Source organism: Erinaceus europaeus, chromosome 11 (assembly GCF_950295315.1).
Source record: "Erinaceus europaeus chromosome 11, mEriEur2.1, whole genome shotgun sequence".
Lineage (NCBI taxonomy): Eukaryota > Metazoa > Chordata > Mammalia > Eulipotyphla > Erinaceidae > Erinaceus > Erinaceus europaeus.
The window spans coordinates 43,423,819-43,712,176 of NC_080172.1; the positions used below are offsets into that span (position 1 = coordinate 43,423,819).

General features: G+C 39.9%; 2 protein-coding genes and 1 long non-coding RNA gene across 4 annotated transcripts; 2 read left to right on the plus strand and 1 right to left on the minus strand.

Moving 5' to 3' along the window:
• The first annotated feature begins 10,067 nt into the window (after positions 1-10,067).
• On the plus strand, positions 10,068-26,042 carry PARK7 (Parkinsonism associated deglycase). Its single transcript, XM_007534730.3, has 7 exons — positions 10,068-10,197; positions 11,160-11,270; positions 12,776-12,877; positions 14,736-14,795; positions 15,604-15,673; positions 19,737-19,823; positions 25,695-26,042. The coding sequence occupies exons 2-7, from the start codon at positions 11,181-11,183 to the stop codon at positions 25,853-25,855; spliced, it is 570 nt and encodes a 189-aa protein (XP_007534792.2). The 5' UTR covers positions 10,068-10,197; positions 11,160-11,180; the 3' UTR covers positions 25,856-26,042.
• Positions 26,043-73,902: 47,860 nt separating this feature from the next.
• Positions 73,903-89,020, minus strand: ERRFI1 (ERBB receptor feedback inhibitor 1). The gene is made up of 4 exons (XM_007534729.3): positions 88,859-89,020; positions 77,570-77,762; positions 77,383-77,459; positions 73,903-76,551 (listed from the first exon to the last, which is right to left on the minus strand). The coding sequence occupies exons 2-4, from the start codon at positions 77,689-77,691 to the stop codon at positions 75,368-75,370; spliced, it is 1,383 nt and encodes a 460-aa protein (XP_007534791.1). The 5' UTR covers positions 77,692-77,762; positions 88,859-89,020; the 3' UTR covers positions 73,903-75,367.
• Positions 89,021-89,159: 139 nt separating this feature from the next.
• LOC132541329 (uncharacterized) lies at positions 89,160-217,650 on the plus strand. 2 transcript variants are annotated; one of them, XR_009552500.1, is made up of 5 exons: positions 89,160-89,323; positions 206,273-206,510; positions 215,575-215,688; positions 216,807-216,894; positions 217,452-217,650. It is a non-coding gene; the product is annotated as an uncharacterized LOC132541329 (long non-coding RNA). The 2 variants fall into 2 exon arrangements; XR_009552501.1 differs by lacking the exon at positions 89,160-89,323 and adding an exon at positions 192,806-193,045.
• Positions 217,651-288,358: the final 70,708 nt, after the last annotated feature.

The following is a 288,358-nucleotide window of genomic DNA, read 5'->3' on the forward strand; positions in this document are numbered from 1 at the left end:
ATCTGAGGAACTATAATGTGATATGAAAAGTACCAATCTTGGGCTGGGGAGATACAATAGTGGTTTTGCAAAAAGACTTTCATGCCTGAGGCTTCCCTACACTGCCAAGTCAAGCTGAGCAGTAAACCAAAGAAACAGACAAATATCCTAATGAAAAGAACCAATCTCTACTGGTGGAACACTATAGATTCTGAACCTTTGATTATGCTGTGAATTTTAAAATTCAAAATGGAAAGGGAAACTGTATTTCTAACAGAGAATAAAAGATGGAAATAAAAATTGTAATTTTCCCCATCCAAATTCATAGACCCTTGAATTTTAACTGTGCTCTTAGACATTTGTAAACCCCAGGCTTATAACTCCTATATCAGTCTCTTTACTGTTTTTAATGCTAAGATAAATGCCTGTGTTTAGATGGATGCACAATACTTGCAGAGTTTTATTTCTGGTAATTTGTTCTTACTCAAGAATATCTATTTTTACCTTGATCATTTCTTCCTTTGAATTCTTATATCAGATCCTGTCATTATACCTCAAAGCAAAATTCCCATCCATATAACTTCTATCTGTCTTTGATAAAGTACAAAACATGTACTTTTTAGATAGTACATTATTTCATGATCTACTGCTTTCTATGTTCCTCTATCATTTTATATGTTACCCCTTTGTGGATCATTCACCACTGAATTTAAACATTGTGACTATTGACAAACATTTTTATACTTATTGATAGCTAATACTTATAGATGACTTTCTGGATTTATATGTTAAGTCCAATACATTATTTTATTTAAACTTTTATCAATTCTACAATATTATTATTACTCTTGATTTTGGCTGTTGTTTAATACTGTTCAGGGGAATGAAACCATGGTCCTATACATGCATGCTACTGTTGAAATGCTTCCTTAGCACAATTTATATCCTATGAGAGAGAGAAAAGGGAGAAAGAGGGGGGGGGAATTGGAAAGCTTGAGATAGATTACTGTTCTTCCAATGTAAAGAAATTGAAACAGAGAAAGTGGAGAAAGAGCTCAACTGTTAGAGCACCAGGATTGTATGCCTGACGTTCTAGAATCTATATTGTTGGATATAGCAGAGTGGTATTCTGATTTCTCTCTCTTTTTCTCCTATGTCTATCTCACATAATACGCTCATATGTAATAATATATTTTTAATGGAAGCTGAGAGAGTCCAAATACTAGATCCAAGTACTAATGGCAGAATTTAAATATTAATTACTGGCTAATACTCTAACTTGAGTTCTATTAACTAATTCAATCTTCACAATAACCCTATTTTAGACATGGAGAGTCTGAGGCAAAAGGGTCAGTTCAGGACCATTTACACTGCTTGGGGCAGAGAATATCTCCTCAGATGTACTTTCCCACCACTCCACACCACACCTACATTAGAGGAGCAACAAAGGAAGGATGGAATCCAAGCCTTCTCAACTGACCAAGAACTACCTTAAGTGATCAAGAACTGTGACTAACTCAAGAGCTACTCACAAGCTATTCACTTATGCCTGTGAATGAATAAAAAGATGCTCTGACTCAGCAACCAAAAGTGAGACTGTCAGTTCGGTGGTTTGAGAGCTAAATCAAAAACCACATTTGAATTCATCTATGTGAATAATTACCAAGAAACTGACAATCAAAGCTATGAGAAACATGATGAAGTGTAGAATTTATAGCCCATATACAGTAATCACTTTATGGAGGGAGCTAGATTAACTTTAAACAAAATTTAAAGTGTATGTAATCAGTACCTATGAAGGACTAGGACTAGTATACTAAGGAGATATAGAAACAGGCTGGGAGTATGGATCGACCTGTCAATGCTTAGGTCCAACAGAGAAGCAATTACAGAAGCTAAATCTCCCACATTCTGATCCCCATAAAGATCTTTGGTCCATATTCACAGAGGGATAAAGAAAAGGGAAGTTTCCAATGGAGGGAATGTGATATGAAACTCTGGTGGTGGGAAATGTATGGAATTGTACCCCTCTTATCCCACAATCTTGTCAATCATTATTAAATCACTAAAAAAAAAAAAAAAAAAAGGCAGTGTGGAAGTTGAGTGCATTCCAGTTAGAGGAAACTGTTAGAGCAAAGCATGAGGAAAAGCAAAGTACAAAATGTGTGGAAGAGATAAAAAAAAAAAAAAAAAAAAAGTATAAGAATGCAGAAAGGGAGGAAAGAGGAGAAATAATGTAGAATAAAGGATGTTTGAACCACAATGTGGAAGATTTGAATGTAGTCAGCAGACTTACTACTTGACTTAAATCCCCTACAAGTAGTCCTGTATTGCCAAAGTCAGCAGATACACAGAAGGAAGCTGATATGCAAAAGGTCACCAAGGTATTTTGTTCTCTCCGTGGGTAGCCAGGCTTAGCAAGTTAAAGAATAAATGGGCCTTGAGAAAAGAAAGGGATGCAGACTATATAGTTAAGGTGCAAGGACAGTGTTATCAGGAAAATTCTACTAGATTCAGCTGTGTACACTGGGCAGAATATTAATTTGCCCAGTGAGAGAAATGTTGGTATGGCTCCAGGATATCTCTTTATTTCCAAGATTATTGGAATCTGGGGTTACATTGAAGAATTAAAATAAAATACCACAGTGGGGTGAAACTCAGTATTCTTTTTGTTTGGATCAGAGCACCTCTCAAGTCTGGTTATTGGGATGATGCCAGGGATAGAACCTGGGACCTCCAAAATGTGCACTACCTTATGCACACTGGTCCAGGAACTCAGTCAAATCCTGTTGTGCTTGGTGTTTTGGTAAGATCTCACTGTGTTCTCCTCAACCTATAAGTAGGTGTTAATATTCACATTTCCCAGACTAAAGATACTCTCAAACCTTTTAATAGTGGGCAGAAATAACTTGGTAGAAGGCAACTCCTGCTATGCATGAATCCTAGCATTAGCAGAGTCTGAGGATGGTGCAGCTGGCTGTGGTAACCTCTTTCTTTTTCTAACAATAAAATTTTTAAAAAAAATTTAAAGGTTTAGGAGACCATTCCACTATCAACTATTGTGCATGCACAAGACCTTGGGGGTTCATTCCCCAGCAGAGGGAAAGGGAGGGGGGTGAGATGGGAAGAAGAGGGGGAGAAAAAACACTCTTGACACATGTATTGCTGGAAAATGAACTCAGGACCCCATGCTTGGAAAGTCTAGCACTTTATCCACTGCACCACCGTATAAGTCTTCATATAACAAATCCTTATTGAAACCTTAACTAGATCCTATTATCCTATCTAGAAATAAGATGCAAACAACAACATTCCAGAGCAGTGTTTTCCAAGAAAAAATGAGAAACAAAACACGGGTACCCAAGGACACAGTCTATTTCCACACAGAACTTGCCCTCAGTGGGGGTGACTGACACACTGAATGCATCAGAGCCTGGTCTGCATTCTTTAAAACATCTGCTATCCTGGGCTCCCAGAATAGAGAGCAGGCTGGGTGTAGCCGCCCCTTTTCTGCATCTTTAGGTTCCTACTACCAGAACCACTCTGCATGCAGCGGTGGAAATGGTCAGATTCTCAGGTTTCAGCCTTCCCTGCAAGGATCTCTGAAATGCCTCAAGGACTGGGAGAAAGGTCAAGCCATTTGACACTGGTTACCGCCCACAAGGAGTTTGCAGACCTCCCGCCCTCGCCAGCCAGACACTCCGCGGTCGGGGAAGGAACCTCTGCGCCCCGCCCTCTACGGGCCGACCTAGCCAATCCCAGGAGCCGTTTGGGGCTGCGTGTCCTGGCCGACGGAAGTCAGCCTACGTCACGGAGGGTCTGCAAAGCCATTTCCGGTGTCTGTTGCCTGTGGGTGTGAGGCAGGGTCTCCAATCTCTGGGGCCGTTTCACAGCGGGTGGGCGCAAAAGCGAAGCCGTCCCGGGCCCTTTCACAGACCTTGGTGTCAGAATTTCCCCCCCTGAACCAGCGCTGCTTCAAATGTCAGGGCTCGCCCACTCTTCTCCGGTGTCACAGACCTAACCTTTGGGGGCTCTCAGTGGAAATTCGAAGTTTCTGCCAAACTTCTCTAGGGCGTGCCCAGACCCTGCTTTTTGTTAATGTTGAAAAATATACATTCATGTAATGCCATATACCGGATAGCTTCAACTTAGCCCCGTCTTTTTAGTAAATAGAAAATTGGTGGAAATGTTAAATTCCCTCACTAGACATAAAATTCCCCCCCACTCGACGTTGGATGAATTACAGGTTGGAAATAAAATTAATAGAAATGAAAAATTGGTCTATAGCATGCTGTAAACTAGTTTGTAACGCATTCATTCTGTAAGTGGTAGTCCAAGAAAATCTTGTATAAAATAAAACTAATACTGGCAAGGGTTTATTTTTCTTTTAAAAATTCTTTTCTTTTAAATATTCACGCTTAGCTCTTGTTTATGGTGGTGCTGGGGATTGAACCAGAGACCTAGAGAGCCTCAGGCATGTAAGTCTTTTTGCACAACAATTGTGTTGCATAACCATTATGCTATTTTCCTGGCCCCTTAGCAAGTATTTAGCGATCATTAGCTATATGCAGGGACTGATGCTAGGAATTCAGCAGTGACCCAAGGTAAAAAGGTCCTATGGGGTTTACAGGATTAGGGGGAGATGGTGTTTATTTAACATAAAGTGTGAGTTGTTAAGTGACTCATGAAGAAAAGAATAATCTGGCAGTTGTATCTTTACTGTTTATTTTGATCAGTTGATTCTGTTAAAAGTTTTCTTAAAAAATCTGTTAAAAGTTGACATTTTGGAATCAAAACAGTCAATGTAATGGAGGCAAAAACTTGTGCTTAGGCTCTCTGGCTGAACCTGAAAATTTAACAGGAGAAAAAAATTATATATATATATATGTTTTACTTACCCTGGGAGTCTTTGTAAAGAAATGAACACCCAAAGAACTAGTTAGACCAAAATAACCGGTATACTAGATTGAACAAAAAGTGTCAGTCATGGAAAGTAATATAAAATAGGAACTAAATGAAGGTAAGAGCTTTTTTAAGTGAGAAAAAAATAAAGATCTTAGATCAGGCAGTGGGGCATCTAGTGGAGTGCATATGTTAATATGTTGAAGCTCCGGGTCCTCACTGCAGGAAGAAAGCTTCACAAACTCAAAGCAGGTCCGCAGGTATAAGTCTTTGATTCTCCCTCTCTATCTCCCTCTCCCCTCTCAATTTCTTTCTGTTTTAGCAAACAGAAAAAGGAGGAATAAATGGCTGCTGGGAGTGGTAGATTTGTAGTGAAGGTACCAGGCCCTGGCAACAACCCTGGTGGCAATAAAATTTAATTAATTAATTAATTAATTAATTAATTAAAAATAAAGGTCTTGGGAGTCGGGCGGTAGCGCAGCGGGTTAAGCGCACGTGGCACAAAGTTCAAGGACCGGAGTAAGGATCCTGGTTTGAGCCCCTGGCTCCCCACCTGCAGGGGAGTCGCTTCACAGGTGGCAAGCAGGTCCACAAGTGTCTATCTTTCTCTCCCCCTCTCTGTTCCCCTCCTCTCTCCATTTCTCTCTGGACTAACAACGACAACAACAATATAATAACTACAACAACAACAACAAAAAGAAAAGGGCAACAAAAGGGGGAAAAAAAGGTCTCTCCCAGATTCAATTCCCTATTGACAAACTATTTCTTTCCTTTTGGCATCAGGAGAGACAATTCTCGCATGAGCGTGTGTGTGTGGGGGGGGGGGGAGGGAACCAAGGTGCCTTTCTTGCACCTGTTATTTTCTAAATGTCTTTCACTCAAAATAACGATATGCTAAAGTATATTTGCCCTGAACTCTTTCAATAACACACACACACACACTGTTGGTTTATGAGTTCTACAAGGCAGAAAAGTATTTCTTCATTTACTGCAACTGCTGCAAAAAAAGGACCATTTGAGGCTCCTTGAAAACACTTTCCACAATGCATCCAGACAGGTCAAATTTTGAAAGAAAAATGTAATGGATAGAATGTGGTTGTATTCCCAGGAAATAAGGGACTGAACTAGAATCTGTCTTCATTGCTAAGTAGTAGAATAGTGTTTGTTTTGTTACATTGTTTATTCTTTCTCTTCTGTAAATGTAATGACAAATATGTCTGGATTAGGACATTAAGAGAATTTCATGAGTATTGCTGGCAAATGCTAGAAGAAGAAGAATGAGTATTGCTGATTGTCATGCTGATGCAGTTGGTGATGGAGTATAAAATTTGATATCAGAATATCTGAATTTGGCTAAGGCGATGAAGGACCTTACAATCATTTAACCACTCTGGACCCCAACCTCTGCATGTAAAATGAAAATTATGTTAATACCCACCAGGAATTCACTATATAATATCTTAAACCAATGGCTGATAAATGACAGTACTAGAGTATTGGCTAAAAACACAGTTACTTACCAGAAGAAATTGTTTAAAGAATTGAAAACATATGCTTCTGGAAGACTTTATTGAGGATTCAAGTCAGAGGTGGCTGACTTGAGATACAGGAAATATATATATTCCCTTTTGTTGCCTTTGTTTTTTTATTGTTGTAGTTATTATTGTTACTGATGTTATTGTTGTTAGGTAGGACAGAGAGAAATCTAGAGGAGAGGAAGACAGAAAGGGGGAGAGAAAGATAGCAGACCTGCTTCACTGCTAGTGAGGTGGCTGTTTCTTATGATGAGTTTTTGACAGGTGATGAGCTATTACCATGAGCTATTACCATGTAAGAAAATCCAAGTACTACAGATGCTCACTTCACTGTGGTAATCTGCATGAATCAATAGTACAGGTTGATTGGGTGCAGCTCTCAAAGCTGGGGAGTTGGGGAGTAGCAACTTTCCTGAAAACTATCCCTTTGCAAATCAAAAATACAAGAGAACATGGATAATCAAAACCTTGAAAAAAAATCAAGATTTGGCGGTCAGGTTTTGTTTTTTAACATTCCATTATCCCCTAAAAGACTGAACCAAAATCATTGGCAGGTAGGACTCTCTATTCCTGCACATGCAGGAGAAACAAGTGAAAATTTCTGGAAAAAAAAATCAACCCAGTTACAATAAGTACTTGATAGCTATGCAGTGTGTTAGGAATGCTAACTCAGTATCCTCTCTTTCTCTTCTCTGCAGAGCCATATTTTGCCACTTCTTTTCAAGGTAATGGTTGTCTCCTTATGGGAGTTTTCTGTGGGAATTAGAATAAAACAGTCTGTCTCATTTTGGTTTCCTTCCATCTGTCTAAATGCTCTGTTTTTCCTGAAATTTTTTTTCTTTTATTTTCACCAGAGCACTGAGCAGCTCTGGTTTATGGTGGTGCAGGGGATTGAACCTTGGACTTTGGAGCCTCAAGCATGAGAGTTCTTTTGCATAGCCATTATGCTATCTACCCCTGCCCTCTTCCTGAATTTTTTAATACAATTTTATTAGTGATTTAATAATGGCTTACAAGTTTGTAAGATTAGAGCAGTATCATTCCACACTGCACTCACCATTACAGTTCTGTGTTACCTCTACAACAGTACTTGTTTTTATTTGCTTTGCTTGCATAAAGATTATTGTCTGGCTGGGAGTATGGATCGAACTGCCAACGCCCATATTCAGCAGGGAAGCAATTACAGAAGCCAGACCTCCCACCTTCAGCACCTCATAATGATCCTGGGTCCATGCTCCCAGAGGGATACAGAATAGGAAAGCTTTCAAGGGAGAGGATGGGATATGGATTTCTAGTGGTGGGAACTGTACCTCTCTTATTCTATGGTCTTGTCAGTATTTCCATTTTATAAATTAAAAAATAAAATAAAAGATTACTTGTATTTTTACCCTTCTCTGTCCCTCCTATTTTCTGCAGTCCTTCAAAGTTGACAGGGGGTGCTAGTTCCTGTTTCCTTTACAAATAGTCAAGGGCAAAGTCATATTAGATCTCCATACTCCATATATATATATATATATATATATATAGAGAGAGAGAGAGAGAGAGAGAGAGAGAGAGAGAACACCCAGGGCCTTGTGCATTCACAATGCCACTGAGCTGTAACCTTACCGAAAAATATAAAACATTTTATATTTATTTTTTTCTTGAGAGAGAAAAAGGAGAGACATCAAAGTTTAGCTCCATCCTTCAAGTTACTTTGAAGCATTGTCCATGGTACTCCCATGTGATGCTATAACAGAGGAAAAGGAGATTTAAAAATATTGTTAGGGAAGAAACTATAATTTTCTGAAAACATCAGCAGTATATAGGAAAGCAGGTACACCTAGTTAAGAGAAGAAAAGGTCACTCATGTACCAGATTTTCACACCCTTTCTTTCTCTTATATGGCCTTTGCCTCATTGGAATACGTGTCAGACTTGACACTTTCAGAGCCATATTGTAAATGGCCAATCTGTAAAGGTAGATGTTGTCCAGTGTTCCTCTTCATGTACATGGATGAGGCAGAGGCCATATAAGAAAAAAAAAGACACAAAAAACAATGGGGCTGGAGGATGATTTGAGAAGGTTGACTCTTTCCCCATATTGACTATTGGATCCTTTTAATTAAGTCTGAGACTTTTTTTCTCTTACAAGTAGTGTGCATTATTAATTTTGGGGAATATATTTTTTAGGTTCTTTCTCAGTACCATGTCACAAGCAAGGCGTGTACTTGACCAGATAAGTCAGCTCCTGGGCCCCCAAAATGCATTTTTCCTTTTTTTTTTTTAAACCAGAACACCAATCAGCTCTGGCTATAGTTGTGTGTGTGGGGGGTGGGGGGTACAACCTGGGACTTTGGAGCCTCTGGTATGTGAGTATGTTTACATAACCATTATGCTCTTTACCCCCACCCAAAATGCATTTTTAAATGCAAAATGATTAAAGACTACAGAGAGGTGCATAAATAAATCTACGTCTTTTTTGTTGTTGGTGGTGGTACGCAGGGTATAATTTTTAAAATAAACACCACTCTCCTCACTATTGTTAGGCTTGCACGATGTATGTGGAGAATATTTGTAAACTAAAAAAGAAAGATAGCGTTTCCTTCCCAGGTAATAATGTTTTAAATGTTTAAATTGAGACTTAGAGGCAGCCGACGATGGCGCAGTGGGTGAAGTGCATATGACGGAAAGCACACAGACCAGCATCAGGAACCTGATTCAAACCCCGACTCCCCACCTGCAGGGGGTTCGCTTCACAGGAGGTGAAGCAGGTCTGCAGGTGTCTTTCTCTCCCTCTCTCTGTCTTCCCTTCCTCTCTTGATTTCTCTCTGTCCTATCCAACAACAACGACAGCAATAACAACAATAATAACGACGACGACGATAAACAACAAGGGCAACCAAAGGGAAAAAAAGGTTAAAAATTTTAAATTAATAAATTAAATAAGTTGAGGCTTAGAAAACACTAACATATCTTTAAAACCCTTTCTAATATCATGTATTACTTATAAGTGTTAGGTTCAACTTGTATGGAGCTGCTCTATTTCCCACTTGTGTGAACTTACAAAGAAGGACCTCTGAATAAGCTTATTTAGTGCAATGCTGCACAGTAAACACTAGATATAATCTAAGGTTATCAATAGGACACTGGTAAGTACACTAAGGGACTTGCCCACAATGGCATATTATATATGGAGGCAGGGGGATAAAAGGTATTTTTAATTAGAGCTCCAAGATATTTAAGATGCTAAACGTGGGAGGCGGAGTGCAGAATTTTTCTCTTTTTGAATAAGAAGACAATATATTTGTATTTGCTTGGCTTGAATAGAGAAATGTTGTAAGGTTGCCCAAGATGGGCAATGGAACTGGACAAGAATAGGAAGAGAAATCCTCCCGTGCAATGGAACTGTTAAATGCGGCGGGTGTTGGAGTCGGTCAAACTAGATAATTAGGAAGAGAGAATGACTCTGAGAACACTAGTGACTCCAGGCGTTTCTCGTTGCTCAGCAAAAAAGACGCTTAGCCTAGGGATAGGACACCGAAAACAAAGCCCACCTCACCCATTCTGTGAATTGGGTTGGGCCGGATGTGACGTACGTCGACGCAAGTGACTCACGTCTGCGCAGTAAGGGGGATGGAGATTAAGTCCGACCACGGCGCGCGCATGCGCAGTGCGAGATCGAGGATCCTGTTATTGTGTGCTTCCATGTTTCACCTGATTTAGGTTCAGCGGTACAGATCGCGCAAGTGTTCTCCAGCTAGCCGAGGCGCAGCGTCTGTGTCAAGAGAGACGAGTTTCAGGTCGGAGCCCGGGGGACGCGGCCAGTGCACTGCCCCAGCGGTGCGGGCGGCAAGGGGGCCCCGGCGGGCCCGGCTGGACCACTCCGCGTGAGCGGTGCGGGGCCCAGACCCACCCCTTCCAACCGCGGCCGAGGGACGAGGTGACTTGGGACTGGCTGCCGGCCTCGAGGCAGATCGAGCCTGCCCAGGTTGAGTGCACGACTCCCTACCAGTTGGGCACTAGTTAAGCTTGTGTTTGTTGTAGTCTTATTAAAATCCATCTTGCACGGACTGTAAACTCCAGGACTGCAAACTGTTCAGACGTTGGTTTAAAAAGTGTGGTTTAAAAAAAAAAAAAGAAAAGAAAAAAAAGTGTGGTTTAAAAGGGAGAACTAAGTTGGACTCTTTTCGTGAGGGGCACTCTCATCGTTTTCCACTATGAAAAATGTGTTTAAGTGTTTAACCCCCCCCTCCGTTGTTTAATGAGATTACTGGAACGTCAAAAATCCCCTCCAAAAATCTTACAAATTGCTAGACTGGGTTTAAATTTTTTGTTGCCTGTGTAATTAAACAGTTTTTTTGTTTGTTTGTTTATAAATAGTAATTCGAAAATGAATCTCATTTCTCCCAAATTGTGTGGAAATGCAAGACCCGAGCACTTGGGGTTTTAAAAAATCTCATTTGCAATACATGATTAGAAAGTGGATGTGTGAAAGCGTGGTAAAAGAAAATGTAAGCAATACACATGTAACAATACACCTTGCTGTATTTTAATTTCAAAGTCAGAGTAATTGAAATTCTACTCTGTAAACCAATATCAACCTAATTTTTTTTTCTTTTTCTTATTCATTTGACTTTGACAGAACCATTTCTTTTGGAGGCATTTAGTTATTACTCCACATAGAAATGTTCCTAAAATGTAAAAACTGATTCTTATGGGGTTGCAGTGAAAGTGTTTTGAAAAATTTTTTTTTTTCCCTTAGTCTCAGAAAGACATCATAAAAATGGCTTCAAAAAGAGCTCTGGTTATTCTGGCTAAAGGAGCAGAGGAGATGGAGACAGTCATCCCTGTAGATGTCATGAGACGGGCTGGAGTAAGTTCCCCTGCGCTTCCCTAGTAGAACACAAATTAATAACAAAAGTTGGGGATGGGCAGTAGAGAGCATAAAATGTATATTGTATCACATAGAATTTTAAGTACCTTATTATCATTGCTTGTGTAGGTACTATCTACAGTTAATACTTAGCATTTTGCCATATTACTTTCAGATCATTTTCTTAAAGGACAGATCTTTTCAAGAAATAAAGCACTACAAAATTCTCTTTATAAATTTCCTCAATGCTATTCTTTTTTTTTAAATCTTTATTTATTGGATAGAGACAGCCAGAAATTGACAGGAATGGGGAGATGAGGAAAGAGAGAGGGAAAACCTACTTCACCACTCCTGAAGTTTTCTCCCTTCAGGTGGGGACCAGGGGCTTGAACCCCTGTTATTGCTGTGCATTGTAACATTTGTGCTCAACCACCACCTGCCCCAATGCTATTCTTTTTGTCAGCCCAGAAATAACTGTTGTCCTCGAACTGATAAGTAGCCGGTCATCTCATGCATGCCTTTAAACTCCTTTTATAAGTCTTACATGCTTTTTTGTTGTTGTTGTTCCTAACAAGAACAAAAACTTCACTGGCACATATTGAACAGCAGGTGTCATTCTGAGCACATAAACTTGTTTTACAACTGAACAGACTGAGGCACAGAAACAGCAACTTCTGTGCCCCCACTGTAGATTGATTGACTGGAACAGTCAGCACTCAGACCTGAATAGTCATGTCCCTGAATCTGTTCACCCCATATTATTCTGGTCTTCCTTACTATAGCCACTGAAAATTGCTTCTTAGTATTGTGCTAAATAAACATGCCAATATCCATTCTATTACATTTTCACAGCACTATAGTATTGTAAGACTCAACAGATTTCCTGGTGCAAATGTGTGCAAATTTTACTAAACTCTCCACCTAAAAGGATTGCCTAAGGACAGCTGGGAGTTAATAGGTGTCAGATCACTTGGTAATCACACCAGCTGTGTAAGAAATATAATACGTATTATACATACTTCATATATAACATATGTAGTAAAATATCAATTACTTAATAATGTGTTTACATTTCTATGATTGGACTCAGGGCCTCATACATGCCAGGCTCTATAGTTAAGCCATCTCTCCGCCTGCCTCTATTTCATTGCCATATCTTTGAAGTTCTACTTTAAGGAAATGTCTTAAAGTTTAAATGACAATGGTAATGTTAACAAGATTACCCAAGCCAAGACAGTTGTGGGAGAAAGAATAACCAGATAGGGTGCTAGGATAACATTAAATAACATGTAACATAACATGTTACATAACATGTAAATGGGGATTGCCCCCTACAGCTAAGACAGGCTTTGTTGTTAAATATATTTAGCCAACATATTAGCATAAAGTCAGCATGGTTTTGCAGTACTTCCTGCTAGTATTTTAAAACACAGGGCAGCTGTGAAACTGTTACTCTAATTTCTGTTTCAGTGCTCTAAAATACCATGATGACATCTTTGTCTTAGATTAAGGTCACCGTTGCTGGTCTGACTGGAAAAGACCCAGTACAATGCAGCCGAGATGTTCTCATTTGTCCTGATGTTAGTCTGGAGGATGCAAAAAAAGAGGTTTGTTCTCCATACTTGAAATAATTCCTTCCTGTAGTTTATCAATTTCTTAAAATGTCTTTTGACTGTATCTCAGACTTATTAGCACAACTTATTTTAGGAAGGTTATTTTGTTTGTATCTCTTTCCTAGTAAACTAAGCCCTGGAAAGTCAAGGGTTTTTTCTTTTTCTTTTTTTTTCCACTTGTTATCCATGGGATTTAACAGTTTCTCAGCATTGCATGTGTTCAGTAAGTGGTAGGTGGGGAGAAGATTGGATGGAACTTTGATCCTTCATCAGTTTTATTCTGGTGGTAGTGAACCATGCACCATATTATAATTTGGTTACTTGATGTAAGATAATCACCTGCCATATTTCTTTCTTATTCCTGACTCTTTAAATAAGATTTTTATTTCTCTGTTTAATGAGAGAACTAAAGTATCACTCCAGCATATGCAGTGTCAGGGATCAAACTCAGGACTTGATAAGTGTTGATCCTCCACTCTATACTGATTGACCTGTCAGGTCACTCTTATTCTTAATTCTAAAGCTTTTTTTTTTTTATCTTTTTCAGTGGCACACAGACTTAGTTGTGGGATTTATTTTACATAAAATGATTCATTCTTGATTAGTGGTTGGATTAGTGGTTGATTAGTGGTAGTGTTGAGTTCTGTATAAATTTATGTCACTTTTTTAGTAACTTTAGAATTACAACCATGGGACTAAGTGTTGGCACACCCAGTTGAGAATACACATTGCCATGCACAAGAACCTGGGTTCAAACCCCTGGTCACATCTGCACAGGATAAGTGCACATGGCTCAAAGCAAGGACCAGCGCAAGGATCTCAGTTCAAGCCCTGGCTCCCCACCTGCAAGGGGGGTCGCTTCACAAGTGGTGAAGCAGGTCTGCAGGTGTCTTATCTTTCTCTCCCTCTCTCTGTCTTCCCCTCCTCTCTCCATTTATCTCTGTCCTACCCATTAATAATAATAACAACAGCAATGATAAACAACAAGGGAAAAAATAGTCTTTAGGAACAGTGGATTCATAGTGCTGGCACCCAGCCCCAGCGATAGCCCTAGAGGGGGAAAAATGATTCATGCAGGCTATAATAAAGTTAAAATGTTCGTTTTCCCTTTCTCATTCCCCCTCCCCGTTTCTCCACCCCTCCCCATTCCCTATTAACAGATATTTTCACTATGACCTATATAGGCATAGGGGTGTGTATATTCTTGTATATACTATAGTATGCATATGTATAAACATTTTTTCTATTGTGTTTTCAGAAGTCATAGTGTATCTTTCTGTTTTTCTATGCAAAAATGCATCATGACTGTTCCAACAACCCAATATAAGAATGAGACCTTGCTGTACTAGTAATTCTACAATACAAACTTCTTTTCATGTTATTGTATACATGTTTTCTGTATTTTCCGCTGTTAAAGCAACATTCCATCATAGTGACATATCTTAATTAACTCTTTGTAAACAGATTTTGCTGTGTCCCACATTTATTTTTGCAGTAATTCCACCATTCCTGAATCAGTTCTTGCCTTTCTTTCTTTCCCTCCCTCCCTTCCTTCCTTCCTACCTTCCTTCCTTCCTTCCTTCTTTCCTTCCTACCATGAAGAGAGAGAGAAAGAGATATCACAGCACCACTTTACCATCTGTGGAACTACTCTGGGTGTCCTCACACTTCTGTGTGGTGCTGGACTCAAATGTAGGGCTTAGAGCATGGTAAGATAAATGTCATTCCAGGCAAGCTATCTCCAGTTACCTGTGTTCCATGTTTAAAGTGTAAAGTGTATTGAACAATCACTGTATGCACATATGAAATGAAATGTTAACACTTTCTTTGACTATTTTCTAAACCATTGCAGGGGCCTTATGATGTGGTAGTTCTACCAGGAGGTAATCTGGGTGCACAGAATTTAGCCGAGGTAAAAACTCTATAGTAAAGATATTTCAACATCTTCTTGGATTCTACTAGTGCTGTTAGTTATATGTATTCAGAAGAAAACTATGAGTAAAATAGGATGTGAAATTAATATAATGATGTTCTATTCCTAATTAATAAAAACCCTATTAAATATAGAAGGGAGGTTGGTTTTTTACTAGAACAATTATTCGTAAATAGATTGGATAAATATCAAATAAATGTAATAGTATTCTGTTTTTAACCTCAGAATAGCAGAATCATCTAGTGTCCTATTTGCTATAGGAAAAGTTTAATACAGAAAGACAGGTTGCATGTGTTGAAGGTGCCATCTTAATTGAAAAAATGGCCTCAGAAGAGGCCACTATTTCTCTATATAAAGTTACCTGAGGGATCAGGGTGTAAGAAGGAAAAAAAAAAGGAGAGCAATGCAGAGGCACTCAGGAAGCAAGTCTCTGTTAGACTTTGTTCTTGATTCTGCTATCCAAAAAACACTCAAACACTACATTCTCTCCTTCCTGCTACTTTCTCCTTGGAGTATAAAATGGCAAGGGTTAGTGCGCCCAAGGTAGATTGCTTTTTTTTCTTGTCACCTTTTAAAAAAGGCTGCCTTTGTCTTAGAACAAATGTCTTGATTGGACTCAAGAAATTAGAAGCATTATGAATTTCTTAACTTTAATGATTTAGAAGCATTGTTGGAAAAGATGAAGATCCTGTGATTTAAGCTAAAATCATATTCTGTCAAAAGTTTCTTGCTGCAGTCTGACTTATAGGTTAATAATAACGTGCTTTTCTATGTTTTCTGTGAGTAGTCTGCAGTTGTGAAAGAGATACTGAAGGACCAAGAAAAACGGAAAGGCCTCATAGCTGCTATCTGTGCAGGTAATGTGCAAAACCAGCCTGGGCTAAGATGTGTTCATTTTCTTTAAAAAAAGAAAGAAAGAAAGAAAGTGACATTTGAAAGGGTAACCTTCAGAGGTAAGATTTTGTTCCAAATCTTTCTTCCTCTAAATAAAGTATACTTGTGTCCGCTTATTAGTTTGGGTAGTAGAAAGTTGGTGTCATCTCAGAAAAAAAGAATAATTGCTTTCTTTCTTCTCCATGCCTTTCGTCTATGTTCTGTGAAACTTAGTGTTTCCCATGTTTAGTTGACCTCAGAGGAAAATAAGGCCCTCTGGAATTCAGTAAATAGCTTGTTACAGCAAATCTTTGTGCCAGAAAGTATTTCTGCCAGCCTGCAGTCAGCAAGAATTGTCAGCCGTAAACATGACAGTTCTGCCCCTAGCATGCCTTGTGATCTTCAGCACTGAGTTATTTGCCATAAAATGAAGAATAAGTTGGTACTTCATGGCAGTCCACATAGTTTTGACACTTAGTAGCAATATATTATTTTCTAATTCCATTGTGAAATCCATACTTGTTACTTAATTGTTAGATGCTCTTCTGCACTCTTGTATTTTTCCAGTGTAATTTTGGCCAGTGCATGCTTTGTTATAGGTCTTTATTACTGGTTGCCAGGAGGACTGGTCTATGGCGCACTTGGTTGAATGCTTAATGCTACTATGCTCAAGAACCTAGTGGGGGGGGAGGAGGGAGTTTCACAAGTAGGGAAGCAGAGCTGCAGGTGTGTCTCTCCCTCTTTTCCTCCACCTTCCCTCTCAATTTCTTTCTGCACTATCAAGAAATAAATTAAAATCCATTTTTTTAAAATCAGATGAGTGAATGAATAAACACATTGATATTTCATTCAAGATATTAACTTTTTAAAAGAAGTCATAGGCTGTAGGGATTTTATATTAAAACAGTGGTTCTTAAATTCTCTCAGTTTATAAGGTGAAAGAAAATACCACCAAGACATAATTTGTCATTTTCCTTACCATTCTTGCAGGAGTGGCATCAACAGGCATCATGATGTTTGTGTTCTTGTATTAAGAAACTTTCTCAGTTTCTGGTTTCTCGTGTGGCAGTTATGGTATATACCCATTTTTAAAAAAAACCAGCAAAACCTAAAGGGGTCCCAAGATCTTAAGATTGAGAGTAGCTGCATTAAAGACCAGAAGGACCACAGAGGCAAACCGACCTGGTAGACCTGTCCTTGGGTTTTGAATAGCATGAGCCTCTACATGGCCCTCAGGACACAGGGATTATTATTATTATTACTACTATTTTACACAAAGGATACAGCAGTCTCTAAGCTCAAACAATTGCATTCCTTTGGAGAAAAAGTGCTAGGCTGGGTTCTGCTAGTTGCATATCTTTTGTCTAGTTTTCTACCTGAAGCTTCATTAGGTGTGTAAGTGCTTTAACCAAAGGAAGAAACGGTTTGCTCACATGTGACTTTGCAGAGAGAAAAAAAATAAATGTCAGTTTGTCCTTCTTTGTCTGGTTTACTGTTTTGTGCGTGCGCAGGCAAGCTTGAATACCATGCTAAGGAACTTAGCTGTTATAATCATGTACATCAGCACTGACAGTAAATATTCTGCACCCCTCTTCTGGGTCTGTACATCAGCACTGACAGTAAATATTCTGTACCCCTCTTCTGGATCTGTAAAAAGTAGGAAGAAGCTAACTCAGCATGAGATGAAAGTGGTGGGGAAGGAACAGAGGCGTGAGCAGTGGAGAGGGTCAAGTGTTTAAATGAAAAAGATACTTCTAAAAGTATTGCAGTTAGGAATTGGGGACTTTATGGAACTGAGAGATTTAACTGAGTTAGCCAATAATTAGGTAGATATGAGAGAGACAGAAAATTTTAGGGATGCTATTTTGAAAATAAAATAAAATGAAGTTAAGTCTGGTGGGGGGAAGAAAAAGGCAGCCTATAATAGATCAGAGGAACCCTGGTTGGTTGTGAGATACTTAGCTGAAGAAATGAACTCACTGGTTGCCTTGCTGCACCCAAACAAGTAAGACAGGTCACCAGCAGCTCCATTGGGGCCATTAAGTTCAATTACGTGTACTTCCTAAAACTGGTCATCTAAGACACCTACAACAGAATTGATGCCGACTCTGTATAGAAAGTAAATAAAACCGGGGGTGGGGGGAGGTCTAGCCCTCTGGAGTCCTGTGTGTCCTTTTCATGAGTTACCACATGGTGGCACTGTAGTCTTATCCCATTTGCTGCCCAAGGACAGTCTGTTCACTCATCCTGTGTCATTATTGCAGACTCAGCATCATCATTGGAATGTCAAGTAACAGGAAGTGTTAAATATCTCCTGTGGTTTTCCAAATAAATATTTTAAGCCCCAGGAAGTGGTAATTATAAACTTTCCATGATGAGTAGGGCACTGTAAATTCCTACATTCCACTGCAACATAAATGTATTTACAATACCAAAACTAGCCCTTTTTAATCACTGAAGGGGGCAGACTGAAAGTTTTAAGACATTACAGAATTGAAGACAGTTCATTAATCTATTCAAATAAAAATTGAATGGTGATTACTCAACTTTTATAGTATTAGAAATTTATTACCATACACAGCTGTCCTAGGTGGTTTTGTGTGTATGTATGTGTGATTTCAAAAAGGTGGAATGGTTGCTTAAAAATATTTTCAGTAAATATTTATGCAAAAGACTTTTACTGCCTGAGGCTTCAAGGTCCTAGGTTTAGTCCCTTCTACTACTGTAAGCCAGAACTGAGCAGTGCTTTGATTAAAATAATACTACTAATAATAAAGGGGATGGGGAGGGCTGGCAAAATAGCTCACTTGGAATAGTGTGCTGCTTTGTCATGTGTGAGACCTGTGTTTGAGCCTGACCCCCACTACACTGAAGAAAGGTTTAGTGCTATCCTCTCTTTCATGCTCTCTGTTCCATTGCCTCTGTCTATAAGTAAACAGATAAAATAAAAAGTATAAACCCTGTGGCTCTAAACCTTGAGGATATGCAAAATATACTTGTAATTAGCAATGAAACTGACCATTTTCAATGAATACCTCTGAGTAAAGATATAAATTTTATTTTAAGAAATAAGACATAGAGGGGCTAGGCTATAGCTCAACCAGCAGAGTATACATTTTGTCATGTTTGGCAACCTGGGCTCAAGCACCCTGTACCACATGGAATACCAAGCCAAGGGAAACCTTCAGGAGTAGTGGAGCAGTGCTGTAGTATCCTTCCTTTCTGTGTCCTTCTCACCTTTTATGTCTCTTACTCTCTAGAGAAGAAAGAAAGAAAGGAAGAAAGAGAAAGTCTGCCAGGAGTGATGATATTACAAATACAAAGCCTTGGTGGCCAAAAAAAAAAAAAAAAAACCACAAACTGAAATTTGTTCATGGTTCTCTTAAGTTTAGATATAATAATTTGTTTACATGTCTGGACTTGTGGGTATTTTGTAGTGCTGGAACAATGCCCTTCATTTTAATAATTCTACCACCTGGCTTATTTGCCAGGTGGTAGAATGAGTGCTCAGTTTTTCATTTTTAAATAGGAAAGTAATTCTAGTCTAAAAAATAATAATTGAAGTTTGGAGAGCACTCATTTTCTTTCATTTGCTAAGAATAAGGCAAGAGGTGTAGCTCATGGTGAGCTCACACTCCTGTGTGCCCCGTGATTAAAGGTTTATCTTAGTAACTTGGGTTTGTGCACTTTTGCCAGATGTGCTCAGAAATGTTTTTTCATGAATGTGTTTTTCCTTCCATAATAGGAAATGTTTAATTTCAGAATTATAAGTATATTTTAGGGAAGAACTTCCTTCTTTTTGAAGAATACTTTAGCATTGCAACTTTACAACATAGGCTTTTGTGACTGAGAGGATAATTTAGTGGTAGCACAGTGGACTTGCATACAAGATGTCCCAGGTTTGATCCCTGGCACCACCAGTAACTGAAGTTGAGATGAAGACATATGCACTTACATAGTTTTTCTTTTAATTAGAAAAACGTTAAAAAGCAAAGCATGGACTTTTCTATATAAAGCCTTAAGTCTTTTTATTAATCTTACTTTTAGGTCCTACAGCTCTGTTGGCTCATGAAATAGGTTTTGGAAGCAAAGTTACAACACATCCACTTGCTAAAGACAAAATGATGAATGGAAGTAAGTATATTTTACTGTACTTTGCTACCTAGAAATGCCTTCTCAAAAGCTCAGAAAGCTCACCTACTACAGTCTAGTACATTGAGATTCTCTTTGGATTGAGATTGCTTTCTTTGCAGCATTTTAATTGGAGATGGAGCTCTCCATGGAGTAAAGAAGTGGGGCACGCATGTCTGTGCTGAATGTCCTGATCAAGGCCAGACTGTCATAGAATGAAGGTCATTGTAAAATAATCTTAGCTAGTACTTTTACTAAACACTTTGCCAATGACCTGAGAGTAAATTAAATCTTCACAGAAATTTCAGAAAGTGCCTTTTTGTCCAAGGTCCAGAGTGAAATGAACATTGCTCTCTTACTCAGGGAATCCCTGAGTCACAGGCCTGTTACCTCTGGTGACATGATTTTATGTAAATATAAACATTACCTGGACATTTAATTTTTATTGATATGTTTTTATAAAAAACAATTTTTTTCATGGGGATATGTAAATAATACAGAAAGTAAGAACTTTGCATTTTAAATTTAGCATCTTCTTTTATATTTCTTATATTTCATTTACATTTCTTCTTTTTAATTGCTTGTTATTTGGAGGCTATAAAGAAAATCATGACATTGTTTTTGTCTACTAGGAATTAACAGCTTGCAGAGATATACACATCAAATTTAAAAGTTCAGGGTAGTTTATAACTAACAGCAAAACAGAATAACCAAGTACCTGAATGTCCAGCTACATAATGTCAGTGCTTCCCCAGTAGCTCAGTAGCTCTCAACATGATATTTTTAACACCAACCTATCACACAAGTGGTGTCATCCTCTGCCACCTGTTCCTGGGGTGAACATAATACACAGAGATCCTAGATCTTACAAAGAGAAAGAAAAATCACAATAGTGTGGATGATTGTAAGAGAATCAGAAATTTCCAGTTAGAAGCCAGGATGTTGAACTGACATTCAGTTGGTAAAAAAACAAAATGACTGTCTCAGTTTAAAACATCACCCAACCAAAAATCAGTAAATAAAAAAACAAATAATTTAAAAGCTGATGCAAAGACAGTTGTGTACCTCGTTATTTTCTTGACTGTCTCTGTCTGGTTCTGGGCTTACTTTGAGCCAAAACAAACAACAGTGCAGTTAACATTCTATCAATGACTTGGTTTATTTTCATAGAACTTACAAATCTGCTTCACTCATTTCAACTGCTACCTGCTCATCTAGTACTCTGCATGCTATATTGTATTTAACTATTCTCCCGGAAGTGGACACAGGTGACTTTCCATTTTCCCTTTTTTAAAAAAATTATTTAAATATTATTTATTCCTTTTTGTTGCCCTTGTTGTAGTTATTATTGTTGTTATTGATGTCATTGTTGTTAATGTCATTGTTATTGGATAGGACAGAGAGAAATGGAGAGAGGAGGGGAAGACAGAGGGGGAGAGAAAGACAGACACCTGCAGACCTACTTCATCGCCTGTGAAGGGACTGCTCTGCAGGTGGGGAGCCGGGGGCTCAAACTGGGATCCTTATCCGGTCCTTGCGCTTTGGACCACATGCGCTTAACACGCTGCACTACTGCCAACTCCCCCATTTTCCCTATTTATAAACTGTGCTCTGAAGAACATCATTATGACCATATATGGGACTTCCTTTTTTTTTTAAAATTTATTCCCTTTCATTGCCCTTGTTTTATTGTTATAGTTATTATTGTTGTTGTTATTGATGTCGTTGTTGGATAGGACAGAGAGAAATGGAGAGAGGAGGGGAAGACGGGGGAGAGAAAAATAGACACCTGCAGACCTTCACCACTTGTGAAGCAACTCCCCTGCAGGAGGGGAGCTGGGGGCTCAAACCAGGATCCTTATGCCAATCCTAGTGCTTTGCACCACCTGCGCTTAACCCTCTGCGTTACCGCCCGACTCCCTGGGACTTCCTTTTTAAAGTAAAGTGATGCATTCATTGTTACTGAACTTTTTTTTTTAATAAAATAATAATAATGGCTTAGATTTTAGAGCAGTTTCAGGCTTATAACCAAACTGACTGCGAAGTTCAAGATTTCTGTAAGTCCTTGTGCTGTCCCTATAACTGCTCCACTATCCATCAGAGTATCACAGACCCAGCTTCACCAGTCACTGAGATGTGGACAGGTTCTTTAACCCCTTTGTGCCTCAGTTTCCTCATCAGTCACCTGAGGGTAGCAGTAGCATCTACATCATAAGGTTAACAGGCTTGTGAGTGGGGGACAGGTGCTTGCCCCTCACCCTCCTCTGTTGTAATATTTTTTGGGGGAGGGGGAGTTAAAGTTAAGAAAATGTTGTGGGAACCAGGTTAAATGCAGTGGCACACCTGGCTAAATGCACACATCACAGCGTGCAAGGTCCTGAGTTCAAGCCCCTGGTCCCCACCTGCAGTGGGAAAGCTTCATGAGTGGTGAAGCAGGTGTCCCTCTGTCTTTCCCTGTCTCCCCTCCCCTCTCAGTTTCTTTGTCTCTGTCCAATTAACAAAATATAAAAAGAAAGAGAGAAAAGAAAAGAAAGACGTTCATGTTGTGCTGAATACAGATGATGTGTGAGTTAATATATTTGCATGGAGCAAGTGTGAATTCATACATTCTTCCCCCAAAGTGGTGCCTGGTGCCCCAAGCAGGCCTTTGAAGCTCACCTTGTAGTGCTCTGCCTTCACCACTAGGTGGAGGTGACTGATAATGTAACCCACCTTTCTTGCTTGAAACAGAAGAGAGCCCTCGGTCCTTGAAACATCCTTAACCAATTGTAATGTTTTACCCACAAAGAGGTTGTTAAGTGAACTGTCGAGAATTGGACTTCTTCATGCCCCAGTCTGGGCGGTTCATCCCACAGCTCCGGAAGACCCAGCCAAGCCGGTTTTCTAGTTTAGCATTTTAAATTATCTTGGCCTGGTTTAACCATCAATAAATGAGGTTAGACTAGCAAACTCCCCCCGCCCCAACCAGGGTTCCTCATTTCCTCTGCAACATTACTCAGAAATTTTTGATGTTCTTTATTCAGTCATTTCAGCAGGGAGGGCAGGATTTGATTTTTAATGAGGGTAGTAAGACATAAATTACTTTAGGTATCAGTAGTCCACCTTGAAAAGACATGAACATTAGTATGTGGTTTCTAAAGCTCCTGAGTGTGGCAGAAGCAGAGTGTTTCTGCTGTCTTGGGGGTCATTAGGTGAATTTTTTCTGTATTCATTCATTGAACAAGCATTTCCTGAGCTGCTCCTTAGATTCCGGGAACAGTGAAAGGAACAAGATACAGCTGTGCCCTGATACATTCTCAGATTGATGGGGAAGTCGTAGTATGGTCTGCACTGAATTGGAGGTGGGGGAAGGGCATCAGAGATGACATCTGTTTGCCTGGTTTGACCTGCAGTGACAAGATGTGGCAGAATTTAAGAAGTACTTAGCTGACTTCAACCCCTCACCTAAATTTGTTTGTGCTTCATGTGCCATGTCACTGAGTGGTGCCACCACCCACCCAGTTGCTTTGGGGGGCTGGGGGCTGGGGGGAGGTCATTCATGAAGCCTCTCCACATCCAGTCCTTCACTAAGTTCGGAGCGTTTTATCCAAGATACATCTCAAACCTTTTTTTATTGATTTATTTTTCTTTCTCTTATCACTGTCCCCCATCCAGGATACCAACAGCTCCTACCTGGATGGCAGGGTTTTTTGTTTTTCTTTTTTTCTTGCTGATTCCTTTCAATCTGCTCTCTGTGTCCAGATCGTACTTCACAAAATAAAGTTCAGTTACCTTTGGGTGCTGAAGAGACCTGACAAGATTTTCTCATGGGGAAGAAAACTGAGTGTTCTCTGCTTTCTACTTGGAGTGGTCACTTTGGTGGTATTGTGCTGGAGTGGCAGGAAGGAAGGGCCAAGGGAGGTGGACCATAGATGCCCTGCATTAGACTGGTGGGCACTCAGGAATTCCAGGGAATAGTTGTTCATTCTCCTGCTGTGTAGGACACCTCCTCTGTTCTATCAGTGCTCTAGACCAGACAGGCAGGTGAAGACCAAGTCTTACTAGAGTAGATAGCAAGTAAGGAGTTACTTGTAATTTGGAGCCTGGGTCTGTGCTCAGCAAGGGATTTTGATGACTGCCTGTTGAGAGATTGAGAGACTTTGTTCACAAGGGGAGAAATCCCAGCTTTGTGACCTGAGACAGCTGTTACTATAGAGGCACATTTCTTGTTATTGAAGGGTGGGGGTGGGGGAGCCTGTTCAGCAAAAGGAAAATAGCCATGTAGAATGGATGCAGGGTTGTGGGAGATAGCATAATGGTTATGCAAACAGACTAATTCTTGAGGCTCTGAGGTTCCAGGTTCAATCTCACACCACCATAAGCCAGAGCTGAGCAGTGCTTTGGTGAAATAAATAAATAGATGGATGAATGGGTGGATGGATAGATGTATGTATGGATGGGTAGACAGACAGATAGATAGATGGTAGATAAATAGATATGGGTCCTTCCTGCACACAGCCCTCCCCCCCAATTGATCTGTTTGTTTTTTGACATAAAGAGAGTGTGTCCCTCTCCCCTTCTGAGTTCTTGACCAAGAACCCAGTAACAAAAGACTCAGTAAGAAATATCCAGAGGAAAAAATGAATAACTTTCAAGATGGCTTAAAATTCAGACTTAAATCATAGTAAGGGAAGAGGAGGGGCATATAGGCCTTTTCAAGGAGAATAAATGTTTTCTAGGAAAGGTAAGCAGGTCCTTAGAAGACTAGCTGGGGGGAGTGGGGGCACGCCTGGTAAAGCACACACATGAGCATGCAAGGATCCAGGTTGGAGCCTCCTGCAGGAGGGAAGTTAATAAGTGGAGAAGCAGTTCTGCAGGTCTTTCTCCTCCTTGTCTCCTCTTCCCTCCTGATTTCTGTCTCTATACAAAACAAACAAACAAAAAAAATAGAAGGAACAATGGCTTATGTCAATTGTGTAGCTATGCTTTGGTATCCACTTCTAGTCTTCTCTACTGTGAGATGAGTCAATTTTCGTTGATGAAACTTCTGGGAAGACATTTTTTACTATGAATTCATTTTTTAAAAATTTTATTTATTTTCCCTTTTGTTGCCCTTGTCTTTTTATTGTTGTAGTTATTATTGTTGTTGTTATTGATATCATCGTTGGATAGGACAGAAAGAAATGGAGAGAGGAGGGGAAGACAGAGAAGGGGAGAGAAAGATAGACACCTGCAGACCTGCTTCACCGCTTGTGAAGTGACTCCCCTGCAGGTGGGGAGCCAGGGGCTCAAACCGGGATCTTTATGGCGGTCCTTGCGCTTTGCGCCATGTGCGCTTAACCCACTGCGCTACCGCCTGGCTCCCTATGAATTCATTTTGAAGGGTTTCTTTGGGCAAATAGGATTTCAGAAAATGCCTCTTCTATATTTACTGCATTTAAAATACCTTCAACTCAACATAATCAAGATGCCAAAGTGGCATATTTTGAGATTTTGAGAATTGCTTCAGTGGCATTGTGAAGTAGTATATGTTGCTATCCTTTGATTTGTGGAACACTTGAGTGCAAGTATTGTATAATAGAAATATGAGTGATTAACATTTATTCTGTCATTTCCTATAACATGATGGCTGATGCAGCTGCACTTAACTTACATGTAGTCATTTTATTCAATTTCCCTTACCCTTTGCTCTATGCATAGTGGTTTAGTATTTCCCTGTTTTAATATTTGAAGAGCTTAGAATGTCTTTTTGAATAGCTGATTACTGCTTTATTTTTTTATATATTTATATGAGACCTAAATAAATAATGATATGATAGAAAATCACATTGCTAAGTGACATTCATCATTATCAGCATGACTGATTAGGATGTAACCATTTATTTATTTTTGTAGGTCATTACAACTACTCAGAAAATCGTGTGGAAAAGGATGGTTTGATCCTTACCAGCCGAGGGCCTGGGACCAGCTTTGAATTTGCTCTTGCAATTGTTGAGGCACTGAGTGGTAAGGAGGTGGCTGACCAAGTAAAAGCCCCTCTTGTTCTTAAAGATTAGAGCAGAAATATTTCATAATGAGTTAGAACTCTCACTGTGTTCACTTTAAGCAAAGACAGGCAGTTGATGTGTTAAAAAAAGCTGCCCTCCCTGCCTTGGTGAAATCCAGTTGTGCAGCAATAGGTATATTTGGTCCCTACATTTCTGAACCCCAATTGCAGAATAAAAAGTGCATAAACACAAACAACTGATTGTTCCTTCTTTTGTAAGACCATATTCATTATTATATTTAGTACCAGTCTTGAGTGCAAATTTAGCTACCAAAATAAAGACAGTGACCATATTTTACATGTCAAGAATATAAAGTGTAAAAGCAAAGGCTTTAAGAGATGGGTGATTACTGCCCTGCTCATTGACATATCTGTAATCCATAATGCCAGTGTTAGGAGTAAGCTCTTCTACTGTTGCATCTTTCCCTTTCTCTCTCTCTCTCTGAATGAAAAAAATAGCCTGGGAGTGATGAAATAAAAAATCAGTGGTACTTTAGGTAGAATGCAGGACTTGCCTGTGTGAGGTCTGAATTTCCCAGCACCACATGTGTCAGGACAATGCTCTGGTCTTTCATAGAAGAAATCTTTAGAAAAGAAAAGTAATTAATAGACCTACATATGTGGGACTATCCATAGCACAGCATGTGCTGTAGTTTCTTTGATAAAAATAACTTAATTAAAAATACCAATGAAGTTGACTATAATAATGAATTTTTATAAACCAGCTTTTTTCCCCCCACTACTGAAGACATCAAGTGGAATCTTTCGGTAGCACCACCTGGCTATTTTATAGGCAGTGGGTAAAACATGTTAGGGGTAGGCATGTAATCCAGTCAATCAGAGACTTGGATATATTTGATTTTGTGAGCCAGATGAGACTAGACAACAAACCAGACTTTGGTTCTGTGTCTCTAAGCAGGGCACCCCAGAGGACAGGAAGTAAACCTGGACTTTCTAACAGTCACCACAAGGAAAAACCCACCCAACAAGGATTCCCTTGTGAGAGGGTTGGGGAGGTAGGGTGGGGAAGTGCTGAGAACATTATTAGACCCAAGATCCTGCTATACTTGAGCCACTTAGGAATTTTTTAAGGAGCAGACACCTTTCCCTGGGCCTTTTGTTTGTTTTAGCCATTCTAATTGACTGATACAGTGTCAGAGGAGGTAAATAGGGGTCAGTCACATATGAACATGGATAGCTGAGTCCCTTTAATACTATATTAAATTAGAATGGCACTTGGTTGCAGCCTAATTGCTTCATCTTTCTTCCTGTTCCTCTTTCCCTTCTCTCCTTTGCTACAATGCATTGCTGACTAAAAAACAAACAAAAAAAAAACCAAACAAGGTAGTAGATATTTCAGATGTGGGCTATTCTTTCGAGATCGGGCATGTTCAAGGTGGTATGGCCATAGACATGTGGGCTATTCTTATAACTACTTAGTTCTGTCCTTGTAGCACAAAATCAGTCAGATATGACACCTCAGGCAATAAGCATGGATGTGTTCTAGCAAAACATTTTATAAAACCAACAACACTGGGAATTTGGCCCTAGGGCTGGAGTTTGCTGACCTCTGGTCCAGATGGCAAGGCAGTTATTCATTTAAAATGCAAATGTGCATTTGCACATTTTGATAAGCATCATGAAGAAATAAAGGATAAAAGAGGATAGAGTACCTGAGGGGAAGGGGATGACCAAATAGGCATCAGTAGGCGACACTGAAGCTGAGACTTAGGTGAGAGTGGGGGTTGTATTTTCAGTGATCAGATATTTGAACCTACTATGTACTGGGCTCTGTTGTTGGGAATTGTGATAGAGCTCATCATACTGCAAGAGAGAAAGAGAAGTTTGAAGTTTCTAGAAAAGTAAGGTAAAGAGGTAGAGGCCAGAATTTTTTGGAGGACAACTAGAGAAAGCTCTGGAAAAGGGGTGTAGAGGCCAAAGATGAGATTATAGCTCACCAAGTAGGGTGTAAGCCTTGCCACGTGCCACCTTACAGGGAATTTAAAGAGATTTGGCTAAGAATGAGGCAGAGATTTAAGCATTGAAACAAGAAAAGCAGTAAATGCAAAGACTCAGAGACAGAAGAGCTTCTTGACCAAGGAACCATGGGAGATCAAGAAGAAGAGCAAGTCTCTGGAGATAAAGATGGACTTTGTAATGAATGGAAGTTGGAACTTCCAGAGGAGGAACCTGATCCTATGGATGCTGTTGGGAAGTCCCCAGGTGGGAGTCTGGAGGCATAAGTAAAGTAGAGCATGAATAATTCACAGGAAAGACAGTTCCACATTTCTGAATTGAACATCAGTCATAGGGAGATTCCAACACTGGAGTGGGAGAAGGAGCAGGTGGGTTGGGAGGAGTGAATTTTAAGTTCAGTTGCCCATAAAAACACAAGGTTTACTTTTTATTTACTTATTTGTTTGTTTATTTTTATCAGCACACTGCACTTCTCAACTCTGGCTTGTGGTGGTGAGAATTGAACCTGGGACTTTGGAGTCTCAGGCATGAAAGCCTTTTTGCATAAGCACTATGTTGTCTCTCCAGCTCTAAAAATACTCTCAATAAAAATATGTTACTCTATGGTCCAGGAGGTGGTGCAGTGGATAAAGCATCGGACTCTCAAGCACGAGGTCCTGAGTTCAGTCCCCGGCAGCACATGTACCAGAGTGATTGATGTCTGGTTCTTTCTCTCTCTCCTCCTATCTTTCTTATTAATAAATAAATAAATAATTTTAAAAAATGTTACCCTGAAAGAGACCTGTTATTTTGCAACTCATAAACCACTGACCTGAGCATACATTGTCACTAATAGTGAACATTTATAAAGTTTTCCATCCATGTCACAAGATGTTTTATTAGCAGTCACTACCTCTAAGTTAAGTTTCATTCAATAGTAGAGGAATCATTGAAAAACCCTAACTCTGAACTTGGGGTGGCTAGAAATAGTTTTAGAGTGATCATGATGAAAGAGAATTATTTATCAAAACCCAAAACAATGGGAATTTTGTTCTGTGACAGTGTTTGGAGTGGAGGCTCCAAGAGTCAGTTTATACCTTAAGATTTTTCTGATTTTATTTTATTTGTTTTACCAGAGCATCTCTCAGTTCTGGCTTATGGTTCTGTGAAGCAAGCTCTTTGCTTCTAGCTGGGGGTTTCTCAACAGCAGGCCCTTCTCCCCAGGCCCAAACTAGTCAGGAGGCATCCATGACCGGGCCTCCTATAGGACCATGCAGTGAGGAATTTCCTATCATTACCCTGTCACCACCACCATCACCGCATTCTTATCATGATCATCATCACTGTGACCACCTTTGCTATCACCACCACCTTTGCTATCACCACCACCTTCACTATCACCATCATCGTCATTGTCTTCACTTCCTACAGAGGCTATTTCGGGTTCCCAAACAAGTCTTGAGCCAGTTGCAATCAATTGTCAGCTGAGATTACATCTCCCCTCTGGGCCTCACTAGTCGGCTGCCTGCATTTGCTTTTTTTTTTTTTTTTTAATCTGTGTGAGATCACAGACTTTGTCTTCTCTCTCTCTCTTGTCAGCATTTTGTTTTTGATTTCTGCTTAAGCTTGGGGAGTTTCAGTTGACTTAAAAATCAGGGCCATTAGGAGTCAGGCAGTAAGGATCCCAGTTCAAGTCCCTCACTCCTCACCTGCAGGGGAGTCGCTTCATAAGCGGTGAAGCAGGTCTGCAGGTGTCTTTCTCTCCCCCTTTCTGTCTTCCCCTCATTTCTCCATTTCTCTCTGTCTTGTCTAGCAATGACGGCATCAATAACAAGTTATAACTATAAAAACAAGGGCAACCAAAAGGAAATAAATAAATTTTTTAAAAATCAGGGCCAGCTCAACTCATCCACTTGAGCTCAGACATTGGCATGCTTAAGGACCCAAGTTTGAGCCCCCACTCCCCATCAGTAGGGGGATGCTTCATGTGTGGTGAAACAGGTCTACAGGTATCTCTTTCTCTGCCACCCCTGCCACACCTTAACTTCTCCTTTTCCTATCTAATAAAAATAGAAAAAAAAAAATCACCAGAAGTGGTGGATTCATAGTGCCAGCATTGAGCTCCAGCAAGAACCCTAGTAGCAAGGGGGAAAAAATCAGGACCAGGCAATGTTGCCCCTGCTTGAGTGCACATGCACAGGGATCTATGCAGAGCCCCCAGGCCCCACCTGGAGGAGGGAAGCTGCAGGGGCAATGAAGCATGTCTGTAGGTGTCTCCTCTGTCTCCCCCCCCCCCCTTAATTTTTCCATCATGTCAAAAATAATATTAGACTATAAAGTTTGTTGTGAAAGAAAAAAAAACCTCAAGTGTAACAGGAGCAGCTTGCAGACCCAGACCTGGGCTTGGCAAGCACCAGCTCTTGAGGAGCTGCTGTGCAAGAGAGCAGTCCCCAGGATCAGGGTCTTGGGGCTCATCAAGTTCCACATCTTTGCTAGAGTGGTTCTTTAAAAAGCCACGCAAAGGCAAGCCTTTTTTTTTAAAGTGTGCTTGGCTCCGGTTTCTTCTTTCAGAGGGAGCATAGTGTTTCACAAAGTTTACTGAAGAGAAAGTTGTGCTTTGTTTTTCAACCCAAATGGAATGCAGCCAGTGTCAGTCCTGAAAATTGGCCTTCTAGCCACAGCCCTAGGCTCCCCAGCAAAAGTAACCGGTGGGGCCTTGCCTACCTTGAGCCCTAGGGCCCAGTTAGTGTAGTCAGTTCCATGAAAAATTAGAAATTTCCCTCCATACATGTAAGGTGATAAAGTAGCAGCTGCATTAGGGTAACTTTCCAGGCAAAAGGCAAATAAAACGTATGGATATATAACTGATAAGCATACCTTAGACCTCTTCCCATACAGATTCACCCTCCTGCAATGAATCAACACAATATAACAAAACAATAGTACAAGCTCACAAGCAAGAATGACAAATGATGAATGGTTGTGCTTCTGTTTCCCTTAGCTAAGCATGACAGTCATTCTGCTTATTTCTGGCAAAGTAAATTATCTCAGGACTGTGGGTAATACTGTATCATTATTCCATGAGGCATCTAGCACAGTGTCACCTGGATCTTAAAATACTTAACAGATTTTAATTATACAATGGATGCTTCAATACCTGCTTGTGGAACAAGATTTAAATGACAGGAACAAAGGAAACAAGACGTGGATATTCTCTTTCCTGTTCTGCCTTTCTCCCCAACTCCCTTCCTTTCACATACTGCCTCCACTTCGGGAGCTCATCTCCCAGTATGTTTTCTATGAACTTACAAATGTGCAAGCATGCATACCCACCCACACACATACTATCTTCCACACACATAAACATATGTACATGGGGGCCAGGCAGTGGAGCACTCAGTTCTTCTTCTTCTAGCGTTTGCCCTTCTTCCATAGCCAGTCAACAGGTCAGGTTGAAAGCTGTCAGGAGTTGCTTGTTGCTGGCTTTGAAAGTGACTGGGATCCACGTGGATTCAGTCGGCTAGGAAGGATTGTCAGTTTCCCCAATGAATGGGTACTCACGGGATGCACCACGAGAAGGTCGATCCAATGCATCCCAAGCACTCAGTTAAGTGCACATAGAACTAAGCACCAGGACTGTTCAAGGATCTGGGTTTGAGGCCCCAGCTCCTCAACTGTGGAGGGGGGACCTCTACACAAGCAGCAGAGTAGGTCTGCAGGTGTCTTTCTCTATCTCCCTTCCCCTCTAAATTTCTGTCTTATCAAATAAAGTAGAAAAATACTGTCTACCAGGAGCAGTGGATTTGTAGTGCTGGCACTGAGCCTCAGCGATAACCCTGGAGGCAGAAAAAAAAAAGTACATTATTAAAGGTTATGTTAAATAAAGAAACAGCATCTTATAGTGTACATTGATTTGCAAATTGAATTTTTTTATTTTTAATTTATAAAAAGGAAACATTGACAAAACAATAGGATAAGAGGGGTACAACTCCATACAGTTCCCACCACCAGAACTCCGTATCCCATCCTCTCTCCTGATATATTTCCTATTCTTTAGCCCTCTGGGAATATGGACCCAAGGTCATTGTGGGATGCAGAAGGTGGAAGGTCTGGCTTCTGTAATTGCTTCCCCGCTGAACATGGGCATTGACAGGTCGATCAATACACCCAGCCTGTCTTTCTCTTTCCCTAGTAGGGTGGGTCTCTGGGGAAGTGGAGCTCCAGGACATATTGGTGTGGTCATCTGTCCAGGGAAGTCTGATCGGCATCATGCTAGCATCTAGAACCTGGTGATTGAAAAGAGAGTTAACATATAAAGGCAAACAAATTGTTGACCAATCATGGACCAAAAGGCTGGAATAGTACAGATGAAGAGTTGGGGAGGTCTTCATTTTGTAGATAGCTAGTAGGCATATTTTAGTTATATTCCAAAGGGCCTGTGGCTATACTAGTGTTTTGTTTGTTTGTTTATTTGTTTTTTTGTTTTTTTGCCTGAGCCTGAAATCTGATATGCAAGTGGATCCTAATTTTTGTCCGGGGAGATGATGTCATGGCTGGAAAAGAACAGAAAGCTGGATCAGGGAAGAGATATGGGAAAGGTGTATAAATATTGTTAACTGTAAACCACATCGATGTGATGTGATCTGGGGCCCATATTCAGCTTAGGAGCCTATGTGACCTCTGTATCCCTCTAGATCTGAGCTCACATTCTGTGATCATAAGTAGGAACGTTCCAAGCTGCCCCAATATCAGGACCCATCTTTCTCAGATGTAGCATAGAGTATATTGTCCATCCTCCCTTAGGAGAATGGAACATTCTCTACCATTGTTGATCCAAGTTGAGGCCAAGACCCTATGGGAGCCCACAAAGGGGTCTATTGTGTTGTTCCTGATAGAAATGACCGGTAACAATGGAGAGAGGGATTTGTTTGAGGTCTAGGCTCATCATGTCTGTTTGGGGATCTCAAGTTGCCCTCAATAGGGAGGGCCCCAGCTGATGGGGTGGCCTGACTAAAGAGTCATTGTTAAAGTATGCCAGTCTCTTGCCCTTATTCAGCTTTTGCAGTCCTTGCTTTGCTAAAGTTAGCTTTGGTGTGAGTGAGAGAACTGTAATAGGAAGTAAGTGAGGAGCATATCTAAGTCTACTTAGACAGTATTTCATTATGAACTTGATACTGACTCACTAGACTATTGTGTATTTTTGCTTTCAGGTATATATTTTTCCCTAATTTATGGATACATGTGAACATATGCTCTATATATAACAGGACCTGGTATATATGTAGGTTTTGTGACTTTGAACAGATACTCCCAGTGGAGGAGAAGTGATAGAAGGAAGGGATAAGAGGGCATTGAATTCCAGCTCCCGTAGAGAGAGGAGGAAAAGGAGAGGGACATTTGGATGTAGTAATGGTGTTGTGAGTGGCTTGCAAGAGAAGAGAGGAATGGGCCTGGAAGAAAAGGGGGGGGATTATTTACAAATATACACATATAGTTGTGGAAATAATAGTTGGCCCATGCCTATAACCATAGGGAAACTGCAGTGGCTTGCAGTGGGGAGACTAGAGATTCAGGATTCTGATGGTGGGTATGATGTGGAACTATACCCCTGTTGACATGTAATTTTGTAAACCAGTATTAGATCACTAATAAAATTTAAAAAGAAGAAGAACCTGAGTCTCCGAGCCTCAGGCATGAAAGTCTTTTGCATAACCATTATGCTGTCTCCTCAGCCCTACCTTTTTTTTTTTTTTAAGAGAAAAATTAAGAGGGAAAGAGGAGACAGAGAGAAAAAGAGAGATACCTGTAGCACTGCTTCCTCTCTGCAGATAGGCATATGGATGGGATTGTTTGGAGGGGAGGGCTTGAACCAGGTCCTTGTACATGGTAATGTGTGTGCTTTACCAGGTGAACCACTGCCAAGCCCCACTCCATGTTGGATTTTAAGGACTGCGGAGACTTAAATTTACTTTTTGTTCGTTTGTTTTGTTATATCCTTTTAAGAGTTATTTATATTCATGATATCTTTTATTTCATCTTTCTTCAAGTCTATTTGTTCCATGCACAAATTATTTGAACATAGTATACATGCAATATGTTCTTTTTCTAGTAATTCAAAAACTGAAGAATAAAGATGGGTCTGTTCTGTTGTCTGTGCTTTCTGCTTTTCCTACTTATGCTGCTTTATTTCCTTCTTTTTTTTTGTTCAATGTTGATTTATAGTATAATAACATTTTAAGAGTATAGTTTCATACCTAGATATGTATATGTATGACTCACCACACCCACTACCAAAGTTCCAGTGCCATTATACCAAAGAGACCCTGTTTTGTGGGTTTTGCTTAGAAAGTGATTTCTTTTATGTCCTATTTGGTTAGAATTCCCTGAGGTTAAATTTTTTCAGAGAGGGTTTGCTAGATCATATGGTAATGCTATTTTGAATTTTCTGAGAAACTTTTTCAATACAGTTTTCCATAAGGGATACACCAATTATATTCCCTCCAACAGTGTTCCAGGACTCTTTTCTCCCCTTGCAAGCACTTGTATTGATAAGATTCATTTATTAGTCAGTGAGAGAGTGAGAGCCAGAGCACCACTCTGGCACATGGTAGTGGGGAATGAACTGAGGACTACACTACCTTCTGGTCTGAGATACAGACCACTGCTAGAGGTGTGAAGTGATATCTCACTGTTGTTTTGATTTGCATTTACCTGGTAAGTATAGTGTGCATTTTTTTTTCATATGTGACTGGGCCAACTGTATAGTGTGTGTGTGTGTGTGTGTGTGTGTGTGTGTACCATCTGTTTTTGGATGAGATTGTTGCTGTTGAGTTTTGTGAGTCTTATATAGCCCTCTGTTAGATATATGTTGTACTTACTCCCTATCAGTAGTATTCTTTTGAGTTTTTATGTTTTTTTCTCTGGCCTTGCTGAAGTTATTTTAGTTCAGTGTAATCCATTTGTTTATTCTTACTTTTTGTTTCCCTTGCCACTGCAGTCAAATCTTTAAAGACATCTCTGGAGCCAATACCATACAGTGTTTTGTCTAAATTTTCTTTAGTGTATTTTATGGCTACAGGTCTAACATCCAAGTCTTATATCCATTTCAAGTTAACTTTTATGTATAGTGACAGCTATCCATCCAGTTTCATATTTTTATCTATGACTCTCTAATTTTCCCAAATCATTTACTGGGGAGATTTTTCTTCCTCCATCTTATATTCTTGACACCTTTAAAGCTCTTGATTCTGTTCCATTGATCTTTGTGTTTACTTTTATTTAAACACAACACTGGTTTGATTATTGTAGTTTTATTTTTTGAATTTTAATAATAGTTTTTTTGGAGGGGATATAACCTTAGTTTACAAGTCTGTACATGCTCTAGAAGTACAATTTCATCTTTCTCTTTATTTATCTATTTTTTCTAGAAACAGTGAAGCATATAAGGAGAGAGTTAAAAAGACCACAGCACTGAAGCTTCTTTCACTGGTGTGGGGACCAGGCTCATGCCTGGCTGTGCACATAGAAATTCAGTTTCATGGGAGTCAGGTGGTTAAGCACAGCAGGTGGTTAAGCACAGTAGGTGGTTAAGCACAGCAGGTTAAGCCCAGGTGGTGCAAAGCTCAAGGACTGGTGTAAGGATCCTGGTTTGAGCCCCCAGCTCCCCACCTGCATGGGAGTCACTTCACAAGTGATGAAGAAGGTCTGCAGGTGTCAATCTTTCTCTCTCCCTCTCTGTCTTCCCCTCCTCTCTCCATTTCTCTCTGTCCTATCCAACAATGACATCCACAACAACAATAATAACTATAACAATAAAACAATAAGGGCAAAAAATGGTATAAATAAATAAATATTTCAAAAAAATTTTTTAAAAAATTCAATTCCTCACGTCCTTAAAACATTACCACCATTACTCCCACAATATCGACACCATCCTTCCACCAAAGTCCATTGGACCTCCTCACTGTGCATAAACCCCCCCAACACCACTACAACACACCCTTTGCTAACCTCAGTTCTGCAGTCCAAGTCCATAGTCTTCCTTGGGCTTTGCTTGTTTACTTTGTCTTATTTGTTTCTTGAGGGTGAGGTCTGTCTATATTTTCATTTTATAGAAATTCCTTCATTTTTCTTGTAGGTCTGATTTAGTGGAAATAGATGCTTGCCTCCATGGGTGGCCAACACTATATCGTTTCTTCTCCAAAACAGAAGATTCCAGGTGCATCTGGGTGACAAGTCTAGCAGATGGAGACTTGTCTCAAGTGGCCTCCCCCAGGGCTCTGTTCTGGCTCCTACGCTATTTAATATTTACATCAATGACCTCCCAGAAACTTCTTCAAGGAAGTTCATCTACGCCGATGACATCTGCTGTGCAACTCAGGTATCCAAGTTCGACATCCTCGAGGAAACACTCACGAAAGACATGTCTCTGATATCTGATTACTGTAAAAAATGGTGACTAATCCCTAGCACTGCAAAAACAGTATCATCTGTTTTCCATCTACACCATGCCTCGGCCTCGCGTGAGCTTAATGTGCAGCTTGACGATACGAGAATCCGGCATGAAGCCCAGCCAGTCTATCTTGGCGTTACTCTCAATCGCACTCTGTTATTTCACGAACATCTCATAAAAACTGCAGCAAAGGTGGGCGCGAGGAATAACATCATTGCAAGACTGGCCAGTTCCTCATGGGGCGCGAGCGCTTCCACACTACGATCATCATCTCTGGCATTATGCTATTCCACTGCAGAATACTGTGCCCCAGTATGGTTCCGTAGCCCCCATGTCCACTTGGTCGATTCCAAATTATATTCCTCCATGAGGATAATTTCTGGAACTATCCATTCCACCCCGGTTCCATGGCTGCCAGTTCTTAACAACATCGCCCCGCCAGATATTTGTCGGGATGCGGCATCATCTAAGTTCATTTCCCACGTCTATGCTCGACCTGACCTGCCAATCTACGCGGATATCTTTGCCCACCCTGTCCAACGCTTGACGTCTCGTCACCCAATCTGGTCTCCTATGCCTACACTGAACCTCTCTGTTCCAGACTCTTGGAAACAGAGTTGGCAGTCAGCTGAGGTCAAGAACAAACACCTCATCACAGACCCCTGCAAGTGTCAACCCGGCTTTGACCTAGCACGTTATGACTGGGCCCTCCTCAATCGCTATCGAACAGGCCATGGCCGGTGCGCCGCTATGTTCCATCGCTGGGGAGCCAGAGACGACCCGAACTGCCCCTGTGGCTACAGAAAGACTATGACCCACATAGTCAATGACTGCCACCTCTCCAGATTCAAAGGAGGTCTCGAAACTTTACATCAGGCTCAATCTGACGCTGTTGACTGGCTACGGAAGAAGGGCAAACGCTAGAAGAAGAAGAAGTGGAAATAGAGATCTTTTGTGTTCAAAACTTTGAATATGTCCTTCTTTCAAGCATTTAGAATTTCTGTGGTGAAATCAATTAATAGTCTTATGCATTTTTCCTTATAAGTGACTCTTCTTTTGTTCTATAGCAGCATTAAGATTCTTCTCTTTGAAGACCCCACCAATGTGTCCTGGAGCTCAGCTTCCCCAGAGACACACCTTACTAGGGAAAGAGAGACGCAAACTGGGAGTATGGACCGACCAGTCAACGCCCATGTTCAGCAGGGAAGCAATTACAGAAGCCAGACCTTCTACCTTCTGCAACCCTCAACGACCCTGGGTCCATGCTCCCAGAGGGCTAGAGAATGGGAAAGCTATCATGGGAGGGGGTGGGTTATGGGGATTGGGTGGTGGGAATTGTGTGGAGTTGTACCCCTCCTACCTTATGTTTTTGTTCATTAATCCTTTCTTAAATAAAAAATCAATAAAAAAAAAGTTGACATTCACACAGAACAATTTCCCTCAAAAAAAAAAGAATCTTCTCTTTGGGAGTCGGATGGTTGCACAGCGGGTTAAGTGCACATGGTGCAAAGTGCAAGGACCAGCTCAAGGATCCTGGTCGAGCCCCCGGCTCCCCACCTGCGGGGGAGTCACTTCATAGGCAGTGAAGCAGGTCTGCTGGTGTCTGTCTTTCTCTCCCCCTCTCTGTCTTCCCCTCCTTTCTCCATTTCTCTCTGTCCTATGCAACAATGACTGTTGTGACCCCAACAGGAGTTTGGGACTATAAGCATACAAATGACATCACCCTGAGGAGGTGCTTCAGAGAAGGGAATGTATAAAAGCACGGGACTTTGAGCAAGTTGCTCTCTTTGGCTGCTGCTCCTTCTCCTGTTGGAAGCACCTCGGTGGAGGTGCCCCAGGTATGTGTCATGGCTACTTCTGGTATCTAAACACGTGTGATTCTGCTAGCCAGTAAACTTTTAGACTCCTATATAGCCATGAGTAACCTTTACCAGAGCTGATAATTATTTATCTTATGGGACTAAACCAATGATAACTATACTCAGACTTTATGGACCTAGCATACTCTTAACACGATGATGATTGCTTATTTTGCCTTTTACCTGTTTCACCCTAATAAACCTTGTATTGTTTAAACCAGTTCCCAGCTCCTGATGTGAATCCTTTCACACACCACAACAGCCACCAACCAAACCCTTTTTAAGTTAAATTACAACAAATGATGACATCAATAACAATAATAATAACTACAACAACAATAAAAAAGGGCCCCCCACACCTATGAACATCTAGTCTTTGATAAGGGGGCCCAAAGTATTAAATTGAGGAAGGAGGCTCTCTTCAATAAATGGTGCTGGGAAAACTGGATTGTAACATGCAGAAGAATGAAACTGAACCACCTTATCTCACCTGAAACAAAAATCAACTCCAAATGGATCAAGGACCTGGATGTTAGACCGGAAACGATCAAATACCATGAGGAAAACACTGGTGGAACACTTTCCCACCTAAACCTCAAGGGCATCTTTGATGAAACAAATACAATTGCAAGGAAGACTAAAGCAGAAACAAACCAATGGGACTATATCAAATTGAAAAGCTTCTGCACAGCCAAAGAAACTATCACACAAAGAGACCCCTCACAGAATGGGAGAAGATCTTCACATGCCAAACATCAGACAAGAGACTAATCACCAAAATATACAAAGAGATCAGCAAACTTAGCACCAAAAAAGCAAATGACCCCATCCAAAAATGGGCAGAGGATATGAACAAGGCATTCACTTCAGAGGAGATCCAAAAGGCTAACAAACATGAAAAACTGCTCCAGGTCGCTGATTGTCAGATAAATGCAAATAAAGACAACATTGAGATACCACCTCACTCCTGTGAGAATGTCATACATCAAAAAGGACAGCAGCAACAAATGTTGGAGAGGCTGTGAAGACAGAGGAACCCTTCTGCACTGCTGGTGGGAATGTAAATTGGTCCAGCCTCTGTGGAGAGCATTCTGGAGATCTCTCACAAGGCTAGACATAGACCTCCCATATGACCCAGTAAATCCTCTCCTGGGGATATACCCCAAGGATTCCATAATGCCCAATCAAAAAGACATGTGTACACCTATGTTCATAGCAGCACAATTCATAATAGCTAAAACCTGGAAGGAATCCAGGTGCCCAACAACAGGTGAGTGGCTGAGAAAGCTGTGGTATATATACACAATGGAATACTATGCAGCTATTAAGAACAATGAACCCACCTCATCTGACCCATCTTGGACAGAGCTAGAAGGAATTAATGTTAAGTGAGTTAAGTCAGAAAGACAAAGATGAGTATGGGATGATCCCACTCATCAACAGAAGTTGAGAAAGAAGAACAGAAAGGGAAACTAAAACAGGATCTGATTAAATAGAGAGCAGGGCACCAAAGTAAAAACCCTGTGGTGAGGGGCAGGGTGGACATTCGTCTTCCTGGGGCAGTAGGGGGAGTGGGGGTGGTGGTGGTATGGGACACAGTCTTTTGGTGGTGGGAATGGTGTTTATGTACACTCCTATTAAGGTGTAGTCATATAAACCACTATTCAATTAATATGAGAGGGGGGAAATTGATCATATGTCTAGAACTTTTTAAAACACAGACTGAGTATTTTTAATACATAGGCTGAGTCTTTGACATGTTGATTCTCTCAAAAGCCTAGACCAGGGAGAACAGAAGCAACTAGTGGCACAGCTATATACAAGATGCTGGATATTATACAGCAAACCCTAACAAAGGGACTTTTCCAAGTTAACCCAATTACCAAATAATGTGATGATAACAATAACTAGCCATTGTCTTCTGGAACCCTAAGACAGCAGGAACCTCACATTTCCACTATAGAGCCTATATTTCCCCCAGTCCTGGAACCTTAGGGTGGGGCCCACTTTCCTGCATGCTTCTCTCAATTCATATCAAATAATATTGCATCCGCCAATTGCAACCTAATCAATGCAGGGAGTGCCACCCCAGCATGCTTCACTTCAGACTGTGTCCAGAGACTTCAGATGTGGAATGACAACTTTTCACCTTCATTACACAGGTGAGACCTTTCCTTTCATAGCATTCTCTAATTCCATTCCAGGTGGTCCACTCCCCAATAAAGTCCCCAAACTTAGATATAGGCCAGGTCCCCTGAGATAGAGCATATGTTCATAAGTGCCCATAAACCAGGGCAAAATATTTACCTGAAAGCAGAAGTACACAAGAGTCTGCAGTGAGTACCCCCCAACACTTCATCTGCACTATTCCAGCCTTTAGGTCCATGACTGTTCAACAATTTGTTTGGCTCTCTTTTCAGCCACAAGGTTCCGGATGCCAACATGATGCCAACCAGACTTCCCTGGACTGACGACCCCACCAATGTGTCCTGGAACTCTGCTTCCCCAGAGACCCACCCTACTAGGGAAAGAGAGAGGCAGACTGGGAGTATGGATCAACCAGTCAATGCCCATGTTCAGTGGGGAAGCAATTACAGAAGCCAGACCTTCCACCTTCTGCATCCTACAATGACCCTGGGTCCATACTCCCAGAAGGACAGAGAATGGGAAAGCTATCAGGGGAGGGGATGGGATATAGAGACCGGGTTGTGGGAATTGTGAGGAGCTGTACCTCTCTTATCCTATGGTTTTGTTAATGTCTCTTTTCTTAAATAAATTTTTTTTAAAAAAGGGCAACAAAAGATTAAATAAATAAATATTTTTAAAAATTTAAAAAAACATTACAAATCTTCTCTTTGTCTTTGATCTTTGCCATTTTTTATTTGTTTATTTGCTTTATTAAGTGCCTTGATGAATTTTAGGTTGAATTTAATTTTCCTGGAGCTCTTTGAGCTTCTTGGATCCTGGAAGTCTGTCTCCTTTTTTAATTTGGGGGAAATTCTCAGACAATACTTCAACTACATATTTTATCTCCCTTTTCCCCTCTTTTTCTGTGATAGGAATGTTGTTCCTCTTGAGGTTGTCCTAGAACTCTCTTATGCTGTATTCATTCATTTTAGGGCTTTTTTTAATTTTGTTTTCTTTGGGTGACTTCCTTTACCTTATTTTCCTGACTTCCTTTTCAGTCTTAGGTGTGTGTCTTCTTGAAAATTTTCCCTTCTTTTCCTTCTCCTCCTTCTCCTCCTTTTTCTCCTCCTCCTCCTCCTCCTCCTCCTCCTCCTCCTCCTCCTTCTCCTTCTCTTTCTCTTTCATCATCTCTAGTGCCTCATTGCTCTGGATTGATTTTTCTGGATAGATACAGAGTGATAAAGGCAGAGAGAAGGAAAAAACAAAACAAAACTAGCTGAATCCTCCTCCAATGTGGTAGGATCTGGGATTAAACCTGGGTCACAAAAAAGCAAAGTTGTGCACTAACCAAGTAAACTGTTTTGTTGGCCCTTCCTCTAGTGTTGTCTTTATGTGTTTTGTTTTCTGTTGTTCAGTTGTTTTCAGTTCAGTCACTGTACTCTTCATGTTTCTGGTTATTATTATCAACATCCATAGGCCCATAACTTTGAAGTTTAAAATCAAACGTTATATAGTATTTGGGGTCTTCATCAAGCTGCTGTTTTGTTCTTTCATTGCAGATAATTTTTAAGTTTTTTTCCTTTATTGGATTATTGTTTTACAGTCAACAGTAAATAACACAGTTTGTACATACATAACATTTCTCAGTTTTCCACACAACAATACAGCCCCCAGTAGGTCCTCTGTCATCCTTTCCTAGGACTGTACTCTCCCCGCCACCCCACCAGATCCAGAGTCTTTTACTTTGGTGCAATGTACCTACTCCAGCCCAGATTCTGCTTTGTGTTTTCTCTTCTGATCTTGTTTTTCAACTTCTGCCTGTGAGTGAGGTCATCCTGTATTCATCCTTCTATTTCTGACTTACTTCACTTAACATGACTTCTTCAAGCTCCATCCAAGATGGGCTGAAAACAGTGAAATCACCATTTTAAATAACTGAGTAGTATTCCATTGTGTATATATGCCACAACTTGTTCAGCCACTCATCTGTTGTTGGACACATGGGTTGCTTCCAGGTTTTGGCTATTACAAATTGTACTGCTATGAACATAGGTATACCCAACCTTTTTGGATGGGTGTGTTGGGTTCTTTAGGGAATATCCCCAGGAGAAGAATTGCAGGGTCACAGGGTACGTCCATTTCTAGCCTCCTGAGAGTTCTCCAGACTGTTCTCCACAGAGGTTGGACCAATTGACATTCCCACTAGCAGTCTTTGAAGGAGGGTTCCTTTGATCCCACAACCTCTCCAACATTTGTTGCTGCTACTTTTTCTGATGTATGACATTCTCACAGGTGTGAAATGGTATCTCATTGTTGTCTTTATATGCATTTCTCTGATAATCAATGACTTGGAGCATTTTTTTAAAATATGTTTTCTGGCCTTTTGGATCTTTTCTGTGGTGAAAATTCTGTCCATGTCTTCTCACATTTTTGGATGGGGTTATTTGTTTTCTTGTTGTTGAGTTTGGCAAGGTCTTTATATATTTTGGTTATTAGACTCTTGTCTGATGTATGGCATGTAAGGATCATCTCCTATTCTTTAAAGGATCTCTTTGTTTAGATAGTGGTTTCTTTTGCTATACAGAAGCATTTTAGTTTGATGTAGTCCCATTGGTTTATTCTTGCCTTAATCTCTTTTAATTGGATTCCTTTTTTGAAAATGTCCTTAAAATTTAGTCTGAAAAGAGTTCTGCCAATATTTTCCTCTAATTATTTTATAGTTCCTGGTCTAATATCCAAGTCTTTAATCCACTTGGAATTTACTTTTGTATTTGGTGAAATATAGTAGGTCAGTTTCATTCTTCTGCATGTTTAACACATTTTTCCCAACACCATTTGTTGAAGAGACTCTGCTTTCCCCATTTAATAGTCTGGGCACCTTTGTCAAAGATTAGATGTCCATACATGTGGAGGCTTACTTCTGGGCTCTCAATCCTATTCCACTGGCCAGTGTGTCTATTCATGTTCCAGTACTGAGCAGTTTTGATGACAATGACCCTATAATACAATTTGAGATCTGGGATTACGATGCCTCCAGTTCTGTTCTTTCTTCTCAAGATTCTTTTGGCAGTTCTAGGTCTTTTCAAATTCCAGATAAACATGTGAAGCACTTGTAATATTCTCCTAAAAATGTGTTTGGGATCTTGATGGGGATTGCATTAAATTGTATATGTAGCTGTGTAGTATATTCATTTTAATGATGTTAATTCTTCCAACCCATGAACATGGAATATGTTTCCACTTCTTTGTGTCTTTTTCAATTTCCTTGAGTAGTGACTCATAATTTTCAGTATACAAGTCTTTCACTTCTTTGGTTAGGTTTATTCCTAGATATTTTATTGTTTTTGTTGCTATAGTAAAAGGAATTGATTTCTGAATTTCAATTTCTTCTAACTTAGTATTTGCATAGAGGAATGCCACTGACTTTTGAATGTTAATTTTGTAGCCTGACACCTTACTGTATTGCCTGATGATTTCCAAAAGCTTCTTGCTGGATTCCTTAGGTTTTTCTATGTATGCTGTCATGTCATCTGCAAATAGGGAGAGTTTGACTTCTTCTCTTCCAATCTGTATGCCTTTAATTCCTTGCTCCTGCCTGATCGCTATGGCAAGAACTTTCAACACTATGTTGAATAGTAACGGTGAATGTGGGCAGCCCTATCTAGTACCTGATCTGAGGGGAAATGCTTCGAGTTTTTCACCATTGAATATGATGTTGGCTGTAGGTTTGCTATATATAAACTCCACTATCTTCAGGAATTTTCCATATATTTCCTTTTTGTGTGTGTGTGTTTTGATCATAAAGGAATGTTGTATTTTGTCAAAGACTTTCTCTGCATCTATTGATATGGCCATGTGGTTTTTGGTCTTGCTTTTATTGATGTAGTGGATCACGTTGATTTATTTATGTATATTAAAACAACCTTGCATCCCTGGGATAAATCCTACTTGGTCATGATGAACAACTTTTTAAATATACTGTTGTATCTGGTTGGCTAGAATTTTGTTCAATATTTTAGCAGCTATGTTCATCAGAGATATTGGTCTATAGTTTTCTTTTTTGGTTGTGTCCCTGTCTACTTTTTGTATCAGAGTGATGTTGGCTTCATAGAAGCTGGAAGGGAGTATTCCAATGTCTTCAATCTTCTGAAAGACTGTTAAAAGTAGAGATATTTGTTCTTCTTTGAAGGTTTTGTAGAATTCATTTGTAAAACCATCTGGTCCAGGACTTTTATTCTTGGGAAAGTTTTTACTAACTGTTTCAATTTCATTAGTTGTGATGGGCCTGTTCATGTTATCTAATTCCTCTTTACTTACTTTTGGAAGTCTGTAGGTATCTAGGAAATTGTCCATTTCTCCCAGGTTCTCAAGCTTGTTGGCATATAGTTGTTCATAGAAGTCTGGCATAATATGTTGAATGTATGTGGTGTCTGTTGTGATATCTCTTCTTTCATTTACAATATGATTTGTTTGAAACTTCTCCATTTTTTTTGTTTTGTGACTCTGGCTAAAGGTTTGTTGATTTTGTTGACTCTTTCAAAGAACCATCATTTACTTTCATTGACTTTTTTGTATAGTTTTCTTATTTTCAATGTTATTTATTTCTGCCCTAACTTTAGTTGTTTCTTTCCTTCTGGCTACTTTAAGGTTCCTTTGTTCTTCTTCTTCTAGGTCTTTAAGATGTGCAATCAGGCTGTTTATTTGTGCTTTTTCTTGTTTCCTAATATGTGCTTGTATGGCTATGAACTTCCCTTTCAGTACTGCCTTAGCTGTGTCCTAAATATTTTTATAGCTTGTGTCTTCATTTTCATTGAACTCTCAAAACATTTTGATTCTCTTTGACTTCAGTAGTTATTAAATAGTGTACTGTTGAGCTTCCGTATTTTGGGACTATTACTAATCTTTTGTTGATTGTTAAGTGTTAGTTTAATTCCACTGTGGTCTTAGAAGATGCTTGGGATGATTTCAATGCTCTTGAATTTGCTAATGCTGTCTTTGTGGCCTAACATATGGTCTGTCCTTGAGAATGACCTATGTGGACTTGAGTAGAATGTGTATTCCAGTTTCATGGGATGAATGACTCTGAAAATGTCCAATTTTCTAGTTTATCTATCTTTATTTAGCTCCCTCATTTCTTTATTGATTTCCTGCCTGGATGATTTGTACAGTTGAGATAGTGGGGTGTTGAAGTCCCCTACTATGACTGTGTTGCTGTTAATATATTGCTATAGCTCTCTCAGTAGTTGTTTGATGTATTTAGATGGCTTCTCATTGTGTGCATAAATGTTAATAATTATTAAGTCCTTTTGATTGACTGATCCTGTGAGCATTAAGTAGTGTCTATCCCTATCTTTTAAAATTTTATTTATTTTTGAGTCTACTGTGTCAGATATGAGAATACCTGTTCCTGCCCCTTTTTGTAGGCCATTGGCTTGTATGATAGTTTTCCATTCTTTCACTTTGAATCTGTGTTTGTCTTGTTGAGTTAGGTGGGTTTCCTGTAGACAGCATATTGTTGGGTTGTGTTTTCTCCATTGTCCTACTCTGTGCCTTTTAATAGGTGAATTCAGGCCATTGACATTTATTGATATGAAAGATTGAAGATATTTTAATGCCATTCTTGTAGATTTTTAGAGTGTTCTGATACATGGCATACTTATGGTGGTCTGACTGTTTAGAGGAGACATTTTAGAAATTCTTTCAAGGCAAACTTGACTCTTTGAACTGTTCCTTGTCTGAGAAGTTTTTTATGGCTCCATCTAGCCTGAATGACAGTCTATCAGGATACAGTAGTCTTGGTTGAAAACCTTTCTCATTGAGCACTTGATAGATATCTTGCCATTCTTTTCTGGCCTTTAGTGTTTGTGTGAAGTCTGCTGCTAATCTTATGGGTTTTCTTCTGTAGGTGAATCTTTGTTTTTCTCTTCCAGCCTTCAGGATCCTTCCTTTACCCTTATTTCTTTTAAATATGACGTGTCTTGGTGTCCTTAAGTCTGGGTTAATTCTGTTTGGAACCTTCTGGGCTTCTTGAACCTTTTTGTCTTTGATGTTGTCTAGGCTAGAGAAGTACTCAGCTATCATGTCCTGAAGAATGCTTTCTTCCCCTCCCTTTCTTTCTTCCTCTGGTAAGCCAATAATGTGTATATTATTTCTTTTGAAGTCATCTCATAGGTCTCTGTTATTTTCAGTATCTCTTAATCTCTTTTTGAGATCTCCACTTCTATTTTAGTTGTCTCTAATTCATCCTTGACCTTGCTAATTCTATCTTCAGCCTCGTTTATTCTATTCTCTCTCCCCTCTACTTTTTTCTGGAGTTCATCTATTTTGTTACCCTGTTCTGATACTGTTTTAGCTTGTTCAGCTAGTTGTGTTCTTATCTCAGCTACTTTAGCTTTAAGCTCTCTAATAACCTTGAGATAATTAGTGTTTTCTTCCAGAGCTTCATTTGTTATTTCTGATGACAATTCTTTCAAACTCTTTACTCCCTCCTTTGATTATTTTTTTAGCTAATGTTTGGATGTTGACCTCATTATTTTGTGCTTCAATCCTTGGGGGCCTTTTAGCTGGACTCTTGTCCTGGTTCATTTCTCCAATATTTCTTCTTGTTGGTTTAGCCATTCTATTTAGTATTTTATGAGGTCCCTTTATCAGTACTTTTCAAATTACTGATCATTCTTGCCTGGATTGACTTTTTTCTAAGTAAGGTATTTAAAGGGTTCACAGTTGTGGAAATTGACAGTTGTTTTAATATTATTTTAATCCCTGAGTTGGAACATAGTGTCTTAAAAACGTCTTTTGTTCTTTTTCTTCCCTGTAGGCTATGGGAGCCTGAGGGCTTTTAAAGTATAAGTGGGCTTCCTGGTTAGTTCTCTGTTCCCTGGTGTCAGCACGTGGCCTTCCCCCCCCTTGCTGCTCTAGCTTCTGAGGGCAGTAGCAATGGAGACTCACAGTTGCATGTGGTGAGTCTTAGGGGAGTCCTCTCCTCCCTTCAGCCATCTTTTTGTTGGTGAAACAGACTGGAGGTTGTGTCTCAATTGGTAAACTTCCGGACTGTTACCAGCGACTTAATCTCTCCTTAGGCTCCTCTCTGTCCACGAGCCACACATCTTTGTACTCACTGGTAATTTGTTGGATTCCTGAACACGTTCTAGTCCTGTCTTGTTGCGGTCCCAGGTGGTCTCCTTTGATATTTCTAGTTTACTCTCCCCTTTTTTAAAAAAATATCTTTATTTACTTATGTGATAGAGACAGCCAGAAATCGAGTGGGAGTAATAGAGAGGGAGAAAGGCTGAGAGACACCTGTAGCCCTGCTTCACTACTTGCAAAGCTTTCTCCAGCAGGTGGGGACCAAGAGCTTGAACCTGGGCCCTTGTGCATTGTGACATATGCACCCAACCAGGTGTGCCACCATGGTTTTCTTATTTTCTATTTTATTTATCTCTGCCCTAACTTTAGTTACTTCTGTTCTTCTGGTTGCTTTTGGCTTGCTCTGTTCTTCTTCTTCTAGATCTTTAAGGTTTACAATCAGGGTGTTTATTTGAGCCTTTTCTTGTTTTCTAATCTGTGCTTTTATGGCTATGAACTTTTCTCTCAGTACTGCCTTAGCTGTATCTTAAATATTTTGATAGCTCATCTCTTAATTTTCATTAAACTCTCAAAACATTTTGATTTCTCCCTTAATTTCCTCTTTGACCCAGAAGTTGTTAAGTAGTGTACTGTTGAGTTTCCACATTTGGGGACTATTACTAATCTTTTGTTGATTGTTAAGTGTTAGTTTAATTCTACTGTGGTCTGAGAAGATGCTTGGGATGATTTCAATGTTCTTGAATTTGCTGATGCTGTCTTTGTGGCCTAACATATGGTCTATCCTTGAGAATATCCCATGTGGACTTGAATAGAATATGTATTCCAGTTTCTTGGGATGAGTTATTCTGAAAATGTCCAGTAGTTCTCGTTTATCTATCTTCATTTAGCTCCCTCATTTCTTTATTGATTTTCTGCTTGAATAATCTGTCAAGCTGAGAGAGTCAGGTATTGAATCCGTTACTATTACTATATTGCTGTTAATATATTGCTGTAGATGTTTGGTGCATTTAAATGTCCTCTCCTTGGGTGCATAGATGCTGATAATCACTATGTCCTCTTGATTGACTGATCCTCTGAGCATTGAGTAGTGTCCATCCCCATCTTTTAAAATTTTATTTATTTTAAAGTCTTATAGTGTCAGATATTTGAACACCTGTTCCTGCCCTTTTTTGTGGTCCGTTGGCTTTTATGATAGTTTTCCATCCTTTCACTTTGAATCTGTGTTAGTCTTGTTGAGTTAGGTAGGTTTTCTGTAGAAAGCATATTGTTGGGTTGTGTTTTCTGATCCATCTTCCTACTCTATGCCTATTGATAGGTGAATTCAGGCCACTGACATTTATTGATATTATAGATTGAAGATATTTTAATGTCATTCTTGTATATTTTTAGCATGTTCTGATTGATGGCATATTTATGGTGATCTGACTATTTATAGGAGAACTTTCAGAACTTCTTTTAAGGCAGGCTTGTTGATCATTGATTCGTTCAACTGTTCCTTGTCTGAGAAGGTTTTTATGCCTCCATCTAGTCTGAATGATAGTCTAGCATCATGCAGTAGTCTTGGTTGAAAGCCTTTCTCATTGAGCACTTGATAGATATCTTGCCATTCCTTTTTGGCTTGTAGTGTTTGTGTGGAGAAGTCTGCTGCTAATCTTATGGGTTTTCCTCTGTAGGTGACTCTTGGTTTTTCCCTTGCAGCCTTCAGGATCCTTTCTTTATCCTTATTCCTTTCCATTCTAAATATAATGTGTCTTGGTGTCTTTAAGTCTGGCTTAATTCTGTTTGGGACCCTCTGGGTTTCTTGAACCTTTATGTCTTTTATGTTATATAGACTAGAGAAGTTCTCAGCTACTATGTCCTGTAGAATGCTTTCTTCCCCTCCCTCTCTTTCTTCCTTTTGTAAGCCAATAATGTGTATATTATTTCTTTTGAAGTTATCCCATATGTCTCTGATGTTGTTTGTATCTCTTAATCTTTTTTGGAGATATCTTAATTTTTTCTTACTTTTCTTTGATTCATCCTCAATCTTGCTAATTCTGTTTTCTGCCTTATATATTCTATTTCCCTTTGCTGTTTTTTATAGTTCAAGTATTTTGTAACACTGTTCTGATAGTATATTATCTTGTTTAGCTAGTTGTGCACTTAGCTCAGCTTTCAGCTTTCAGCTCTCTAATTACCTGGAGATAGTTAGCATTTTCTTTCAGAGTCTAATTTGTTGTTTCCCCATTTCTGATTACTTTACTTGCAAACTCTTTCCTCACTCCTGTGATTAATTCCTCAATTAGCATTTGGAGGTTAATCTCATTCTTCTGTGCTTCTATCTTTGGGGGGCTTTAGCTGGGTTTGTGTCCTGGTTCATTTCTCCAATATTTCTTCTTGATTTAACCATTGTATATAGTATGTTATGAGGCTTCCCTCTCATGCTTTCCAAACTACTGCTCACTCTTGCCTGGATTGACTTGTGCCAAAGTACGTTACTTAAAGAGTTCACAGCTGTGGAAATTAACAGTTGTTTCAATGTTATCTCAATCCCTGAGTTGAAGCACAGTGACCGTTAAAACCTCTTTTCTTCTTTTTCTTCCCTGTAGGCTATGGGAGCCAGAGGGTTTTTAATTATAAGTAGGCTTTTTAGCTTAATCACTCACTTCTGACCAAGAGATAAATCAGGGTGGGGGAGAGTTAGCACAGTGGTTATGCACAGAGTCTTCCCATGCCCCAAGGATCCCAAGCCCCGGGCTCAGTTCAGCTGCTCTTCCAATAGCCAGAGCCAAGCTGAAAGTACTACTTGGCCTTGTAAGTTTCCAAACAAGTCCTGTTTATACTCTGTGGGTTCTGTGGCAGTTATTCACCATGTCTCCCCAATTCATCAAGAGCAAAGGCTCCCACTATATAACCCCACCTCTAGCCCACTGGGGTGTAGATATTGTCCTGTGTTTCCAGGCCAGATCTCTGCCTCCCCCCTTGTCAGCACAGGGGTTTCCCATTGCTCCTCCAGATTCTGAGGGTAGTAGCAATGGAGACTCACAGTTGCATTTGGTGAGCCTTAATCTTTTTGTTGGTATAACAGACTGGAGGTGGCACCTCAACAGTAAAACTGCTGGACTATTATCAGCCGCTTGGGAGTAGGTACAGGCTGTAGCCCCAGGAGTCTCTCCTTGGGCTCCTCTCTGTCCATGAGCCACATGTGTTTGCACTCACCAGTGATTTGGTGGGTTCCCAAAGTAGTTCTAGTCTTGTCTTATTGCAGTCCTACGTGGTCTCCTTTGATATTCCTAGTTGACTGTGGAGAGGAGCTACTCTGTAACCCCGCCTCATTCACTAAAGATAATTTTACTTGTCTTCTCATTCTGTTTTATTCTTGTAAAGACCAAGGTCAGCAGTTTATGTAGGGAGGCGTTGTTTGCAGGGGAGCATGATAGTGAGGGCATAGAAACAGTGAGTGACAAGGACCTCCAGATTCCAAGGGTGGCCAGGGTACCTATCAGGAGCCAGGAAGTAGAAAGGACACTGTGGTAGCCAGGAGCTAATCTTTGCCTTTGCTGTTGTGAGTCTCTCTGTCCTTTCAGCCTGTGTTTTGGAATTTTCTCACTTGTTAGTTCATTTGAGTTCTGTGCTCATTTCTATGTAGGGTTTTCTATGACCCTTGTAGCTTTTTGTTGCGCTGGTAATGAAAAAAAGATCTGCTAGTTTATTGCCATCTTGGCTAGAAGTTTTCAATTATTGTACACTAGTTTCACAATATAGTTGGAAGATGGGAAATGTAGTGCTTTCATTCTTGTTTGTATTTTTCTCAGTGACGTTTTAACAATTGGGGGTCTTTTTTGGTTCCAAAAATTTTTCACATCATTTGTTCTATGTTACTGGAAGAAAGCTCACTTGGATAGGGTGCTGCTTTTGCCATCTGTGTCACCCAGGTTCAAGCACAGCCCCCAGTGCATTGAATGAAGTTTGGTACTGTGGTCTCTTTTACTTTCTCTCTACCCTTTTGTCTCTATCAAGGAAAAGGAAAAGATAACATTAAAGAGCGTGGACTGTTTTCCCATTTCTCATGTTTTTTATTTCTTTCAACAGTGACTTACAGTTTTCAATGCATAAGCCTTTTACTTACTTTGTTAATTTTATTCCAAAGCACTTAGTTATTTTGGTTGCAGTTGTGAATTAAATTGTTTGCTTGACTTTCTTCTCTTCTATTTCATTGTTTACATATAGAAATACAACAAATTTTATATATCAATTTTATAACTTACCACTTTACTGTATTATATCATTATTTTGTAGTTTTCTTTAATTATATATATTTACTTATTGGATAGAGACAGCCAGAAATTGAGAAGGAAGGAGGTGACACCTGTAGCCCTGCTTCACCACTCATGAAGCTTTCCCCCTAGAGGTAGGGACTGGGGACTTGAACCCGATGGTGCTCAACAAGGTGTACCACCACCCAGCCCCCCCAAGATCATTATTTTGAATAGCTTTTTTATTAGATCTTCAGAGTTTTCTATGTATATTAGTATGACTTCATCTAATAGAGTTTTATTTCATTTCTAATTTGTATCCTTTTTACTTCTTTTTCTTGCCTACTTGCTCTGGCTAAGACTTCTAATACTATATTATCAATAATGGTGAGAAGCATCCTTATCCTAGAGAGAAAACTCTCAGTTTTTTGTCACATGCAATGTTATCTGTTGGTTTTTCATATATATCCTTCACTGGTTTGATAAGTGTCTTCTGTCCTCCTTTTGTTGAGTTTATTTGTTCTGAGTTTATAATTTTCACAGGCAGGATGGTTAAATTGATACAAGTTTCTCTGTTATTACCTAAAGTGGAGTTTATCTTCCAAAAGTTTAGCGTATACCTAAGTGTTCCATAATATCTTGGATTAAGCAATTCCTTTTTTTACTATTTATTTATGTGTTTTTCCCTTTTGCTGCCCTTGTTGTTTTATAGTTGTAGTTATTATTGTTGTCATCATTGTTGGATAGGACAGAGAGAAATGGAGACAGGAGAGGAAGACAGAGAGGGGGAGAGAAAGAATGACACCTGCAGACCTGCTTCACTGCTTATGAAGCCACTTCCCCGGCAGGTAGGGAGCCGGCGGCTCGAACCAGGATCCTTACACTGGTCCTTGTACTTTGCGCCACCTGTGCTTAACCTGCTGTGCTAATGCCCAACTCCCTCTTTTTTTGTCATTAAGTGACAAAAGTCCTACTTTGTTTTACTCTCTTTTTTGTCAGTTTCCTTTCTTTTATGACAATTTTTGTTTATTTTATTGCCACCAGGGTTATTGCTTAGACTTAGTGCCAGCACTCAGTGGTATCAGTTCACCACTGCCAGCAGTCATCCCCCCCCCCCCATTTTATTGGATAGGACAGAGAAAAATTGAGAGAGAAGGGGAGATAGAGAGAGGGAAAGATAGACACCTGCAGGTCTGCTTCACTGCTTGTGAATTGTCCCCCTTGCAGGTGGGGAGCAGCAGCTTGAACCTGGATCCTTGCAACCAGATGCACCACTGCCTGACCACCTCAATTCTCATTTCTTGAATTCATCTGAGATACTAGTTCTCTACTAGTATTAATGTTTTAGCTATACATGAAAACATTATCTAAACTTCAGTGAGCTGCAGTGCTTACAGTTGCTCACTGGGTATCACATCTTTCTTCTTGGGTTCTTTTTAAAAAGTTTGCTATGTTGCAGTCCTTGAGGACATCATTCAGAGAGCAAATTGAACATCACAGAATTTCTGAGGTTTGTATGCTCAAAATAATTTACCTTTTCACTTGAATGTGAATTTGGCGAGAAAATTATAGGTTCAAATTCATTTTTTTTTAGAACTTTGAAACTATTACTTCATTTTCTTTCAGTGTCCTACATTGCTGGGACTGGTATAAATTTTAACTTTCTGATTTGAGTCTCTCTCTTTCTTATTTTTTTATCCTTGATATGCTTGGGAATTGTGTCTGCTTGGGAAATGTGGTAAAGAACTTTACCACATGAAGACCTTTACCACATAAGATCTCTTCAGCTCTCAGACATTTTCTTCAATATGCTTTAATTATTTCTTCTATGTCACTATCAACTCTTTTTTCTTAGTCAAATACCTCATATGGCACAATTCTTTACCTTTGACTTTTTTTCCATAATAGGCTATTTTTTTTTCATGTATGTTATCTAGCCTCCGAGGATTGTGTTGCTATGTTTGCTCTTTGAAAACATTTGCATAGAAATAGTGTTTATTTAATGAGCTTCATACTTTTTAAAAACTTATTCTAAAGTGTTTTTTATTCATTTATTACTGATTCAGTGAGAGAAATAGAGAGCCAAAGCATCATTTTGGCACAGGCAGTGTTGGGAACTAAACTCAAAACCTAATGCTTGTAAGTCCTATATTCTTCTACCAAACCACCTGCCCTTTGCTTTACTTGATGTTAATTTTCTTCAGGTTCTATGACTTTACTATTATGCCCATATTTATGTATGAAAATATTCCCATTTTCTCTCCTGTTAACCCAAGTTCTGATGTGAACATGGAAAGATGGCTTCTGGACAGAGGTAGATATAGCATAATGGTTATGCAGAGACTCTTATGCCTGAGGCTCAAAAATCCCAGGCTCAATTCCCCCTCACCACCATAAACCAGAGCTGAGCAGTGCTCTCCAGTGGAAGGGAGTCTCCATCCACCTACAGTGTCTTGTTGCCTGGGATTATATTGTATCTTTCTAGTGGGCTCACGCTCTCTGACACATCTTAGCACAAGGGCTGCCAGTTAGCTGATCCTTTGAAAGTTGTTTCCCAGATATCACCACTGATTCCTGTTCAAGGGCTCTTTCCTGTTTTCATCAATGCAGAGCAATTTGGGAACCATTGGAACCATTTTCACAGAAGTTAGCTCCTGTGACTGTTTTAGCCTTTCTCTCCCCTTGGTCATAATCCTTCGCCAAAGCACATATCTCTCTAGCTTTTATAATTCCTAAAAATGTCTTATAGGTCCATAGACTTTTTTTTTCAGTTATAGATTTATTTATTTAATACTACTAGGGTTTTCACTGGAGCTTTGTACCTGTACATTTCTGTTACTCTCAGAGTAGAATTTTTTTTGTGTGTGTGTTATTTAACCACCATAGTATGTTTTTTCCTTTTTTTAAAAATTTCTTTATTGGGGAATTAATGTTTTACATTTGACAATAAATAAAATATTTGTACATGCATAACATTTCTCAGTTTTCCATATAACAAGACAACCCCCACTAGGTCATCTGTCCTCCTTTTTGGACATGTATTCTCCCCACCACCCACCCCAGAGTCTTTTACTTTGGTGCAATACACCAATTCCAGTTCAGGTTCTACTTGTGTTTTCTCTTCTGATCTTGTTTTTCAACTTCGGCCTGAGAGTGAGATCATCCCATATTCATCCTTCTGTTTCTGACTTATTTCACTTAACATGATTTCTTCAAGCTCCATCAAAGATTGGCTGAAAATGATGAAGTCACCATTTTTAATAGCTAAATAGTATTCCATTGTGCATATATACCACAACTTGCTCAACCACTCATCTGTTGTTGGACACTGGGGTTGCTTCCAGGTTTTGGCTATTACAAATTGTGCTGCTAAGAACATATGTGTACTGAGATCGTTTTGGATGGGTGTGTTGGGTTCCTTAGGAGATAACCCTAGGAGAGCAATTGCAGGATCATAGTGTAAGTCAATTTCTAGCCTTTTGAGAGTTCTCCAGACTGTTCTCCACAGTGGTTGAACCAATTGACATTCCCACCAGCAGTGAAGGAGGGTCTCTTTCACCCTACAACCTCTCCAGCATTTGCTGCTGTTACCTTTTCTGATGTATGACATTCTCACAGGAGTGAAGTGGTTGACTTTATTTGCATTTCTCTGATAATCAAAGACTTGTCAAAAATGTTCCACATTTTTTCATGTGTTTCTCGGCCTTGGCCTTTTGGATCTCTTCTGTGGTGAATATTCTGTCCATGTCTTCTCACATTTTTGGATGGGGTTATTTGTTTTTTGTTGTTGAGTTTGGCAAGCTCTTTATATATTTTGGTTATTAGACTCTTGTCTGATGTATGGCATGTAAGGATCATCTCCCATTCTGTGAGGGGTCTCTTGGTTTGGGTAGTGGTTTCTTGTGCTGTGCAGAAGCTTTTTAATTTGATGTAGTCCCATAGATTTATACTTGCCTTAGTCTTCTTTGTAATTGGATTCATTTCATTGAGTATGTGTTTAAAATTTATGTGGAAGAGAGCTCTGCCAATATTTTCATCTAAGTATCTGATAGTTTCTGGTCTAACATTCAAGTCCTTGATCCACTTGGAATTTACTTTTGTATTTGGTGAAATATAGTGGTTCAGTTTCATTCTTCTGCATGTTTCAACCCATTTTTTCCAACACCATTTGTTGAAGAGACTCTGCTTTCCCCATTTAATAGTCTGGGCACCTTTGTCAAAGATTAGATGTCCATAGGTGTGGGAGCTTAAAATTCTATTCCACTGGTAAGTGTGTCTATGTTCCAGTACTGAGCAGTTTTGATGACAATGACCCTATAATACAATTTGAGATCTGGTAATGTGATACCTCCAGTTCTGTTCTTTCTTCTCAAGATTGTTTTGGCAATTCTAGGTCTTTTCTGATTCTAGATAAACATTTGTAGCATTAGTTCTATTCTCCTAAAAAATGTGTTTGGGATCTTGATGGGGATTGCATTAAATTTGTATATGGCTCTGGGTAGTATATTCATTTTGATGATGTTAATTCTTCCAACCCATGAACATGGAATATGTTTCCACTTCTTTGTGTCTTTTTCAATCCTTGAGCAGTGACTCATAATTTTCAGTATACAAGTCTTTCACTTCTTTGGTTAGGTTTATTCCTAGATATTTTATTGTTTTTGTTGCTATAGTAAAAGGAATTGATTTCTGAATTTCAATTTCTTCTAACTTAGTATTTGCATAGAGGAATGCCACTGACTTTTGAATGTTAATTTTGTCGCCTGATACCTTACTGTATTGCCTGATGATTTCCAAAAGCTTCTTGCTGGATTCCTTAGGTTTTTCTATGTATGCTGTCATGTCATCTGCAAATAGGGAGAGTTTGACTTCTTCTCTTCCAATCTGTATGCCTTTAATTCCTTGCTCCTGCCTGATTGCTATGGCAAGAACTTCCAACACTATATTGAATAGTAACGGTGAATGTGGGCAGCCCTATCTAGTACCTGATCTGAGGGGAAATGCTTCGAGTTTTTCACCATTGAATATGATGTTGGCTGTAGGTTTGCTATATATAAACTCCACTATCTTCAGGAATTTTCCATATATTTCCTTTTTTTGTGTGTGTGTTTTGATCATAAAGGGATGTTGTATTTTGTCAAAGACTTTCTCTGCATCTATTGATATGACCATGTGGTTTTTGGTCTTGCTTTTATTGATGTAGTGGATCACGTTGATTTATTTATGTATATTAAAACAACCTTGTATCCCTTAGCCACCATAGCTTTACTGGGGCTTCACGCCTTCACTATTCCACTGTTCCAGTGAACTCTTTATTTTTTTCACATGGGGGTGAAAGGCAGAGGGGGAGAGTGACAGAGAGAAGAGAGATACCACAGCATTGCTCCAGTGCTCATTAAGCTTCTCCTTGCATGGTGTTCCCATGTGGTACAGGAAGGTTAATCCTGGGTCCCTGTACATGGAAAAGTGTATCCTTTACCAGATAAGCTATTTCTTAGCCCCCTTCATATTCATTGTTAATATCAGGAGTTTTCAGGAGGCATTTAGCAAGGGGGCAGGAGGCTCACATGGCTGAGTTGTAAATGTACTCTTCATAACTATTACATCACACTCCTGCCTATGAACATGACATATGGGCACTACACCACCTGAATAATAGTGTTTGTCTTGGTTGAGGTCCAAACTTAAGGGGGGGGCATGACCTGCCTACATCAGGATGCATAATCAGAAAAGAAGTTGAAGACATCTCTTCATACTTGTTCTACCGAAGTTTAGAAGAAAGCTTTCAGTGAAATCAGAATCTAGAACCAGCATGGAGAAGTGAGGTGGGAAACAGTTCCAGAAACACAGAAATGGACTTCCAAGTCAGCCACAACTTAATTTAGTGCACACTGATGTATAAATAACATGGCTAACTTTTATGTGCAACTCAGTGTGTGGCAATTATATATGATTTAGAAAGAATAATATGAGTTGTATAGATGGAAATGGGCATTTGGGTGGGGATTAAACAAGGACAAAATTATAATGCATGCTGGGTGGATGGTGACAACTCTTTTTGACTAGATTAAGGCTGTTCTGAGAGAAGCCTATGTCCAGAAACCCATTTTTTCCCACTGTTCTGAATGCAATGAATGTTGAAGAACATAACTTTGAGAAAAAGTTATCTGGGGACTGTGGTGCACCAGTTGAGTATACATGGTACCATATAAAATGACCTAGGTTCAAACCCCAGTCCCCACCTACATGGTACACTACCCACTGCGCTGCCACCCAACTCCCCATAAATATTTTTTTAAAAAACAAAAACTGCTGGGGGTAGTGTAGCGAGTTAAGTGCACATGGCATGAAGCACAAGGACCAGCTAGGGATTCAGGTTCCAGCCCTCAGCTCCCTACCTGCAGGGGGTGGTAAACAGGCAGTGAGGCAAGTATGCGGGTGTCTTTCTCTCCCTCTTTGTCTTCCTTTCCTCTCTCCATTTCTCTCTGTTCTATCCAACAATGATAACATCAATAACAACAACAACAACCACAACAACAATAAAAAAATTTTTTTAAAAGGGGGGGCAGTTGGGCAGTAGCGCAGCGGGTTAAGCACACGTGGAGCAAAGTGCAAGTACCCACTTAAGGATCCGGGTTGGAGCTTGGGGCTCCCCACCTGCAGGGGAATCTCTTCACAGGCGGTGAAGCAGATCTGCAGGTGTCTATCTTTCTCACCCTCTCTCTGTCTGACCCTCCTCTCTCCATTTCTCCCTGTCTTATCTAACAACGACGACATCAACAACAACAAGTACAACAACAAGGGCAACAAAAAATGGGAAATAAAAAAAAAGGGCAACAAAAGCTTAAAAAGTAGGCTCCAGGAGCAGTGGATTCATAGTGCAGGCACCGGACTCCAGCAATAATCCTAAAGGCAAAAAAAAAAAATGTGAATAGACATTTCCTATACCCACATGACCTTACCCTCAACATGGATCAACCACGGTAGAGAATGTTCCATCCTCTGAAGGGAGGCTGGACAACATACTCTATCTTCCACCTGAGGATCGTTCCTACTCATGACCACAGAATGTGAGCTCAGATCTACAGGAATGCAGAGGACACATAAGGCTCCTAAGCTAAATATGGTCCCCAGATCACATAAAATTGATGGGATTTCAGTCAACAATATTTATACACCTTTCCCATGTTTGGGAGCTACTCTCTTCCCTGTTCCAGCTTTCTGGTCCTTTTTCCAGCCATGACATCATCTCCCAAGACAATAACTTGGATCCACCTGCATATCAGATGTCAGGCTCTGAAATTAAAAACAAACAAACAAACAAACAAAACACTAGTATAGTCATGGGCCCTTTGGAATATTCCTAAAATAGACCTACTAACTATCTACAAAATGGAGACCTCCAAATCTTCATCTGCACTAATCCAGCCTTTATGTTCATGATTAGTCAACAATTTTTTTGGCTTTATATGTTAACTCTTCTTTCAGCCACCAGGTACCAGATGCTACCGTGATGTCAACCAGACTTCCTTGGGCAGATGACCCCACCAATGTGTCCTGGAGCTCTGCTCCCCCAGAGTCCCACCTCACTAGGGAAAGAGAGAGATAGGCTGGGATTATGGATCAACGCCCATGTTCAGCAGGGAAGCAATTACAGAAGCCAGACCTTCTACTTTCTGCATCCCACGACCCTCGGTCCATACTTCCAGAGGGGTAAAGAATAGGAAAGCTATCAGGGCAAGGGATCAGATACAGAGTTTTAGTGGTAATTGTGTGGAGTTGTACCCCTCTTATCCTACTGTTTTGTCAGTGTTTCCTTTTTATAAATAAAATTATAAAATTAAAAAAATTAAAAAACATTGATAGCTTATGAGGGAAAAAAGTTTCCTATAGCTGGCTACTCCAGGATGTAGAGGAAGATGCATATTTATTTATTATTTTTAATATTTACTTATTTATTTATTTATTTGGGGTAGAGACAGAAATTGAGAGGGAAGGGGGAGACTAAGTAGGGGAAATAGAGACACCTGCAGCACTACTTCACCTCTCATGAAGTTTTCCCTATTACAGGTAGGGACTGCGGGTTTCAACCTGGGTCCTTGGGCATTGTAATATGTGTGTTCTACCAGGTGCACCACCACCCAACCCCAGATGTCTATTTATTTACTTATTTATTTAATCACTAGAGCCACATACATGACTGATTCCACCATTTTGGGCTAATTGTTTAAGAAAGTTCTTTTTATTATATATATATGTATATATATATGCAATAAGTACATATATATACATATATGGAATGTATGTGTATGTGGAGAGAGAGATGCTACAGTACCATGCGATCATACATAGAATTTTCTCAGCACTTTGGTGCTGGGACTAGCATTAGGATCCTCACACACTGTGCCACACCTAGCAGATAAACTATCTTTCTGGCCCCAGAAGATAACATTACATATAAACACTTCAGTTCAGTAAATAAATTTCTTTCTGAGATCCTAATCAATAACCAGGTGACAAGTGACAAGCTATTTATTATTGCTAAACTCTGGTTTCATGCAGAAGGAATAATTAATTACATCAGTCCAGCACCCACTAAGCTTAGAAGGGAAAAAAAAAAGTAGCTTCAAAAACAAAAACAGATATCTGGCTGCTCTCTTCAAAATCCTCCTACACAGCTGATTAACAACAGGATCAACAACTGTTGGTTACAATCTTGTACAGAGCAGCTTCCCCTGTAAGCCATAGGCAGGTCCATTTGGGTGCCAAGGACAGTGACTCTTCCACTCAGCTCTGCACAGGGTCCTTCTGAGGTCTCTGGGAGTGAAAGCAGATCCTGATGACATCATGCAACAATATTCAGCACACCCAGCAGGACGCCTGGCAAATGCCAATTTCTGATGATAGGTTGTTGATACCGCAAATGACATTTCCTAGCACGTTCTGTCAGCCCAAGGTTATTACATGAGACACCTTGCAGACTGGAACTACATCGTGTGAAGTAAAGTAGGGCCCCTACCCAGATGGTGCCATTTTGTACCTGAATGACTGCTGGACCAGTTTTCTGCTGTACTGTGCTAGAAGGGAAGGTGGAAAGCTCAAAGTAAAAACTAAAAAGGTAGATCTTGGAACACTGATAGGAAGACAAAATTGCGGCAATGCTCTGAGAAGGCCAAGTGCCTGGTTAAATGAACTCTTGTTTGCTTTGGAATGAGGTTATTATAATTTGTATTGAAATGACGCACAGGCTGCTCTGCGCGGGCAGTGAGAACCCAGCCCGCACTATCTTCACAGTTCTGGGATCATGTGACCCGGCCACCTGGGCTCCTGCAAGCCCCAGACGTGTAATTAGAGGCTCCCTGCCGGATGATGCATAGACAAGTCTTATCATGCGTCTGGGTTGCTGTGGGCGCTAGGGATGGCTTTGCAGCCAGGAACTGGGGAGCCATCCCGGCCTCGCTGAACCACAAGAACTGTCCACGCTTGGACTCTACAGAGAAAGGAATTAATTCCCCAAGAGAAAACTGTGTCTGAGTTAGCTAGTTCAAGCCAACCCATGAGGACAGTGCAGGACTTGGCACAAGAGAAACACAGCTTCCTGCATATCGTGCCTCCGGCTGCTTCAGGCTTAGGCCAGAAAGACTCATTCTGACTTGCACAAGAGGGGAGTGTACAAGAGTCAGGCAGTCCCAGGGGTAGGCACTGGGCTCAATCTGCATGACTGTAAAGTGAAGAAATACACAGGAAGCATGTGATTAAGATGTTTATTTGACTTGAACACTAAGATATTTCCAAGGAATGAAGATGCTCCTCATTTTTCCATCAGGATGCAAAGTCAAGTTGATAATATTCTTATACTTCCACTGACTGGTTCCTTCCCATGGCCCTGTTGCTTACCGGGAGGCCAAGGAACAGATTTATGTGAACTCTTGGATGTTCTTTTAGTGAACTCATGGCCAGTTGACTGCTTGAGTTTCCAGAAGTTTCTGGATTCTTAGGAATGATGGCTGAAGATAGTCATGCTAAACATAAAAGCTTGAGAATTGCTGCCTTTCTAGAAAGGCAAAAGCAAGCACCTGGAGAACAAGTATTCCCTTGGTCCTTAACCCCAAGCCTCATCTACTAGCCAGTGGTGGTGGACATTAAGGAGTGCTATAGGTCTGCTCTAATTTAAAGGGCTTCCCCAGGTACAGAAAAGATACATAAATGCATGCCAAGTGTGTCTGCCACCCTAAATTCTGGGCAGATAACATGAAAGCCAAGGGGAGCTTGTTTAAACACGCTTTAGCAACAGCCTCAGCTGCTTAGGCAGAAGTCTCTTAAAGTTAGACACATTCAAGTGAAAAGCAAGCATGGAAATTCACACCCACACACAATCAAATTGCATTAGATCTACCCAAGTCATATTATTTCACTTAGTTACAAGCAGTAGAAGATGAGGCTGGCCAAGTTCAGATGCATTAGAACCTCCCACCCTGTTTACTTTCTTCAAACAGATCTAGAACTTCTATTTGATGTAGGGATTTGTATGGGAAGAGGAAAAGAAATAGAACATTTATCTAATGACATGTCTGTAAAGAAAACAAGTCTTCTGATTGCATTTTAGCTTGAAACAAACTTATTTTCTTTATTATCTTTTATTTATTTATTATGTAGACAGCCAGAAATTGAGATTGGAGGAGAAAATAAAGAGGGAGAGAGAAAGGGAGACACCTGCAGACCTGCTTTCACTACTTGTGAAGCTTTCTCCCTGCAGGTGGGGAGTGGGGACTTGAATCCAGGTCCTTGAGCATTGGGTTTTTTTTGTTTGTTTGTTTGTTTGTTTTTCGTTTTTAATTTTTTTATTTATAAAAAGGAAACATTGACAAAACCATAGGATAAGAAGGGTACAGATTCACACAATTCGCACCACCAGAACTCTGTATCCCTCCCCTCCCCTGATGCTTTCTTATTCTTTAAGCCTCTGTGAGTATGGACCCAAGGTCATTGTGGGATGCAGAAGGTTGAAGGTCTGGCCTCTGTAATTGCTTCCCCGATGAACATGGGCGTTGACAGGTCTATCCATACTCCCAGCCTGTCTCTCTTTTTCCCTAGTGGGGTGGGGCTCTGGGGAAGTGGAACTCTAGGAAACATTGGTGGGGTTGTGTTGTCTGTCCAGGGAAGTCTGCTCGTCATCATGCTAGCATCTGGAACCTGGTGGTTGACAAGAGAGTTAATATACAAAGCCAAACAAATTGTTGACCAATCATGAACCTCAGGGCTGGAATAGTGCAGCTGAAGAGTTGGGGGGGGGGGGTCTCCATTTTGTAGATAGCTAGTAGGCATATTTTAGTTAAATTCCAAAGGGCCTGTAGCTATACTAGTTTTTTGTTTGCTTTGTTTTTCCTTTTCCTTTTTGCCCCTGAGCCTGAAATCTGACATTCCAGTGGATCCAAGTTATTGTCTGGGGAGATGATGTCATGGCTGGAAAAAGGACCAGAAAGCTAGATCAGGGAAGACAGTAGCTCACCAATGTGGGAAAAGGGTATAAATATTGTTGACTGTAAACCTCATAGATTTGATGTGATCTGGGGCCCATAATTAGCTTAGGAGCCTATGTGACCTCTGTATCCCTGTAGATATGAGCTCACATTCTGTGGCCATGAGTAGGAACATTCCATGCTGCCCTAATATTGACCCATCTTCCTCAGGTGCAGCATAGAGTATGTTGTCCATCCTCCCTTCGGAGGATGGAACATTCTCTACCATTGTTGATCCAAGTTGAGGGCAAGGTCCAATGGGGGGCCCCACAAAGGGGTCTATTGTGTTGTTCCTGATAGAAATGACCAGTAACAATGGAGAGAGGGATTTATTCCACGTCTAGGCCTATCAAGTCTGTTTGGGAATCTCAGGACTTCCCGAATAGGGCCCCAGCTGATGGGGTGGCCTCATAGTGACTAAAGAGTCATTGTAAAAGTATGCCAGTCTCTTGCCCTTATTCAGCTTTTGTAGTCCTTGCTTTTCTAAGGTTAGCTTTGGTGTGAGTGAGAGAACTGTAATAGGAAGTAGGTGAGGAGGGTTACCTAAGTAGACACAATTTCTTTATGAACTTAATACTGACTCACTACAGACTATTGTGTTTTTTTATTTATTCCCTTTTGGTGCCCTTGTTGTTTTATTGTTGTAGTTATTATTGTTGTTGATATTGATGTCGACGTTGGATAGGACAGAGAGAAATGGAGAGAGGAGGAGAAGACAGAGAAGAGGAGAGAAAGATAAGACACCTGCAGACCTGCTTCACCACCTGTGAAACAACTCCCCTGCAGGTGGGGAGGCGGGGGCTCAAACCAGGATCCTTACACGGTCCTTGCGCTTTGCGCTGCGTGCACTTAACCCGCTGCGCTACTGCCCGACTCCCAGACTATTGTGTATTTTTGCTTTCAGGTATATATTTTGCCCTAATTTATGAATACATGTGATCATATGCTCTATCTTATGGGACCTGGTCTATATCTAGGTTTTGGGACTTTATAAAGAAGTGAACCTCCTCCTTGAATGGAATTTGAGAATACTATGAAAGGAAAGGTCTCACCTGAGTAATGAGGCTGAAGGGTTGTCATTCCATGCCAGACGTCTCTGGACACAGTCTGAAGTGAAGCATGCTGAGGTGGTACTCCTTGCATTGATTAGGTTGGGATCAGCAGATGCAATATCATTTGGTATGAATTGAGTGAAGCATGCAGGAAAGTGGGCCCCACCCTAGAGGTTCCAGGACTTGGGGAAATATAGGATCTGTAGTGGAAGTGGGAGGTTCCTGCTGTCTTAGGGTTTAAGCAGACAATAGCTAGTTATTACTAAAATCACATTGTTTGGTAATTTGGTTAACTTTGAAAAATCCCTTTGTTACGATTTGCTGTATCATACACACCATCACCATATTTTATGTCCTTTGACATTATTTGTACGTAGCTATACCACCAGATGCTTCTGTTCTCCCTGGACTAAGCTTTTAAGACATTCAACATATCAAAGACTCAGCCTATGTATTAAAAAAGACTCATAATGTGCTTTAAAAAGTTTGAGACATTCAATCAGTTTTTCCCCTCTCATATTAATTAAATAATGACTTATATGACTACACATTAATAGAAGTGTATATAAACACCATTTCCACCACCAAAATACTGTGTCCCACCCCCACCCCACCCTGCCCCATGAAGCTGAACATCCACCATCACCCTCAACCCAGGGTTTTTACTTTGGTGCCCTACACTCTATTTAGTCAGATCCTCCTTTTAGTTACCCTTTCTGTTCTTCTTTCTCAACTTCTGTTGATGAGTGGGATCATCCCATACTCATCTTTATTTTTCTGACTTAGCTCACTTAACATAATTCCTTCTAGCTCCATCCAAGATGGGTCAGATAAGGTGGGTTCATTGTTCTTAACAGCTGCATAGTATTCCACTGTGTATATATACCACAGCTTTCTCAGCCACTCATCTGTTGTTGGGCACCTGGGTTGCTTCCAGGTTTTAGCTATTATGAATTGTGCTGCTATGAACATAGGTGTACACATATGTTTTTGGTTGGGTGTTATGGAGTCCTTGGGGTATATCCCCAAGGAAAGGAACTACTGGGTCATATGGAAGGTCCATGTCTAGCCTTGTGAGAGATCTCCAGAATGCTCTCCACAGAGGCTGGACCAATTTACATTCCCACCAGCAGTACAGAAGGGTTTCTCTGTCCCCACAGCCTCTCCAGCATTTTCTATCCTTTTTGATGTATGCCATTCTCACAGGAGTGAGGTGGTATCTCAATGTTGTCTTTATTTGCATTTCTCTGATAATCAATGACCTGGAGCAAATTTTCATGTTTGTTAGCCTTTTGGATCTCCTCTGAAGTGAATGTTTTGTTCATATTCTCTGCCCATTTTCAGATGGGGTCATTTGCTTTTTTATTGCTAAGTTTGCTTTGTATAATTTGCTGATTAGCCTCTTGTCTGATGTATGGCATGTGCAGATCTTCTCCCATTCTGTGAGGGGACTCTTTGTGTGATAGTTTATTTGGCTGTGTAGAAGCTTTTCAATTTGATGTAGTCCCATTGGTTTGTTTCTGCTTTTGTCTTTCTTGCAGTTGGGTTTGTTTCATCAAAGCTGTCCTTGGGGTTTAGGTGGGAAAGTGTTCCACCAATGTTTTCCTCATGGTATTCGATAGTTTCTGGTCTAACATCCAGGTCCTTGATCTACTTGGAGTTGATTTTTGTTTTTGGTGATATAAGGTGGCTCAGTTTCATTCTTCTGCATGCTTCAACCCGGTTTTCCCAGCACCATTTATTGAAGAGAGCCTCCTTCCTCAATTTAATGCTTTGGGCCCCCTTATCAAAGATTACATGTCCATAGGTTTGGGAGGTTTAGTTCTGGGCTTTCAATTCTGTTCCACTGGTCTGTATGTCTATTTTTGTTCCAGTACCAGGCTGTTTTGACGATGATGGCCTTATAATATAGTTTGAGATCTGGGAGTGTGATGCCTCCATTTCTGTTTCTTTTCCTCAAGATTGTTTTGGCAATTCTACGTGTTTCCTGGTTCCAGATAAATGATTGTAGCTTTTGTTTTATTCTCTTAAAGAAACTCTGTGGAACTTTGATGGGTATCACATTAAATTTGTAGATGGCTCTGGGGAGAATATTCATTTTAATTGTATTTATTCTTCCAATCCATGAGCATGGGATGTCTTTCCATTTCTTGGTAGCAGTTTCTATTTCCTTGAATAGTGACTCATTGCTTTCAGTATACAAGTCTTTCACTTCTTTGGTCAGCTTTATTCCTAGGTATTTTATTGATTTTGCTGCAACAGTGAATGGGAGTGAATTCTGGATGTCTTCTTCTTCAGATTTAGTGTTTGCATAAAGAAATGCCACTGATTTTTGTACATTGATTTTGTAGCTTAACACCTTGCTATATTTCTTAATAACTTACAGTAGTTTTCTGCTGGATTCCTTAAGTTTTTCTATGTATACTATCATATCATCTGCAAATAGAGCTTGACTTCTTCCTTTCCAATCTGTATTCCTTTGATTTCTTTCTCTTGCCTGATTGCTATGGCAAGAACTTCCAATACTATGTTGAAGAGTAATGGTGATAATGGACAGCCCTGTCTAGTCCCCGATCTGAGGGGGAATGCTATCATCTTATTTTTTTTAATTTATTTTTTATTTAAGAAAGGATAAATTAACAAAACCATAGGGTAGGAGGGGTACAACTCCACACACAATTCCCAATCTCCATATCCCATCCCCTCCCCTGATAGCTTTCCCATTCTCTATCCCTCTGGGAGCATGGACCCAGGGTCATTGTGGGTTGCAGAAGGTGGAAGGTCTGGCTTCTGTAATTGCTTCCCCGCTGAACATGGGCGTTGACTGGTCGGTCCATACTCCCAGTCTGCCTCTCTCTTTCCCTAGTAGGGTGGGTCTCTGGGGAAGCACAGCTCCAGGACACATTCGTGGGGTCTTCAGTCCAGGGAAGCCTGGTCGGCATCCTGATGGCATCTGGAACCTGGTGGCTGAAAAGAGAGGTAACATACAAAGCCAAACAAATTGTTGAGCAATCATGGACCCAAAGGTTGGAATAGTGGAGAGGAAGTGTTAGGGGTTACTCAGTGCAAACTCTAGTGTACTTCTCTTTTCAGGTATATATTTTGCACTAGTTTATGGATACATGTGAACATATGCTCTCTCTCACAGAACCTGGTCTATATCTAGGTTTGGGGACTTTGTTAGAAAGTGAACCACCTGGGATGGAATTAGAGTATACTATGAAAGGAAAGGTCTCACCTGAGTAATGAAGCTGAAGGGTTGTCATTCCACACGTGAAGTCTCTGGACACAGTCTGAGCTGAAGCATGTTGAGGTGGCAATCGTTGTGTTGATTAGGTTGCGATCGGCAGATGCAATATTATTTGATATGGATTGGGAGAGGCATGCAGGAAAGTGGGCCCTATCCTAAGGTTCCAGGACTGGGGGAAATATAAGCTCTATAGTAGAGATGTGAGTTTCCTGCTGTCTTAGGGTTCAAAAAGACAATGGATAGTTAATGTTATCATCACATTATTTGGTAATTGGGTTAATGCTTGCATCTTCTGTCCATTGAGTATTATGTTGGCTGTAAGTTTGCTATATATGGACTCCACTACCTTGAGGAATTTCCCATCTATTCCCATTTTTTGTAGTTCTGAGCATGAATGGGTGTTGGATTTTGTCAAAGGCTTTCTCTGCATCTACTGAAATAATCATGTGGTTTTTGGTTTTGCTTTTATTGATATGGTGAATGACATTGATTGACTTATGTATGTTGAACCAGCTTTGCATTCCTGGGTTAAATCCCACTTGGTCGTGATGAACAATCTTTTATATATACTGCTGTATCTGGTTGGCCAGGATCTTAATATTTTGGCATCCATATTCATCTATATTCATCAGAGATACTGGTCTGTAGTTTTCCTTTTTTGTTGTGTCCCTATCTGCTTTTGGTATCAGGGTGATGTTGGCTTCATAGAAGGTGGAAGGGAGTGTTCCTGTTTCTTCGATCTTGTGGAAAACCTTTAGAAGTATAGGTATTAACTGTTTCCTGAAGGTTTTGTAGAATTGTTTGTGAAGCCATCTGGTCCAGGACTTTTGTTGTTGGGAAGATTCTTAATAACTGTTAAGATTTCTTTGTCTGTGATTGGTGCTTGTTTTTTTTCTTTACCAGAGCTCTGCTCAGCTCTGGCTTATGGTGTTGCAGAGGACTGAACCTGGGACCTCTAGAGCCTCAGGCATGAGAGTCTCTTTGCACAACCATTATGCTATTTACACCCAAGTCCATTGGTGCTCAACCAGGTGCACCACCATCTGGCTAGAGATATGACCCAGGAACCAAGCTTGTGGTGGCGGGGTAATTCAAATCTTTATTCAACCAAACACCCCAGAGTCGGGTGGTAGCACACCTGGTTAAGCCACATCACACAAGACCACAATGGCCAGCATCAGCCTCCTGGTCCACCTCCCTGCTCCTCGAGCCTGAAAAATGGAAGAGCAACTCGGAAACGGAAGTGGCTTGACAATACCATACATGGTCAGGAAAGGGTTGGAGAAAGATAAAAGGGAGCTGGGAAAGGTAGGGACTTCCTTAGCAACTGCTGCTAGAAGTTGAGCTGGTAGGATTAATAATACCCTGCGGGGAATTAGGGAGGAGACCTTTCAGGCAAAACAATGATTATGTAGATAATAAGGGAGGAGGCCATAGTATCAGGAATGCAGGGTGCTTTGTGAGACAGGGAGTTTGATAAGATAAGACAAACCTTGAGGGGTCCCTCTTCTCTTAACCTCTCAGTAGAGAGAGAGAGAGACTGACAGGATAGATGTGCCCCTCAGGTCAAACCCTGCGAAGCTCAACCACATCCTCACAATTTCCCTATTCTGGCCCCCCAAACTTATTTTCTTAAGGTCAAGTTTAAACCCTGAATTAGAAATTCAGCACACCTTCTAGTTTGTTACATCTTTATGATTCAAAGATGTGGATCTTCAAGACTATATCTGCAGGTCTTTGAAGGAAGAATCACTCATGAAGTCTCAAAGTTTGAAGTCCCTTCTATCAGAGCTAATATAAATTTATCTTGCAAAAAATCTTGGCAGATAAGAGTCAGTAGGCATCAGTTTTATCATTCACTATAACCATAAGGTATAAAAATTTATACAGCAACGTATTTTTAGAACTTCATTACCATTTCACAAGATGCTTGATAGATTGCCAACATTAGTTTCTAAACTAATTTTTAAAATTAAGACCTACATCCACTTTGATAGTGACTGCTTCTAAATGAAATACTAAGTAAGTATTGTGATGTCAATTTCCTGATTTTGATAATGAACTATAATTATAGAAGATGTTATCATTGGTGGAATCTAGGTAATGGGTACAGGAACTTCTCTGTACTATTTTTGAAACTTGTGAGTCTATAATTATTTAAAAATAAAAAGTAAAAAAAAATGTATGAAATGATGCTTAAGGCCTGAAAGCACCAGAGGAATCCAGGCACTGTTTCTCTCATTTGATAAAAGAGGAAAAAAGGAAAGACACCTGGAAGTAGTAATAGGTATAAAGGTGGAGTGAAGGCAGGACTGTTGAAAAAAATGGAGAAAGATATATAAACTCTGATATAGTATCAGCACATATCAGTGACTTAGGGAGAACTACTGCAGTTTCCAATGGAGGGTTCCTACCACCAGAACTCTGGTGGTAGGAACCGTATGGAATTATACCCCTATTATCTTACAATTTTGTAAATCAATGTTAAATCACTAATAAAAATTTAAATTTTAAGAAAGTGTTCTTTTCTTTTTTTAATATTTATTTATTCCCTTTTGTTGCCCTTTTTTTTATTGTTGTAGTTGTTATTGATGTCATCGTTGTTGGATAGGACAGAGAAATGGAGATAGGAGGAGAAAACAGAGAGGGTGAGAGAAAGATAGACACCTGCAGATCTGCTTCACTGCTTGTGAAGCAAATCCCCTGCAGGTGGGGAGCCGGGGCTTGAACTGGGATCCTTAATGCCAGTCCTTGCGCTTCGCATCAGGTGTGCTTAACCCACTGTGCTATTGCCGAACTCCCTTTAAAAAAAAGTGTTATTTTCAAAGCATTAATCCTAGATATGAGAAACCTACAAACAAAACTAAATTTCCGCGAGTCGGGCTGTAGCGTAGCGGGTTAAGCGCAGGTGGCGCAAAGCACAAGGACCGGCATAAGGATCCCGGTTCGAACCCCGGCTCCCCACCTGCAGGGGAGTCGCTTCACAGGCGGTGAAGCAGGTCTGCAGGTGTCTATCTTTCTCTCCTCCTTTCTGTCTTCCCCTTCTCTCTCCATTTCTCTCTGTCCTATCCAACAACGACAACAACAATAATAACTACAACAATAAAACAACAAGGGCAACAAAAAAGAATAAATAAATAAAAATAAAATATAAAAAAAAGAAAAACTAAATTTCCATGTAGTTGAAGGACTTTCAATAAAGATGTTTGATTATTATAGCCTAAGAAGACTTAAACTTTTTTATTATATTTATTTATTCCCTTTTGTTACCCGTGTTGTTTTATTGTTGTAGTTATTAATGTTGTCGTTATTGTTGGATAGGACAGAGGAATGGAGAGAAGAGGGGAAGACAGAGAAGGGCAGAGAAAGATAAGACACCCGCAGACCTGCTTCACTGCTTGTGAAGCAACTCCCCTGCCAGTGGGGAGCAGGGGGCTCGAACCGAATGCCGGTCCTTGCGTTTTGCGCCACCTGCGTTTAACCTGCTGCGCTACCGCCTGACTCCCAGAAGACTTAAAATTTAATATCACTCAGCATTTTGAGTTGACTTACAAATGAACCTTTCTGACTTGAATTCTCTGTGATCTTTGAGTATGAACTGTCTTGTCATGCTGGTGTGTGAGGTTGTGAGGTTCAGGGGCCCAGGGAATCTTTCATTGAACAAGAATATAACACTGAGTCTGTGCTTCCTGCTTCAGCCTACATAATACCTGACTTTCAGAGAACAGCAACGTGTCAAGAGGCAGCTGTTTTCCCATTGGTACTGATTGATCTCACCAACAGCTGGGTGTACAGGACTAAGGCTGACGTAGACCAGAAGTTTAGAGCTCAGTTTGCTCTTTGAGCAGTGAGGCATAATTTAGTGTGATGTTTATGGATAGTATTCCAGTTGCATGACATTTGTGTAGCATAAGCACACTTCAGGGACTAGGAAAAAAGCATGTTCGTCATAGCTAGGGAAATGACTGGTAGAACACTGAGCTTTCAAACCTGAGGTTCCTAATTTGATCCCCATCACTTAATGTATGAGAGCTATAGTTTCTCTTCTCTGCCTCATGTGAAGCTCTTCCTCTTATGTAATAAATAAAATACATTAAAAAAAAAACTTAAAAAAGGAATATGCTTGCAAAATCAATGGAAATCACAAGGGAAGGAAGCAAATATGAAACCAATTTAAGGTAGTCTTTCCACAATACAAAGAAAAGACAGTGTGGGCAAAGAACAAGGCAGAAAATAGGAGCTGCAGGCAGTGTATCAGACATACAGTACTAGATGCTCCTGAGATCAGGCTGTAAGAGAACTGTGGTGGATCCATAGAGGGCCTCTAGGACTATATCCCACCTTTACTCTTTTCTTATTTCTTGTTTATTTACCATAACCCTGCTCCGTTGTCTTAGAGATTTGATCAGGGGACTCAGGAGGAATTAGTTTTGCATAACCACTGTGCTAGCTTCTGACTCTTTAAGTATCTTTCTAAACCATTTCTGAAACATTTATTTATTTATTTATTTATTTGGAGGAGGGGAGATGTATACAACTAGATGTGTATACAATGTGATGCCAGGGATCAAATTTGGGCCTCATGATTGAAGGTCCAACACTTTATCCACTGTGCCACCTTCCAGGCCACTTATTGTTTTGATTTTTTTAAAAAAAGATTTATTAATGGCAGGGCAGGGGTAGGGGTGGAGGTGGGGAGTGGAAGGACCAGAGCATCACTCTGTCAGCTGTGATGCCAGTGATTAACTTGGGACTTCATGCTTCCAAGTCTGGCACTCTATCCTTTATGCCATCATTTGTGCTGCTGCTGCTCATCCCCACTGCCCAGCATCTCATCCTGGTGCCATGAGTCTCTAAAGTTATTTTCCTCTAGCTTCTCCTCAATCTATTCTCCACAGTCATTCTTTCAAAATAAACCAGACATGTCACTCCCCTACTTGTATCTCTCAGGAGCATCCCTTTCCTTTCTTTGTGGTCTATTTTACTTCTTAAATGTTTTTTTTTAATATTATTTATTCCCTTTTGTTGCCCCCTTTTCTTTTGTTGTTGTTGTTGTAGTTATTATTGTTGTTGATGTCGTCGTTGTTGGATAGGACAGAGAGAAATGGAGAGAGGAGGGGAAGACAGAGAGGGAGAAAGACAGACACCTGCAGACCTGTTTCACCACTTGTGAAGTGACTCTCCTGCAGGTGGGGAGCTGGAGGCGGGCTCAAACCAGGATCCTTATGCCAGTCCTCTGCTTTGCACCACCTGCGCTGAACCCACTGGTCCATCTTTCTGCATAACAACTTCAGAAAGACACCCAGCCTTTTCTCTTCCTTCACTCTACTGTCTTCACCCCAACTCCTACTCATCTCAGAGCTACTGTCATTGTCACCACCATCTATTACCTCTATAGCATTTGCCATGAATAGTGACTATGTGCTGCTGCAGTTTCCATAATAGAATTGCATCTGTATTTTTTAGAATCTAGCATGTGGCTGGTATTCAATGAATGTCTGTTAAAGGAACTCTCCAAGCCCACTTAATCTGCAAAATGCTAGAAATAACATCTGACTTTCAGGGTGACTGGGGATAACATCGCAGAAACAACTCATGTAATGGGTCCTCACTACATACTGGTTTCTAGATGTTTATTGTTGTTGCAAATAGCTTGCTCTCCTAGGTTCTTCCCCTACATATTACCAATGAGAAAACTGGGGTGCACATAGTTGGAAGGCCAAGTCAGTGATCTCTGGGCATGATCTGGAAGACAACTTCACCATTGCCCAAGAACCTGGGGTGCAGAGAAGACTAAGGCTTGGGGCTAAGAGGCACAGCTGTGAAGGGAACTACTCTGAATGATCACCCTCATATGTAACACTCAAATCAGTTCTTACATTCAAAGTCACAGGCTTGCGGTCTCTATAAGAGGCATGGGCGGGTGGGGGAGGATGAGGTCTACTGGTGGCCCCACTCAAGCCAGCCCCAAAGAGCTCCGGACCTAGATCAAAAACTCTAGTGAGTTACATCAAGTCCTATCAGAGCTGGTTTCTTTCCCCATTTTCTTTCAAGGGAAATAAATGCACTTCCCCTTGGTAGTAACAGACCAGGGTCATTCTAAGTCTACTGTCATTTCGTTTTCATTTTCTGAATGCAGCGTATGCAGGGAACGAGCCTAGGATCTCCTGTATACACGATACTGCTGGGCTGCCTCCCTGACCTAATTAGTCTTTATTTTGGGGAGGAGGTATGAGGGAGATACACCAAAGCACTGCTTTACCATCCAAGGTTTCCCTTGGTGCCCTACTGAGCCATCTCCCTGGGGCTCAAGTTCACTTGCTTAATTGTTAAAAGTAAATACAAATAGCTAATCTGTACATTTTGGTAATAAATGTATATTGATCAAATCATTTGTCATTCTAGGAAATGACAATAAACCTCAAGTATATGTTAAACTGCAAAATATCTTCCATTGTGCTTACATATGGTAATAGTGTAAAATTACTTAAGATATAACATAAGAAGCATTGTTAATGGTGTCATAAATAAGTATGATAACTTTATTAAAATGAAAAGACAATATTCAAAATAATGCAACAAAAATGAACAAAATCCTTGTCCAATACTGTACACATAATGCAGAAATCAGTGCATTTTTCTAAAGTATGTTTTAACCTTCATTTAGTTCATACTAAAATATAAGCTTTAAATAGCTCAAATAATATCATTCAGCAGTTTAAACTGTAAACAGCTTGTTTAACTGTTAAGAGAACATTATAGCAATGTACCTCTGTTAGTGAGCACCTTCTCTCTTGTGCTTATCTATACAAGATAAATACATTGAAGCATGTGGAAAAAGGAACACAAGTTCTGTGTCTCACTGAATTGAATTAAAGCAGCCAGCTGGGAGAATTTTAAAAGCAGAAAGATGCTGATGTGACCTCTGGTATTAAGACATACTGTGCTATTGGTCAGAAGTGTTTTACTTAAAAAGCAAACAATCCCCAGGAAATACTGAATAGGAACCAGCAACACAAGGCCAGCTTGTGTTGTATGTGTTTATTAATACAGCCTAAAAAAAAAACACCAAAAAATAAAACAAACAAACAAACACACCATACATCCCCACACAGTAACTCTCAATTAACTAGCTAATTGTCCCATTATTGCTTAAAACTGACATCCTAACCACTGGCGAATAGTTTTGCTTACTTTTCCATGTGCATCCCACTGTTTCTGTAAGGCACAGCTACCATAGCTGCTTCAATGAGTGCCTTAAAATTGGAACTGTAAATTCTTTGCTAGTTCTACATATATTTTCAGTAACCAATCTGTGAGACAAATGAACTGTAATCACTCACCTCAACAAAACAGAAACCCAAACTGGGAAGTTACTTATGTATGGGGATGATTTTTAATCTCAGTAGGTAGAATCATGTTAGGAAAAGACATCCTGCCTTCAGTGGAAAAGACTGCCTGCACAAATAAGTGAAACAAAATATAAGAGGCCTAAAAGCGAGAAATCTTCAAACCTACTAAGTAGAAATAATATTTTAATGATTCTGATCTAAACAATACTGTATTTTTTTTTCTTCCATTCGCTCAATTTTCAGTCTATCAGGAGTCATTCTTCAGCTTGAGTTTTTATAATTCTGAATAATATATTACTCTAAGATAGTAACTAATTGGTTAACCTGCAACTATGGTTTATGGTTATACCACAAGTTTATATATAGGTATATAATGTATGTATACATAAAAGTTTCCCATCCAGCTATCATGTCTTTAAATTATAGACTTGAACAGACTCTTCTCCAGTTTTAACAAACCAGGGCTCCTCAGCATAACAACAACTCACAACTACTCTACACTTCTCTTTTAGAGAGTTCAACTCTTATTCTGCAATTGGAGGCAATATTTGCTGTGAACTTCAACCAAACTAGAGAAATGGCTTGGAAGCCATTTATTTTCACATAGCTTCTGCTGAATCATAACCTCCGAAATCTAAGGAGAAACCACATAGGATAAATGTTTACGTTTCATAGGCCCACAAAGATCCATTTTTGTCTTTGAATCTAGCTTTTCGGTGACTGAAACTAGACTGCAGTCAGTAGATAGTGGCTGGATTGGGATGGTTGTGTTTGTTTCCTCTGCTTCCCGAAAATATTTTTGATATTTGTCCAGGTATGCTGGTCTCTCAGGTAGTAGGTAATAATGTGTTGAACTAGCCTTCTTCCCATTTTCAATAATGGGCAGAATGCAAGGACCCTTACCAGCAGATCCTTCACTATTCTGTCTCTGCAGAGCTTTGCTGCTGACGTACTTGGGGTCCGGAGCAAAACTCTGTGTTGGGGGCATGACCCCATTGAGGTAAGATGGAAGACTTTTTGGACTGGGTGTGCGGGAGTTACTCCGTGACAAAGGTTCTCTGGGTGGCACTTTGGGAGGCCTGTCTTCATCACTGTAGGTGCTAGAAGTAACTTCTGCTGACCACCGCCTATAATCTGGCTTCACTGGCCTGGGAGGTATGGGGACCCTTGGGGGGACCTCAGGTTTGTCTTCATCAGAGTTGGGAGAAGCACGGTGTGTGTAGTTAGATATCCTGATGGCTGGCTTGTTAAAGGACCCTGCTGGTCCTGAATGAGATCTTCGCAATCTCCGGTGGCTCTGAGGTGGGGGAGGGTTGGAATTTTGCCCACATCCATTTTGGTCAGGTATCTGGTTGAGATCGGCTACAGAAACTGCCGGGGTGTCAAAATATGCATAGTTGATCTGTCCACATCCCCGGAAGCTTCGCCTGCCAGGAATATCGTACTTGAAGTCAGAAAGTGTATAGTCCTCTAGCAGGAAGTCTGTGTCTGAGCTAGTTAGGAATTCCACTTCACAGTCAGTCTCATCCAAAGAGAGGTCTTCTGAGATGGGAAGTGGGGGGAGGGGCCTGGAGCCCCTTTCACAGGGAGCCATACAGGGGAAAAGGGATGATGAGTTCTTTATGGGGGTCAGCGGAGGGGTAGAAGTACAAACCCCATTTACTGACAGTCTCTTGAGACTACACACAACTTGTTCCTCTTCATGTTGTCCCAGGTTTTCATTTGGAGGAATGATAAGAGAGGGCAAGCTGGACTTCAGAGAGGGCCGGTGTTCACCAAAGTGGTTGCCATTCGTGCGAGTGGACTTTGAAGCACGCCCTGGGACCAATAGGAGATGTTAATGAAGGCAGGGCCAGAGCTGCCCCACCTGTGGGAGGGAGAATTTCAGCTACTTCCCCCAACTCCCCTACCCCCATCTGCCTCAACTCTCTGTGGAACACTTGACTCTGTAACCCTGAGAACACCCAAGCAACAACCACAGCTGTAATTAGAGACCACAGATTGTACACACATAATCTGGTTCAAAGAACAAATTATCTCTTCTATCTCTCAGGCCGTGTGCATGGTGCACACCCACACATCTCAGGCAGGTTTTGTGATGTGTGCAAAACCTGAAGCAGATGAACAGCAGATAATTTACATGAATACCCTACGACAGCAACCCAGCCAGTCAAGAAATGTGACAATACAAGCCACTCAGGGTATGTGAGTGTCCATCAGGACATGTTGGAGAGTGAACTTGCTCACAATGTGCTAAGTAGCTCTTCACAAGAATCTAAGGAATGTAATGTTCACATTAAGAGTATTTATATACTTGCTTTAAAAATCAACAACTGAGATAGAAGATCATGTTCGAAGTTTCTAGAAGTTAAGCAGTCTTACAACAGGGGTAAAAAACTGTATTCTTGACTTTCAAAGATCACAATTCCACAAAGAGAGCTCCTTAGCTGTGATTTAGGGCAAAGGCCCTGTAGCACAACGGCTCCACAACAAGGTTATCTTTGGAATCTGTTGCCACTAGGGGTCAGGCTGTTGTTGGAAATGGTTCAGGTCATTTTCCCCTTTAAAACATAAGACTGGTGGATAAACTAACACAACCCCAATTTCCTCCTCAAAAGCAAAAAAATCATTCGTTTCCAGAACACATACCAATAGATGTTAGGTGATCCTGGGCCGTGGAGTTCAGACTGTAGGCCATGGTAATGGGATCTATGCTTAGAAAGTTACTGAAAAGGAAGAAAGACATGTTGGTCATATTCTAGCAGCAGTAATGTTCTCCTCCCTGCTCACTGTCATTATCACAAATTTACAGATTACCCTGGCATGGTGTCCTTACTTTTCAAACTCACTGTGACCGCCCCAGCACGACTTCATACTCCTGAGGGCTTGGCCTTCATGCAGAAATCCAGTTTTTAATGGGACTCTAATCTCTTGAGCAGCAACACCTGCAGTTGACATTGTGCCTTATTCGTGAGTCTCCAAACTTGGGGAAGCCTAGGAATTTGTAGTCAACCCGTAGCTTTCATTCCCTGTAGGAGATGAAGATGAGAGAAGAAAGGAAACAACTCAGAGTAAGACTTTTACTACAAAGAGTGTTAGAGAATTAGGGAGGAGGAAGTTGAATAGAAAAAAAAATAATCATAACTTCACTTAATTCTGACATTTTTATATGAAATAATTCTTTGCATCATTGTTCTTAAATGTAGACATTAAGAGTATCTTTAGGGAGGGGTAGATAGCATAATGACTATGCAAAGAGACTCTCATGCCTGAGGCTCTAAAGTCCCAGGTTCAATCCCCCATACCACCATAAGCCAGAGCTGAGCAGTGTTCTGGTAAAAAAAAGAAAAAAAAAAAAAAAAAGGAAGATGGGTCCTGAAATTGGGGCAGCTTGGAACATTCTTACTCATGATCACAGAATGCGAGCTCAGACCTACAGGGATGCAGAGGTTACATAGGCTCCTAAGCTGAATATAGGCCCCAGATCAAATCAATGGGGTCTGCAGTCAACAATATTTATACACCTTTCCCATATTTGGGAGCTACTCTCTTCCCTGATCCAGTTTTCTGGTCCTTTTTCCAGCCATGACATCATCTCCCCAGACAGTAACTTGGGTCCACCTGCATATCAGATGTCAGGCTCAGGTAAAACTAAGAAAGTCATGGGCCCTTTGGAATATACCTAAAATAGACCAATTAGCTATTTCCAAAATAGAGACCCCCAAATCTTCATCTGCAATATTCCAGCCTTTAGGTTCATGATTAGTCAACAACTTCTATGGCTTTGTATGTTAACTCCTTTTTCAACGACCAGGTTCCAGATGCTACCATGATGTCAACTGGACTTCCCTGGGCAGATGACCTTACCAATGTGTCCTAGAGCCTCGCTTCCCCAGAGCGCTGCCCCACTAGGGAAAGAGAAAGAGACTGGGAGTATGGATCGACCTGTCAATGCCCATGTTCAGCGGGGAAGCAATTACAGAAGCCAGACTTTCCACCTTCTGCATTCCATAATGACCCTCAGTCCATACTCCCAAAGGGGTAAAAAATAGTAGTAAAGCTATCAGGGGGAGGAGAGGGGATGGGATATGGAGTTCTAGTGGTGGGAATTGTGTGGAGTTATACCCCTCTTATCCTATTGTTTTGTCAGTGTTTCCTTTTTATAAATAAAAAATTTTTTAAAAGTGCCTTTAGGAAATGGGAGAAATAGCCTACCGGCAGCAAAAGCAAACCTCCCACTGCAGAGCCTAACTTGCAGAAACACAACAAACATTTCTCTGACCTACTATTAGATCAGCCTTTCAGCTTGTGCTTGCTTGGGCATGGGGCTTATTCTTCCCCAAGCTAAAAGTACTTTCAAGAATCACTATACTTGATACCATAAAACTAATAATATTCAACCAAATGAAACAATTCAATTACACACAAGATTTTTCAGTTAGCCCTTGATCACCCCACAGCCTTAAAATGCACATGGATTCTCTCTTATGGTTGGTCACAAGAAGATGAATTCTCCAGCTATCACCTAAGATTAAAGAATACTCATCTATGAAGGTACTGATTTCTGTTACCCTGTAAAAATCAAGCTCTGCAAGATTTCCAGCTTCAGTGAAGGCCTTCTTTTAAAGACAAACTCAAAGGTACATTCTTCACATTCTCCTTAATGAAGTGCCCAGTAATACAGTCTTCCTCAGCTGCCAGGCACAGTGGTTCTTCAACTTTAGGAAACCCTCTCCCCTGGAAGATGCCACAGTTCTCAGTCTCTTTTCAATTTGACTTTTATTACTCATGATACTTGAATGTTAATGTGTTAACCTGCACCAACCTCCCCGCTCACTCTTCAGATACTCATCTTTGTTTAGAATAAGTTCAAGGCTTTTTTTTTTTTTTTTAGACACCTGGACATTATTTGTCAGTTATCAGTTTGGCATTATTAACTCCTCTGGGATGTGTGTATACATGCACTTTATATGGGCTGAGGACCACACAAAGATGAGTAAGATGTGAGCTGGGGCCAAGAGAAGGACCAACAGGGTGTTTCATTTGCTTTATGTATGTACCTGCCACTTCCTACTAGACTGTGAGCTTGAAAGATGCTGTGTCCTGATTATTAACCACCACTACCTGGAGCTTTAGTAGGCGCTCAACAGTGAACATTTGTTGATTGGTTGTACAACATATCTAATTATTATAAGCCTCGGTATCAAATGAATGTACAATATTTAAGGAAGGTACAGGATTTGTTTAGCTTAAGAGCTTAAAAGAAATAAATAAACCAATCCTTTGCAAGTGTGTTTTTTCCCCTATAAAAGGAATGAAAAACTGATATTCTCAGATTAAAAGACTTTAGTGAAAAGTCTGGAAGATGGGGCCTCATGTCTTGCTTTCCCATGATCAGCTGCTTTGCTACACTAAACAGTGATTTATGTAGGCTTCAAATATTATTTCAAAGTGTCAAGCATTATTTTTCCTCAGTCTCTCAATGGCGTATGATTAAGAAGAGAAAACATACCACACACCAACAATTCAGAAACCTAAGTTACTGAAAGGTCTTTATGATTATTGAAACGCAGCAAAGGTAACTGTACTTTATCTGAACAAAGTAAAGCTAGAGATGTGGGGAGGGACTCTTTTTAGAAATAACTGCTAGGCCCTCCCTCCCTCTGTGTACTCAGCCTGGTGGTTTATGGTGTGTTTTCTGAGTGTCCTACCAACACTGCAGCACTGTAGGGAAAGTATCTGTGGCAATATGAAAAATGAAAGGCCAGATAGGAAGGAGAATATGATATTTAAGTAGTTTGAAAGCACACGTTTGAAGATCGCTCATCCAGATTACAGGAAAATGCTGCGGGGGATTCATGAGGCCCAACCCCCACCTGTCTGCAGGCCAACAAGTACTACTAGTAATTACAGTGTGTCAGCCTCCTAATGCCATCTAAATCTCAGCTTTCAACAGAATGATTGTGTAACTATTGCTTCTGCTAAAAAGGCCTGCAAATTCTAAAGTTACATTTCAATGGTCACTTAAAATTATTTATGTTTTAGAAAAAAAGTTATTTGTATTCATTGTTTCCATCACCTACTTGTTAGCTTTCTTAAGAGAATTTTTTTTTTTTAGTAGAAAAAGAATTGTGTTCACTAAGCCAGCTCACTTCTGACCACAATAGTGTCTTTGTGTATTCATAGAAGGTGACCTGCCTCTAAATTTCAATGGGGAATTGTGAATGGGCCATGTTATGAAACTGTCCGAACTTCCTACTTGCTTGCATGGGAGGAGGGCAATATAATTGCATGTTCTCTTCTTTATGAAAATAACTTCACACTGTAGATTCAAAAAGAGGGCAACCTGTCATAGGCTGAGAAGCAAAAAAAAAAAATTTATTTTATTTATAATTTTTAAAATTTATCTTCCCTCTTGTTGCCCTTTTGTTGTTGTTGTTATTGTTGTTGTACTTATTATTGTTGTTGTTGTCATTGTTGGCTAGGACAGAGAGAAATAGAGAGAGGAGGGTGACAGAAAGAGACACCTGCAGACTTGCTTCACTGCCTATGAAGTGAACCCTTGCAGGTGGGGAGCCGGGGGTTGGAACCGGGATCCTCACGCCATATGCACTTAACCCACTGCACTACTGCCCAGCCCCCAAGAAGCAAATATTTTTAATGAGCTCTCAGATTATAGAAACTTTGAGTATGAAATCACCTGACTTTCTGATACCTCTCTTAAAATCCTCTCATATTCAATACATGAACTCCCTGGGAAACATCAATTTGCTTAATCACAAGATAAAAAAGAGACATGGCTCAAGTGCAACTGAACTTGAATTTTTCTAATTTTCTTTCCTCAACTATAAAATTAGCTTTCCTCTCTTTAGGAAGACAAATGCAAGAAGAGAAATCCTATGCAGGAAAATGAGTTGAAGATAGCCTTAAGTTATGAAATGCAAAAAAAAAAAAAATGCAGTTAAATGCCATTTCCAAACGTGGACTCTTTTTCTCTATTAGCATCACTTGGTATTTTTTGATTAAAAGAAAAAAAAACATTTATTTTGAGACTCATGGCTGTAACACAGACAGCTCCTGAATCCAGGACTCCAGCCTGGCTCAGGCTTCTACTCTATATTCTTATTGTCTGGTGATCTTTCCACTTGAACAGTCCCTTGGCATCTCTACTCTACAAACCAAACCCTTCCTCTGTCACTTTAACTTTATGCCCCTTCCTAAACCAGTTCATGGTCTAAGAGGATCATGCTTCTCCGAAAAGCAACACTCTTAACCTGAGTTACCCCCATATATCCACAGACCAAACTCCATCACCTACTTCTGTACTGTGTCTCATATCTTTCTTCTCCCCTTCACTCACTGTCCATCCTACACACCAATACCAGATGGATATTCCTAAACTACAGCTCAAATTAACATCTCCTGCTGCTCAAAAAATCTTCAAAGGCTTCTGATTAAAGCTCTTCAGTCTGGCACTTATTGCCTACACAAGGCCCTAATCTAACTTTTTCAAATTCTTGCTTCTCTTTTCCCAAAGCTTGGTTAACATTCCACCTGTCTCTGAGGAACACCTCTTACACCACTTTTCTCATGGACCTGCTTCTCCCCCCCCCCCCAAAAGAGCAGTGTTTTTATGATTGTAGTGTGCTTTTTTTTTTTTTTTTTTGCAGTGTCTCATCTAGTGTCCAATCTTCTAGGACAGGATTTGACTTTTCCCTAAAGATTCTAGCAGCATTCTTTTTGAATAAATGAAAGCACAAAGCACATTTCATCTTATTAAAAAAAATAATGATGAAAGAGTTACATATACTGTGAATCAGTAAAGAACTAAGGGGAAAAATATAGGGCTTGCAAGAGACTGCCCAATAAAAATGTACTAAGTTTATGAAATGTGTCAGGCAAGGGAGTTTCATTCAATTTGTTTCCAAAATCAAAAGTTTGCAGACTGGGTAAAAATTATAAACTTAGCAGTGTAACTTTATAAATTGATTTCTGTTACTGTGTATTTATTTAAAAGCAAAGAGTCTTCTGAAAACAGTTCCACCTTCATTACATGCTGTTCCTTCTGGGTTATAATGGAAATACCTTCCAGTTCCGAAAACACCTACTGTGTCTGTGATTTTTTGTAATTAAATCAAAAGCATATTGATTTGAGCTTTCTTTACTAAAGTGAAATCACTAAGGACAGTCTCTCTGCTACTTTAAAAAAAGGCTACCTTAAGACAGTAACCTAGATATGCTCACCTTGCCACCAGATCTCATTAATGAATCTTAGAAGCAATCTACATGGAGGAGGGGCACATTTTTGTCACACAGCTCATGCAGTTCTGCCCAGTGCTTCCTTATTTAAAAGTGTGATGTAATTTCCTTCTTTCAATCTGGTTTTAGAACCTGATTTTTGTTTATTCAGGGTGATAAATGGTCTTTTCGACTGCATTTAACAATTACCTACACAACCATTTCTATACCCAGGGAGATGTAAGGTAATCTCATCTGTTAGTAAAAATTCAGCAAAACCAGACTTAGGAAATCAATATGACAAATTGCAGGATTTTAGAACCTCCCCAAATAAACCAGACACTGCATGCTTATCTTCATTTTGAGTATGCTTAAAATAATCACCACGAGGAAAATTAGAACAGAGTAAGTGTCACCATTTCTCTGTGATGACTAGAAGCCAAACTATCTCACAGAATTTCCATTTTTATTAAATAAAATAACTTCATATAAATCTACTGATTTGATATTCACCTAGCATATGCAGTGCTTATGACGGAGTGTTGTGTGGTTTGAGTTTATTTACTGAAAGCAAAAGATTCTTCAAAAATCAAAGGCTCAGGGTTTTCCTCAGACTTCCTTTTAATAGGCTATGATTTGGGAGTCAGGGGAAGAAAAGAGAGGTAAATTAGAAAAGTTTCCTCCAGAGGGCCCTGCTACTATGGAAAAAATAACAAGCCTTCCCATTAAAAGCATAGATGACACACATTTTAAACTATTAAGTTAATGAAATGTAACTACAATACTCTTGCATGAATTCAAGCTATACTTAGTGACTTCAGTAAAGACAAAAATGTAGTTCAAGATGGCAAAGACAGATTTATTGTCCTTTTGTTTCACATGGTCTTTTTTTTTTTTTACATACTCCACACATAATGGCCCATTTGTTGGTGGTAAACACTGAGGCAAACGCTAGAAGAAGAACTGAGGCAACAAAGAAAATAATTTGTCTCCAGACTGTCAAAGTCAAAGCTAAGTGACGTCATTTCTTGACTGACAAACGTTTTTGTAGCTAAATATTTTAAGAAATGGAAAACTAACAAAAAACACATTCGTTCAACTACCATAGTCATCATAAATAGCCTTTTGATTCACTGTCTTTTGAACAATTTTAAAGGACAGCAGAAATATACAATAGCAGGGATATGTTCTTTTGTCCTCAGCACTTTTCCTATGTAGAACTACAATCAGAAGCCACACACACACACACACACACACACACACACACACACACACACACACACACACACACTGGGACAGTATTATTCCCTTTAGCAAGACACAAAAGATTATTTGTAACAGATATACTACATTCTAATCTTAATGACAATGAACACAATAATCTAATGGGAATGCAAATCTTTAAAACTTCAAATTTGCTTAACAAGTGTTTAAATTACCCAATAGGCCATTCTGTATTATTGTGGTGAATATAAATTCAGTGAAAATAACTGACATTCAGTGGACACTTGTCTGGCAGGCACTACTACAAGTGCTCATTTAATCCTCTCAACAATGTTGGATTGCTACTAATACTGTAATGTGCAGATGAGAAACTGAGGCATAGGAAATAAAGTAACTTGGCTTGAGGTCTAACATAAACAAGACCTCAAGCAGAATGTCTGGTACTAAAGTCCTGGGTTTCAAGCACACACCCTGTGTGTGTTCCTCTGATTCTTCAGGATCAGAAATGTGGGATAAGATGTACCATTTTTGGTATCTGATAAATTTAGCATGTCTGATAGATTTCCCTGGGGCTTTACTGCTTAGTAATAGCTTTTCTTTCTTTCTTTTTAAAATTATCTTTATTTATTTATTGGATAGAGATGGACACAAATTGAGAGGAAGGGGTAGGTACAGAGAGGGAGAAACAAAGAGACACCTGCAATGCTGTTTCACCACTTGCAAAGCTTTCCCCTTGTAGGTGGGACCTGGGGGCTCAAACCCGAATGCTTGAGCATTGTAACATGTGCGCTCAAATAGGTGCGCCACCACCGGCCCCAGTAAATTTTTCTTGATAACCTTTAGTCTACGAAAGTTCCTGGGTTGCTTCAATTCCCTCAAACTCTAAAGTTGCAGATTTGGTCCATGTATCCTCTGAAAAAAGTAGGAAAAGGTATCAATTTTATTTTCTATAAATACTTCCAATTCCTTTGAAGTTCTCACTCTCTAATGACATACTGATGTTCCAATCAGGTAGCCCGTTACAAAATGGTTATCGGATATATATCATAGGTTTGTCTTTACCTGTAGAAAGGGGTTACTACATATACCCAAAGGGCCTTCTTTTAACAGTCTCATTTCATATGGATCCAAATGATGGCTTTATAATCAGACTCTATTGTAAAATATGGAATATCTTATTATTTATAAAAGCAAAATTTATAAAAGCATTCTACAAATTACAGAGCACTTTCTAACACATTATCTCACTTGATCCCTACAACATCCCTGTAAGAACAGCAGGGATTATAATCTCCACTTTGCAGATGAGGAAATGAAATGATGTTAAACATCTTCCTGTTAGAAAAAGGCCACCACAGCTCTTCCGCTCCTAATCCAGCATTTCCACATGACACTTTCACTGCCTCTCCTTTCTATACTATCTTCATCTGGGGGTAGGTGGGTGGGGGAACAGCTTCATTTTTCCTCCTAAACTTTCTTGTTTATAAATGGGGTAACTGACGCAGATGATGGTAGAATGAAATGGGCAAGACATAAACACCTGTCAACTGCAGAGACCAAAATAGGTGCTCAGCTCAGTGTTCAGCTCACAAATCCTTAGAGAGGCAAGGATTTGTTATTTCCATAAATGTCTAACAAATGCTTATTGGGTCTAGACTAGATTCCATGCTAGGAGTAAGAGAGACATGGTTGTGCCTCAGTCTAGTGAGAGAGTACAACAAACAAGCAAGTAAACAATGAGGGATGGTAGTAACTTCCCAGGAAATGAGAGCCATATGGGGTGAGGAGGTAAGGGAGTCAGGGAAGGCTTCCCAGGTAACTCTTCATGTGAGCTCTCTTCATGAAAGAGAAGCAGCTGAGAATCAGAAAAGAACATGCCATACACAGGAATGGCATCTGTTAAAACAATCTATAACTAGTTGAGTTTCATATTTTAGTCTTTGATAAGAGTGTTTGGACAATGTATTTTAAGCTTTATCTTCCTACTATTTCCTGTGTTGAACTTCAGTGTTCTATTGAATCATGGTACTAATGGAGTTGTAATAGGACTATTTCATGCAGCTATAGTCCCATTTCATTTTATTTATTTTCTTTATTGGGGGAATTAATGGTTTACAGTCAACAGTAAAATACAGTAGTTGGTACATGTAAAACATTTCTGTTTTCTGCATAACACTAACTCCTCCACCAAGGTCCTCCTCCACCATTATGTTCCAGGAAATGAACACTATCTCCTACCCCCACTCCAGAGTCCTTTACTTTGGTGCAATACCCCGTAGTCCCATTTTAGAGATATTAAAGACTGAAGATTTGTTCATACTGTCTGATTTTAAGGGACAAGAAATTAACAATGTTCTCCAATCTCAAGAATACATATTTTTTCACTCTGAAGTCTTGAATTCTACACTTTCTCTCTACCTTAAAAACTAAGCTGTCTATTGAGGTAGGAACTTATATTCAGAATCCTGAAACTCACCCATTTTATCTACCTTTACAAAGCATGTGTTTATATTGTGTAAACAATGCCAGAATGGTGTAAACAATGCCAGAATGCCACCAAAGGATTTTGTTTATCTAGTGAGTTATCCATTAGCTTTTGTAAAGCAAAGCTGAACACTAGCAAAGAGTGCTAAAGGATTCCCTATAGTGAGATACCAATTCAAATTTATTTAGATGAAGAGCAGAGTTGTTCCTCTGGTCCAGGGAGCCTAAGATTCAAATTCCTGGAATTACCCCTGGCACCACCTTTCCCTTCCTCTGCTCACCTTTCTAAGGCAACCTGATGGTATGTAGATTTTCAGGTCAGTTTCAAGCATATTAGATTGTACCTGTAATTTAGGCAAGTTGCTTTACAAAGTTACCATTAGTATTAACAGCAGGGAAGTATTATCTGGTTCAACTTCTGAGAGGCTGCAGTCAAAAGTTGTCTTCACACAAATTCAAATCTGGTCTAGTTAAATCTTGTAGGAAAAGTGACCAATATCTACTGTGAACTGAAAGTAGGCAAAACAATTCACCAGAAATAGTAGTTTTGCTTGTCAAAAATAGGAATAACTGAGACATTTCATAACAGCCATAAAAAACAGATTTGCTTTCTGACCCTTATCAGTGACTGATCCAATCTTGCTGAGCTTTAAAATGCAAAATATGCTTTCCTGCAATTATTTATCAACCATCAACTATGTGCAAGGCTGAATAAGAAGCTGTAGAAGGTAGAGTTCCTGCCCTTAAGGAGTTTACAATCTATCTGTTGGGTTATAAATTGTCAGCCCAAGACCTGATTCCTATTAGTGGTGTCCACTGGAAAACACAACTGAAAAAAAAAAAAATCCTTGTGTGAAATGAAGAGAATGACAAATAGTGTCTGAGATCCTTGCCAAAGTATGTATTTAGCTTCAACCCTACTAATACCTGTAAAAGAGCTGGGCAGGTAACATCATGCTAATCCATCACTGGTAGGATATTAGCTCACAACCAACTTCTACTTTGGTGTTAGCAAAAGTTGTTCATTTCCTGAAATCAGTAACTAAACTTCACTTTAAAACTGTATAATTACAAAAACTGTAAAAAGAAGGAATGCTGTTAAAAAAAAAAAAAAACACGAAACTAGGTATAGTGAGTTTAGATGCTTCAGTCACCACATTAACCCCCCCCAAACATCCACACTGGTGTACAAAAGCTCCAGACTTTGGAGAACACTTGCTCTCCAGGAGGAAAAAAAAAAAAAAGCATTTTGGCCTCACCTTTCTTCACCCCTGACAGTTGCCTAGAAACCAGTCCTGCCCTACCTGTGTTGCAGGTGTACCTAAAGTCACCACTGCATCTTTTAAAGCTACAGTCTCTATTCGGACTACACTTAAATTTATGACTAATAATCTATTCATATTTTTTTTATCAGGCAGGAGACTGGTTTCTTTCAAGCAATGACGAAATCCTAATAAAGATTGCTAGCACCAATGCAGCACCAGTCGTCGGTCAGGAGACAATGATTTGCACCTGGGCTGTAATACACATGTGAAAACACACACGTCCGCACAAGAACTACGCAGGGAATGAGGGAGCGCTCAGGTTTTGGGCATGGAATGCTGCAATTCCCTAGGGAGCAGAACTCGGGCAAAGCAGCGCGCTCCTAAAGCGGGAGCAGAAGGCCAGTAGCCCCGGGATGAATGAGAGGGTCCCGACAGCGGGGCACCCACGCCGGAGCTCGGCAGACTGCGGGCTGCGGGTCTCGAAGCCCAGGCAGCTGATCCCCGCAGCTCTGGGGGCTGACTGATGGGAACTGTGCTGCTCGGGGTGGCGCAGCCCCCACGGTGCAAAGGGGAGTGGGGAGCAGAAAAAGCAACAAGAAGCCCGAGGCCGCCGACACAGCCCCGCAGGCGCAGGACCCCCGAGCTTGCTTCCAGCTCATAAAGCCAGTCCTTTCCACTGCGGCCGGAGCCGGAGCCGCGTTCGGGCGCCCGGTGCATCACCCAGTCAGGCCAGGGCGCCCCCCGGGGGGGGGGAATTCTGCCCGCACGTCCCCGAAGGAAAGCTCCTCCGCGGGGTCAACCCCTCCTTCCCGCCGGCGGTGCGTCCGGCTGTCCGGGGAGACTCCGCGAAGCGGCTCCCCTTTCCCGCGCCCCGGGGAGCCGCCCTCCCTGCCCCCAGCCCACAGGCCCCTTACCCTGCAGGGCCGCGGCTGCCCCCCGGGGCCCTCCCGCGCATGTCCGTCCGCCTGGCTCAGCGCGGGTGGCTCGGGGGCCCCGACATCGCGCAGGCGCCTCGCGCTAGCCGACCTCTCCTCCCAGCTCGCACTCCCCGCTCGCACTCGGCCTCCGTTGTCTCTGCAGCCGCCTCCTCTCTATATAGCCAAGGGGGAGCCGGGGCGGTGACGTCACGCTCACCGCTCCACCTCTCCGGCACAGCCAATCCGCGTCCGAGCCGCTTAAAGGGGCGATGCTGGTGGAGGGGCCGGTCCGGCATGGCCAGGCCCGGCTGGGAAGAGACCTTTGTGTTCTAGGCAGGTGTTCGTGGGCTTCCACGCTTCAACTCTGCCCGGTCCCCAGAGAACCACAACTTAAGCGGGATTTGCAACTCCTCTGCAGTCCAGAGGAAGGTCTGCTTCCCCAGCCCAAAAGCTAGGTTGGAGGTGAGTTAAGGCTCTGCAGGCCTGGCCCCAGTGGGGCCTGTCTGCAGCCTGCTGTATCTCTCACTAGGAGGAGAGGAGGGACATTGGGGGGCAATAGGGGACAGTGAAGTGAAGACGGACAGCAAGGGTCAGCAGAGAGCACTGAGGGTGAAGGAGGACAATATGGGACAGTGAGGGGCAGCAGTGGGTTAGGCTACGTTGATGAGGGCCTTTAAGGGAAAGTTGACAGTGGCCTGCCTTGTCTGCATGTTTAAGAATCGAACTCAGGCCCTGGTAGCTGTTGTCCCAGCAGGAGGCCATCTGCAGGCTTCCAGAAGCAGCTCCTGCACCCACCACTCACCCCCGCCCAAGTCCCCTATCTTGTGTTTACTTATTAGACCCATGCCGACCTCAACATCTCTGGCATCAGGGCAGGAAAGCACTGATGCTCAAGGACAAAACACCAGCAAAGGGGCGGGGGCGGTAGGCACCTTGGTGATGCAACTTAGGCTTATAGTTTAACCGTAAAATAAATAATACAAATGATAACAAACCAAGAGTAACTAAAGTAAGAAAAAAAGCAAACAGACAGAAATCCTCCAGTTTTAACTAGAACAAATCCCTTGAATGGGACTCTCTATTGAGTCCAGAGACCTCCCGCTGACCCCTTTCCTCAACCAGAGCCCCTTTCTGCCTTTCTGCAATAATGCCTGATAGTTTTACAGTTAGCACTACCTAATTGGGGTAGTTTAACATATGGAATGAGGTTCTGACCTCATTATCAGGTTAACTATTAACTTCTCACTCCGTGAAATGATTTGCCTTTTCTTCCCTGTTATTTACTTAAATTCTTTAAAAATTTAATTCAAAAGCCTAATTTTGAATCCAAGGCCTTAAACACACACCCACACACACAAACTGAAGTATCTCTTTGCCCCTTTTCAGTTGCAAGATAAACAAACTTAGCTGAGAAAGCACTGCTCTCTGTGATGGGATTCCTTCTGACCCACAGGAACTCTTGGGTCACTTCATGCCTGTGCTTCTTAAAACAATGCAGTGATTCCATGGGCTTCTTAACTGACTGCCATTCATTTAAGATGACGGAAATTAGTCACAAATAGTGGTGGTTTTCTTAACAAATTAATTAGGCTTTTTTTTTTTTTTTTGAGTCACAGAAAATCTATTCTGCTCCCCTCCCCTCCCCCCATGACGGTTTCCCATAGACATTTACGGCATATGGGCATGCTGTCAACAGCGCAAAAAGAAAAAAATCAGCCTCAGAGCTTGTCAACATCTTGCCTCATGGAGCAGAATTTACTGAATGAGCAATCGGAGGAACTCAGGTTCCAGCTGAAAGCTTTTGTTACTTGAATCCAAGTCACTACAATACAGTTGTGATGTATGCTTATAGACATGCTTTTTCATTCTCCAATTTATTAAACAGTGATAATCACTAGAGCAACTATCAAACACATTCTTTAAGAAGAAGCAGGTCTACAGGATACTGCACAGTTGGTTGGTTTGAGATGTATGATGTGCTAATGTTTGGGTGAATTATCAGAAATCATAAAATCACATGAATTATATGTAATGAATTGGATTTTTTCTTCTTAGCTATTTTAAACTTGCAAAAGAGATGTCTTTATATATTCAGTTTTGGGGAAAGCCCAATCAAAATTTTGGAATTTTACTTGCAAAAGTTATATTCATATAATAGGGCTCTTCTGGTTGTTACCAAATTACATGAGAATACTTATATTCTCAAACTTTTTCTCTAGTAGTCTGTAAATAATATTTTGCAGTGGTAATGATGTATGGATAATATTGTATCTGGAGAAGAGTTTAAAAAGACAATGATAAACACCTTGAAATAATATTAGCATACTGTGTTTATTAACTGATCATTCACTGATTTAAAACATTAGAACTCTAAGGTTTAGGAAAAATAATTCTCTTTTTACTGAACCTAATTTGTTTTTAATGATTTTCAGTAAGAAAGAAATTTAAGTCAGATATATTTTTTAAAATAATCTGCTTACAGGCTATTTTTTAAAAATCATCTCCTAAATACTTCATATTAGCTGATTAATATCATAAAAAAAACCTCTAAACAGAATATCTAAAATTTTAGACTGTCATTTGATTGACCCAAATTGTGCCTCTGCACTCGCTCTTCTTTGAGTGTAAGAAGAAGCTGTTCTTGGAATGAGTACAAGGGGAGGTTCTGGCTCTAAACTCTTAGGATCACAGACACTGCTTTCCTGAAGAATTTGTTCCTCCGTCTCTTCTCTAATAAGGCTACAAGTCATATGTGAGCATAATGTGCTGGACAGGGCCTTTCTCAGCATTTATACTTGAATCTTATTATAATCCAGTAGAAGAGTGCATAGATTTAGGAATTTATTCTTGATTTTAGATGATTTTGTGCTTTTACTATGTTTCTAAAGACACATTTTAAGTAAGATTCTTTCGGCAAAGCCCCACAGCCTTTACTTTTGTCTGATCACCATATATCCCTATGCACTTCAATTTTACTACTTTGTAGATTTCACTATACAATAAAAAATAAATGACAATGGAAGAATTGCTTTCATTATAGGTCATTTGTTTAGTAAGCAACTTCATGTTTTGGAAACAGCCGGGCACAGAGATATGTTTGCATATCTAATAAACTTTGTGAATGACTTTAAAACACATTGCTGATAAGAACTAAGATTCAATGTGGCACACAACATTACAATAGAATAGTAATATAGAAAAATATTTCTCTACAATTTCTACACATAAACATATAAATACAGGGAGTTGGGCTGTAGCACAACGGGTTAAGCGCAGGTGGCGCTAAGCTCAAGGACCGGCATAAGGATCCCAGTTTGAGCCCCCGGCTCCCCACCTGCAGGCAGGTCCCTTCACAGGCGGTGAAGCAGGTCTGCAGGTGTCTGTCTTTCTCTCCCCCTCTCTGTCTTCCCCCCCCTCTCCACTTCTATCTGTCCTATCCAACAACAACGACATCAATAATAACTACAACAATAAAACAACAAGGGCAACAAAAGGGAATAAATAAATAAAATAAAAATAAAATATAAAATATATATATATAAATACAATATACTTGGTCTGTGAGAAGACTGGGTAGGCTGGTCTTAATTGATCAACCTGTTTTAAGTGTTAAGTTCAAGGCACTGTTTAGGCATACACAATGCCATCCAACCCATGACCTTATGCATATAAGTCCTGTACTCTATACACTGAGCCATTTCCCCAGAGGCCTTAACTATGTTTTCTTAATATGAGTTTTAGACATGTACAGTTGTTTACTTTTGTGGGGGCCATTTTTCATTTATCCATTGCTCTCTTAATAAACATTTGATGAGGGGCCAGGCAGTGACACACCTGGTTAAGTACACACGTTACAGTGTGCAAGAACACAGGTTCAAGCCCCTGGTCCTCACCTGCAAGAGGAATGCTTCACAAGTGGTGAAGCAGGTCTGCAGGTGTCTCTCTGTCTCTTTTCCTCTTGACCTTCCCCTCCCCTCTCAATTTCTCTCTGTCTCTATCCAATAATAAATAAATAGATATAATGTTAAAAAATAAACATTTGGTATTACTCTTGATCATTGTATTCCTGGTCTTATCCTTCCCTAGTGTATATAAGCATTAAAACATGTCTATGTGCTATAAATATACTAATCTAGTATCTAGATGTTTTACAAGATAATTTTTTTTTTCAAATTTTCCTTAAGTATCTATCTTCTAATGTTAACATTTCCCCCAAGAATGTATTTCCTATTAGTTGGCCAGTAGGGTGTGCTCTAGTCCCTTGCCAAATTAATTAATTAATTAAAAATATTAATGTAAACCATTAGCAAAGTTTCACAAATAGATTTCACCTCTTCATAGCCACCAACACAGGTGAAGTATGACCATAAATCTATGAGCCAACAACTAGCATACACAGCATATGGGAAATAAAAGTGTTACCAAAAGAAACTTGAAATTATTGTTTCTATGGATCTAGTTCTAAATCTAATCTGGTAGTATTTTACTAAATGAGTCCCTTGGTAAAGCTCTCTTTTATTCTGGATAAATACAGAGTAAGAAAGTAGTGGAGATAAGACAAGCTCTACATTCAGAAAGTTTGGGTTTATGTCCCATCTCCAATAGTCACTAGCTGTATGACTCAGGCAAGTGACTTAACCTTTCTTGCCTTATAAGATGGGGTAACAGTGCCTCCTACCTCAAGGGTTATTGTACATAAATGAGATAATACATGTGGAAGTGTTTGGAGCACAGCCTAGCCCCAATCACAGCTTAATAAATACTTGTTATTTTTATCACTATTGATATTTTTGTTGTTACTCTTATTATATAACCTTTGAGAGACTTTTAAACATCTTTTTTTGTATGATCTCCTAATTCTCTATTGATTATTAGTATACCTAATTTAATTTGTCCTGGAGGTTGTTAAATGCCAGGAGTATATATGATTCAGGAGATAAAATGTCTTATTTTCTTTGCAGTAATTATACTAAAGAAGTCAGTATAACCCTATGCAATAGAAACAAAAACAGGGCACCAGGCAGTGGGTCACTCTACTAAGTGCACATGCGCAAAGATCTGTTTGGGAACACTTAGTCCCCACCTGCAGGGAGGAAGCTTCACAAACAGTACAGTAAAGTAGGATATCTCTTTATATATATATTGCCGCCAGGATTATTGCTGGGGCTCAGTGCCTGAGTTAAGAATCCGCTGCTCCAGGAGGCTATTCCCCCCCCCCCCTTATTGCCCTTGTTTATCATTGTTATTGCTGTCATTGTTGTTGAGTAGGACAGAGAAAAGTCAAGAGAGGAAGGGAAGACAGAGAGGAAGAGAGAAAAACACTTGCAAACTTGCTTCACCGCTTGTGAAGCGACTCCCCTGCAGGTGGGGAGCCAGGGGCTCCAAGTGGGATCCTTATGCTGGGTCCTTGTGCTTCCCGCCATGTGAACCTAACCCGCTGTGCTACCGCCTACCCCCTTATCTCTTCCTTTTTACCTCCACCTCCCCTCTTCAGTTTCTCGCTGTCCTAATAAAAGAGAAAAAAGAAACAAAGTAAAAAACCAGTTGTGGAGTGGAATCCAGTGTGAAGTTTCAGACAACAATACTACCCAGAGAGCTATGCTAGGAGCAGGAGCAGGGGCAGGGACATCTCCTTAGAAATTTTGAAGGGAACCTAACAAGTGGCCATAAATCTTTACTTGTAAATCCACACCCATGGACATTCATAGAAGTGTTTCTTTTTAAGGCAAATTTTAGTTTGTACTTAAAAAAAAAAAAAGGGAGTTGGGCGATAGTGCAGCAGGTTAAGTGCAGGTGGCGCAAAGCTCAAGGACCGGCCTTAAGATCCCGGTTCTAGCCCCGGCTCCCGACCTGCAGGAGTGTCGCTACACTGGCGGAGGTGAAGCAGATCTGCAGGTGTCTTTCTCTCCCCCTCTCTGTCTGACCCAACTTTCTCCATTTCTCTCTGTCCTATCCAACAACAACGACATCAATCATAACTACAACAATAAAACAAGGGCAAGAAAAGGGAATAAATAATATTTAAAAAAAAAGAAAAGAACAACCTGAGAGTTCTGTCCCTATAGAATTTTGTAACATTAATGGCTTTACTATTTTCTCTGAATTGTAAAGATAACAGAATATATCTTGTGGTTAGCTCTAAAAACACTGTGAGAGCCATATGAGAGCCAATGCTTCTTGGGAATGCTTTTCTTTAACTACTGAAAATGTAGTTTCAAATTCTTAAAAAAACTTTGAAAATCAATTATAGTTGACACTTGACTATTATGAGTTCAAACTGTATGGATCTACTCAAACAGCTTTTTAAACTCTAAATGCTTACTAGGATCTCCCTGTATTGTTACATTTTAATTTGTATTTTGTTTTGTATGTATTTTTTCTTTTCTTTTTTAAGTTTTTATTTGTAATTAATAGTAGGCTACACAATTGTACAGTTACAGTGTATAGTTCCATATCACACCCACCACCAAATAAATTAGACAATAAATTAGACAAATAAACTTATAGTATCAATAAATACAGTACTGTTAATGTCTTTTCTCTTTTGTATGATTTAAATAACATTATTTTCTCCAGCTTGATTGCAAGAATACAGTACATGGCACATATAGCATACAACAGTAAGTTTATCAGTAATGGTTTATCAGTACAACTGATCAACAGCAAGCTATTAAAGGTCAAGTTTTTGGGGAGGTCAGAAGCTATACCTGGATTTTTAGCTGTGCAGGGGGTCAACATACCTAACTCCTGTGTTGTTTAAAAGTCTACAGCAGATTCTTTGTACCAGTATTTTCTCAGCACTCTAAAGCAATATTCATAAAAAGAGAAAAAAGAATTTGATATAGAAATGCAAAAGCAGTATCTTTGAGGCAAGTTTATAGAGAAAACTTTTCCCCCAAAGTTGTTTAATACAGTGTTATCCATCATAATAAAAACTATCAGTAGGATATTTGACCAAGTAAAATAAAGGAATCAGCTATTAGAAGGAGGTTATGGGGCAGGGGAGATAACCTAATGGTTATACAGACTCTCATGCCTGAGGCTTGGAGGTCCCAGGCTCAATCCCCTGGACCACCATAAACTGGGCAGTGATCTGACAAAATTAACAAACAAACAAACACAAGTGATGTCTTTGCAGTTCCTCCATAGAAAGATGGCTGCTAGAAGCTCTAAGTAGTAAGATGACTGCCAAAAAACCCACTTAAAAAACAAATCCACTGAAAAAGGTCTTATTTAGTGGCTCGATCACGGAAAGCACTGCTCTGATGTGCACAGACCTGAACATAAACTCACCTTTGGAACCCTTGGTAGATTTATCTTCATCTGAAGAGCATCAACCAGGGATAGAAAAGGTAGCATTTTCCTACAGTAAATTGAAGTCTGCTTTTGGAGATAAGGGAAATGGAGCTTTTAATATACTTTTGAGTATCCACAACAATACTTTTCTTATCTACAGAATTTAATGCTATTAATTTACAAATTTCTTTGAGTTTTTTGTTAACAAAACATGAGGTGTTTGTGTGTGGTGGTGCTGGAGTGGTGGTGGGGGTTAATGGTTATGTAAATAGCTTTCTTACCTAAGGTTCCAGGTACTCCTTAGTCTTTCAGCCTTCTCTTCCTTGTAGGCATTCTTTGAAGTTACTGTTATTTGTTCCTAATTTAGCAATCTCATTGAACTCCCAATTTTTCATTACCACTTTTGTATGAATTGCATCACATCTAATTATATCTCCATCTTCTTTCTTTATTTTTAATTCTATATTTTCAGTTTTTTGCTGGTGGTTTTCCCTTGGATATTTGTTGTAAATCAGCTTCCTTGGGAAGCCAGTCTTTGAGATTGAGGGTTGGGGGGAGGAGTGTTTATTAAACTGCATCCCAGATCTGTTGATGGGTGGAGGAGAAAGTATATTTGGGGAAATAGAGAAGTTGAGCCCTGATGCAAAACTTTGGGTATATCACCACTACCTCCCAGTTGTGTCCTCATAAGAATTTTTCTCTCTTTGGCACTACTAATTGGATGTTATTGTTGTTGCTTATACATTTACTTAGACTCAATCATGTATCTTTTTTGATTATGTCTTTTTGTCCTTTTGATATTATTCTAGGGCTAGTTTTCTTTTACTAGAGTATATAACTCTTTTGAGACTTTGAAAATATTCTGCTGCCATTTGGTGTTATCATTATTAATGAAAAATTACTTGTGGGGGTGGAGGCTGGGTGGTGGCACTTCTGGTCAAGCTCCCATTCCTCACCTGCAATGGGGAAACTTTGTGGGCAGTGAAGCCAGTTTGCAGTTGTTTAGCTTTCTTTCTCCAGCTTTATCTTCCCTTCAATTTCCTCTCAATTTCTCTCTGTCTGATGAAATAAAAAATAATCAGTTAAATCAAATTTTAAAAAGAAAACAAGGAGTTGTAGTGCAGGCATGCTGGCACTGAGCCATACAACCCTGGTGGAAAAAAAAAGTTGCCAGTCCAGAGGAGGACCTTGAATGTTAAATTGTTATGTGGAAAACTGGGAAAGTTACACATGTACAAACTACTGTATTTTACTGTTGACTGTAAACCATTAATCCCCCCAAAAAAGAAGAAAAAAGGGTGCCAGTCTAATTGTCCTCTTTATTTATTTTTTCAGTTGCCATCAGGGATATCACTAGGACACACTAATCCAATTCCAATGACTTTTTTTTTTTGACGGAGGGGTTAGAAACAGAGAAAGTGATAGAAAAGGGAAAGATAGAGAGTGAGCAAGATAGATACCAGCACAGCTTCACTACAAGTGAAGCTTCCCCCTTCTCCTACTGCAGGTGGGGGGACCTGGGACTCAAAACCAGGTTCTTGGACCTTGTAATATGTGCATTCTACCATATGCCATAGCCTGGCCCCTAATTGGTTTTTCTTGTTGGTATCTTTTTTTTTTTTTTTCATTTTTCTTTCTTGATCTAATATAGTTTATTTACAACTGGTCTAGCTAGGGAAAGCCTTTTATTCATACCTGAGGGTGTCCTGTATTTCATCACTTGTAGAAAATTATCAGGCATTATTTCTATTGCATCTTCCCCATTCTTTTCTCATCTTCTACAATTTGACTGGATGAGCAATAGGTCTTCTGATTCTGGTTTTTATGTCTTTTAACTCTTTCACATTTCTAATTTCTCTCTCTTTGTGCTACATTTTATTTTATTTCTACAAATTTATCTTCAAATTTGTTAGTACTTAAAAAAAAAAGACATGGCGAGAGTTTCACATGAAGCAGAGACAGCAGGAAAGAAGCCAGCTCACCACTCTAGTGCATACAGCGCTGGGGACTGAACTGCAAGTCTCAGGCGTGCAAGCATAATACTCTACCAGTTGAACCATTTCCCAAATCACTTCCTTTTAAAAATATTTATTTATTATTTTTAATTTGATAGGACAAAGAGAAATTGAGAAAGGAGAAGGAGATAGAGAGGGAGAGAGACAGAGATACCTACAGCCACTCATGAAGTTTCTCTCCTATACTGGGGACCAAGGACTTCAACCTGGGTCCTTGCACTTGGTAACATGTGCACTCAACCAGGTGTGCCACCATCCAGCCCCCTCTTTTTCTTTTTAATTATAGTAAACATGATGTTTTATATATCTAGTATCCAGTACTTTCAGTATTTGTAGCTTCTTCTTCTTCTTCTTCTAGCGTTTGCCCTTCTTCCGTAGCCAGTCAACAGCGTCAGGTTGAGCCTGATGTAAAGACCTCCTTTGAATCTGGAGAGGTGGCAGTCGTTGACTATGTGGGTCATAGTCTGTCTGGAGCCGCAGGGGCAGTTCGGGTCATCTCTGGCTCCCCAGCGATGGAACATCGGGGCGCACCGGCCATAGCCTGTTCGATAGGGATTGTAGCTTTTATTAATCTACTCCTGACCTTTTTTTGTTTATTTGTTTCTGCCTAGTCCTCACTTTTAGTAGTGAGTTTCCAAATGTATTCTCTGTGTGTTCTTTTAGATTCAAAAGTTCATCCCTTGGAACTTTATGTGTGGGTATTAAAAGACTGGTATTTGTTCATTTTAGACACTTGGAAGCATTAATGAACCAGAGCAAGTTAAAGAATTGAAGTGGGGCAGAGGCAGAGCACCATACAGGTGAGTGGGTTTTGACCTGTAGAGAATAGGCTTTGATAAGAAATTGTTTAGGGAAAATGTTTTATCCTTTCCACCATAGCCAAGATATCAATGAATAAATATTTTTCTTTTCCCTCTTCAGGATAACATTTTTCTACCTCCTCTACTGCAAGTGTCTCCTTTTATAGGGTCTCAGCTTTGTGCAGTTTTTCTTGACTCATCTCTATGCAGGGACCTGACTTTGTTACACAAGTCCTAGAAATTCAGTCAACTGAAACTTAAAGCCAGAAGTCAGTAAATATTTTGACCTTGCAGGCCAGATCATCTCTGGGGCAACTAATCATTTTTAAGAGCAGGCATGAAAATTGCCTTAGATAATATGTAAGTCAATGAGTGTCACAAAACTTTATTTGTACAGACAGTTTGCAAGCTATATATGGTTGGAGGGCCATAGTTTGCTGACTCCTCCTCAAGGCCAACAAGAATTGAAAGAGACCTCTGAACTATGCCAACTTCATTTTCTCCAATGTAGGACAGACCCTGCTTAGATTCCGAGACCAGACGAGATGGGGCGTGTTCAGGGTGATATGGTCATAGACTCATTTTCTAATCTATTTGGAGTCATGCTTTCTTTCTTTGCCAGTTCAGCAATGCATTTATAAAATTGTTTGTTAATATTTTGCTTGTAGTTGTGTTGTTTTGCACCAGGAGGGCACTAGATATCTGATTCACCCAATTGCCAGCAGTGGAAGTCAGATTCATTTCAGCAGTACAGCTCAGAGACCTTTCATAACCATAATTGCCTATCACAGATTCTCAAGTAGGCATATAAGACTTTATACTCTTTGTCCTTAGTCTAACTTTTCAATGTTCTGCACCTCCCACTCCCTTACAATTACCATGTTTTCAGTGAAGTTAGGGTGCTCATAGTTTCTTGCATAGATATTTTACTTTCTACCTCTCTCCCCATTTTCATGCTGTTTCCTGCACTCTTCTTACATAGTTGACCTCTAAATTTCCCCCTGGCATCAGCAGCCATTTGAAGGATGATTCTTCAGTCCTCACTCAGATATCATTTCCTTTATTTTCATCTGAGTTGAATAGGCTTTATCCTCCAGTGTTCTTTCTGCCTTGTTTACTAAAGCTATTTGTATAAAGTGTTTTGATCATCCTTGCTAAATTATGTTTATTGAGGATAGAGAATATCCCTTACCTAACTTCACAGACTTTTTTCCATCCTCCCATGGAGCATCTGGCATATTTTATATCTAGCTTGTATTTAGATACTTGCAAAATGAGTGAATGCATAACATTACTTATATATTATTTTGCAGAGCCAGGGCCTCACACATTCACTCTTACCATGCCAAGCTGGTTTTTCATTCAGATATAGAGATAGAGATAGTGAGTGAGGGAAAGACACCATAGTACCAAGTTTCCCTTATTTTCATGGCACCTCCCATGTGGCTCTAGGGTTTGAATTTGGGCTGTAAACATGGCAAGATACACACCCTACCTGGTGAGCTATCTCTCCAGCCCATGGAAGCATCTCTCAGTTGGGAAAGCCTAGTTTATTATTGTAAAGCTCGTATCGTTTTTTCCAAAAGTGGATCTTTAGCTTTTCCTTTGACTTGTAAATTACTCCTTATAACTTGTTTTATTTCAGAAATGGATTCATAGCTATAAGTATGTCCTATAGTCACTTAGAATCTGTTTTTATGGCATCCGAGGGTTAGTGCCAGCAATATAATAACACCACCCAAAATAACTACTGTTAACAATATACATACTGTTAACATTTCCCATTGTCAATAAGTACTCTTTCATGATATAAATATAAATATCACAGGCCTTGTGATATAGTACAATTCATATCTGACCAGTCCTAATTGCTAGACTTTTAATGTAGTATCATTCTAAGTAATGTTACAATGAGCAGTCTTTAGTTGCAGCTTTCCACCTTTTTGCTTGTTTCCTCAAAATAAATTCCATCAAGTAAAGAAAATGCTGAGTTAAAGGGACTAACCATCTGTTTAAATTTTTTTAAAAAAATATTTAATTTATTAGTGAGAGGAGAGTAAACCAGCTATCACTCTGGTGATTGAATTCAGAACCTCATGCTTGAGAGTCCAGTGTTTTATCTACTGTATTACCTCCATTTTTATTACCAATTGACAGCCAGATTATTGGACAAATTGGGATATCCCTCAGCAGTTCAGTGTCTATTTGATGATAAACCTTAATTCTGGGTTTTTTGTGTTTATTTATTTTTTGCTTATTTGTTTATTTTTTAAAAGATTTTATTTATTTATTTAGTGAGAAAGATAGGAGGAGAGAGAGAAAGAACCAGACATCACTCTTGTAAATGTGCTGCCAGGGAGTGAACTTGAAACCTCATGTTAGAGAATCCAATGCTTTATCCACTGTGCCACCTCCCAGACAACCTTATTTGTTTCTTTTTTTTTTCACATCTGAGTGAGTTTATTAGGCAAAATGTTATCATGATTTTAAGAAAATGTGTATGTCTCTTATTGATACTGAGGTTGAATACATATGTGTACACATATGTACAAGAATTTATAATATAAACAAGTGCTATTTGCCATTCTTTTCTATCTCAGTTTTTAATTTATTATTTTTTATCTAAAACATTCATAAACAATAGTAGACATTGTGCTATAGCATTCCAAAAATAGCTCTAAAAATTCTCTTGAACAGATTTTATTTTATAGGACAATTTCAGTTTTACTAAAAAATTATAAAGAGTTTCTGTTTACATGATACCCTATATCCCCTGTGACTAACTCTGTACATTACTATGATACTTTTGGTACAATTAATAGATCACTCTTTATACATCTACCCATTAAATGTAATTAATTATTCATATTTTCTTAGTTGTTGCTTTATGTGCTTTTTCTGTCCAAGAGGACAGGATCCCACATAACATTTAGTCCTCTTGTCTCCTTGGGCTGTGACAGTGGGTCAGACCTTCTTTGTTTTGGTGACCTTGACACCTGTGAAGAGGACAGGTCAGGTGTTTTTCTGAATGTCCTTCTCATTTATTGACTGCTTTTCTCATGATGTTATTAGCTTGGGGAAGGTAAGAGTCATTTTCATCAGATCATGTCAAGGGTCCATACTATTAACATTCTTCGTCACTGTTGATGATAACATTGACCTGAGAGATACAGTATTTTTAAGGATTGTATAAAAGTAATCAGTGGTGCTCTGATCAAATCAACTATTCTGAATTAAAATTTAGGGGTTAAAGTTATCTTTGAATCATTATGAAAACTGTGCAACAGCCAGAAAACTAATGTATACATTGTAAGTCATAGATCTGAATTACATGCTGGTGGGGATCCCCTAACTGTAATGTTAATTGTATGCAGGATTTTGTTGTTGTTGTTGTTATTTTTATGAACCAGGAATTAATATTAGAACTGATAATCTCAGGATAAGTTAAAAAAATATTTAGCATATTATTTAAAGTTCAAACACTTTTGTGTGCATTCATATGGACTGGGTTTGTTTTTTTGTATCCCAGTAGCCTATGTTTTTTTTTAGAATTATTTTCCAAAGAAGTACATCTTATCAGAAATAATTTAGCTATATTGTTTCCATTATCCCTGTTCCCAGGCACTTGAATATGCTTTTCGAATGTCGGAGCAGTTAAATTTCCCACATCCTACATTTGCTCATTTCCAGGAGCCAATAAGAGAACTTAGTAAAGTGAATCCCTATGATTTGTTTGTACAGAAAGCATGAATTTCCTCTTAGTCTCACATCTTATACCACATGATACCTCATTTATGATGCTGGGAAGGAACATTTTCAAGGGAAATTAGATGCCCGATTAGTGTGTTTTAATTTATTCAGTGGAATTTCCATCTGGGTCTTATGTGTATTCTGGAGGGCAGAGTAGAATGGAGTTAAACGGTTTATTAGTGAGTGGGGGTCAGTGGGTACAAAGAACATTTTACACAAGCAGGGGTTTCTGGATTCAGGACCCCCCTCCCCCACTTTTTAATTTTGTTAGTTATAGGACAAATCAGGACAGAAAGCCCATGCTATTTATTTTGCAATTAAAAACCTCAGAATAAATCATTTACAGTGATAATTTAATAAAAATTAATATTGGAAATTTAGAAGTACCTAGATATATCCTATTTTAAGATATAAGGAATAGAGCTTTAGATAATGAATTTTGCATAAATAGCAAGTATGCCTTTCAAAAAATTTTTTTTTGCTTTTCTATATAAATATGTATAGGAAGAGAACTTATTTAACTTCTAAACTTTCCCTATGTTGGTTTGGGTGCATTCACAAATTAATCATTTAATAATTAAACTCAATTTCTACAAAAACATCTGGCTACAACAAATCTATTATAAGACTGAAGTTTTTCACTGAAGGTTTTGATTACTATTATATGTAAAGACGGAGGGGGATGGGGGCAGTGTGTTAAGCACACATGGAGCGAAGCACGAAGACCAGGGTAAGGATCCCGGCTCCTGCTCCCCACCTGCAGGGGGGGCGCCTCACAAGCAGTGAAGCAGCTCTGCATGTCTATCCCTCTCCACCCCTCTCCCTACCTCCCCCCATCGACTTCTTTCTGTCCTATCCAACAACAAGGATAACAACAACAACAACAAAGACAGGGAGAGTAAAGATATACAAGATCTTGGGATAAAACTGTTTTGCATTTTGTCCACTGTACCTTCTGACTCTTTTGTCTTGTTCTCATACATTTGTGCATGGTCTCAGGGAGCATTTGTATAGTTCATGTCTTTTAGGGCTCTCTTCCTGCTCTCCCTTATCTCTCTTAAGTTTTGTCTCAATGTTGAATAATGCCCTACTAGGTTACCTCTTCACAAATTCCTTACTCTGCATTGATTAATTGATTGATTTTGCAGAGTCAGGGTCTTGCATGAATGATTTCACTGCCCCAGGTAACTTTTTCAAAGAGGAGAGGGGGAGGAGACACCACAGCACCAGAGTTTTACTCATGTCTTAGCACCTACCATTGGTGCTGAGGTTCAAACCTGGCTCTTGCCCATGGTAAGGCACACATCCTACCCAGTGAGCTCTCTCTCTCCCATCCCATCTGTATTTAGACAAGAATTTAACACTTATTATTTAGAAATTTACTTTTTCTCTTTTTCATGAATTTGAAATGTTAATTTGAGGAGGAATTGTCTGCCTTGAAGTTCTTGATTTCAGTTGATTACTAATTCATTATGTTTAGAAGAAAATTGTGATTTTAATTATTAGACATTAAATTATTTTAATTATTAGACATTAAATTATTTAGACATTAATCTTCACTAGCATGAAATTCCGATGTGTATAATCCTGACTTCTAAGACAATTGAACAAGCCCCTGGCAAGAGAAGTTTATGATGAAAACAATCCTTCCAAGAACAAAAACAGCTATTTCTCCATAAGTCTGCAGACACTGAACCTCAGGACACATGTGAACATTTTACTGTGTTCCACTGTACCCTCAAGTTTGTTTCCAGTAATGGAAAATGCCCATGAGAAAGTTGTGTAACCACTGTTAGTCACTTTATAGTTCCTGCATATTCCCTACTTAATTTCCCTAGTAGCTGGCAATAACATGCAGGATTTAAGTTGCTAAAGGGAATTTGGGAAAACCCACATAAATGTCTAAGTTGAGGTTTGGCAAGTCATGGGCCTTGGTGACACAACAATATCATAACTAGAGATCTCATCAAACAGAGGAGGCAGGAAATCCCTACTGCTTCCAGACACCCACTTACAATCCACCAGAGTCTGAAGATCATTGCTTGTTAAAAATGGATTCTACACGGTTTTTAATTTGATTATCAGGCAGCTGGAATAAAAATTTGGACCTGGGGTCTAGATGTTATGTATTTTCTTAAGAACAAAAACAAAACAAAACAAAAAACAGGCATCAAAAGGGACTAAAAGTTTAGAAAAGGGGAGGGGAGAAGGAGAAGCATAGTGAAGTTTCTGTAAGAATATCAACAACTTCCCCATGAAATAGATACAGAACCTGCTCCTTCTGGATGGGGTGTGAACTCTGAAAGAACATAATCTCCTGACCCATCAGTCAAATCAGCCAAGGCCACCAGAGCAGTGATAGAGTTCTGAAAAAGTCTCTTCTTACAAAAAAACTCTTATATGCAAGAACCTAGTGGATATGATTTTAAATTTAAGACAGATACTTTTTAAAAAATTATATATACTGTACAGAAACAGAGAGAGAATGAGAGGGAAAGGAAAGCTAGGGGAGATAGAAAGAGTCCCCTTTGCTTTCTTCTTCATTGTCTTGACAGCTGGCACCTAAGGGGGTCAGGTCTACATTTAACTGATGATCTTACGTAGGACCATACTCCCACAAAGTTGGGTGAGTGAGCAAAGGTAACCATCTACTGGTAAACAAGTTTCCCGTAGTTATTGAATTCTGCTTATAAAAATATTTCTCTTTTACTGGGACAAGAGAAATAGGAGGAAAGAAAGAAAGAAGGAAAGAAAGAAGGAAAGAAAAAAAGGCAGTGTCTAAAAATGTATCTACCCTCCCACCCCATATTTTTACCAAATAATGTAGTTCTATTCCCACCATTCTCTTATGTGACATTTCTCTGTTCCCATGACCTTAAAGCATATCCCTTATGAATACTCAGGCTGTGTATTCTCTCTTAACCTCATGTATCATGTTTTTACCAACATAGTTTCACAACGTGTCTTGATTTTTGTTTTCATGTACTCTTCATAGCATTAACCTCAAATGGCACACAGTTCTAGTTGAGTTTAAACAACAAAAAAAGTGAATTGTTTACAGTTATAAAGTTTACCAGGACTGGATGGTGGCACACCTGGCTGAGCACACGTTACAATGTATAAGGACCCAGGTTCGAGCCCCTGGTCCCCACCTGAAAGGGGAAAGCTTTGCAAGTGGTGAAGCAGTGCTGCAGGTGTCTCTGTTTCTCTCCCTCTCTATCTTCCCCTTCCTCTCAATTTCTGACAGTCTCCGTCCAAAAAATAAATAAATATAATTTAAAAAATTAAAAAAGTGTATCAATAAGCTTCTATAAAATAACTTGTCCACCAATTGCAAATATATTTATTGTGTTTTTTTTTCTGTGTACAAGGCATTAGACTGGAGTCTGAGGATCTCAGGGCTAGCTGAACAGGGAAGATATAGTTCTTGCCTTCTCAAAGACAGACATGAAAAAATTATATACATAAGACACTATTGAGCTGGGAGATAGTGCAGAAATGCTGCCTAGACTTCCATGCCCCAAGCTCTAGAGGTCACAGGTTCAAACCATGATCACAAGCCAGAACTGAGTAGTATTCTGGTCTCTCTTTCCTATGCACACACATTCATAAATAGGTAGATAACAAATATATATATATATATATATATATATATATATATATATATATATATATATAAATATCTTTGAAAAGTAAATTGTTAGCAACCTGGGGGATGGCACAGTAGATAAAGCATTGGACTCTCAGGCACAAGATTCTGAGTTCTGTCTCTAAGATACATATGTCAGAGTGAGACTTTTCTCTCTTCTTAATAAATACAATAAATCTTTAAAATAAATCAATTGTCAATTTAAATTGACATGTAAGTAACACACAAAAGAGGAGTAACAATGTTGTGAAAGTATCTCTTAGCAGCCCAGGAGGTGTCTTAGTGGGCAGAGTTCATTCCTTTCTTGGATAAGGCCTCAGATTCAACATGGTATCACATGTGCTGGAATGGAACTCTCAATGTCATTCTCTATGTCATAAAATAAACAAATGAATCTTTTTTAAAGAAAATTATCAGTCATTTAGGCGATGAGCTGCTTTTAGGAGCCAAGAAAATCTTTGCTAGTTGCCTCTCCAATAATTATTTGTCTCCTTTTTGCTGTGAACAGAACAGAACCCCTATTTTGGTTGGATCAGCAAAGCACAAAACTTTGTATTTCCTCTACAACACAGCCTTAAGCAGGCAGCCCACTGTTTGACTGTAACCACTGGGATGGGGGAAGTGACAGGACAGTTCAGGCTGAGTGTTGGCTTTCTCAGTAACCAGCACCACCTCTTTATCCTCATCTATTTCTTCCACTTCCTGCCTGTGAGGGGTATCCACTGAGTTACAAGGAAATTAAAGTCACATGCTGAACATATTGGAGCAGAAAGATAAAACAGAGCCTGAAGCCTTGATGATATCTGCTACTTGGTGCACCACCCTGGATCTTCTGTCCCCTAACTTCTTGCTGGATGCTAACAATAAGGTCTATCTGATAAGCACAGGAGATGGGTTTCTCCCTTATGCAGCTGTGTACAAAACGTAGCTAACACAGCTCTCTTGGGGATGTGACATTGGGACTGAGATTTGAGAGATACAAATAACAACTAGCCAAAAAGAGAAGGCAAAGAAACTGTTACATTTTAAGCATTGTGTTGAGACCCAGGGGTTTTGAGTGTCAGAGCTTCATTATTTAAGTTCAAGAGTATTGGACTAAGACTTCCTAAAAACCTTTATAACTGACTTTGGTGATGAATCTATGGGAGGTTGAAAACTACAGTAGTAATAATAGCAATGATAATGGTAATAATAACTAACACTTGCAATATGCCAGGGATTGTTCTAAGGGACTTAACACATGTTAGATCACTACTCTCTCCTCACAGCCCTTTGAGGTCAGTCCCTTTGAGGGCAGTCCTATTGTTCCCACTTCACAGTTGAGGAAACCAAAGCAAAGAGAAATGAAATCACCTCCTTGAAATTGCAAAATTGGTAAACAGAGGAGGCAGGATTTGAATCCCAGTAGTGTGGTTGGAGAGCCTGAACTCATTAGTTTTCCTTAATAGGCAGGGATTGACCCCAACCTTGAACTCATTTCTGTCTCCTTTCCTTTGATGATTGAAAGGATTCCTGAGATGTATGCTCAAATGTGAAATGTTGACTGTTCTTACTGTGGAGTGTACTTCTGGATTCTATTCCTCAATAGCTGATAAGGCAAAGAGGCTGTGGTTTTGAGTATACCTCCATGTATTCCCCTCTTTTCTTTTTGGTCATGGGGGAGACCTTCTGAATATATTGCTCCTATCTTATTAGATATAGAGATATAAAGGCCCTCACTATAGATTTTCAAAACCTGAAGGAAGTCTAGTGATGTATTTCAAATGGTGACTTAATTCAAGTTCATGTAAGGCTCTAGGTTCTACTTTTTTTTTTTTGATAGAACAGAGAGAAATTGAGAGAGAAGAGGAAAATAGGGAAAGAGAAAAATATAGACACCAGCAGATCTGCTTTACCGCTTGTGAAGTGACCCCTGTTTTCCCTGGGGGAGGTGGGGCTCTGATCAGGGGCTCTAACCTAGGTCCTTGCATGGGTCTTTAGCTTCGCACTATATGCGCTTAACCCAGTGCGCAACCACCCAGCCTCTCCAAGACTCTAGGTTCTAGAACACTGCTCTTTATGTGTACTACTCTTTGGGGAAGTCCCCAAGACAGTGGAAAGAAACAGCTTTAGGTCTTGCTCAGGACAAAACAGAGTAGTTCACAGACTACTAGTGTATAAGTAACTCCAAAACTGTTACTAATCTGTGACAAAATGAGTAGAGAAGTTAAAAGTAAGTATTTAGAGACTTTGGGGGGAATGTAGCATTTCCTCAATATCCAAGCATTTTCTGGGATTCTTTTTGATGACAGGGTAGAAACCTCATTGCATGAACCGTAGCACATGATGAACTGGAAGTACCATGAGCTGAGCTATAGTCCTATAGTCACCAGCAATGGGGTCACATATTGGTTTATGAGGACTAGAGGTAAAACAAAAGTGGTCCTTCACCATAGATAGTTTGAGAATATCTGTTTTACCCATTATGAGTTTTTCCCACTTGGAGACTAGCATGGTACTCAATATGTATTATGTAATGTAATTCTGGGATTATCTAATTATTTTATGGAGGTATCACCTAGTTTCTAGTTTATAGACACTGTTCCTTATCATCTCTCAGATCAACCTAAACATGTAATATGATACTACCAAACAGGTAAGCACACAGTTTGTTTTGTCTTTGTTTTACTTCCACTGTGGTTCAAATCACTAGATGAGGTAGAATTAAGTAGGCAGGCAGAGAATTAACTTTGCCTATAAGGGGAAAATGTTTCCTGATAACTGGGTTTTTTCTTCCTTCCTTCCTTCCTCCCTTCCTTCCTTCCTTTCTTTCTTTCTTTTTAGAAATACAGTCAAGGTGAGGTATTTCAGGTAAGGTGCTTTATTTCTGTTCACATATTACTCCACCTATTCTTTATATTATCTCTCTTTAAAAACTATATTTTTGGTGCAGGGGGTAGATAGCATAATGCTTATGCAAAGAGACTCTCATGCCTGAGGCTCCAATCTCCTGTACCACCATAAGCCAGAACTGAGTAGTGCTCTGATTAAAAAAAAAAAAGTGGAAAAAATTTTTTAAAAAAATATGATATGAGGGGAGTCGGGTGGTAGCACAGTGGGTTAAGCGCAGGTGGTACTAACTGCAAGGACCCAGCCTAAGGATCCCAGTTCAAGCCCCTGGCTCCTCACCTGCAGGGGAGTCTCTTCACAGGCAGTGAAGCAGGTCTGCAGATGTCTATCTTTCTCTCCTCCTCTCAGTCTTCTCATCCTCTCTCCATTTCTCTCTGTCCTATCTAACAATGATGATATTAATAACAATAACTACAATAAAAATAAGGACAACAAAAAGGAAAAAAATATATATATATGATATATGAAGGAGAGAGTTTCATGTCAGACAGAGAGGAGAGAGAGAGAGAGAAAACCAGAGTACCACTTTAGGATATGCAGTACTGGGGACTGAACCAAGAACCCCAAGCATGGAAATCCAATGCTCTACAAATTGAGCTGTTTCCCTAGTCATTTGTATTGTCTCTTTAAAGTAGATATAATTACCACCACTCTGTAGTGGAAAATAATGAGATATTTAAGAGCTTGGTTGAATCACAAGGACACACAGCTGCTAAACATGGGGGGCTGTCTGACTTTACAACCTAAGTTCTTTCAGCTTTTCCCATTATTAGCAGTTTTGATTGCTAAAAGAGAATGTTGCTGGAATTTGAAAATACTTTAAAAGCACTCTGTCATTTTTCCTAAAGTGCCTCTCCTGCAAATTGGTTTCGATGTCTTACATTTCCACTAAAGCTTTTCCTTTATGTCTTTTCCTTTTATTTCAGAGTAGTGTAAAAGCTATGCTGTCTAAGGCTGGCCAGTAAATGACAATTCCAGCTTTACCTTAGCATCTCGAGGGAGAAGAAAGAGACAAAGCCCTCTTTCTGAGTCTAATTAGGCTGTAATTCAGCCTTCCAGCTATGGAGGTCAGGACATGCAGTTTTAGCAGAGGTCTGTGATCTGTCTCTTTGAGTGCCATGAATTAAATGCTTCTTTGGTATGTCACTGGGGCTGCTTCTGGGATGGGGTTTTCAGATGCTTCTTTCTAATTCAAGTGGGCTAATTGCTTGTGAATATTTTGAGTAGTTCTCATCATTTAATTCAGACATATAACTATTAGTGCATAATTTAATCAGTTTTTTGAAATTACATTAAACTACCTCCTGTCCTGAGTTAGAATTGAATTACAGGTTAGGTTTTTTGTTTTTTTTTCTAAAGGTGCATTCACTACCCACTAAGATACTCAACCTGGTCATTTAATTACTCACCAAAGCACAAATTTAGCATAGTTTTTATTTAGTTGTTTTTAGAAAACTGAACTGTGCTCAGTATAAAATTTGAAAGAGGTAAAATGGAGGTTTGTAACAATTTTAAATCAGAATCATTTGAAAATTCTTCTTTACTTATTTTTGTTAAGGTTACTTGGAATTGTCTAATTCAACATGAGATCTTGGGCCCTTAGTGTGTTTAAAGGCAGCCTGGTTATGGGAAAGTGGTTGAGAAGCTAATTCCTTCATATTTTTATTTTATTTTATAGTGATTACTAAGAGAAAGTAGAATAGTTGTGATTCAGGATTTTATTATAAAAAGGGAAAAGATAAGGAAAAGGAAAACTAAAAGTTCCCTCTTGGGGAAATAATTACTCTTCTATAAAATACTTTCTTAACATGGTATCCCTGAAATGTATGTGTATGCATTTAAGTCATTTTTCTTTGGTAATATATGCCCGTCACTTTACTGTTCTTTTAATACCTCACCTCTAACCTTGTGTTCAATCTGCAGAATAAGGCTCTTTGAATTTAAATATATATATATTAATATTTATTTATTTGTTTCCTTTTTGTTGTCCTTGTTTATATTGTTGTTGTAGTTATTATTGTTGTTGTTATTGATGTCGTCATTGTTGGATAGGACAGAGAGAAATGGAGAGAGGAGGGGAAGACAGAGGGGGAGAGAAAGACATCTGCAGACCTGCTTCACCACTTGTGAAACGACTTCCCTGCTGGTGGGGAGCCGGGGGCTCAAACCGGGATTCTCACACTGGTCCTTGCACTTTACTTCAAGTGCGCTTAACCCTCTGCGCTACCGCCCTACTCCCTATATATATATATTTTTTAATGAGAGAGAAAAGGATACCAGAACACTGCTCAGCTCTAGTTCATGGTGGTGCTGAGGACTGAATTTGGGACCAGGCATGAAAGTCTTTATGCATAACAGTATGCTATCTCTAGAGCCCTAAAAAATTTTTTATTAATTTATTTATTGGGGATTAATGTTTTATAATCGACAGTAAATACAATAAATAGTTTGTACATGCATAACATTTCTCAGTTTTCAACACAACAGTACAACCCCCACTAGGTCCTCTGCCATTTTGTTTAACTTTTTTTTTTTTTAAATAAACACTCCATTTTATTTTTTTCACCGTAATTATGACTTGGCTTGGTGCCTGCACAGTGACTTTATAGCTCCAGTCTGCCTTTCTTCCTCCTCTCTCTCTCTTTCTCCCTTCCTCTCTCTCCTCCCTCCTTCTTTGTTTTCTTTTCTTTCAGTTAGTGACAGAGAGAAACAGAGAGGAACGAGAAAGAAAACAAGAAGGAAAGGAAGAGATACACATCCATCACTGTTCAGTGAGGCTTTCCCCACTGCAGATGGGGGTTAGGGCTTGAACCAGGTCCTCATATATGTGCCACAGCCCAATCTCCAGAAGTATGCTTTTAATGTGTCCCTTCCTCTCCGGTCCAACTGTTCTTTAGCTACAGGAGCTCTGGTTTGTGACAGATGTTCTTGATCTCAAGGAGCTTTCTTCTCCAATCCACCTTTAGCACTGATGTGAAGTCTCTTTTGAAAACATACCTGACCATGTTTCTCTACCACTTAAAATTCTTCCATTTTCCCTACTTTCAGGAGGAAAAAAAAAGACAAGATTGAATATAGACATAAAATAAAGATAAAACACAGACTTATCTTTTAATCCTGCCCCATCTTTCCTGCTGGTACTCTAGCCTCAGGGACAAGCATTAGGCTCCAAGGTCTATTCCTTGGATCATCTGTACTCTTGGCGTAGAAAGTTTCTATTCGGCCTACCTCCCCTCCCCAAGGTTCACTGAAGGTTTTTGGCATTATTACCTCCTTGATGAGCCTTCCTTAACAATCTCTTCCCACCCTCCTCTGCTTCTACTGAACCAAAATCCCAAGTGCATTTTCAATATGAACCTAAGGTTATCTAAGTTTTAATTGTTATAATTATTTTAATTGTATTGTAATAGCCATGTGACACAGATGGTTGAGTCCTCGGGCTCTGAATGCTGATGGTCTGGATTCCAGCTCTGGCTTTGCCGTTTCCTAGCTGGGTTAGCTGGGCAAATTACTTAAATTCTCTGGACTGTGGTTTACTCATCTGTAAGATGGGGATAATGACATTGCTTATTTCAAATGTAGCAGTGACATTCAACAAATCAATGAGTGTCAAGCTCTTCAGCATTGTGTTAATTGAGCTGTTTACTCCTTCCACTAGGAAGCTATTAAATGAATTGAATTGATTGTTATCAGAGAAAAATTTTTTGAGAAACATTTTATTTTTTTATTGTTGGTGTATACATTTATAAGACCAAAAATTGTTAAAAAATAAATCAAGGACTGGACTGTTTCTTGGTAGAGTTCTGCTTTAGGAAAATGAGGAACTTCACAATAAAGGAACTTTAGGTTCTTGGGCAGAGAAGTTGATTGCTGTTCTTGAATTTTAGTAGTTTTAATCAGTCTTGACTGCTGAGTAGATTATCTACAGTTTATTAAGTTGATCAACTTAGTTTTTTTTATTTTATCTATTTTATTTTAATGAGAGAGATTCAGAGAGAAAGATACAAAGAGAGAAAACAGAGTACTATTCAGCTCTGGTTTATAGTGGTGCTAGGGATTGAACCTGGGATGTCAGAGGCTCAGGCATGAAAGTCTTTTGTATTACCATTATGCTGTTACCGTAGACCCCAGTCCCCCCAACTCAGTTTCTGAAGAATCCTGTGCAAAAATTTAAGCGCCTCTTATGCAGATATAGTAATATCCACAATAGGAAAGAAGTGAGAGATAAAAGTTTCTGGGTCAAAGTAGTCAATATCTGCAGTTAGTTTTTCATTTTTCTCGTGGATGATTCAAGATTAATACCATTTGAACTAAGTACTCTGACCCTCAAACTTGTGTGCATCGTTATTTATGCAGAATAAGGCAAAAACTATTAGATTAAAGGGAATGAGTAAGTCTATAGGTACTAATGGCTATTTTACCTTCAAATGGGCTGTTCTCATTTTACTCTTACTAACACTTCAAAAGTGTTCATTTCCTCTATATTTTGGCTATCAGTGTTTGTCTTGCTTTTCTTTCCCTAACTTTAAACCCTACCCCCACTACGCCCCCTGCCAAAAATAATAAATAAAAGAATGAAACAAAGAGGAGAGAAAGGAGAAATGAAGAAGGTATGGAGTGTTATCCTACTCTTGTAGGGAAAGAAAATATTTGCTCTAATGAATTTCTTTGTTAGTCTTATTAACTCATTTATTTTATTTACTTTTTATTTTAATGAGAGAGAGAGAGAGAGAGAGAGAGAGAGAGAGAGAGAGTCCAAAGCACTGCTCAGTTCTGGCTTATGGTGGTGCTGGTTATTGAACCTGAGACCTAAGAGCCTCAGTCATGAACGTTTACTGTAGAACCATTATGTTGTCTCCCTAGCCTCCTATTTGTTAGTCTTTAATACAGTATTTACCATTCAGATGTCCCTTTCCTTATATCACTTTTTTAATAGCCCATACTTTTCATGTTTAATACATATTTAAATCTACATAAATTAAATACAAGAGGATGAATTACATGTACTAAGTATGTAGTAAGTGTGATTTAGGAGAATCATGACTTTCATCTACAGAATCTGAAAACTGACTTTTAATGAGGGCAATAGGAAGACCAACTATTGATATCAAAGAAACAAAAGAAGTCAAATCAAAAGAAAACAAAGAATTGAATCAAAGTTTGGAACTTATTGTTTTCATTTACTTTATCAGAGTGTGCAGAGTTTCTTGGAGTGATAGAGACATCTTTAATAGTTTAAGAGATAACTGAGATGCTTTTAGTGAACCAACTAAGAATTTAATGGTGATACAGTTTAAAAACTGATTAGAACTATTGATTTAGGGAGTCAGGTGGTAGCGCAGTGGGTTAAGCGCACGTGGCACAAAGCGCAAGGACCGGCAGAAGGATCCTGGTTTGAACCCAGGCTCCCCACCTGTGAAGCAGGGTGAAGTGAAGCAGGTCTGCAGGCAGTGAAGCAGGTCTGCAGGTGTCTGTCTTTCTCTCCCCCTTTCTGTCTTCCCCTCCTCTCTCCATTTCTCTCTGTCCTATCCAACAACATCGGTAACAACAACAATAATAACCACAACAACAATAAAAAGAAAACAAGGGCAACAAAAGGGAAAATAAATAAATAAATAAATTTAAAAAGAATTATTGATTTAATTAATCTTTTTTAAATCACAAAAGGTATATGAGGAAATTAATATATAACTTGGTACTAGTACTATTTGTTATCTCCATTTTTCTTATTAGTCTTTGGAATAATTGTATAGATGTAAAGGAATATTATATACACTGATATCTAAAAAGTAGGTAGGTGTGGGATTGGAGTGATAACATAATGATTATGAAAGAGACTTCCCATCCTGAGGCTCTGAAGCCCCAGGTTCAATACCCAGCACCACTATAAGCCAGATCTGTGCAGTCCTCTGGTTAAACAAACAAAACAAAACAAATAGAAAAAGGTAAGTAGATGTGAAGATTTTCAATATATATATATATATATATATATATATATATATATATGTGTGTGTGTGTGTATAAACTTTATTATTACTAGTTTAATATATAATTTTATTAGTGATTTCATATTGGTTTATAAGATTTTAAGTTTACAGGGGTATAGTTCCATACTGTATCCACTACCTAAGTTTTGTGTCCCCTTATCCCACCCGTCACCACAGATTTCAGGAAATCTAAGAGACAGTTTGACTATGCTCTTTTTTTTTTCTTTTTAATTTAAGTATGCTTTTCTGTATTTCAAGGTAGAATTCTGGACCTGAGGGAGGGAAGGGTTAACCTTGGTAAGAGAGTTGGCTTGGTCTCTGGGCAGACTTCTCATTAAGAAATCTGGTATTTCAGGTTGGACTGGGCCTACAGAATGGCTGCTTCTTTGTTCAAGAGTTAAAAAAAAAAAAATGCTTCCAAGAGCTGACTGTGCTCTCTAAGTGACTGGTAGAAAATGAATTCTAGACCTTTCCAGTATTTGAAGGTAAGCTGGGGGCATTGTGGTATCTTGAACAGACTTCACCTCAAGAATCTAAGAACCCCCTGATTTCAGGAAGATATACATCACTGCAACCTGAAAACTTCCTGCACGCTGAGCCCCATAGCAAAGCCCTGCATGTTAGGGATAAGTTTAGAAATGTGGTGATGTATTCTCCAACTCTCTGGAATCTCATTTCAGAGCTATTTGTTCCTTTCACATTTATCATGAGATTAGCTCTTAAAAGTGATATTGAAGCTGCTGTGTTTTTGTTTGTTTTTTCTTTCCAATGGTTTTGTTTCCTACTTTTTACAATTGGAATTCATTTATTTATGTTTCTGTAATGATCCGCATGTATGCGTGTGTGTGTGTGTGTGTGTGTGTGTGAAATCCTTATAGTTTTTTTTTTCCTAGTTGCTTCATTTAACCTGTGACTAATTGGTTAAATAAAAACAACATGTACTCCTAGAATTTGGGAGTACACTTTGTTCTAGGCCAGATAAAAAGGAGTACATCGCTCTGCTCATTCCTGTCATTCTTTATACCTCCCTTTCCTCCAAAATTGTTTTGCTGTTCTTAATTAATTTTTAGTGAGCCCAGAATAAGTTTATTTTCAATTAGACTGATAGTTCCTTTAGGAAAGAGCCAACTAAGCACTAATGTTTCTTTTGTTTGGTTGTGTGTTATTCTGTGAATGGCCTCACCAGCCAGCTTCAGTCTAGAGGTAGATAATAGCTAAGAGAAGATACTAGACAGGAAGAAGAAGAAGAATAGTGAAACTAATGAACCCAGAATGTAAATTTGTTATTCGGTGTGATTAACTTTGTAGTTTAATGAAAAGGACAATAGACCAGAAGTCTAAAGAAATGGGTTCTACTCATGGCTTTCTTCTTACTAGTTTTACAGAATCAGACATCTTTCTCTCTTTGAGTTCCTGTTCTCTTCACTTTTAAAACCTGTGTGGCCTATTTCCCTAGCTAGGATTGTATCAGAGGAGATACATAAGCAAAATCACTCTGTAAACTATAAAGCTCTTTATGAAAGTAATATGTAATTATCATTTTGAAAGAAAATAGAAGAGCCTAGTAGGTGGCCCTGAGATAAAGAGCATGCCTTGCATACTTGGGGTGCTAGATTCAACCCTGGCACTGCATAGCAATAAGGAAGACAAAAACAAATCTTATCAGTGATGGAGACACTCTGGGTTCTGTCTCACATGCAATTAAGAAAAAAAGAAACTATAAGATATTAGGTATTAATGGTGGAGTGAGTGAGTTCTAGGGGTCATTGGGAAGAGTCTTCCTTGGGTAACTTCAATAACATTCAGAGAAGTTTTCTCTAACACCTCCTCAGAGTTCTGGTCTGTGTTATTTACTAGTGCCTCTAATATTCTACACTCTTTTTTTTTTTTGTCTCTTAGCATTTTCCCAGAATATTGTTGTTATATGTCTGTAAATTTCTAAGCCCCTTCAGGACATGATTTTACCCATCATTTTTCCAGATTCTGCCATTGTCTACATAGTGGACACTTAAAACATAAGTAGACATATTTTTTTCAGAAGCCTAATTCTGAATGTGGTATTCAATCACACAGGGTTTTATACCAAAGGATTCTACTGGACAGTAGATTGGATCAGTAGACTGAAGCCTGGTTCTTTGTCCAAACGACTATGCTTGAGTCCCGACACTAGCATTTCTTAGCTGTATTAACTTGGAGAAACAACTTCCTTGAGATTCAGCTTTATCATTGAAATACAGAGTTTCAGAACTTTTACGGCTTTTATCTTTGATAATTTTATGAAATCATTTTTTGGCAAAGGCTCTAAAATTTTTTGTTTTGATTATTCTTGTATTAGAGTATACTGCAATGTTTCTTAAACAAGTCATAAAATTGTAATACTGTCATTTTAAACCTTAGCTCATCTATAACATTCTTTTTTTTTTTTAAATTCAGATTGTTGGAAGATTTGCAACTTGAAATGTTTGAGGAAAATAAGCCTCTAATAGCTGGGCATTCTAACTGATCTCCTGAGGCCATTGTTGTCTGTTTCCAATTCACTTTCCACAAGAAATGTATGTTTAGTCCTTCAGTAACTGCTCACTAGTGGTGAATAAAACCCAGAAGCTGCTTCTCCCTCTGCCTCTACCTGTCTATGTTTTTCTCTCCCAATATTCTGTTTCTCTCTGCTTTGTCCTCTACCTGGAATATTCTCTTTGCCTGGTCAACCATATTATGATTTTGGTCTCAGTGTCATTATCACTTCTTTGAGGTGGCCTTTCCTCACCCTCAAGATTAGTATGACAGTCTCTTTGTATAACTGTTATGCTATCTACCCCTGCCCTCTGAGTTACATTTCCAACGCATTTTTTTATTGTTGTAGTTATTATTATTGTTGTTATTGATGTCATTGTGTTAGGACAGAAAAGAGAAATGGAGAGAGGAGGGGAAGGCAGAGAGGGGGAGAGAAAGATAGACACCTGCAGACTTGCTTCACCACCTGTGAAACGACTCTCCTGCAGGCGGGGAGCTGGGGCCTCAAACCAGGATCCTTATGCTGGTCCTTGCACTTTGCACCATGTACACTTAACCCACTGCGCTACCGCCTGACTCCTGACCCTCAAGATTAGACCAGTGTCCCTATGAATGTTTCCTGAATGCCTTCACTCTTGACACTTAATATTCTCCTTTTCTAGATGTTAGCCTTACAAAAGCAGGAACAAGTCTCTCCCTCTGTCTTCCAGAACCTGCCAAGAGTAGTGTAGGTAGCTTAGCATAGAAGATATCTGTTATATGTTCATTTAATCAGAAATGATATGACCACTAAACTAAACATTGAGTCTATTAGTGTGTTTTCTCACCCCATTATTGAGTCTGGGGAGCTAGAAATACAGAATCAAGTACACACACTTGTGTTTTCATCCCTTCATGGTATTTACATCATAATAGGGGAAGAGAGAAGTAATAAACTAAGTAAAATATGTAATAGGTTAGATGGCTTAGTTTGGGAGAATCAAGCAGGAATAGAGGTGAGGGGACTCTGGCTGGAGTTGTAGGGATGAGCTGGGGATTATTTCAAGAGTTTCATTATTGTCTGTTGTGGGCATTTCATTGCTCCAGTCTGACTTTTTTGTATATATACATTTATAGATATAGATAGATAGATAGATGCGACAACACCAATAAACACTAAAACACTCTAGTTCCCTTCAGAGCTATAGTACTATTGTGTGGTGTGCTGGGGACTCAAACCCAGGTTGTATGCATGGCAAAGCAGGTAAACTATCTTTCCTGCTTGGTTATTTTCAGTTTCTAGTAGGCTAGTAGGGAAGGCTTCTTGGAGGTGATATTTGAGCTAAAGTTGCAGGAAGTGAGGTGAGCCAGAGTGGTGCTGGGAAAAGAACATTTCAGTTAGAGGGAACATAAGTGCAGGACTGTAGTGAACATGTAACCCTAGTAACTATAGTAACCATAGTGCGCCTACGTAGTGTGATAAAGACAGAGACATATGTATACATAGGATAAGACATCAACCTGAACCTGATTGGCCAATGGAGATGTAACTTTGAAACCAGAGGCAAGCTAGTATAAGTAGAGGCTTAGAAACCAGCTGGATGAAACACCTTCACCATTACTGACCGGGATGCTGCGGGTGCTGCTAAAGACTTAAGCACATGTGGCTAGGCTAAGTAACTGCTTCCCCAGCTTCCAGAGACCCTCGCTCATCTGGTTGCACCAGCAGACAAAGGACCTCCAGTCTGGCAGCGCAGCAGATGGTGACCATGTCGTGAGCCTTACCTGCAAACAGCTACTAGTAAGGAAAGGTATTGTGTTGTGTGAATTGTGTGACTCTTCTCTGGCATCTAAAATAAGTAAAGAATTATTTCTTAACCCTGACTCGCTGTCCAAGTGAGTCTCTGCTCTAATTCCTTGCTCATGACAAGGACAAACCTATTATTTATTTAGATTTATTTATTAAGGAGAAAGATAAAAGGCATGAGAGAGAGAGAGAGAGAGAGAGAGAGAAAGAAAGCCACTGTTTCATCACTCTCGCACATAAGATGTAAGGGATCAAACTCAGGACTTCATGCTTTTAAATCCAAAACTCTAGTCACTCACTGCCTCTCAGGCTGCCAAGGCAATGTTTTTGAGGAACAGTAAGTATGAGTTGGGAGGAAAAGGAGGCTTGAGGTTTCTGAATTGTACTCCTTAGAGGAAGAGTCTGAGGTATAGGAGGATGCAAATTTGACTTATGTTGAATAAGGGTGAACTGTTGAAACAGAGTCTGAAAATTGTATACTTCAAAAATCAATACTAAATAATACACAACTATTGGTAAAGAAAGTAAAAAGTAAAATTTTATTAAAAAGAAACAAAAGCACTGATCAGTGGGGTAGGGGGAAAGGAATAACACTCAAATTAATTCTCCGTGTGTGTGTGTGTGTGTGTGTGTGTGTGTGTGTGTGTGTGTGTGTAGGGGGAGAAGTTAGTTACTCAAATCATTTCTAAAATTAAAATCCTCCTTTTTACTTGTCTTCTCCAATTATGTATCTTTTTCCTCTTCTCTGTCTAGGTGCAGGATTCCAGGTTCTCAGTATCAGTCATATGTAAAAAGCAAAGCCAATGGTTATTTATTGTACTCTTCCCAGTACCAATAGATATTTAAACTACAGTTCCTTTCTCAACAATAGTATTATTTAAACTAGAGTTTCTTTCTCTTTGTAGCTAATTGGTGCCAATTAAAACCTCTTTCTTAACACTAATAGACAATAATAAATGCAAACCAAAGTTTCTATTTCAACAATAGCAGATGTTTACTAGAATTTCTTAACAAAAAATTCTCTGCTTGCTCAGTTACAATATATTTGGAGAACCAGTTCAAGGGAGGAAAATCAGACAGCAGGGCAGTTGGATAAAAAAGATTTGCAATAGGGGGCTGGATGGTGATAAACCCAGTACCATGCACATGTTACTATGGTCAAGGACCCAGGTTCAAAGGCCTGGTCTTCACTTACAGGACCAGGGAGGAATCTTCACAAGTGGTAGAGCAGTGCCACAGGTCTCTCTCCCTCTCCCCTCTCCCCCCCACATCTCTCTCTCTCTCCATCTCTCTCTCTCTCCATCTCTCTCTTTCTCTCCAGTCATTAAGGCTTGGTGCCAGCACAACATATTCACTGTTTCTAGCAGCCATTCCACCCCCCCTTTTTTTTTTTATCATTTTATTTGATAGGACAGAGAGAAATTGAGAGGGGAGGGGAGTTAGAGAGGGAGAGAGAGAAACACCTGCAGACCTGCTTCATGACTTATGAAACATTCTCCCTGCAGGTGGGGATCCAGGTCTCCAACTTGGATCCCTGTACAAAGTATGCTTAACTGGGGGCCTGACACCTCTCTCTCCCTCTCTATCATCCCCTTCCCTTTCAGTTTCTCTCTGTCTCTATCCAAAATAATATATATATATGTGTATATATATATATATATACACATATATATATATATATATATTATTGGCTTGCAATAATACAGGTGAAAGATTGCATGACTTGAATCAGTGTTGGCTACAGAGATGATAAGAAATGACTAGGGAGGAGCCCATAGGCTTGATGATGAATTATATGAAAGATGTGAGGGAAGTGGTGTGTCTGGGATGGTTGGCAGGTTTTTGGCAAAGTACACAGAAGGATGAGGTGCCAATAGGAGACAGAGAATTTGGGAGAATAGACACTTGAGATGTCTGTTACATTTCCAGTCTTTTTTATTCTGAAGTAATAAATCTGTGAAGGTCTTTTTCTTTAATCTGTTCTGTTATGTGTCATTTAATAAGGGGATACATTCTGAGAAATGAGTTGTTGGGCAAGTTCCTCATTGTGCAAATGTCACAGTGTTATTGTACAAACCTACATGAATAAGCCTTCTACACACCTAGGGTAGAAGGGACAGTCTATTGGGACCACTGTCCTGTATGTGGTCTGTGGATGAATGAAGCATCACATGACTGTGGATGTGATAAAGAAATACCAGACATTGCCCACAAAGGAATGGAAGTGAAAGGTGTCTTTTCATAGCAACACCAATTCTTTCCTGCTGGAAATTTGTCAGGATTCCATTTCTTTTATTATAACAACAATTTGGATCTGTTTCAAAACCAGTAGAACCACTGTCCATGCCTGATGTTTGCTTCATTATATTCATAAGGGATTCATTTTTATAAAAAAAATTATTAGTGATTTAATATGGATTTACAAAATTATAATAAGGGCATAATTTCATACCATTCCCACCACCAGAGTTCTGTGTATTTACTTCTTCCATTGGAAACTGCATTAGTTCTCCTGAGATCACAGATATGGGTTGACTAATATTTCTATGTTTATATATATTTGACCTTTTTTTCTATGGTCCTGCCTTCTGTTTCTTTCTAAGTAACACCTACTGCTACTGAGTGCCCCTCCCCCTTTCTCTTAAGGTATGATGGAATTGGAGTTCAGAGCCCTCTTGCCATTCTCCCCTAACATTTACCCTTCTGGGAGTATGGACCAAAATTCTTTTTTGGGTTACAGAAGGTGAAAGGTCTAGCTCCCATAATTGCTTCTATGCTAGACACAGGTGTTGGCAGGTCAATACATACCCTCAGCCTATATTGATCTTTCCCTAGTGGGGTAGGGCTCTGGCGAGGTGAGGTTCCAGGACACATTGGTGAAGTCATTTGCCTAGAGTGTTCAGGGTGAAATCATGGTAGCATCCACACTTGGTGTCTGAAAGGCAGTTAAGACATAAAGCAGGGGCCGTCTCCTCACCTCTGACACAGCAACAAATAGTGACAAACATGTTCAATACTAAAATTCATGAAAAGCATGAAGATATAAGTTAATGAATACCCACAGTCCTCCCTATACTGAAAATGTCCCTCATCAGCCATAGCCACCAAGTTGCAGATGCTACTGTGATTCCATCCTAAACTCCCTGGGCAGATGACCTTACCAGTTTGTCCTGGAAGCTCACCTCTCCAGACACCTACCCCACTAAGGAAAGAAACAGGCTGGGGTTATGAATCAACCTGCTAATGCCAATATCTATCAGAGGAACAATTACAAAAGCCAGAAATCCACCTTTTCTGCACCCCCTAAAAGAATGCTGGGCCATACCTCCAGAGGGGAAGCAACATTAGGGGAAGATGGCCAGGAGGCTCTGAACTTCAGTTTTATTAGGACCCAGAGAGAGAAGAGGAAAAAAGGAAAGGCACTTGGAAGTAGTAATAGGTGTAGGTGTGACTTAGAAAAGAAGAGAAGTCAGGACCATAAGGGGAAAAATGGGTATAAATATAGATATGAAAATAATTGTCAATTCATAGCTATGACCATAGGAGATCTACTGAAGTTTCCAATGGAGGAAATGGGGACACAAAACTCTGGTGGTGGGAATGGTGTGGAATTATACCCTTGTTATCTCTTCATTATTTTTAATTTTTATTTTACTTTAATTTTTAAAAATTTTTTATTTAAGAAAGGAGACATTAACAAAACCGTAGGATAGGAGGGGTACAATTCCACACAATTCCCATCACTGGATCTCCATATCCCATCCACTCCCCTGATAGCTTTCCCATTCTCTATCCCTCTGGGAGTATGGACCCAAGATCATTGTGGGTTGCAGAAGGTGGAAGGTCTGGCTTCTGTAATTGCTTCCCCACTGAACGTGGGCGTTGACTGGTGGATCCATACTCCCAGTCTGCCTCTCTCTTTCCCTAGTAGGGTCAGTCTCTGGGGAAGCAGAACTCCAGGACACATTGGTGGGGTCGTCTGTCCAGGGAGGTCTGGTTGGCATCATGCTGGCATCTGGAACCTGGTGGCTGAAAAGAGAGTTAACATACAAAGCCAAACAAATTGTTGAACAATCATGGACCTAAAGGCTGGAATAGTACAGATGAAGTGTTGGGAGTACTCACTGCAGACTCTTGTGTATTTCTGCTTTCAGGTATATATTTTGCCCTAGTTTATGGATATATGCTCTATCTCAGGATACCTGGTCTATATCTAGGTTTTGGGACTTTGTTAGGAAGTGAACCGCTTGGAATGGAATTAGAGAATACTATGAAAGGAAAGGTCTCACCCGAGTAATGAAGCTGAAGGGTTGTCATTCCACACCTGAAGTCTCTGGACACAGTCTGAAGTGAAGCATGCTGGGGTGGCACTTGTTGCATTGATTAGGTTGCGATCAGCGGATGCAATGTTATTTGATATGAATTGAGAGAAGCATGCAGGAAAGTGGGCCCCACCCTAAGGTTCCAGGACTGGGGAAAATACAGGCTCTATAGTGGAAATGTGAGGTTCCTGCTGTCTTAGGGCTCAAGAAGAAAATGGCTAGTTATTGTTATCATCACATTATTTGGTAATTGGGTTAACTTTGAAAAGTCCCTTTGTTAGAGTTTGTTGTATAATACCCAGCATCTTGTATATAGTGGTGCCACTGGCTGCTTCTGTTCTAACTGGTCTAGGCTTTTGAGAGAGTCCACATATCAAAGACTCAGCCTATGTATTAAAAAGACTCAGTCTGTGTTTTAAAAAGTTTGAGATATACAATCAATTTTCCCCTCTCATATTAATTAATGATTTGTGTGACTATACTTTAATAGGAGTGTACATAAACACCATTCCCACCACCAAAAAACTGTGTCCCATTCCACCCACCCACCCCCACCTCCCCACCACCCCAGGAAGCCAAATGTCCACACTCTCCCTCACCACAGGATTTTTACTTTGGTGCCCTACACTCAATTTAGTCAGATCCTGCTTTTAATTTCCCTTTCTGTTCTTCTTTCTCAACTTCTGTTGATGAGTGGGATCATCCCATACTCATCTTTGTCTTTCTGACTTAGCTCACTTAACATAATTCCTTCTAGCTCTGTCCAAGATGGGTCAGATGAGGTGGGTTCATTGTTCTTAATAGCTGCATAGTATTCCATTATGTATATATACCACAGATTTCTCAGACACTCATTTGTTGTTGGGCACCTGGGTTGCTTCCAGGTTTTAGCTATTATGAATTGTGCTGCTATGAACATAGGTGTACACATATCTTTTTGGTTGGGTGTTATGGAGTCCTTGGGGTATATCCCCAAGGATAGGATTACTGGGTCATATGGAAGGCCCAGGTCTAGCCTTGTGAGAGCCCTCCAGACTGCTCTCCACAGAGGTTGGACCAATTGACATTCCCACCAGCAGTGCAGAAGGGCTCCTTTGTCCCCACAACCTTCCAGCATTTGTTGCTGCTGTCCTTTTTGATGTATGCCATCCTCACAGGGGTGAGGTGGTATCTCAATGTTGTCTTTATTTGCATTTCTCTGACAATCAGTAACCTGGAGCAATTTTTCATGTGTTTGTTAGCCTTTTGGATCTCTTCAGTAGAGAATGTTCTGTTCATATCCTCTGCCCACTTTTGGATGGGGTCATTAGCTTTTTTGGTGCTAAGTTTGCTGAGCTCTTTGTATATTTTGGTGATTAGCCTCTTGTCTGATGCATGGCATGTGAAGATCTTCTCCCATTCTGTGAGGGGTCTCTTTGTTTGTGTGATACCTTATTTGGCTGTGCAGAAGCTTTTCAATTTCATGTAGTCCCACTGGTTTGTTTCTGCTTTAGTCTTCCTTGAAATTGGGTTTGTTTCATCAAAGATGTCCTTGGGGTTTAGGTGGGAAAGTGTCGGATTACGTTGCGGGAGAGAGAAGAGACCAGGAACTCGTGGCGGCATGGTAATACAATTGTTTATTGATGTGGAAGCCCCAGAGTTGGGTGTGAGCACAGCGGGTTTAGGCCATGTGGAGCTAGCAAAATGGCTGCCTCCTGGCTATGCATGCCAGCCCTTCTTCATGTCTGAACGCAGGAGAGAAAGAGGGAGAAAGTGGAAACAGGAGTGACTTTTACTGGAGAATTCTGGAATTGGCAAGTCTGGATGGAATTGGCTAGGAACGGAGGTGGAGAGAGGCAAAAGGCATGCTAGGAAGTTAGAAGTGTCCTTAGTAACTGTTGCAATGGTTTTAACTGAATTAGCCATACCCTGAGGGGATAACATGGTGGGGATCTGTGACTAATACTTGCATGGAAATATAGTGGTTTTTGGGCCCTGCCAATGTTCAACCACATCTGCACAAATTCCCAACACCTCCCCCTTTCCTTTTATCTAATGGCCATAGTATCAGGAAATTTAGAGTGGAGCAGGCTTAATATTTTTTTAAGGAATGCCAGGATCCGGTGGGAAGATGTAGGATGTTTTTGTGGGAGAGGGAAGACCTATATAGCCGCTAACCTTGTGTGATTTATGTGTCCCCCCTTTTGCTCAACCCCTCTGTAGAAAGAGAGAGAGACTTACCTGGAGGGGCTCATATCATAGGTTAAGCACTGCCAGGCTTCACCATCTCCTCACAATATTCTTGCATCTTTCCCTTGTCTTCCTATCTAATCGTCACATTTAAATGGGTCAATGTCTGTAAAAGACTCTGTCTCTGAAGAGGAATAGTAGTGTAGGTGAACAGAAATCTTCTGGGCATAAACCTGAATGATATCATGCAGGCATTTTCAAAAGAACTGGAACAAGACAGGAAGGGACAAGTACGAGAGCAGCAAGAGCCAGTGTGATTTCAAGGGGAGGCCTGGTGGGCAAAAAGGGGTGTTTCTTGACTCAAAGGGCATCTCCTGCCTCTGGGGGAATCTCCTGCCTCAAAGGGCAGGGCCTAACAAGCTAAAGGGGTGTTTCCTGCCTAAAAGGGCAGGGTCTAGCATGCTAAAGGGGGCATTGCCTGTCAAGCGAGAAGGGGCTATTCGGCGTTGTATAGGCCCCAAGACAATTGGCTGCAAAGTCCATGAACTACTGCGGTCAGTCTTTGAGAAACTCAGCAGTGTAAAGGGAAGCTGCTGTAAAGTTGTGTAATGTGTCCAAGAGTTGTGTAATGTGTCCTAGAGGTGTACCAGCAAGTCCAATAGAAGCATCAGTCCAATGCCGATGTCCAGGGGAAGAAATGCCAGGGAATGAAAAGCTGCACGTCTATCTCCATGGGGAAGGTCAGCCACTGGAATTCCACTTTTCTGTAGAGAGTGACCTGGATCCACCAAAACGGGACAGGTGAAGCAGAATCAAGAAGGACAGACAGCGATGGGTGAGAGAAAGGCAGTAAGAAAGTTCTCTCCTTGGAGTCTGTGAATCAGGTTCTTCAGATCGTGTCAGATCACATCATGGGTTTCAGGGGGTGCACCGCTGTAGTTGTGCCATGTAGTGGGCGATGTCAGAGTGTGCAGGGGTCCAGATGGTTTTCTGGGGATTCCTGTGAAGGAAACACAAACAAATATGCTTCCCATGGTTAGCAGGGCATCTGGTTTGAATTTTCATAGATATTAAAAGAGGTTTAATGTAGTTGGTGCCTTATCCAGCTGAATATTGGGAGGATGTATCCCCCTTTTTTCTTTACTTAATTGGGCCTAGGTGTTTGGTGGGCCTTCTCAACAACCATTTGTCTTTGGGGGTTGTAAGGGATGTCTGTGGCATGGGTGATGTTATAAAGGAAAAAAGTCTTTAAATTGTTGGCTGACAAAGGCAGGCCTATAGTGGCAAAATGAAATAAACCAGAATAGTGTAGAAAAATATGTGAATGTTGTTGTTAATTTGCATAAGTTGTATGTGGGGGAACTTCTTATATAGTTTAATATCTTACCATATGAGCAGATGCTTCTTCATATGAAGGCTTTGACATACTTGTAATCAATTATTGTGAAGAAAAATTTTTTTAACAAGTTAGAAGTTTACTATAATTGATAACTCAATGATTATAATTGGTTTAAGTATCTTTATAATTTTGTTTAAAGGTCATCTTATGTGACCTCGTGTAGCAGTCTCTGTACAGCAGGATCTTCAGACCAAATTTAGTTAAAATATATTGATTTTTAACTACTTTTTACTTTGGACTTTAAACAAAGTCAGGTTACTTAGAGAGTTAACACATATTAGTGACAAATTTTTTTTTTAGATCCCGCTATATCACATTATATATCCCAGAGGGCATACTATTTCCAGCAATAGTGGCAGGGGAGGGGCTGCAGAAGCTCTGGAGACAGCCGGACACGTGTCTGCCAATACAGGAGCTTCTGGGTGAAATGCAGAGGGCTCTGCAAGTTAGAGACGTCCTTCTCTGTGGGAGATATGGGAGGGGGAGTCCAGGAAATCCCAGGGGAAATCTCCGCGCATCTCCCAAGCTCTACGATCATGGTCATGAGGAACCAAGGTGTGGCTCAGAGCAAAATGTCCCAGAGATAGAAAACCTGTCTCATGAAAAAAGAGTAGAGGGTTTGGGAAACCTCTTCATAAGGAGGAAGGTCACCCATGGTGGAGTGGTCTCAGGAAAATAAGAGGAGGGAGAAAAGGAGCCACAGTGCCTTTGTTAAACACGTGGCTGCAGAGAGCCAAGTTGCTGTATACTTATCTGGGGCACTTTCGTACATCTCCAGAAACGGTCCCTGTTCGGGCAGCAGATGTTGGATTGCATGGCAGGAGAGAGAAGAGACCAGGAACTCATGGCAGAGCAGGAACGCAAATCTTTATTCAATAAATGGTGCTGGGAAAACTGGGTTGAAACATGCAGAAGAATGAAACTGAGCCACCTTATCTCACCAGAAACAAAAATCAACTCCAAATGGATCAATGCCGATGCCCCATAGTTGGGTGTGAGCATAGTGGTTTAGGCCATGTGGAGCTAGCAAAATGGTTGCCTCCCACTATGCCCACCAGCCCTTCTCCAGGTCTTCTCCATGTCAGGATGTGGAAGAGAATAAAGGAGGGGAAGGAGAGGGGGGACGAGAGGGGAAGAGAGGGGAAGAGAGCGCAAACAGGAGCAACTTTTATTGGAGAATTCTGGAAGTGGCAAGTCAGGACGGGATTGGCTAGGAAAAGGGGGTGGAGAGAGGCAAAAGACATGCTGGAAAGGTGGAAGCATCCTTAGCAACTGTTGCAATGGTTTTAACTGAATTAGCAGTACCCTGAGGAGATGACATGGTAGATATCTGTAAATAATGCTTGCATAGAAATATAGTGGTTTGTGGGTCCTACCAATGTTCAACTACATCTGCACAATTTCCCAACAGGAAAGTGTTCCACCAATGCTTTCCTCTAAGTATTTGATAGTTTGTGGTCTAACATACAGGTCCTTGATCCATTTGGAGTTGATTTTTGTTTCTGGTGAGATAAGGTGGCTCAGTTTCATTCTTCTGCATGTTTCAACCTGGTTTTCCCAGCACCATTTATTGAAGAGAGCCTCCTTTTTCCATTTAATCCTTTGGGCCCCCTTATCAAAGATTAGATGCCCATAGGTGTTGGGATTTACTTCTGGGCTTTCAATTCTGTTCCACTGGTCTGTGTGCCTATTTTTGTTCCAGTACCATGCTGTTTTGATGATGATGGCTTTATAATATAGTTTAAGGTCTGGGAGTGTGATGCCTCCATTTCTGTTTCTTTTCCTTAAGATGGTTTTGGCAATTCTAGGTGTTTTAGCATTATTCTTTTTCAAAACTTTTTTATTTCATTTATTTTGAATAGAGACAGAAATTGAAAGGGAAAGAGGGAGAGAAACTTGTAGCACTACTTATGAAGCTTCAACCCTACAGGTAGGAACCAGGGATTGGAACATTGTACAGTGGAGTTGGGTAGTAGCACATGTGGCGCAAAGCACAAGGACTGGCATAAGATCCCGGTTTGAGTCCTCGGCTCCCCACCTGCAGGGGAGTCGCTTCACAGGTGGTGAAGCAGGTCTGTAGGTGTCTGTCTTTTTCTCCCCCTCTCTGTCTTCCCCTCCTCTCTCCATTTCTTTCTGTCCTATCCAATGATGATGTCAATAACAACAACAATAATAACTATAACAATAAAAAACAAGGGCAACAAAAGGGAATAAATAAATATATAAAAAAAAGATAAAGAAAATGAACATTGTACAGATTGTTCTTATACATGCAACACCAGAAATTGAACTTGGGACCCCATGTTTGTAAGTCCAGTGCTCTAGCCACCACAGACACACACACACACACACACACACCCCTAAGAGACACATAGTCTTTTACAACTTTGGACTACTTTCTGCTTTGCGTAACTCCCTGATCATTATTTTATTTTATTATCTTACTTTATTTTAAATATATGTTTTTAAATGTCTTATTTTATTTATTTTAATGACAGATACAGAAAGAGAGACCCGAGCACTGCTTAGCTCTGGCTTATGGTGGTACTGGAATTTAAACCTGGGGCCTTGAAAGGCATGAAAGTCTTCTTTTTTAAAAAAACATATTTTATTAATGTCTTATTTATTGAATAGAGACAGTGCAATTGAGAGGGGGAGCTGAGATAGAGATACACCTGCAGCACTGCTTCACCATTCATGAAGCTTCACCCTGCAGGTGATGACTGGGAGCTTGAACTTGGGTCCTTGTGCATTGTAACATGTGTGCTCAACCAAATGCATCACTGCCTAGTCCTCAGTCATGAAAGACTTTCGCATAACCATTTGCTGTCTCCCTAAGCCTCCTGGCCTTTATTTTAGCATACATTTAGACCAAGAAATCTAAGGACTAGTGTGATACTGAAAACCATAAGTTGAACATATAGGATAAAATTGTAGCCAAGAGTAAATTCATATAATACTCTTCCTCAAGAAAGTTTACATTTGGTATATTCCCTGTCATAGCATTATTTATGTAGGAATTCACCAAAATATTTTGTTGATAACTATCAACTCAGAGACAGAATCAACTCAGAAGGGTGTTACTGAAATTAAAAGATTGTGTATGTCAGAAAAACCCATGTAAGTAAAGTATGATAACTATGCTATCAATAGATTTATATACACAAAAGTGGAAATGTCATTGAACTAACTTAAAAATATTACCCGGTTAGAAAGTTACTTTTAATTCTAAATATTGAATAGTAAAGCTTTATTCTTAAAAGCTTAAGTATTTTTCCAATAGCTATCTTACTTACTCTGATTGTTCTAAGAGAACTATTTTTGATGAAGGTGCTTATGCTCCCTTGAAATCTACAGAGGTTGTGAGTATTAATTTCCATTCCTTTCTACTTCTAGAATTCTTTCTTGTGATGAGGAGCTAAAATAATGGTTATGAAAAAAGACTTTCATGCCTGAGGCTCCAAAATCCTAGATTCAGTCCCCAATACCACCATAAGCCAGAGCTGAGCAGTGTTCTGGTCTCTCTTTGTATCTTCTCTTATTAAAATAAGTGAATAAAATATTTAAAATAGGGAGTCGGGCTGTAGCGCAGCGGGTTAAGCGCAGGTGGCGCAAAGCACAAGGACCGGCATAAGGATCCCGGTTCGAACCCCGGCTCCCCACCTGCGGGGGAGTTACTTCACAGGTGGTGAAGCAGGTCTGCAGGTGTCTATCTTTCTCTCCTCCTCTCTGTCTTCCCCCTCCTCTCTCCATTTCTCTCTGTCCTATCCAACAACGACAACAACAATAATAACTACAACAATAAAACAACAAGAGCAACAAAAGAAATAAATAAATAAAATAATAAAAAAATATTTTAAAAATATTTAAAATAAATAGATAAAGCATTATTAACATAAAGAATGAAAATAGAAACTAGATCTCTTTCTTGATCAGTAGTGTTTTATGAGGTCCACTTCAGTTGTATAGAAGACAAGACTGTATGAAGTTATGGAACTGAAAAGTAGGCTAATCATGCCATTAGATAAGCATAAGCAGACACTAACTTCATTCAGTATCCAGAATCTCAAAACTGCTGAATAAGCCTTGGACCAAAGGATTAAGGAAACACACTAATGTGAAATCTTTCAAGTTGCTCATTGAGTTATACATTTTTTATCATGCAGTATTCTATAAAGCAGAGAGAAATCCAGTACCCTCTTAAGAAAAGAAGTTAAGTGATAATTGGGAAGGTGAGGGGAAGGCAAAGTAGTTGGAAGGGCCAGAAAATTACAAATGCACATAGTACTCTCCTGCCCTGAGGATGGAAAATGACTTGGCAGTGGCACATTTTTGTGTAGTCAGAGGGAGTGAGTTTCCCAGCTGTTCTTGTGTATTTTCCTTATTAGTCTTTGCTCCCACGGTCTAAAAGCAAATACCGGATCTCAGTGCCTACAGTACTGGTCAAGAACTGTAGCTTCATCATATGTGACTCACGGCAAGAGCAAACCTCTTACTGTAACAGCTGGCCACATGGCACAACCGAGAAGTAGCAGCACCTTCCTAACTTGACCTTGCTCCTTTTGCTCTTGACCACTCCTATCACCTGTGTGAGATAATGAAGGTGGGGCTTAGACATAGATGCTTTTATTATTTCTTCTAACTAATATTTCTCCATTGCTACTCAAAGACCTTTGTAGACACATTGAATCCTAACTTCAAATTTAAGATTTTAGAATGCTGTTAAAAGTGTGATGGTTTAAAATTCTGCTGTATGCAACCTGAGGGGTGGGAGTGATGTGAATGGGGTTGGAGAGCAGACAGTGATTGGAGCATCAGGCTTGGAGGCCCAAGTGACACTTTTGTTCTCTCTCTTTCTCTACTCTTTTCTCTCATGTTGATGAGTAAATAAGTTTTTTCCCCTCTAAGAATGTGTCCAAATGACATGAAAACATGAATTTCAAGGGGCATATATGCCCTATTTTCATAACAACATTATTCACAATTATTTACAATAGTCAAGGGTTGGAAGAATTCTAAATGCTCATCAGCAAATGAATGGATAAAGAAGTTATGGGATATATACTCAATGGAGTACTACTCTGCAATAAAAAAGATGGTATTGTGTTCTTTGGGACAAAATAGAACTTGTGGTGATTATGCTTAGCAAAATAAAGAAGTGAAAGATGTTTTTGCACATGTGTGGAATATAGGGCATGAACACATGAATTTGTAAAAAACAAAATAAAAAATGTGTTCACTGAAACTTTGTAAGAACTAGAGTGGTTATAATTATTGGGGGGAAATTTTTTAAATTCTGCTGTATGTATTTTGGTGAGTAAATGATCATTTCCTTAAAGAGTAAAATGGTTCATTTGAACTTTTGTTTATTATTTGCTATTACTTCATGGTAAGCATGAGGTGGACTATCTTTACTTGTTCCATGAATATTGTGATCTCTTTCCTCTTTCCTCCTTCTTCCTGATGTCTGCCATACCTCATCAGAGAAAGGTAGAATATATTTTCTTTCCTCAGAAAACTTCCAAATCAGCTGTGGAAACAGATTAATACTTGAGAATTACAAAATCACCAAGAAAAACAAATGAAATGCTATCTCAGAGAAAGCAAAAATTATTTTGGTACTCCAGTGCTCATTTCACAGTTTAGCATTTTTCTTCATTTTAGTATTATTTTCTGCCAAATTATAGAACTGTGAGTCAGTGACCAATATTTTCATCTTTCTTTCCTTCCCCTATTTTAGAACATTCAACAACCCTTCCCTCATCCCCAGCATCACACACCACACATGGCTGGTGAGTGTCTGCTGACATGATTGAATGAGGGAAGACTTGATGGAAAAGGTACAACTAGGGCTTTGCTTTTAGATAGAGGGGATATGACTCATTTGTTCTGGACCTTGAGGAAATATGTGAAAAGTCAAAACAGTGTGGGGATGGATGCCAGGCTGGTGGGGTGACTAGGGCAGAGCTGAATGTGAGTTTGACAAAGTATGAGGTCAGGAGAAACCAGTAAAGATGTGGTTTGGGAGAATAACTGGGACACCAAAGGAGCTGGGGACATAACAAGAGGACCTAACTGAGTGCCTGTGATTGAGATAGGTACCAGGTCAAAAGCAGTTTTCATGTATCAAATTTCATGCTTAGGATACTACCTTCTTCATTCCTCCCTTTGCACATTTACCATGTTCTTGATGATGTTGTGAGGTGGTGGGATCTGGTAATATATTTTCTTCATCCCTTACTCTGGATATGTATATTTTATTTACTAATTAGTTCATGGGTTAGTTTCTTTACAAGACAGATGTTGGGTGTATTCTGAAAAAGTTTTGAAAATTGAATTGAGAAAATTAGATTTTTTTGGCCTTTTTTCTCATGGGAAGAATCCATGGTGACTTTACAGAGATTTCTTGGATGAATAACAGAAATTGTTTAAAATAAGAAAATTAATCTAGTTTGGGGCAACTGCTCAAGATGGGGGAAAGAAGGAAAATAGACTTGGGAAAATAAACAAGTTTCTTTGTTGTTAATGCTGTAGGCCATTTAGGAAAAGATTGAAATTATTGAAATCAGTATTAGAGTTTAAGAGGAGTCAGAACTGGAAAGAAATTTAGGAGATAATCAAGGGGGTGAGAAATGGGAGATAACCCCAGAGAGAGAGAGAGAAAGAGAGAGAGAGAGAGAGAGAGAGCGCAGGTGTTATGGGGCCCTCAATTGGACCCATTAGAGTCAGATGATTGGAATCCAGGGTTCTCTATGCACCAGATATTACAAGCAATGTTTATGTGAATTTCCACTTGGCATGTTGTAATGGAGCATGTTCATAGCTTTGGTTAGATTCCTCGAGGTATCCAAAGGTTAAGAAATCAGTGATGTAGAATAGGAAGATAAGAGCTAGAAGATCAGAATCCTGAGAGAAATCAACATTTCAGGAGTTAGCAGGTAGAAACCATGGAAAAAAGCCAAAGAGATAAGGAGGGAAGAATCTAGCCAAAGGTCAAGAGGACAAGCAAAGCAAGAGAGTGTGACCAATGGGCTAAATAATGTCCTGAAATCTGCTAAGGTTGAAAGCATTGGATTGATCACAAGGAAGTCTTCGGTGACTTTCATGAGGGAAATGTCAGAAGAGCAGCATCTATGGAAGACACACTATGATAAGTAGACAATGGAAATCAGGAAGCAGGAGCTGCCAATCTAGCCTTCTTTTTCTGGAAGGTTAACTTTTGACAGAGGAAATATTTACTGAGTTCCTAAGAGACCCAGGACTCAAGCTATTCATTGTAGACTTAAGTGTGACTACGTGATGTAGCTTTGCTATCCTGGATCTTAGGGTATCAAGGGAGAGATAGGCACTGATGAAACAATAGCACAAGTTAAGTATGTCATCATACTGCTTCCATGGGAATAGCATGGTGCCCAGCACTGAAACGTGACCCATCAGGGTCAAAGAAGAATCTGAGTTTATGACCTTTGAGTTCAGACCTGGAGGATGGACTAGAGTGAAGTAGTTGTGGGTGGGGCAAACAGCAGAATCCAGGCCATAGAGAAAGCAAGTGCAAAAGCTTATAGAGAGCAAAGGGGACACAGACATGAGTCCAAGCTGGGTCTCTGGTAGTAAGGGGTTGAATCTAAGGACAATTAGGAAACTGCTAAACTGTGGATGGTAAAACACTTTTTCTTTTCTTTTCTTCTTCTTCTTCTTCTTTTTTTTTTTTGGTGAGGTAGAAGCAAAAACATTGCAATTCCATTGGAGGAGTGTGTGTGTGTGTGTGTGTGTGTGTGTGTATTCTCTTTATTATGTCAGATAGAGAAAGGACAGAGAGAAGGGTTGAGGACCCATTATACTATACCATTCTCCATTGAACTTCCTCTAAGTTCAGTGGTCCAATGTTGTGGTTCACCCAAGTGGGCTTGAACACAGGATTTGATGTGTGACAAGGTACTGGGTGAGCCACCTTCCAGTTCCCTAGTTTTGCATTTTGAAATAAAGTAAGAGGTATGAAATAATGATAACTTTCACTAGTGTGGGGCAATGAAAAGATATAGATGAATTCAAAAAAAGAAGCAGGAGCTGAAATGAGCACTAGAAGGGAGAGCACAGTGATGGGGAGGTCTGTGAAAGAATCTACTGTTTTTTTTTCTTCAGTTGTTAAATGCTTTAGCTTATTTGTAGGCAAATGAAAAGTGCAGAGAAGAGAAAGAGAACTTAAAGGTGGCATGGAGGGAGGACAAAGAACAGGGAATGCATGGGAGCTAGAATCTGAAGCCTGGATCATATAAGGTGAATTAAAGAAGTAGTGATTACATTGGCATGCCTATAGAGAGAAATGAGGCAAGTTGAAACTTGAAAGCTTGCACCTTATATAACAGGAAAGAATTGTCTGGAGCAAGCAGGAAGCTTTGTGATGGTTCTTATAGATCAGAAATATCTATTATTTATGTATGTGGATAAATATCATTTGGTCTTCATAGCCTATACTATATTTCACTTTTGTAATAGGAAAAGTATTATTTCAGGTTTCTTTAAAATTACTTGTTGAGAGAAAGAGAGATAGAGATAGGTAGAGAGAGAGAGAGTGAGAGAGAGAGAGAGAGAGAGAGAGAGGAGTACTGCTCAGCTCTGGTACATGGTAAGTACTGGGTATAAAACCTGTGCTTTAATCTGCTGAGATAGCCCTGTATTTCAGTTTATAATTGGAAAGAGATGGAGGTGTTTTCAATGTCCAAATATCAGTGCAGATATTTTCAACTCAATTAAGAGGTCTTTTTTTTTTTTTTTTTTGCAGGGTGGGGGATCGTGAGGTAGTTTGCTCTACTTTTGTGATCAGGTCTGACCAGGTGGTTATGGTAGTAAAAAGGGGAGTAGGTTTGCTTAGTAATTTGATAAGACTTAGCAAGTTTGATAAAATTGAAGAATTGCATATTCGATCTATTAAACTACTTAATGCCCAAATTCAGAAGTTCATTGACTTTGAAAATTTATTTGTCAATGGCTAGGTGGTTGGTACACCTGGTTAAAATGCATATGCTACTATGTGCAAGGGCCCAGAGTCAAGCTTCCGGTCCCCACCTGCAGGAGAGAAGCTTTACTACCAGTGAAGCAGTGCTATAAGTGTCTTTTTCTTCCTATTTCCCTCTCCTCGCTCAATTTCTTTCTGTCTTGTGAAATAAAAATGAAAGAAAATTGCCACCAGGAGTGGTGGATTCATCATACAAACATTGAACCCCAATTACAACCCTAGTGGCAATAACACACACACACACACACACACACACACACACACACACACACACACACACACACACACACACACACCTAACAGCTAGCCAGCAATATAGCTCACTTGGATAGCATGATTGCATTGTCATGCTCAAGGTCCAGGTTTAAGCCTGACCACCTACCATATACAAAAGGAAACTTCAGTGCTGTTCTGTCTTTTTCTCTCTTCCTATCTGGAAAAAAGAAAATAGCCTGGAACAGTGAAGTACTAATGACAAGACAAAAAAAAAGTATTATCTGAGGGCATTAATGCTCAACTTCTTCTTTCTTTTTTTTAAATTTCTTTATTGGAAAAATTAATGTTTTACATTTCACAGTAAATACAATAGTTTGTACACACATAACATTTCCCAGTTTTCCATATAACAATACAACCCCCACTAGGTCTTCTGTCATCCTTCTTGGATCTTTATTCTCCCCACCCACCCACCCCAGAGTCTTTAACTTTGTTGCAATATGCCAATTCCAGCTCAGGTTCTACTTGTCTTTTCTCTTCTGATCTTGTTTTTCAACTTCTGCCTGAGAGTAACATCATTCCATATTCATCCATCTGTTTCTGACTTATTTTACTTAACATAATTTCTTCAAGCTCCATCCAAGATCAGCTGAAAACGGTGAAGTGTCAACATTTTTAATAGCTGAATAGCATTCCATTGTGTAATATATACCACAACTTGCTCAGCCACTCACCTGTTGTTGGACACCTGGGTTGCTTCCAGGTTTTGGCTATTACAAATTGTGCTGCTAAGAACATATGTATACTGAAATCTTTTTGGATGGGTGTGTTGGGTTATTAGGAGAGGAATTGCAGGATAATAGGCTAGGTACATTTCTAGCCTTCTGAGAGTTCTCCAGACTGTTCTCCATAGAGGTTGGACCAATTGACATTCCCACCAGAAGTGAAGGAGGGTTTCTTTGACCTTACAACCTCTCCAGCATTTGCTGCTGTTACCTTTTCTGATGTGTGACATTCTCACAGGAGTGAAGTGGTATCTCATTGTTGTCTTTATTTGAATTTCTCTGACAATCAGAGACTTGGAGCATTTTTTTCATGTATTTCTAGGCCTTTTGGATCTCTTCTGTGTGAATATTCTGTCGCTATCCTCTCCCCATTTTTGGATGGGGTTATTTGTTTTCTTGTTGTCGAGTTTGGCAAGCTCTTTATATATTTTGGTTATTAGACTCTTGTATGATGTATGGCATGTAAAGATCTTCTCCTATTCTGTGAGGGGTCTCTTGGTTTGGGTAGTGGTTTCTTTTGCTGTGCAGAAGCTTTTTAATTTGATGTAGTCCTATAGGTTTAAGCTTGCCTTAGTCTTCTTTGTAATTGGATTCGTTTCACTGAAGATGTCTTTAAAATTTATGCAGAAAAGAGTTCTGCCAATATTTTCCTCTAAGTATCTGATAGTTTCTGGTCTAACAATCAAGTCCTTGATCCACTTGGAATTTACTTTTGTGTTTGATGAAATATAGTGGTTCATTTTCATTCTTCTGCATGTTTCAACCCATTTTTTCCAACACCATTTGTTGAAGAGACTCTGCTTTCCCCATTTAATAGTCTGGGAACCTTTGTCAAAGATTAGATGTCCATACATGTGGGGGCTTACTTCTGGGCTCTCAATTCTATTACACTGGTCAGTGTGTCTATTCATGTTCCAGTACCAAGCAGTTTTGATGACAATGGCCCTATAATACAATTTGAGATCTGAGAGTGTGATGCCTCCAGTTCTATTCTTTGTTCTCAAAATTGTTCTGGCAATTGTAGGTCTTTTCTGATTCCAAATAAACATTTGCAGAATTTGTTCTTTACTCCTAAAAAATAAGGTTGGGCTCTTGATGGGGATAACATTAAATTTGTATATGGCTCTGGGTAGTATATTCATTTTGGTGATGTTAATTCTTCCAACCCATGAACATGGAATATCTTTCATTTCTTTGTGTTTTTTTCAATTTCCTTGAGTAGTGACTCATAATTTTCAGTATACAAGTCTTTCACTTCTTTGGTTAGATTTATTCCTAGATATTTTATTGTTTTTGTTGCTATAGTAAAAGGAATTGATTTCTGGATTTCAATTTCTTCTAACTTAGTGTTTGCATAGAGGAATGCCACTGACTTTTGAATGTTAATTTTATAGCCTGACACCTTACTGTATTGCCTGATGATTTCCAAAAGCTTCTTGCTGGATTCCTTAGGTTCTTCCATGTATACTATCATGTCATCTGCAAATAAGGAGAGTTTGACTTCTTCTCTTCCAATCTGTATGCCTTTAATTCCTTGCTCCTGCCTGATTGCTATGGCAAGAACTTCCAACACTATGTTGAATAGTAATGGTGATAGTGGGCAGCCCTGTCTAGTACCTGATCTGAGGGGAAATGCTTCCAGTTTTTCACCATTGAGTATGATGTTGGCTATAGGTTTGCCATATATATATTCCACTATCTTCAGGAATTTACCATCTATTCCCATTTTTTGTAGTGTTTTGATCATAAAGAGATATGGTATTTAGTCAAATGCTTTCTCTGTATCTATTGATATGACCATGTGGTTTTTGGTCTTGCTTTTATTGATGTGGTGGATCACGTTGATTGATACAGATATTAAACCAACCTTGCATGCCTAGAATAAACCCCACTTGGTCTTGATGAATCTTTTTAATATACTGCTGTATCCGGCTGGCTAGAATTTTGCTCAATATTTTAGCATCTATGTTCATCAGAGATACTGATCTATAGTTTTCTTTTTTGGTTGTGTCCCTGTCTGCTTTTTGTATCAGAGTGATGTTGGCTGCATAGAAACTGGAAGGGAGTATTCCAGTGTCTTCAGTCTTCTGAAAGACTTTTAAAAGTAGAGGTATTAGTTCTTCATTGAAGATTTTATAGAATTCATTTGTAAAACCATCTGGTCCAGGACTTTTATTCTTGGGAAGGTTTTTGCTAATTGTTTCAATTTCATTAGTTGTGATGGGCCTATTCATATTATCTAATACCTCTTTATTTAATTTTGGAAATTTGTAGGTATCTAGGAAATCATCCATTTCTTCCAGGTTCTCAAGCTTGGTGGCACAGAGTTGTTCATAGAAGCCTCACATGTTATGTTGAATTTCTGCAGTGTCTGTTGTGATATATCCTCTTTCATTTACTATTTGATTTATTTGGGTCTTCTCCCTTTCTTGTTTTGTGAGTCTGGCTAAAGGTTTGTCAATTTTGTTCACTCATTCAAAGAACCAACATTTACTTTCATTGGTCTTTTGTATGGTTTTCTTATTTTCAATGTTTTTTTATTTCTGCCCTAATTTTAGTGATTTCTGTCCTTCTCCTTGCTTTAGGGTTCCTTGGTTCTTGTTCTTCTAGGTCTTTAAGATGTGCCATCATTTTTACTTTTTTCTTGTTTCCTAATGTGTGCTTATATGGCTATGAACTTCCCTCTCAGTACTATCTTAGCGGTATCCCAAATATTTTCATAACTTGTGTCCTCATTTTCCTTGAACTCTAGAAACATTTTGATTTCTTCCTTTATGTCCTCTTTGACCCAGTAGTTGTTAAGTTGTGTACTGTTCAGCTTCCACATTTTGGGACTATTACTAATCTTTTGTTGATTATTAAGTCTTAGTTTAATTCCACTGTGGTCTTAGAAGATGCTTGGGATGATTTCAATGCTCTTGAATTTACTGGTGGCCTAACATATGGTCTGTCCTTGAGAATGACCCATGTGGACTTGAGTAGAATGTGCATTCCAGTTTCTTGGGTTGAATTAGTCTGACAATGTCCAATAGTTCTAGTTTATCTATCTCATCATTTATTTATCTATCTCTCATTTCTTTATTGATTTTCTGCCTGGATGATCTGTCAAGTTGAAAGAGTGAAGTGTTGTAGTCCCCTGTCTGTGTTGCTGTTAATATATTACTGTAGCTCTTTCAGTAGATGTTGGATGTATTTAGATGGCTTCTCATTCTGTGCATCGATATTAATGATTAGTAAGTCCTCTCGATAGACTGATCCTCTGAGCATTAAGTAATGCCCACCCCTATCTTTTTAATTTTATTTATTTTAAAGTATATCATGTCAGATATGAGAATAGCTGTTCCTTTCCTTTTTTGTGGACCATTGGCTTGTATGATAGTTTTCCATCCTTTCACTTTGAGTCTGTGTTTGTCATGTTGTGTTAGATGGGTTTTCTGTAGGCAGCATTTTGTTGGGTTGTGTTCTCTGATCCATCTTCATACTCTGTGCATTTTAATAGGTGAATTCAGTCCATTGACATTTATTGATATCAAGGATTGAAGATATGTTGGGTTGTGTTTTCTGATCCGTCTTCATACTCTGTGCATTTTAATAGGTGAATTAAGTCCATTGACATTTATTGATATCAAGGATTGAAGATATTTTAATGCCATTCTTGTAGACTTTCAAAGTGTTCTGATATAGGGCATATTTTTTTTGGTCTGACTGTTTATAGGAGACCTTTCAGAACTTCTTTCAGGGCAGGCTTGGTGATAGTTGATCCTTCAACTGTGGCTTGTCTGAGAAGGTTTTTATGTCTCCATGTAGTCTGAATGACAGTCTAGAAGGATACAGTAGTCTTGGTTGAAAGCCTTTCTCATTGAGCACTTGACAGATATCTTGCCATTCTCTTCTGGTCTGTAGTGTTTGTGTGGAGAAGTCTGCTGCTAATCTTATGGGTGTTCCTCTGTAGGTGACTCTTTGTTTTTCTCTTGCAACCTTCAGGATCCTTTCTTTATCTTTAATCCTTTCCATTCTAAATATGATGCTTCGTGGTGTCTTCAACTCTGGGTTAATTTTGTTTGGGACCTTCTGGGCTTTTTGAACCTTTATGTCTTTGATGTTGTCTAGACTAGAGAAGTACTCAGCTATCATGTTCTGAAGAATGCTCTCTTCCCCTCCATCTCTTTCTTCCTCTGGTAAGCCAATAATTAGTACATTATTTCTTTTGAAGTCATACTAGAGGTCTCTGTTGTTGTTTTTAGTACCTCTTAATCACTTTTTGAGATCTCTTACTTCTTTTTTAGTTGTCTCTAATTCATCCTCGATCTTGCTAATTCTGTCTTCAGCCTCATTTATTCTATTCTCTCTCCCCTCTACTGTTTTCTGGAGTTCTTCTATTTTGTTACCCTGTTCTATCTTATTCAGTTAGTTGTGTTCTTAGCTCAGCTATTTCAGCTTTCTGCTCTCTAATAACCTTGAGATAATTAGTGTTTTCTTCCAGATTTTAAGTTGTTGTTTCTGCATTTTGATGACAATTCTTTCAAACTTTTACTCACTCTGTGGCTATTTCCTATTGACCTCATTATTCTTTGCTTCAATCTTTGGGGGCCTTTTAGCTGGACTCATTTCTCCAATATTTCTTCTTGTTGATTTAACCATTCTAATAGTATGTTATGAGGTCCCTCTCAGTACTTTTCAAATTACTGATCACTCTTGCCTGGATTGATTTGTGTCTAAGTAAGGTACTTAAAGGGTTCACAGTTGTGGAAATTGACAGTTGTTTCAATATTATTTTAATCCCTGAGTTGGAGCACAGTGACTTAAAAGCCTCTTTTGTTCTTTTTCTTCCCTGTAGGCTATGGGAGCCTGAGGGCTCTTTTAAACTATAAGTAGGCTTGTTAGCTTAATTCCTCTGTCTGGTGATTTGGTGGGTTCCTGAAGTCGTTTTAGTCCTACCTTTTGTGGTCCCAGATGATCTCCTTTGTTACTCCTAGTTGACCTGAGAGAGGAGAGTAGAGAAACACAACTGCTGCTGTTTCATAGCCCCACCTCTTTAACCCTCTTCTTCTTTCTTTTTAATATAGTTTTGGATATCTGTTAAAATAGAGTATGCTGTGATACTTTAACTGTTTTTAATACATTGAATTTTTATTGTATTTTATTCGGTATTTCTGAGTGAAATTTGTGACATTTTGTGTTCTTTTGCAGGCTTTGACTGTCTGGTCATAAAATCAATTTTCTCTGTATGATGCATATTCTTTGAGGTATGGAGGCTGCTTTATGGTATAATGTATTGTGCTGAATTAGAAATTGTTGGATGAATGATCTTACTTGGCAATTTTCAAATAAATGCAGTTGGGTTAATTTGCAATTCAGTGATTGGCAAGCCTTCAGTGCATACAAAAAAAATAAAGGGTTTGGAGGTGCCTCTGAGACTTCACTCAGTAATTATCACTCTGTCTCTTAGACTTTCTAATAAATAATAGGGCAGTCCTACCTCCTGTTGAGATCAGTTAGCACTTTGGAAGAAATTAAATATTTAATAGATCTAAGTACAAAGTATAGAGTCTGGCACATTGCAAGTGCTTAATGAATAGCCATTAGAGCTTTCTAAAAATTATTATTTATAATTATTAAGCTCTTTGGATTCAATTTGTTCTCAAAATGATCATAATCATGGATTGGCTCTCTTCCATATAATAGCCTGCCCACTCTAATCTGAGATATCCAACTTTTATCCTGTGTTCCACTCATCCTTGGCAATTTTTTTTTGTAGTTCTACTACAACTTTGAATGGATTTTTGACTTGAAAAAGTTTTTAGAGTGTTCACAATACTTTTGAGAACCAGATAAGTTTAACAGCCAAGGAAGTGTCCACCTTCTGGGTCTGGTTCCTTTCTGTGTTCCCAAGAGGACTAGGTTTTGGAATTTTCCCTGCATCTATATCCTCCTAGGGCTGAGTTGGACCTTTGGCGTTTCCTGTTCTATACTGGGAACCAGAAGCTTTGTGAATTATCTCATAGGACGTTTCCTGATCTGTGAATCTTTAGAGCATGAAGATCCTGTTTTTCCCTTCATCACTGCCTGATTCTCAGTCTCCAAGGAACATATGTGTATTTCATTACAACTGCAGTGTTTCCCGCCTTCAATGATAAATAAGTATTACAGTGTGTACATTCATACAGAACACCAAAGGTTACCAGTCCTGATTTATTGCTTGTTACATCATTTTACTATGGGGCTTATTCACTAGATCAGTTTATTTAGCAATTAAAGAATATTAAATAAGGCAACTGTACCAACTTACACCAGCCTCCTGACTCCACCGCCTCCTCCCTTTTCTAATCAGTAGCTTGATAAGACGATCTGAACTTACAAGGCTAGGCCTCACTGGTAGATGTAGTGTGCACTTCTTAATGGAGCCTTGTCTCTGCTAAGGGACAACTGGAATGGAAGGATTCTCTGAACCTACAGAGACAATCCTCTTTTGTTAATAAGTCCATTTTTGCTTTTAAAGGTGCTTTTTACTCACTTTCCTATTCTTGATCCTTTGTTGTTGAGATTTGATTGTTTTGAATCCTGATTCCAGAACACTGTTCTCCTCTCCTTGATCAACAAGCCATTTCAAGAGCCAGTAGTGGTGTGGCCAATATAGTGCACATGGACCCATGTTCAAGCCACCGGTCCCACCTGCATGAGGAAAGCCTCATGAGTGATAAATCTGCAGGTGTTTCTTTCTCTCTCCCCCTTCCATCTTAATTTTCCCCCAAAAGGAAAAAGTAGTTAATCTATTCCACTGTTTATTTGCTTTATTCCATATATATTAATATATTCCATATAGGAGTGAAACCATCCAGTAGTTTGTCTTTTACATGTTTAGTTACTTCAGTTAATATATTCACTTCCAGTTCTATCCATGTTCTTACAAAAAAAAACCTTTTCACATTTATATAATTGTAAATTTACAGAGAAGCCACAAAAAATAATACAGAGATCCAAATATCTTTCACATGGCTCCCCTAATGTTAGACTCTTATAGAACCATAATGTAATGCTCAGACTCAGAAAGTTTACACTAATGTAAGAAATATTAATGAGTCTACAGATCTTATATTAATTTCTGACTTAATCTCAGTTAACATGATTTCTTCAAGCTCCATCCAGGATGGGATGAAGAAAGTGAATTCACCATTTTAAATAGCTGAGTGGTATATATATATATCACAGTTTACTCAGCCACTCATCTGTTGTTGGATATCTGTGTTGCTTCCAGGTTTTGGCTATTATAAATTATAAATAGGTATACACTGCTATGTACATAAGTATACACAAATCATTTTGGATGGATATGTTTGGTTCCATAGGATATATATAAATGTATGAATAAGGGATTTTTTCATCCATAGACAGAAGTTGAAAAAAAAGATCAAAAGGGAAAACACTAAGTAGAACTTGGACTGAAGTTGGTGTATGGCACCAAATTAAAAGACTCTGAGGTGTTGGGTCCTGGATCATGATGGCAGAGGTCCTAGTGGGGGTTAAATTGTTATGTGGAAAACTCAGAAATGTTATGGATGTACAAACTATTGTATTTACTGTCAACTGTAAACCATTAATCCCCCAATAAAGAGATTTTAAAAATAATCTTTGAAGATAATTTTATTTGCCAACTTTTATTTGCCATCCTTTTGTTTACTGGCAAATTTCTTCCCTGTGTAAAAAAAAAAAAAGACTGGGGGCGTGGGAGGTAGTGCAGCGGGTTAAGTGCACATGGTACAAAGCACAAGAACCAGCGTAAGAATCCCAGTTCAAGCCCCCCGCTCCCCACATACAGGGGGATTGATTCATAAGCGATGAAGTAGGTCTGCAGGTGTCTGTCTTTCTCTCCCTTTCTCTGTCTCCCCTTGTCTCTGTCCTATTTCTTTTTGTCCTATCCAACAACAACAGCAGCAGCAATGGCAACAATAATAATGACAAAAAGGGCAACAAAATGGGAAAAATGACCTCCAGGAGCTGTGGATTCATAGTGCAGGCACCGAGCGCCAGCAATAACCCTGGAGGCAAAAAAGAAAAAAAGAAAGATAAATAAAAGACTCAAATAAGTGATATTTATTCCATTGTCATTATTAAAGGCTTTTTTTTATACCTTACTCTAAGTAGTCCCCATAGGGTTTTGTTTTCTTTTTCCTTTTTTCCCTGTTTTTTCCTCCAAATGCAAAGGCACCAGAGAAGCATGTGCACCAATCAGGCGAGACAGATGACCCCAGTTGGAAGGATTCCCATTTTTATTTACTTGTAAAGTCCCACCTTCACTTCCTTTCTAAGCCACACCCACACCCACACCCACACCCATTATAACTTCTTGGTGTGCTTCCTTTTTCTCTTCCCTCTCAGGTAATGGAAACAGAAATGCTATAGCTTTTATCACTTGGTTCAGGAGTTGTTTGTTTGTTTGTTTTTTATCAGGTTTCTCCACTGCAAAAATGTACTGCTTTTTCACTTTGTACGCAACAGGTATTCTGGAGGAGATAAACTGAAATCATACAAATACTCCACTTCTCCTCAACCTTCTACTCTCTTAGTTTAGCATGCTTTTGAGAATTTGTATAGAAAGTTATTTCTGAGGTTCTTTGAGACCTTCCTACTACCCTTGTTCTTCTTAATGTCTCAGAATTCTCAGGAAAAGATGCTCCTTGTTTCTATTTATTGATTTAGTTAATTATTCACTTACGTCAGAATCAAGCCAGATATATTTTATTCTTGATTTGTACTCCAGCATTATTGTTATTTATTTTGTGACTCAAATTTTCTGTTTGATCATTGGACCATATCTTTTTAGTAATATTCATCTTTTTTTTTTGAGGAGGGTAGTTGTTTACATATATGATATATGGCATATCATATGGTTGTTGGCACATCACTACCTCAAGGCCCTTTTCCCTAACCCTCCCTCTGTAGAATCTTTTCTTTTGATGCAGTATACCCTGCCCAGTCCAAAGTTTGTTTTGTGCTTGCCTTTTTGGATTGTTTCCTTTTTTCTTTTTTTTAATTTTTATTTATAAAATGGAAACATTGACAAAACAATAGGATAAGAGGGGTACAACTCCACACAATTCCCACCACCAGAACTCCATATCCCATCCCCTCCCCTGATAGCTTTCCTATTCTTTAAGCCTCTGGGAATATGGACCCAGGGTCATTATGGGGTGCAGAAGGTGGAAGGTCTGGCTTCTGTAATTGCTTCCCCACTGAACATGGGCATTGGCAGTTTGATCCATACTCTCAGTCTGTCTGTCTCTTTCCCTAGTGGGGCAGGGCTTTGGGGAAGCGGGGCTCTAGTACACATTGATGGAGTCTTCTGCCCAGAGAAGTCCGGTTGACTATCATGGCTAATCTTGAGCCCAAAGGCTGGAATATTGCAGATGAAAATTTGGGGTCTTCATTTTGGAAATAACTAGTTGGTCTGTTTTAGGTATAGTCCAAAGGTTCCATGACTTTCTTAGTTTTTGCCTGAGCCTGACATCTGATATGCAGGTGGACTCAAGTTATTGTCTGGGGGAGATGATGTCATGACTGGAAAAAGGGCTAGAAAGCGGGATCAGGGAGAGACATTATGCTGTGGGAGAGACAGCATGGTTATGCAAACAGATTCTCATGCCTGAAGCTCCTAAGTCTCAGGCTCAATCTCCTGCACCACCATAAGCCACAGCTGAGCAGTGCTCTGGTGTTTCTCTTTGTTTGTGTGTCTTTCTCTGCATCTCTCTCAGAAATAAAATAAAATAAAAGAGAGAAAGAAAGAAAGAAAGAAAGAAAGAAAGAAAGAAAGAAAGAGAGAAAGCTGGATCAGGAAAAAGAGTATTTCCCAAATATGGGAAAAGTGTATAAATATTGTTGATTGTAAACCTCATCAATTTGATCTGGGGTTTGTTTGTTTCTTAAGTTTCACCTATAAGTGAGTTCATCTGGCATTTAGCCTTTCTTATTTATTTACTTTACTTAACAAAAATACCTTCAAGTTCAATATAAGACAAAGCAAAGGAAATGACTTCATTATTTTTAAACACTGAGTAGTATTACATTGTGTGTATATACCTCAACTTTTTTAGTCACTTGCTCATCTGTAAGTTGAACATCTGGGTTGTTTCCAAGATGGGGGTATTACACATTATGCTGCTACACAATAGGTATACACAGATTTTTTCCGATGGGTATTCTTGTTTCCTTTACATATGTCCCCAGAAGAACTACCGGGTCATAGGGTAGATCAATATCTAGTATTCTGAGAAGTCTCCAGACTTTTTTTTATCAGTGGTTGGACCTATGTGTATCCCCTACAAGCAGTGTTCTTTTTCTCCAAATTTCTTGCCAACATTTATCGTTACTGTCCTTTTTAAATGTATGACATTCTCACAGGTGTAGTATGGTATCTCATTGTCTTTAGTTGCATTTTTCTGACAATCAATGACTTGGAAGATTTTTTTCATATGTCTGTTGGCCTTTTAGATCTCTTCTTTGGTGAAGATTCTGCCCATATTTTGTCTATTTTCAGATGAATTTATTTGTTTATTTGTTTGAAATGTGTGTTCTTCTGTACAAAGCCTCTTTTGCTAGCATAATAATTTTCAAATACATCAGGATGTAGTGTGCATCACTTACTCATTTACTTTATTTCTGTGAAGTGGGTGTTTCAGTGTGTCAATATACCACAGCTTATTAGCAATCAATTTCAGAATTGTAGGCATGAAAAGTAAAGATATTCCTTATCTGTGTGGTTAGCCTTTTTCATCTGATGCTCCAGATTCCTCCCATGTCATGATTGTTGTGATACGTGTACTTGAATATTTCTAAAAATTCAGTTTCACACAATGCCATTTTTTGTATATCTGCATAGTCCCTTGCAAAAACTTGGTGTTAAAATGCACTGGACTCTTGCTATATACATAAATAAATGAGCTGTAAGATATTTACTGTTTGTGTAGGGGAGCTAACATGATGATTATGCAAAGAGACTCTCATGTCTGAGGCTTCAAAGTCCTGGGATCAATCCCCTGCACTACCATAGGCCAAAGCTGAGGAGTGCTCTGGTAAACAAACAAACAAACAAAAAATACTGTTAACAAATTCATCCAACGAAACCTCCAGTTTAGTAGCTGAAGACAAGGCATTTGGGAACATGGACAGAAAGAAGACAGAGGTCCCTGTTCAGTAGACATTTTAGGATGCTCAAGACACATTAGGACAACACCAGCTGAGAGTTTTCTTTAAGTAATATCAGTATTCATCTCATTTGTTTCCTCCAAGTTATGTGAGAAATTGGTATTCTTTCAAAGCCAGTGGTTGAGACCAAATATGGGTCATAGTTTTTCAAATATGGGTACCTGGTTGGCTCAGGTTTGTGGAGAGGGATCAAAAGGAGCAAGTGAGAACACACTGGGAGCTATGCTGCCAAGTGTACAAGCATGTCAGCAGTTTCTGGTCCATTAGGCCCTGGCTCTCATCTCTGGAGATAGCTGATATGGAGGTGGGAGCAGAGTAGCATGTTGAACTAGCAGCTAATCCCATACTCTACCATGATTTCATGGACATGAGGAGGTGGGGACATATGCAGTCAGATCTGTAGAAGCAACAGGAGTAACAGGTCTCTTCATCAATTTCATAAAAAAAAAAAATTAGTCAAATAATTTGCTCAAGGATAAACAACAGAGGTTATGCCAATACTGAATTTATTGAAAATATCTCTCTCTCCCTCTCTTTATTTATCTCTCTCTCAAACTTCAAAAAGAAAACATGTTTTTTTTAATGACCTACAACAGAAATAACTCTTTCAAAACACTTTAAAGAAACATATTATCATGTGGAATCTCATTTTGAATGATTCAGAGTACAGTAAATCTCAAAATACCCACTGAACTGCCCACAGTGGTTCACAAAATAGGAAAATGATGTCAGCAGGATGGTTTTCTCCCACTCCCACCCCTCCTGGATCTACAACTGACAGCATTCTGTGCAGTTCTTAAAACGTCTTTGGTAATTGGGTTAACTTTGAAAAGTCCCCTTTTTAGGGTTTGCTGTATAATACCCAGCATCTTGTATATAGTGGTGCCACCAGTTGCTTCAGTTCTCCCTGGTCTAGGCTTTTTAGAGAGTCAACATATCAAAGACTCAGCCTATGTATTAAAAAGACTCAGTCTGTGTTTTTAAAAGTTCTAGACATAGTAATTTTCCCCTCTCATATTAATTGAATAATGGTTTATATGACTACACTTTAATAGGAGTGTACATAAACACCATTCCCACCACCAAAAGACTGTGTCCCATCCCCCCCACCCACTGCCCGATAAACTGAATGTCCACCCTCCCCCTCACCACAGGGTTTTTATTTTGTTGCCCTACTCTCAATTTAATCAGATCCTGTTTTAGTTTCCCTTTCTGTTCTTCTTTCTCAACTTCTGTTGATGAGTGGGATCATCCCATACTCATCTTTGTCTTTCTGACTTAGCTCACTTAACATAATTACTTCTAGCTCCGTCCAAGATGGGTCAGATAAGGTGGGTTCATTGTTCTTGATAGCTGCATAGTATTCCATTGTGTATATATACCACAGCTTTCTCAGCCACTCATCTGTTGTTGGGCACCTGGGTTGCTTCCAGGTTTTATCTATTATGAATTGTGCTGCTATGAACACATGTGCTATAGGAGTACACATGTCTTTTTGATTGGGCATTATGGAATCCTTGGGGTATATCCCCAGGAGAAGAATTACTGGTTCATATGGAAGGTCTATGTCTAGCCTTGTTAAAGTTCTCCAGAGTGCTCTCCAGAGAAGCTGGACCAATTTACATTCCCACCAGCAGTGCAGAAGGGTTCCTCTGTCTCCACAGCCTCTCCAACATTTGTTGCTGCTGTCCTTTTTGATGTATGCCATCCTCACAGGGGTGAGGTGATATCTCAGTGTTGTCTTTATTTGCATTTATCTGACAATCAGCGACCTGGAGCAGTTTTTCATATGTTTGTTAGCCTTTTGGATCTCCTCTGAAGTGAATGTCTTGTTCATATCCCCTGCCCATTTTTGGATGGGTCATTTGCTTTTTTGGTGCTAAGTTTGCTGAGCTCTTTGTATATTTTGGTGATTAGTCTCTTGTTTGATGTATGGCATGTGAAGATTTTCTCCCATTCTGTGAGAGGTCTCTTTGTTTGTGTGATAGTTTCTTTGGCTGTGCAGAAGCTTTTCAATTTCATGTAGTCCCATTGGTTTGTTTCTGCTTTAGTCTTCCTTGCAGACTAGGAGTATGGATCGACCAGTCAACGCCCACGTTCAGCAGGGAAGCAATTACAGAATCCAGTCCTTCCACCTTCTGCAACCCACAACGACCCTGGGTCCATATTCCCAGAGGGATAGAGAATGGGAAAGCTATCAGGGGAGAGGATGGGATATGGAGACCAGCTGGTGGGAATTGTTGAGTTGTACCCCTCTTATCCTATGGTTTGTCAATGTCTCCTTTCTTAAATAAATAAATAAATAAACATCTTAACTCTTCCATAAGCACCATGTTTCTTGGACTTTTTCATCAGAAATAAATAGTAATTCTGAGTTTTAAAGAAATTCAAGCCACAGATGACTTTGTAATTGTGCTTAGCAGTACTACGTAAAAAATGATGAATATAGTTTATGACAGCACTGGTCACCACAGCACAGAGCACAACCTACACAAAGATGTGTGCTTCTAGTCTACTGCTTTCACAGGGCTGTAGAATTGGGTAGTGACAGCATATGAGATAAGTAAGCACAATGTGGTAGACAAGTGTCAGATGCTAGCAGAAACAATTAGACAAGGACAGAATCTGGAACATGCTGCATTAGAGGTGAGGATGAAATGATTGATTGGTATGGCATCACTTAAATGGCATTGATTAACGCCTCTGTACTATGTGAATCATATTAACATTTGGGGAAGAATGTTGATGTACAGAGAACTGGAGGTAGGAGTATGCCTGAGAAACACAGAGCTTCTGGAATGTGGTGAATAAAGTAGCTGGGGATGGACCTAGAAAAATAACAGAGCCACCTTATGAGAGCCAAGTCTTTGACTTTTATCCTTAGAAACTGGGAGGTCACTGGGTTTGGTGCTCAAAAATGACATGGTCTGAATTATATCCAAGCACCCAAAGCCAAAAGAGCAGTTGGGAGCCTCTGTGAACTAGAGATTGCTGCACCATATTTCTAAAGAAAAGACATCAATGTTCAAAGACAGATCAGATCTCCCAAAAAAGAAAAGAAGAAGTGTGGAAGTTGCTCAGATAAGTAAGCAGTTAAGGATTGAAAGATTGATGCTATTTTTAGAAGACAATTTTTTTTTGATGCCCTGCTACTGGTTTCTGAATCTTTTAGAGCACACCATGGGGACAGATAAGGAAGCACAAACTTTCAAGTGTAATCCTGAATTAGACCTTGTTTTCAGTTTGAGTCCTGATTTTGACCTTGTAAGACCCTAGGGATAGTTACTTAATCTTTCTGAGCTTTAGTTTCCTCAGTGGAGAGCATGATTGCTAATTACTTTATGGAATTATCATGTCAATTAATAACATACTAATGATCTGATGGTCATAAAGTAGTTTATGTGCCTTTGAACTAGGCATGACAGAACTGTGGTGGTGACCAATTAGTGCCACTATTATAAGAAACACATGGCATTTTAGCACCAAAAAGGTTCATGAGCAGGAAAAACTGTGGGCGTTCAGGAAAGGCTGGTGTGAGGATGAAAACAGATGAGTGATGAGGAGAATGACATTTAACATCAGGATGTTTTGATGTATGGAAACAGGGACTGTGCAATGCTGCTTAGAAAGAAATGGACACTTTACAGAGTGACAGAAAGAGAGAGAGAAGAGTGTGTGTATGTAAGAAAAAAATCACCTCCTGAATCTAAAATCAGGTGCTTATTACATGTGCCATCTCTTGACTTTATAGTCCTCATCCACAAGAAGTATATTCAAAAGGCTGGCAATGGTGACCTCTAACAATCTGCAGTGAATAGTTGTAGGTATATTGAAATATAGAACCTTATTTTTTTCCTTATTACACAATAATTCATCAAACAAAGCTGTGACATTGTATATAATTGGGCCCAATTTTTGGTAATAATGAGGTAAGCCATGGTGGATTTTTTTTAAAGATACAGGATGATTGGTGTGATATTGAAAAAGGGAAGGGCCCTTTAGGACCTCTGTCAATTGGGGTCAAAATGTCTTTTGCTTTGTTTATTCATTCAAAAGATTTTTTTTATGATATGCTATGTTGAGTGCTTCAGATAATGAAAAAGATATGGCTCCTATTGCTGATGAACCTATCACCTCACAGGGAAATAATTCATAACATCAGATCATTTGTGATATGTGGCATGAGAAACAATGAAGGTGGTTTGGAGTTTGGGGGTGGGGAGAATCCTTCCTACTCAGAGAACCAGTGAACCTTTGTGAGAAGATGATATATAAGTTAGAGCCAGCAGTGCATTCAAGCTGAAGGAACTATAAAACAAAGTGATGGAAGATTAAGGATGCGAGAAAGATTCTAGACATGAAAGAGACAAGAACAGGGTATTATGGGCCAACTGAAACAAGATGGGTGTGTAACAGAGGGATGACAAGGAAAAGCTTTGGAAAAAAAATCCCAACATAACTTGAGGACAATGAACTATGAAATGTGATCCAAATATCAGGGCTTATTATAGGGAAGGAAGAGGCAAATATTTCTCTAAAGAGTCAAATTGGTGTGAAGTTGGAAAACAATGACATGGAATGGGGAAGTTCAAAGATATAATATCAATCTGGAAAATTATTTTCAACCTCAACCAGCAGAGTGGTGGTGACCAGCCTACTGTCAGTTGGGTACCTTGACCTCTCTAGGTGTGTGATTAATGTAAGTGTAGTGTTTCTCAATGCCTCATCCGCTCAGCACCATCTAATCTTTGTGAACAAGATCAGATGTCTGGCTCCTGATGTTTGGATGTATTTCCACTGGTTGTCTGTGTCAGCATGGAAGCGAACATTTGTGCAGCTTTGGTGGAGAATAAAGGTCATGTATATACGTGCTTATTTCTAAATGAGCTGTAATTATATTCCTAACTCAGGACTCCATGACTCACCTCTGTCCTCCTTAACTCCACCCAATGAACTGCCTCTTTCATTCAAATATGAAGTCACTTCATCCACTTCACTTTTTAAATCCTGGCAGAGATTTAATGGTGACTTTTTTTTTTCCTTAGGAGTCCAAACGTTTGGATATGAAACTTTCCTGTGAGTTACCACAGACTCATAGGGAGACACACATACACTCCTAAACTCTCACTGGTACTATGATTCTCTCAGAGACTTGGAAATCTCCACATCATCACCGGAAAAGAGAAGGGCAAAGGCTCCAGAGGTAGTATGTCTGACACATTGAACTTTAACCAAAGGTCAGAAAACACAGTGGAGATTTTGGATTCTTAATCTATATTGCTTTAAATATCTGGCAAAGAGGGGAAAATAAAATAAATATGAACAGTTCATTCTGCTTTTAGATCTGAGAAAGGCGATTCACAGGAGAGGCTGAAGATTCATCCTTTGGTCAACACAAGTGATGTTTTCCACAGGAGAATGACCTGAAGGCAAGAAAGCAGGAAATCACTGAAATCCCTTAAAAACTCCTTGTTGTAAATATTCATCTCAACAAGTATTTCTTGAGTGTTTACTGTTAGAGGTTGGTTTTACCCTCAAAGAGATGGAGTTTCAACTCCTTACATCTAATAAATTCATTTAGTTGCATTTAGTAGTTTCCAAGTTAACTGGAAAGATTTGCAGGAGAATATTTATGATCACGTGTTGATGTGCAGTGTCGTCTTTACAAATGCAGACTTTATAACTGGTATCTGAGGTAGTGATACCAAAAGAGGTTTGGGTTTTTTTCCCCCGTTAAGCAATGATGATTTTAAAAAATCACTTCTAACCATGAAATGCTATAAATGTAAAATGATAGTTCTCATTAGCTTTAAGATTTATATTGAGTAGGGACAGGTGGTAATTCATCCATTTGAGTACACACATCACCATGTGCAAGGACCCAGGTTCAGGCTCTAGGTCCTGACCTGCAGGGGGAAACTTTACAAGCTGTGATGCACTGCTGCAGATGTCTTTTTCTCTCCCCCTCTCTATCCTCCCCATCTCTCTCAATTTCTCTCTGTCATATCAAATTAAAGAAAGAGAAGTAAATAAAAAGAAAAAAATGGCCACGGAGAGCAGTGGATTTGGAGTGTAGGCACAGACCCCCAATGATAACCCTGGTGTCAACAAAAACAGATAAATAAAAATAAAAATAAAAACCAAGAAAAAAATATTTACATTGAATAAATCTTCACAGGATGCCCACACCATGATTTTCCATTTCCAACCTTATTCACTGGTCATAATAACCTTGTGAAGTAGTTTTTTAAAAAAAATATTTATGTATTCCCTTTTGTTGCCCTTGTGTTTTTTTATTGTAGTTATTATTGTTGTTATTGATGCCACTGTTGTTAGGACAGAGAGAAATGGAAAGAGGAAGGGAAGACACAAAAGGAGAGAGAAAAATAGACACCTGCAGACCTGCTTCACCACCTGTGAAGCTGGGGGCTTGAACCGGGATCCTTACGCCGGTTCTTGGCTTTGCTTCATGTGTGCTTAACCTGCTACAGCCCGACTCCCATGAAGTAGTCCTGCTATAGCCCAACTCCCTCACCAACTTAACAGATGAGGAAACCAGCCTCAGGATGCTTATACTAATAAGTGGCCAAATAATGACGGGAACTCAGGTCGTTAAAGCTATAAATTCTCTCTTCCAACCTACCAAAGTTGTCCTATGAGAAAGATACCTGAAATAGACTCGTCTTTAGTCTTATGGAGAAAAAAGAATAGCCTATACCTAGAAGTCAAATTTCTTGATGGATTCAGGATTGAAGGCCATTTGATTTTAGAATCTCATCTCATCTACCTTTCCCATTTTGGGGAAGTTAATATTCAACAGCACTATCACTTGGAAATTCAACAAGCCAATCTTAGGAGATTTTCAAGCCAGATTATAAAACTGATAATGTTTACATGGTTTAGATAAATTTTTATTGTTTATTTATATTTCAATTTCTCAAGTACTGATAGTAAAATTTCCCTTATATAAACATTAAAATTTACAATGCTTAAATACTCTATCTCCAAGCTTTTCTGTCAGTTAAAAAATATATTGCTCTTCCTAACCAACTAGGAAACGATAGACAGGTTGGGGTTATGGATAGACCTGCCAATGCCCATGTCCAGTGGAGAAGCAGTTACAAAAGCCAGAACTCCCACCTTCTACACCCCAAAAAGAATCTTGGTCCATACTCCAAGAGGGAAAGAAATGATAAGGAAAGATGACTAGAGGGCTCTGAACTCAAATTCCATCATGATACAAAGAGAAGAGAGGGGAAAAAGGAAAAACACTTGATGTAGGTGTAGGTGCAGGTGTAGGTGTGACTTAGAAAGGACATGTAAGTGTAACTTAGAAAGTACACACACACACACACACACACACACACACACACGGGTCAGGTATATAGCATAATGGTTATGCAAACAGTCTTTCATGCTTGAGGCTCAAAAGTTCAAGTTTCAATCCCAAGCACCACTATAAATCAGAGATGAGCAGTGCTCTGAATATATATATATATATATATATATATATATATATATATATATATATATATATTTATAAAAATAGTCAAGTCAAATCTATGGAAGGCAGCTATGTTTACCAATGCCAGATAAACTCATATATATGATTTTGGTAGAACTACTGCAGTTTCTAATGGAGTGGTGATACAGAACTCTGGTCATGGGAACAGTGTGCAATTATACCCCTGTTGTATTATGATTTTATAAATCAATATTAAACCATGAATAAAAATATTTAGCTTAAATATATATATATTTCTCAGGGACAGGAGTTGGTACACCTGGTTAGGTGCACACATTACAGTGAGCAAGGACCCAGGTTCAAGCCCCTGGTCCCCATCTGCAGGGGTAAAGCTTCACAAGTCAGTGAAGCAGGACTGCAGATGTTTCTCTCCTTTGCTACCTCTCCCTCCCCTTTCAATTTCTCTTTGTCTCTGAGATAATAAATATAAAAATTATTATTAAACTAATATATTGCTCTTATTACTACTGTTCTTTTTCATTTGTTCTTATTAATAAAAGATGCATTTTGTTTATTTATATCTACATATAAAATTTAAAAAATGTAAGCCCAGTGGAAAGAAACCAGAGCACCACCACTTTGGCACATGTGGTGCTAGAAAGGAACTGTAGTCATACAGGGCTGATGCTCTACAAATTAAGGTATTTCCTTAGCCCCTATTCAGATTTTCCACTCTGTACCATATAAATTAAGGGAGAAACAGTGTATTTGCCACATCCCCAATGTACAACACAATTCCAGGGTACTAATTTTAACTACCTTAAGTTAATAAAGTCATTCTAGTGTAGAATAAGCTGTGTCTGTTCTCCATACTGATATTTTATTTATTTATTCAATTTATTTTCCCTTTTATTGTCCTTGCATTTTTTTATTGTTGTTGTAGTTATTGTTGTTATTATTGATGTCGTCATTGTTAGATAGGACAGAGAAATGGAGAGAGGAGGGGAAGACAGAGGGGGAGAGAAAGATAGACACCTGCAGACCTGCTTCACTGCCTGTGAAGCGACCCCCCTGCAGGTTGGGAGCTGGGGGCTCAGAACTGAGACCCTTAGGCCGGTTCTCGCACTTCGTGCCCAGTGCGCTTAACCCGCTGCACTACTGCCTAACTCCCGCCCCCACCCATCTGAAGAATCTCAATTCTAAAAGAGTTCAGACATAGTGAGCCTAGACCCTTGGTTATATGGCAAAAGCAGATGCTGCTTCAAATCTCTTGAGCTTCATATAAAACTAAGATTGCTCTGAAATTAATGATTAAAATTATCTTTGTGTGGACATTATTTTTTCTGGGAACATTCTTGGGCCATCCACTAGTTTACAGTTCTGAAATAGCATAATCTAGGTTTTTTTTTGTTTTTTGTTTGTTTTTTACCAGAGCTCCTCTCAGTTCTGGTTTATGGTGGTGTGGAGGATTGAACCTGCGTCTTGAAGCCTCAGGCATAAGAGTCTCTTTGCATAACCATTATGCTGTCTCTTGCCTCCCTCATAATCTATTCTCTTAAATAGTAAAACATAGATTCTAATATCTTGAGAATTCCACCACAGTTAATGGTTGTTATGTAATGACTCACCTTGTAGATATCTCCCTATTTGAACATTTCCCCCTCTTCATTGGTTGTAATTGTCAAGACCACTTCCTTCTTTATCAGGTTGTTATTCAACCAAAGTCATCTTTCCAGGGAACTACCTTCGGAAGAAGGATTCAGAAATACACAGGTTTCTAGTAAAACAAAATTCTATATTTTTATCTATTGCTTTCTAGTACATATTTCAAAATATAATTATTTTTATCATCAAGAATCTTATGATTAATTCAAAAGAAATCTAGGGCCAAGTCAGACTTTTAAACAAATATTTCTAAATAGTGTTTTATACAAGTTGACCCATTTTATTATCATTAAGAGGTTATTTCAGGTCAGTAAATAAGAATATGCTAATGAGCAGCAGAGGCTACATTTGTTCTCCTAAAAGAGAACTCTGATTATGTTAGATTTTAAATTTTGTGATTCATAATCAGTTTTGCAATTGGAAAACAGTCTATGAGTCACTCCGTTTATGAATCTGTTGTCACTTCCTTAGAAAAGGGTTTCCTTTCCTTATGACTTTTTAAAGTTCAGTCTGGTTATCTGTAAGCTATCAATTTTAAACCTGATTTTTTCCTGCTTCTTCAGAAAGAAGATATCATTCAATACATGTCAATTTCAGCTTTATGATTATATAAGAAGGTCAAGGGAATAGAAGGGAAAAGTTCATGAGGCATTACTGTTGTGAACAGTATTGCAGATAACTATATTGGAAAAGCAAATATAAAAGAATACTTGCCTAAATTTTCTAAGTTCTTAATATGAATTCTCTATTTTCAGAGAACTGGTTAGTTGATTCTACTCTTGGGGACAATAAACTGTAACCACCTTCAGGATCAGGGTCTTGTAGTCTTTCACTAAAAGGAAAAGAGCAACTTGAACTGTAATTCTTCACAACAAAACACTTTTAGCTAGTCCAGGAACACACTCTACAGACTTAGTCTGATAAAGTCTTTGAAAAGAGAAAATAGTCTGCTTTCAGGCTCAGACAGATGATTTACAATGTTCTTGGATTATTATTTTTTTAATCAGGAAATCAGATTAACATCCTTATAGGGAAAGGTTCATTTGGGTCACAGGTGGGGCATTTTAGTTAAAGTGGTTATTTTTTATTCCATATTAGGCAACAGGAACTACCTGAAAGGCATGTATTTTTCATTCTGTGTCATTCAACCATAAATGACTCAGTTCTGATATTATTTACCAAGTTCTACTGAACTCCTAGGAGAAGCAGCCGCAGGACACATGTAATGCTAATCTTAGCAGGAAAAGCAGTGAGTACTAAAAGGGGGGACTTTTTTTTTCTTAAGATCATGTTAAATTTACAGTTGACTCACATCCCAGTGTCATTTCTAAAATAACATTAGCTTAATCTAATTATTGCCCTATGGTATAGTTTACTACAGTTTAAAGGGGAATTTAAAAGCCATATTTGAAACCATATGGATTTAAAAAACTAAAGTTATTTGTTTAGTATTAGCAACAAATGTGAAAATATCTTTAAGCATTCATCTGGCATCCTGACTGTTATGAGATCTTATTATTATTACTTCCTACTTTTTTTTAAAGAAGTGTTGGTTCATAGGAAGTACAGCATTCACATATACCCCTGCCCCACCACATCATTCCACTATCTCTAGCCCCACCAAAGTGGTGCCTACAATGAGCCTGCAATGACACATCATTATCGTCTGAAGTCCACTGTTTGCATTAGGGTCCAGTCTTAGTTTTGTACATTCTGTGGGTGGAGATAAATATATAGCAACTTGTATCTGCCATTACTATGGCATACAGAGTAGTTTTCTTGCTGCCCTAAAAACTACTGTGATTTGCCTAGTCCAGAGCTTATGTTTTAATCACAAATTTAATTATCTAAATATGAATTAAGATCCAAAAGCTTTTAAAAAATACAAGAACCCAAGTGTTTAACTTAAAGTTATTGGTTGCTTCCCAGGACCCTGTCTTCACGATAAGCAATGACTGGAGGGATAGCCCCAGTGTCCGAAGGGAGGCTGGGGGTATCCTGCCATGCCACTCAAAAAAGAATGGTCTTGAAATAAGTACAGCCTGCAATGTTCCCAGTAGTGACCATGAACTATAAGCTCAGACCAGCAGGGACTTAGAGGTTACACAGGCTCTGATGCTATATATACATAGGCTCTGGAGCAGGTGGATGGAGGCAAATAGTTAATTTTAGCCACAGAATTTTTTTTAAGAACAGGAGCTATTCCTTGCCCTAATCTAACTTTCTAGCCCTATTTTTCTACTCTGACACCATTCTCTCAGATAACATTTTTTTTAATTTTTTATTTATAAAAAGGAAACATTGACTAAACCCTGGGATAAGAGGGGTACAACTCCACACAATTCCCACCACCAGATCTCTGTATCCCCTCCCCTCCCCTGATAGCTTTCCTATTCCTTATTCCTCTAGGAGTATGGACCAAAGGTCATTGTGGGATGCAGAAGGCTGAAGGTCTGGCTTCTATAATTGCTTCTCCCCTGAACACAGGTGTTGACAGGTCCATCCAGACTCCCAGTCTCTCTCTTTCCCTAGTATGGAAGGGATCTGGGGAAGCAGAGCTCCAGGACACATTGGTGGGGTTGTCTGCCCAGGGAAGTCTGGTCGGCATTATGCTAGCATCTGGAACCTGGTGGTTGACAAGACAGCATACAAAGCCAAATTGTTGACCAATCATGGGCCTAAAGGCTGGAATAGTGCAGATGAAGAGTTGGGAAGTCCTCCATTTTGTAAATAGCTAGTAGGCATATTTTAGTTATATTCCAAAGGACCTGTGGCTATACTAGCTTTTTTTTTTTTCTTTTTTCCCCTGAGCCTGAACTCTGATATGCAGGTGGATCCAAGTTATTGTCTGGGGAGATGATGTCATGGCTGGAAAAAGGACCAACTATCTGGATCAGGGAAGAGAGTAGCTCCCTAATATGGGAAAGGGCTACAAATATTGTTGACTATCAGATAACATTCTTATCCAACCTCAGACTAGCTACTAAACTCAAGCAAAACTACCATAGTTGTGTGACCCCAGGAACATGCCTAAAATGTTTTTCCTAACTTTCTTCAACCCTAGAATCCCTAATCTCATCTGCTCTAACCCTACTTTTTGGTTCCTGTTCATTAACCATTTTGTTTCAACTTAGATCATGCCACCTTCCAGACACCAAGTTACAGATGATTCCATCCCAACTTTTCTGGGCAGACAACCTCACGAGTGTATCCTGGACCCTGAATCTCCAGAGCTCTGGTCCACTAGGGAAAGACAAAAGAAGGCTGGGGGTATGGGCTGACCTGTCAACGCCAGTGCTCAGCAGAGAAGCAATTACAGAAGGCAGAACTCCTACCTTCTGCTCCCCCAAACAACCTTGACCATACTCCCAGTGGGGGAGAAGTGATAGGATAAAGGTAAGAGGGCTCTGAATTCCAGTTCCAACAGCACCCAGAGAGAGAGAAGGAAAAGGAGAGGGACATACGGTGGTAGCTATGTTGTCATGAGAGGCATGGAGGGGAAAAGAGGATTAAATCAGAAAAAAAAAAGTTGGGCAACTATGTATAAATGTGGACAAATAGTTGTAAAGAAGATGGTTGACCCATGTCTACAACCTTAGGGAAACTGTGGTTGATTGCAGTGGGGAGGCTGAAAATTCAGAACTCTGGTGATGAGAATGGTGTGGATTCAAACTCCTGTTGACATGTAATTCTGTAATATAAAAATAAATAAATAATTAAAAAATAAAATATATAATAGTAAAATAAATAAAATTATTAGTTGCTAAAATTATTAATGATTTTACTTAAAGTATAAAATAGGTCAACATTTCGCTGTTATGGAACATGTGTCTGAAAATTTCTTTGCAGTATCCATGAGAAAAAATAATGTTTTAGTGAAATGTATAGTTTAAGTGTCTGAGAAACTTTCACCCAAGGGACAGCACCATTTTCAATCCCCTGTCATTCACCACTTAAGTAAAATTAAACAATTAACAACACTAACAGAAGACTTAGAAATCTCCAAATATTAGAAAAACAACTTACTTATAAATAACCTATGAATCAAAGAAATTGCAACATAAGTCAGAATAAGAATCATACTTTTACTAAATATAAATGAAAACACAGTACATTGAAATATGAAGCTAGGAGTGTATCTCAGTAATAAAGCACATGCACATAATACCCATCCTAGATAATTTTTCAGAAAAGTATGATAGGTAGTGCATTCTGGTTTATATCTAAACAATCTAAAACTATTACAAAGAACATTATAGACTGATTTTCAATATTGACATAGGAGCCAAATCCTAGACAACATATTAGCAAATCAAAGCCAAATATGTGTAGAGAGAGAAACTTATAAAACAAGCATAGATTGACTAAGGCCTAGTCAAAGAATTTCATATGGTTTTAATTTTCTAAATCAACTAATAGCATTCACTCCTGTGAGAAAAAAGAGAGAAGCTATGTAATGTCTGCATGAGTGATCCCCAATACCTCCATATTTGATGATGCTAAAATTGCTTCCAGACTTCAGCCTCTAAAAGTCCTCTCCGTATTCCTTTTCTCCTAGTAGTGCACTATAACAATGTGTGAAACACTGTGCCAGAGCTCATTGGAGACTCAGTGCCAATGGTTTTTATTGGGGGCTGGTGACATAGATAACCTCTTCTTGGCATGTACCCAAACTCTAGTCTCCCAGGAAGAAAGCAGGTGTTTAGCATATACCATACTATTTGCACAAACAGGCAAAGTGAGTCACTTTCACTAGCTCTGGGAATGCTGTAAACTTTCCTGAAATCAGTGTTCAAGGATGGCAATCAAAAGACAATTTTGCAGTCAGCCTTTTAAAATAACAACAAAAGATGCTGGAGATCTTTTGGAACAAAGGAACCTTCCTGCACTGCTTGTGGGAATATCAGTTGGTCCAACCCCTGTGGAGAGGAGTCTGGAGAACTCACAGAAGGCTAGAAGTGAACCTTCCTATTGATCTTGCAATTCCTCTCCTGGGCATATATTCTTTTTTTTTTTTAATAGAAAGTTTATTTCAAGTAAAAATGTCATTTCTGGGTAATACTCCCAATGTTAGCTTTTTTTTTTTTTTTTACTTTTTTATTTATTTAAGAAAGGATTAATTAACAAAACCATAGGGTAGGAGGGGTACAACTCCACACAATTCCCACCACCCAATCTCCATAACCCACCCCCACCCCTGATAGCTTTCCCATTCTCTGTCTCTCTGGGAGCATGGACCCAGGGTCATTGAGGGCCACAGAAGGCAGAAGGTCTGGCTTCTGTAATTGCTTCCCCGCTGAACATGGGCGTTGACTGGTCGGTCCATACTCCCAGTCTGCCTCTCTTTCCCTAGCAGGGTGTGTCTCTGGGGAAGCTGAGCTCCAGGACACATTGGTGGGGTCTTCAATCCAGGGAAGCCTGGCCAGCATCCTGGTGGCATCTGGAACCTGGTGATTGAAAAGAGAGTTAACATACGAAGCCAAACAAATTGTTGAGCAATCATGGACCCAAAGCTTGGAATACTGGAGAGGAAGTGTTAGGGAGGTACTCACTGCAAACCCCAGTGTACTTCTGCTTTCAGGTATATACTTTGCAGTAGTTTATGGATACGTGTGAACATAAGCTCTCTCTCACAGAAACTGGTGTATATCTAGGTTATGGGACTTTGTTAGAAAGTGAACCACCTGAGATGAAATTAGAGTATACTATGAAAGGAAAGGTCTCACCCGAGTAATGAAGCTGAAGGGTTGTCATTCCATACGTGAAGTCTCTGGACACAGTCTGAGGTGAAGCATGTTGAGGTGGCAATCGCTGCGTTGGTTAGGTTGTGATCGGCGGATGCAATATTATTTGGTATGGATTGGGAGAGGCATACGGGAAAGTGGGCCCTATCCAAGGGTTCTAGGACTGGGGGAATTAGGGGCTCTATAGTGGAGATGTGAGGTTCCTGCTGTCTTAGGGTTCAAAAAGACAATGGATAGTCAATGTTATCATTACACCACTTGGTAATTGGGTTAACTTTGAAAAGTCCTTTTGTTATGGTTTGCTGTACAGTATCCAGTATCTTGTATATAGCTGTGCTATTGGATGCTTCTAATCTACTTGGTCTAGGCTTTTGAGAGAGTCCGCATATCAAATACACAGGCTATATATTAAAAAGATTCAGTTTGTGTTTTGAAAAACTTTGAGACATATAACTGATTTTCCCATGTTCAGCAGTGAAGCAGTTATGGAAGTCAGACCTCCCACCTTCTGTACCCCATAAAGATCTTTGGTTCATACTCCCAGAGGGATAAATAATAGAGAAGTTTCAGGGAGTTGGGTGGTGTGGCACTGGGTTAAGTGCACATAGTACGAAGAATAGGAAAGTTTCCAGTGGAGGGGATTGGATATGGAAGTCTGGTGGTGGGAATTGCATGGAATTGTACCCCTCTTATCCCACAATCTTGTCTATCATTATTAAATCACTAAAAAAAAATAAGTTGAAAACTAAGGGAAAAAAATAGGTCCAGGAGGTTATGCAGTGGATAAAGTGTTGACTCTCAAGTTATGAGGTCCCAGGTTCAGTCCCCGGCAGCACATGTACCAGAGTGATGTCTGGTTTTTTCTCTCTCTCCTCTCCCTCTCATTAATAAATAAATAAATTAATTAATTAATTAAATATTTTTTAAAAGAAAGAAAAAATAGTAATCTCAGGCCTGTTGTACTAACTCTTCACTATAGCTTCAGGAATACACCCCTCATTCCATTTCATTCCCCCCAACCCTGATCAAGACAATGTGATATTGGTGATAGATATAGAATAACAGAAAAGTTTAGAGAATGCTAAAAATAAGTCTATTTATGTATAGTTAATCTTTTTTATTTTTTCTGTCTCCAGGGTTATTGCCTGCACTATAAATCCACTGCTCCTGGAGGTTTTTTTTTTTTTTTTTTTTTTTTGCCTTTTGTTGCCCTTGCTGTTTATAGTTGCTGTTGTCATTATTATTGTTGTTATAGCTGTCGTTGTTGTTGGCTAGGACAGAGCGAAATCGAGAGAAGACGGGAGACAGAGAAGAGGAGAAAAACGTAGACACCAGCTGACCCTCTTCACCGCTTATGAGGTGACCCTGCTACAGGTGGGGAGCCCGGGCTGGAACAGAGATCCCTACGCCCGTCCTTGCACTTTACGCCATGTGCACTTAACCCACTGCACTACTGCCCGGCCCCCTATAGTTAATTATCTTTCGGTAGGCCAGGATAATTCTTTTGAGTGAAAACAACAAACTGAACAGAAAAAGTCAGTCATCCACATGGAATATAGGATAGATACCTTTTATCCTACAAAAAATTAACTTGAGATGGAGAACATTCTTTTTGTTTCTTTTTTATTTAAGAAAGGATTAATCAACAAAACCATAAGGTAGGAGGGGCACAACTCCACACAATTCCCACCACCCAATCTCCACAACCCACCCCCTCCCCTGACAGCCCTCCCACTCTCCATCCCTCTGGGAGCATGGACCCAGGGTCATTGAGGGCCACAGAAGGCAGAAGGTCTGGCCTCTGCAATTGCTTCCCCGCTGAACATGGGCGTCGACTGGTTGGTCCATACTCCCAGTCTGCCTCTCCCCCTCCCCAGTAGGGTGTGTCTCTGGGGAAGCCGAGCCCCAGGACACATTGGTGGGGTCTTCAATCCAGGGAAGCCTGGCCAGCATCCTGGTGGCATCTGGAACCTGGTGATTGAAAAGAGAGTTAACATACGAGGCCAAACAAATTGTTGAGCAATCATGGGCCCAAAGCTTGGAATAGTGGAGAGGAAGTGTTAGGGAGGTACTCACTGCAAACTCCAGTGTACTTCTGCTTTCAGGCATATACTTTGCAGTAGTTTATGGATACGTGTGAATATAAGCTCTCTCTCACAGAAACTGGTGTATATCTAGGTTATGGGACTTTGTTAGAAAGTGAACCACCTGAGATGAAATTAGAGTGTACTATAAAAGGAAAGGTCTCACCCGAGTAATGAAGGTGAAGGGTTGTCATTCCATACGTGAAGTCTCTGGACACAGTCTGAGGTGAAGCATGTTGAGGTGGCAATCGCTGCGTTGGTTAGGTTGTGATCGGCGGATGCAATATTATTTGGTATGGATTGGGAGAGGCATACGGGAAAGTGGGCCCTATCCAAGGGTTCTAGGACTGGGGGAAGTAGGGGCTCTATAGTGGAGATGTGAGGTTCCTGCTGTCTTAGGGTTCAAAAAGACAATGGATAGTCAATGTTATCATCACACCACTTGGTAATTGGGTTAACTTTGAAAAGTCCTTTTGTTATGGTTTGCTGTACAGTATCCAGTATCTTGTATATAGCTGTGCTATTGGATGCTTCTAATCTACTTGGTCTAGGCTTTTGAGAGAGTCCGCATATCAAATACACAGCCTATATATTAAAAAGATTCAGTTTGTGTTTTGAAAAACTTTGAGACATACAACTGATTTTCCCCCTCTCATATTAATTAACTAGTGATTTATATGTCTACATTTTGCTAGGAGTGTACATAAACACCATTCCCACCACCAAAAGACTGTGACCCATCCCTCCCACCCACTCCCACCCCTCACTGTCCCAGGAAGCTGCATGTCTGCCCCTCACCACAGGGTTTTTACTTTGGTGCCCTACTTACAATTTGATCAGGTCCTGCTTTTAGTTTCCCTTTCAGATCTTCTTACTCAACTTCTGTTGATGAGTGGGATCATCCCATACTCATCTTTATCTTTCTGACTTAGCATAACATAATTACACACTTAACATAATTTAACACACTTAACATAATTCCTTCTAGCTCTGTCCAAGATGGGTCAGAGAAGGTGGGTTCATTGTTCTTGATAGTTGCATAGTGGAGAACATTCTTTAACATAAAACTTGTCAATGAATATACAGGAATATAAATTCTTTTAGAATTTGGGATATGCAAAGTCTAGAACTTTTCTCATCTAGAACATACACATGCACACATATGAACATTGAAAAAAAAGACTATCAAAATCAAAAGCTTACTTCTGACAAGACACTGTTAAGAAAAAAAATTCGAGGTTCGGGCGGTAGCGCAGCGGGTTAAGCACACTTGGCGCAAAGCCCAAGGACAGGCGGAAGGATCTCGGTTCGAGTCCCCGGCTCCCCAAATGCACGGGAGTCGCTTCACAGGCAGTGAAGCAGGTCTGCAGGTGTCTGTTTCTCTCCCCCCTCTGTCTTTCCCTCCTCTCTCCATTTCTCTCTGTCCTATCCAACAACAACGACATCAATAACAATAATAATAGCCACAACAACGATTAAAAAAAAAAACAGGGTAACAAAAGGGAAAAAAATGGCCTCCAGGAGCAGTCGATTCGTGGTGCAGGCACTGAGCCCCAGCAGTAACCCTGGAGGCAAAAAAAGAAAAAGAAAAGAAAAAATTCAAGCCACTGACTTGAAGATGTCATTTATAATATAATAAAGCATATGAAAAGACACTATGGATGGTTAGCTCTTCCCAGAGGGCACACACCTCATGGTACATGAGGACTTGAGTTTGAGCCTGACACCACATGGATGGCACTGGGGTAGCTCCATGGATAGATGGAGTGGTGCCATGGTGTCTCTTTTCTCTGTGTGGCTATTCTTTTCTACCTCCTCCACAAAGTAAAGAATAAAAACATTCTTCTAAGATCATTTTCAGTAGTAAGTGTATCAAACATGTACAAGGAGGCCTGGATTCATTCGCAGACACATATACACATACTCAATCAGTAGGCATTTGGGAAATACAAACTAGAGCCAAACATGCATATTAGAATGGCTAATATTTAGGAACACAACAAAATAACATATTGATGAGAATTTGGAACAATCAGCATTCTCATTCGTGCCTGGTAGTAGTACAACATGGTACAAGCACTCTAGAAAAACAATTGGTGGGGCCAGGTGATGGTGTACCAGCTTAAGCACATAATCTTTTAGTGAACAGAGACCTAGGTTCAAACCCTTGGCCCTCATCTGCAGGAGGAAAGCTTCACATGCAGGGAAGCAGTGCTACAAGTGTCTCTCATTCTCCCTTTCTGTTTTCCCTTTCCTTCTCAATTTCTATCTATACCTAAATAAATAAAACATTTAAAAAAATGTGAAACTATATTCCTGTGGCAGTAGCATAGAAGTCAACATTTCGTCAGTATAGTAATTAAGTAAAAAAGTATATAAGAAGAAGGGAAACAATTGGCTAGTTTGTTATGAAGTCATGTGTGTGTGTGTTTGTGTACGTGTGTGTGTGTTTCACTCCTACATATTCATCCATGATAAATGGCATCTGCATACAGACTGTACATGAATATTCATAACATCAAGTAATTGCCAGATAACTAGAAACAACCAAGATATTCATTCACAGATAAATAAGTAAGTAAATTGTAACTTTTGAAATATTATTTTTTTCTTTATTGGGGTTTTAATGGTTTACAGTCAGTAGTAAAACAGTAGTGTATGTGTAACATTTCTCAGATTTCCACATAACAATTAAACCCCCTCTAGGTCCTTCTCTGCCAATATATCCAGGACCTGAGCCCTTCCCTCCACCCCAGAGTCAATAAACCAATAAACCAAACCCAGTCCAGTTCTGCTTTGTGTTTTCCTTTTTATTCTTATTTTTCAACTTCTGTCTATGAGTAAGATCATTCTGTATTCATCCTTTTTGTTCTAACTTATCTCACTTAGCAAGATTCCTTCAAGTTTCATTCAACATGAGGTGAAGAAAGTGAAATCACCAGTTTTAATCGCTGAATAGTATTCCACTGTGTATATATACCACAACTTACTCAGACAATCATCTATTATTGGACACCTGGGTTGCTTTCAGGTTTTGGCTATTACAAATTTTGCTGCTATGAACATAGGTATACACAATTTTTTTGGATGGGTGTGTCCTAGGGTGATATAGCCCTAGGAGAGGAATTACAGGGTCAAAAGGGGAGAATTCTCCAGACTGCTCTCCACAGGGTTTGGACCAATTGACATTCTCACCAGCAGTGCAGGAGGGTTCAGTTTGTCTTCACAACCTCTCCAAAATTTGTTGCTGCTACCTTTTCTGACATTATCAAAGGAGTGAAGTGGTATCTCATTGTTGTCTTTATGTGCATGAAATATTATTTTCTGGGGGCCAGGAGATTGCTCACCTGGTAGAGTATATACCATACTCAAGGTTACAGATTCAAGTCAGCACCACAGAAGACTGAGGCTCTAGGGGTAGCAGCACAGAATGTAGAATGATACTATGTTGTCTTTTTCTTTGTGTTTCTCTTTCCCTTCCTTTTATTCTTTATCTGAAATGAATAAAATGAAAAAAAAAAATCCCCAGGAGCAGTGGAATTTCGTATATAAATGACACAAGTCATGGTGGTGGTGGGAGAGAAATATTATTTTGTAATACAAATGAACAAATTACTGATTCACACAGCTGAATCTTAGAAATATGTTGCATGAAGGAAGCCATACACAAATGAATACTTATCATCAGTATATTAGTTTAAAACTCCAGAATCTTTCCCATCTTGTAGAATGAACACTATACCCATCAAACACCTTTCCATTCCTGCCCCCTGCTCCTGGCCACCATCATGTGATTTTCAGTCTCTATAAATCTGATGACTTTGGGGACCTAATGCCAGTGAAATCATAAGCATACAGTGCTTTTCTTTTTGCTATTGCCTTATTTCATTTAGCACTGTATCCTCTTGTTCCATTCATTTAATTATATATTTTTAGGGACTAGCATAATCATGCATTGAGTAGCCTTCCCTTTTGCCACATTTCCTTGTCTCACTGAACACTTTCCAATTTTTAAAAAACTATATTTATTTGAAAGAGACAGCCATATATCACAATGGGGAAAGGGGAGAGGGAGGAAGAGAGACAGAGAGATACCTGTAGCCATGCTTCACCACTCATGCAGCTTTTTCCCTGAAGGTAGGGATTGGGGGCTTAAACCCAGGGTCCTTATAATTTGCAACATGTGTGCTCAACCAGGTGCCCCTAAACTTTCTAATTTCTACACTGGCATCAGTCTGTGTGGTGCAAACTATCATCCGATGTCATTTCTTGGCAGCCCCATCATGACTCTTCTACTCTAAATATTGCCAATTTAAATTTTGTTTCTTTCCCCAAGAGTTTAAAACTGACTACAGAAAATGGTCACAGGGTGGGATAAGAAAGCATACTAGATCAGGTAAATTCTAATGAGAGGAAAAGGGGAAGAAGGTGTCTCTTCACTAGGGACAAAAAGAAAAAAACAAAAGTAATGATACTAGGATTAGGGCATTGCTCAAGATTCACAGGGACACAGAGGTCCATATGTCCCATGTCCAGTAAGTATCTCTGCCCTTTAGAAAAGATTGGCATGCCTCAAAGACAAAGTGTTCCAAATCATATGAGTCCATATTGTCATTGACAGGTTTCTAGCAGCACATAATGATAGTCTGCTTATACTGACCATATTAAAATGCAAAGACAACTGCTTCATTAATGTGTTGAAGTAGATGTTTATCAAGACTAGAATAGATTATTATTTAAATGTTTATTGAGGACCCTAGTACTCTAAATACTTATTATGGTTACCAAATAAAGGAACAACAAGAGAAAGCAATACGGCGTGGTTTAAAATTTCAGAGTAATGGGGACCAGTTGTTACAAGGGTGGTGAGGTGAATGGATTTATAAATGAGCATCATGTGGATAATTATATGGTATACAAATTTAAGGAAATACAATCTAAACCACATTTGGGAGGAAGATGTATCCAAGGTATTGATTACAACCCAGAAAGGAGAACTATAAATTACAGCTAGCAACTCAACAGAAGGTTTGGTATCAGCTGGAGAGATGTTGGAGATAAAATTTATTATCATACCCCTTAATAAATACATGCTGAATGAATGAATGAATGAATGAATGAACAAGTTTAGCTAATCACTTAGTTTCACTGGTACTTAGACAAAAATGACCTTTCCAAAATTTAAAGTATAAACATTTCTTTTTTCTTGAACTATTACACTTGTCCTTTGAGGTTTATTCATTTAATTTTGCTTCCAGTATTTTAAGATAAAAATGTATCCAAGACCATGGAATATTTATAGAATTCTTGGATTTAGTTTGTCATCTTTATTCATCAATAAAATGTCATTGAGAGGCCAGGATAATAACATGGCAAAAGTACACCATACATGTCTGAGGCCAAAAGTCCTAGGTTTAATCCCAAGTAGCAACATATTCCAGAGTTGAGCAGTGCTCTGGTCTCTTCCCCTCTCATATCAAAATGAATGATTCTGAATATTTGTATTAGTCATTTAATAGCATTTATCAATATCATAAGATTTCAGAAGTATATTCATAGCCACAGTTGGTGAGTGTTGTCACCACACCCTCCACCAAGGTTCTGTGTTTCCCCCAACCACCCCTTATCCACCATAATTCTTAAAAAAGTCAAAGAGACAGTTACTTTATTTTAGCAAGTTCATTAACTTTAGTGATTTTATTACACATTAAGAGCAAATCCATCTGGTAGTTGTCCTTCACCTCCTGTTTCAGTTAGCATAATCTCCTCTTAGTTCCATCCAGCTTATTCCAAATGATCCAGTCTTATCTATTTTGATTACTTAAGTGTTCCATTGAACACTTAGTATTCATAACATAGTAGTTATGCCAAAGGCTTTCATGACTGAGGCTCAGTCCTAGGTTTAATCTACAGCAGCACCATAAATCAGAGTTGAGCAGTGCTGAAAGAAAGGAAGAAAGGGGGCTGGGTGGTGGCACACCTGGTTGAGTGCACATGTTATAGTGCACAAGGACCCAGGTTTGAGCCCCCAGTCCCCACTTGCAGGGGGAAAGCTTCACGAGTGGTGAAGCAGAGCTGCAGGTGTCTCTCCATATCTCTCCCTCTCTAGCTCCCCTTCTCGATTTCTGGCTGTTCCTATCAAAAAAAAAAAAAAAAAAAAAAGGAAGGAAGGATAAGGGAAAGAGGAAAGAGAGAATGAAAGGAGGAGAGAAGGAAAGAAAGGAATGAGTTTATATTTTGGCTGCCTGGGAGAAAAAAGCACTGGACTCTCAAGCATGAGATCCTGAATTCAGTCCCCTGCATCACATTTGCCAAGTGTTGCTCTGGTTTTCTCTCTCTCATAAATAAATAAATACATCTTAAAAATAATTGAAGGACTTATGGAGGCAGGGCTATGGAGCAGCAGCAGCTGTGTTTCTCTCCTCTACTCTCCTCTTCTCTCCCTGGTCAACTAGGAATACCAAAGGTGATCACCTGGGACCCCAAAAAGACAGGACTAGCATGACTTCAGGAACCCACCAAATTACTGGTGAGTGCAAGCACGTTTGGCTCATGGACAAAGAGGAGCTTAAGGAAAGATTGAGAATCTGGTAACAGTTTGGCAGTTTATCAGTTGAGGCACCATCTCCAGTCTGTTCTACCAACAAAAGGTCTTCTGAAGGGAAGAGAGGACTCTCCTGAGACTCACCAAATGCAACTGTGAGTCTCCATTGCTACTGCCCTCTGAGGCTGGAGCAGCAGGGGAGAGACCCTATGCTGACATTGGGGGACAAGAGAACTGACCAGGAAACTCAGGAGATGATCTATACCCTGGTGCCCTAGTGGTGGGGCTGTATAGTGGGGGCATTTCCACATTGTTCTTCTGATGAGAATATGGTAAATGTCTCAGAACCTACAGACTATAAGTGGGACTTGTTTAGACACTCACAAGGCCCAGCAGTGTTGCCCAGCTTGGCAGAGAAGCTGAATTGAGCCCAGAGCTTTGGATTCTTGGGGTGTAAGAGCCTCTTTGCATACCATTATATTATCTCTCCCTGAACCTGCTTTATCTCTTGGACAGGAGTGAGTTATTAAGCTAAGAAGCCTACTTATAGTTTAAAAGCCCTCAGTCTCCCATAGCCTGCAGGGAAGAAAAAGAACAAAAGAGGCTTTTAAGCCACTGTGCTCCAACTCATGGTTTGAAATACTATTGAAACAAATGTTAATCTCCACAACTGTGAACTCTTTAAGTGCCTTACTTACACACATGCCAATCGAGGCAAGAGTGATCAGTAATTTGAAAAGTACTGAGAGAGGGACCTCATAACATACTATATAGAATGGTTAAACCAACAAGAAGAAATATTAGAGACAAGAAATAAGACAAAAGTCCTGATAAAAGCCCCGCAAAGGTTGAAGCAAAGAATAATGAGGTCAACATGCAAATGCTACTTAAGGAAATAGCCACAGAGTGAGTAAAAGTTTGAAAGAATTGTCATCAAAATGCAGAAACAACAAATTAGACTCTGGAATAAAACACTAATTATCTCAAGGTTATTTGAGAGATGAAAGCTGAAATAGCTGAGCTAAGAACACAACTAGCTGAACAAGCTAAAACAGTATCAGAATAGGGTAACAAAATAGATGAATTCCAGAAAACAGTAGAGGGGAGAGGGAATAGAATAAATGAGGCTGGAGACAGAATTAGCAAGATTGAGGACAAATTAGAGACAACTAAAAAAGAAGAGATCTCAAAAAGAGATTAAGAGGCAAGTATAAACCTATGGGTCTAAAACAAATTATAAAGTTCTTATGAATGTTGACAAAAATTTTCGGTCCCATATGATTGACACTTATTATACCGAAAAACAAAAAAGTTCTGCACAGCAAAAGAAACCACTACCCATACCAAGAGACCTCTCACCACATGGGAGAAGATCTTTAGATGCTATACATTAGACAAGAGTTTAATCACCAAAATATATAAAGAGCTTGACAAACTCAACAACAAGAAGACAAATAACCTCATCCAAAAATGGGGAGAGGACATGGACAGAATATTCACCACAGAAGAGATCCAAAAGGCCAAGAAACACATGAAAAAATGCTCCAAGTCTTTGTCAGAGAAATGCAAATAAAGACAACAATGAGATACCACTTCACTCCTGTGAGAATGTCATACATCAGAAAAGATAGCAGCAACAAATGCTCGAGAGGTTGTGGGGACAAAGGAACACTCCTGCCCTGCTGGTGGGAATGTCAGTTGGTCCAACCTCTGTGGAGAGCAGACTGGAGAGCTCTCAGAATGCTAGATGTGGACCTACCCTATGATTCTGCAATTCTTCTCCTGGGGATATATCCTAAGGAATCCAACACACCCATCCAAAAAGATTTGTGTATACCTATGTTCATAGCAGCACAATTTGTAATAGCCAAAACCTGGAAGCAACCCTGGTGTTCAACAACAGATAAGTGGCTGAGCAAGTTGTGGTATATATACACAATGGAATACTACTCAGCTATTAAAAATGTTGACTTCACCATTTTCAGCCCATCTTGGATGGAGCTTGAAGAAATCATGTTAAGTGAAATAAGTCAGACAGAAGGATGAATACGGGATGACCTCACTCAATAAACTTCAACAATAAAACAACAAGGGCAACAAAAGTAAATAAATAATAAATTAAAAAAAGAAATTGCATCTAGTGATTACGGGTTTGAGGGGATAATAAAAATGGTTTAACATTTATTGTCATTATGGTTGCACAATTTTGTGTATATAGTAAAAACTATTAAAATTCATACTTGAAAAGAGTGCATTATGCAATATGTGAGTGATATTTATTAAAGATTTTCTTCATTTTTTGTATTTAGTGAGGTTAATGGTTTACAATATAACCTTCAACACATAGGCACACCCTCTCCTTTCCCTTTAATAAGTATCTAGAAACACACAAGGACCCCAATGTCTCTTCAGCCCATCCCTGCCTTTCCATCCCCAGAGTCCTTTGTTTTGGTGCAATACACCAGTCCAAGTTTCACTTTATGTTTTCCCTGACTGTCTTTTATTCTTTTTATTCCCCCCAGGGTTATCACCGGGGATTGGTGCCAGCAGTATGAATCCACAGCTCCTGACAGCTATTTTTTTCCCATTTTATTCGATGGGACAGAGAGAAATATTGTGTCCTGACAAAGATATTGCAAAGGAGATGGCCTTATCATTTTAAACAGCAGAGTAGTTTTCCATTGTGTTTCTGTAAAGTGTAAAGTGGTATCCTATTGTTTTTATTTACATTTCCCTAATTCTCAGGGACTTTAAGCATTTATTCATATGTCTTCTGGCCCTTTCCATATCTTCTTTGGAGAACATTCTGCCCATATCTTCCTCTCACCCCCCCTTACACCCATTTTTCTTTTTTCTTTTTTTTAATTTATAAAAAAGCAAACACTGACAAAAAACATAGGTTAAGAGGGGTACAAATCCACACAATTCCCATCACCAGAACTCCAAATTCCATCCAATCCCCTAGTAGCTTTCCTACTCTTTATCCCTCTGTGAGTATGGACCCAGGGTTATGAGGTGCAGAAGGTGGAAGGTCTGGCTTCTAAATTGCTTCCCCACTGAACATGGGCATTGACAGGTTGGTCTATAATCCCAGCCTGTCTCTCTCTTTCCCTAGTGGGGCAGGGCTCTGGGGAATTGACGCTCTAGGACATGTTGGTGGGGTCATCTTCCCAGGGAAGTCCAGTTGGCATCATGGTAGCATCTGTGACCTGATGACTGAAAAAAGAGTTAACATATAAAGCCATAGAAGTTGTTGACTAATCATGAACCTAAAGGCTGGAATAGTTCAGATGATTCGTTGGGGGTCTCTGTTTTGTAGATAGCTAGTAGGCCTATTTTTGTTATATTCCAAAGACCCTATGACTATACTAGTGGGGGTTTTTTTCCACTGAGCCCAACATCTGATATGCAGATAGATGCAAGTTATTGTCTGGGAAGATGATGTCATGGCTGGAAAAAAGGACCAGAAAGCTGAATCAGGAAAGAGAATAGCTCCCAAATTGGGAAAGGTATATAAATATTGTTGACTGATTCTTAATAACTGTTTCAATTTCTTTGTCTGTGATTGGGCCATTTAAGCTTTTTAGTTTTTCTTGATTCAGTTTTAGAAGGGTATATGTTTCCAGGAATTCTTCCATTTCTTCCAGATTCTCTAGCTTGGTGGTGTATAGTTGTTTGTAGAATCTTTGCATGACTTTTTGGATTTCTGTGGTGTCTGTTGTGATATCTCCTCTATCATTTACAGTTCTATTTATTTGAGTCTTCTCCCTTTTTTTTTAGTGAGTCTGGCTAGGGGTTTGTAAATTTTGTTTCATTTTTCAAAGAAAAATGTATGGTTCTCTTATTTTCTACGTTGTTTATTTCTGCTCTAATTTAATTGATTTCAGTGCTTCTGGTTGCTTTTGCTCCTCTTCTTCTATGTCCTTAAGGTGTGCAGTAAGGTTATTTATTTGAGCCTTTTCTTGTTCTCTAATGTGTACTGCTATGAGTTTCCTTCTCAGTACTGCTTTAGCTGTGTCCCAAGTATTTTGATAGTTTGTATCTTCATTTTCATTTGTTTCTAGAAGCATTTGAATTTCTTGCTTGAGTGCCTCTTTCACTCAGTGGTTATCAAGCAGTATGTGGTTGATTTTCTAAATTTTGTGGCTATCAGTAATTTTCTGTTTAATGTTGAGTGTTAGCTTTAGTCCTCTGTGATCTGAGAAGATGCTCAGGATGATTTAAATGTTCTTGAATTTGTTGATACTGTCTTTGTGGCCCAATATGTGGTCTATCCTTGAGGATGTGCTGTGTGGATTTAAAAAGAATGTGTATTCCAGTTTTTTGGGGTGAAGATTTCTGAAAATATCCAGGATTTTTAGTCTGTCCATCTCTTTAATTAATTCTCATGTTTCTTTGTTAATTCTCTGCTTAGTGGATCTGTCTAAGTGAGAGTGGGTGTTGAAGTCTCCCACTATTATTATGTTACTATTGATGTATTTTTGTAGTTCTTTCAATAGGTGTTTGGTGTATTTAGATGGGCCCTCATTTGGTGCATAGATATTAATTATTATTAAATCTTCTTGGTTGATCCTCTGATCATTATGTAATATCCTTGCCTATCTTTTATTACTTTATTTAAAGTCTATTGTTTCAGAGATGAGAATGGCTGTTCCTGGCTTTTTTTGTGGCCCATTAGCCTGTATGTTAGCTTTCCATCCTTTCACTTTAAGTCTGTGTTTACCTTATGTCAGGGATTTTTGTAAGCAGCGTATGGTTGGATTGTGTTTTCTGATCCAGCTTCCCACTATGTGCCCTTTAATGGGTGAATTTAATCTAGTAACATTTATTGATGTTATGGATTTAAGGTATTGCAGTGCCATTATTCAACACTTTTTAATTTGCTCTGATATATGGCAAGTATTATGGTGATATTCTTGTTTATAATAGGTCTTTTAGAACCTCTTTCAGGGCAATCTTGGTGATGGTTGCCTTCTTTAATTGCCTGTCTGAGAAGGTTCTGATACCTCCATCTAGTCTGAATGAAAGTCTAGCAGTATATATTATCCTTGGTTGAAACCCTTTTTCATTGAGGGCTCGATAGATATCTTGCCATTTTCTTCTGACTTTCAGAGTTTGAGTGGAGAAGTATGCTGATAGTCTTAGGGATTTTCCCCTGTACATGACTTTATGTTTTTCTCTTACAACCTCTAGGATCCTTTCTTTATCCTTACTTCTTTTCACTGTAACTATGATATGTCTTGGTGTCTTCAAGTCTGGATTGATTCTTTTTGGGACTCTCTGGGCCTCTTGAATCTTAATGTCCTTTCTATTGTTTAGGTCTGAGAAATTTTCTTCTATTATTTCCTCTAGAATGTTTACTTCCTCTTCCTCTGATAGGCCAATTATATGAATATTATTTATTTTGAGATCATCCCATATGTCTCTGTTGTTGTTTTCAGTGTCTCTCAATCTCTTTTTTTAGCTCTTTTACCTTCTTAGTGTCCTCTAGCTCATCTTCCATCTGGATAATTCTGTTTTCTATTTCTATCAATCTGCTTTCCCTTCCCTCAGCTTCCTTCTTCAATCCAGTTATAGTATTATCTTATTCTGCTAATTGGCCTTTTAGAACAGCTATTTCAGCTTTCAGTTTTCTAATTACCTTAAGATAACTAGTATTTTCCTTGATGGTCTCATCTATTGTTTACCTGTTTCTGATAGCCCTTTCTTCCATAGTAGTCTTAGTTCTGTGATTATTAGGTTTAGTATTGCTTGCATACTTTTCTTATCTGTGGTTATTTCTGACTGATTTGGGTTTTTTTCTGGCCTCCTGTCTTGATTCATTGTGGTAGCATTTTCATTTGCTCTTGTTTTAACGTTTTTTTTATTGTTGTGGTTTGTATTTTTCAGTTCTGTCATTCTTTAGTTGTTGTGTTCTGAGTATAAGCCATGCTATACTAAAGAGTTTTCACAAATGCAGTCACAAACCTCAGAAAGTACAACAGCAACTGAAGCAATGATTGATGCAGTTCAACCAATACTAGTTAGCCAAACAACATCTCCAGTCCAAGAACAAAAACAAACAAAACCAAAAAAGAAAGAAGAGAAAGGAAAAAAGACAAAACAAGAATAGGCAATTATGCAAACTATAGATTCTAGAGATAGCAAGAAGAGAAAGGAAAGGAGAAAACACACAGAGAGAGAGAGAGAGAGTTCACTCTGAGTCAGACTTCTTCCACAAGGTAATTCACGAACGAGTATCAATGAATTGAGAAAGCAAAAGAAGAAAGGGGAAAAAAAACAGTTAAAGAAAAGAGATTTTTTTTTTTTGGATTAGGTAGGATGAGAGAAAAAGAAGGGTGGAGGGAAGAGAGAGAGAGAGAAGCAAGTTCCTCCCACATTGGATAGCACACCCAGTCACCTATCAGTGGAGAAAGCAACAACAGCTAATTTTGGTCAACCTGAAGAGGAGGGAAAAGGGACATGTGTATATAATAATAATAATAAAATAAAGTAGAGTGAAAAACCCTAACAGACTGTATGAAGCTCAGACTGCTCCAGATTGGCTGCACACAGCCTGGTCCCCTTCCTAAACCAAGCAAAGACAAGCAATTATAAAAAGTAAGTATCAAAAAAACTCCAGAGATATATAGCTGAGGTCCTGATTGGTCAGTTATTCTGTCACTCAAATAGAGCTTCAGCCCCCTTCAAAAAGAGAAGAAGAAAAAAAGGCTTGGAATAACAACCGTGCTGATCCAGGAATCTTGGTAAAGAAAATAGCTCCACAGGAAGCCTGCTAAGAGCAGCTGGCCAGCCTGTAGGGGCTGGTTTTGGGGTGGGGGCAAAGGGTGAGTTCAGAAATAGTCAATCCAAAGTTTCTCCTTTCCTTTGTCCTTTATGGCCTCTGTTTGCCAGCCCAAGAGTGGGTTATAGGACTCTTCTTTGGTGTTACCCTGGCCACCCCTTGCTCTCTTCCTCCACCGATGGCTCAGAAATCTTACCCTCTCCCAAGAATCTCAGGTTGAAAGCTGCTTCTTTTCAGAGCTCACACCAGGTGTTGTCTCCAAGTCGCCATATTGGCTCCACCCTACACCCATTTATCAATGGGTCTGTTTGTATTTTTATTGTTGAGTTTGGTGAGTTCTTTGTGTTTTTTGTTATTATCACTTTATCCCATAAAGGAATAAATAAAATAGCCAAAATCCTTGCCTTAATAGAGCTAACTGGGATCAACAACAGTAAAGCCACATGACAGTGAAATAATGTTTTTGGTATTTTGAATATATTGAACTTTTTTATTGTACCTCTAAGTAAAAATCATCTTTCAGGAATGAGAGTGAATGTAATTGTCCACTCAGTAAGCCTCAAGGAATAGTTATTATACAAACGACTTTCATAATCATAGTACTGTTACATATGTAATCAATAACAAAGCTATATACAATTCCCATACTTTCAGAAATTAATTAATTAAAATAGATTGATATAAAATAATTAAGAATTATGAAAGTATTTGAGTGAAAATGATAATAAAATATTACATATAAGAACTGGAGGAATGCTGCTAACATTTTTTTTTAATTTTTGTTTATAAGAAGGAAAACACTGAAAAAAAATAGGATAAAAGGGGTTCAACTCCACACAATTCCCACCACCAGAACTCTATATCCCATCCCCTCCCCTGATAGCTTTACTATTCTTTATCCCTCTGGGAGTATGGACCCAGAGTTTTTTATGGGGTGAGGCCAGGTGGTTGTGCACTGTAATGTGAGTGCTTAGCCAAGGGCACAACCATCTGGCCTCAGAAATAAATTTTTTTAAAGTAGTGTTAATTACTGAATCAAGTATTCAATATGACAAGTTGTTTTAATGACTGAGGAATAAGTGCATAGAAAGCATAAAGTAGGGAGTGGCCAAAATAAGACTAAGCTAACAGAAAGCTAAGATACAATAGAAAGGATTAATAAAGGCAAAGTTTATTTCTTTGAAATGATCAATGAATGTCCACCTTAGGAAAACTAATCGAGAAGAAAGAAGGCACATATTAATGGTACTAGGACCAAATTGTGGCATAGTTTTGGCAGAGCTTAAAATATTAAACAGGTGTTATAAATTTCTTTAGGATTAAAAAAATATTAGAAAAATAGAATTTATCAATAGGAAGAATTAGTAAGTTGACTGGTTCTGACCCATTAAAAATGGAAACAAGATAAAAATCTCCCTTCAAGGAAATGACAAGCCCAAATGATCCAACAGATAAGATTTATGGATAGCTATTACTGAATAAGGAATAATTCCAACATTGCAAAACTCTTCCAGGTAATAGATATAAAAGGAATGCCCCTAATTTATTGAAATTCAAATCAATATACATAACTATGATACCAAAGACAGACAAAAAGAAAGGCTGATTTCACTCATGAGTATAGTTGTAAAATGCCTAAGTAAAACAAAGTCAATAAATGTTAAATAAAGACAAAACGTATTATATGAAATCTATTGAATCACTGTTTCAGTGACTTCCAAGAGAAAAACTCTAGCACATTATAAAAAATTGACATTTAAGACTGAGGAGATAGCATGGTGGTTATGCAAAAAGACTTTCATGCCTGAGGCACCAAAGATCCAAGATTTAATCCCCAGCACCACCATAAACCAGAGCTGAGCAGTGCTCTGAAAACAAAATAAAACAAAACAAAATTTATTCATGGTAAAAAAAATAGATTACAAGTAGAGGAAATATTCTTAGCACAGTGAAAAACAATTTATATAAAGAAACAAAATTATAGCAATCCTTAAACTTATTGGTAAGACATGCAAGCCATTCTTTTTAAAATTAAGAACAATTCAAAGACATCAAGCCTTATCACTTCCAGTCAAAGGGGTGTTGGAGATACTAATATGTCTACCAGATAAAAAATAAAAGTTATAGAAAGGAAAGGAAGAAGCAAAATAAAACATTCAGAAATGTACTATATGTCAACAACTGTATTTTAAACCATTAACACTCCTTTAAACCATTAACACTCATTTCCACCTTTCCAGTGGAAAAATGTATCCAGATGTATTCAAGAATATACAGATATTAATAAAGTATTTTTAAAAATTTCTGCAACATTAAAGTGCACATATCAATGACATTCCATAAAGTTGCCACACTGACAGTTGCCAGTGAAAAACAGGTAATAAAAATGATAATCATTTGCAAATAATAGGAATAAAAATAATAAAACTGAGCAAAACTTTTATGTAGGACATAATAAATTTTGCCTGATACATGTTAGAAACCTAAATACCTTGTTCAGTTATAGCATTAACTTGCTCAACTAGCTGGCCTTTTAGCTCAGCAATTTCAGCTTCCAGTTCTATAACTACCTTGACATATTTCCCAATTTCTGATAGTATTTTCCTCAAAAGCTTTCCTCGCTCTATGATTAATGCATCAATTAATATTTGGATGCTTTCTTCATTCTTAGTTGCTTCTGACTTGCTTGGAATTTTTTCTGGTCTCCTGTCCTGATTCATTGCTGTACTGGATTTTTTTTTTTTTAACCATTTTGGGAGAGTGTTTTGTAGTTTTTGTCCTGGCTATTGCTGTTTGGTTATTGTGTGGTATGACCTCTGGTATATTGGTTCCAGACAACTGAAGCCAGTCACTTTGTGATCTGATTCAGGAGTTGCTGGTGCTGTTGTTCTAATGTTTACCACTGCCACTGCCTTTTGATCACTACCTGGCCATCCCATCATTCAAGGCTCTAGTCAGGGAATCCTGGGATTCCTACATAAATACGATGGGCCTAGACACCTCTAACAGAACCCTCTCTCCACCATCACTGGTCATCTCCATCAGGAACAACATTGTAAACCTTCTTGTGAGTCTCTACAGGTCCTTACCCTCAATGTAGAACAATAGTGGTAGAAATTGCTCCACTCTCTGAAGAGAGGCTGGATCAACATACTTTGCCACTCAGTGAAGACTGGTCCTGAAATGAGTATAGAATTGAATGTTCCTACCCATGACCATGGAATGCAAGCCCAGACTGAGGGGGATGCAGAGGTTAGACAGGCTCCTGTGCTATAATATGAATAGACATGGGCACTAGGTCAGATTGATTGAGTTTACAGTTAATGGTATTTATATACCTTTCCCATATTTGGGAGTTTCTGTTTGTCCTGATCCAGATTTCTAGTCCTGTTCTCAACTCTGACACCATCTTCCCAGACAACACTATTAGCCTACCTGCAAATTAGTTGTCAGGCTCAGGCAAAAATTACTACACGGGCCCCTTGGTCATTAGGTATACCTATATACCTAAAGTAGACTTCCTAGTTTCTTCCAACATGGAGATCTTAAATTTCCTCTGCTATATTCTTACCTTTAGGTCCCTGATTATTAAGCAATTTGTTCTGCTTTACATCTTAATGCTCTTCAGCCACCAAGTTGTAGATGCTACCACGATACCAACCTGACTTCTCTGGGCAGACAACATCACCAGTGTGTCCTGAAACCCCACCTCCCCAGAGCCCTACCTCACTAGGGAAAGATAGAAACAGGTTGGGAGTATGGATCAACCAGTGGAGAAGCAATTACAGAAGCCAGACTTTCCACCTTCTGCACCCCGTAAAAATCTTTGGTCCATAATCCTAGAGGGATGAAGAATAGGGAGACTTCCAATGGAAGGGACGGGATATGGAATTCTGGTGGTGGGAATTGTATAGAATTGTGCCCCTCTTATCCCACAATCATGTTGATCATTATTAAATCACTAATAAAAACTAAAATAAAAAAGTCAACAGAAAAAAGAAGCCAAAATAAACTATACTATGCTTTTGAAGATATAGCTGTTTGTTGTCCTCCCCCCGCCGCCACCAATTTTACTGAGATATAATTGTTTATAGCCCTGTGAAACTTTAAGGTATAGAATGTGTTGATTTGATTTGCTTATTATTTATAATGTAAAAACCACAATAATCACATCAAATAATTGACATCACTCTTTTTAAGTGAGAACATTACAGATCTACTTTCTTAGTAGCCTTCAACTATATAGCACTGTATATTATTATTATTATTATTATTATTATTATTATTATTATTATTTTTCCCAAGGGTTATCCCTGCACTAGGAATCCACTTTTCTGGAGGCCATTTTTCCCATTTTCTTGCCCTTGTTGCTGTTGCCATTGCTGTTGTTGTTGCTGGATAGGACAGAAAGAATATAGAGAAGAGGGGAGACAGAGAAGGGGAGAGAAATATAGACACCTGAAGACCTACTTCACCAGTTGTGAAGCGACCCCCCTGCAGGTGGGGAGCAGTGGGCTCGAACTGTGACCCTTAAGCCAGTCCTTGTGCTTCATACTATGTGCACTTAACACAGGGTACTACCCGCCGGCCCCCAAAACAGTACTTTTATCTACAACCGTAAAGCTGTGCTTCAGATTCTGAAAACTTACCCACTGTCTAACTGCAAGATGTAACTATCACCTCTCTCCTTTTCCTTGTAAATTCAGCCACTATTTTTCAGTTTGACATTTTTTCATATTCCAAGTGATATACGGTATTTGTCTCTTTCTGAAATATCTCCTAAATGTATTGCTTTTCCTTTAACTGATCCATAAGTTTAATGTAGTTCTAATGAAAATCCCCATACATTGGTTCTGTTTCATTTTGATGGAATTTGGTACACTGGGTTTAATTTTTCAGTTATACCCTTACTCGTTACATGCATAATAGCTTCAGGGAGAGTGTCCTTCAGTATGGTGGTGGCTAGGTTCAAACATGGGCTGCATGTGTGATAAAACAGGCATATTATGCAGGTAAACTATTTTGGCAACCCAATTTTAATGATACTTAAATGATGACACATGATGTTCCATCAATGTAAAAATTCACTATTAACTTAATTTCTTCTAAAACTGTTCAAGGCTAGGGAGATAACATAATTGTTATTGAAGATGACTTTTATGCCTTAGATTCCAAGATCCTAGATTCAGTTCTCAGCATATCAACATAAGCTAGAGCTGAGTAATGCTTTGGTGAAAAAATATAGTTTCAAAAATACATTTTATTAATTTAAAGATAAATGAATGCAAATTCAAAACTTAAAAAAAAAAGAATCACAGGGACAGTAGGTAATGTATGCATATGAGAGCATTACTGGTCCCTGAGGATGTTTTGGTTTGTATTCTTGTCAGCATATATAAACTGTGCCAGAGCTTGTGACTCCAACAGGTGAGACAAGACTCAGATATCAAAGAGAGAGGAAGAAGAGACAAGGAACAGACAGCTGACTTTGCCTGTGGGCCTGGCACAGAATATATGTTTTCCTTTTTTCATGTAGCTCAAATGTTCCAAGTTTGTTCTCCTATTATACCACATTATCCTTAATGTGGAAAGACCTATGGTATTCCTACTTCTGCCCACATGACTCCAGATGTCTTTTCTTCTCCTTCAAAACCATTACTTATCCACCAACCCCCTGGAGGCAGCCATCAGTTCTGGACTTGACTTCCCACTCAAATCCCTGAAGGGAATTCTTCCTTCAACTTCTCTCAGAATAAGCAACCACCAAACTACCACTTTCAACAAAATTCTGTTGTTTAAGGGGTGATTTTACTTCTGTGTGCAATATAAGGCAGTAAAACAGATGAATGAACAAAAACAAGATAAAAAAAATAAATAGTGAACACTGACAGAAAGATTTAAGCTACTGAAGGGGAAAAGGGTGGTGGATGAGAGAAAGGGTGGAGGGGTTGACAGGAGGGTGCTAGGTGTCATTAACATATATTATAAATTTTACTTATTTATTAATGAGAAAGATATGAGAAGAGAGAGGGGGAAAAAAATCAGACATCACTGTGGTATATGTGTTGCCGAGAACCACTATTTTTTATTTTTTGAAGAATAGAAAAGCTTATCACATTCAGTAAATGTCACCTACCAATACTGGAAAAACAATTCAAAGACTCCATGGGGGAAGTTTTCAAAGTCTGGGTAAGAATACAAGTATCACTGTTGTGCTCTTTAGTATGCTATTATTTCATTAAAACCTATTTATTTCATCAGAGCCATGATAATGGCAATATTTCCTGTCAATTTTGGGAGTAATAGTATAATAGTTGGTGCTCTCCATCAAGTGCACATGTCATCATGCACAAGGATCCAGGTTCAAGCCCCTACTCCCCACCTGTGGAGGGAACACACCATCAATCGTTGGGAAATTGTGAGGAGCCTCACAAAGCACCCTGCATTTTTCTGCCTCCAGGAGCCTGGCATTCCTTAAAACATTAAGCCAGCTCCCCCTGCTCCACCCTGTATTCCTGATACTATGGCCTATCTACATAATCATTGTTTTGCCTGAAAGATCCCCACCCATTCCATTCCTTTGATCTATCTTCTTTCTACAGTCAAGACCCTCCCTGTTTGCAGGGTAATATTAATCCTACCAGTTAAAACCCTCGCAACAGTTGCTAAGGAAGTTTCTACCTTCCCAGCCCCTTTTACCTTTCTCCACCCCTTTCCTAGCCATTTTCATTTCCGACTTGCCACTTCCAGGTCTGTCCTTTAAAAGCCTTGGATTTCTGATCAATAAAGATATTGAATTGCCTCACGCTAAAAGCTTGGTTCCTGATTCATCTCTCTTGCGTCGCTGAGTGAGTAGCAGCCCAGGCTGGCTCCGGTTGAGTTCTCTCCAACTCAGAGAGTATGCGCCTGGGAAGAGGCATGAATGCTATCTCGGCAATGAATGATGAAGGTGTCTATCTTTCTCCTTTATTTCCCCCTTCCTGTCCTATCAGATAAAAATAGAAAGGGGAAAAATGGCTTTGTAGTACAGTCACTGAGCCCCAGTGATAAACCTGGTAGCAATAAAAATAAATGAATAAATAAATACATAAATGTAAATAAAATATTTTATTGATTTGTCAAAGATAGAGAGAATTCAAGTGTGAAGGAGAAGATAAGAGAGAGAGATAGGGAGTCAGGCGGTAGCACAGTGGGTTAAACGCACGTGACACAAAGTGCAAGGACTGGCCTAAAGATCCTGGTTCAAGCCCCCAGCTCCCCACCTGCAGAGGAGTCGCTTCACAAGCAGTGAAGCAGTTCTGCAGGTGTCTATCTTTCTCTCCTCCCTCTGTCTTCCCCTCCTCTCTCCATTTCTCTCTGTCCAACAATGATGACATCAATCATAACCACAACAATAAAACAACAAGGGCAACAAAAGGGAACAAATAATAATAAATAAATATTTTAAAAGAGAGAGAGAGATAAAGAGCAAAATACTTGCACCACTGCTTCACCACTTGTGAAGCTTTCCCCCTGCATGTGGGGATCAGGGGCTTGAGCCTGGGTCTTTACACATGTAATATTATTTTTTATATGACAGAAAATGTAGTTGGGATGATTTAAATGGGCTTGTTTATTTTGTATTTGCATTTTCCTTAATGACAACAACAGCAAAATCCCACATATAACTTTGCTGAAAGTGTTGGTGTAACGTAAGATGACATGTGAGAGTTGAAGTGGATGCCACACCCTGACTTATAAGTCCAGAACCCATTCTTGAGATTTGGGGGCTCTGAGTGTTTTCCAGTGCTCAAACACATTATCTGATTCTCCCACAACTGTGTTCAATAATCCAGTTTAATTCTGATACTAACAGCCTTAGGACTCAGTGCCCCAAGGCTGTAACTATTTCAGATGATAATTACAAATCCCAACTGGCCATACTTTTGACCTATAAACTGGGGATACCCTCATCAGTTCTGTGAATTTGTTAGAGTGACTCAGAAGAAGGATGTTTAGCTTTACTATTTTATTTCAAGGGATAATGCTCAGAAATAGCCAAGTGGAAAAAAATGCACAGTGTAAGTTGTGGGGCTACATGGGGCTTCCATACCTTCTAGGAGCACATCCTCACTGCACCCCCCAACCCCATGCCCAGAACCTCTTCATCTTCACCAATTTGAGAGTTCATCAGATCTGTTCAATAGTTTCGCATCCAAAAAGGTCTGTGTATATCTTTGTTCATAGCAGCACAACTTGTAATAACTAAAACTTCGAAGCAATGTAAGTATTCAAGAATAGATGAGTGTCTGAGAAAGCTATGATATATATACACAATGAAATACTGTTCATTTATTAAGAATGAGGAATTCTCCTACTTTACCTCATATTGGATGGAGCTTGATGGGATTATGTTAAGTAAGATCAGCCAGAAAGAGAAGGATGAATATAGGATGATCTCACTTATAGACAGAAGCTGAGAAACAAGAACAGGAGGGAAAACACAAATTTGAACTTGGACTGGATTTGGTGTACTGCACCAAAGTAAAGGACTGTGAGGATGAGGGGTTTTTCAGATCCTGGTACATGATGGTGGAGGAAGACCTAGGCTGGGGGTGAGAGTGTCTTGCAGAAAACTTAGAAATTTTTCACATGTACCAACAACTGTATTTACTGTAAACTATTAGTCCCCTTAATAAGTATTTTACTAAATATAGTTTTAAATTTTATATATATTTTTTCCTGGAGTTGAATATCTAGCCCTCAATACTTCCCCTGAAAGTGAGTAGATAGGGCCTAGTGTTCCACTGGTCATTCTGGTGACCAGACCCACCACAGACTATCTGGGGACAACACCTTAAGTCACCTTATTATCAGGTATAATCAGATTGGGATCATTATGAATGCAAAAGGCACTCCCATCATTCAGAAAATTCCAAGGGTTTTGAAAATGCTGGAACAAGGTACAAAGGTGAAGTCTATTTCATAGAAAACTTCTGGTGCCTCTGCTTGCTCCACAGACAGCCCCATGTGGGATGATTCAGATGATATGCTGATAGCATGCAGACAGGGCTCTTGAAAATTCTTTGAAGAACACTGACATTTGGATTTCAGGAAAAGTAGTGAAAAGGCCATCCTGGGAAGACTATATTTTGGGGGAGGAGGGGATGCATCTTAAAACTCTTTTAGTGTTGGGTGCAGTGCTTTAAATTTTAATTGATTTTCTTTTTTTTCCCCTTTATTTATTTATTTTTTTAAATGTCTTTACTGGTAGATTAATGTTTTACATCGATAGTAAATACAATAGTTTGTACATAAATAACGTTTCTCAGTTTTCCACATAACAATAAATCCCCACTAGGTCCTCTGTCATCCTTTTTGGTCCTCTACTCTCCCCCCAACCCACACCAGAGTCTTTTACTTTGGTGCAATACACCAACTCCAGTTCAGGTTCACTTGTGTTTTCTCTTCTGATCTTGGTTTTCAACTTCTGCCTGAGAGTGAGATCATCCCATATTCATCCTTCTGTCTCTGACTTATTTCACTTAACATGATTTCTTCAAACTCCATCCAAGATGGGCTGAAAACGGTGAAGTCAACATTTTAAATAGCTGAGTAGTATTCCATTGTGTATATATACCACAACTTGCTCAGCCACTCATCTGTTGTTGGACACCTGGGTTGCTTCCAGGTTTTGGCTATTACAAATTGTGCTGCTATGAACATAGGTATACACAAATCTTTTTGGATGGGTGTGTTTAGGATATATCCCCAGGAGAAGAATTGCAGAATCATAGGGTAGGTCCACATCTAGCATTCTGAGAGTTCTCCAGACTGTTCTCCACAGTAGTTGGATCAATTGACATTCCCACCAGCAGTGCAGAAGGGTTCCTTTGTCCCTACAACCTCTCCAGCATTTGTTGCTGTTACCTTTTCTGATGTATGACATTCTCACAGAAGTGAAATGGTATCTCATTGTCTTTATTTGCATTTCTCTGACAATCAAAGACTTGGAGCATTTTTTCATGTGTTTCTCAGCCTTTTGGATCTCTTCTGTGGTGAATATTCTGTCCATGTCCTCTTCCCATTTTTGGATTGGGTTATTTGTCTTCTTGTTGTTGAGTTTGGCAAGGTCTTTATTTATTTTGGTTATTAGCCTCTTGTCTGATATTATCATGGCATGTAAAGATCTTCTCCCAGGAGTTGGGCAGTAGCACAATGGGTTAAGCACTGGTGCAAAGCACAAGGACTGGTGAGGATCGCAGTTTGAGCCCCCATCTCCCCACCTGCAGAGGAGTCGCTTCACAGGCAGTGAAGCAGGTTTGCAGATGTCTATCTTTCTCTCTCCCTCTCTGTCTTCCCCTCCTCTCTTCATTTCTCTCTGTCCTAACAACAACAACAACAATAACTACAACAACAATAAAAAAGGACAACAAAAGGGAAAGTAAATAAATAAATATATTTTTAAAATCTTCTCCCATTCTGTGAGAGGTCTCTTGGTTTGGGTACTGGTTTCTTTTGCTGTGCAGAAGCTTTTTAATTTGATGTAGTCCCATAGATTTATACTTACCTTAGTCTTCTTTGTAATTGGATTCATTTCATTGAAGATGTCTTCAAAGTTTATGCAGAAAAGAATTCTGCCAATATTTTCCTCTAAGCATCTGATAGTTTCTGGTCTAACATCCAAGTCCTTGATCCACTTGGAATTTACTTTTGTGTTTGGTGAAATGTAGTGGTTCAGTTTCATTCTTCTGCATGTTTCAACCCATTTTTTCCCCAACATTATTTGTTGAAGAGACTCTGCTTTCCCCATTTAATAGTCTGGGCACCTTTGTCAAAGAGTAGATGTCCATAGGTGTGGGGGCTTACTTCTGGGATCTCAATTCTATTCCCTAGCCAGTGTGTCTATTCATGTTCCAGTACCTGCAATTCATTTTCAATATCAAAAACTTGGTGGTTTCTTTTCCCCTCAAAAAGTCAGATGGAACATGTGACATTTAGGGAACAATAGGCAGAAACCAAGTGCAACTTCTGTTTAGCAACAGTACTTTTATTGCAGCTAAAACAAACAAACAAACAAACAAACAAACAAAAAAACCTACCAGTCTCCGAAGAAAAATATCAGATTATTTCAAAGGAAATAATCTTGTAAAATATTGTAAGCCCCTGAACTAGAGGACCCCAAGGAATTGACTATTCTGAGGCCAGGCAATGGTACACCTTGTTAAGCTCATACATTACAGTGTGCAAGGACCCAAGTTCAAGACCCCAGTACCCACCTGCAGGGGGAAAGCTTCATGAGTGTGAAGCACAGCTGCAGGTGTCTCTCTCCTTTTTTCTCCCCTTTCTCTCTCAGTTTCTCTCTGTCTCTATCCAATAATAAAAATAAATTTAAAAAATTGACTAAGCTTTTCATGACATGAGTCTATCTATCACCATACTGACCAACTGAAGATCAAACTTAGAAGTGAACAGAGGACAGGAAACTCATATTTCCATATGTCATGATGTACTCATTCTTTTGTTTATTTTTTACCTATCAGCCTCATTGGATTTTACAAGTTGCAAACAGACAAAGGAATTGTCTCTTCTGTTCCTCACTGTACTCAGCAAAATCCAAGCAAGTTGTAGGCTCTTGAGAAACCTAGAATGAATGAGTGAATGAACAAGTGAATGAGCGATGAAGAGCAGAGAGTCTTCCCAAGACTCTCTCATAATGTGAAATGTTGCTCTTTGAGCAATTCTAATCTCACCTATTAAAAAAAAATTAGGAAGGAGACACCACAGTAACAGCACACTGGGCCAAATTATCTAGGAATGAATAGGGAGATCTTTGGGTTCAGATATATCTTGTCCAGCTCTCTACTGTCCCCTTTATACACCACATCCTTCTTGACCAGGACACCATTAACCACTTTCTGAAGCACCAAAGGGGAAGGTAATTGCAAGTCTCACTTCACAGCAAGTCTGAAGACTTCCATAACCGCCCACACACACCCATCCCTTCACATGCATGTTCAGAAAGGGGAGCAATGGAAGGTCTAGGAATCTTTCAGAGCAGAGACCACAGCTTCTCCCCTGGTGTATGTGTACATGATGAATTGGGTAGTTTGAATACTTATAACATGCAATGTTCTGTTTTCATTTTTTAAAACTCCATTTCCAGGCCTTGGGTGTTTCTAATTTAGCAGGTCATACTAGCAGCCAAAAATATCCTCAATCACATTGAGTATTTCTGAGCCCTGCCCCTTTATATATCTGGGCAAAAAAGTCCCCTTTCCTCTGATTATTTGGACCCTGCTACTATACCCCTTTGACTAAAGAGTTTCTGAATATGAAATTCTTTTGTTAATAGCCATCAAAGTATACTGTTGAAACTTGTCCATATCAAAGCAGTGTACACAATAATAAAACAGGTGCCTTTTCATTGGAGGTTTGAGAGTTCACTGTGAAATACAAATTATGGTTCCTTAGAGAACTGATTGTGTTGATATTTGCAGAAGGTCAATGAGTTTCTCTTCCCACCCAGAGCAGAGAAGTGAGGCTGTAGGCAGTGGGCAGGTGAAGCTGCCATTTCAAGCCTTGTTTATTCTGAAAATAACCCTGGAAAATGCCCCCAGATGGGTCCTCAGAGACCTGGAGGTGGTCAGTGTCAGTGCATGATGAATGAAAACAATCCTTTTCTTTGCAACACTGAGCAACATGTATTAAAAAGACTTTTTTAAAAAAATTTTTATTTATAAAAAAGAAACATTGACAAAACCATAGGATAAGAGGGGTACAACTTCGCATAATTCCCAACACCAGACCTCCGTATCCAATCCCCTCCCCTGAGCTTTCCTATTCTTTAATCCTCTAGGAGTATGGACCCAAGATCATTGTGGAATGCAGAAGGTTGAAGGTCTGGCTTCTGTAATTGCTTCCTGGCTGAACATGGGTGTTGACAGGTTGATCCACACTCCCAGCCTATCTCTCTCTTTCCCTAGTGGGGAAGGGCTCTGGGGAAGTGGAGCTCCAAGGCACATTGGTGGGGTTGTCTGTCCAGGGAAGTCTGATCATATCCTGCTAGCATCTGAGAACCTGGTGGCTGAAAAGAGAGTTAACATAAAAAGCCTAACAAATTGTTGAGCAATCATGGACCTAAAGGCTGGAATAATGTAGATGAAGTGTTGGGGGGAGTCTTCCATTTTGTAGTTAGATATTAGGCATATTTTAGTTATATTTCAAGGGGCCTGTAGCTATACTAGTGTTTTTTTTTTTGTTTGTTTGTTTGTTTGTTTGTTGCCTGAGCCTGAAATCTGATATGCAGGTGGATCCAAGTTAATGTCTAGGGAGATGATGTCATGGCTGGGAAAAGGACCAGAAAGCTGGATAAGGGAAGAGAGTAGCTCCTTAAGATGGGAAAGGTGTATAAATGTTGTTGACTGTAAACCCCATAGATTTGATGTGATCTGGGGCTCATATTCAGCTTAGGAGCCTGTGTGACCTCTGCATCCCTATAGATCTGAGCTCACATTCTGTGGTCATGAGTAGGGACATTCTATGCTGCCCCAGTATCAACCCATCTTCCTCAGGTGTAGCATAGAGTATGTTGTCCATCATCCCTTCAGAGGATGGAACATTCTCTACCATTGTTGATCCAAGTTGAGGGCAATGTCCTATGGGGGCCCACAAAGAGGTCTATTTTGTTGTTCCTGATAGAAATGACCAGTAACAATGGAGAGAGAGATTTATTCGAGTTCTAGGCTCATCAAGTCTGTTTGGGAATCTCAGGATTCCCCAATTAGGGCCCCAGCAAAAAGACTTTTCTTAGAACTTTCAAACAGACATGAGGGACCACAGATGAATTTGAGATATATGTTCAATGTTTTGTTTTTCACCTTCTCTGCTGTTACCTTGTTTAATCTCTCTCTTCTCTTTTTATTGAAAGAGATAACCAGAGCACTGCTCTGCTCTTTATGATGTTCTGCTTGTTTTTGTCTTTCTTGCTGTGATACGTTCGTTGCTGGGGATTGAAACCAAGACATGGTGAATGCAAGACACAAGCTCTATTGCTGGGCCTCCTTCCTGGCCCCTTGGTCTCCATCTTCTGTCCACTCTTTCCCCACCAGGAGCCATCCCTAGAATCTGGTATGTGATTGGAATAACTAAAACATACACCAATTATATATAGTTCTTTAAGCTAAGTCTAGCAGAGAAAGTTCATTCCTCTTGAAATAGTTAAGAATATGGGTGGAAACCTCTGTGCATAAAGAGAATCTACAGAAGAGTGACATTTAAGTGGCTTCAAGCATTAATTGACTGCCTGCTACTTTGTTCTAGTGGACAAGAATGAAGGAACATGGCAGCAGCACAGAAATCTGAGCCTTTTTGCCTTTTTGCTGCAAACTGTACCCTTGCCTTTCCTGTGAGGTGGCTACTGGGCCCACTGTACCTCTTCTTGCACAAACTAGTATGAATTCAGTTTGCATAATTTATAAAGGAATGAGCCTTCAAAAAACAGCACACATTGTAGTCTGGGAGTTGGTGCAATGGATAAAGCATTGGACTCTCAAGCATAAGGTCTTGAGTTCAATCCCCAGCAGCACATGTACCAGAGTGATGTCTGATTCTTTTTCTCCTTTCTCATTGATAAATAAAATCTTAAAAAAATAAAAGGTGGAGGAGTCCAGCGGTAGTGCAGCCGCTTAAGTGCATGTGGCACAAAGCACAAGGACCAGTGTAAGGATCCCTGTTTGAGCCCCTGGCTCCCCACCTGCAGGGGGGTCGCTTCACAAGTGTTGAAGCCATCTGCAGGTGTCTCTTTCTCTCTCCCTCTCTGTCTTCCCCTCTCTCCATTTCTCTCTGTCCTATCTAACAATGATGACATCAATAACAATAATAACTACAACAACAATGAAAAACAACAAGGGCAACAAAAGGGAAAATAAATAAATTAATATAAAAAATAAAAGACACACATGTCACTGGGAAAATAATAGAGAAGTCTTAGTGGTCTGAAAACGCATATTGAATTTTTTTTCTCTTTTATTTATTTTATTTATTTATTTTTACCAGAGCACTGCTCAGCTCTGGCTTATGGTGTCACAGGGGATTGAACCTGGGACTTTGGAGCCTCAGGCACGAGAGTCTCTTTGCATAACCATTATGCTATCTACCCCTGTCCAGCAGATTGAATTTTAAAGTTTATAAGAACCCATTTGATAGTTCAAATCTTTGGTCTATGTACAGATATGTTCTTTTCCATTTTTTAAACTAGTCAAACTCTTTTCCAAATGCAAAATTCTTTCTTAACCAGTTATACCAACATGGCAAGTATGACTATTAGCATTTACTTCTTACTATGTGCAAGTATTGTCTTTGTATTAACTCTTTTCATCCTCACAGAATCCTATGAGATACGTATTCCTGCTTCCCCCATATTTTGCAAACACAGAAAGGTTATGTACTTCCCAGTAAGTAGTAAAGACAGAATTTGAACCCACATACTCCTGAAACTGGATTTTACTTGTAGAAGTATTATAGAAACCACTGATTTGGTTTAGTTACGATAGTGCTACTTTCAGTATTTAAAAGAAAAAAATTGTTACTGTGAGCTGGAAGAATAGCTCTCCTGGTATCCTAGAATACTTGCCTTATCATAGTACTGGGGCCAGTTCTGAAGTTGTGTCTCTCCCTTTCTCTATGTCTCTCTATCTGAATGAAAAAGTGGTTCCAGAGAGATTATGTTTAACATGTGCAAGGCCTTAGTTCATCAAAACAAACTTAGGTCTTACCTCCAATCTTTACAACGGTCAATTTAAAATTAGAATTCCACTCTAGGAAAAAAAAAAATTGCCACTCTCATTTATTTATTTATTTATAACAAAGAAACACTGACAAAACCATAGGATAAGAGGGGAACAACTCCACACTATTCCCACCATCAAAACTTCATATCCCATCCCCTCCATTGATAGCTTTCCTATTCTTTAACCCTCTGGGAGTATGGACCCAAGGTCATTGTGGGATGTAGAAGGTGGAAGGCCTGACTTCTGTATTTGCTTCCCCGCTGAACATGGCGTTGACAGGCCGACCCATACTCCACTTTTGTGCCACTTTCAAAGGTAATTAAAGAGTCAAAATGTCCTAAAAAGTATTCTACTTTTTTTTGATATTTATTTTTATTTCCTTTTGTTGCAGTTGTTGTTTTATTGTTGTTATTATTGATGTCATTGTTGTTGGACAGGACAGACAGAAATGGAGAGAGGAGGAGAAGACAAAGAGGGGGAGAGAGAGACACCTGAAAACCTGCTTCACTTCCTGTGAAGCGACTCCCCTGCAGGTGGGGAGCCGGGGACTCAAACTGGGTTACTTACACTGGTCCTTGCGCTTTGCACCACATGCGCTTAACCTGCTGTGCTGGCGCCCGACTCCCTGATAGTATTCTACTTTGTGTCTTGACTTGGTATTAGCCAGGGAAGAAATTTGCTCTGGATTCCAGTGAGCAAATTCATACCTCTGGTTCCATTTCAGCTGGACTATTCATCTGAGCAAATACTTATTTTTTTAAGCAAAAAAGCAAATAAGCTTTTTTTATAAGCAAATACTTTTTTTTAGATAATTTATAAAAGAAAACAGTGACAAAACCCATAGGATAAAAGGGGTACAACGCCACACAATTCTCACCACTGGAACTCCGTTTCCCATCCCCTCCTCTGATAGCTTTCCTATTCTTTACTCCTCTGGGAGCATAGACCAAGGGACATTATGGGGTGCAGAAGGTGGAAAGTCTGGCTTCTGTGATTAACATGGGCGTTGACAGGTGGATCCATACTCCCAGCCTATCTGTCTCTTTCCCTGGTGAGGCAGGGCTCTGGGGAATTGGGGCTCCAAGACAAATTGATGGGGTCGTCTGCCCAGGGATGTTTGGTTGGCATCACAGTAGCATCTGGAACCTGGTGGCTGAAAGAAAAGTTAGCATATCAAGCCAAACAAATTGTTGACTAATCATGAACCTAAAGGCTGGAATAGTGCAGATGAAGATTTAGGGGTCTCAGTTTTATAGATAGTTAGTAGGTCTAGTTTAGGTATATTACAAAGGGCCCATGACTATACTAGTGTTTTGTTTTGTTTCCTGAGTCTAACATCTGATATGCAGGTAGATCCAAGTTATTGTCTGGGGAGATGATGTCATGGCTGGGAAAAGGACCAGAAAGCTGGATCAGGAAAGAGAGTAGCTCCCAAATATGGGAAAGGTGTATAAATATTGTTGATTGTAAACCCCATCGATTTGATGTGATCTGGGACCCATATTCAGGTTAGGAGCCTTTATGACCTCTGCATGCCTGTAGATATGAGCTCACATTCTGTGGTCATGAATAGGAATGTTCCAAGCTGCCCCAATTTCAGAACCCCTCTTCCTCAGGTGGAAGATAGAGTATGTTGTCCAGTCTCCCTTTGGAGGATGGAACAGTCTCTACCATTGTTGATCCATGCTGAGGGCAAGGTCCTATGGAGTCCCACAGAGAGGTCTATTGTGTTGTTTGTGACAGAGATGACCAGTAAAAATGGAGAGAGGGATTATTCAAGCTCTAGGCCCATCTTGTCTGTTTGGGAATCTCAGGACTCCCCGACTAGGGACCCAGATGATGGGGTGGCCTGATAGTAACTAAAGTGTCATTATTAAAGTATGTTAGTCTCTTGCCCTTGTTCAGCTTTTGTAGTCTTTACTTTGATAAAGTTAGCTTTGGAGTGACTGAGGGAAGTGTAATAGGAAGCAGGTGAGGAGGGTATCTATGTCTAAGTAGACACTATTTCATTATGAGCTTTATGGTGTCTTTTTAAGTTTTTTTTTTTTTCTGATCAAGCTGCAAAATTTTATTACAGGCATTATAAGGCTTTGGGGAAGGGGGAGCTTTGGGGGAAGGGGGAGGCGGGGATTGTGGTGGAGGGTCCCTTGCAACATGACTGAAACTATTTCTGTTAAACTATAACTATATGGTATGTCACTTAATTTCTGGCAAACATCCTTCCTACAGGAAATTGGAAACTTATCTCAAGGGCTTTCATTGTTTCAAGGCTTATCTTCTATCAAGCAAGGAATGGCTCCTGGCATCTCCTCCCTTCCGTACAATTTATCTGAGGCGAGCAATTGAGGGTGAGGGGCAGAGACCTTAACAGCAGATTCAGTGGGCATTAACCAGAGGGGAGAAGTATTGACCTGATTCCTTCCACGGGGTAAATATAAAACCAATCTTCCCACATCTTACAAGGCTCTTGGTGTCTTTTGGGGAGGGGAGGGAGAGCCACGGTTTCCAGGGTGAAAAGAACCTCAAGGCACAAAATTTTTATTGCTGACACCAACCTCCATGCAAATCAGGTTTGCTTCACGGGGGACTCAGAGGCGGACTATATAGGGTCCTCCCCCTGCAGTGCTTAGCCTCGCACCCCTTACTGGTGTCTTTGCCCTGCCAAGGTTGGATGCCTCAATGCACAAATCTGAGTTTTATGCCATCCATAAAGGAGGTCTGTCACCCTCAGGTTCAGCCAGGCCTCTGTCAGCCAAATCAAATTTATGATAATGTGTTTGTAAGGGTTTTGATGCCAAGGAGTCAATTTGCTGTTTTATAAAATCAGTAATCTTATTGAAAATAAAGGGTCTAAAGGTAATCATTAACAGAAGACTAATCAAGGGTCCCATAAGGGGCTCTGTAGTGACTCAAGACTATTTGTGGTGGAGTCTATAACCTGTTGTAATTTGTCAGAAAATTCATGGGAGGAATATATAGAGTGTCCTAGCGTGCCACCAGCAACTTTTTAAGTTTTTCTACTTGCTTGCTTCATTTATTGACTCACTGCAGACTATTGTGCATTTTTGCTTTCAAGTATATATTTTGCCCTAATTTATGGATACATGTGAATATATGCCTTATTTCATGGGACCGCGTCTATATCTAGGTTCTGGGACTTGGTTAGGAAGTGTACCACCTGAAATGAAATTAGAAAATTCTATGAAGGGAAAGGTCTCACCCAAGTAATGTGGCTGAAGGGTTGAGATTTTACGCCTGATGTCTCTGGACACAGTCTAAAGTGAAGCATGCTGAGATGGTACTAGTTGCTTTGATTAGGTTGGGATCAGCAGATGCAATATCATTTGGTATGAATGTAGAGAAGCATGCAGGAAAGTGAGCCCCACCCTAGAGTTTCCAGGACTGGGGGAAATACAAGCTCTATAGAGGAAGTGGGAGGTTCCTGCTGTCTTTGGGTTTAAGAAGGCAATATATAGTTATTGCTGTAATCAAATTATTTGGCAATTGGGTTAACTTTGAAATTTGTTAGGATTTGCTGTGCCATACACAACATCACCATAATTTATGTTCTTTGACATTATTTGTATATAGCTGTGTCTTATAGAGTAATGCCACTGGTTGCTTCTGTTCTCCCTGGACTAAGCTTTTAAGAGATTCAACATTTCAAAGACTCAGCCTGTGGTCTGTGCATTAAAAATTTTGAGACATTCAATCAATTTTTCCCCTCTCATATTAATTTAATAGTGATTTATATGACTTCAAGTTAAAAGGAGTGTACATAAACACCACTGTGTCCCATCCCATCCTCACTTCCCCCTCAGCCTCCCAGTGAATCCAAACATCCACCCTCACCCTCAACCCAGAGATTTTAACTTTGGTGCCCTACTCCAAACCCAGTCAGATCTTACTTTGAGTTTCCCTTCCTGTTCTTCTTTCTCAACTTCTGTTGATGAGTGGGATCATCCCATACTCATCTTTATCTTTCTGACTTAGCTCACTTAACATAATTCCTTCTAGCTCCATCCAAGATGGGTTCATTGTTCTTAATAGCTGTATAGTATTCCATCATGTATATATACCACATATTTCTCAGCCACTCATCTGTTGTTGGGCACCTGGGTTGCTTCCAGGTTTTAGCTATTATGAATTGTGCTGCTATGAACATAGGTGTACACATATCTTTTTGGTTGGGTGTTATGGAGTCCTTGGGGTATATCCCCAAGGAGAGGAATTACTGGGTCATATGGAAGGCCCAGGTCTAGCCTTGTGAGAGCTCTCCAGACTGCTCTCCACAGAGGTTGGACCAATTGACATTCCCACCAGCAGTGCAGAAGGGCTCCTTTGTCCCCACAACCTCTCCAGCATTTGTTGCTGCTGTCCTTTTTGATGTATGCCATCCTCACAGGGGTGAGGTGGTATCTCAATGTTGTCTTTATTTGCATTTCTCTGACAATCAGTAACCTGGAGCAATTTTTCATGTGTTTGTTAGCCTTTTGGATCTCTTCTGTAGTGAATGTTCTGTTCATGTTCTCTGCCCACTTTTGGATGGGTCATTTGCTTTTTTGGTGCTAAGTTTGCTAAGCTCTTTGTATATTTTGGTGATTAGTCTCTTGTCTGATGTATGGCATGTGAAGATCTTCTCCCATTCTGTGAGAGGTCTCTTTGTTTGTGTGATAGTTTCTTTGGCTGTGCAGAAGATCTTCAATTTGATGTAGTCCCATTGATTTGTTTTTGTTTTAGTCTTCTTTGCAATTGGGTTTCTATCGTCAAAGATATTCTTGAGGTTTAGGTAGGAAAGTGTTCCACCAATGTTTTCCTCTAAGTATTTGATAGTTTCTGGTCTAACATCCAGGTCCTTGATCCATTTGGAGTTGATTTTAGTTTCTGGTGAGATAAAGTGGTTCAGTTTCATTCTTCTGCATATTTCAACCCAGTTTTCCCAGCACCACTTATTGAAGAGAGCCTCCTTCCTCTATTTAATACTTGGGGCCTGTTTATCAAAGATTAGATGTCCATAGGTATAGGGGTGCAAATACTTGTTAATTATCATTTATTTTAAAATGGAAACATTGAAAAGAGTTTTAGAAGCAAAAGTCGGAGGCTAGTTGGTCTTGAGGAATGAATGAATCTGAAATGAAGGAGGGAAAGCTCATGGAGCCTTCAGACCTCTCTCCTGATTGGAGGAGCTTTACCTCTTCCCTTCCTTGCATTTGGTTAGTAAGGAAGCTAATCTCTGTTCAGTTCTTCATCTTGGTCATGATGGACTTTAATAGATAACACAGAAAGATGGTTAAAATGCTCATCTCCCAAGTACTAAATGTCCTTGGGGCATGTCGAAAGTAGTAGAAAGCTGATGCAGATTCATTCCCTTGAAATGACTGGAGAATTTGGTTGAAATCCAAATTTGTAATCTGGAGTCCTTGGCTAATTTTCTACCTGTTGCCACTTCCTTTTTGAGCAACTAGAAAAATAACTTTCTCCTTTATTTTCTACCAGAGGGGAATAGGGAAATCAAAAATACTTGACCCCTCATTTCCTGTGAGATTGTGCAACAACATTCAAGGTAAACATTTAAGGGATGTGGGAGTCCAGAACAATTGCCCCTATTTTGGAAGGAAAACTTTTTTTTTTTTCTTTTTTTCTACACAGGCTTTTTCTAGTGGAGAGGCTAAACAGAACAAGCCAGCCCTGTGCTGGGCCAGATCTGAAGGAAGAAAATTTAACAGTATGGGCTCCTGGGCAGTTTGTAGACATTTTCATGGTAGAAGCTGACACATCCTAGGGCTATTCAGTTGTTATCGTTAGAGGGAATCATTCTGAATGCTTTAGAGCATTTTACCCAGTGTGAGAAGTAAGGGCAGACTCACATCAGTTAATTACCTTACATATTAAGAGTCTGAAACATGACAACCAGATTGCAGCCCGAGGCCCTTTCCTCAGAAATCTTGGCAGCTTGCTTTTTCTCTATTTTCTTTCCTTTCTCTCCTTTTCTTTTTTTCCCTTCTCTTCTCTTTCATGTTATTTTCTCTTTTCTCTCTTTCTTTCTTCCTTCCTTCTTCTATTATATTATGAGCATGGGGGTGTTAATGCTCTACAGCACAGTTGTTGACACTTAGACACAGTTTCTGATCTCCCTGAAATAGATGTCTGTAAAAGACTCTTATCCTTATGCTGGGTCCTGTATCATCATGCACCAGGACCCCAATGTTCCCTCCAGACCTCTCCCTTCCTTTCTTCCCCTGGAGTCCTTTGCTTTTTTTCCTCTCATGGTACAGTGAACTCTCAGGCGTCAATATCATGCTGATCAATGGCAGTGACTGGTCAGATCTCTCAGAGCCTCCTCAACAGAGAGTCACTAGCAGAACCTACCTCCTCCTCATCACTCCCTACAGGAGGACAGAGGGTTCCCTCGCAACTAAGGAACTCAGTGGGCTGGGGAGATAGCTCAGTGAGTCAGGGTACAAGGTCTGCATGCCTCGGATCCCAAAGGTCTCAGGGTTAAGCCCAGTACCACCATAAGCCAGATCTATGCTGTGCTCTAATCTCTCTCAGAAAAATATTTAAAAAGAATTGAGGAACATCATAACTATTCAGCTGTATCACTTGGTCTTATCTTTGAATTACTTGATTAAAAATATTCCAAAATTATGGAGAAAGTTTTCAGAGATTTAATGTGAATCATTAATTAGCTGATCGACTCAGTATACTTGTATTTTCTCTTATTTATTTGTTTATGTATGTAATGCATGAGCTTCACACATGCATAATTTCATGACTGTAGGGTTTTTTGGTTTTATTTAAAGAAAGAGAGACCACAGCATCACTCCACTTCCTCTGATGCTATAGCACCTCCAATATAGTACCTGTGCTTAAACCTGGATGGTGCACATAGCAAGGCATGCATCCTAGCAAGTGAGCTATCTCTCCAGCTCCCAAATGAATGAACACATACTTATATAACAGATACACGTGTGCAGAATTCTTTTTTTTTAAGTTCCTAAGGGAAGTAGCTCAAGTGGTAGAGCGCAGAGTTTGCATGCCTGAGGCTCCTGGCTCAATCTCTAGCACATATACCAAAGTAGTGCTCTGACTTCTCTCACTTCCTCTCTTCCTCTTAGATGAAACTCTATTTTTTATAAAATAAATAAAATAAATCTTCAATAATAATAAATCTATATAAAATTTAGGTGCACTAAACACAAGTAGTGTCTATTTCCTACAAACAAGACAATTCTGAGTACCCAGCACACAGCCCTTAGCACCACATTAGCAGTGGTTCACTAACAACACCTAACCCTCACACCCCCACTTCAGTTTTGACAGTTGTCCCAAAAATGACCTTCAGGAGGGCAGCATGAAGTTTCTAGTCACTTACTTGACCGAGTTGTTTCTCGTCTCTCTCCCTTCTTGAGTATTTCAGTTTGCTTCTCTGTCCTTCACATTTTTGAAGATAACAGGACAGTTCTTGTGTAGAATGCCTCTCATTTTTTATTTGTCTAAGTTTTCCTCTTGAGGACTTTTAATCCACACATTTTATTTATATATATTTTTATTGATTTAATAATGATAAATGAGGCCATAGGATAAGAGGAGTACAATTCCCACCACCAGAGTTCTGCATCCCATCCCCTCCATTGGAAGCTTTCCTATTCTTTATCCCTCTGAGGGTATGGACCCAGGATCATTATAGGGTGCAGAAGGTAGGAGGTCTGGCTTCTGTAATTGCTTCCCTGCTGAACATGGCTTTGTTAGGTAGATCCATACTCCCAGTCTTTTTCTATTTTTCCCTAGTGGGGCAGGGCTCTAGAGAAGGTGGCTGGGGTTCCAAACACATTGGTGAGGCTGTCTGTCCAGGGAAGTCAGGTTGGCATCATGGTAGCACCTGCAACTTGGTGACTGAAAATCATTAAGATATAAAGCAGAACAAATTGTTTAATAATCAGGAACCTAAAGGTAAGAATATAGCAGATGAGAATTGGGGTCTTCATGTTGGAAAATCTAGGAAATCTATTTTAGGTATATTCCAAGGGGCTTAAGACTTTGCTAATTTTTGCCTAAGCCTGAAAGCAAACTTGCAGTTGGGCTAAAGGTATCATCTGGGGTGATGGTGTCAGAGTTGGAGATAGGACTAGAAAGTTGTATCAGGGAAAAGAGTAGCTACCACATCTGGGGAAAGTATATAAGTACTGTTAGTTGTAGGTCTCATCAATCTGATCTGGGGCCCATATTGAGCACAGTAGCCTGTGTAACCTCTGCATCCCTATAGGCCTGAGCTCGCATTCCGTGGTTACAGCTAGGCTGCACCCAATTCAGAACTAGTCTTGACCTCGAGTGGCAGAGTATGTTGACCCAGCTTCCATTTGAAGAGTGGGGCAGTCACCACCATTGTTGTTTCACCTTGAGGGCAAGATCCTATAGAGTCCCACATAAGGGTCCACAATGCGGTTCCTGATGGAGATGACCTGCGATGGTGGACTAATCCACTAGAGGTCTAAGTCCATCATATCTATGTAGCAATCTTTGGCTTCCCTGATGATGGGGTGCCCTGGTAGTGACCAAAAGAGCCATTATTATAGTATGCCTGTCTCTTGCCTTTATCCAGCTTTTGTAGTCCTTACTTTATCAGACAAGGTTAGCCTTACAGTGATAGAGGAAAGTGAAATAAGAAGTGGGTGAGGAAGGTATCTAGGTCTAAGTAGAAACTATTTGATTAAGTACTTTATGGTGTCTTTTTCTGGGTCTTCCTAAGCCTGGCATCTCTGGATACATTCCGTAGTGAAACATTGAGGTGGTACTGTTTGCACTGATTTGGTTGAGATTAGCATATGCAGTATCAAATAGTATGGATCGAGAGAAGCATGAAGGAAAAAAAAATCCCAGAGGTTCTAGAACTGGGAGAAATATGGGTTTATGGGATGGGGAAGGTTCCTGCTGTCTTAGAGTTTAAGAAGGCAATAGATAATTATTGTTCTAACCAAGTTATTTGGGAATTTGGTTTACTTTTAAAATCCCATGGTTAGGATTTACTGTGCCATATAAGATCTTACCAAGATTTGTGTCACTTCATGCTATTTACAAATAACTGTATCTTATAAACTGACAAGACCAGTTGCTTCTGTTCTTCCTGGTCCCTGGCTTAGAGGATTCCTAAAGCAATCCTAGTCTTGTTTTGTTGTGTTCTCAGGTGATCCTCTTTGCTATTCCTAGTTCAAGCCACAAATTTTTAGGAGGGTTACCTGGGAGGTTGTATTGCTTTCTCATTGAGGTACAGGGAGTTGACTTGTCCCATTATTGACCATTTGTTAAAGTGACATCTGCTAGGCATCTTTACTCTGAACTTATTCTTTTTCTCTCCTATGGCTATGATATATTGTGAGGGAAGTACTAAAAACACCCCAATCAGAAGGAATTGAACTCAGGGAAGTTTGGACTCCTGGATTCTAAATGGCTACAATTTTTATTTTGATGCTTCAATTGTCATATATTTCATAGCTTCTTTAACTTGACTTCTACATCTTCTTGGCACATCTCAATCATTCTTTGAGCATTTTCCTTTTTCTGACACAGATCAATGTTATAGACTTAATTCATATATTACCTGTCATAGTCCTGCACTCAACCCATTTTTAAAGGTGATATTCATAAAAAAAAATAGGGATTGTATACGGATTTCTGGTGGTGGGAATTGTGTGGAAATATACCCCTCTTATCCTATAGTCTTGTCAATATTTCCATTTTATAAATAACAATTTTTAAAAAAGAACTTATGATTCCAAATGTATGTTATTTTAGAAAAGGCAAACTTGTAGTGACCTTAGAAAGTTCAATGAATACTCGGGTGAGACCTTTCCTTTCATAGTATACTCTAATTTCATCTCAGGTGGTTCACTTTCTAACAAAGTCCCAAAACCTAGATATACACCAGTTTCTGTGAGAGAGAGCTTATGTTCACACGTATCCATAAACTACTGCAAAATATATGCCTGAAAGCAGAAGTACACTAGAGTTTGCAGTGAGTACCTCCCTAACACTTCCTCTCCACTATTCCAAGCTTTGGGTCCATGATTGCTCAACAAATTGTTTGGCTTCATATATTAACTCTCTTTTCAATCACCAGGTTCCAGATGCCATCAGGATGCTGGCCAGGCTTCCCTGGATTGAAGACCCCACCAATGTGTCCTGGAGCTCAGCTTCCCCAGAGACACACCTTACTAGGGAAAGAGAGACGCAGACTGGGAGTATGGACCGACCATTCAACGCCCATGTTCAGCGGGGAAGCAATTACAGAAGCCAGACCTTCTACCTTCTGCAACCCTCAACGACCCTGGGTCCATGCTCCCAGAGGGCTAGAGAATGGGAAAGCTACCATGGGAAGGGGTGGGTTATGGAGATTGGGTGGTGGGAATTGTGTGGAGTTGTACCCCTCCTACCTTATGTTTTTGTTCATTAATCCTTTCTTAAATAAAAATTTTTTTTTAAAAAAAAAAAGAAAGTTCAATGAATGACAAGGGATTGGGTGGAAAGTGGAAAAGAGAGTTGAAGACAGGGAACACCAGAGGGATTTTAAGTTAGAAAAACTATTCTGTATGTATGTATGTATGTAAGGTAAATGCATAATGCCATACATTTGTCAAAACCCACAGAACTTCAAAACTCAAAGCATGAAGTTTAATGTAAACTATCTCACAATTTTAGTTAATAATACCAATATAGTTCATGAATAATAATGTGTGTGCTTAGCCAGTGTGCCCCTTGGTTCACGAATAGTAATAAATGCACTGTACCAATGTGTAATATTAACAAAAAGGAAGACTGTGGGGGGATAAAGAGAAGATATATGGAAATTTTCTGTACAGTATCTCTATAAACATAGTATGCTCTAAAATAAAGTATTATGTACCAATAAAATAGACCTTTTTTGTGATCTGGGAGGTGGTGCAGTGAATAAAGCATTGGACTCTCAAGCATGAGGTCCAGAGTTCAATCCCTGGTAGCACATGTACCAGAATGATGCCTGGCTTTTTCTCTCTCTTCCTCCTATCTTTCTTATGAATAAATAAATAATTTTTTTAAATAGCTACTATCTCTCCAAAGGGAAGTTGGGCAACATACTCTACCTACTACCTGAGAAAGATGGGTCCTGAAATTAGTGCAGCCTGGAATGTTCCTAGCCATGACCATAGAATGTGAGCCCAGACTTATAGGGATGCAGAGGTTACATAGGCTCAGTGCTGAATGGGCCCCAGATCAAACCAGTGGGGTTTACAGTTAACAATATTTATATACTTTCCCCATATTTGGGAGCTACTCTCTTCCCTGACCCAGCTTTCTAGTCTTTTTCCAACTATGACACCATCTTCCCAGATAATAACCTGGGTCCACCTGAATATTAGATGTCAGGGTCAGGTAAAAACTAATAAAGCCATGGACACTCCAGAGTATACCTAAAACAGAACTATTAGCTTTATCCAAAACGAAGACTCCAATCTTCATCTGCAATATTCATGCCTTTAAGTTCATGATTAGACAACAATTTGTTCTGCATTATATCTTAACTCTTTTTCAGTCACCAGGTTCCAGAGGATGCCATGATGCCAACTCAATGTCCTTGGGCAGAGGACCCCACCATGAGCCCTGCCTCCTCAGATCCCTGCCCCACCAGGAAAAGAGAGAGACAGGCTGGGAGTATGGACAGACCTGCCAACACCCGTGTTTATCAGAGAAGCAATTACAAAAGCCGGATCTTCCACCTTCTGCACCCCATAATGATCTTGAGTTCATACTCCCAGAGGGATAAAGAATAGGTAAGCTATCAAGGGAAGGGATTGGATATGGAGCTCTGGGGGTGGGCAATGTGTTGAAATGTACCTCTCTTATCCTATGGTCTTGTCAATGTTTCCATTTCATAAATAAAAAAATTAAACAATAGCTGTTGTTAGAGAACATTGGTGCTACTGGTAGAGAATAAGGTGCTACTGGGTCAAGAATATTAGTAGAGTATTTGGAAACCAAGATCTGAGTACAAGTGTGTTTATTACTACTGAGTTATTACTGTTGGGGCCCCTTAATAGACAGTGCTAGAAAATGCAGATCGTGAAAGTGTGCACATTTGTTTTAATTTTTTTTATTAAAATCTTTGAGTTCATACCAATGCCTTCAGTTTCAACATCATCAGGATTAATTCTAGCTTTTTCCTTTTCTGTACTTGTAACTCCTTTCTTTTTTTTAACTTTTATTTTATTTTATTTTATTTTTTTATTTAAGAAAGGATTAATTAACAAAACCATAGGGTAGGAGGGGCACAACTCCACACAATTCCCACCACCCAATCTCCACAACCCACCCCCTCCCCTGATAGCTTTCCCATTTTCCATCCTTCTGGGAGCATGGACCCAGGGTCATTGTGGGTTGCAGAAGGTAGAAGGTCTGGCTTCTGTAATTGCTTCCCCGCTGAACATGGGCATTGACTGGTTGGTCCATACTCCCAGTCTGCGTCTCTCTTTCCCTAGTAAGGTGTGTCTCTGGGGAAGCTGAGCTCCAGGACACATTGGTGGGGTCTTCAATCCAGAGAAGCCTGGCCAGCATCCTGATGGCATCTGGAACCTGGTGACTGAAAAGAGAGTTAACATACGAAGCCAAACAAATTGTTGACCAATCATGGACCCAAAGCTTGGAATAGTGGAGAGGAAGTGTTAGGGAGGTACTCACTGCAAACTCTAGTGTACTTCTGCTTTCAGGTATATATTTCGTAGTAGTTTATAGATACATGTGAAGATATGCTCTCTCTCACAGAAACTGGTGTATATCTAGGTTTTGGGACTTTGTTAGAAAGTGAACCACCTGAGATGAAATTAGAGTATACTATGAAAGGAAAGGTCTCACCCGAGTAATGAAGCTGAAGGGTTGTCATTCCACATGTGAAGTCTCTGGACACAGTCTGAAGTGAAGCATGTTGAGGTGGCAATCGTTGCATTGGTTAGGTTGTGATCGGCGGATGCAATATTATTTGATATGGATTGGGAGAGGCATATGGGAAAGTGGGCCCTATCCAAGGGTTCCAGGACTGGGGGAAGTAAGGGCTCTATAGTGGAGATGTGATGTTCCTGCTGTCTTAGGGTTCAAAAAGACAATCGATAGTTAATGTTATCATCACATTATTTGGTAATTGGGTTAACTTTGAAAAGTCCTTTTGTTATGGTTTGCTGTACAGTATCCAGTATCTTGTATATAGCTGTGCTATTGGATGCTTCTGATCTACTTGGTCTAGGCTTTTGAGAGAGTCCGCATATGAAATACACAGCCTATATATTAAAAAGATTCAGTTTGTGTTTTGAAAAACTTTGAGACATACAATTAATTTCCCCCTCTTAAATTAATTAACTAGTGATCTATATGTCTACATTTTGCTAGGAGTGTACATAAACACTATTCCCACCACCAAAAGACTGTGACCCATCCCTCCCACCCACTCCCTCCCCCCACTGGCCCAAGAAGCTGCATGTCTACCCCTTACCACAGGGTTTTTACTTTGGTGCCCTACTTACAATTTGGTCAGGTCCTGCTTTTAGTTTCCCTTTCAGATCTTCTTAGTCAACTTCTGTTGATGAGTGGGATCATCCCATACTCATCTTTATCTTTCTGACTTAGCTCACTTAACATAATTCCTTCTAGCTCTGTCCAAGATGGGTCAGAGAAGGTGGGTTCATTGTTCTTGATAGCTGCATAGTATTCCATTGTGTATATATACCACAGCTTTCTCAGCCACTCATCTGTTGTTGGGCACCTGGGTTGCTTCCAGGTTTTAGCTCCTTTCTCTGACAGGTAGGAACCTATATCTCTCTCATACTTCTAAGGATGGGTACCTATTTGATCAGTTTTCTCTTCAGAATCCAGTTCTCCCATCATTCCCTTCTCCATGTGAAGTGATACTGCCAGGCTCAGACACCCCATCTACAACTTGCACTTATGTCTCTCTGTCAGTCTGAGTTCTTACTTCCCACTCCATGTGGCTACTCCTTACAAACAACCCTTTTAAAAATTATCTTTATCAAAAAAAAAATTTATCTTTATCTATTTATTTATTTATTTGGCTAGAGATAGCCAGAAATTGAGAGGGAAGGGGGTGATAGAGACAGAGACAGAGAGACAGAGAGATACCTGCAACACTACTTCACTCACAAAGCTTTCCCCTTGTAGGTAGGATCTGGGATCTTGAACCTGGGTCCTTGTGAATTGTAACAGGTGCGCTCAACCAGGTGCACCACCACCCAGCCCCTACAAACATCCTTTGTTCTACCAACTTCTGGATTTAAGGGCTGACTTGGTGAGAGGCAAGAGTGGGGTAGGGAGGAGTGGTGGAGGGGTGGATAAAGTGAGAGAAAGAAGAAGAGGAAGAGCAGAGTACATAAAGGGGGACAGAAAGGGTTAATGACATTTTGCTTTTGTTTCTTAGTTGCTCCATGAAATGTACTATGCTGGCTGTCTTCACACCTGATGTGTGCTTGCAGGAATAGGTGACCAATATGAGCCACTCCAGTTCTCCTCTTTTGTCCACTTTACATGCCCACCTACATGCAGCAATCCTCTGTCCTGGCCTCAGCCATCCTGACCTTGACTCAGGGTATACAGTTGTGGACCATCCAGTTTGTCAAGAACGGTCACCTGGAAAGAATGAAGAATTTATCTTCTACCCAGAGGAACATGCAGAATGCTGTCATAGGGCAGCTGATAGCTCAAATGTAATTCCAGGAAATTATGAGATCATATATCTGAAAGGGAAAATACAGATATATATGTCCTTTTTAAAGTATGGCCCACTTTAAAAAGGGAATTGGGAGCATTGTTTATCTTTTACTTGGAAAGTTTCATCACTTAAACACATATAGTGGATGAGCTCACCTGTGTGTTCAAAATAAAATAAAAACAAACCCATGGACAATGATGCCATAACTGAGGTTTCCAGAAAGAGGATAGGGTATAAGGGATAGGATAGTCTTACATATGGTGTTTTTTTAAAAATGTATCTACAAAAATGCTAAAGGATTTGGTATATCAAGAAGTCAACTACCTGTAAGCTAATTAAGAGTGTCAGAAAACTACAACTAAGTTGCACTAAGAGTTAGTAAAGATTTGAAAAGTGTAAATGTACCCCCTAAATTGAACATTTAAAAGAAAGCTTGAGCCAATATTTCCTGATTGCATTAGAATGAAGAAACTAAAAAATTTTAAACCCTCAGAATAACTGAAGCTATGGCATATTTCAGTTGAAATTTTAATTCCACATTACATTTATCTACTTTCCAGGCAGTATATTTTTAGGGATTTTTAAAATAGCAGCAAGGGAGAACAATATATCAGAACAATAGTTATGCAAAAAGACTTCATGCCTGGTGTTCTAAAGTTCCAGGTTCAATCCCCAAACCACTATAAGCCAGAACTTAGCAGTGTTCTGGTGTCCTCTCTCTCTCTCTCTCTCTCTCTTTTTCTCTCTCATCTATCTCTATCTGTATCTGCCTCATTAAAATAAATAAAATAAAATATATTTATAAAAAATAAATTAAAATAGCAGCAAGGCCAGAATGATTAATAAAAACATTTAGATCCTTGCATGAATTTAAAGTTCCCACCCTTAGTCTTCCATATTCAAGGATAATCTCAGAGATCACACATTTTGAATATCATAGTTACTTTCTTTAGAGCAATCTGGTGGCTCATCTCAGTGACATGCTTTTGCCAATACCACAGAAAAATCATGTATTTTTGCATTCACTTCAAGCAATATAGAAATGCTACTCTATGGGAGTCGGGCGGTGGCGCAGCGGGTTAAGCGCACGTGGCGCAAATCGCCAGGACCTGCATAAGGATCCCAGTTCGAGCCCCCGGCTCCCCACCTGCAGGGGAGTCGCTTCACAAGCGGTGAAGCAGGTCTGCAGGTGTCTGTCTTTCTCTTCTCCTCTCTGTCTTCCCCTCCTCTCTCCATTTCTCTCTGTCCTATCCAACAACAACGACATTAATAACCACAACAATGTTAAAACAACAAGGGCAACAAAAAAAGGAAAATAAATAAATAAATAAATAAAAATAAAGAAATGCTACTCTATGTAACAACAATATTATGTTTAAAATCTTTCAGATTGATTAAGCCATGGAATTAAAAATCAAGGAATTGCTTTCTACACCTCCAGCCTCTTTCAGAAGCTGATGGAATGACGTTGTGGTTTTCATCTCACTGGTATTCACTGTCCCCAGTGGGACAAAAAGTCTTTGTGGAGAGAATTTGGGAAGTTGGATTGCAGGAGGAAAGTGGAGATAAGGGATTAGGGGAAGGCAGAGTGTTTAGGATGAGGGTTGGGAGGCTACACACAAAAAAGGGATTAGTCAAAAAATCTATGCCAAATGCCTGCCCATAAGCATCTAAAATGGTGATGTTAGGGTGCAAGATAGCTCACCTAGTAGGGTGCAGAGCTTGCCATGCTCACCATCCTGCTTGGATCCCATACCACAGGAGAGGGCCATGACACCAGCAGAAGTTTTTTTTTTTTAATTTATTTATAAAATGGAAATACTGACAAGACAATAGGATAAGAGGGGTACACTGCCACACAGTTCCCACCACCAGAGCTCCATATCCCATTCCCTTCCTTGAAAGCTTTCCTATTCATTATCCCTCTGGGAACATGGACCCAGGATCATTATAGGGTGCAGAAGGTGGGAGATCCAGCTTCTATAATTGCTTCTCCACTGAACCTGGGCTTTGGCTGGTTGATCCATACTCCCAGCCTGTCTCTCTCTTTCTCTAGGAGCCTGGGGAGTCAGGGCTCCAGGACACATTGCTCAGGGAAGTCAGGTTTAGTGTCGTGGTAGTATCTGCAACTTGGCGACTGAAAAAGCACTAAGAAACAAAGCAGAACAGAATTGTTAAATAGTCAGGAAACTAAAGGCAAAACTATAGCATATGAGGCTTAGGGTCTCCATTTTGGAAAAAGCCAGTATGTTTATTTTAGGTATATTCCAAGAGGTTCATGGTTTTACTAATTTTTGTCTAAGTCCAACAGCTAACATGCAGGTGAACCAAAGGTATTGTTTGAGGAAATGGTGTCAGAGTTGGAGATAGGACTAGAAAGCTGTATCAGGGAAGAGTAGCTCCAAAATATGGGAAAAGTATATAAATATTGTTAACTGTAACAGGGGAAGTTTTATTGCAGTAGTGTCTCCTCGCCCCATTCTAAAATTTAAAAAATGAAAATATTGGCCCAGAGCAGTGAAATCTTGCACATGAAAGGCTCTGGTACCACCATCATCATGATGATGAATTAAATAATGGAGTTAGACCCAAAAAATACTTATTTGAGGGTAGCTAAATATTATAGTATCAAAAAGGCTTGTCAAAACTTTTTGGAGCATAGTGAGTTTTTCATTGTTGGGCCTTAAAGCCAGGCCCCCTGCTCTGCTTACATAATCATTGTTTTGCCTGAAATATCCCCACCATGTTATCCCCTCAGGGTATTGCTAATTCAGTTAAAACCATTGCAACAGTTGCTAAGGATGCTTCCACCTTCCCAGCATGCCTTTTGCCTCTCTCCACCCCCTTTCCTAGCCAATCCCATTCCCAACTTGCCACTTCCATCTTTACCCTATAAATCCCGCTGCTGTTCCGGTTTCGCCCTTTTTCTCTTTGTCGTCTTGACCTGGAGAAGACCTGGAGAAGGGCTGGTGGGCATAGTGGGAGGTGGCCATTTTGCTAGCTCCACATGGCCTAAACCGCTGTGTTCACTCCCAACTCTGAGGTGTCTGCATGAATAAAGATTTGAGTTCCTGCTCCGCCACAAGTTCCTGGTCTCTTCTCTCACCGAGACGCAGCCCGACATTTCATGAATACAAACATAGATACACTTTTAAATGTGGATTATTTTATGTCTAAGTAATCTATCTTTGATGTGATATTCAAGAAAGTTAAAACCAGCACCACAGTTACTAGCTATGCCAAAATCTAAACAAGTTAACTTGGTATTGAGCTTTTGGCTTGGACCTGGGAGAGCCTGGTGCAGTAACTTTTTTCACAGGTAGTGCTCCCCCCCCACAACACCCCTCCCCCCCCCAATCTTAGCTAGCTTAGGTGAATTGTTCTTATGCTGATAGGTAATTAACCCAGAAGACTCCATTCTGTATGTTTAATTCATCTTTGCATGCAGGTGTCCAGGAAAGAAAAGCTTTTTCTTCTACCACTTAGCTTCATTGCCTACGGGCCCATGAGTTAAACTGAAAAAGACAATTTTGCAGGAGAAAAGACAAGCAATTTTTATGACCATTTAAGTATATGCAAATTTGAAGGGGAAAAAAAACCCAAAGTAGTAGAAGACCTGAGGACTTATATAAAAGGAAAGAGGTTTAGACTCAGAGTATGAATCTTAAAGAAATAACTGGAAAACCAAAGGAGGTAGTAAAAGGAGATAAGGGTCATTGTGGTTAAGTCTGTTTATAAAAAATTTCCTTGGGATCACTCTGCATCCTTGGTGATAGGAGCTTCTATTCTTCCTGGAAGAAGGTGAAGGGGAAGAAAAGGAAGGGAGAGTAGGAGACACCATCACAAAGGTAAATCTATGCCCTGTTTTTAGACAGTTAAGAGCAGAGAATGCTTGCTGATTGTCAGTTGCTTTCAACTCAAAATAATCCTTATGCAAAAGAAGCATATTTATGGGATGTTGAATTAGATTCCCTAGACCTGGAAAATCACCAGCTGACCTTCTTAGAAGATGTTTGTGTTTCTGTGCTCCACTCCATTCTCAATCATTTAATTGTCACTCTATTGTGAGACAGGTGGTATAGAAACCTTGGGTAGCCTTATCTTTCCTTGGGTATGTGTTTTGAATATCTCCTTATCTATGTCTGGAAGTTGACCTCTTCCTCCCTCTCTCTTGCCTTGGGCACCATCTCTTATCAGTTGACTTTCCAATATTGTCTCCACTGTCAGAATGGAACAGGACACCAGAAATACTTCTTATCTCTTTGAAAACATTATGTTGGGTTTGAGCTCTGTCATCATATATGCCAGAGATACTCTGGTTCTCTTTTTTCCTCTACCTCTCTCATAATAAATAAAGCTAAAAAATTATATGTGGTATTTTCCTCTTTTTTTTTTTACCAAGTTCATATTTTATTTGAATTTCATTGTACATTTTATAAATTCCAGTCATTAGTTTTTTTCCAATATAAGATGTTTTCTTCTCTTTAATATTGTTCATATAACATCTCACTTATTAAAATTTTTTAATAATCCCTGTGTTTTTCTTTATTCTTTTTCTTTCTTTTTCTTTTTTTTTTTTTTTAAGAAGAGCTTTGGCTCAAAAGTGGTGGCCACCAACAGAGATTCTAAAATGGCCCAAAATTGGAACTGAGGGTGTGAAATAAAATAAAATATGTCCCTTTCCAAGAAGTTGAGCCTTGCAGAAAATTTGTGACCCAAACTACTGGCCCCTTGCCACTCTCCACCCTCTGTTTTGATTGGCCCCAGTCCCACATCAAATCATCTCCCCCTACCAAAACAATCTCTGAGATAATGAAGATTTTCATATTTTTCCTTAAAAATAAAATGGCGTTCTATGCCTCAACTAACTATTTTAAATTTCCAATTAGGAGGAACTTTTTAAAAGGCTGTGTGTAACCATGTCCTCCAAATATTCAGTAGCTTTCATGCATCTCAGAATTCCAAGGTCAGATTTTTCTTAGCTTTGTTTGTAAGAAGAACCAGACCAGCTTGCACATGTTAAATAAAATATATGACTCAGACTTAAAAGTTTTCTTTCTTCTTCTGGGGAGGGGGGAGGGTGAACACGTTAGTCTGCCACCTGCCATCCTTAGTTTCTCAGAGCCTAATCAATCACCAACGCTGTTTCCCTCAGCTCCACACTTCCCAACTTTTAAAGTTATCCTAAAGCAGATTCAGTCTGGGAATTATTTTACCCATAAGTGCCTCAATATGTATATATCAAAGATGAAGACTTTAACTTTTTTCTAGTTTAAGTGAAACACCATTAGTAATCTAACATAACAAACATCCTTCAGTAACAGCTCTGAGTTAGAGTAGTGCACCGCCTGGTATGGGGACCTGGCTTATGGTCATTGCTAGTCAGCAGAGATGGTGATCAGGGAAGAGGGTTGAGGAAACATAAGCTGAAACCACTGTCCCTGTGTTTATCATGCATCAAATCACAACCACCTGGGTGAGTAAGGGCTGCTTCACTCAATCTCCTGGATCTCCAGAGAATTTCTCTTTGAGCCATGTGGAAAAGGATGTGGTGGACACTAACTTCAGCTTAGCCAAGATGACAGCAGGAGCCCACATCATCTAACACCCCATTCCTGTTTACATATCCCTCACACCTGCACACCAGACTCAGTAACAAGTGCTTACAGTCGACTTGATCACATTAGGTTCCAAACAGGATGCACACATTGTATTGGATTGCTTTGTTTATTTTTTAAATAGTAAGTATTTTGAAAGATTTATTTTAGTTTTTCATTTTTATTTTATGAGAGAGAGATTAGAGCAATGTTCACTTTTGGCCTACATTGGGGATTGAACCTGGGTCCTCAGGCATACAAGTTCTGCGTTCTACTGCTGAGCTATATCCCCAGCTAATCTTTAGTTGCCCCTCTCCATGGCATTTATTCATTGAATAACCAGGGTGTTCCCTACAGAAATTTTTCATGATCTAAATCTGGTTGATTCTATTTTCCTGGGATAGTGGTAGTGAATTCATGAAGATTGCTAATACCTAGACTTTTATTGTTATTTTGTTTTGGCAAGAATACCTTTTATTTTGTCTCATTAGTGATGGTTCCTCATTGCTCCTGGCTGATGTTTTTCAGATAGGAAGAGAGATATAGAGAGAAAGGTACCACAGGACCAAAACTTCCTCCAATGCAGTGACAACTGGGATCAAACCTGAGTCACACATACAGCAAAGCAGGTATACTGCCCAGGTGAGTTATTTTGCAGCCCTTAATTATTATTATTATTATTATTATTAATTATACCCCCTTTGGACTCCTACATTTTAGGCTAGTGTGGCTTGAAAAAGCCAGCTCAGCTTGCTTAACTTAATCTAAGAATGTGAAAAGTCCCACATAGGGAAACAGTGGGTAAGACCTGGGTTAGTTCCTCCCACCATCCCCAGCCACTTGTCACAAATTTATCTCTCTCTCTCTCCATTATCATAAAAATTCACTGTTTCTTCTTTTAATTGGATGAAGTTTCAAGCATAATTTTAATTATGGATTCAACTGTAGTATGTCAGTTGGGTTAACTTCTGGTAGGAAGAGACCACAAATACTCCCTTCACTGTAAGATTAGATTAGCCCCCCAATTTATTTAACCAAGGAGACTGCCTCTTACAGGTATGGGAGACTTTCCACAAGGTGGCTGCAGGCACAAGGTGTTTCAGTGGATCTCCCCAGGGACTAACTCTGGATGCCCCCACAACCTCCCCATCAGGGTCAATCAACATGCTCCATGATCATATCTATGCCATTGAACTTTTACACTCTGGTCTTATTTTTACAATTCAAGAAGAAGAATTGCCCTAAAAATCGGTTGACTTTTGTTTAAGAAAATATATTATCAGCTTTAGGCTATTCTTCCTTGAGCCAAATTCAGCTTCAGCAAAGCCAGCCCCAATCCAGGTGAGAGAAGTCAAATTTGGTGCCTGGTTTCCCTGAACCCCTTCTCTTCTTCTAGCTTCCTGGTGTCCTAGAAAGTGCATTTTCCCATGGTTGTTAACACTCTGTATCTGCATCAATATCCTTTAAGATGAATGTTTGATACAGAGCTTGTAGTGAGGCCCACCATCCTACCATAGGCTGATTGTATTAACCATTTCAAGATTTTCATCGAAAAGAAAGCAATTAAAATATTTTGGTAAAGATCTTATAGAGTAGGCCAGTAAGAGAGCTCACCTGGATACTGTGCCCTCTTTGCCATGTCTCCATTGCATTTGAGGAAGTTTTGGTGGTTTTTTAAAAAAAATTTATTTTTTTTTCTCTTTTGTTGCCCTTGTTTTTATTGTTGTAGTTATATTACTGTTGTCATCATTGTTGGATAGGACAAAGAGACACGGAGAGAGGAGGGGAAGACAGACAGCAGGAGACCTGCAGACCTGATTCACCGCTTGTGAAGCAACTCCCCTGCAGGTGGGGAGCCAGGAGCTTGAGCCGGGATCCTTAGGCCAATCCTTGTGCTTTGTGCCACCTGTGCTTAACCTGCTGCGCTACTGCCAGACTCCTATTTTGGTGCTTTTTGATGTCTTTTCCCCTCTTCCTCTGTCTCTCTATCCATCTCTTGCTCATTCTATCTGAAAATGTTGTGAAGCCCTGACCAAAAAAAAAAAAAAAAATCTTGTGGATCTATGAGAATGTATCTATGGGACAGAATACTACATAGTTTGAGAATTTCTGGTCTGCATCTTCCAGTTAAAGAAAGAATCTTTCTTTAAGATAACAGGTTCTTCCCAGAGAACTAGAGAACAGGTTGAGATGAACTCCTACAGGGCACATGAGGGTGGCTCATCAGTGGGAATCAGGTTTAAGAAAAAAACTAATAAAGTCATGGGCCCTCTGGAATATACCTAAAACAGAACTATTAGCTTTATCCAAAACGAAGACCCCCAATCTTTATCTGCAGTACTCATGCCTTTCAGTTCATGATTAGACAACAATTTGTTCTGCATTATATCTTAACTCTTTTTCAGCCACCAGGTTCCAGAGGATGCCATGATGCCAACTCAATGTCCTTGGGCAGAGGACCCCACCATGTGCCTTGGAGCCCTGCCTCCTCAGATCCCTGCCCCACCAGGAAAAGAGAGAGTCAGGCTGGGAGTATGGACAGACCTACCAACACCCATGTTTATCAGAGAAGCAATTACAAAAGCCAGACCTTCCACCTTCTGCACCCCAAAATGATCTTGAGTTCATATTCCCAGAGGGATAAAGAATAGGTAAGCTATCAAGGGAAGGGATTGGATATGGAGCTCTGGGGGTGGGCAATGTGTTGAAATGTACCTCTCTTATCCTATGGTCTTGTCAATGCTTTCATTTTATAAGTAAAAAAAGGGGGGGGGAATGTTGGAAGAGTCCCAGCACTCTGGGAATAGAGTTGACACTGCAGCACTGATTATGAAAATAATGCTGGTCCTGAGAGCTGGACCCCCATGACCTCCCAGCTCTTCTGGGGTGGGGGGTGGTTGGAGTTTTTCATCATATCAGTTTGTCCAGAGAGGACAGATGATCCACTCCATAAAAGGACATTCAGGTGCTATCAAGATGAGAGAATGGTTTACAGAGCAAGTGAAGCCTGACACAGATCCAGGCTCCCTTTGTGCAGTCAGAGCAGTACAGGCCAGCTTCCTCTTACCATGAAGAAACAAAACATGTTTCCTGTGCTTAAATAAATAAACCTTAAACCTCTACCATAAGGGAATTCATGTTCTAAAATCTAGCTCCATCAACAATACCAGGCTTGGGTAAGGTTATCAGATTGGGGCATTTGTGTTCAATTTCTCAATTTACCACATTCCAAGAGCAGGATTTAGAGTCATGAGGAGGGAATGTCTCAGAGGATGCCTGGGGTCAGGGAAGTGGCCATTTGTGTCCTGAAACACAGGACCGTGTGTTTCTCCAGCTGCTGTGGACAGGCTCTCTGGGGACGGTAGGCTTAGTTCATCTTGGCTGAGGGACAGCAGGGCTGATTTTCTCTGGTCACAGAAATTATGGTTTTCCCTGCTCAGGACATCTGGCCAGAGTTAGATGGGGAGGAGTCATCAACTGTAAAGGTTGCCCCTCAGCTGGAGAGCTAATAAACTAGAAAAAAAGAACTGGAGAGGAATTGAATTTTTTCATGGTACATCAAAGGGTATCATTAAAGGCTAAAAAGTGTTTGCTTTCATTTCATTTCTGTGTTTTTTTTAAAGTAAAACAACCATTAAACTTCTCTCTCTCTCTCTCCCTCTCTCTCAGTGTGTGTGTGTGTGTGTGTGTGTATGAAGGATCAAACTCAGGGTCTCACACATGAAATATGTACATTAAAATGGAGTTACATTCTCAACCTGTGAAGTTGTCTTTCTTTTGCAGAGCCACGGCCATGTGTATACACAGTTTTATTGCTTCCAGGCTGACTTTTCTTTAATAAGTAAGAATAATAATTTCTAGGATGAGGGTAGATAGTATAATGGTTATGCAAAGAGACTCTCATGCCTGAAGCTCCAAAGTCCCAGGTTCAATCCTCTATACCACCATTAGCCAGAGCTCATCAGTAGAAAGAAATGCTGTTTATTTATGGTAAAAAGAAATGCTGTTAATTTATGGAAAGGCAGAAAGATAGGGAAAGAGAGTGAGAGAAAGAGAGAGAGAGAAAGGAGAGACTATAGCACCAAAATTTAATTCAGTGCCATGAGGATCAGGCTTGTACTTGGGTTACACACATGACAAAGCAGTGCACTATCCAAGTGCTATTTCTTTTTTTTAAATTTTTTAATATTTATTTATTTATTCCCTTTTGTTGCCCTTGTTGGTTTATTGTTATAGTTATTATTATTGTGGTTATTGTTGTTGTCATTGTTGGATAGGACAGAGAGAAATGGAGAGAGATGGGGAAGACAAAGAGGGGGTGAGAAAGAGAGACACCTGCAGACCTGCTTCACCACTTGTGAAGTGACTCCCCTGCAGTGTGTAGCTGGAGGCTCGAACCGGGATCCTTACGCCGGTCGGTCCTTGTGTTTTGCGCCACTTGGCTTAACCCACTGTGCTACAGCCCAACTCCCTCAAGTACTATTTCATCTGTCCTCTATTTGTTTATTTGCCAGACAGAGCTAGAGCACTACTCTGACTTGAACACAGGACCCCACACTTGCAAATTCTACGTTCTGTCACTGTTCCTCCTTCCCAGTCACTATACTGAGCTTTTAATCTACATTTGAATGTAGTATATATATATTTAGAGATAGAGGATGGAGGATATAGCATAATGGTCATGCAAAGAGACTCTCATTCCTGAGGCTCCAAGGTCTCAGGTTCAATCCCCCATACCACCATAAGCCATAGTTAAGCAGTGCTCTGGTAAAACGAAAACCAACTAGACAAACATTACAGATAGAAACAGAAGCAGAGAAAAGGTGACAGAAGCCATGGCATTGAGGCTGTCTTCCACACAGTGGGGACCAGGTTTGAACCTGGAGTGCACACAAGGCAAAGTAGAGCACTAGCCAAGTGAGATATTCTGCCAACCTGTCAGGCTGAAATTTAGAAAGATTGTTCAGCGACTAGTGGACCGGGGCTGTAACAAGCCAGGAGTTGCACAAGGTTATGGGGCTATGTTGAAGACTGGGGGGAAAGGTGATGACGGGTCAGAGGACAGTGATTCCTGTTCTTCTTCCAGTATAATGTTTCTCCAAGGAGAGGTGGACTTCATAGAACTGGTTAACTATAGTAAAGATGTGTGACTTCCAAGTCTAGGTCATTAAAAGCATTAAGACTTCTGCCTCTCTTTCTCTCTTGTGACATGCATTTTAGGAGCATCGAGACAGTGAACAACAAGTCTGAAGTCTTTTGCATTTTGCTTCTTCTTCATTCCCTCCTGCTTTCCCTTCCCCTGGTTGTCTCTATAAAATATATTATTTTTGATACTTTGTCTAATGTAATTTATTTAAAGTACAGATCTCCTCCCTTTACTTATGATGGGGCTACAGTCTGATAAACCCATTGCAAATGAAAAACTCATTTGATACAGTGTCATAAGTTGTTCGCCTTTGTGGTCCAGGGATTTGACTTCAAGCTAGTATAGGAAAAGATCAAAATTCAGAAATGGAGACAAGCACAAAAACTCACCTGGATAATGTTCTTGCTTTGTTGTGTACATGACCCACATCCAAGCCTCACTGGAGAAAGCTTCAGTGCCATGGTATCTCTCTCTCTCTCTCTTTCTATCTGAAAACGTTCGTTCAGTGTGGTGAAGCTTCAATGATGATAAAAACAAAGCAAGACAACACCTCAAAGGTGGAAGCTTGGTTTTAACTGAATGCATTTTTCATTTGTGTCCTAGTAAATTGCAACAGTGAGGGATAATATGGGGGTAGGGTTTTCAGTCTTGTAATTGCTCACACACTCTGAAATTTCCATTACTCTTATCTTTTCAACCTCCTCAACCTTCACTGAAAATGACCAAAATAAATAATAGCCAAAAATGGCAGCATCTTGCCTTGAATATTCTGCACAAAACATTTGCCATGTTTCTTCCTCTCACTGCCCACCTCAATGTTTCATGTCAGGCACTTGCCTTGGAATGCAACTGTGGCCAATAAAAACATGAGAAATGGATGGCACAGTGATGAGAGGTTCTGAGCTCAGAAACAAAGCTGTCATCAGACCTTAGGACAGCTCAGGGAACTGGTAGCATGAACAAATGAGTTACCTTTCAGCAGCCCAAGTCTCCAGTTTTCACAGAGCTTTCAATAAGACCTGCTAAGTTGCTAGAACACTTTTGGGGGTCTTGTAATGCTTCCTTCCGTAGCTGCTCCAGCCAGGCCCCCTGATGATTTCCTGTCTGTGGTCTCCACCCTGCACTGGGTTTCATGTACAGGGCAGTCAGAACCTCCACCTTTCCATGATGTTCAGTGTAGACAGAGTCATCAGACACAATTAGTGAACTTCAGCCACTCCAATCTACTTTGACATACTTGTCCTGAGACTGGGTATCCCTAGAAGTCACTGTTTCTTGGCCCTTTGATATGGCAGTTACTGCTGCTTGATACTTGACTACTGTTTTCCCTTTTCCATATTCAGAAGTTTTGTTCAGTGCACCATCATGCCCAGCACAAATATCTATATTTCCTGAGATCTTCACAGCTAGTGGTGAACAGGTGATACACTTCAGAATTGCATGGAAATCTGCCAGGAATTTCTAGAAATGTTTTGCTTTTCTGATTGAGAGACACCTTATTTTTGTCTTCATTTTTATCTTCCTCCTTGGAATAAGATATGAGGTTGGAGTTGACACAACCATCTTGACACCATGGGATGTCAAAACACGAAGGCAAAGTTGTCTGCTGAGGATGGTGGAGCAGAAAAACAGAGAGTTTGGAGTGGTCCACTCTGGAGAGGCAGGTCTAATCTTTGAAGGGTCTAGTTAAGAGTACATATGGTCATACATATGTCACACTCACATTTTAAAAGAAACATATCAAATTCACATCAAATTCATATCAAATTCATATCAAACTTCTAAACAAAAATACATTTTAGGGCAGGGGTAGATAGCATAATGGTTATGCAAAGAGACTCTCATGCCTGAGGCTGCAAAATCCCAGGATTAATCCCCCACACCACCATAAACCAGGGCTGAGCAATGCTCTGGTGTTTCTCTCTGTGTCTTTCTCTCTCTGCATCACTCTCAGAAATAAGTAAACAAATAAATAAAATACTTAAAAATATTTTTAAAATACATTTTATTCTACATTGACAATATATTTGATAATACTGAAGTTATGTTTCTTACATGACTTAAAGTTAGTAAACTATCTAAGACAAACTTCTCTATATTACCATACAAATTGAATTGGTCACAAATTATGATTCAAGACTATACTGTCTTGAAATCAATTCTTGGATCATTTAATGAACATTATAGAAGGGTGTGAACATAAGGATGCAGGATGAAGTCTAGTGAATGAATAACTCAACTAACAGCAGGACATAATTCAGGGTGTGACTTTTTTTAGCCTTTTTAAAAAGTAAACATTGAATTTGGACTTATTTCATTATGATTTATATCCTTTCAAAGAAGAAAAATGACAAAATCCTTTTCTTCTAGTTTGGGAGGAATTTTGGCCTGATCCTAGATAATTGCAATGCTGCTCTATTTGTACATCTTGTACAGTACTCTGGAAACCAAGCTAAGCCAAATAATTATGAAAACAGTTTTATAAGATAAAATTTAAAGAAGTCTTTTACAAAGACACATGATGGATGATAGCTTTCCCTTTTCTAAGTGGCAGTTGCATGGGTCACACAGAAGGCAAACTTAATAGGTAGTTATTATGTCAAACCACAAAGAGCTTTGAATTCAGTGGTGGCAGATACTCTGACCTCACTGCCGTCACAGAGAGACTTGAATCTTGTGGTTTCATATACAGAAATGTAGTCTTTCCATATTCCTTCTCTCATGAGTTGTCAAGGAGAAATGCTTTTGGTATCATTGCCACTGGGGCAGCTATGCCTCAGAATAGCAGTTGTAAATTGAAAAGCATTCAAACTCTCCAAGAGCATTAATGTGCATGAAGCAGATAGTAGGCCTTTTAGGAGACTGTTTTTATTGTTATTCCAGAGTCTAGAGAGCTCTACAAAGTCCTTGAGACCAGCCTGGCCTCAATCTGGCCCCATCTTTTGTAAATTGCATTTTTTTTTCTACTTCTAGTCTAGACTAGGACCTGGAACATTCAGCTCTTAACTCACCACTTGTTCAGGGAGACAGAACTCACATATGAAAAGATGGTATGTGTTATGAATTACCCCACCATTGAAATATTGAAGTCCTAACCTCCAAAGTGACACCAGACCCTTCTCTCTACATCATGTAAGCACACAGCCAGAAGGAGGCTGTCTGTAAGCCAAGAAGGGAGCCCTTACCAGAAATTTACCATGTCAGACCTTGGTCTGAGAACTTCAACTTCTCAAACTGTGAGAAAATTAATTTCTGTTGTTGTCACTGGCATTTTGTTATGGCAACTATAGTGTGATGTGTTCCCCAGTCACCCCCACCCCAGTTCATTTATTATTTAAAGCTAGTGTGGGCTCCCCCATCATTCCCAAGATGCTTTCTAATAATTTGGCTATAGCACTGTCTTAAAAATGTAAAATATTTTATGTTTGGCCTTATATTTATTTTTCTTCCATGATAACTGCATTTGAATGTGAAAGCAGAAAATAACTTACTTTGTTATCTGTGCTATTGCTAGTGTGCTTATTTATCTTGGCTTCAAGGAAGAAATACATTTTTAGAAGGAAACTAGCAAATGATTGAGAAAACCTGCCTGATTCAAAGGGGAAAAGAAAATAATGATAATACCTCTGGTTAACACCTTCCACTTCACGTTCACCTTATGCTATCACACTGGTGTGTGGCAGAAATAATAGCAGATCTGCTTTAGAGATATAAGTGAAGGTTGAGAAGTTCCATGCCTCAGCTTCCTGTGATGCTGCTGAATGACTGCATGAGGGCTCCCTGATTACATGGGGAGATGAGGGTAGTTATCTTGCATTGTAACACAAAAAGGGCTGTTTCTGGAAGTTGTTATAAAAAGCTGTGTTGGGTCATATTATTTATACAGGGTCCATCAGAAGAGAGTGTATGTGATGGTCCTTTTGCTTTTGCAGGTGTATGCAAGTCTGGATCTCTCTCAGCTACCTCTCTTCTCAGCTCTGGACCTTCCTGGCCCTTCACCTGTAACTCCTCTTCAAAACAACAAGTAATTTCATGGAATTAAACCCATAGTTATCTCTCCAGGTTATTTATAAGAAGTTTTTTTTTTTTGGAAAAGAAAAGAGCCTTTTGGGAAAAGAAATAATCCAAAGTGGCTTTACTCAATAGTTTGTTTATGAGAAGTCAGAGGACACCTACCTAGTCTTGGAAAATCCTTCCGAAGTGAGAAAAATGAAGACAAAATACAAACTCTGCCTTAGAAGCAACTAGGAGATTGTCACATATCCGGGTGGTTACTTGTCAAAGGACAGATGGAAGAGGTACAGCAGTTGAGCTTATTGGGGAGGAGAACAGCTGAGAAAAGTGGGTTCTGATGAGGGACAGTTACCTTGCAACACCCCCACCCCATACACACATACACTGACCTTGCAGGATTCTCTATAGCTGTCTAGAAACATTAAAGGGGCTTAAAAATGCTGATTGCCAGTGACTTGGGGAGGTAGCATTTAGGTAGAGCACAAGACTTACATGCATGAAGTTCCAATTTCAATTCCTGACACCACATAGACCAGAATACTATTCTGACATTTCTCTCACTCATTAAACAAATAACCAACTCTTCATATAAAATTGAAAATGCTGATGTCCAAAATAAAAAATGTTGATGTTCAGGCCCACCTAACTACACCCATGTGTTCCCAACTTGCACTCAGGCCTCCTCCCAGGAACCCACCCTCTCTAGGGCTGTGGCAGGAGATGTGGAGGAGGAAGATCTGGGATCCATCTCCCTTTGCCCTCTTGTTCTTCTCCATCTGCTCTTGAGGTTGCCAGCTGCAGGGGGTGGGTGTCCTGCCATTTCTCACCGTCAGGGAGGCTGCTTTGTCCCAGCACACTTAAGTGGGTGCATTTAATTCTAGGGTGCAATAGTGGGAAGATGCACCCTTGGCCAGCATACAGGAAGCTGCCTCCTCCAGACAAGCTCAGCAGTAGACGGCTGGCTCATGTGCCCCATCTCTCTGGCTCCTGCACCTTACAGCAGGGAGTTCTTTCTGCTTTCTCCGGAAGCCACTGGAAAATGTGACCCATCAGGATAAGGGAGCAAGCATGAAGAACCAAGAACAAAGAAGACAGGAAATCCCAGGAAAGAGGGCTTCATGGAGCTCAGGGAATTTCCAGGGTGATAGTGACTAGAAATCTAAGGACACAGTGTATGCTGCCACCCCAGCAACAGCCTAGCTGGGATCAGGAAGCTCAGGGCCTAGGAAGAAATCTCTTGGAAACAAATACAGAGCTGACTACTTATCAGTTGAGTTTAACCAGGTAGTCTATGAAGAGATGATAAGGGGTGTGTGGAGACTCAATACTCGTAAGATAAAACTAAGTAAATCCAAATAAATTCACTTTAGAACAAACAACAACTTGTGAAGGAAAGGAAATATAATAGTTCATTGTTTAACTCAGCAGCGAGCAATGTTTACAGGACCCTCATAGTATAAATACTGAAAATTGTTCTAACCAGAAGTAATGCTGTAACTATATTAGGATGCAAGAGTATTAGTACTTAGATCCTCATTTAATATGAGGAAGTCAGCAGGTAATACCTAAAAGGGATTAGCTAAAACAGTATCATTCTTTTAAAATATAAAAATATCTAGCAGAAGAGTCCACTAAAAGTTGAAAGCAAATAATGAAATTCAACAGAGCAAGAGGTGACTCTTGTCTTCCCTGTGGTAGGTCTTTTGACTCTGCTTGACAAAACCTATTTGCCTGGTGCTTTAATTTTAATAATAAAATAGCTTAATAATATAAAAAAACAAGCAAACCAAGCCCATCTATGAACCAGACACTCACATTTAACTTTGATAAGGATAAAAACAAACAAACAAACAACAACAGTCCTGTAATTTGAGCTTGTCTTTCATTCCCAACTCCTGCCAAAACTCTTAGAAGTCAAGCTTAACCAGAATAAGTCCTGTGAAGCACACCTGTCTTTTTAGATATTTAGCATACCACAGAACTGTGCACACACAATCTAACTGCCCAATTAAAATGCATTGTTAATAATGAAAAATTCCATTATATTGTCATAATATTTACATTGTTAAAAAATAGAAGTAGTAATCAAGATATTGCTGGGTAGATGAACAGATAAATATATAGCGATATACCCATACAGTGGAGTATCATTCAACTATAAAAAGAAATCAACTGTCAAACATCACTCAACTATAAAAAGAAATGAACTGTAAAACCACAAAAAGACAAACAGAAAATTCATATGAGAAGCCAATCTTAAAAGGTTACATATAGCCACAAGGTTCCAGATGCCAGTAGGATGCCAACCAGACTTCCCTGGACAGCTGACTCCACCAATGTGTCCTGGAGCTCCACTTCCCCAGAATCCCACCCTACTAGGGAAGGAGAGAGGCAGGCTGGGAGTATGGATTGACCAGTCAATGTCCATGTTCAGCAGGGAAGCAATTACAGAAGCCAGACCTTCCACCTTCTGCATCCCACAATGACCTTGGGTCCATACTCCCAGAGGGATAAAGAATGGGAAATCTATCAGGAGAGGGGATGGGAAATGGAGATCTGGTGGTGGGAATTGTGTGGAGTTGTACCCTTCTTATCCTAAGGTTTTGTTAATGTCTCCTTTTTAAAATAAATAAAAAAATGAAAAAAGAAGAGAGAATTTCTGCCATATAACTATATAGGAAGAAAGTAGTGATCTGCAAACCAAAAAGAGACCCCTTACCAAAAAATGGAATTGACCTGTATTGTTCTTGGACTTCCCAGCCTATGCAATTCTGAGAAATAAAATTTTCTGTTGGTTAAGTAAAAAAAAAAAAGTTACATATATACTGTGTGATTCCAAATATATGGTATTCTAAAAAAATAAAATAAAATAAAGGGCAAGTCTGTGGAAAGAACCAAATGCTCAAGGTTTCTGGCAGTGATGGAGGAGAAAGAAGTGAACAAAGGAGCACAGGAGATTTTTAAGAGAGTAAATCTACTCTATACAATATGGTGAACACATGGTGTTCTGCTTTGTAAAAACTACAAGTGTTAGTTCATAGTGATGTCTCATCAACTGTAGCTCATGTACCACACTAATGCAAGATGTCAGTAATAGGGGAACTGAATACAGGAAGGGAATGGGCATCTATGGGAAATCTCTGCTTTTTGCTTAATTCATCTGTAAGCCTAAAACTGCCCTAATGAATGAATAAATGAATGAATTCATTAAAAGAATCTGTAACTCAGTAAAGTCAAAAGCCATTAACATAAGAATGAATGGCAGGTACAATTACACTGGAGGGATCTTGGCAAGATAAAGTGCTCCACTGAACACAGAGCTTTATTTTGAATTCTCTGACAGGCCAACTTAAGAAGGGGTGGGTTACATAGAGTACAATGTCTAGAGAAAGGAAATAGACCAGTTAGGAGAGATAGACCAATGAATCAGTCTTATAGTTTTTATTCCTAAGGGACAAACAACACAATGGGTGATGACCTTGACTGGACATTTACTAGACAGGCTATATACTGCCATTTTATACTAACCCCCTGATTTAGCAAACCCAGGAAGACCTGCTACAAGGTAGTTAAGAAAGGCAAGATTCCCAGAGTACTGTGGAGTGGTAGATAAAGCATCCTTCTTCTAGATGAGTATTTTTCATGATTGCATTTTAGCTGCATCAAGACTGGACAAGATGTATTTGGCATTACTTAATGTATATTTCTTTATTTACTGTTTTTAATGGGCTGCTTTAAAATCTGTCATAAGTGTTTTGTGATAGATTTGGGACTTTCTTTGTATTAGCAAAGGAAACCACAATGCTATAAATGTTACAACTGAAAGTATTTTGAACCTCAGGCCATTCTTGTCATTTATTTTTTATCTTTGTTACCTTTAGATAGAGACAGAAAAACTACGAGGAAAAGGGGAAATAGAGATGAAGAGGAAAATGTACACACCCGAAGTACTGATTGACTGTGAAACTTCCCTCTCCAGGTGGGGATCAGGAGGGTTGAGCCTGGGTCCTTGTATAAGGTTATGTGTCCACTCTACCAGGTACACCACAGTCCAGCCCCTCATTCTGGTAATTTATAGAGAAGGGACTCAGACAAAAGCTCGTGGTTTCCTCACTGGCACCAGAGCTGGTTCTAGGCCTTAGGTTGCTATCAGTAAAGTGATATGCTTGATCTTTCCACTCACATAAAATTATGCCTTGTGGTAGCACAGTGGGTTAAGTGCACGTGGCGCAAAGTGCAAGGACCAGCATAAGGATCCTGGTTAGAGCCCCCCGGCTCCCCACATGCAGGGGAGTCGCTTCACAAGCGGTGAAGCAGGTCTGCAGGTGTCAATCTTTCTCTCCCCCCTCTCTGTTTTCCCCTCCTCTCTCCATTTCTCTCTGTTCTATCCAAGGACAACAACAACAATTTAAAAAAAAAAAAAAAAAGGGCAACAAAAGGGAAAATAAATGAATAGTAAAAAAAAAAAATCTGTAAAAATTATGCCCTGGTTCAGGCTAAATTCTAGGGCATTCCTCATGATGTTGGGAGGGACATTACAGGAGAAGAGACCAGTGTTGCTTGCAAAGAGATTCACAATTTTCCTCTGCCCATCCACACCTCTTACTCAAGCAGCCTGCCCACCTTCAGGAAGAGTGTGCTACTGGGGTTGGCAGGGTTTCATGCAGCTGTGGATAAAGTCCCATTTCTTAGGACAAAACCACTCTGGGAGTAGAGAGGTGTATGCAGAGTTATAAATCAGTGGCAAAATAGCTAGTATTTCCCTCATTCCATGTCCTCTCAGTACCCTCTCACTCCCTGGACAAAATAGCAACAGATTTATACAATTTAGTCCCTAAAGAACATATTATTACACTTTTGCTGGCCTACCTGACAAGTAACCTAACTGCTTCAGAAAAAGACCACAGATGTCAGCATCATTCAACTGCGGTGACCTGGGTCACTGTACTCTGTGGTCTGTGATGATATTAAATGGGTAGGATGAGTTTTGATACTGGTTGGCACTATTTTTTTGAAACCCCTTTCTGGAAATTAGCCCAGAGTAAATTAACTCCTGAACTTTCTCCATGCCTCCAAGACAAAAAACTTGTTCTTGGAGCAATCAGGAATGATGCACAAGGGTTAATGTCCAGCAGCTAAAGTCACATTTTCATGACTGTCTTTCCTGAGGACTCAAACTGCAATGAATTATTATGAAAGTAACTTGCTCTGCCTTAGGATAGACAGCCCATCTTGCATGCAGGCAAACATCATCTTTTGAAAGCCCAAATTCATCAATATATGAAGTAATTCTGTGGTCAGAAGTGAAAACTATAAATTGCATTTACATATAAAATTGGATATGTCTATATTCTTTGCCTTCAAGTCTCCCCTTTCCTAGCTGAGGAAACAAGACATTTCTTTGTACTACATCTTAGGAATATATATATTCTCTCTTCCTCTTTTTTAAGATTTTATTTATTTACTTATTTATTTATGAGAAAGATAGGAGGAGAGAGAGAAAGAATCAGATATCATTTTGGTACATGTGCTGCCAAGGACTGAACTAGAGATCTCATGCTGGACAGTTCAATGCTATTATTCACTGAACCACTTCCTGGACCACAAAATATATATTGTCCCTAAAGGAAAGATGTAAACAACATATACAATCAGAAATCTTGAAAAATTACAAATTTGTAGAAATACATACTCTTTTGTGATGCTGAGGATAGGACCAGAGCCTTGTATGCACAGAGCATGAAACTTTACCACTAGACTACAACCTTTATCCAAAATTAGACATATTTTTAAATAACATTAAGTACAACAAAAACTTGAAAAGTGAGAAAGCCATAAAATGGCATAATCCTTGACTATAAGGAAGAGAGAACCCTCTTCTCTGACTGAAGACAGAGTTTAAAATCATTGCATCCTAGCATCTGATAAAAATGACCCAATGGGTCCTCCTTCTATCTTTGAAAAGACAACACTGGCATTCCTTAGTGGAATTTTCAATGTTCAGGATATTCTTAAAAACTTTAGGGCAGGGACGATAGCATAATGGTTGTGCAAGGAGACTCTCAAGCCCGAGGCTCTGAAGTCCCAGGTTCAATCCCCCACACCACCATAAGCCAAAGCTGAGCAGTGCTCTTGGATAAAAAAAAAAAAAAAATTAAGAAATAAATAAAAAGAAAGAAAGAAAGAAAAAGAAAACTTAGGGGCCAGGTGGTGGCGCACCTGTTTGAGCGCACATGTTACAGTACGCAGGCTCGAGTCCCTGGTTCCTACTTGCAGGGGAAAAGCTTCACTAATGGTGAAGCAGTGTTGCAGGTGTCCCTCTGTCTCTCTCCCTCTGCTACCCCTTTTCTTCTTGATTTCTGGCTGTCTCTAGCCAATAATAAAGATGAAAAAAAAAAAGAAAAGAAAAAAAAAAGCTTTAAGGAGGTGGGCCAGGAGGCAGCACAGCAGATAAAATGTTGGACTTCCAAGTATGAGGTTACACGTTCAATCCCCAGCAGTGCATGTACCAGAGATATCGAATTCTCTTTCTCTCCTCTGATCACTATCATAAATAAGTAAAAAAAAAAAGTCTTTTTAAAAACTTCAACATGATATGAATTTTAGTAATGAAATTTACATCCAATTAACTTGTAAGTTTCTTCTTTTCTGTTCTGCTGGGCATTTACTCCTTCCAGCCAGGTCTTTGTGGTTCCTGAAAGTCCTTAAGGAACTGGGAGCTCAAGGCAAAGGCTCACATTTGCCCCAGTCCTGGAACAATTGGTTTCAATCTTCACCTCTCTGGGAATACAGATGGAGGACTAGGAGGCCAGTGGAGCTCAGCACAGTAGTGAAATCCAGTATTTGATGGGCCAGACAGTCTCTCCATGCTCCCCTCTGGTCACTCTTCCTTGGGCTCCTTGACCAGAACAGTCACTTTGCCTGGCCTTCCTCTTTGCTGGCCTTTTTGCTACTTGACAACCCTGGTTTCCTGACCCCCAGCCTTTATGACCAGGCCTTCTGATCACTACAATTAATCCTGCTTTGTTCTATTTTGAACATAATCAGTTGCAATGTAAAGAAGCTCACAGGGTTTGATAACCAAAGAACCTTATCTGGAGATAGAAGGGCATCTCTATTGGAGGGGACTCCAGTGAAGGGGGAAAGAAGAACCAGAGGCCATTAGTGCAACACACCCTTCTGAACACTATTTGCTTAAATTAGAAGGTATTTCCTAATCTAAGTGTTGGACATTTTGTCCAGGCTGAGAAGGTAGGGTGTTATATTCCAACTTGATGATGCTGTTCCATGAGTCTTACATATTTCTCACATTAACCAAGCAGCATCTGGTTGGATGACTTAGAAGATGGGTGCCATCTGGTCAGATGGGTTAGGTTTCACTGCTGGCAAGGAGATAATTGATATCAGTAGACTTGGTGTGGTATAATGGGAAATAGATATTTGGCCTTTATCTGTGGTTCTTGGCAGTAGCCTCTAAAACCCTTGGAATTTTTGGAGAGATAAGTGTCTTTCACATGCTAATGAGATGCTAGTGGCCAGGAGCTCCTAGACAACTTCAGGATAAGGCTGGCTGCCAGAAAGACTAAGGCATGATGGAGCCCAGTCCACAATCTCTCAGGGGTGGGAAATCAAGTTAATCACCAATGGCCAATGATCTAATCAGCCTTGCCTATGTAACGCAATCTCTGTAAACAATGGGGTTTGGAGAGCTTCCAGGTTGTTGAACACATAGTGGTGCTGGGAAGATGGCATGCCTGGAGAGGGAGTTTTGCACCCTTCCCTCCAACATACTTGTCTTATGTATCGCTTCCATTTGGCTATTCATGTTTTTTATTTGTTTGTTTGCTTGTTTACAGTAAATTCACTATAAGCATAACTCTTTTTATTACAAATACAATCTAGGAACAATATTTATTAATTAAAACTATGTTTTTTAGTTTACAAAGAAACTAATTAGGGAGTAGGGTGGTAGCACAGCGGGTTAAGCGCACATAGAGTGAAGCTCAAGGACCAGCATAAGGATCCCGGTTCCAGCACCCGGCTCCCCACCTGCAGGGGGTTCCCTTCACAGGTGGTGAAGCAGGTCTGCAGGTGTCTATCTTTCTCTCCCCCTTCCTGTCTTCCCCTCCTCTCTCCATTTCTCTCTGTCCTATCAACAACAATGACATCAATAACAACAGTAATAATAACTACAACAACAATAAAACAACAAGGGCAACAAAAGGGAAAAATAAATAAATATATTTTTAAAAATCCTCAGTGAGATTGAGTCTTCACATCTTCTTCAGAATTCTGAAGTATATTCTCCAGACAGGCAGGCAATGGCTGTGGTAGAGAGGTTTATGGGTGAATAACTCCAAACTGTATAAACACAACTCTTTCTTTAGTTCTGCCAGTTATACTAGTGAACTACTGAGCCTGAGGAGCAGGTTGCTGAAGACCCTGCCAGTCAGTCTTGGGCACAGATACCTGAGGGACTTGTGATTAGCATTTCAATGAGCATAGAGATCCATCATGTAGGATGGATCCCTTAGTTCCTGGGATGTGGCCTTAACTCCAGGAATTCTCAGCATGAAGCTGAATTTTTGGACACTCCATTGGTATTGAAGTGAGAAAAAAAACCCACATTGGGTGTCAGAAGTGGTATGAGTAAAAGCTGTTCATTTGGCAAATCTTTTGCTACATTGTTTCTGGTTTGCTATTTGGATTGTGTGTGTGTGTGTGTGTGTGTGCGTGCGTGCGTGTGTGTGTGTGTGTGTGTGTGTGTGTGTGTGTGTGTAAGAGAGTTATAGTCATGTGAATTAATCTAGAAAAAGTTTCTGAACATACTGGGACCACACCCTGACATTTCTGAACTTTTACCCAGAAATGAGAGATGAGGCCCAGCCCACAGAAAGCCTAATTCTGTTTATTTCTTGTTTATTGTTGATGTTGGTATAAAAACTAAGACACAGGACAATTAAGGAGTTGCCCCCAAACTGCAAAGGGGATTGTACAACTAAGATGAGCAACTATGTCTCTGACTGTTGATTCTATGCTCTTGGTATATATATGTTGACCTCTTGGTATTTACGTTGACCTAGGCAGAACTAAGAACGATCTAGGCTTGTAGGAAGATAAGAACTTTAAAAGGAGAAAATATTTAATTCCCACCAGGGTTATCACTGGGCTTGGTGACTATATAATGAATCCACCGCTATTAACTGGGTGGTGGCGCACCTGGTTGAGCGCACATGCTACAATGTACAAGCATCCAGGTTTGAGCCCACGGTCCCCACCTGCAGGGAGAACCCTTTGCCAGTGGTGAAGCAGTGCTGCAGGTGTCTCTCTGTCTCTCTCCCTTTCTATCATCCCCTCCCCCCTGAATTTCTGGCTGTCTCTATCCAATAGATAAATAAAATAATAAAAAAAATCCACCACTCATGATGACCATTTTGCTTGGATTTTTAGCCTCTTTCCTTTTTTCTTTTCTCTTCTCTTCTCCTTTTTTTTTTAGAACGTAAGTTTGTGCCCTGTCAATATTCACATTCGTACAAATGTGTGTGTATAATCACACACCTGACACTTGCAACTAGATTTGTGTCTGAACTAAAACTTCTACCCTAGCTTCAAGTCCATCTCCTTTTCTGAAAAAATGGCCAGTGCTTTCTTTGATCATCTTTAACAGTGTTTCTTGGGAAACATCTTTCTTACCCGTCTTTTCTTGCTTTGTTCCCATTTTCCCTTTCTCTTCTTCTTCCTCCTCCTCTTTCTCCTTTTCTGAAACCACTTGAAAGTAGTATCTTCCTTTGCTGTCCCTCTCCTGGCTCCCTGGTCTTTTCTCTGCCCTTGCCCCATCTTTTGTTTTCCCTTTAATGTCCCTTGCAATCTTGGTCCTGTTTTCTCTCCCTTCATTCTTGAGATTTTTTTTTTTTTTAAACAAAGGAGACATTAACAAAACCATAGAATAAGAGTGGTACAATTCTGCACAATTCCCATAATCCGATCTCCATATCCCATCCCCTCCCCTGATAGCCTTCCCATTCTGTATCTCTCTGGGAGTATGGATCCAGGGTCGTTGTGGGTTGCAGAGGGTATAAGGTCTGGCTTCCATAATTGCTTCCCCGCTGAACATGGGAGTTGACTGGTCGATCCATACTCCCAGCCTGTCTCTCTCTTTCCCTAGTAGGGTGGGGCTCTGAGGAAGTGGGGCTCCAGTACACATTCATGGGGTCGTCTGTCCAGGGAAGTCTGGTCAGCATCTTGCTGGCATCCGGAACCTGGTGGCTGAAAAGAGAGTTAATATACAAAGCCAAACAAATTGTTAAACAATCATGGACCCAAAGACTGGACCTTCCATTGGGACAGTTCTCCAAATCCCAGTTCTAACTCTCTTCTATTTATGGCAAAGGTTCAGACTTTCTGCTACCTGGTGAGCAGGAAGGCTCAGAGTTGCCCTTGGATAAGATATACTGACCCCATCCTTGGGTTCTTCTCCTAAGCCTCTACTCCATCCTCCCAGGTCTGAACACTCAGACACCACTATACTCCTCAGCTGCCACTAGAACACTGCAGAGACTTGGTCATTCTTTCCTTCCCACCTGTGAATAAATATGCCATGTCCTTCAATCAAAATGTCTCTTATACTTTCCCCTGTCCTCCCATTTCAAGTTTCTAAGACTCGTCTCTTTTCATCTTTGTTTCTGTATTAGGACTACCATACAGATGGTCTTTCTGCCTCCAGTGTACTAATTTTTGGGTCACAGAATCTACACTTTCAAGTTGTATAATGAAGGGACTTTTTCCTTAGTATGTTTACAGAGCTGTGGACTTCCTATTTTCATCACCCTACAAAGAATCCCTGTACCCATTAGCATCCCCTCTATTACTCCAGCCCAGATCACCTGAAATCTACTTTCTGCCTCTGTGGATTTGCCTGTTCTGACCAGGTCACATGAAGAAAATCATATAGTAGGTGATTTCTTGTGTCTGGCTTCTCCAACTCAGCAGAATATTTTCAGATTTCATCCATATGGTAGTGTGTATCATAACTATTTTTTTCACTTCTAACTGGTATTCCATGAAACAGATATATCCCATTGTGTGTGTCCATTTACCAGTTATTCCCACTTTGGGACTATTATGAATAATGCTGCTGTGAACAAGTTTCTGTGTAGCTTTGTTTTCAGTTCTTGGATGTATATATAAGGGTGGAATTGCTGGTCATGTGCTTAATCTATGGCTGGCCTTTTGAAGCAGACTGCCTTCCATGGAGGCTGCACCATTTACATTCCCTTCAGCAGTGCACAAGAGTTCTAATTTTTCCACATCGTCATCAGCACTTGTGATTATCTTTTTTTGATTCCAGCTATCCTATGGGTGTGCCCTGGTCTGTTTGTGTTTCTGTACAGTCTAAGAAGTAAGAATAGTGTTTATATTTTTTATATTTATTTACTTTCCCCTTGCTTTTTATTATTATAGTTGTAGTTATTATTGTTGTTATTGATGTTGTCATTGTTAGATAGGACAGAGAGAAATGGAGAGAGAAAGGGAAGACAGTGAAGAAGAGAGAAAAATAGACACCTGCAGACCTACTTCACCACCTGTGAAATGACTCCCCTGCAGGTGGAGAGCTGGGGTTGGAACTGGAATCCTTCTGCCTGTCCTTGAGCTTCACGCCACGTGCTCTTAACCCACTGTGCTACCACCCAGCTCCCAGTGTTTATATTTTTGAAGTTATAAAGCGTACACACATGGGGCTCACAAAGGCAAATGTATCCAGTCTGTTTATTCAGGCTGGTCATATCTGTCCCTTCTAACGTGGACAAGAAAAAAGAATGAAAAGAAAAGCACTTCCAGCTCTCTGTACTCACTGGTACCCTCTTATGTCAGTCCTTTTCTTTCTCTTTTCTGCCCATTAGATATATGCCTTCCCCTTCAAGGTCCAGACAAAATCTCATTTTCAGACCAAATAGCTCATCAGGTAGGGTACATGCTTTGCCACATACATAGGCTGCGTGCATTCAAGCCCTGGCCTCACATGGGAGGTGTGTGGTGTCTTGCTCTTTTTCTATGTTTGTCTCTATCTCTATCTCTCTATCTGAATAAACAAGCAGCCTAGAGCTATAGAAGCATGTATGTATGATACCACCACCCCCAGCCCTGTCCCCAGGAGCAGCAGCTCTGGAGAAAAAAAATTATAAACACCTCATTTCCTTGGGGAAAGTTTTCCTAGCACCCTAGCAAAGGGTTATAGCATGGATAAACTTGTAAAATGATTTCACTAGCACTAGGCTGAGACCCTTGAGAATGAACCTGAGCTTGTCTTCATTCACCCAGTGCTGTATCTACCACATATAGACTGAATGAAATGACAGCACAGGAGGTCAGCCACCCACCTCTCTACTACTACCCCACCAGAATATAATCTATTGATAATCGAAATATAGAAGGAAGCATTCATTTCCCCATAGGTCCTCCATCCTGTGCAGGCAGCAGAGGCTCAAAAAAGAGCTTGCCCTCTTGGAAGTCACAACCTCAACACAGCCAGTAGTAACTCCTTCATCCAGCCTGGGACTCCCAGTGACTTTGTTTGCAGAACTGCTGGCTTCTGGGCTACAAGGAGGACCATAGATGTCATATGAGTTCTACCTCAGATCTGTGGTCATGCTCCTCAGGGTCCAAATAAGGTGGCATTTCCCACCTTCTTTGTGGCTGAGGTAACCTCTGACTCATGAAACACAAACACAAGTGACCTCTCACTTTGGTTGTCACCTTTGAGGACCAGCAGGTGTTCTGCCCTAATTTCTTCTCTGTGCTGCAGTGATCATAAGCTCAAATAACTATGGAGGTTCCTTCTGTGCTCATGACTCTGCTGAGCAGAACCATCAGACCATGAGAGGCACACCTCATAGAACCTGCAGCTATGGACTGGTGGCCTGCCCTCATCTGAACTAACTGGTGCAAACCCACATCCCATGGGTGTGGTATGACTGCCATGGGTGACAGGGTTGAGCTCATCCAAGGGACTAGGTGGGGCCAGGGCAGGAGAGACCCAGGAAAAATTGGAGGCTACTCCACATTCCCTCTTTGTTTCTCTTTCTTTCCTTTTTTTGTTTTGCCTTCAGGGTCATTGCTGGGGTTTGGTGCCTGCACTAATAATCCACTGCTCTTAGAGGTCATTTTGTCCTTTTTTTTTTTTAAAGATAGGACAGAAAGAAATTGAGAGGAGGGGAATATAGAAGGAAGAGAGATAGACAGAAACCTGCAGACCTACTTCACCTTTTGTGAAGTGACCCCTTGCAGGTGGGGATCCAGAAGCTCGAACCGGGATCCTTGAGCGGGTCCTTGAGCTTGGTACTATGCACACTTAACTGGGTCTGCTACTGTCTGGCCCCTTTTCTTTTCTTCTCCGGGAAATCCACTTGAAGAGTAGCAATCATTCCTCAGTTTACCTTCCTGGGAAGAGATTTCATTGTCTTGCATGTCACTATGATTATTGGGGGGGGGGGGGGGGGCACACATCCATGTCACTTTATACTGGATCCAAATATTTCCATTCTCTTTGTTTGGCAAAATGACCCTTTTCTGGCATGCCAAGGAAAGAAGTGTGTTTTAAGCATGACTCTGGAATTAATGTGAATTCCACTTTTGTCCAAAAAGTCACCTCAGGGAAGGAGTGACATAATTTGTTCTCTGAGTAAAAACCAAGTACTCAACAGATGAAGTCAGAATGAAATTCTCACCCTTCACCCCTCACTTTTTTTAAAATTTTTATTTCCACAAGAACTTCACTGAGGTTTTGTGCCTGCACAATTCTGCCACAGTGGACTATTTAATATTTTTATTTTTTAAAGATCAAGGTTGTCAAGCCTGCAAAATGACTTAAATCATTGTGTTTGCTTTGCCATGTGCTCAACTTAGATTTCAGTCCTGCCCCCACTATGCTATAGAAAACTTTGGTGCCACAGTCCCTCACTATCTGTTTGTCTATTTGTTGGCTTATTACCACCAGGGTTATCATTCAGTGTCAGCACTACAAATCCACAGCTTCTGGTGGCCATTATTTCTTTACCTTTCTATCTTTACTTGATAGGACAGACAAATGAGAGAGGATCTAGGGGGAGTGAGAAGGAGAGAGATAGATAGACATCTGCAGACCTGCAGGTGAAGTTTTCCCCCTGCAGGTGGGGACAGGGGCTTCGAACCCAAGTCCTTGTACATGTTAGCATGCATGTTTAATAAAGTGACCTACTGTCCACCCCCCTCTGTCTTTATCTTTAAAAATAAATAAAATAAAATAAGAACAAAGGACTGGGCTTACTTCATTAAGCATGCACGTTACCATGTGTGAGGACCTAGGCTTGAGCCCTTGTCCCCACCTGCAGGGGAAAAGCTTCATGAGCAGTGAAGCAAGTACTACAGATATCTCTCTGTCTCTCTCTCTTTTTAAAGATTTTATTTATTTATGAGAAAGACAGGAGGAGAGAGAGGAAGAACCAGACATCACTCTGGTACATATGCTGCTGGGGATTGAACTCAGGACCTCATGCTTGAGAATCCAACACTTTATCCACTGCACTGCCTCCCAGACCACTCAGTCTTTCTTTCGTTCTTTCTTTCTTTCTTTCTTTCTTTCTTTCTTTCTTTCTTTCTCTCTCTCTCTCTCTTTCTTTCTATCTATCTCCCTTTCACCTCTCAATTTCTCTCTGTCCTATCAAATAGAGAAAAAATTAATTAAAAATAGATATTAAGAAACAGAAAGGAAGATAGAGATAAAGAGAGACACTACAATAGTGCTTCACCCCTTATAGTGCTCCCATGTGGTAGTTGGGGATTGCTAGAACCTGAACCCTTCATATGGAAAAGGTACATTCTACCAGGTGAGCCATCTCCCCCACCCCAGGCTAAAATTCTTTTCATCTATTTATTTTTAACTTTAATTTTGTTAGTGATTTAATAAAATTGACAAGATTGTAGGATAAGAGGGGTACAATCCCATAAAATTCCCAGCACCATAGTTCCATATCCCTTCCCCTCCATTAGAAGTTTCCCTATTCTTTATCCCTCCGGGAGTATGGACCAAAGATCTTTATGAAATGCAGAAGGTGGAAAGTCTGGCTTCTATAGTTGCTTCTCCACTGAACATAGGTATTAACAAGTTATCCAGACGCTGACCCAGGCTGAAATTCTTTTTTTTAATTTTTAAACTTTTTTATTACCTTTATTTATTTATTGGCTAGAGACAGCCAGAAATTGAGAGGGAAGGTGGGGGGGGGGAGAAACAGAGAGATACCTGCAGCCCTGCTTTACCAGTTCTGAAGTTTTCATCCTGCATATGGGGACTAACGGCTCAAACCTGGGTCCTTGTGCATTGTAACATGTGCACTCAACCAAGTGCACCACCACCCAGGCTTAAATTATATATATATATATATATATATATATATATATATATAATTTATAAAAAGGAAACACTGACAAAAACCACAGGATAAGAGGGGTACAACTCCACACAATTCCCACCACCAGAACTCTGTATCTCAGTCCCTCCCCTGATAGCTTTCCTAGTCTTTATCCCTCTGGGAACATGGACCAAGGGACATTATGGGTGCAGAAGGTGGAATGTCTGGCTTCTTGTAGTTGCTTCCCCGCTGAACATGGGTGTTGACAGGTTGATCCATACTCCCAGCCTGTCTTTCTCTTTCTCTGGTGGGGCAGGGCTCTGGGGAATTGGGGCTCCAGGACACATCGGTGGGGTCATCTGCCCAGGGAAGTTTGGTTGGCATCACGGTAACATCTGGAACCTGGTGGCATCTGGAACCTGAAAGAAGAGTTAACATATAAAGCCAAATTGTTGACTAATTATGAACCTAAAGGCTAGAATAATGCAGATGAAGATTTGGGGGGTCTCCATTTTATAGATAATTAGTAGGCGTATTTTAGTTATATTCCAAAGGGCCCATAACTTTATTAGTGGTTTTTGTTTTGTTTCCTAAGCCTGACATCTGATATGCAGGTAGACCCAAGTTATTGTCTGGGGAGATGATGTCATGGCTGGAAAAAGGACCAGAAAGCTGGATCAGGGAAGAGAGTAGCTCCCAAATATGGGAAAGGTGTATAAGTACCATCGACTTTAAACCCTAGCTTAGGCGCCTATGTGACCTCTGCATCCCTGTAGATCTGAGCTCACAGTCTGTGGTCATGAGTAGGAATGTTCCAAGCTGCCCCAATTTCAGAACCCATCTTCCTCAGGTGGAACATACAGTATGTTGTCCAGCCTCCCTTTGGAGGATGGACAGGCTGAAATTCTTAACAGAAGTTTGAAAAAATATTCATGTTTCTTTCTTGCTGCGGTCACATAATACTGTTTCCTATAACTTTCATTAGCCTCATTCTGTAGAAATAATGACATGAATTATTTTAGCACCAGCATGAGCTAATTTACCAAAACAGTATCTGAGGTGTTGAACTTCTGGAAAACACTGTGGACAGGACTACTCAGTGTGCATCCAGGAAAACCACCATGACCTTTCTACTTTGAGGTGGATAAAAGGCATATAAGATAAATATCTGTCTCACTTAGGGTCCCCCAAAGGTCCTCTATCAGGAAAGTGGGGATGCTTTTGTTCAGAGACAAAAGGAGAGGAGGAACAATGGCTGCACTTTACTCTCTGAGTGACTAAACAACAATCCTCTGGGCCAAGAAGCCCAGGTGCAGATGTTTTCTCTGCAGGGAGTGTGTGAGCTGGTTTTATGGGCTGCAAACTCCTATCAGACGCTGATAAGAGGTTCTGGGCCATTGGTTATGAGAGGACTGGAGAAATGTTTCATAAGCCCCAAGTGTGAAACACCTAGGAATGAATCATCTACACCTTAGTGCTAGCCACTGAAAAGTCTATCTGTTGGTGTAAACACACACCCCTTAGACCTTGTATTCAAAGACCTCAAAGAAGCAGTAAAATCACACAGATAATGTGCATCTCTCCCCCACCCCCATTTCAACCAGAAAGTGAAATCTAGTTGATGAAAGGAACAGACTTGATATAGTCATTATCACAGGGTAGAAACTGGGACTCTGGGGAAGTGGGCAAAAGGGGCCATTGTTGCAGGTTACATTGTTGAGATTCTAAGTACTTGAGCTTCCCAGACTCTTAGATAACTGTATGGCGAGCCACCTCCTCATACTGGCAACCTGAAAGGATCAACTGATCCTTTCAAAAGAACATAGACAGGTTCCCTTACTGTGGTGGCTTGCCACCTACTACTATGTCATGCAGTAACTGGGACATGGCCCTTAAGAGTCAAGCTGCAGAGGCACATTTGTGGAAACACCTGGTAGTGGTTGAAGAAGTTCTCCATGTTTGACAAGGGACACTTCACAGACATCTTTTGTCTCATGGAGACCCAGTTCCTGGAGATCAGTATCAGAGTCTCACTCAACAGTGAATTCCCTACCTCACCTGACACCTGCCTACAGATAAGACACAGGCAGAGCCCCTCATTCATTTCCTCTCTCTCCCATTTATCTTTCCCCTTCTTGACCACCTTTTTCTTTCCTCCTTATCCTCCTCCTTCACCTTCTCCTCGTCCTCCTCTTTCTTCTCTCTGCCTATCTCTCTCCTTTCTCATTCGACTCAGAAGGTTAGAATCTGTGTTCCTGGTGGTAGGTGCAGTGTGTAACTATAGATACCACTGTAATTTTATCATGAAAACCATTATGAAATCACTAATAAAGAAAGAAAGAAAAAGGAATAAGTGCTTCCACTTAGTTTACATTGAAATGAATGAGATGTAAAACTCTGAAAAACTCTCAGTATGCAACAGTGTGCTGGGATTTAATGTAATTATGTGAGATGAAGCAACTAAAAACTGTACAGGTAAAGAAAATAAGCCAGCAGCACTCAGTGTTGATATCAGAAGGCCTCTTCAGCTTTAGCCTCTGCTGCATGGGGAGTCAGAGCTGACTTTTCTGCTGCCTCTGATCCTTGGGTGGATGGCACTATCTTTGAGCAACCCCAGCAGGCTCCTCACTCCTGAACTTTCTGCCTTATCTAGCCTTTGCTGGCAGCTATCAGAAGTCAGGATAAAATGTTACAGTGGAATTGTGGTAACTTGGTGCCATAATCAGCAATACACATTCTGTCAACAAGTTTGGTTCAATAGCCAATCTTAAAATGAGTGAGTACAAGAGAACTAGGAAGGAAGGAAGAAGGAAAGAAAGGAAGAGAAAGAAAAGGAAAGGAAGAAAGACTTGCTGGCCCTGGTCCCAAATATTTTACCCACAAACTGGTTTAGGCCAGTGAGACAGGATGTTCTGCAGAGCAAAGATCATGTGATCACACAGTGTGAACAAACAGATGGTGTATCATTAACAAAATGCAAGGCTGCATTTCATAGTCTCTACAGGGTGTCAGTGACCCAGGCAATTTAATTAAAAACATGAAAAAATAAAATGTGACAAAGGTCAAAGTTTCATCCTATTCAAACTCAGCTTCATCAGCAGTGTGGAGGAATTAAAATAAACAAAGGCCCACACATCTGCTCCCTTGGTGAAGCATAACTGACATGGCTGAATGTGCTGTCATCTGCACAATCTGATCTCTGACCACACTGAACAGAGCCCATTCTCTGTTCTCTTCTTTGGGGGAAGAGTTAGAGACTGTGTGAATTCTGAATACACACAAATGGGTGATCAGTATCACTGTGGTTCTAAGAACAGCACCAGACTGGCTAGACTCATGAGGGGTCAGGGTCATGTACCTGGATTTCAATTCCCTATCTAAATCCCTGCCCCATACTCCAATAGTGAACTTTACGGAGTTAAACCTTGGTCTTCTCAGCTACAGAATCTTGACAGTGTTTTCTTCTTAGGAGAAATCTGTGAGAAGAACAGGCAAAGAAAACCCCCATTGCAGTATCTATCTGGTGCATTACAAATGCTGGTAATGCAGGTGAATACTTTTTGTATTGTGAATTGAGCTCCTTGGGATTACCTTAACCATCAGGGGCAAAGTAGAACCAGAAAGCTCCTGGTTCATAGGGAGAAAACATTCTGGGCTACAGGTTGCACAGAAAGAGAGAGAGAGAGAGAGAGAGAGAGAGAGAGAGAGAGAGAGAGAGAAATGAAGAAAGGAAAAGGAAAAGAGAAAAAGGCAGAACTGGCAGGTGTGGGTATGCATCTAGAGCAAGAAGCAGCAAGTGTCCTAGGGGTGAAGACAGGTGGCACAGTGGAAAAGTCAAAGTCAGATAGTAAAGGCACAGGTTTACAAAGACATCAGTTTGCAGAGGTACCAATTTGCAGAGGCACCAGCTTGTAAAGAACAGTGTGTGACATCCAAGGACTTTATCTACTGGCAAAAAGAAGCTGTTGGAAGTTCTGGGCAGAGAGCCAGTTTGATGAGATACACGTTTTCAAAGACTCCTCTAGCAGCTTTGTAGGACCAGATGCAGTCTATAACAGATGAAAGTAGTTTGAAAATTTACACACTAAGTCAAGAAAGCTGTGGGGAGGTTGAAGGGAATTGGGAGTCCTGTAAGAATCTGTGAGGCATTAAAAGCAAACTACACAAGAATAACTAGACAATCTAGTATCATACACCTGACAAGCAATTGATATCAAACATCTATATAGAACTCATACAGCTCAACAAAAGGAAAAGACAACAATAAACCCCAAACATGGGTCAAAGTATTGAATAGACAATTTTCTAAAGAAGAGATATACATAGCCCAGGGACATATGAAGAAATGCTCCACGTCATTAATCATTAGAGAAATGCAAATTAAAACTGCATTAAAAATCCATCTCATACCTGTGAAAACAACAAAACAGGAAATGGTAGGTATGCAAAGTTGTGGAGAAAGGGGACATTATTACACTGCTGATGGGAATGCAAACTGAAGCAGCCCCTTTGGAATACTGTATGGAAAGTCCTTAAACAAATAAAAATAGAATGACCTTATGGTTCACTCATAGGTATTTATTCAAAGGACATTCAAACACTAATTGAAGGAACACATGTTCGTAGCTACATTATTTACAATAGCCAAAGAGTGGAAGCAGCCTAAATGTCCATCAACAGATACATGAATAAAGAAATTATAAAGGGCTAGGCAGTAGCGCACCTATTTGAGTGCATACATTACCATGCTCAAGGACCTGGGTTCAAGGGCCTGGTTCCCACTTGCAGAAAAGAAGATACATAAGCAGTGAATCAAGGTTGCTGCTCTCACTCTCTCTCTCTCTCTCTTTCTTCTTCCTTCCTTCTCCATCTCCCCCTCCCTCTCCAGTTTCTCTCTGTTGTGTCAAAATAACCAACTTTTTTTTTTAATTAAAGAAATTATGGGGTATCTTCTCCATGGAATACTACTCTGTGATCAAAAGAGATTGCATTATGCTTTTAGGACAAAATGGATGGAATTAGAGGGGATTATGCTTAACAAAATAAGTAAAGGGATGAAATACAAACTGGTTGGTTTTTCTCCTATGTAGAATCTAGATCACTAAAACATATAAACTTGCAAAAAAAAAAGTGTCTCTTAGATTTTGTGAGAACTATGGTAGTTATTGTTGGGAGAATGGGGGCACAGAACTTGGTGATGGGTGTGGTGTAGAACTATACCCTAGATTCTTACAATCTTATAAACCACTATTAATCACAAATAAAAAATGGAGTGAGAAAAGAAAAGAAGAGAAGTTTCACATCATCTGTTAAGTTAAGACTATCCCGGAGTTTCTTCCATTCTAGTCCAATGTCCTGACTTCATATTTATTTATCTATTTATTTAAGCCTCTATAATGATAGCAAATATAGAAGGAAAGCAGTAGTGCTTTGACATCTTTGTCTTGCTCCTGATCTTCAAGGGAATACTTTGATCATTTGTGTATTATGCTGTTTATCATGTTTTCTTTATTCTTTTCATCAGATTGAAGAAGTTTTATCTTTATCCTTCTTTAAAACTTTTTCTGCACCCATTTAGATTTTCAAATGTGTTCTCTTCATTTGACCTGCTATTATGGTGAATGAATCCCAGGTAGCTGGCCAAAGTCAAGATGAAGGGCAAGGTCCTTCAGGTTACCAAGTCTGCCCAACACTTAAAACAACTATTGCAAGTTCTAAGATCTCCAGGATCACTCTCACTCAGATGAACTAGCTACAAAGTCAGGTGTCAGGACTTCATTTTCACTATAATGAGTTGCAGAGTTCTGGAAGGGCTACATTACTGTTAGAATTTTATTGCAAGGGAAGAAATAGAGAAGATTCTGGAATTGGGAGGGTTTCAAACACTAACTTTTTGTTTCTGTAGGCATACCCTGCCCCAGCATCATTATGTAACAATATTTAAAATGTTATCAATCCAGAAAGCTCTTTGTAACTCTGGTGTCCAGAATTTTGAGTGAGCTCCACTATACAGCAGCATAAATGGATAAATTATTCTTCAGTAACAGTCTTTATCCTACCCCCATTCCAGGTCAGGCTAATTTCAAATGACCCAGAACCCCAACTTTAATTACAGTGTAGGTCTTCCCATGACCAGATTCTACTTACGTCATCTCATTAACATAATATCTCTATGTCCTTTGGCAATACCAGAAGATCCCACCATGAGTAACAGATGCTCATGAAACTTCCCCCCTGCAGGTGGGGACCAGAGGCTTGAACTCAGGTCCTTGTGCTCTGTAATGTGTAAACTCAACTAGGTGTGCCACCACCCAGCCTACATAATTTTCTATATGTAAAAGTTGATTATTCACTACACAATGGCATTCTTAGCTTTTCTGAGGTCAATCCAACCTTGATTTTCTGGAAAAATAGAACGTTACCTTTTAAAACTTGATTGAATGCAACCTGCTAATTTAAAAAAATGTGCCTATGTTTAATGAATGAAATAAACTTAAAATTATTCTTTCTCTCACTGACATTGCTGGTTTTTAGAATTAAAATTACACTGAGTGAATAAAGTGGGTTGTAAGGTGTTGTTCTTTCTCTGTACTAGAACTTTTGTTGTATCGCAACAAAATAGAAATTGAAGAACTCATCTGTAAAACTACCTCAGACACTAAGCTGTGACAGGACTTTTAACTCTGTTTCCATTTCTTTGGTGTAGGGGCAATAAAGTTCTTAACTTTTTTCTTGAGTCAGAATCAATAAAATATATCTTTCTAGAAACATCCATTTCTTCTAATTGTCAAAGATACCAGGATATTACATGTATTGTTTATTTTATCTACGTATCTTTTAAATCTCTGCTCTCTATTTATAGTTAAATACCATCTTTGGATTTGTGGCTATTTGTGCCTTTTCCTTTATTCTTGATCAATATCACCTAGGATTAGCCTATTTTATTAATCTTTTCAAAGGGCTAGTATTGGCTTTCTTAACTCTTTATACTGTATAGTATTCATTACCACCTTCATTGATGCTTGCCCTTTTTTTGTTTTCTTTATTTGTATGGATTTATATTGTGTGTTTTCCCCTAACATCTTTTTAAAATACTTTATTAGTGATTTAACAGTGATTTATGGGGGCCGGGTGGTGGCACACATGTTACAATGCTCAAGGACCTGGGTTCAAGCCCCCAGTCCCCACCTGCAGGGGGAAAGCTTTGCAAGTAGTGAAGCAATGCTGCAAGGGTCTCTCTGTCTCTCTTCCTCTCTATCACCACTATCCCCCTTGATTTCTGGCTGTCTCTATGCAATAAATAAATAAAGATAATTAAACAAGTTAAAAAGTAGTGCTTTATAATATTACAAGATAACAAAGGTATAATTCTATACCAATCCCATGACCAAAGTTCTGTGCTCTCACCCCGTTATAGCAGTAATGACCATAGTTCTCCCAAGGTCATAAATATGGGTTGATATATATATATATCTTTTCAGGTTCATGTGTTTCAATTCACTATATTCTATATAAGTGAAAGCATCAAGTAGTTGTCCATCACTTACTTAATTACTTCATTAAGCTAGTTGACTCACTTTTCACTTATTATTATTTGTAAATCCCAGTATGTGAAACTGTTTCTCTCTCTCTGACTGTAGTTTTCCCTATAGTATACAAGTTCTTAACTTATTTTTCCTGATTCTTCTTTCTTTCTTTTTTAAATTTTTTAACCTTTATTTATTGGATAGAGACAGCCAGAAATCAAGAGGAAAGAGAGTGATAGAGAGAGAGAGAGACCTGCACTGCTTCACCACTCGCAAAGCTTTCCCCCTGCAGGTGGAGACTGGGGGCTCAAACCCGGGTCCCTGTGCGTTATAATAAGTGTTCTCAACCAGATGTGCCACCACCTGGCCCATTCTTAACTTTTCATAACTGTCATAAACATTAGTAAGTTTTCACTATAAGTTAATTTATCCATAAATTATTTTAAATTATATAAGGAGTTTGATATGTGAAAAGATTTTATCTTAATGTTATTGACTTCTACTTAATTGTACTATGTTTTAATGGATATAATCATGAATACGATACTTTTTAAAGAACTTTATTAACTTAATGCAACTGTTTTTCTGAGTCCTTAAAAAATAAATATTCTTTTTTTTTTTTTTTTGCCTCTAAGGTTATCGCTGTGTTTCAGTGCCTGCACTATGAATCCATAGCTCCTGGAGGCTATTTTTCCCTTTTGTTGTCCTTGTTGTTTATTGTTATTGTTGTTATTGGATAGGACAGAGAGAAATCAAGAGAGGAGGAAAGAGAAAGACACCTGCAGACCTGTTTGACCATTTATGAAGCGACCCCTCTGCAGGTGGGGAGCTAGAGGCTTGAACCTGAGTCCTTATGCTGGTCCTTGCACTTTGTGCCAGGTGAACTTATGCTGCGCTACCACCTCGCCCCCAAAAATGAATATTCTCTACTGGTTGCATTCACGGTTTTGTATCTAAATATCAGATCATTATTGTTTATAAACTGCCCAAATAAATTCATTGACTTTTTTACTATGTTTTATTTTAACAATGATTGAGGAGAATATGTTAGGTTTGTCCATTTTCCCCTTATTTCTGCCAATTTTTCATTTATGTGATAGGCAACATTTTTTTATTTTTTTATATTTATTTTATTTATTTATTCCCTTTTGTTGCCCTTATTGTTTTATTGTTGTAGTTATTATTGTTGTTGTCGTTGTTGGATAGGACAGAGAGAAATGGAGAGAGGAGGGGAAGACAGAGAGGAGGAGAGAGAAAGACACCTGCAGACCTGCTTCACCGCCTGTGAAGCGACTCCCCTGCAGGTGGGGAGCCGGGGTTCGAACTGGGATCCTTATGCCGGTCCTTGTGCTTTGCGCCACCTGTGCTTAACCCGCTGGATAGGCAACATTTTTATTAGAAGCATATACATTTAGAAATCTTGGTTTCTCAGGAAATTGTACATCTTTATTATTCTACAGTAACCTTTTCTGTCTGGAGGCTATCTTTTTGTCATATTGAAGAGGTCAGTTATACCAGTCCTCCACTGGTTAATATTTTCCTAGAACCTCCTTTTCTACCCTTCCTTTCTACCCATGTATTTTTGCTTTATTTGTCTCTAAAGCAGGATCTCTGCCAGTCTGAGAGTTATTATAAAGAATGTTAGGGGATCAAGCAGTAGCGCAGTGGGTTAAGCGCATGTGGGGCAAATTTCAAAGACAGGGTAAGGATCAGGGTTGGAGCCCCCGGTTCCCCACCTACAAGGGGGTCGCTTCACAAGTGGTGAAGCAGGTCTGCAGGTGTCTATCTCTCCCCCTTTCTGCCTCCCCTCCTCTCTCGATTTCTCTCTGTCCTATCCAACAACAACATCAATGGCAACAATAACAATAGTGACAACAAGGGCAACAAAATGGTGGGAAAATGGCCCCCAAGAGCAGTGGATTCGTAGTGCAGTCTCTGAGACCCAGCAATAATCCTGGAGGGAAAAAAAAAAGAATGTTATAATTTCTATGAAGTTCTTGGCTTCATCTTAGTTATTTTTTATCTATATTTATTTATTGGATAGAGGCAGCCAGAAGTCGAGAGGGAAGGGGGAGATAGAGGAGAGAGACAAAGAGACACCTGCAGCACTGCTTCACCACTTGTGAAGCTTTCCCCCTGCAGGTGGGGACCGGGAGCTCAAACCTTGTACACTGTAATGCACTGTAACATGTGCAAACATCCAGGGGTGCCACCACCTGACCCCCATCTTAGTTATTCTACTAACATCTTCCTTCACTGTAGTTTTCTATACTTTGTCATTGTTTATATCTGCTCATATCTCTTGACTTTTGTCCATCTATATTTAGGAAGAGTATGAATATTGTAACCTCTTTCCACTATCTTAGCAAGAGTACACTGGAGAATATGAGCTCTGTGATCATACGTCAGGTTAATAAACAAAAAAAATTCTCTGACTATACAGGCATGTTGATTGGTTCTGAACAGTACTTTCTCAACAGTACTTCTACAGGTATAAAGTCAAATCTTCAGACATTAGTGGCTCCATATAATTTCTTAAAAATTTATCTCAGGAAGCTCTAAAAAGCAGGGTATAAGGAAATAGTATGTACTTTAGCACTGGGCAAAACTAACCATTAATCTTAGCTCTACAGTTTCTGTGTGACTTGAGGGGTACATCCCATAATCTCTTCGGCTCTGTTTCTTTATCTTGAAGTCAAGGAAACTCATACCTGCCTCTCACATAGTTTTTTACCGTATAAATTGAATTGCACCACATCAGGCAGGTGTACAGTGAACCTCCATGCTCTGCCTTCCTCTCCTTTTCCTTTGCAAATGTTTGTGACCTGAGTGATATCAAGAACACTTTGTAAATATTACAAATCTGATATGCTATTATGATGCTACCTTTCAAAAATCACCGTATTTCTTGACTTGAATCATTCAGTTCCACAAAAGAAAAAAAAAACTTGCTTCTCTGATGGACAAAAACTTGCAAAAGTGGGCTGGGGAGACAGCATAATGGTTCTGTAAAAACTTGCAAAACAATAACTGCTTTATGTCAGCTGCCTGCTTCATGTTGGCTGTGATGTGAATCTACACAGGCATCAATTTCAGGTAGTAACCAAACGTTCTAATTTTTTTTTCTTTATATTTGTTTTAGTGCAATAAGAATGTGACTTAGGTGATATGACTGCATGCTCAGGAATTCACAGCTCAAAACAAGATCTGACGTGTTGCCAGGAAGAACAAGGAGTTCCCAATGTGCAAGAGGAGAAAAGCACAAGAAAACTGAAATACTAGTGCTTGCAGCTTGGATAGATGAGGAGCTGAGAAGTATTTTCCTTTCTAGACTCTTCTGACCTTTCTAGACTCTTCTAGACTCTTCTTTTGTAAGTTAAAAAACTTACAAAACCCCATCACAGAGCTTCTTGATAATTTTCCTTCATTTGTATCACCATAAAATACTTGTCATGTGTTAAGTGTTAGAGTTAAATTGGTTTTATGGGATTGGTCATTTGGTCCAAAGGTTTTTGAGCATCACCCTATGCTCTGCACTTTTTTTTTTTGGTCCATGCTTTCAAATAGCATGAAATCTCAAAAAGAAAGATGAGCTAGGGAAAATGTTAGAATGCATACCTCTAGAAAACTAGGCAAAAATTTGAGGTTTCTCTATGTGTGCCACGGTTTTGGCTAAGGCAGAAACAAGGAATAACTGGGAAATAGTTGCTAGGCAGTCTGATAGTATACAAAATCTCACACCAGTGATGAATGCCACTTGCTGGCTGTATGATTTTGGACAAATGGCTTCACCTTTTTGTGCCTCAATTTCTTCAACTATGAAATGAGAATGGTAGTGTTTTCTTTACAGGGCATTGTATGGATTAAATGAGTGAATGTATGACTGTCTAGAAATTTCCAATGAACATACCAGGCATGCTGGCATTATGCCTATGTACCTGGCTTTGAGTACCGCATTTGTTAACCTCCATGTTTCCAAAACATTATAGTTACTGAGGGTCATTGCAAGCCAAAGTCTGAAGCTACTGATTCTCTGGACCTAAGAGTGTCTTGGCTGGCTTATGTGTTGGTGAAGCAAGCTGAAGCCACCCTTTATTGTCCATTCATCAAAGATTTTTGAGCTCTCATCTCAACTGTGGATAGCAAAAGTACTTGACACTTGTATACACAGCTATGAGCAAAAGCAGCTAAAATGATTTGTGCCAGGCCTCTTCTACTATCAAGAGTTCGAATACTGTTTGAATTAAAAATGTGAAAAAAACTATTCTCCAGCATAAATGCTTGCCCAAGAAGCTGAAGTCCTATGAAAAGTGTGATGTTACAGAACAGCTGGCTCTGTGCTGCCCTTCCTGTCATGTGACCAGGGGGTTCTAGGGACTTAGAACCCAGATTGGAGGCCCTCTGCTAAACAGGAAAGCAGGAAGTTGCTCCTGGAATAAAATGGGAACATACACAGCGATTTCTCATGCTAATCTTTATGTATGTTTGACAGCTTTGGTGTTAAATTTTTAAGTATCAGAGAAATTACTCAGCTGGTAGTACACAAGACTAGTAAGCAGGAGGTTCCTGGTGTGATCCCCAGTGCTATGCATATTGGATCAGTATTCTTCTCACTCACAGGAAATAATTCAAACCAGATTTTTTACTGATTCTCCCTATATAGGATCAAGAATTATGATTATAGTTCATTAAGGGCAATGAATCAGGTAGTACACCCAGAAAAATGCACATGTTTCTGAGTTTAAGTATCCAGTCAGGCCCTACCTGCAGAGGATAAGGTTCATGAGCAGTAGAAGACTGCTTCAGATGCCTCTCTTCTCTTCTCTCTCTCTCTATTCCCCCATTCTATTTCTCATCTTTCTCAGAAAAAGAAAAAAGGAAAAAATAGCCACCTGGGAGCTGGTTGGTGGAGCACTCAGTTGAGCATACACATTACCATGTGCAAGTACCAGAGTTGAAACCCCTGGTCCGCAGCTGTGAGGGTGAGGAGGAAGGTTCACAAGCTGTGAAGCAGTGCTGCAGTTGTCTTTCTCTCTCCTTCTTTGTCTTCTACCTTTCCTCTCAATTTCTCTCTGTCTCTATCAAAAAGAAAAAAAGAAATGGAAAAAGTGGCCACTAGGAGCAGTGGATTTGTTGTGCAGGCACTGAGCCCCAGCAATAATCCTGGTGACAAAATAATAATAATAACTATAATTACTCATAGGTCCCATTGGTACTAAGTAAATAATAATATCAGCAGTGGCAGTGAATACTTAGATTCAAACTTACTATCAGACAGGCATGATTTCAAGCACTCAGCAAATATGATTTCATAGAGGTCTCACTACAACCCACTGACATGTGAACAATATATATTTTTATAATTTCTTTATTGGGGAATTAATCTTTTACATTTGACAGTAAATAAAATAGTTTGTACATTTCTCAGTTTTTCATATAACAATACAACCCCCACTAGGTTCTCTGTCATCCTTCTTGGACCTGTATTCTCCCCACCCACCCTAACCCACCCCAGAGTCTTTTACTTTAGTGCAATACACCAATTCCAGTTCAGGTTCTACTTGTTTTCTCTTCTGATCTTGTTTTTCAGCTTCTGCCTGAGAGTGAGATCATCCCATATTCATCCTTCTGTCTCTGACTTATTTCACTTAACATGATTTTTTTCAAGCTCCATCCAAGATCGACTGAAAATGGTGGAGTCACCATTTTTTATAGCTGAGTAGTATTCCATTGTGTATATATACGACAGCTTGCCCAGCCACTCATCTGTTGAACTCCTGAGTTGCTTCCAGGTTTTGGCTATTACAAATGGTGCTGCTAAGAACATATGTGTACACAGATCTTTTTGGATGGGTGTGTTGGGTTCCTTAGGATAGATCCTCAGGAGAGGAATTGCAGGATCATAGGCTAGGTCCATTTCTAGCCTTCTGAGAGTTCTCTAGACTGTTCTCCACAGTGGTTGGACCAACTTACATTCTTACCAGTAGTGCAGAAGGGTTCTTTTGACTCCACAGCCTCTCCAGCATTTGTTGCTGCTATCTTTTCTGATGTATGACATTCTCAGAGGAGTGAGGTTGTATCTCATTGTTGTCTTGATTTGCATTTCTCTGACAATCAAAGACTTGGAGCATTTTTTCATGTGTTTCTCAGTCTTTTGGATCTCCTCTGTGGTGAAAATTCTGTTCATGTCCTCTACCCGTTTTTGGATGGGGTTATTTGTTTTCTTGTTGTCAAGTTTGGCAAGCTCTTTATATATTTTGGTTATTAGCCTCTTGTCTGATGTATGGCATGTAAAGATCTTCTCCCATTCTGTGAGGGGTTTCTTGGTTTGGGTAGTGGTTTCTTTTGCTGTGCAGAAGCTTTTCAATTTGATGTAGTCCCATAGGTTTACGCTTGCCTTAGTCTTCTTTGTAATTGGATTTATTTCATTGAAGATAGCTTTCAAATTTATGTGGGAAAGAGTTCTTTCCATATTTTCCTCTATGTATCTATAGTTTCTGGTCTAACATTCAAGTCCTTGATCCACTTGGAATTTATTTTTGAATCTGGTGAAATATAGTTCAGTTTCATTCTTCTGCATGTTTCAACCCATTTTTTCCAACACCATTTGTTGAAGAGACTCTGCTTTCTGACATGGGAACAATATTATCCCCATTTTATGGATGAAAAACTGAGACCCAGCAGTAACTTATTCAGGGTCACTCAGCTAATAATGAGAGAGCCAAGAAAAGTTTAGACCATCTGGTCCCACATGTTTTTTGACTAATAGGATTGCAAAAATCTTTAGCTTTTGTTCCATTATTTGACCACTCTCTGCTTTTGGGTTTGGCTATTGAGCCAGATGCCTGCCTCAGCACCATCTGTGGCATCCTGGAGTGTGGGTGTGTGATTGCAAAACTTTCCACCATAAATAATCAGTTAAATGTCAGGGTTACAAATAAAAATAAAGCTAGGGTATCACGTGAATATTGACATATGCCTTTTTGAATTATAGGCATATTTAAGATGCTCCTTGGAGAAAATATGTATTATGTGTTCTTCATCAGACAGTTCTGTCAGTTAACCGAAGCATAAATCTTTAATTACTATTACTATAAAAAGTGCTGCAGTGGTTAATAATTGTGAGAGATGTCAATTTTTTTGTCTAGAACAACTACTTAGAACATTTTAGAAGATAATGAAATAGACTGACAATTTGTATAGTATTGGGTGGGTTAGCTAGATTGTAGTAATTATTATTATATGTTATTGGTCAGGGTTTAAACAAATGAGGAGTTTATTACAATGAGGTTATTTAAGTACTGAAAATTGGGCAATGGGACAAAGATAAGCTAGTCATGATGGCCAGGGTCATGAGTCCATAAATTAGTTATCAGAGCTTGGATACCCATGTTCAGTTCCTGGGAGAGGTGGCATGGCAGGAACTTAAATCAATTCTTATCAACCTACAATCCCCTGTGGGCATGCATAAGTCTGTGGTATACTCGTAGTCTGACATCAACTATATGCTAATTACATACGTGTCCCAACAATTCCTTACTTCTATTATAAACATGGACAAGATGATCAGAGTCTGTATGAGAATAGGAGAATAAGCAAATATTCTCTTTCTACAGTTTCCTCTGCAAGCCCTGACTTTGCCCCCAAAAGGGTAGTCACAATAATTGGATATCAGACCAAGGTCCTGTTTGCCTAGAGACCTGTGGTCTTATCTGTGTCTAACCCAGAGATGGTCCAACACTTACAGAAGCTTGGCTTAGAGACTACTAGAGATAGCCTCAAGCAAGTTCAGGTGGTTCCAGAGTGTCAGTCATGGTTTATCCAGGGTATTGGAGTGTTGCAATCAAAGCTTCAGCTCATCATGTGATGTGAGGAGTTTACAGAGGAAATGTTTAACTGTTCTAGCATGGGTCTAAATAAGACTTGTGAATGAAAAAACTTTTTAAAAAACCTACACCATAAGTTAGTAATCTTACTGACTTTGATCACAGAGATTAGACAAATAATGAAGAACCTTTAAAAGAAAACATTTAGAGTTAAATCAAAATAATACATTTTTAGGACTTTAACTTGACCATATCTTGAATAATACTGCATCTGCTGGAGAAAAAACAGAAACTATGTGGATAAAAGTGATATTTAGCAGCTGTCTGATTTGAATTATACAGTATAAAAATTTTAAATATATAAAGTTGTCTATATTCTCCTGTTTCTGCTTAAGAATTAGCCCTTTAAGGGTGAATTACAGTGTTCCACAATTATCATCCAATGAGGTAGTAAGGTATGCCAGTTACATGCTTAAAAGAAATGAGCTATAATCTAGAAACATACACAGGGCCATAGTCAGTCTAATATTATGAGGAATGCCTTTAGTGGCAAAGGTTGAGAAGGTGTTCACAAAATATGTGTTGCCTTCTATGTGAAAAATTATGTATAAAGCCAGTAATAGTGTCCACAGAGATAGGAATGCATTTCAATTTACCATACTGAGAGATGTGTGTAATATCCACTAGCCACAATTCATTACTAGAAAGTCCTCTAGGATAAATACTCAAAGTAGGAATAGTCACGAGTGATATTTTATCAGTCTAGGTATGAAAAAAACAATGGCTCATATCTATACCAGAGAATAGGGACTAGGAATTAACTCTGCAGCTCAGGTGCCTTGAGGAAAATGACAAAGTTTAATTTGTCCTACATGGTTAGTATCAATAATTCCAGCATACACTTGAACACTTAGTGAGGTTAACTAAAGTACCTTAGAAAGACATCAGTAAAACCTTTAGGGAGAGGACCCCAAACACTGGTTCGTACAATTTCCAGTTTATCCCTTTCAGTTAAAAAGCATAGGTGTGTATAACAGCATTCCATAATCAACAGTAACTTCTAGGATAAATTTGAGTGACTACATCTAGGATAAATTTGAATGAATACATAACCGACTATTTTAATAAATCATGTCTTCATTGAAAAACTTGGAAGTCTAAGATATAGGGACACTGTAAGGTGGTGACCTTTATGGTACATTCCTGTAGTGAGTGGCTGTCCTTCAGAGCTGACCAATAGTCATCACTGCTTTTTGGGCTGGAGGGACAGAGCCCCACCTTTTGTTTCCTGGCAGAGAATTGTCTCCTGCATAATTTCTAGATGGACAAGTGGATTGCCAAATGAAAGCCTCTTGTACAGAGTGGGCACTTGTTAAAGGGAGGTTTTGAATATCTTTTATCTCGAGGTACCTTATAACTAAATTGTTTGGGATGATCTTGCAATTTTTTTGTAAATGGCCTTCATTATTGCATTTAAAATAAACTTTGCTTTGCGTGGGCTGTTCTGAGCCCATGTCATACACACACACAGCAATCTTGTTTACTGCAGCCATAGCATGTGCTTTATGGGTTTGAGTCCCTACCTCAGTACATTATTTTATCCTCTAAACAATATTTTAATCTTGATCTTGAAGTAGCCCAAGAATTTTTAAACAATCTTTATTTGCATCATCATAGGCTAATTACTTAATTTGAATTTTGGCTACCTCTTCATTATCTATTTGTCTATCTATTGCTTCTTGTCCACAAAGTCCATGTGACTTTTTTGAAAAACTGTGACTTTTTTGAAAAACTGTGACTTTTTTGGAAAACAATGCTAAAAGACTCCACAGAAGTGCTAAGATCTGTTGTCTTATTCCATACCCTAACTGCAACTTATACAATGAGATACATTTCCTTTTTTCCAGTATTCATTTGACCACTGGGAGAGCTTCTCACACACTAATGTAAAATTTCCATAGCAAGTTTCAGAAGAGGTGAAAGTAGAAGGAAGCTTAAAATTAAAGGTACGCCATTTACCAGGAATTAGCATAGGCTAACTGGGCCCCTAACCAGCTTATCCAGTCAGTGCTAGGCTTAAAGTGAAGTAGAAAAAAACAACAGGAAAATAAAGTAGAGGGAAAAAAAATTCAACATATGTGGTAGATTTAAAATCGAATCCAAACTGCAGCAAGCAAAACCAAAGTGGGCCAAAAAGCTGTGATAGGTGAGCAATTTAAAATCAAACTGGTTCTAGCAAAAAGGTAGGGTAAAAATGTGCCATGTTTGGGAAATTTAAAGTTGAACTACATCAGGCAAAAAGAGTTGGGTAAAAAATAAATTCGACATATGAAAAAAAAAAAAATTGACACATGTGGTACATTTAAAATCAAACCAAAACTGCAGTAGGCAAAAATGAAGTAGTCCAGAAAGATGTGACATGTGAGCAATTTAAGGACAAGCTGCATTGGGCAAAAAGGATGGGGTAAAATTTTGACATGTTTGAGTGCCATATATAGTAATTAAAAAATAAAAACTTTACTTGGCTCTGAGTGGGTTTTAGACAAATTGGGGAGTTTATTACACTGCGGGCAAAGCGAGTCATGATGACCAGGGTCATGAATCCATAAGTTAGTTACCAGAACTTGGCTACATGTGTTTGGTTCTTGGGAGAAGCATCATGGCAGGTGACTGACCCATTGCAGGGAGGAAGCTTCACAAATCGTGGAGTAGTGCCTCAGGTGTCTCTATTTCTCTTTCTACGTTTTCCCCTCTTCTGTCCCTTTCTGTTTCTGTTTGTGTCTATAAAAGGGAAAAAAGGGGAGCTGGAGTAGTGCAGCAGATTAAGCGCAGGTGGCGCTAAGCACAAGGACCAGCATAAAGATCCCGGTTTGAGTCCTTGGATCCCCCACCTGCCAGGGAGTCGCTTCACAAGCAGTGAAGCAGGTCTGCAGGTGTCTATCTTTCTCTCCCCCTCTCTGTCTCCCCATTTCTCTCTGTCCTATCCAACAATGACGACAACAATAATAACTACAACAATAAAACAATGGCAACAAAAGGGAATAAATAAATAAATGGAAGAAAAAGACAGGCCACTAGGATTGTAGAATCCTTGTGCAGGTACCAAACCCTGGCATTAACAATAGTGGAAAATGAATTAATAAACAAAAGAAAAAATAAGGGCTATAGTTCATTTCTAGTTAAATTTACTTAAGTTACGAGTCCTTTGTGAAAATTTTCTTTTGAAAAGTCTTCATGTCTTGTAATATGCATAAAAGCAGAACACCAAAGTTTCACAAAAAGAAAAATTCTCCAAATTTGTGTATAATATGCTAATACTTCTAATCCAGACATAGATCAGAATCTAGAATATAGGAATAACAGAAGAAAGTGCCTAGCAAAAAGTAAAAATCAAACTATTCTGCTCCTTTTATCATCAGTTGAAAGTGAACCTTCATACATAACTGTAACTGTCTATAAGAGTAAGATAACTGATGGTGCTAAGAAGTGATTACCACACTCTAATGTTAAACTTTTAAAACAGACCAACAAAATTTAGAAGTTCTAGTGGCTAGATGTACAAAATAAAATTCCAGATGTTCTATTATACCCTTGAAGCTTATTTTATGAGAAATATTATTTCAGAGCAATATTGTCTTTAATAGTTAACATTTGGGGTTGTGCAGTGGCTCATTTGGTGAAGTATACATGCTACAGTCTGTAAAGACCTGGGTTCTAGTTGCTAGTGCCCAACTGCAGAGGAGGGAAGCTACACAAGTGGTAAAGCAGTACTGTAGTTGTCTCTCTCCCTTCCTCTCTACCTTCCCCTTCCCTCTTCACTTTTCTCTGTCTCTATCAAATAAATTAATTAATAATAATAATAACAATAATAGTTAACATTTTGTAGCAAGGGTTATGATTCAGTAGGTATAACATAAGATTTGTATGTGTATGATTCCAGTTTCAATTCCCAGCACTACATATGCCATAGTGGCCTCTTCCTCTATTTTATAAAATTAATTAATTATCTAACTAATTAATTAAAATATACTTGGCATTCAACATTTGGTCAAACTGAGCATTTATGAAATATCTAGTAGCTACTCCCCACCAACAGGGGGAATTTCACTAGTGCTGGAGTAGTACTGCAGATGTTCCTCTTTCCCTCTCTTGCTCTTTCTTCCTCACTGTTTCTGTCTATAAGAAAAGGGGGGGGAAAGACAACATTCTAGTAATTAAATCTCTTTAATATAGGAATGAAATGTAATATTACCTTAAAATTCTAAAACTCAGTAGATAATTACAAAATAGTAATTATAATCACTTAAATATGGAATGAGAAAGAATTTCACTAAGTCTAAAGTGGCAGATAAAGAGGATGGGATCAAAGATGACGACAGTTTGAGTAACACTTCACACTTAAGAAAAGTGACTACTGTAGTTGGTTGGTATGCTTCTAGTTCTGCTTCTGGGATCCCTTCTGTTACATTGCTTGAAGTTGTGGTCTATTTACATAGTCATTCTGTTACATTGGTTTGGTCTCACTCCCCCTACCTCTGGGAGATTTTGGTTTAGTCCTTGCTAGTTGGGTGCTCCTTCCTTCTCCCCACCCCCTATCCTAAGTTCTTCCTTGTTCCTGACGCTTCTGTAGGAGGAGAGAGATGGAGGAGCCCATTGTGTTGTGATTAGGTTGTTGGACTGCTTGCCCACTTGTGAATAAAGATTAAACTGGGTTCTCTGCTCAGCCATGAGTTTCTGATCTTATGTCTCCTGCCCGTGAAGCCAGCCCGACGAAAACAACAGTAGATTACAGGAGTAAATCTTTCTGCCCTTTGCTTTAATCATTTATTTATGAAATGTTAAATGAACTGGAACTGTAGCACCAATTGACTAAATGGCACTTTATTACTATTTTGAGAACATGAATGGTTTTTACCTTTTTTTTTCAGATTTTTTTCTTCTTTATTGGGGCCATTAACGGTTTGCAGCCAGTAAAATACAGTATTTTGTACTTGCATCATATTTCTCAGTTTTCCAGTCTAACCCACCTCCAAGTCCTCCTCTGCCATCATGTCCCAGGACCTAAACATTCCTCCTTTTACTTTGGTGTAATACACCAACTCCAGTCTAAGTTCTGCTTTGTGGTGTTTTTTGTTTGTTTCAGATTTTCTTTTTTTTTTCTTTTTTTTTTTTTATCACCAGGGTACAGCTGAGCATAATGTTTTCAAATTGTGTTTCTGTTATGATAGGTACCAATCAGTACTTCACTTCCTTTTTTTTTTTTTTTGGTAAATGTGATAGATCACATTTAACTAATCCCTCTAAAACTGTTTTTGGTTATTTCTACTTTTTAAAAACACATTTCCTAAATTTTTATTAGTGATATTAACTTACAAAATTATAAGATAACAGGGGTATAATTCCACACCAGAGTGTGTCCTCATTCCCTCCACTGGAAACCACAATAGTTCTTCCAAGATCACGGATATAGAGTGACTATTATTTCTATAGCTATCTCTCTGTATTTATATATATTTGACCATTTTTTCTATGGTCCTGCCTTCTCTACTACTTCTTTTTGTTTTTCCTCTTCTCTCTCCAGGTCCTGATGGAATTGGACCAGTGTTCCTCTGGTCATCTTCCTCTAATATTCACCCCTTTGGGAGTATAGACCAAAATCTTTTTTTTTTGTAAGATTTTATTTATTTATGAGAAAGATAGGAAGAGGGAGAGAGAGAGAGAACCAGACATCACTCAGGTATATGTACTGCTGGGGATCGAACTCAAGACTCCATGCCTGAGAGTCCAGTGCTTTAACCACTGCACCAAAATTCTTTATGGGGTGCAGAAGGTGGGAGTCGTGGCTTCTGTAACTGCTTCTCTGCTGGACATGGGCACTCAGGTCGATCTGTACCTCCAGCTGGTCCAAACACTATTTATAATTATTTAGTCAAGTTTCTTTTTTTAATCTTTATTTATTTATTGATAGAGACAGCCAGAAATCAAGAAGATAGGGGGAGATAAAGAGGGAGAGAGAAGGAGGACACCTGCAAGCCTGCTTCACCACTTGTGAAGCTTTTCCCCTGCAGGTGGGGGCCAAGGGGTCTAACCTTGGTCTTTGCACACTGTAACATGTGAGCTCAACCAGGTTTGCCATCACCCAGCCTCATCAATTTTCAAAATAAAGTAAAAGCAAACAACAAAAAAAATAATCCTTATGGAATTTTGAGTCTTGTTGCATTAAATTTACAGATTAATTTTGGGGGAGATTATGAATAATAGCTATGTTAATCCAGTTCTCTGCAGGAAACTGTTAAGTCAGTTAAGCTGGGCCATTTCAGCAGGGCTTGTTGAAGTAGACTTGGAACATACGGGCTGGGCACTGAGGCAAAAGTAGTATAGCAGTGTCTGAGAAAATGGCTGTATGGAAAAGACAACTGGCAGAGATTCTGCTACTTTTTGATAACTTTTCTCCTGCTGGTGCCTCCTAATAGCCAACTCCAAGTGAAGCTAGAGGGCAAAGGATGATATAACAGAAAGAAGGATAGAGAGTGGGCAAGAAAAGTAAGTAGCAGAACAAACTTGCAATAACAGGTCATTTGTTGGGATAGAGGGGTGATTCACCTGGTAGAACATATACATTATCATGCATGAGGACCTGGGTTCAAGCCCCTGGTTCCCATTTCTAGAGAAGGATTTTGACCAGTGTTAGGGCAGTACTGTAGGTTTCTTCTATTTCTTCTCCTCCGCCTCCTTCTTCTCCTTCTTCTTCTTCTTTTAATGGTGGGGAGGGGAGGGAAAGAGAGGGAGAATAAGAGATACCTGCAGAGATTCCACTGCTCATGAAGTTACCCCTCCTGCAGATGGGGACCAGGGGCTTGAAACTTGGTCACTTTACATGGTAATGTATATGCTTTGTATCTAATATTCCTTTGATAGTCCAGGAAGATGATAGGGGGAGGTATGTGAGAGAGTGAGAAAAACTAGAAGCCCCCCCCCCCCCAGGGGCCTGATCTTGCTTCCACAACCACGCAACCACAAGGAAGCCCTCTGCTGTGCCTCACCCTACCCTGAAGTGACAACTGTCACCTGACAGCTCTGTGGATTGACTGGGGCACTAGGGTTACCGAGAATAGTCCCAATTACCTGAGTAGAGTTGTTTCCACAGAGAATCAGGAAGAGGAAAGCATCTGAGGTGATATAATTCTGGTTGACCCTCTCACCTGTGTCCTTAAAGACCGTAATTGTGGGTGGCTTGGGTTTCCATGTAGGAGGAGGTCAGGCCAGAGAATGTCTGAACTTTTTCTTCCTCTGTGATCAGTGATTCTGTGCAAGTAGACAGCACAGGCTTAGCCAATTACTCTATGAGTAGTATATGATTAGCTTAAATCATAATCTGAACAATCTTGTATGCCCAAGATACTTGCCTTATATCTGTATCCAGGAACAGGCAATGCATGTCCTCATTTCAGAAGGGAAGAGAGAAGAACTTGGCAATAAACTAGAAAAGAAATTCATTGCACCTGGACAAACAATTCAAAGCAGATGGTCTATAGAACACAGATCTGTCATGTTATGTCCATATGAGGCTACAACATCCTTCAGGGAATCATGATAAACTGTTTATCATCTCCCTTGAGAACTAAACAAGAGGAAATTTTTTAGAATCACAAAAAAACTTTACATTATATTATGGAGGGTGGGAATCCACCCACAGTGAACAAGTGGTCCCTGGCAGTGTTATTGTGACTCTGAGAACACACACCATTGTCAGTACCTGCTTCCCCAATGACAAATTCCAGCACATACATCTTGTGTGGCTCAAACCATGATGCTTTGAAGTTCAGAGAGATCAAATACCCTATGAAACCTGTTTATAAACCAGCATCTCTGATGAAAACTTGGACAAAGATAAACATTTGAATATTTGCCCAAGCAAACTTGGCTTAGGCACTCTGCCCATGTTTGGTGTCGCTTCTCGAAAAGACTACTTTGGCATTTATGGGCCATGACATCATTTCTTCTTTTATGAGTTAAATTATGAAATATCAAAAGGAGGAATTAAATATATGAAGCGGGGGTTTAGTGACAATGGCCTTACTCACAATGACGACTTATTTACCAGCCTCTTCCTTGTTTGTACAGTGAATGGGCTACTCAAGCTGTTTTGGAAGCTACAAGAAATAGAATCAATTGCTGTTTGCTATGATATGATGTCAGAATCATAGGGCTTGGGCTGGAAAGAAAGGAAACTAAAGGACAGTAGATAATCAGTGAGTGTATTTTAAGCTGGAGTGAGCTTTGAGACATTTGCAGAAAGAAATGTATTTTCTAAAAGCATTGTAGTACTTTTAGAAATTCTTTCTTTTTAAAATTTTTTATATTTATTTATTTTCCCTTTTGTTGCCCTTGTTGTTTTTTTATTGTTGTTGTTATTATTGATGTCATCATTGTTAGACAGGACAGAGAGAAATGGAGAGAGGAGGGGAAGACAGAGAGGGGAAGAAAAAGATAGTCACCTGCAGATCTGCTTTACTGCCTGTGAAGCGACTCCCCTGCAGGTGGGGAGCTGGGGGCTCCAACCAGGATCCTTATGCCGGTCCTTGCGCTTTGCGCCACATGCGCTTAACCCACTGCACTATCACCCAGCTCCCATAGAAATTCGTTCTATGAGAAACATGGAAACAAAAAGCTGCACAGAATGGGTCTTTACTTGGTCTGGTGCGGGTTCCAGTAGAATTTTAAGGTGGAGTGATTGAGGAGTGTTGCCTCTGATTTGGGAGTACTCTCAGCCCTAGTGTCCTGACCTTGTCCTTTTATTCACATGTACAGTCAGTCCAAATATGTATGGTGAGCAGGAGAATTTATTTTGATGTCACTGAATTACTCAGAAATAAGAAGAAAAAAATAATAAAATTAGTGGGTTAGGCACCTAGAACGTCCCTGATGCTGTGCATCCAGCCACAAGGAATGACAAATGTTCTTGAGGCTTAACACCTGATTCCATGCACTTGAACAATGTCAGAATCTGAAACAAATAGTTGCTAAATAATTGGAGACAAAAAAAAAAGTAGTGAATGAGTAGAGTTGGAAGATATTCTTGAGTCACAGGAAAGTGGCTGCATTATAGGAAAACAGGACTGGTCAAAAAAATCCCTGGGTTGAAGGTGCACAGACCGGAAATGAGCCCAGGCTGAAGGTAACTACAATAATCCCAGGGTGAAGCCAGGAGAGGGTGAACCAGAAAAGGAGAGTAAGGGAATAGTCAGGGGACAGGAAACAGCGTACTGGAGCTACTCAATTTGAGAAAAAAGACAGAACTAGGGGCCTGGGTGGGTGCTCATTGCCCCAGGCATAATTGGGTTGGCTAGGAAGGAAGGGGAGGTGGACTAGGGTTACTGATAGGAGTTAATGGTGGAGCACTTAGGTTAGGTAAGCGGGTATCTTTGATACATTGGAACTTTGGTGGTGGATGTATTGAGTCCTATACATCTATGTATTGGTGTAGAACCATACTTATAGAGTTTTATAATATTGCAAATTAATATTAAATCAATTAAATTTATTCCTTTATTGGGGGATTAATGTTTTATAGTCAACAGTACATGCATAGCATTTCTCAGTTTTCCACACAACAATAAAACCCCACTAGGTCTTCTGCTATCCCGTTCTAGGACCTGAAACCTCCCCCCCAACCCTAGAGTCTTTTCCTTTGGTGCAATACAACTCCAGTCCAAGTTCTGCTTAGTGTTTTCTCTTCTGATCTTGGTTTTCAAGATTTTCCTGTGAGTGAGATCATCCCATATTCATCCTTCTGTTTCTGACTTATTTCACTTAACATGATTTCTTCTAGCTCCATCCAAGATGGGCTGAAAACAGTGAAATCACCATTTTTAACAGCTGAGTAGTGTTCCATTATGTATATATACCACAACTTGCCCAGCCACTCATCTGTTGTTGGACACCTGGGTTGCTTCCAGATTTTGGCTATTACAAATTGTGCTGCTATGAACATTGGTACACACAAGTCTTTTAGAATAGTTGTGTTGGTTCCTTAAGATATATCCCCAGGAGAAGAATTGCAGGGTCACAGGGTAGGTCCGTTTCTAGCCTTCTGAGAGTTCTCCAAAGTGCTCTCTGCAGGGGTTGGACCAACTTACATTCTCTAGCAATGCAGGAGGGTTCCTTTATACCCACAACCTCCCCAGCATTTGTTGCTGCTATCTTTTCTGAGGTATGACATTCTCACAAGAGTGAAGTAGTAGCTCATTGTTGTCTTTATTTGCATTTCTCTGACAATCATTGACTTAGAGAATTTTTTATATGTTTCTTGGCCTTTCAGATCTCTTCTGTGGTGAATATTCTATCCATGTCCTTTCCCTGTTTTTGGATTGGGACATTTGTTTTCTTGTTGTTGAGTTTGGCAAGCTCTTTATATATTTTGATGATTAAACTCTTGTCTGATGTATGGCATGTAAAGATCTTCTTCCATTCTGTGAGGGGTCTCTTTGTTTGGGTAATGGTTCCTTTTTCTGTGCAGAAGCTTTTTAATTTGATGTAGTCCCACTGATTTATTTTTGTTTTAGTCTTCTTTATAATTAGATTTGTATCATTGAAGATGCCTTTAAAATTTATATGGAAAAGAGTTCTGCTAATACTTTCCTCTAAGTATTTGGTAGTTTCTGTTCTAACATGCAAGTCCTTGATCCACTTGGAATTTACTTTTGTATTTGGTGAAATATAGTGGTTCAGTTTCATTCTTCTGCACATCTCAACCCATTTTTTCCAACACTATTTGTTGAAGAGACTCTGCTTTCCCCATGTAATAGTCTGGGCACCTTTGTCAAAGATTAGATGTCCATAGGTGTGGACAATAAAAAATTTTAATAAATAGATTTGGTTATTCAAATATAACCAATAACTTTGGTCAGATAACCAATTTCCCATAGACACTTGGTCTTCATCTACAGTTCTGACTTATAGCCCCCAAAGCCCTTGGAATTTCCTAAGTGTGAAGAGTATTAAAGGTGTCTCTTGTTCTGTTAATAGATGACTTATGGGAAACACAAAAGAAGGGGTGAGTTGATTGTTGAAAGAGCCAACCAAGTGATTAGACTTTCAGCCCCACCGCCAGAAATTTAGGGAGGAGAGAGGGACTGGGAGCTGAGTTCCTTACCAATGGTCAGAGATTTCATCAACTATGTCTATATAATGGAGATGCCATAAAGATCCAAAAGCAAAAAGGTGGGGCTGGGCATCAGTGCTCCCAGTTAAGCATACTCTTTACCATGAATTAAGAGCATGGGTTCCTAACTGTGAGGAGGTGGGGGGGTGGAAGCTTCACAAGCAATGAGGCTGTGCCACAGATGTCTCTCTTCCTCTTTCCCTGTCTTTCCGTCCCCTTTCAAGCTCTCTCTGTCCTATCAAATAAAAGAGAGTTAAAGTTTAATATCCTGGGAGTCGGGTGGTAGCGCAGCAGGTTAAGCGCATGTGGCAGAAAAGCGCAAGGACCGGAGTAAGGATCCAGTTCGAGCCCCCGGCTCCCCACCTGCAGGGGAGTCGCTTCACAGTTGGTGAAGCAGGTCTGCAGGTGTCTATTTTTCTCTCCCCCTCTCTGTCTTCCCCTCCTCTATCCATTTCTCTCTGCCGTAGCCGACAACGACTACAACAATAATAACTACAATAAAACAACAAGGGCAACAAAAGGGAATAAATAAATAAATATTTTTTAAAAAAGATAAGTTCAGGAACAGAGTTTTGGAGATCCTAGAATTTATTTTCTCTGCATCAAAAAGTGATCTGAGAGGCAGTGTGGTAGAGTAGGCACTGGAGCATTAGGTGTGACTGAAATAGTATTAAAAAAAAAGTTTAATATCCTAAAAGAGGAGCTTCAGAAACCTTCTAGCTGGAAAGCCAGCATACTCCCATATGCCACCTTGCTGATCCCTGTGCTTCATGAGTACAGGAGTTCTGGTATTTAGGACCTTGTTGTATGCATCTCTTCATCTGACTGTTGATTCATATCTTCTAATATCCTTTGTGTTGGGCTAGTGACCTAGTGAATAAATAGATTTTGTGCATTCTATTACCCCCAAGCCACCAGAAAATTGATTGAACCTGATGAAGAGTAGGTTTTGGGGAGCCTAATTGACACCCAGTAGTTCAGAAGAACATACTTGTGGCTGGCACCTGAATTCTGGAGTCAGGTGAGTTCTGATCTGTAGCAGGTTGTTCAGAAGCACAGTGGATAGAGCATGTGCTTGAGGCTGGCATCTGAAATAGAGGAATATCTTAATGACACTAAGGCCCATAATAACAGTAGATCCCAATAGATTTTGGTGCTATCTCCTGGCAGGCAGTGGTAGAATTGAAGAGAATCACATTGAATTTTTGGACACTTTGCTAGTGTCCCCAAATGGCTTATTTGTATGTGGAAATTTCCATACTTTTACATTGGAATTGGGTCCAGGAACAGTCTTCCCTCTCACAGTCAATCACTCTGGTATATTTGATGAGTATTCTTGATTTTTATAAAGTCTTGTAGCTTTTATTGTATATGCCTAAGTGCATTTGCTTTGTGCAACTTATAATTCTATAAGAATTTGAATTTACGAAAAATTGCAAGAAAAATACAAAGGAACTCCCATATAGCTTTCCACAACTGCACTCCCCATTCACACTTGGCCCCGTTTGTGCTGTCACTCCCTTCCTCTCTAGCTCTCTCACACAAGGATGTAGAGAGATGCATCTTCTTCAGAACCACTTGAGAATAAGTAGAATAAGTAGGAGAATAAGTAGAATAAGTAGGAGGCATGGTGCCCTAGATACACATCCCAGCAATGAAGATTTCCTCCTACACAATGAAGATTTCCTCCTACACAGTGTGACACAAGGATGCAAATTAGGATCTGGAACTACAGTAGAAAGTCCTTCCCCACCACCAAAACCCACAGTCCATATTCAACTATTATTATTATTTTTTATCACCACTAGGCTTCATCACTGGGGCTTTTAAAATAAATAGTAGATCATTTCTTTCTAATATCCCTTGCTGATTTTGAGAGGTCTGTGCTTCTTATAGTACCAACTGATGGCAGGGCAGGGAAGTAAAAGCTTTTTTTTTAGGCCCATAAATGGAGACTGATTGTGTGTGTGTGTGTGTGTGTGTGTGTGTGTGTGTGTGTGTGTGTGTGTAGTTTAAAAGGCAGAGGACAATTGGGCAGAAATCTGTGTGATAGAGAAGTGCAGGATTTTTTTTTGGGGGGGAGGTGTGGCATCAGAAGTAAAGAGAGGGCCCCTCAGCACCTCAAACAAAAACAGTTATTCCAAACATAACATGAGTATGTTTGAAAATAAACATCAGAAGAGAGGACAGACTAGAAAGTGTGTTCATCAAGAGATCTATTTGCACATCCCAAAATCCAAGGTTAAGGACCCCCTATAGAACCTTTAGAGAATATTCCAGAACAGGTCCAGAAGGGGGCAATGGGAAGCAACATTGCCTCCTGTAGGAGACGTGGGAGTGTTACATCCTATAGTTTCCTGGTTTGCTTGTAAGTGGAGCACGGTCCTAACCTCACTTAAATAAGGTCCCTGCAGATATAGTCACCATAGGTGAGAGCAAGGCTACAGACATGCTCAGTGGTTGACCTTGAGTAGGGCATGACTGTCTCTGGGAGACATTGGAGAGATTGCAAGAGTTGGGACCCACAGAGCCTTGAAGACTAAGGAGAAGCAAAGAGAAAATAGGGAGAAGCAGACTGGGCTACTGTGGACCAAAGATGGGCTTCTTCCTTTTGTTCCTGATTCTTGGATGAGCCTGGGAGGAACCAGTGCCCCATGATGACTGATACTGCTGCAAAGCTTGCCCTGTGGGCAAGCAAAGCCAGATTGCCTTTGACTTGGAAGGAAGCACAATGTGGCAATTCTTGTGAGGAAGTCCTGGACTCCAAAGCCACCTCTCCCCTCAAGCAGCTGGGAGGAGTCCACACTGAGCTTTCATTGATTTACTTGAAATGTTCAAATCGTTTTTTCTAAGATTTCAAATGTACCATGCATTCCTAGCTTCTATTCCGAAAAGTCACTAACACACAAGATTAGACTTACAACCTGCTGATCTCAGTTGCCAAATCATGGGGACTCTTGTTTCAACTTTACATCACTTCCTCCTCTTCTGTTATTCTAGTTCATATGTGAACTTTTTAATAAAGTCTTGCATACAAATAAAATTTTTTATTTCTTTACTGGAGGATTAATGACAAGTAAATTTTTTTTATCCAGAGCACTGTTCAACTCTGGTTTACAGTGGTGCTAGGGATTGATCCTAGGATCTTGGAACCTCAAGCATAAAAGACTTTTTACAGAATCACTATGCTGTCTCCCCAGCCATAATATACAAATAGAAAAGCATAGAGATCTTATCTATAGTTTCATGAAAGTTTTTAAATATATTTGTTTATTTTTATTATTGGATAGAGACAGAGAGAAAATGAGAAGAGAGAGGGAGCTAGAGAGAGGAAAAGAGACAGAAAGACACCTGCATCCCTGCTTCACCACTCATGAAGTTTTCCTGCAAGTGGGAACTAGGGGCTTGAACCTGGGCCCTTGCACACTGTAACGTGTACACTTAACCAAGTTCACTACCACCTGGCCCATCAGCTTGATAAAATTTTTACATCTTCTTCTATTGCTTTGAAGCAGTTTGGTCAGATTATTATGTCCATAGTGTATATCCTTAAGTATAATTTTGTTGTGGGACAAAGAACATGACATTACTCTGCCATATCTGTCATTTTTAAGGTACTACTCAGCAGTCATCAGTGTACTGATGGTGTGGCACAGCAAAGCTTTGCACTTTCTCATTTTGAGCTGCTGAGGCCCCATTTCCAATCATTTTCTAAAACAAGAGTCAGCTGAGCTGCCACACCGACCTTCATAAATATCATAAGTAGGGGAAGTCGGGCAGTAGAGAAATGGGTTAAGCGCACGTGGCGCAAAGCGCAAGGACCAACATAAGGATCACACTTCGATCTCCCGGCTCCCCACCTGCAAGGGAGTCACTTCACAAGCAGTGAAGCAGGTCTGCAGGTGTCTGTCTTTTTCTCCCCCTCTCTGTCTTCCCCTCCTCTCTCCATTTCTCTCTGTCTTATCCAACAATGACAATAACAATAATAACCACAACAATAAAACAACAAGGGCAACAAAAAGGGAATAAATAAATGAATAAATATTTTAAAAATATATAATAAGTAGGGCCTGGCGGAGGCGCATAAAGCCCCCAACCACCAGCTGCAGGGTGAAGGGGGAAGCTTCACAAGTGGTGAAGCAAGTGCTAAAGGTGGCTCTCTGTCTCCTTTTCTTTATCTTACCTTCTCTCAACTTCTCTCTGTCCTATCAAATAAAATATAAAGGAAAAAAAGAGGCTGCCGGGAGAGGCTGTTCCATCATGCAGGCACCAAGCCCAAGCAATAACTCTGGTGGCAGTAAAATAAATAAATAAAACTTTTTTTTAAAGATCATAAGTAAATAAAAAAAAAGCCTATCATCTTAAGTCACAGTGTGTCCACAGAGGGAGGGAAAGGGACACATGGTTGTGTATCTGACATACCTGACACCAGGAAGGTTCTGTCAACAGGAGTCCCGCCATGCACTGCCTCTCCCAGCCCTCACAATGATTATTACAGGGTGGACGGCACGTATTAAGTGAAATGAGATCACAGCTCGATGGCCCTTGTGACTGTCTGTCTCTGCTGCACATGTGGTGTGACTTTTCACTCACTCACAAGCCATCAGACTGCATGTCTGCACAGAATGAGAGGGGATCTGTCTCAAACATTTCAATGAGGAGGAGAGAACTGCTAAGAGTTGATGCTGGCACTCTGGCTTTCCTCAGTTTTCTCTCCCTGGTCTGTTTGCCTATGGCTGAAAGCTGGAATTCCTCAACCTGATTCCTCACTACTATTTACATTTCTATCCCCTCTTTCCAGAGTATTTTCTTGACATTTGCCTCCTGGCAAAGCTGGGATCAGTGAGTGGGAGTTGCTGGAAGGTCGGTTTGGCTGAACACAAGGGTGAATTCTCTTAGAGCTCCAAAAATGGAGTGATTTGACTCACATGTCCCCAGTTGGATAAGGTCTGTGAGGTCCCTTCAAGGGGGGTTACCAGCCCATGTGTGCAGAATCTACAATAACCAGCCTCATGTGAATCCCCACTCTGTGTAAGGCACTATTTTTACCTTGAAAACAGTAGGTATATATGGACACATCTCATTTTCAAACAGTCACTGTTACCTGTTAGCTGTTTTTCCCTGCACTCTTGCAGATGGAGAAGCTGAGGAACCTCAAGGCTCAGTGGCCCACTGACTCACCTGACAAGAGCAAGAGGCTACGTGAGAAGAGAGGGTGAGGATGGGAGAGGGTCTGAGCCCTTTATTTATTTTTTATTTATTTTAATTTATTTATAAAAAGGAAGCATTGACAAAACCATAGGATAAGAGGGGTACAACTCCTCACAATTCTCACCACCAGAACTTCGTGTCCCATCCCCTCCCCTAACAGCTTTCCTATTCTTTAACCCTCTGGGAGTATGGACCAAAGGTCATTGTGGGATGCAGAAAGTGGAAGGTCTGGCTTCTGTAACTGCTTCCCAGCTGAGCATGGGCGTTGACAGGTCTATCCATACTCCCAGCGTGCCTCTCTCTTTCCCTAGTGGGGTGGGGTTCTGGGGAATTGGAGCTCCAGGACATATTGGTGGGGTTGTTTGTCCAGGGAAGTCTGGTTGACATCATGGTAACATCTGGAACCTGGTGGCTGAAAAAAGAGTTAACATACAAAGCCAAACAAATTGTTGACTAATCATGAAACTAAAGGCTGGAGAAGTACAGATGAAGAGTTGGGGGATCTCCATTTTGTAGGTAGCTAGTAAGTATATTTTAGTTATATTCCAAAGGGCCTGTGGCTGTACTTTTTTTTTCCCTGAGATGACTGGTAACAATGGAGAGAGGGATTTATTTGAAGTCTAGGCCCATCATGTCTGTTTGGGAATCTCAGGACTCCCTGAATAGAGTCCTAGCTGATGGGGTGGCCTGATCGTGACTAAAGAGTCATCATGTTAAAGTATGCCAGTCTCTTGCCCTTATTTAGCTTTTGCAGTCCTTGCTTTGCTAAGGTTAGCTTTGGAGTGAGTGAGAGAACTAAAATAGGAAGTAGGTGAGGAGGGTATCTAAGTCTAAGTAGACATTATTTCATTATGAACTTCATACTGACTCACTACAGACTATTGTTTACTTTTGCTTTCATGTATATATTTTGCCCTAATTTATGGATACATATGAACATATGCCCTATCTCATGGGACCTGGTCTATATCTAGGTTTGGGGGCTTTATTAGGAAGTGAACTGCCTGGAATGGAATTAGAGAATCCTATGAAAGGAAAGGTCTCACCCAAGTAATGAGGCTGAAGGGTAGACATTTCACTTGACATCTCTGGACACAGTCTGAAGTGAAGCATGCTGAGGTGGCACTAGTTGCATTGATTAGGTTGGCATCAGCAGATGCAATATCATTTGGTAAGAATTGAGAGAAGCATGCAGGAAAGTGAGCCTCATTCTAGAGGTTCCAGGACTGGGGAAATATAGACTCTATAGAGGAAGTGGGAGGTTCCTGCTGTCTTAAGGCTTAAGAAGGCAACAGATAGTCATTGCTATAATCACATTATTTGGCAATTGAGTTAACTTTGAAATATCCCTTTGTTAGGATTTGCTGCATCATACACAACACCACCATTTTTATGTCCTTTGACATATTTGTACACTGGTTGCTTCTGTTCTCCCTGGTCTAAACTTTTAAGAGAATCAACATATCAAAGAATCAGCTTATGGTCTGTGCATTAAAAAGTTTGAGATATTCAATCAGTTTTCCCCTCTCATATTAATTAGTGATTTATATGACTACACATTAATAGGAGTGTACATAAACACCATTCCCACCACCTAAAGGCTGTGTCCCATCCCATCCTCCCCTCCCCCCTGCCCTGTGAAGCTGAACATCCACCCTCACCCTCAAGCCAGGATTTTTACTTTGGTGCCCTAATCTAATGAGACATTTCTTATAGCTTCTGCATTCAATGCCTTGGATCCACTCATCAGGTGTTCAGGGTCACATGCTAACCCACCCCCCCACCCCCAGCTGTTGCAGGCTAAAAGGAGTATTAAGGGCAGTTGACTCAGCAGAAAGCTTTCACTGGAAGTCAGGAGAGCTGCTAGATTCCAACATCAAGGCACATCAGTCAACAAGCAACAGGAGCTGAGGTTTGCTCTTTCAGAAAGGCCTCCCTGGGATGGCCTGAAACAGTTTTCATCTCAGACTCACCAGTTCAGGGGAGGAAGGGAATAAGGGGCTCCAGGGCTCCTGGCTCCCACCTGCCATCCACTCTCTCTGACTCCTCCTGCCCCAGGTCTGCTTCCTTCAAGCTTGCCCTCCAGTTTCAGGAATTCAACCCAGACTTTCCCCTTAGGCTAAGTCTGTGGTCACAAGCCCAAGATGACAGGTGGTTTTGTTTGTTTGTTTGTTTTTGGTTGTTGTTTTTTTCTGACAATGTCTGGAGGAATGGGGGTAACAAGGAGGCATCAATAGAATCTAGGCTTGAGGCCAGGCTCTCCCACCCCCAAGGAGAAGTCACTTACATTTCTAATTAATGTTTTCCTTGGCCATGAAGAGGGGTCAGATGCCTATTTCACAAGACTGTGGTGAAAATCACACAAGAAATCTCTGAGCTGTGGTAGGACTCTATACAATGGTTTACACCCTACCTTCTCCCTCCACAGGCCAAGGTCCCCCAACTAAACTCAGCCCTTTGGCATTGGCCCAAAAAGCTGAAAATGAGTCAAGTAGGTGCCTTTTATTTTACTTTATTTTTAAGCAATAAATAAATATTTATTTGAAATAGGGCATCACTCTGGCACATGCAATGCTGGAGATCAAACTCCAGACCTCATGCTTTTACATTCAACACCCTAGCCACTTTGCCACCTCCTGTGCCTTACAAAAAAGACACATTTTCACAAAGTTTGGGAGATAATGCAACCTGTTAGAACACCAACTTGCATGTCTGAGTCACTGGCAGTTACAGGTTTAATCTTAGCACCACCTTATGCCAGAGCTGAGCAGTGCTCTGGTATCTTCTCTTTATTCCTCCTCTCTCACTTTCCTTTGCATGCATACATACATAAGTACATACTTTTTTTTCCCTCAAAATAAAAAATCTGAAGAAAAACCCTCACACTTGTAACTCCAGCCTGTGGTGGAAGTGGCTGAGGTACTGGACTGCAGCTGGGTGGAGCTAAGTGATTCCTTTGCAAGATGTTCTGAGTCAAGAAAATTCAGTACTATTTAGCTCCAGGACCTGTTGTGAAAGGAGAGACAGCTAGAATATCTCCAAACCTCCTAGATATAAAATGATCTGATTCATCACCAAAGGAAGGAAGGAGAAAAATGTGTATGAAGTAAAATAAAAAAAGGACTTTCTGTGGTGGGATAAGAGAGAAGAGAAGAAATACTTATTCTCTCAATTTAACCAAATATAATTAAAGTCTGGACTCTGGCCTGAGGCATGTTTTGATTTCCTTAAATTTTTTATTTTTAAGACCCACAGGTGTCTAATGCCCTGACAATGTCTAATGCTAATTTACTAATAATTCCCTGACAATAGATTCCAAATAAGTGATTTGGGCCAAAAGTTGTACTACTGTTCCATGCCTGGGATGGCTGTTTCTTAAGCATTTCTGTGACAGTTAGCTGCAAATAAAGTATTTCTCAGAAATTACCCATGATTATGTTCTTCTTAGAGCGGTTCCATAAGATGGGTTAAAAAAATTACTTATGATTTTGCATTCGAGAAAACAGATATACAGGAAGGCTTAGTCACTTTTCTACAACTTGTCAGTAGGACAAAAGTGTTGGTTTTGGAATTGGTTAGATCCTTCCCGAAGGCTAAGTGAATCTAAGATTCTTTTCCAATCTTTTTTTTTACATATTTTTATTTATTATTGGATAGAGACAGGAATTGAGAGGGGGAGATAGAGAGGGAGCGAGACAGACACCTGCAGCACTACTTCACCACTTGTGAAGCTTTCCCTCCTGCAGGTGGGGACCAGGGGCTAATCGTCAAAGAGGAGAAAGACACAGTGTGCTACTTCTTGCTTTCCATCAAATTTACCCCAAATCACACCTTGTAAAATGAGATTTCTGAGGGCTAGAGGGAACTAAAGTTGAAACCTCTGTCTTCTCTATTTTTTTAAGACAACTCTGGACCTACAGGCCAAAATTCATTCAGAGTTAAGGGAGAAATGCCTTCATTGTTAATTTCTCTATCTTGGGAAATCATTTGGACTATGAAGATAATAGTGTGAGTGTCTTTAACCATTTTAAGCATCTGTTGTTATGACACAATCTTCTAAAGTCTTTTGTTAATTGTCCTGATGACTTCTCCCCCTTGTATTCTTAACCCACAGCTGTCTGGCTTTTTTCCTGGGCCAGCACAATAGTCTGAAATAACAGGATTTCTGAAATCCCAGCTATTCTTTATCCCAAAGGACAGTTTTGCTCACTGGGGACCAGTGGGTTGTTTTAAGCATGAAACAGACACAGAATTGCTCTCTCTCTCTCTCTCTCTCTCTCTCTCTCTCTGATTTCATCAGGTTGGAAGGGCACCAAAGGAAAAAAATGATAATTTCCTCAATTTCAGCAAAACCCTTTGCTAACAGTAAAAATAAAAACAGCCATAACTGCAGAGGGTATTGGTCCTGATAGGAAAAGCTCATGAACAAATATTGTATGTCACCCTGTCACTAACTTTCTAGCTAAATTTTAAAACATATTTTATGTTTGATTAAGTTTGAAATCTTGCTATTTCTCAGAATCTACGTCAAATGTTAGGGAAAAGTAAAAGAGAAATTGAGATAGAAAGAACCAGAGTATCACTCTGGCATTTAGCAAATTCTGAAATCTCCTACTTATGGGTTGAAAATTGTATGCCACTGATTTGGGTAGAGAAAAAGGTCTGGAATATTCCATGTGGGTCACTTTCCTCCCCATCATTTGGATGGGCAACAGGGCTCATGTAATTCAGAAAAGGAGAACTCCTTGTTGGGGTTCTGACATGTTGGGGTTCTAGGACATGTCGGATATGGAGGAGGAGGGGGATGATGTCTCTCCTGAGTGACTTTGTTTTCATGTGAATATCTGGAATATGATACTTCAACAGCAAATCTGAAGCCTCTTGTTCCTTCTCTAAACATTCTTCTGTGGATCTTTTGGGCAAATAATAACAAGCACACTCTAGAATGTACCAATTCTATTTCTCGCTGTCTCTCTCTCTCTCTCTCTGTCTCTCTCTCTCTCCCTCCCCTATGTGTGTTTGCGTGTGATATCTCTATCTATCAGATAGTATAAGAGCTTCCTCTGGTGCCACTCTCTCTCCCATATTGTACCAGGACTCAAACCTGTGTTATATGCATGGTGAGGCCTACACCTTACCTTTGAACTATTGCTCCAGACCGACTGCCAGTAATTTTTAAAAATTTGAAAAGATTGGGGCAAGTGGAAATAAAACCTTTTTTTTGAAAAGATTTTGGTTATCAGGAAGCTGGGAGATCTTGTGTTATCTACTGGACTAGGTTTTCATAGGCATAAACAAACAAACAAACAAACAAACAAATAAATAAATAAATAAATAGGGGTGCTTACCAAGTGCTCAGAATCATAGATCCTTTCATGGTTACAAAAGATTTTTCCTGGCAAGGAAGTGAACAGGTGCCACTGGTCTTGGAAGATAGTGGCTAGAGCACAGGACTACAAAGACCCCTGAAGGTAGGCTGGCTTAGTCCATGGCCCACAATGACTCAATGACAGAGAGCCTGTTCTACTCTGTAAAAAGCACAATAGCTCTGCACCTGCTGGTTGCTCAGAGCCTGGCCTTCTCCTCTAACCCAGGTGAGAGGACAAACATTGAGGGAAACCTGGGCCAGTGGCAGAGCTGCTACATCACCGTGAGTCTCAGTGCAGAACGACAAACTGGATTCCTTGTTCAAAAATGGACAAACTCATTTCTTTTCTAAACCTGCCATGGTATATTTCATTTCCTATTTAGTGGGGTTCGCCTTCAGATGCTAACCTCACTGGAAGTACAAGCACCCCCCCCAACCCCTACCTCATGCCTGGTAGCCCTGCCCTGTAATTTTGAACGAAGATATGTACCCCTAGTCCCACTCTCCTCCTGTCTGGACCAGTGTTCAAAGGAAACGGCAGGTGTCAGTGGTTATTGATGAGACAGAGAGGGAACTAAGCACTCCTGCCCCCAACACACCAAGGGAGTGGGGAGCAGGCAGGTTAAAACCTATGAGAGGTGGGTCATCTCCAAGTGCCCAGCATATGCTCCCCCATTCCATGGACCACTACGCACAATCCACGAGGTAAGGGATAAGGTTATAAAGAAGTTCAAATCTGGGCCAGGTGGTGAGAACCTAGTTGAGCACAGGGGTTGCAATGCTCAGGGACCTGGGTTCAAGCCCTCAGTCCTGACCTGTAGAGAGGAAGTTTTGTAAGCAGTGAAGCAGTACTGTTGGTCTCTCTCCCTATCTATCTCCTCCTTCCCTCTCAATATCTCTCTGTCTCTATAAATAAATATAAATAAATAAATAAATATAAACAGTTCAAATCTATGATCATAGAACATTAAACACCATGCACAAGGACCCCCTTCCTGTTCCTTCATGTACCCTCAGAATTGGACCTAGCAGAGGTGAGCAGCAGTCAGAACTTCTGGGTGGTCCTGGTCCTGGAATGACAATAGCTCAGGTGAGCACTGTGTAAGCTTAACTATCATTTATTTGTTTGTTATTTTTATTTTTTGCAGAGAACTTCTCAGCTCTGATTAATGATGGTAGGGGATTGAACTTGGGGATTGAACTTGGGACTTTGGAGTCTCAGCCAAGTCTTTTCTACTCTTTTTTTTTTTTAATCAGAGTACTGCTCAGCTCTGGTTTATGGTGGTGCTTGGAATGAACTAGGGACCTTTGGTGCCTCTGACATAAATTTTTTTCCCATAGCCATTATGCTATCTCCTGAGCCCCATAAAAATCTTTTTGCAGAACCATTTTGCTATCTGCCACCCCCACTCCTGCCTTTGTTTTTTTGCTGTTGTGGTGGTTTTTATTTGTTTGTTTTTGGTTTTGGTCATTTCCAGGGCTTCATGGTTCCAGTTCAACATTTTCAGATGTAGAGATAGACAGAGATAGTGCATTATACCAATAAAGTACAGCAGAGACTGGGCACTTGAACCTTGGTAGCACATGGCACAACAGGCACACTACCCAGTTGAACTATTCTCCAGGCTGAAAGATAGTCTTTCTTGTCACAGCCTTTAGTTATAGCTTGTCCTTGGGAACCTCCAGCTCCTAATATTATGACCCAAATGGTGGGCAATTCAGGAGAACTGTCTCTACTCTAGATGGGGGTCTAGAACAGGTCTGCTTCAACTTCTGATGTGTAGTACAGGTGAATGATACAGTTCCTTAGTAGTGATTTCACCTTCAGAAAGAACACTCATTTGAGAGCAATGGAAAAGGGGTCCATTTCCCATCCTGTGAATATTTAGCTTGATAGATAGCAGGTTAGCCATTGAAGAGGGCGTCTTCTAACGAGTTAGATATTCCTCTCTATGCATTCCAAGTATTAATGGGTCTCTGAACCAACCCTGCTTCTTTCTCTCCATCCTTTGGTGTGCTCAGTCAGTGGGTAACACTCAGTTCCAAGGGAATTTAACTCTCAGAGGTTCAGTGAGGCAAGATGCAAGACCATTGAGCCCCAAGCTATGAACCCCACATCTAAAAGCAACACCTGCTAATAAATGCTTACTGGAGAGAAAATTTGGGGCACTTACTCATTTATGAAGCATCGTGATTGGCCAAGCACTGTTCTAGGCATTTACAAAAATAGGGAGTCATAGTCATATATCACTTAGTGACATTTTGGCTAAAGATAAACAGTATACACAACAGAGGTCCTAATAGGCTGCACCATCCAGCCCCAGTGTGCAGCCGGCTGTACCATCTAGGTGTACATAATTACACTTAGTGACGTTTGCTCAATGGCAAAAGGGCCTGAATATGCACTTCTCAGAATGCATCCCCATCATTAAGCCACACATGACATTATTTTGTCCCAATCACAGCCTTAAAAAGACTATTATGAGTCTTGGTCTTCAGATCAGGTGAGTGAAGCTCAGAGAGGTTAAACCTAGCATTCTGATCCTCATAGCCAGGAAACAAGGGTGTGGGGTCCCACCCCTAGACTGTCTGGCTCCAAAGTTCTCAACCACCCTTCCGTCTCACTGTCTTGTGCTCCTGTATGGAGGATCCCTGCCCCAGAGCTAGGACATAGGGAGAGGTGTCTGTCAGGTCAGTGGCCCTGTGCAGAGAGAACACTGAGGCAGGGTGCCTAGAGAATATCAGTGACAGTGAATTAGGGCAATCCTGAGATACCAGCGCAGCCAAGGGAGGGTTGTGACACCAACCTGCCCCCTTCTGGATTTCTCCTGGAAAATGAATCTTTGTTTAGTGAGATTCTCATGATGGATCCTTTAGAGATGGTGCCACACTACCCTGCCTTTGAAATGTGAAGTTCTTTCTATGAGCAATCTTAAGTAATCTGGACCTTCTGTTTTACAAGTGAACAGAGAGACTTTGGAAGTAAAGCTGGAAGGAGGAGGGTGCCCCCAGTTCAGCCTTACTTTGAGTCACTGACAGGGATAGTATGGTGGGTGGGGATGGGAGAGGAGTCTTCTGCTAGTATGGGGTGCATGAGGATAGTGGATCAGAGAAGGCCCTTGACAAGCCAGGAGCCTCTGCAGTGCAGGCTGCAGGCTAGTTTTGCCTCATGGCTCATTAGCCATGTGGCTAAGTGCCCAGAGGTGGGTGGAAAGGACAGGTGGCTGCCCTCTGGAACATCACAACCCCCTACAATGCATGTGCTCTGTGCTCAGCCACTGTTGCCAAATTCTTTGCCCTTGGAGTGATTTTCCAGCCCTTTGTACCAAAAGAAAAGTTTTCACTTGGACCATGGGGGAGACAGGGGATTAGAAGATATACAAAGAACAACCAAGTTAGAATAAAGCTCCAAGGTTCCTGAGAAGAAACAAGGAGTAGTATTTTAGGAGTCTGGTCCAAGGATAGACAATAGTAAAACACACACACACACACACACACACACACACACACACACACACACCTGACTTATATAAAGCAATTAATCAGAACCACAGTCACCTTCACAGAATTTGCTCTGGCACATCTGGACAGCTGAGATTTCACAAGCCTCCCTGTTCTAGCTTTGAGAGAACTGCACTGTGTTTGTTTGTTCAGTGTCCCCAAACCCAGCACACAGCAGACCCCAGAAGCCCCCAGATGAGGGGGCCACACCAGCCTTGTCAGCTTGAACTAATTGTACTTTTCCTCCAGCTTGTCCTCATTAGCACCACGCAAGCTCAGAGGCTGCTGTGTCTGTCGAAAGCCAGGGGAACACTGACTCATCCGTCTCCTTTTCAATCACCACAGATTTCTGGGAATATATAGAACACTCAGGCAAGCGACGTGACATTCCTTAGCTTGTAGTAGCAAGGCAACTCCCCACTTCCTCTCGAGTCACTTTGCATCATCTTTCCCAACAGGACGAAACAGATTTACTTGAAACTTACATGCCTTTAGGAAAGAAAGGCTGAGCCCCACCCCTCTTCACTAAGCAATGTGATTATCCTGCCCCAGAGCAAGAGTGGGCAGCAGGCTTGGCAACTCCACTCTAAGTCTTTGTGTGGAGAAGAAAGACGCATTTTGTACATTCTCTGCTTCTGTCCCTATCATGAAGACAACAGTGACGTCACAGTGACAACGTGCTTGTATCACAGCACTGGAGTATCAGGTATTTGTGGTGCATCAGGTCTTCTGGGCATGGCAGTGACATTCCTTGCCCTTGTTGTCTTCAAGTAAGTCACAGAAAAGAAAAGGGAACTTTGTGAAAACCTTTGACCTGTGGGTAAATTTTTGCACATGTAAATCTCAGAAAGGTGTCATTTATTAATAGTGCAACCAAAATACAGTGAGGTTAGCAGAGGGGAGCTAAGGGTAGAGTAGGCACAGAATAAAGAAAACAGATGCCTGCCATTCAAGAAGGATCCAAAGTCTAGGAGAAGATTATGATCTTCTTGGGGAGGGAGGGAGGTGCTTCATATGGGGAGCTCTGGAGAGAGGAGTTGAACTGCTGGGTTCTGGCAACCTGAAATCAATCAATTTATTGACCACATCTTTCAAATTGTTTTCTGTACCAGGTCAAGATTTCCATTATCTCTTTCCAGATTTGGCAGACCAATTTATTACTGGGGCTGGGCAGTGGTGCCCCAGATTGAGTGTACCAATCATGAAGATCCACTTGGCCCCTACATGCTTTATTGCCCTACAAGCAAACCAGGTCTCTCTCTCTCTCTCTCTCTCTCTCTCTCTCTCTCATCTATCTATCTATCTCCCTCTCCCTTCTCAATTTCTCTCCGTCATACCAAAAAAGAAAAAAAAGAAAAGAAAGAGAGAAAAAGAAATAAAGAAAAACAAAACAAAAATGCCTTCTAGAGCAATGAATTCATCATGCTTGGACTGAGTCCCAATGATAATCCTGATCACAAAACACACACACACACACACACACACACACACACAATTGCTGCCATTTTTAATAAAAACAACAGTGAACAGATGAAGCAAATAATTGCTGGTAGTAGTGCTCTGGCATGTTTTGACCACATTATGTCTCAGGTAAGATTAATGCCAGGGAGATTCATAGGGAGGTTTTTGCCACCCAGTACAGCTTCCAGCGTGGTCAACCCTCTGCTTGTGCCCATCCATGCCAGCTTCTGACCCTCCAGCCCCTACTTGGTCCCCTGTGTGTCTGTCCCTTTCATGCTTTCCTGCTCCTCCTTGTAATGTTCCACCATCTAAAGAACCACCCTTGCCCAATCTCCCAGTCTGACTCAAACATCTCCTTCCTGGGTTGCTTTTCTCTTATACTGTCCAAGACCAGAGGGACAGTCCCCCATCCCCACCCAGTGTGGTGCTTGTCTTAGTTACTTCTTGGGTTAAATTATTAATTAATAATAAAATTAACTGATTCCGGGCAACAGTCAAGAAGAAATGGCTGGCTTGTCAATCTATTCACTCCATGATGTCTTTGTAGAAAAATGAAAATACTAAGGAATTCCATTTTTGAATCAGGAAAACCTGTGGTGCCTCATGGTCACCAGTGTGAGCATCTGTTTAAAATACATATTTAGCAGAGTGACCCCAAAATAGTAACCCTTAAGAAATTGGGATGGGGGCAGGTGATGGTGCACCCAGCCAGTTAAACTCACATATTACCAAATGCAAAGACCCAGGTTCCAGCCACCCCCCACAACTTCCCACCATCAGTAGATCCAATTCACAAGCAGTGAATGAGATTTACAGGTGTCTATCTTTCTCTCCCTCTCTGTCTCTCCCCGTCCTCTCTTGATTTCTCTCTATCCTATCTATCTAAATAAATAAAAAATTTAAAATAATAATAAATAATAATTTAAAATAATAATAATAATTTAAAAATAATAATAAAGAAGGAAAAAATGGCTACCAGGAGCTGTGGGTTCATAGTGCCAGCACAGAGCACCAGCAATAATGCTGGTGGATAGAAGAAAAAAAAGAAAGGAAGGAATGAAGGAAGGGAAAGAAAGAAATCAAGAAGGAAAGAAAGAGAGAAAGAAATCAAGAAGGGAGGAAGGAAAGAAAGAAAGAGAGAAAGAAAGAAAGAAAAAAGAAAATAGAGAGAAAAAGAAAGAAGAAGAAAAAAAATTGGTCCATATTTCCAGAGGGACAAAGAATAGAGAAGCTTCCAGAAAAGGGTATGAGACACTAAATTCTGGTGGTAGGAACTATACAGAATTGTACCCCTGTTATCTTACAATCTTGTTAGTCATTATTAAATCACTAATAAAAAGTTTAAAGAAGAAAAAAATGGAAGAAATAAAGTTTTTTGATTTATTAGATTTGAGAACTTTGACCTATGTGTTGACAGGAGGACTGGCTACTGGACCAGTGACTCTAAAATTCCAAAGAGAAGGGTCCAGTCCACTTAGAGATGGAGCTGCCACAGATTACCCATCCAAATGCCACCATGGTGAGCACTGTGAGAAAGAGAAAATTAAAGAGAGAGACTGAAAGTGAGAAGGGAAGGAAAGAAGGGCGGAAGGGAAGGAGGGAAGGAGGAAGAAGGAAGCAGTGAAAGGAAGAAAAAAAGAAAGAGTGAAGAGAGAGGAGAAGAAAGCATGCCAAGACAATACTGTCTTGAGCTACAGGTGGTAGGGAGTGATTGGGTGTCCTAAATGGGGAGCACACTGCAGACAGATCATGGGAAGATCATCCCTGAGGCACACTGCAATCTGAGTATGGAAAGGCTGAAAGAGAAACCATTATGGGGTCAGATCAATGTTGTAAGAGCCCTGGAACTGCCACTGAACTGCAGCAAAGGTCAGGGTCTAAGGCAATACTCACTTGATACTAACAGATGCTACTTAGGGCTCTATGACCACATCTCACAGATGAAAACACTGAAGCTCCAAGAAGGGAGGTAACTACTTGTGACTACATGCTCACTTCCAGAATTCAGATTGAGGTTTACTGCCTCCAGCTCCACCCTGTGTAGTGGAATGACAGGACTGTGGAAACCCAGTAAAAGGGTTTGGGCGGTTGTGCTTTGAAAGACAGATGACAGAGACTATGATGGGGGCAAGCAGGTGGAGAGAAAGAATTCATGTTAGTTTGATCAAAGCCAAATGAAAACTCAACACCAGCAGCTAAAGAAATAACTTAACTGGTTGAGCACAGACCTTGCATGTTTGAGGCTTCCAGTTTGATCCCTGAGGACACAGGTTCTGGAGTGGTGCTGACTTCTCATTAAATTCTCTCCCTGTCTCATATGGAATAAATAAAATAGGGGCCAGGTGCTGGTACACCTGGTTGAGCACACACATTACAGTGCATAAGGACCTGGGTTCAAGCCTCTGGTCCCCACCTGTAGGGGGAAGTTTCACAAAGAGTGTAGCAGATGTCTCTCTCTGTGGGTGTCTATCCCTTTCTCCTCAACTTCTGTCTCTATCCAAAATAAATAAATACATATTTAAAAATTATTTTTAAAGCAATACATAAAATAAATCTTTATTTTTTATTTTCAACTTCAATATCACTCTATCAAGGGAATGTTGATTCATAGAATTTTTGCTCTCATAGGGGGACATTTTCATATCTCCCCATATCTCACCCTCCAGCAAACTGTTATCTTTTCTACCACAGGGCCCTTGATCCCCACTGGCCCTTTCCTACTCCATCCTTCTCTTCTGAGTCCTCAGATTTGCTGTGATAGACCACAACCCATATTTTTACCCTATATTTCTTTGATTTTCAGATGTTTTCATGAGTAAGATCACCCAATATTCATCCTTCTATTTATGGTTTATTTCACTCAACATGGGGAAAAAAACTTAAAAAAAAATTTTTTTAAAAAAAAGGAAGAAAAAAAAGCACCAACAATACTATTTCACTGGCAAGGCAGCATGTGATTGGGACTCTAGGCACAAGGGCTGGAAATGCCGACCTGATACACAGGACAAGTATTTCTATGCTTGACTGGGGCAATGAAACAAGGTGCAAGCAGTGTTACAGCATGTGACTTGAGAGTTGGTAATGAGCCAGGCACTGGGCTCAGCACTTGTCACATATCCATATGACAACATGTGGCATGCCACTCTTGCCATATTTAGTTTACAGGTGAGAAAACAGAAGCTTGGAACCATCAAGGAACTCAGGTGAGGTCACAGGGCAGGCAATAGCAAACCTGGGACTCAAGCAGAAGGCTGACCCCCCAGGGCATCTGCAGAGACAAAAGATGGGAAGAATGCAGTTAAAGAGTTACAGAACTGCATTCTAGGTACCTCATATTCCCTGAATTTGCTTGTCTACTTCTGTCTATAGTTAGCACTGCTTTTATCATACGAAAGAAAGTGAAATTCGAATCTGGATGCAAGTTCCTGTCAGAGTTCAGAAAAAATTCAGGGACAAAAACAAAAGTGACAGATCAGAATGGATTTATTGGGAGGAAACAAAATACCCACTCTAGACAGAGTGGGAGGCAGGTTATAGAGAGAATCACATTGTTCATATTTACTGGAAAGTGGGAGAAAACAAAAAATTCACAGGGAGTGCAGGCAGATTCTAGAGTGAATTGCATAGTATCAGTTTCATGGGACTAGGTTATATAGGTTCTGTCTATGATAGGTGGGGTTATTTTGGGGGGGTGGATTGGTAGGTTAATTATTAATTATGGAGATAGACTAAAAGGGAATTTCCTAGGAGAGCTGAATTTTGCCTAGGATTAGGTACCCTCCTCTTTTCTGATGGTATCTCTCCCTTTCAGAACTGTCATGGCATAAGGCGCATGATGAGGCATTTCCCAACTGGTGTGGAGGTTTATTACAGTGGTGGTACAATGGGTCTCAGGATCAAGTAGTCACCATCTTGTAGTCATCATTTCAAGTAGTCATCATTTCAGTCACCATGGGATCCAGTTGGTTTCCTCTAGTTCTTGGCTCTTAGGAAAGTAATTAGCTTTGTGTTAAACATGTTTTTCTGGTTTTGCATTAATAGGGTAGTACAGATGAGTGCTCCTTCCTGACTAACCTAGCTTGCCTTACTTGGACCCCAGATTCTTTGCTCCCTCTCTCTAGTCACCTTCCTATTTTAGCTATATCCTCATTTTTTATTATATTTTTTTCTGGATGTCACTATGTGACATCAGTAGGTGGTTCAAACAGAGTGTACCTACTCCCTCCACCCATTTTATTCTTGACCCCAAATGATCAGATAGACAGACACCAGACACATTCACCTCAACTTTCCATCCTTATGATTGAGAGGCAATGATCATTCAGCGGACACAGAGGGATACAGGAAAACAACCAATGAGGAGGTGCACTGAAATTATATTACTTAATTTTCATGAACTAATTTAATATCACTCTGATTCACCATTTCACACAACATTTATTAAGTACAAACTTAGTGGGGAGACAGACAAGCAGAAAAACAACCTAGATCAGTGCCTGAGAGAAAGAGAGAAAGCTTCAGAGGAATAGGTATGAGGAGACAGTTGACAGAGAGATTTTTACAAGCTTCTCAAAGACTATATAGAGATTTAAAAGGATGACCTAGGAAAATAGCCATAATAACTCCTGGCACATACTAAATATCCAATAAATCTATGTTACAGTTCTGTGACACACCATCTACCCAAGCATGGGGCTGAATGGGGTGGCAAAGGACCACCCTGTCAGAAGCCATACTCTCCAGACTCCCTTTGCAGTTAGTGCACCTGTCGGACCAAATTTTGATTGATATGAGCTCCAGCTAGGCAGGCAGTTTCTTGGAAGGGTTTTAAAACACTGAAGTCCTGGGACCAGGTGGTGGTGCACCTGGCTAAGCACACATATTTAACAGTGCACAAGGACCCAGGTTCAAGCCCTTGGTCCCTACCTGCATACCTGCAAAGGGAAAGCTTCAGGAGGAGTGAAGCAGGGCTGTAGATGTCTATGTCTCTTCCCTTTATCTCTCCCTCCTCTCTCAATTTCTGCCTCTAGCCCAATAAAATATTTTAAATAATATTTTATATATTTATTTATTTTCCCTTTTGTTGCCCTTGTTTTTTCATTGTTGTTGTCGTTATTAGATAGGACAGAGAGAAATGGAGAGAGATAGACACCTGCAGACCTGCTTCAGTGCCTGTGAAGCGACTCTCTTGCAGGTGGGGAGCCGGGGGTTTGAACTGGGATCCTTGTGCCGGTCCTTGCACTTTGCACCACCTGCGCTTAACCCACTGTGCTACCACCCAACTCCCCAATAAAATATTTTTTAAAAAAAGATTTCCTTAAAGAAACAACTGAGCCCCAGGGGTCAAGCAGTGGTGCATCTAGTTGAGTGTATAAATTACAGTATACAAGGTCCCAAGTTCAAGCCACCATCACCACCTGCATGGGGAAGCTTTATAAGTAGTGAAGCAGTGCTACAAGTGTGTTTCATTCTCCGTACTACCCCCTTCCCTCTCAGTTTCTCTGTCTTTGTATAAAATAAATGAATAAATAAAATACGTTTTTAAAAGGAAGGGGAAGATAGCATAATGGTTATGCAAACAAGACTCTCACACCTGAGGCTTCAAGTTCACAGGTTTAATCCCCTGCACCACTACCACCATAAAGCAGAGCTGAGCAGTGCTCTGGGGAAAGAAAAAAAAACACACACACACACAAACAAACACAGAGTCACTCACTCTCCTTCCCCTTCCCCTTCCCCATCTCCTTGCCCATCCCCTTCCCCTTCTCCTTCCCCTTCTACTACAAAGGAATCTAGCTTCAAGCACAGTGGTGAGTACAAAGCCCTAGCACATAGAAGATACAATGGGGGGGGGGGGGTCGGGCGGTGGCGCAGTGGGTTAAGCGCATGTGGCGCAAAGCGCAGGGACCGGCGTAAGGATCCCGGTTCGAGCCCCGGCTCCCCACCTGCAGGGGAGTCGCCTCACAGGCGGTGAAGCAGGTCTGCAGGTGTCTATCTTTCTCTCCCCTTCTCTGTCTTCCTCTCCATTTCTCTCTGTCCTATCCAACAACGAATTGCGTCAACAAGGGCAATAATAATAGCCACAACAAAGCTACAACAAGGGCAACAAAAGGGGGCAAAAAAATGGCCTCCAGGAGCGGTGGATTCATGGTGCAGGCACCGAGCCCAGCAATAACCCTGGAGGAGGAAAAGATAAAAGAAGAGTCTCCTCACCAGTCCAGACCACCCTGGTTATTATAAGAAAGGAGAGAAACATCTCCCTCAGTTAAGCCCTTGCTTCCTTCCATAGGGCCTCTTTGTCACAGCAGCTGTGCCTGTATCCCACCAACACAATGACCACAGAGAAGACTTCACTCATATTGATTATGGGGCTGGGCAGTGGCTAAATGATGCACACATTACCATGCACAAGGACTCAGGTTTAAGGCCCTACTCCACACTTGCAGGGGGAGGTGTTTCATGAGTAGTAAAGTAAGTCTACAGGTACATCTTTCTTTCTCTGTCCCTTTCTCTCTACACCTCCTCTCTCAATTTTTCAGTCCTATGTAGTAAAAAGAAAGAAAGACGAAAAAGAAAGGAAAAGAAAAGAAAGGGAAAAGGAAAAAAATGGCTTCCTAGAGTGGTGGATTTATAGTACCAGCACCGTGCTCCAGAAATAACTCTGGTGACAAAAATGAAGTAAGGAAGGAAGGAAGGAGAGAAGGAAGGAAGG

Coding starts and splice junctions, on each gene's coding strand:
- ERRFI1 (XM_007534729.3), bottom strand. CDS start 77,691: ATGTCAACTGCAGGTGTTGCTGCTCAAGAGATTAGAGTCCCATTAAAA. Junction 77,460..77,569: donor GGTCACAGTGAGTTTGAAAA/GTAAGGACACCA, acceptor CTTCCTTTTCAG/TAACTTTCTAAGCATAGATC. Junction 76,552..77,382: donor GGATCACCTAACATCTATTG/GTATGTGTTCTG, acceptor TATTGGTCCCAG/GGCGTGCTTCAAAGTCCACT.
- PARK7 (XM_007534730.3), top strand. CDS start 11,181: ATGGCTTCAAAAAGAGCTCTGGTTATTCTGGCTAAAGGAGCAGAGGAG. Junction 12,878..14,735: donor TGGAGGATGCAAAAAAAGAG/GTTTGTTCTCCA, acceptor AAACCATTGCAG/GGGCCTTATGATGTGGTAGT. Junction 14,796..15,603: donor GTGCACAGAATTTAGCCGAG/GTAAAAACTCTA, acceptor TTCTGTGAGTAG/TCTGCAGTTGTGAAAGAGAT.